This window comes from Meriones unguiculatus, chromosome 3, assembly GCF_030254825.1.
Source record: "Meriones unguiculatus strain TT.TT164.6M chromosome 3, Bangor_MerUng_6.1, whole genome shotgun sequence".
Taxonomy (NCBI): domain Eukaryota; kingdom Metazoa; phylum Chordata; class Mammalia; order Rodentia; family Muridae; genus Meriones; species Meriones unguiculatus.
In genome coordinates this window covers 8,183,206-8,443,567 of record NC_083351.1, presented here as the reverse complement: position 1 = coordinate 8,443,567, position 260,362 = coordinate 8,183,206, and the positions used below count along the sequence as shown (strand labels likewise).

Genomic DNA, 260,362 nt, shown 5'->3' with positions numbered 1-260,362 from the left:
TGCTTGGCTTCCATCTTCACGGTGGAAGACTTCCAGATGCAGCCAGCGCACCTGGGGTGCATGAAAGCCTGAATCTGTGGTCACAGCCGTTGCCTGGGACTGTCTCCTAAAGGATGCTCCTCAGTCCTGGCAGGGCTAAGATCTTTGTAAGAAGGAGGATCCTCTCCATCCCACATCCCTCCCCCCTCCTCCTATCTGGTGTCCCTAGTTCTTTGATGGAAGACTCTGAGATGCTACCTGTGCCTCTGCAGAGCAGAGAGCCATCTGTCCCACCTCTCTAGTCAGGGGTTAGACAATATAAAGAGCAAGGCCACTCGGGCTGTGTTCCTGAGGGGGGCAGGGCAGCACAGGCCAGCCCTCTTATCTCTTTGCTCCTTGGGGGTGGAAATCCTGTAGGCCTGGGGACAGGACCTGTTGGGAGGGACTCTGCTTATCACCTGACATTCACAGGCCATTGCCATGAGCTTGGGCTGCAAGTGGCTTTTGGACAGAGTGTGATGATTTCTGGGCTTTTGGGATTTCACAAACTGCCGTTGCTCCTCTGCTCCCTCACATGAGCTAAAGTCTGCATTTCTGATGATGAGTGTGGTGATCAGCCCCAGGCTTACTGTACACTAGGCAGGTGGGTGGCCTACCTCTGAGCTCCGCCCTAGCTTTAAAATGAATGTTGAAGTGATTTGAGATATGATTGGCCCCCTCACATGAGGCGTCCGAGAGGCTCTTCCCAGCCCACCTCATTCAAGACGCAATGTTCACAGCGTTCTCTGTTCAGTGTCAGGTGAGAGAGAGCAGGGGGGCGGGGAGGGGGGGAGGGAGAAGTAGTCTCACATTAAACTTGTGTGACCCTTTGGAAAGCGCTACTTAAAAACAAACAAACAAACAAAAAAGGGACCATGTGGACTGGGGAGGCAGATCAGTGTGTAAAGAGAGCATTTCCCAGGCAAAAATGAGGACCAAAGTTCAAGTCCTCAGAACCCACCCCAGAGCTGGATGCAGCAGCAGCATCTGTAATGCCAGTGTCCATACCACCAGTGAGATGGGAGACCCTGGTACGCTCAGGAGCCAACCAGCCTGGCACAAACAACAGCAAAGAAACTTTGACATAGGCGATGAAAACTTTGACACAGTGGAAAAGCCAAGATCCAACACCCAAGTTTCTCTTCTGACCTACACACACATACACACACTGTGCTCACATATATGAACACACATATACATACATGTGCACATACAAAGACTTTTTTTTAAGTAGGTCATATGGTCAGTGAGGAAAGGCAGTGAGGAAAGGCATGTTCTCTGGAGCTGGACCTGTCATCCAACAGTGGGATTTCCCCTGTGGACCACGACCTTTCTGCTTCCCCTGTTTCCCACAGTTCCTGGGCCAGGGGCTTCCCAGAGCAGATGATCCATCCACAGGCTCATTGTTTCAAAATACTTTTCAGTATTATTAAAGAGACAGCGTTGTGACAAGAAAAAGGGGAAAATGAAATTAGGTACTCACCAGTTCTGAGAGAGCCAGCACAATTTTCCTGTCCCCTCATGGCCCTGCTGAGAGCCGGCAAATCTGGGCATGGCTACAATCTTCTTCTTTTCATACTTTCTCGGTTTATCATTACTACTGCGATGATGATGATCCTGCTGTTGCTGTGTGATGGGTGGGTAGCAGTGCGCATGTAGAGGTCAGAGGACCACTTTCAGGAGTCGGCTCTCTCCTCCCACCTGTGGGTTCTTCAGATTGAGCTCAGGTCTCAGGCTTGCACAGCTGAGCGTCTCGCAGCCCTATAAATTCTTTTCTTATTTACTTGTTCCTAATATGCACGTGTGTGTGTGTGTGTGTGTGTGTGTGTGTGTGTGTGTGTGCGTATGAGAGAGAGGGGAGAGAGTGTGTGCCTGCATACGGAAGCCAGAGGCAGCCTGTGATGTTTCCCTCCTCAGGGACACTGCCTAGTGTCTTTGGGACAGAATCTCTCATTAGCCTGGAGCGTATCACTTCAACTTAGCTGTCTGGTGAGCCCCAAGATTTCCCAGTTCTGGGACTGTAAATGTGCACCCCCTTGCCTGGCTTTTTACATGGGTCATGAGGCTTTAACTTAGGTCCTCTTGCAAGGCAAGTGATATACAAACTGCTCAGTCTACCAGGAATGGATTTTAGTTTTGTTTTATGTGCAGATAGCAATATAATAGTACCATATTAGACAAGAAATTTTATAAACACAGACACACATTTAACATATATTCACACAATATATTCTTATCACAGTATCTCCTCCCCCAGCTCCTCTCACCTCCCCACCTACCAGACTACATGCTCCTCCTCTCTTTCTTTAGAAAACAAACAGGCAAACAAACAAAAATAATAAAACCCAGCCAAACAAACAAACAAACAAACAAACCCATGAGAAATACACACATATACACATATACAAAAACAAAACCAATAAGAACACAAAATTGGAAACCATAACTATATAAGCAAAACACAATATGACAGAAAGAAAGAAAGAAAGAAAGAAAGAAAGAAAGAAAGAAAGAAAGGAAGGAAGGAAGGAAGGAAGGAAGGAAGGAAGGAAGGAAGAAAGAAAGAAAGAAAGAAAGAAAGAAAGAAAGAAAGAAAGAAAGAAAGAAAAAGAGCAAGCCCAGCGGGATAGTGGTGGCATACACCTTTAACACCAGCACTCAGGAGGCAGAGGCAGGTGGATCACTCAGTTTGAGGCCAGCCTGATCTTCCCAGTGAATTCCAGGACAGCTAGATCTACATAGAGGAAACCCTGTCTTGGAAAACAAACCAAAACAAATCAAAGCAAGCAAACAAACAAAAACGAAAACAAAACAAAAAGAAAAAAGCCCAAACAAAGCAATATGGGATGAATAAAAAATCTACCAAAATATATCATTGATTTGTTGGCTGTTGATTGCTGGGCACAGGGCCTAGTTTTAAGTGTGGTTTGTATGCCCAGTGAGACTTCACTGGAGAAAGCTCGTTTTTTTTTTTTTTCCTTTGCAAGCAGTTGTCAATTGGAGATAACTCCTTGGTTGGAACTGGGAGCTCCTGTCCCCTTCTCTCTTCCGGTGCTGGGATCCTGTCTGGCTTGAACTTGTGCATGCTACTAGTTTCTGTGGCTCCGGGGTGTCTCAGTCCTATTGTCATTCATCCCCTCTGGCTCTTACAATCCTTCCAGCTCCTCTTCCCCATAGGTAAATACATTGTAGCCATTCTCCTCTTGCATGCTGCTCTGTAGCATTTGAATACAATATTGGATAGCTTATCTTCTGATGTGTGTTCCCCATCCAACCCCAGAGATGTCCTGAGTTCTGTTAGAGTTACACCCCCCCACACACCCATCTATCCATTGATCAAATATCCAACAAGGGTCTATCAGGTTTGGGAGTTACAGTGGTGACTAGAACACTGCGGTCCCTGGACAAGGCTGGTGGAGTTTGTGGGTGTGCATACAGCAGGGTGTATAAGGACACGTAAGCACTGGATACACGGCTGCCTGTCTGCTGGGACCTCCCGCAAGCAGAGACCTAACCCAAACCCTTCCTGGCTTGTTGCAGCCTGACATTTAACATGTGACATCTTCTTGGGCAGATGCCGGGGAGCCCAGCAGAGCCTGATCTAGAATGGAACATGGATTATTCTGTCTAGTGCAGCGAGGGAGTCAGTGAGGGAAGGCTTTCACGAAGGTGACAAGGCCACGAGGGTTGGAGGCTGACAGAAGGAGGAAGAGACTCTGGGAAAGAAGTTTCAAGGCCACGCCACAGACGTGGGGCTGGGCACCAGGCCTCTGAGGTCCAAAGTCCGCTTTTGTCAGTTGGCTCAGAGTTTGAGATTCAGCCCATCCTCTGAGGCCCCATCTGCCCTGCCTCATTCAGGTATGTCATCTTTTGTCCAATGAGGAGGGCATCACTCCTGAAGGGCAGATGCTGGAGCTGGAGGTCCTGGGCCAAGAACCAGAAGGACCACATGGAGTCCCACTGTGGCTGTGCTACTCTGTCTGACCTCGGCTGGGACTTGGCCTCCTGCCCTTTGGGAGTTCACAGAGAGGTGATCTCGCCTCCAAGTAGAGACTGGTTCCCTCCCTCTCCAGGGAGGCCTGGGTTTGTAGACCGAAGCTCCAAGGAATCAAATAGCTGGGACTTTTGTGACTGTCCTATCCTTGGTGTGAGGCCATAGGGAACCCTGTGGCAGAGGACATACCACGGCAGTGCCTCCAAGCTGAAGGGGAGGGCGTGCTTCCCTCTGTGGTCCCTGATTTCTGTGACGTCTGGAGAAGAGCTTAGAGTTCAGGTTCGCTCACCAGTAGAGCCATGGGAGTGGCTTCTGGACTATAGCCCCAGGTGGCCCGGAAAATGTCACAAACCATGCTCTGGCCCTGAACCTCTGGAGGTATCTGGGGCTGTCCCCTTTTCCCAGAAGGAAGTTCCAGCCCATCACTCAGGACCTTGGAAATAGTTTTGTGGTCTTCAGAGCTATGTCCAGTTGGAATCACTGTCTCTGCTCTGCACTACACTGGACAGCTAGATATCTCCGAGCCTCAGTTTCTCCATGTGTAAAGTGAGTTTTCTCCCTAGGCTGTAAGATGTGGTACCAGTGGAGAGCATGTGAAAATTCCCGGTTGAGATGGTGATTTGCTCTTTGGAAAGTCAGTCCAAGGGGCCTGCAAGATGGCTCAGTAGGTGACAGGGTCTCCTGCCAAGCCCGAAGACCCAAGTTTGATCCCTCGGATCCCATCTAGTAGAATGAGAATTGCTAGCTGTCTTCTGAGCTCCACATGTGTGCTGTTGCACTAGTGTGTGGGCATGGGCAAACACACACACACACACACACACACACACACACACACTATATATATATATATATATATATATATATATATATATATATAAATCCAATAAAAAAAAATAAAGTCAACCGAGTTGTGGGTGCTGGAGAGATGGTGATTGCCAAACAGGTAAACTGAGACCTGTGTTCCGACAGTGCTTGGTTTGCCAACAGTTCTAATTTTAATCCTCACAAGAACCCAATGAGGGAGATACCGAATATAACCCTTTTGTGGGAGAAGACTCAAAGGTTTAGCAGGGTTGAGAAACTCACACATAGCTGCATGGCAAACGGAAGGCCTGGCTGACTCACCCACAAGTGGGCTCAGAACTGCTCAATGCCTGTAAGAGGAGGAACGGGCTGAGGAAGTGTTCCATTCTGGACCCTGAAGCTTGCAACCTCAGAAGGCCCCAGGATGGTTCCAGAGTAGCTCAGGCTCCAGCCCCCAGACCTGTCTCTAGAAGCTTGGCGCTGGCGCTCAGGAAGCAGGGAGGAAGGCCAGGCCCCTGGAGCTGCCCCGAGGAGGGGAGCAGTTTGGCTAGCCAGCCCGTGGGGCCAGGCTCCTTTGTTGCACACTGACAGGAAGGTGCGGCCACCACACACTTGAGCTGCCAGCTCACTGCGGTCACTCAATCCATCACCCAGGGTGGGGGCGGCAGGCCCCCGGGCTCCTGGCGGCTAGGCCTGCAGTGTTGTTTTAGTCTGACTTGGGCTGTGAGATAAACGGGGCATGAACTGGCCCCTTGGCAGGGGGTCAGCCCCTTCTGCCCTCATTAAAGTGCCAATCAAGAAGAGGAATGGAGAAAGCTGGTGAGCTCAGCCTCTCCCCACGGGGCAGGATGCTGGCTCCCTGAGAGACAGCCGGCAGCCAGCAGGGCATTCCACTGGGCCAGCCTGGCTTGCAGTGTGCATCTGGTTGCAACATTGCAGAGCTGAGGCTGGTCTGTTCTGCATGGGGGTGGGGGTGGGGGCCAGTCCTTCAAAGCAGGGAACACCCTGGCCGGGCCTGGCCTGAAGCTTATGGCTGAGTATCTGCTGCTACCTGATAGCCACACTGTGGACACAGACCATCTGATTACCCCTGGGGAGTCTCAACGCACCTCCTGCTCCTTTTGATAGCTGACGGGAGCCCACGGCCTTGTGGGTAGGGAGCCACCTGGGGCTGGGGAATACTGGGGTCAGGCTATACCTGGCGCTTTTGTCGCGGCACTGGGAAGACTAGGCTCCCTATTATACTGGAGTCGTGGGGCCTAGCTCTGCTACACTGTCTGGTAGCCTCTCACTGGCTTGAGTCCTGTCCCCAGGGTTACCTGACAACAGCCAGTGCTTTCAGCTTCTCAAACACGAAAGCAGAAGGTGCTTAGCCTAAGGAAGGGAACAGTACCTCTGTTCTGTCCTACAGAGAGTCAGGTGCCAGCCCAGATACAGTGTCCCTGAGGGCCATCTTGGGGCCAGAATGCCATACTGTGAATCCTTGAGGGGAGGTTTGGCACAAGCTCAGTGGCTAGAGGTCACACTGGCAGAAGCCTTCTGGGATGGGGGCTGGAGGCGGGGCTGCTGTATTTCTTCCCTATATGTCCCCCACAGTCCATCTGTTCTCCTACTAAACCCCATAATAAGCCACATATTAAAAGAAAAGAAAGGAAAAGAAAAAAAGCAGAAAGGAAGGAGGAAGAAAGGAAGGGAGGAGGAGGGAGATGGTGGGCTCAACAATTAAAGTGCGTGTAGTACAAACAAGAAGTCCAGAGTTCAGATCCTCAGAACTCACTTAAGTGCTAGGCGAGCATGGAGGGCCTCAGAAGAAAGAGGCAGGGCATCCCTGGGGCAAGCTGATTATGGAGACTAGCCATAGCTGCAAGCTCTGGGTTTGACTGAGAGACCCTGCTTCAAAGAATACAGTATAAAACAATCTAGAAAGATTCTCAGAGATAACCTCCAGCCTCCCATGTAGGTGAGCACACACATTCCCTGACACATGTATGTCCACACACATACACACATGAAAAGGAAAAAAAAAGATGGTATGGTTTTGAATTCCTTTCAAATACTAAGCAAAATAGTAATTGCTACCCTTGCTTGGGAATTTGTGATATTTTCAAGTATTGCCTGAAGCAAATTCTGCCTGATTTAAGTCTCCAAACAACCCTGTGGAGATGACCTGCTCTGTGTCACCTGCTCTGTGGATAAGCAGAGCCAGGTTGCTAAGGAAACATCCACACATAGAGCAAACCAATGTGACTGTGGTTTACAATTCTCTCTTAAACCGGACACCAGCTCCTGCTCCACCGGCAGCCCTGCTCCAGTCAGAGTGTCACAGGTTCTGGACATCTTGTGGCTCTGCTTTTTCCTGCCTTCCAATGGAAGCACATGTGATCCTCAGGCTGCTCTGTGGAGAATGGGCTGTGGTGGGAAATAATGAGGTTTGGGACACGGCCCATTTGCCTTCTGATCTAGCTTGCTCTCTGCCGTGAGCATAGATGATTTATCTGCATGATTTATCTCAGCGATAGATGCATCTGACCTCCACACATCATATCAGAGGGTACCCTGCCCTGCCTTCCAGTTCTCTCAGCCAATGGGAGACGGTGGCAGAAGGTCAGAGGGCATCAGAAGTGGTAAGAGCATTTGCTTCTCAAGACAGTTAGGTCTGATCGTCAACTCGACACCTGGGAGGAAGGTCTCAATGAAGAAGTTGGCCAATGAGCATTCTGTGGGGAAATTGCCTTGATCACATTCATCAATATCAGAAGAATCAGCCTACCATGAGTGTAACAATTCCCTAGGTTTAGTTCCCTGAACTGTGTAAAGTGAAGAAAGAAGACAAATACTAAGAACACATAACAAAACAAGCTGTCAGTCAAGTGAGGAAACACCCTATAGAATGGGAAAAAATATTTGCCAACAGTAAATCTGGCCGAGCATCAGTCTCTAAAAGGAACAAAGAACACAAGAAAATAAACAACTAGCAAACAAAACAAAAACAACTTAAAATGGGCCACAGAATTCAACAACAACAGAAGAAATATAGCTGGCTAAAAATCATTTTAAAAGGTGTTCAACATCATTGTTCATCAGAGAAGTCAAATTAAATCTGCTCTAAGATTCCATCTTACCCCAGTTAGAATGTTTATCATCATCAAGAAAACAAATAACAACAAATGCTGGTACAGCCGCAACAGAAACCAGTCTGGAGGTTTCCCAAAAAGCTAAAAATAGAGCTTCCATATGACCCAGCCATGAGACTCCTGGGCATGCATCCAAGAGGACCCAGTCTTCCTAGGGAGACACTTGCTCATCTGTGTTCATTACTGCTCTACTTGCAATAGCTAGGAAGTGGAATCAACCTAGATGTCCATGAGCCAATAAATGGATAACGAAAATGAACACAATGGACTTTTTTTATTCATCTATAAAGAAAAATGAAATCTCAGGAAAATACATCAAACTAGATAAGGGAAGCAACCCGGGCCCAGGCAGACAAATGGTGTGTGTTCTCTCTCACATGTAGATCCTAGCTTGAATTAAAAAAATCAAAAGATTTCTGTGTTAATTTAGAGTAGCGGTTAGCTCAGGAAGCAAGCAAAGGCCCATGAGAGAGTGAGGGAAAGAGACCTAAAGGGGAGAAGGGTTAATAGAACACACATGATATGAAGAAGGCATGAGTGGACGTGGTGGTGAAATACTGGGAATTAACGGTTTACCCAGGGACAGGGTGCGAGGGAGAGGGAAGAGTGAAGACAGGTTAATCAAAACTAAGGATACATGAAAAACCTCTATAGAAATCCATACTCTGTAAATTAATTAAAATATAATTTAAAAACAGCTGGAGCTTCAATACAGAGCTGCTGCCTAGGGGAACCACATTTCCTAAGAAGACATAGTTCTCATTTTCTTAAATGAAAATATCAGGACTGGGTATGGGCTATCTCCCTAGGACTCACTGGTCAGAGAGGCCCAGAGTAGTCCACAACCACACAGGCGATTGTCACTGCTCTTGGCTGCCCTCCACAGCTAGGCAGTAAAACCCTATTGCTGAAAACACCACACACTCTGCAGGTCATAGAGGAATCAAATTGGAATTGACTTTAAGAATTTCTTCCTGTTGGCTAGCTGGCCAGGCTGCTGGGAGAGAAGAGACATAAATGTTGTCCCCAGCAGCCAGCCCTTCGTGGGACAGTCCCGACCTGCCAGGAAAGATGTACCCAGAGGTACAATAATGGCATGAAGGTTATGGACTTTTGAATTCAACTGAGACCTTCTCCACATGAGGGAATTCATGTCTTGCACCATCAACCTGGTCCAGAACCCCTGGCTCCCAGGCTCTGGGGGGAACCCCTTACTGTGGTTTTGCTAAATGGACAATGTTGTCAAACTGCCTACTAAATAGTTATGCTCATACCCATTGATCAGTGCCACCTCCAACTCTGGCTGGAGAAGCCCTTCTCTGCTGTGGTCAGCAGCTGGTCCAGAGACTCCTAACTGACCAAAGTGCTAGGAAAAAGTGTCTGTTCAGTGGTCAGCCCTAAACGTGTCATCTGTATCAGTTCCTACCCCCACGGCTCAGGGGACATTGTGAAAGAGGAGCTGAAAGAATGTCAGACCTGAAGGGTAGCAGGAGTGTCGTGGAATGCTGTCCGGGGGACGTGGCCGTCATCATGTCGTGAGCTCACTGTAGCTGTGGTTACCAACACTAGATCAGGTCAATACTAATCAGGCAACATTCTAAAGGGCGGCGTCAATTGGACTCAGTAGGCCATTAACAAAGGAAACCGGAAGCCGTGAAGGGGAAAGGGGGCGTGTTTTTTGGAACCTAGGGGGAGTGATAAGGAGGGGTTGGGGTGCATAGCATCAAGGTATTGTCTGACTACATATAGTTGTCAAAGAATGAATACAAGTGTTCTATTAAAAAAAAATGTGTGCTGACACTTTAGTCCCAGCACTTGGGGAGCTAGAGGCAGGCAGATCTCTGTGAATTCAAGGCTAGCCAAAGCTACACAATGAAATGCTATCTGGAAAACAACAACAACAAAATAAATAACAACATTTAAAAAGCACCACAGATTAGTAAATAAAATGTTGTTAAATAATTTTTTTTCTACTTTCCAGGGATATACCACACTCGAATAGAGGTCAGGCTTGGTGGCAAATGCCTCTAGCTGTGAGTCCTCTTGCTGCTTTTGAGGGTGCTCTATTTGGAGTTACAGAAAAGGACAGAAAATGGGACAAAGAAAACACTGAAAGAGGTAATGGTCATTTTCCCAAATGGATGGAAGTTATTGGTCCACAGACTCAAGAGCTCAGCATATCCTAACTAGGATAATTAGAAGAACAGCACATCTAGGCCATTATAGACAAACCACTAAAAATCAGAGAAAAGTAAGCATTCTTAAAATTCAGCCAGAGAGGTCTGGAGAGCTGGCTCAGTTATTTAAGTGCTGGGTACACAAACATGAAGATCTGAGTTCTAATCCCCAGCATCCTGTCAAACAGTTGGGCATGGCATCTGCAATTCCAGAGCTGGGCAGGTATAAACAGGAGACCCTTGAGGGCCTGCTGGCCAGCCAGTCCAGGCAATTCATCAAAATCCAGGTTGGCGAGAGACCCTGCTACAAAACCTAAGGTAGCATGTCACTGAGGAAGACGCCTCAGCCATGTATGTACCAGCCCCAATGTTTTTCATTATTACAGAGAAACTGACCAAAGCTGGATACTTACACAGAAACACAGCTCACTGAGCTCTTGTTCTGGCTTTTGGTGAGATGTTAGCAGAGCATAGCACCATGGCAGGAGGAAGAACTATATCAGACAGGAAGAGAGAATGGTTCACGGCTCAGGCTGTGCCTCGTGGAACAACTTGCCTTTGTATTTTATTTTACCTTATTTCGTTTTATCTGATACAGCACCTTACCGAGTAGCCCAGGGTTGGGTGTCTTTTTACAATGGGAGATGTGCTGCAGAGACCCATAATGGGCTGTATTCATTACTTTTCTGTTACTGTGATAAAACATCATGACCAAAAACAACTTATAAAGGAAAGAGTTTATTGTGGCTTGTGGTTTCAGAGGGAGAGTCCATAATGTTCATAACAGCTGGGTCAGTATATGAAAGATGGGGGCTGCAGCAGGAAGCTGAGAGATCACGTCTCATCTACACACAGGAAGCAGAGATACGGAACAGGAAGCAGGGTAAGGATACACATCCTCAAAGTCTAACCCCAATGATGTACTTCCTCCTTTAAGGCTCCACCTGGAACAGCTCTGCCAGCTGGGACCAAGTATTCATGTACATGAGCCTATGGGGGACATTTATCATTCAAATCACACTGGTCAAGAGACTGAGTGACTACTGCTATGGCATAGTGGTCCACTGCTTAGCAAGAGATGGAAGGAAAGAATCAAGCATCCCTTATCACCCTCTGTAAGGCTCAAGGAGCATCGCAGAAAGGAATATTAAAAAATGTGAGAGCCAGAGGAATGGGTGGAATTTTGTATGATTATTTCTACCTAATTGAAACATTCTTTTCTAGAGGTTCCTTAAGGTTCAGGAAGTAGATACAACTCACAAGTCCTAGGAAGATCCTAAAATTTACACAGATTACAAGGCCCCTACCCAAGGTTATATAAGAAGTAACAATCACTCAGAAAAGAAGACTCTTCAACCAGGTGAGCTACCCTCAAGATGTCCAGTGATGGAGCCATTAAGAGTTGTCATTCACGCTGGGGTGGGCTTTTTGGTGATGTAACGGCTTTTGAGTGATTCATGCTTCTGTAAGCAACCCTCATGCATACACCTGTAAACCATCCCAGTAAACTTACTACCACACTAAACTAGACTGGGGTAGAATTGCGTCCTTGGTCTGCTGTTGTGTACTCTATCTGGGGAAAAGAGACATTTGTTCATGTCTCCCCACAAAATGTCATATAAACATCCAGGCTATTTTAAATCTGTGGTTCTCCTGCCTCAGCCCTCCTAGTGCTGGAACTGCAGCTATATCACCACACCTGGCCACAACTACAGCTTGCACTTACAATGCCCACGTCAGTGGTGGCACTATGTTACTCCCTCCTAGGGGCATGCCTCAATCTAAAGACCTCTCACTAGGCCCTGCTCCGTAAGGGTCCCACCTCTTACCACCACCACTTTGAAGACCAAGCCTCCAACACATGAACACTTGGGAAATAAACTACATTAGAGCCATAGTAAACTTCATTTAGATTCTCATTCCTCTCCGATTGGCAAAGATTTAAAAAAAAAAAGATGACCATATGACCGTGGTAAAGGGGTGAGGAAGCACGCTGCCCCTCAGTTCTGGTGGCCATGTAAAAGTTTTAAACTCTATGGGAAGCAGTTTGGCAGCATTTATGAAAACTGCAAATGTGTCGAGAGAGAGAACTTCCCCTTTTAGGACTCTGGGCATGTTGCAAAATGAGGCCTGCACAAGGTGACTGACTGCAGCTTTGTTTGCAATAACCAGGAGACCGGGAAAACTCTGAGTGGCCACCAGAAGGGCACCGGTAAAGCAGACACTCTGTATGCAGTGGAAATCCTCCAGGGATCCAAGAAAAATAGGACTTGGTTTCTGGGTGGACAGAGAGTGATTTCTAAGACATGATTATTAATGAAAATACAAGGGAGAAATAAACCAAATTTTTGTCATAAAAATAAAAAGGTCAGAGAATACAAAGATATGCATGTATTTGCGGAAACACATATACTTATGTGTGTATGTGTGCATGTGCCTGGAAAAAACAGCGAAAGACCAGGGAGGGAACTTGACCACTGGATAACAGGAGTGGGAGGGAGGAAAACAATAAAGCAACCATAAAAAAAAGCAAATGCAGACAGAAGAGATAGCTTGTAACAAAAGAGCTCAATTTGGCCAACTTCCTGTTCTCTTTCTAAATACCACACTTTTTTTTTTTTTTTTTTTTTTCTAGAGAGATAGCTATTTAGGAAGTTTTCCACTGAGAAAATCCAAAGGGAATTTAATGCCCCAAATGAAACCATTTGCTGAGCTAAAAAGGCAGGATGTGAATTAGGGCTAAGACTACCTACCAATCTGCTGTGGCTTGCGATAGAATGAACCACTCCTGAAGGCAGTTTATAAAGAATGAATCACTCTGTTTTCAAGTCTGTTGGTGTTTTTAAAAAAATTTATAAACTAGAGGCTCAGTGGTTAAGAGCACTGTTTGCTCTTCAGAGGATTCATGTTCAGTTCTCAGCACCCACATGGTAGCCCACAACCATCTATAACTCCAGTTCCAGGAGATCCAACACCCTTTTCTGGCCTCTGTGGGAACTGGACATATATGGTTATACACATACATGCAGGCAAAGCAGCCATGCACATCATATTTTTAAAAATTAAAAACAAACAAAAACCCCTAAAAACTATTGTGTTTAGATACTGATAGCCACATGCATTCTCTCCTCCTTCGCGTGAGCTCTACACAAATGTCTGGATTCCCTTAGGTTCAAAAGCTGAGCTTCGAAGAGCAGGTGGAATTGGAAGCCGCCTTTCTCCTACAACCTCAGCATTTCCAACCAGAATGGATGTTATCTTCTGAAGTAAATTGCTCAAGTCTGTACCTGTTAATGATTGTTCTAAGGCGCTGAGCAGCCAGGCAAAGGTGACCATGAAGGCCTCCAGCCAGCCTCTCTTGTGTGTATGTGTGTGTGTCCACGTGCACTGACCCTGCCTCTGTGCCCAGGACTGTAACCACCCTGGGCAGCTGGCCAGGGCCTCGGTTCTGTTTGCACAGTTGCCTAATCTTGCTAATGTTTGCCAAACAAGGCCAGGCTCTTAAAGCCCGAACAACATAGGGTCCTCTTCTAACCCACAAAGGTCTGTCTCCAGCAGACCCAAGAAACACTAAGAAAATGCTCTCAAATGTAGCTTTGTCAAGGTGAACAGGGGCCTTTGAAAGAGGCACGAAGATGTCAGGGCCCCCATTTTAGGATTCAGACTTTGAGAGTCACTGTGGTAGACCTGGCTGGCCCAGGGCTGGTGGGATGAACGGAGATGTTGATGGGCCATCCTGCCGCTTCTCTTCGGATGCTACCGCTCCCCCGCACTGTGGAGACCATGGCCCTCGTGTCCTTCCCATGAGTCTGTCCCTCATGGTTCCTTACCCAGTGTTTAACCTCTGTGCTTCCGTGGAGATCCAGAACTGAGCAGACCTGTCATTTTCCCAGCCTGAGGTTCAATATCTCATAACATCCTGTCCTTGGCCCATCAAGGAGCTTCCCCGGAGCCAAGGCTACACAAAGGTGTGAATCTCCATGGCCTCCAGGCAAAGGTCAGGGATCCTGGCAGGTCTGAGAACATCTCTGCTCCACTCCGCCTCAGCTCTGTCCAGTCCTAGGAAAGATGTCTTGCTCTTTGGTACCACTTCCAGCAGTCCTCAAGATCTAGCCTTGAGAACACAGAGTTCAGCACCAGCCTGGGCTACTCAGTCTCAAACCAAATGGCTTCGATGGTCTAGGAGAGGTAGTATGAACCCATAATCCAAACATGCAGGAGGCTGAGGCAGTAGAATACATAGCCTAGGCTATGTAATGTGTTCAAGGTCAGACGGCTGCAAGAGACTCTGCAGCCCCCCTTCCAAGGGGGGAAAGGTGACAGAAAGTGACAGCACAGTGCCCACGTGACAGCCACCAGTTCTCCGGAGCCCTGGCTGTGCCTGCTGTGATGACCTGACGGCCTTTGAAGTCGGTATAAGATGAGACTGTAAACAAACCCAACAAGGAACTGCATGTTGGCGTCACGTCACACGATCCTGCTTTGTAGATGTCATATTTAACGCATCCTTCAAACGACTTTCCTGCCAGGCCTGGTGGTGCGCACCTGCCGTCTCAGGGGAGTGAGGCAGGAGGATCTGAAGCCAGCCTGGGCTACATAGCAAGACCTGTCTGACAACAATGGCTACGTTTGCAATCACCCTACCAACAGGGGGGCTGGCTAGAGATGAGGGCTAGCTGCGAGGCATTTTAAGCCGAAGGAAGTATGAAAGGACTCAAGCCCATCTCAGAAAATGTGTGTGTGTGGGGGGGGTAAATATGTGTATAAGTGTGTATGTGGTGTGTATAGCGTGTATATGTAAGTGTGTATGTGGTGTGTGTATGTGTGTGTATAAGTGTGTCTGTGGTGTGTGTATGCTGTGTGTGTATAAGGGTGTGTATGTATGTGGTGTATGTTTACACGCCATCTTACTTGTGTGGAAGTCAGAGAACAAGTTTGTGGCGTTTGCTTCCACCATTCTGCAGACTGAACTCGGTCACGGGGCTTGTTGCATGGACTGCTTTACCTGCTGAGGTCTCACAGCCCCTACGTCGCGTATAGATATGTGAAACCAAACCATGTGTGCACCGCTAGCATGGAAGCAGATAAAAACTGTCTCGGGGAAACAGAAGAGACTGACAGGAGGGAGAAGAGCCGGGACAGGCAGGACTGTCCTCAAAGCCCATGATACACCTGCAGGGAGAAATCTTAGCCCCGGCTGTCCTGGAATTCACTCTGTAGATCAGGCTGGCCTTGGACTCAGAGATCCTCCTGCCTCTGCTAAGATTAAAGCATGTGCCACCACTGCCCGGATGTAATCCATTTAATTAAAAAACAAACAAACAAATACCCCCTTAATTTCTTTTTCTGCTTTTAAAATGGGTCTCCTGAAGGATTTTAAGTCACACAGGCGACCTTGACAAAAGGGTTCCATTTCTCAGTCTCCTTTCTTCGAGGCGTTCAGGCTGACCTGCCAAAGAGGTGCAGCAAGGCTTCAGCTCCTGCCTGATCTACAGTCCAGCTTCCTCCAGCTGCTGGTTTCCCTGGCCCCAGGCTCTTTGCTACAGACTTTCAAAGGGCTTAAAGCCAGTAACCTTCCAAAACACCCATCCCAAGCTCTCCCTAGCGCGGAGGCTCCCACACTGGCCTCAGCCAGGGAGGCCCAGGGTCTAGAACTGTTTCTGTCCCATTGGAAGTAGCTCATGGCTCTGCTTTCTCCAGAGCCCTTCAGATTCTCATTCTGCCGGAGAACATGCTGGAGGCACGGCCTGACAGACAAGAGCTTGGAACACAGGAGTGAATGCATCACAGGCGTGACATAGCAGCGCCAGGGACTTAGCTTCTCTGCCCAATCTTTCTCCTCCCTGCCCTGTCATTCTTCCCTTTTCCCTATACCTCTCTCTCTCCTCTCTCCCTTTCCTCTTCTCATTACCTCCCCTCTTCCTTTTTCTACTTTACCACAAGCCCATGCTCTTTTAAAAAAAACGCCTATAGGGAAACAAATACAAAACAAAGCCACTCTTCTCTCACATAGTCAGATTTTAGAGGCCTGGACCTGTCTGTTTCCCCGGCTTAACCTTTGGAACCTATTTCAAAACCAAGGCTGGCTTCCGGCCAGGAATCCCAGAACCTTCAGGGAGCAGGTCACCTACGGCCCAGTTTCCTAATCCTGTTTAATCTTGCACAACCCGACCTCAGGGTGGGTGGAGCAGGCACTCCTGCCCTTTCTGCAGGCAGCTGTGCTCTCCTCCCGAGGACCTTTCCCACTTCCAAGTCTTCTCACTATACCTCAACTTCTCTCCAGAGCTCTGGCCTTGACCCTCTGCTTGCTGGGCGTGCCGTGCCTATCTGTTTAATCAGAATGGATTCCCTGAGAGAGTTAACTCCAAGCCTCTGGTCCTTGGGCATTCTACAGGGCTGCGTGTTCAAGTCCAGAATGTAGCTTCTTGCTCTCCCCATCGCCACTCTTCTCATAAGTGACCTAAACAAAACTTTGAGCAGGCTTAGGAAGTCCAAGGGTTCCTATGACATCCCCAGGATCTGGCCCTCTTGACTGTGAGCTTGTCCTATGTCTGGTTTGTCACTCTGGGGCAAGCCCTTCCTCCACACTGGCTCCTGGCAGCTCCAGGCTTTCAACTGAAGTCCAGTGAAAAATCTCTGTCTCCAAGGATGGGAGCACGTGGATGGGCCAGACCTGGGTCACATAAGGACTCTCTCGACACTGTCCGGTTTTTGTCACACACATGTAGTAGCCAGCTGCCTGGGAGAGCAGGTAGCTGACTGGCCAGCATGTACATGCTGCTCCCTTAGGCTCTCAGACAGTGAGGACACAGGGTAATTGAGAGATGGGTCCCCATGGAGAAAAAGAAGGATAGTTCTAGAAGAGGAGAGGATCGAGTGAGGCCCAGCAAGCACAGCAGACTCACTGTCTCCAAATCCTCCTCCTACCCTTTGCCCTTTCCTCTCCCTGTCACACACTCTTAAAGCCTGCGCTAAATTCTTACCCCAAATATCTTTTCTCTCAGTTCTAGGAGTGTGACCTCACCTCCCTGTCCCTGGTCCCCACTATTTCCATAGTTGTTAATGCTATTCCCACATCTTGCACAGCCCTAATTTGATTGTCTTTGGGAAGTTCAGATTGGAACCATGAAGAGACTGGTCCAGGCAAGTGTAGGTGTCAGTAGTTTGCAATTCTCTGTTGTCTTAGGGCTTGTTGACTCCTTCCCCCGTGATAGATGTGTGATTTGTTTCCAGTCTGAGGCCACTGTGGGTGAATATTTGTATACGCGTCTCCATGTGCACACATTTTCCTTCCTCTTGAGTAGATGCCAAGGCATGTGGGTCACAAGGTGAGTACATGTCTGGTGCCTTGAAAAATTGCCAAGCTGTCTTCCAGGCTAATTTTACATCCCCACCAGCAATGGATGAGAATTCCAGGTACTCCACACCCTTGTCAACACTTGCTATTGTCAGATGTTTTCATGTTAATCATTCCACGCAGCAGCAGTGTTTGTCATTTAAATTTGCATCTCCATGAGTGACACTGGATGCCTTTCAAAAACCATGGGCCTTTTATGTAACTGTTTTGAAAGTTTACTTGTATCATCTGTTCATTTGGGAGACGTGCATGAGCCCCCATGTGTAGGTCAGAGGGTACTTGTGAGAGTCAGGTCTCTCCTTCCGTTATGTGGGCCCAGGGGATGGAAGGCAGGTCCCTGGGTAAGTAAGCAGCAAGTGCCTTTACCTGCTGAGTCAACTCCTTAACCCCGTTTGGTTCTTCTGTGAAGCATCTGTTCAATTGTTTGGTTATTTGTAATTAAGCTGCATTTGGGCTGGAGAAAGGAGGGGCTCGGTGGTTAAGTGCACTTTTTGCTCTTACACAGGAGTTGGGTTCTCAGCATCCACATCAGGCAGGTTACAACCTTCTCTAACTCCAGCCCCAGATGATCTGATGCCCTCTTCTGGCCTCCATAGACACCCAAACAAACACACACATATATAAACGTAAAACTGTAAAAACAAGTAAATAAATTAGGTTGCATGTCTGAAAAGATGGATAATTTTTGATATTTCATACTCCCTGTGTCTTTTTCCCCCTCCTATATTTGTCTTTTTGAGACAGGATTTTTCTGTGTAGCCCTGGCTGTCTTGGAGTGCACCAGGCTGGCCTGGAACTCACGGAGATCTACCTGCCTCTGTCTCCCTAGTGCCGGGATTAAAGGTGTGCACCACTACCTCCACTATCTGTGTTTTTAGTTTCCTTTTCTTATAAAGTCTTTGTCTTGTTCTGGTGTAAGAGTACAATGAGTTGGAGCTGCCTTCTCTCTATTCTCTGAATGTATATAGAACGGCTACTAAACTGTCTTCAAATGTTTGACAGAATTCACAAGTGGAGCCAGCTTGGGCTGTATTTCATGGGGAGGCTTTAAATTAATTACAAATTTAATTTCTTTGATATAGAGCTATTCAGATTTTCTATGTCTTTTTTTATTATTTTTTGTAATTTATGTCTTTGTAAAAGGTTTCTGTTTAAGCCGTCAGGTTTTTCATTCATTCATTTTGTATGTACCTCATGTGTATAGAAGCACACAAGCAGAGAACAGAGGAAAACTTGTGGGAGTCAACTCTCCCCTTCCCCCTTCCACCATGTGGGTCCCAAGGACTGAACTGAGGTCATCAGGTTTGGTGACTGACACCTTTAGCTATTGAGTCAGCTTGTTGGCTCCTGAACTTTTAAAATATATAATCATGTCGGAAAAAAAGGTATTATAATATAAGATAGACATAACTAGTCCTTTCATGAACTTTAAATGCATGTTAGGGTATTTAATGTTTGAATTAGTTCATCTGGTTACGGCACTACATCACACAGGTTTGCTGGAATTCTGCAGTAACTTGTAAGTAGACTTAATATAGCCACACGTCTGCAAAAGGTCCCATTAAGACCCCAGCAATTAAAAGCTGAGGCACACAGTCTGAAAAGAAACCTGGAGCCTGGAAGATGTGTACAGTGAATTTTAAAAAAGTCTGTGATTTAAAAAAAAATAGCTGTATTACAAAAATAAGGGAGAGAAACAGAGTAGAAAGCTAAAAAGCTGAAGAGGTTGGTGGCAGGAAAAAAACTTGGACACAAGTTTAGTGACTTAGGAATGCAGAGTCCTCGAGGTAGGAGGGGCCAGATGCCGGCACTGGGAGCCTGAAGGAGGCTCAAACTGTCCAGTTAGTTCTCAAGAAGCTATAAAGGGAGATATGTTTGTCCACACAGAGCCTGATGACAGCAAATCTGAGGGGAAAGGGATCCGCTGACAGACCTGGAGGCTTTGCCACAGGTCCTGACACTACAGGAGGAGTGTGTGCCACAGAGAGTGGTGGGAAGTGACGCCCTCGTGAAACGGAAGGGTTCAGATGAGGCGTGCTTGGCGCTGGCAAGACAGCCAGATCCGAAACACCCTCAGGTTGTAATTGTTGACTTCACACTCATACAGAATACACACCTTAGTAAGTGTCTGAAACACACACAGTCACAAATACACAGACACACGCACAGATACAAACACAGACACTTGCAAACACACATACAGACACACAGGTACACACACACAATCACACACACAGACACACACAGGCACACAGAAACAGGAATTTCAGCTATTACTAAACTATACCGTGCCCCATTTCACTTTGACTGTCAACTCGATACAGCTTAGGGTCACCTGGGTATCTCAGTTGAGGGACTGCCCAGCTCCTCTTGGCCTGTGGATGCATTTGTGAGGGACTGTTTTGATGGTTGACTGGTATAGAAGGCATGGCCCGCTGTAGGCAGAACCATTCTCTGGGCAGGCGGGTGGTCCTGAACTGTGTAAAAGTAGTTAAGCACGAGCCTGTGGGTGAGCCAGCAAGCAGCACTCTTCATGGTTCCTGTTGTACTTCACTGGCTGCCAGGGGGCTCCCTGGTCAGAGGCAATGCTGCATGGACTAGCAAGCAGGCCTGCCTTCAGCTTCCTGCCCTGACTTCCCTCAACGGCAGATGATGACCTAGAAGTGGAAGATGAAAGAAACCCTTCCTTACCTAAGATGCTCTTGGTCAGTGTTTTATCTTAGAAACAGAATGAAACTAGAGCATACTGCTAATGTAACTACCTCTTCCCTCCCTCCTTTCCCTACTCCTTCCCTCCCTTACTCCCTCCCTCCTTCTTTCTGTTGTGACATGGTTTGCTATGCAGCTTAAGGTGGCTTTAGATTTTCAGTCATCCTGCCTCAGCCTCCCAAGTAACAGGATTATAGGCCTGTCACCCTGCACTTTATCTGTTTTACCATTTCACATATGAACTAAAGTTTGCGCTTATAAAACAAAGAAACGCTGCTTCCTGGCCCACACGGTTTCAGTGTTGAACACTTTCAACCCAAACAAACTGCAAGCGGCCACACAGGAGTGCAACAGACAAGCAAGCCATCTTTAGCCATCATCCGCCATGGTGTAAGAGTCTGTAGGAAGGTGCTAGAAATGAAGGCAAGAGTCTTCCCCACTCCTTTTAATCATCACATACGAATTACACATAATAATGGGTTTCACTGGGACACGTCAGTCATGTAGATAGTGCGTTTTGATCACGTGTATCTTATTACCCTCTGCTGTCCCCCTCTCACTCCTGCTGGTCCCCTCCTCTTTCCATCTAGCCTCCCTTCTACCTTCTTGTCTTCTTCTTTTTCTTCTTCTTCTTTTTTGAGCCACTGTGTTTCATTATAGTTGCTTACAGAAACACAGACATCTTCCTAGTGGATACACCACTGGGGAAACAACAACACAACAACAACAACAACAACAAACGCCTCCTCTTCCCTCAGGAACAGCCAAAGCTCCTCTGGAGAGCCTGGTATCGGGAGCCCCTCCCAAGGGCTGCAGTCTTGGGCTGTGTGCCAAGAGTCTGTCAGCAACCCCTGGCCCTGAGATCTCCTGTGCAGCAGGTGTGTGAGAGCCTGCTGCGGTGGGTACCACCGCGTAACCGCGAGTCCTCAGTGTTAGTCTCCGTGCGGAGCACAAGGTGTCGTAAATGATGTCTAACACGAGTGTGCCAAACCGAAGCTTATGTGTGCACTACTAAAACTCCACCGAAGGAGAGCTCTATCTCCATGGAGCCTGCTGGCTTTGTTTGCAACCGCCAAGTACACGGTGATAACCGTGATAACCGGAAGCAGACGGGCTTGTCCCTGTCTTGCCCTTGTCCTAGGACATCTGCAGGCCACACACCCACCCACCACACCCAGGCTACGACTGCAGACTGCCCTTAGGATGCCACCACCACAGACCAATTGTTCTCTGAGCCTGCTCTCGCGTCATCATCTCCACTTGACCTGCCAACCAACATTACTTTATCTCTTGTAATCAAGTTACTGTTTTTTTAACTTAACATTTTTCTTTGTCATTATGGTGTTTGTGTGGTGGGTACGTACACAGGCACCACAGTGACTCGTGGAGGTCAGAGGACACCTTTGGTCCCTCCCACCCCTTTTATTTATGTATCTAACTTGGGTCACTATGCCTGCACAGCAAGCGCTTTGACCTGCTGAGCTGTCTCAGGGCCAGCTTCACCCTCTGTAATGTGACTTCTACTCCCCAAATCCCAGCGAAACTTTTCTTAGAGGTGACACCCTCCATGTCATCAAACCCAATGCATGTCCTTGAATGTGTGGGGTCATTCAGTCCTGTTGACCATGCCGTCTTCCTTCTCAAAGCCACACTGTGATACTAGAATGCTCCATTGTGATGTCACAGTTCCCAACTGTGACATCATAATGTTCCACTGGAGCATCAGACTTCTCTCGTGTGACATCACAATGGCCCAGGGTGATATCATAAGGCTTCATAATGACATTACAGTGTTACATTATGACAACACAGTGCTGAATTGTGACATCAGAATATGCTCCACTGTCACATCACGTTCCATCACTACATCACAATGCAGTACTGTGCCTTCAAAACACGAGCTGTGGCATCATAACACTCAACTCTGCCTTGCTGTGACACCACAATAAAAAATCCAAAACACCAATTTAAGGGAAATAACATAAAAATGGTTAGAAATCGAACATATTTGTAGGTAACCCTAACTGCCTAAAAACTGGTAGCAATGAAATATTGTTTACTATCAAAATTGACGAGGCAAACAAGCATCATCTAGGAAGAATTTGTAACCTTGAAACACCAATGTTGCTTGAGAGGGTGAAAAAGAGAATGAGACAAAACAGAGACACAGTCCTGCCTACCCATGCACTTTGTATCTGCAGGTTCCATGCCGGTAGGACAGGAAAAGATTCTGGAGAAAAGCTGTGCCTCAAGTCAATGGACTCACTTTCCCTGACATTAGCCTATAAACAGCATGGCCTTGGAACTCACTTAATACATTGTTGCATTCGGTTCCTATGACTTCCTGGGAAGATACAGAGAAATGTCTCTCCCACCCAGAAAGGACACTAGCACCAAAGAAATGAGTCCATCCAAGTTTAGCTTGGGGAGCCAGTAAGTTTTCTGGGGTTCCTCACAGGAACATATGTGAGACATAACATATAAGAATGGAGGTAATTCAGGCAGCCACGTCATTGAAAAAATGCTCCCCAGTATTGTTGACAGCTCAGATCCGTGTCACAGAAGACTCCTGTCCAACTCACTGGTAGTTCCATCACGGAGGAGTCCCCTCCTTCCCAGTTTGTCTACCATCCATCACTTCAGGTCGGGGGCTTCAGGAACCTCCCCTTCCTGCCACAAAGGAGTATTAACACGTCCCATCATGAGGGTGAGCACAGTTACTCTGATTTGCGAGAGCAATGGGTAGGTAGGCTGGTGAGAGGCCCCAGCGGGTAGAGCCTCTTGGCGCCCAGCATGACTGGAGTTTGAGACCCAGGACCCCCAGGGTGAAAAGAGAACACCAACTCCCCTAAGTCACCTCTGACTTCCACACGTGTGCCCTGCTTGAATGAATATATACCCAACAATATATACTCACGCATAGTTCAGAAGAGCAGCAGTCATGGCAGTTTGGAGGAAACAGCAATACAACCCTTAGGTCTTATAAATACGCTTACAAGAGATAACTTAAGGCAGGAAGATGTGTGCAGTCTGTATGTGCCTTAGTTACCCTTTGACAGGAGCAACTTGAGGGAGGAAAGCTTTACCCCACTCTTGGTATCGACTTTCTGTAATCATTATCTATGTGAGATAGAGTCCCTCTCCATCGTGGGAAGAAGGCATGGCAGAAGCGTGTGAGAGCTGGCCACAAGGCGTCCGTGGGGGGCTGAATGTGCTTGGCTGCCCTCCTCCTTTTCTCTCTTTTTCTTTCCTAAGATGGGGTCCAAGGGATGGTGCCTCTCCACGCCCAGCGTGGGTCTCCCTCCTCAGTTTAGACTCTTTGTGGAAACTCCTCACAGGCACAGGCAGAGCTGTGTGTCCTGAGAGATTCCAAAGCCAGACAAGTTGGCATCGAAGATTAGCCATCACAAGTTCACCTCCTGTCAGATCGCTACCCAGACACATCACTGTCAGCTGCGGCATCCCGTTTCTGGTCTCTAAAGTCTCTTGTGGATCTCATGACACAAAATGCATTTAGTCTAGCTCTCAAAGTCTCTAAAGCCTTAAGTTTCAAAACTGATTCAAAGTGTTACTGTACAATTTCTTCTGGAATTTAGGGAACCTCTTAGCTGTCAGCCTAACATAAAGTAACTTACAAGGTTTAACACACTCCTGATACACAATGGTGAACAGTTAGCATTCCTGTTCAAAAATGGGGGATGAGGGCATGGGTAGGAGAGCATGGACCAAAGAAAGACCAGACCTCAGCCAGGAAACACCAGGCCCTAAAGCTTTATGGTCTGTATTTGGGATTCCTGGTGGCATCAGCTAGACTCCAACAGCCTTGAGTAACCCTGTTTCTTCCCTGGGCAGGTACCTTTCATAGGCCTGGCATTTCCATTACACTGGAGGCTTTACCTTCCCAGAGTCACACAGTGGTGTTTCACAGCCTTCTTGCTATAACCAACCCCGCAACACACTTTCCAACGTCCATGGCTTTCTGGGACACTGGTGCCAGTGTTCAGCACGCTGGAATTCACGCATTTTTGCACGCCTGTAAACCCAGCACTGTGTGGGTGAGGCCGTCAAGTTCTGCTGCAAACTCAAGACCCCGGGCGGTTTCCCCATGGCTGCAGATGGGCCTCCACGCATCTCGGTGGCTGAGCTTGGGAAAGACCTGCCCCACTCTGCAGCTGGGAAGTCCCAGAGTGGCGTTCTCCAGTCAGCCTTTCTCCTTTCAAGTGCATCTGTGATTGGACAAGCTGCAGTCCCAGTCAGATACCTTTCCTGGTGTCCCATTAAAAGGTGCAAGGTCCCCCCTCAAGTGAACATTCCTGTCGCAATTACAGCCATTTTCTCTGCACCCTCCTTGTCACAGCTTTGACTGACTTACCGATCTCTGGTGGCTTGAATGCAAATGGCCCCCCTAGGCTCATATACAGGAATGCTTGGTCTCTAGCTTGGGAAAGGACTAAGAGGTGCGGCTTTGTGAGAGGAGGTGTGTCACTAGGGTAGATCTGAGATTTTAAAAGTACACACCAGGCCCAGTCTCCCTCCTCTCTGCCCTGGGCCTGCGAACGAGATGCGAGCTCTCAGCTACTTCTCCAGCACCATGCCTGCCTGATGCCCTGCTTCCTGCCATGACGGTCATGGACTCACCCTCTGACCTATAAGCCTTCAATTAAATGCTTTCCTTTATAAGTTGCCTTCGTCATGTGCCTATTTACAGCAACAAAACAGTAATTAAAGATACTTCCTTACCACAAAACTGAACTTTTTTTCATATATTTCTGCTCCACTGGCTGTTCTCTGGAGCAGTAGCAGTAACCACACCACAGCTTGGATGCTAGCTACCGTAAGATTTCCTCTGAGAAGCAAATTAGTCCATTATGCCTGTATTCAGCCTCACTCAGATTTCCAGGACGTGGGCAGAAGACAGCCAGACCCTTAGCCAGACTGTGACATGAGTGGCCTCTAGTCCAGTTCCCAAGAGAGTACTCGTTCTACTCTGAGACCTTATGAGCTCGGCCTCCACTGTCCACATTCCTATCAGCAGCTTGATCTTTTGGACTCTCACCAGAACGTTCCACTAAGTTCTACTTACAGAATCATAGGGCTTCTCTGGCCCCAAGCTCCAAACCCTTGCACACCCCTCCCACAAACCAGTTCTAAATGCCTAAAAACCACACGGCAGCAGCCACGCTGCTAGGATTTTTCTGGGGTGGTGACTTTTCTCACTGCTACCACAACAAACACCCAACAAAAAGGCAACTTATGAAGGGTTTATTTATACTCACAGTCTAAAGGTTCGATCCATCGGGGTGGGCAAAGCACGGTGGCAGGATCAAGGCAGCAGGCTCCATGGCATACATGGGCTGGGACTACCTGTGTTCTTCCTCGATTACACTACCAACACCCCCACAGACATGCAGAGAGCATCACTCCTGGATGGTTCCAAAGCCACAAAAGCTGACAACGGCTTTGACTATCTCAATATGCAAACACTTGGACCTTCAGGAACTTCAGCATCTGAGGATTTGGCATCCATGGGGATGGGGATATTTATCCTAGATCCAGTCTCCATGGATCCCAAGGCATGACTGAACCTACATTAGAAAGCAAGGAGTAGCATAAATCAAAACAAGGCAAACAGAGAAAAAATGTTAAAGATGAATGAATCAAGAGTAATAAAAACAAAGCAGCAAAGGGAAGGAAGTTTCAGAATAGCTATTAAAAAAGGACAATAGTCTTAAAACTAAGCTGTGGAAATCTGTAGGATTTGGAATGAGGAAACACAGAAAGCATTAAAATAATTTAACAAGAATCCTCAAAACTGTATAACAAAAAGGCTTAAGAGAGCTAAATCATATTTAAAACAAATTAAGCGTCACCAAAACTGACCTAAGAAGTGGAAAATCTGAAATACCCCAACTGGCAGAGAGCGGGTGATTAAAGGAACTAATGTAAAATGTGCACTCTCATCTAACCTTCAAAAACCAGAACAGGAAACCCCACTGTAATTTAAGTAGGACAAACCAGAAGAATGTGGAAAGCTCCCTGATCCATTTAAGAAAACCATAGATTTTTTTTTCTTTTTTTACTGTAAAGATACAAAGACTCAAAATAGTAGCAAAAGGAATAAGACATATAAAAAGATTAATAAGTTAACACATACTGTAGAAATGAGATTCATCCATGGATTAAGGGTGGTCTGCATCAGGAAATCTATTCACATAGTATATTAAGCTTAAAAAATGAAAGGGGACCTGGCAAGATGGCTCAGCGATAAAGGTACTTGGAGCCAAGCCTGAAGACCTGAGTTCAATCCCAGCACCCACATGGCGGAAGGAGAGAACCAACCCTTGAAAGTTGTTGTCTGACCTCTACACACATGCGGTGGCACCAACAAGTGCACAAACACACACACACACACACACACACACACACACACAGAGACTAAATATATGCGATTCTAATGTAAATAAATAAGAAATTTTAAAACTAAAGGAATAAAACCAATATGGCCATAAAAATGATGCTAAAAGTGTTGGCCGTAACTCAGCAGCCACTGTTCCTAATGGCAAACCACAATATCAACAAACTAACGTTTTCCCTGGCCTGCTACTGTCTACTGTCCTGTGGGGTGATGTCATATTTTTCTGTAGCTCCATTACTTCCTGCCCTGTCACAATCAGCTCATGTCCCTACAACGTAAAAGCGGTCAGAAGCCCACCTGTCTTCTATCTTGCATGACCACCCTCACCCTATTCCCTCCCCGCTTGCTATGTTGCTGGCTTAGAAATGCCTGGGCTCCAGGAACCCTCAGGCCCCAGCCTGAGCCACTAGGAATCCAGGTGTGAGCCACTGGCCCAACTGGCCACCTTTACCCATGGCCTAACACTCTGGGGGAGGGGGGTGTTGGTATGTGGTGTGTCCAGTTTCTTTCCTTCCATTTCCCCCTGAGCCTTCTCCCTCTCCCCAGCTTTCAGCCCCAGCCCCTCACCAAAAGTGCTCGGGCAGCCTCTCCGCTGCTCCTGATTCTGAAACACGAATGTGGTCCTCCAGGTTTGTCAGAGGCAGTTGCTAGCACAACTCTGGAACCTACACAGCTCCATACCCTCAGGGATCAATGCCTGCCTCTGAACGCCTGCGCTGCCTCCTCTTCGCCTGCCTGAACTCCACATGAAGACCTCTACTGAGGGCATGTTCAGCCCGACAGGCCTGGGGTGGTGGTGAGCGCACAGCCACCGGAGGGCAGAGTCAAGTCTATCTGCCCACTCTGGGCGCATCGGGTCTACAATGAGTCCCTGGATGGAGGGCAGAGGCTGTACCTGACTGCCAAGGCTGGGCTGTGTTTGATGTCTGTGTTTGATAGATCTAGAGTTCTGGCAACACAGAAGAGGAGGAGGAAGCGAACAAGCGGGTGTGGGGAATCAGTAACGCAGTTTATTTCACAGGAGAACAGTGCTGACTCTGGGGCATGGAGGTTGCACACTCTGTTTACACAGGGAAGAACCGGGTATTTTATTTTCCGTTCACTGAGCAGCTTTGACAGTCTTTATTTCGTCGAGGCACAAATGACACCCGAACACAAAGTAGCCTCCTCTTGAACACTGAGGTGGGATGAGTGTCCCGCCAAACAGTTGCGGGCTGGTGCAAGAGGCGCTCTGCCCGCTCCACGTAGGCCTGGGGTGGGGGAATCTTTCCCGCTGGCTTCCTGATGTGATCTAGGAACTGGGGTGGCTGCTGATGTCTCATTATCCAACCTCCCTTCATCTGCTAACTTCTCCCAGAAGAACTGTATTTGAGGCAGCATGAAATTGTCCCAGCAGAGTCTCTGCCACCATGGGCTGAGTACCAACTTCAGAGGAAGCAGGAGCTGTGGCAGGGACTATTTCTTCGGGGGCTTTGAGCTCTGTTCTGGCAAGCCAGCAACCAATGGTGAAAACCTCTAGAATACTTCCCAGCTCTGGCATGAAGTCTTCGGGGCCAGGAGAGCTGAGAACTCAAAATTGGTCTCCTTCACCCTGCATCCTCGCCTCATCTGGTCTCCAAACTTTGTTTTAGTATCTGCTCCTTTTAGGCTAAATATCAGAGATGGGCTGTGCTGCCACAGGAGACGGGCAGTTATCTAGAGCTGATTCAATAGCATGGTGCCAGGGGAAGGGTGTGATTCTCCCTGGGTTCTCCTGAAGCACCAGCCTCGGATGGAGAAACCCAGTTTAAGGGGCCCAAGACAGGGTGGACTTCCCCAAGTAACACTAGTTTTTTCTAATGGTCAGGAGATTTGAAGAGACTGTCCCATCAGGTGGCAGGGGACACTCATAAGCGATGCTTTTGAAGCCTCCTCTGTAAGAGACCGAGATCTCAGGCAGTGGGTTACTGATAATAAGACCACAGACCAGACTTTGTGGGTATTAGGGGCCCAGGCTGGCCAGGAAGGCTGTGAGGACCTAACTCCTCCCCCTGGAAGCAGCCAACAGCTCAGAGTATCCAACAAGGGAACAGACACCATCCTGCCCTCCCCAGGGAGCAATGACTAGATAACTAAAGACCTAAGCCACAAAAGTCCAGTCCAGGGAAAATGGCGAACGTGGAGTTCAGGAAGACAGGTCCTTGAAAAACACTATGGAGCTAACGCGCTCCTTTAGAACTGCCCTTACCTTATGCTCATGTTGCCATGTGTGAGCACATACACAGATACACACACACACAAAGGAATTGGGGGGAGGGTGTTGGAGAACAGATCAGCTTTTTTTTTATGTGTGTCTTGGAAGGATTAGAATTATAAATACAAAACCTTCCCCTCACTCACTGGGTCACCCTGGATCTCAGCTACGTGTGTGACACGATTGTAGAAAGTGGCTAGCTTTATTAAAAAAAAAAAGAAATCAGAACTATAAGGTTTGATTCTAGTGTGAGGTGAAGCCCACCCTCCACCTCTTATTTGTTTTCTCCTAGGAAAGAGAAGCAGCAAAAGTGAAACCCAGGAAGGCCTTGGGCCCCATACCAGGCTTCCAGTTAGAACCAAGGGTAAGGCAGGCTTTGGCCAAATCCTGGTGCCAGGGTCCCATGCACACCCTTTCAGTATTCACAGTTCACAGTCTTTTCTGTAATTCTCCTTCCTCATCCTGTTCCCAGGGGGCCATGGCACTGTGACATCAGCGTGTGGTTTTATTAAGAAGAACACAGTGGGAAGTATGATTTTTTTTCCCATTTATGTCAAAAGAAGCCAATGATGCTTCACACTTCCCTGATCACAGACAGCACGAGGAAAACCTGGATGGTTGCTATGTGTGGGCACACACTCAGCAGTGACTATTTCACCTCCCACTTGGGTGGAGTGGTTGGAGAAAGCCAAATAGAATTTAGAGGACTGCCTGAGAATCCAAACACTGTAACTCCGGTGAGAACAAAGGGCCCTGTGCTGGCCTCCAGTCTTTTCCATGGCGGCTCAGCTTCTTCCCATCTCGGAGCCTGAAGACTCACCCGTGAACACTGACTGCATCCGCAGCTCACCCAGTGCATCCTTCCACTGCCAACAATATCTTTCTACAGGGACTTCCCTGTGGGGGTTGTGTAGAGCTGGTGTGACAGAAGACCCAGTCCAACTTGACATTACTGTACAGTAACAAACCTTCACACAGCGCAGCCCTGCTCGGAAGCCTCTATATATTTACAAACACACAGTTGTACATATATACATGTTAACAAAATACAGGGCATTCTAAAAATTAGATCCATCTTAATACATTTTTAAACGTTATTCCATCAATACTTTAAAAATGATTTCCCCATAATCTAAAGTAACTCCCTACCCCACAAACTAGTATGGTTCCTGTTTACATTTTTCCCTGTGAGAATTTCTCTCCTCTTGCTCCTTGATACCTTCCCCCCAAACCTCTTGTGGCTTCCCTTCTACTGTGAGTTGAGCGTGGGCATCAGCCTCCTGGCTGGCTTCTGGAGCTTTCCTCTCCCGCAGCTGGGTGTCCTCAGGAGTCCAGCTCCAACTGCTCTTGATTCTCACTGAGTCTTAGCATAAGCTGCTGTTCATAGTAGAGGCTCTTTGCATAGTTTATTTCTTGTGATAACTTGACGGCAAGGACCTCAGATTTCACATGCACCTAGGGAGGAGACAAGGGTGAGTGAGCACATCACCCTGAGGCAGGGCAGCCGAGCACAGCCAGTGGGCATGAGCAGAGTACAGCTACCCAAAAGCAGTTCCCCTCTGGGCATCCAAGATTCCCAGGGGCCTGTGTCTGGTTCTCTATGACCCAAGCTTTAGAATGTCTCAGGTTTCTGCAGGCAGCCCATCTCCACCAGCATTGGGACCATAACTGATGAGATTCTACTCAGAGGGCAGGGACAATGGACAGAACCCCCTATTCAAATCCAAAGCCTGATGGTGGCCGGGCATAGAAAGAATTATTGAGCAAGTGCCTAAAGTTTTTCTTATCCAGAATGCTTCACTGCAAGCCTGCCTTGAAAGGGGGAAACAGGGGAAGGTAGGCACAGTTGGTAGAAAATGGACACTCGGGGCATTAACTTGAAGTTAACAAGCTCTAATTTAAGCCAATGACCCCAGGTGGGGATAAGCTCAAACCCATACCAGTTCATTCCTGAGAGAATGGGGAAGGTTGAATGAGGAGAGACCCAGCAAGATGGCTTTTCTGGTTTATAGAAAGAGCAGAGGTGAACAGAGCTGCTCAGAAGGGCACGGCTTTAGGGATGCAGCAGGACCTTGGTCCTGTGGCGAGAGATGGAGCTTCTTCCGAACACCTGCTTTGCTGTAGGCTTGCTGGTCCAGCTCAGCAGGGCAAAGAGCTCTCCGGGCTAGACGGGCTGGGGTCAGGTGGGCCATTTGAGTCTGTGTCCCAGGTTGTGTCAGAGTCAGCTATGAAGCCCAGGGGAATCATTTGCCCTGACTCCCTTGTCTCTTAACAGCGAGAAGTGCATGCTGGGAGACAACAGGACCATCTTCACCCAGAAGTTCTGACACACCTCCCACCCTGCAGAGAGGAAGTACCATTTTTATTTATAAAATGTGTCTACTGAATATACTTCACGTTACTTCTGTGCGTAGACCAAAAGATTGTGATACCAGTATGTGCTCTGTCACCCTGCGGGAGTCAAGGTGTCAGCACGTAGCACCATGTTTCAGGGGACACAACAGTTCATGAATCGTGTTACCTGCTTGTGTTGATGGGTAACTGAGACAAAATGCAAAAGAACACCCAGGGCTTCCAGCAGAGTGGGAGCAGGACACAGAATACAGTTCAAGCCTCCCACTGAGTCCTCAGAGAAGAGCAGAAGGTGGCAGTAGCTGCACTCACCATTGGCTTCTGGTGGGATGGGCCTGGGATGGCCACGCCGCTGCTGGAGTTGGCAGCCTTCTTGGTCACTTGCACATACACCTTCCCGTGGTCTTTGGAGACAAGGCAGTGATAAAGGTCATCGTACTTGACCTCAAGGAAAATGGCCTCTCGGTCTATGTAGTCCCCGCTCTTCAGGAAGTACACGGCTTTGGAGGAGATGAGCACGCAGTAGCTGTCAATGTTCTCCACGGCTATGAAGCTGCGTGGGAAGAGAGAAGAATGTGTGATGCTGAGCTGCTGTGCTTCTGGACCAGCCTGTCCCTTGATGCTCACAGGGGCAGCAGCCTGCCGAAGCTGGGGTCCGAGGCCTAGGCTTACCCAGGCTTCCCAGTTAGCACCTCTCATTGTACATGTGCGTGGCTTCATTACTCTGGAACTCAGTTTTCTCATCTGTGAGTTTGTTTTACAAGGGACTTGGCCTCAGGAGCTGCTGTGAGGCCTGTGTTCATGGCTCACAGCTCCATGCTGTCGGGTGCTTGTAAACACTAACAAGTAATGTCAGCCAGGAGTTTCACACACAGAAACAAAGCCCTGTTCTGAAATGGGTTTCACGAGTGCTCAGTGAACTTTTGGGTAGTTTATGAGTTAGAGAAAATGGAAACAGTACTTTGCTGACAAGACTGGTAACAGACCAGGTAGACCATGTGAGAGGCAGGTAGAGGGTAGACGATGGTGGAGGGACAGGTCTACCAGGCTGCAAACCACAGCCTTTGCACAGCTGCATTTACTTCTTCCCTCAGACAGCCCTGAGGAGAGGTCACCTGACTCCTGTTCAGTATGGCCAGGGACACTGACTCCTGTTCAGTATGGCCAGGGACACGGAGCTTGTGACACCACTTCACTCTCAGAACTGTAGCCATCACACGGAGCTTGTGACACCACTTCACTCTCAGAACTGTAGCCATCACTTCAAAGAACTCCCCAGGCCGCTAAGAAACAGCTTAGCTTTGGAAAAGAGAAAGGGAAGACTGAGCCCTGGGGCACATCAGAGGCAGAGCTCACAGACTGCTATGGAAACTTACGCAGGTCACACTTCTCTGCTCAGTTGCTGAGCCGGGAGTAGCTGCCCTGAAAGCCAGTGACAGGCTTCCGAGCTTGGTGGCTGTCTATACCCTATGTTGGCCTTCCACAGTGTCCCTGGATGTCAGGGACAGCAAGGACACACTGGGCAACAACAGGCTGGCTGTGAACCTCTGGGTTTTAAATTGTATTTGCTCAGAGCCAAGGCTCCACTCAGGACTGCCATGGATCCAGATCCAGGGTAGTCTTGGTTCTGGGTCTCAAGGCCAAAAAAAAAAAAAAAAAAATCTCCAGAGAGGGTAGAGTAGGGAAGGAGAAGGCCTGCTTTCTGGCACCCAGGGACTTTCCTGGCAGACCTGAGTGTGGCTGGCCTTCACTCTCCTCTACAGGAACTCTCTTCACTCTCCTTCCTACTCCTCTAGCCTGAGTCGCCATCCTCACGCTCAAGGCTTCCCCAAATGCCCCAGACCTTGGCTGCTGACATTTCAACACCTTGGCCTGCCAAAGCACTGCCAGAGGATTTGTTCTGCTTCCTGGCTAAGGATCCCAGCTCTCAGTGGCACTCTAAGCCCCGGTGTGGTCCACTGTATACCCACATGACTTCCTGAGTACCCACCACCGAGTTAACCACCCATGAGGACTTGCTAAATATCGACGTTGTTCCAGTCCTCATTTTAATTATGGTTCCCAAAACAAAAATTGGGATTTGCTGTTCTTGTTTAACTGGTTGGCAATGCTGAGAATGTAGACTTGTAAAGTCTCACTGCCAAAATTAGAAGTGCCCAGCGGCCCTTGGTGATCAGCAGGCTTAGCACAGCCTCCTCACATCCCACACTCTGAGTCAGGGGTAGCATTACTGCATGAGGAGAAGAGAGCAGGGGAGGATATGGACAGAAGGAAAAACAGAAATAGGGAGCATCTCAGGGCCAGAGGGAACTGGATGGAAAATGAGCTGAACATACAGAACTTACTTTGCTCTGGAGCACAGGTGGCCAGGCACTCAGCCATGAAGGCTGTCCTTCATGGCTCTAAGGAGATTCCAAAGGTGGCCGGGAGGCAGGGTGATAGCAGGCACACACATCACAGCATCCAGCTGAAACTGGATCTCTAGCCTCTCATTAGACTTGGTGACACCCAGAAAGATGCCTTTACACCAAAGGGCAGAGGGGCTGGTCCCAAGCACACTCCCAACTCCCTTCCAGGAGGCCACCGGGGAACATGGGGAGCTGTGCTCTGAGCCAGGGGTGCTCCTAAAAGGTAGACAGCAAGGGACATCTGGGGAATCTGGGCTAGATAGGCAAGGAGGGGCTCCGGCTGGGTGGCCTGCATTCTGGTGACACATCCTCATCTCCGAGCGAGATGGTGCTGCCCACCAGCTCCTTCAGCTAACGCAAAATGGACAGGATCCATGTTGGGACAGAACAAATGCAGCACACCAGCCCTCATGCCCCACACCGACACTCTGGGCCCAGGAGCCCTGCTCATGCCCTGAGGTGCTGCTGCTAGTAGCATTCATTGTTCTAAAGCTTTCAAACCAAAAGCAGATCAGAACTACCCAGGGAGGTTGAGAGAAGAAAGAGAGCTGGGCAATGACCCAGGCAGACAATGGCTGTCTCCCTATCTTCCCTGAGACTTCCCCTGCAGCCCATTACTCAAGGTCAAGGTTTTGGGGTCCCAACAACACCACTGCTGTCATTCTGCTTGATACTCACCACCCCCACACACCACCAAAAAAATTCTGGAAACCACGTCGAAGAGCCATTCAAACTGCTCTGCAGCAGACGCTTCGTCTGCTGATCCTAAGCCCGAACTTGTCACTCACTCTGTGAGCAGTCCACTCAGGGCTCTTCGCTCTACTGACCTATCCTTCCCAGCCCCTTCTCTCTGTGGCTGCCCACCTGCAGCCTCTGCACCCACAGCCAATGGTACAACAGAGGCCAAGGATGAACACCATGAACTGATGGGGCTTTCTCTGCCTACAGCCACTCTCCACTGCTGCTGGCCCATAGCTGCCCAGGTGACAGGATGGACACTCATCTGTCTTTGAGGGCAGAGGAAAGATGACAATCACTCACAGGATAAGCTCTGTCTTTCTGGAAGAGGACAGAGAAGCCGTCTCTGCAAAACTAACCACCAGAGGCCCCATGACAAGTGGCTCGGACTTCTGTTAGGACCAGCAACTGCCTGAGCTACAGGCAGTGGGCAACAAGTGAGATAACAGTAAAATTTCCCAGTTTATCCCCTTTGTTATACCCCTCCCCAACCAAACATGCCTGTCTGACTTGTTAGACTGTGGACTTATGGAAGAACACTGCAAGGCTGTATTTGGCCTGACACACAGCGAGACTTAATGTATTGAGCGAGAGTTCAGAAGGTGATGGCAAAAGGACACGAGGAGGCCAGGAAGAATCTGACTGCTCACAGGCGCAGCACTCGGTGTGGGATCCCGGGAGGCCGCGCTGCCCTCATAACTTCCCGCAAGCCTTGACTTTTATCTGAGCAGCTGGGTGAGCTGCCAGACACAAGTCTTCAGGTGTCAAATGTTCCTGACAGGCTAGCTTCTGCCTTAGAAGCGTAAGCTGGAGCCAGGCTGTGGCTGAGAAGTAACCACCTTCAGACATAAGGCCCTGGGGTCTATGCTCAGCAACAAAGGGAGGGAGGAAGTTAGGTAGCAAAGGGGATTTCACTATTATTTCTTGAATTCTATTTTATTTTTGTTAGCCATGTAAGTGAGTTAGTTTCACTAGAAAAGAAAGGGATGGGCTGGGGAGATGGTTAAGAGCACTGACTGCTCTTATAGAGGTTCTGAGTTCAATTCCCAGCAAACACACGGTGGCTCAAGACTATCTGTAATGAGATCTGGGGCCCTCTTCTGGCCTGCAGGCATACATGCAGGCAGAACACTGTACACATAATAAATAAATAAATTTTAAAAAAAAGAAAGAGAAGAGAAAGGGAGCATTTTTGGCATGATTCTTTTTGGTCAGGATCCTCTTCCTCCCTTGCCTCTAGGAGACAAGTGCCTAAGGAGAAAAACCTGTCTTTCTTTTTATATACTTTTCTGAATTGGAAAAAAGCATTAACTCCTAAATACTACTTTTTATCTTAATGATGAAAGAACCCAGGGAACACACTGCTGAACACAGCAGCTTCTGGACCACCAAGGCCACTCCTGGGCCCTGTGTAAAGGTTAAGAGTCACCCTTGTACTTGCAATCTGACCCAGCAAAGTTGAAATACTAGAAGGGGAAGTAGGCACTTGACAACAAACAAACAACTAAAACATGATGCTGGCCACAAACCGGGCATCGCTCAGAAGAGTTAATCATACAGAAGAAGTGTTACTTTAACATCATCTGGGGTAAGACTGAGGAGAATGGGAAGTAACAGGGGCAGGAACCACTGAAAAGCCCGCCCTGAAGCCTGAGCAGAGCTTAAATCGGATGTCAGTGACAATCTGTTCAATACTGTTTAATTAAATGGAGAAAAACCCCACAAAAACCAAATGCAACTTGATGTGGGAGATCAAAGTTGACGCTGCTGTGGTGCTGGGGACTTTGTGGGGTTTTCGCTCCATCAGGAAGTAATTACACAATATTTTCCAGAAGTGAAACAGTGAGTCTAACTGGAAAAAAATGTGGAAACATTTAGTTAGAACAGTAGAGCAAGGTATTAAAGACCCTTTTAACGGGTTAACTCTGAGGGGAATATGCAAATAATTAGGTCCTTAAACATGTTTTTAATTACAAATCTAGGATAAAAGTCAGAGGTAGAAGTAGGCACCCGAGATTTTCCTGAGAAGGCCCTCCCTGCAGAGAGAGGACTGGACCACTCACACTGCCCTGAGTACAGGCTTTTGCAGAGCCCCTGGTGACCTCTCCTGCCTGCACAGGGAGACTGAGGTCACACGCCTCCCTCACCACACTCTGGCCAGGTTCCACCCTCAGCCTGGGTGGAGACATGGGGTTTTCATCTTCAAAGTCAAAATGCACTCAGCCAGTAACTGTGCCCAGATCACATGACCTTCCAGTGTTTCATGAAACTGACTTTGCTGATTTCATCCTGACTCCAGACCTCAGCTCACTGGCCTGTCTCTCGGGTGTGTACCATGTGGGCAGTAACTCCACTGTGACTGGACTACACAAAATTTCCCTAGTGTCTTCTGGTCTTATGTCATTCTATTATAAGTGAATCATGTTGCAAAGAACCAGGGATGGTTTAGATAGAATAGAGGTGGGTTGGTGAAGAATTTAAAATATAACTCACCCTCCTTTTTTGAGACAGGGATGTCTATAACCCAGGCTGACTATGGAAGGTAGCTGAGGCTGACCTTGAACTGTGACCCTCATGACAACCCTGAGTGCAAATGCCACCACTCTTGGTTCATGGGTTGTGGGATGAAACCCAGGGCTCTGTGCATGATAGGCAAGCGTTCTACCAGCTTAGCGACATCTCTCACCCCTTACTTAACCTTTAATAGCATCTTTAAGTCCCCAGTGTTTGGAAAGTGGGGCATATATTAACACAAATATTGAACTGCAGCTTTCCAGCTGAGTTTATGAGTGGTTTGAATCCAGGCACTCTTCTAGGTTCAGAGGGTTTCCAGTGAATGGAACATCTTAGCCATCATTGGCTGCCATTCTAACAGAGGCTACACCATGTCCTGCCTGGCTGAGAAATGACTCTTTAGGCCTTTGAGTCTGAAGCCCAAAGCTCCATCAACACTGTGATATATAGGATGGTCTCAGCCCTCTCAGTCTTCAGAAATTGAGATCTAAGTTTCTGTCACTGAAGCCACTCAGTCCACAGCATGTAATTAGGCAGCAAAACAGGCTCACGGGAGGAAACACACAGCATTATCTAGAGAGGTGACACATCTAAGAAGAGCCACATCCCATCTCCTAAATCCTAGACTTCATTTTGCACGTCCCTGTACAAACAAGATACGAAATGTGAGTTGAGGCCTCTCTGGTACTGTCTCCACCAAGGACACTGAAGACCACCCCAGGAGCTCATCTTTCCCTGAATGCTTCCATCAGCCAACAACACCCACAGTGCCAAATCATTCCTTCACTCATTTCACCTTAGAGGAATGTGTTACACCAGCATAGTTCTATCCCGGAAATTCAGTTCTCTCACATCTGGTCAAGTCGCAGAGCACTTTACACTGTGAGGGTTTCCACAGAATAGTGCCAAGATTGCCATGGCTACCATGTCAGCTAAGAATAATCTCACTAGCTGAAAATGGGACATGATCCTGGGCTACTGAAAGAGCAACAGAACAATCAAGAAAACTGTATTTTTAGAATATTCCATGGGTAATAATTTGCTACTTGTGTTTCAATTTGCTAGCATTCTCTAGCAAACAATGGATACCAAAATTTAAGAAGAACTATGGGACAGGAATCCCTTAAGACTGAGAATATCCCATGTACTGGCCTCTTTGTACTGATGACAGAGAGACTCATGCTGCAGACACAACCTAGCGAGGTCCGCTCTGGAGCAGGCTGAGAGCAACTCCCTCCAGTAACGGCCATTTACAAGTAGTCATAGTGACACCCATCAGACATTTAGGACAAGTGATCCTTCAGCTTCTTCCAAGGGCTGCATCAGCATGAAGCTCCTGGTCACAGGAAAACTTCTCAGACTCAAAGACGGACAGGGCAGCACAGTGGACCAATGGGCTGTTTCTCCAGTCCCCACTTACAACTCGTCCTGGATGTTGTCCGTTAGCTTGAAGAGCTGTTCCTGTCCTTCGGCCTGGCTCTCAGAATAGCGTGGGAGCAGCCCCTGAGGGCCAGTGCAGCACCGTGGTTTCCGGACCCTCTGGGCTTGGGTCCTAGGTGGGCAAACAGACAGGAAGAGGGTAAGTGTCAAGGTTAAAGGGACTTTCCTTCCTCATTTGAGACAGCATTGTTTAACAGACAGGAATGAATTACTGCAGGCCTATGTGGTCTATGGCATGGCCACCGTGAAGTCTGACTGGGCCTCACAATCCTTTGACTATACGGAATATTGGCTCAATCAGCTGACTTCCTTAGCCCTCCATCTCACTTTCGGTGTAATGGGGCGACACAACCTACCTCTTGGCTGGAAAATCGAATAAAGAAGTGCTATCAGGCTTGTGCTAGAGAGCACAGGTTACCTATGGCTACGGCTGTTTACAGTGCTTTACTGGGAACCTGCCAGACTCCTGAGGGGCGAGCTCAGCCTCCGGGTTAAAGGGTAAAGAATACAGTGGCCACGTGAGGGGACCAGTCCCAGGCCACAGCAGCAGCCCTAACTCAGGCCACTTGGCTGTCGGTTGCCCAAAGGAATCTGCTTTGCTATGGCTTTCAGGGTCGGCTGCTGTTGTCTTTTTCCACAAACCACAGACAAGGTAATTGATAAACACTTTTTGGTGTTTTCCTAGAAACAGGAGTCCATATTTGTCTTGGAAAGACAGTGCATACTTCAGATGACTGATAAGAGTGCACCGTGTCTGTCCTTAGCCTTGTACTTGCTGTACTTTTTATTATTTGTTCCTGGAACCCACTGAAGCAAAACATCCCTCTCTAGACATACCTCCGAGAGAGGAGCAGGCACCACACTGAATCAGCACTTCAGACCACGTACTGGTGGTGGTAGTGGGGATGGACTGAGGGGCAGAAGTGCTCTGCGGGGCAGGTCGGGGTTAGGGCCCTGGAAGCGGTGGTCTGGAACTTGCCACAGGCTATCTGCAGAGCTGAGACCAGTGCTAGTGCTTCCTCTGAACCTGGGTCAGGCTAAGTTCAGCAGCCTGTGGATCCAGAAGGTGCCATGGGGGGCGGTGTCTGATAGTTGTTAGGAAGCACCCCTAGTCAATTCTCAAATAGGTATGAGGGCATCTAAGGTCCTTTGGTTGTGTTTCTCAGGAGTGAGGAGTGCAATAGAGGATGCAGTGAATCTCCAGGGACTGGGTCATGGGCTTCATTCATAGCACATATTTGCATATTCCCGCTGTGTTTATTCTCAACCTCTTCTACAAGGTGTAGGTTTACTAATGGTCTCAGCCCAGAGTTCTCCCTGAAAGCAGGGATGGTGGTGTAGGCACACACTGTAAGCGCACTGGGAGAGGGACTTCATAACCCCTCACCTATGCTCGCGGATCACCATAGGCAAGAGGTCCCCAGGAAGGTGCTAGGTGGCATTTTCCAGGCGGCCTGCTCTAGTCTCCTGGCCTGGCAAAACACTCACTGCCATTGGTCTACACAGACTAATAACATGTCTTCCCTAAGGCATTCCCATGGTTCTTCTGCCTAAAAGTCTCCTGAAAGGGCCATTGGTTGGCAGGCAGAAGACCAAGGATCCTGCCAAGAGGAAGAAGGTGAGAGCACTTTCCTACTTCCTTTCAATGTAAGGTTTGATTATCCCCTCACTCCGCTTCCCAGTTTGCAGAGACGCCTGCAGGCTAACCTCTAACACATACTTCACACTAACCAGTCTCACCTCTCTACAGTACCTAACCAATGGCCTTTGGGTTTATTTGCTTTGAGCCAGGGTCTCACTATGTTGTAGCCCATGCTGGATCTGAACTTACTCTATAGCTCTGGCTGGCCTTGAGCTGGCTGCCCTGCCTTAGCCTCCCAAACCCCAACCCCCTACCTCAGTTCGAAGAGCCCTTCTGGAAACCTAACTTAGAGCAAGCCAGTCACCTGTCCAGAGCATATTGCCTCACTCAGATACGTGAGTATTTATTGCCTCCACATGAGCAACACCAAGAAAAAGCATTTTGCCTCAGCAGCACCTGCTGCCTGTTGAGAATCAGCAGGATGGCAGATGCTTTGTAGGTGGGGAGCAGCTTGGGGTCTTCCCTGAGCTACAAAGCAAAACTGAGGTTCTGAAATTTGAAAGTCAATGAGCATCAGGCACAGGCAGAGAATAGCAGAATTTCATCTTTGTAAGAGAAACACAGGGTGCCTCTGGGTCCACGAGGGAAAGGAAAAGACAGATATGAAAGCGGAAACTTTGTGGACATATGTCCCAGCCCTTACAGGAGACTAGTGTTTCCTTAGTGCTTAACAGTGGAGTGTGAGGGTGGGGGGACAGACTGTGAACTCTGCATCCTTCTGAAGGGACCGAAGGAAGTCAGGCAAGCCAGTAAAAGGTGGCAGGCTCCTGCTCCTGAGCTCATGGAAGTCACATCTCATACCAGCTGAAGGTCAACTCAGAATAAAGGAAAATGTGCCCCCTATCACCAAAAAGTTTATTCCTTGACAGTAACTCCCTGAGTCAGTGGCTGCCACTAGATCCCTTTTTTAAGTCTTTATCTCCACTCACAGTATAGTTCTTATCTTCTAGGCTGCAAACTACAGCCACGCAGAGACATCTAGAAGGAGCAGGTGGAACAGCTCTCTTGTGGGTACGTCTTTACCATGTGCTAGGCTTATCTCCTCCCTGTCTTCCCGCAGATGACAAACTACTACCAGTTTTTCTGGTCCTCTCTTGGTAGTCTGTCAAACAGCAAGGGCCAGGCTGGACTCAGTGCTTAGTGTTGGGGCCTGCAGGAGCTCACTGGGATGTTCGAAGCTTACTTCATGTCAATATGATATACAAGGAGGGGGGGGGGGAAGAAAACCCAAAAACCAGCCTCCCATCGTAGCCCTACCTCAAAGAGAGGACACAGCTCAGTAAATGAGGGGTTCCCCACAGAGGGGTGATTTGCAGTTCCCTCTTGGTGGTGATTCTTTAGAGAGGCAAAAGGCAGATTAAAGGTGCAAGATCTTCCTCATTCTTCTACAATGTTGTGTCAGTGACTAAGGCTAGTTAGTTCTCTAAAACAACGAAAATGTCAAGTTCTCATGTCCAAGTTGGTAGGTCGTGAGCACGGTTTGGAGGATGGTGTTGAAAGTCACTATGTGAACAAATCTGAACCTAGACTTAAGAGTTAAAAATAAAACCCGACCGTAAGCAATGTTTCCAAACACAGGAGCTAGCAGGAAGGTGACAAAGTGACCTTCACCAGGGAAAAGGTACCACTGTGTGGCAGAACTGCTCTCACAGTCCATATGTATGGTCACACATACTTGTAATCATAGAATCTGGGAAGCAGACATGAAGACAGCTCCAAGATCAAAGCCAGCCAGTACCACTTAGAGAAACTTCATCTTAAAAAACTCTCAAAAACCAAAACCACCCCAAACACGAGCAACAAATAATATAAAATATATACTGGTAGAGTCAGACTTGTCATCATTGCACAACAAGGTCCTAAAAATACATATCATCACACATATGTATAAATGTACATACATACGCACAGCCTGAATTCAAATCACACTTAAAAACAAATACAAGCCCAGCCCTGCTGCTGTCCACAGCCTGGGTCTTCTACACCCACACTCCCGCTCCTCCTCTTTCGGCACAGCCAGATTCTGAGTCTTGTGTCTATTGCCTGTGCTTTTCTTTCTTAGGCAGTCTTCACATACTTCAAAGCATGCTCTGGTGCACTGGTGCATCTACAGTCTCTAATTACGCGTTAGGGCACTGGAAAGCACATGCCCTCCAACTCTGTACTGAGAGGACTCAGTCATTCCCTTGGGCAGCTGTAGTTCACTTGTGTCTGTTTACTAATACCCCGTGGTATATACATCTGAGTACCGGCTAAGGTCTTACTATTGTAAGTGATGTGGCTATGAACATTCTTGCGCATGTCTCCTGGTAACCTTTGGGTTCGAACACACACGTGCACACATGCATACTTTCTGCTAAATTTCAGGCTATCAAAGTTTGAGGGAGAGGAGAATTGAGCCACAATGCAGTTAGGAGATGCTAACTGATACTATCTAGGATGGCACATGAGATGGGGCCAGGGTAACAAAAGAAGTAAATTTTAAGTTTACTTTTACTTGAGAACCTGTCTACAAGCAAGAAACAAAAAAAGAAAGAAAAGGAAAGTCAGGAGTGTGCTATAATCTCAGCACTCAGGAAGCAGAGGCAGAAAGATAAGCAATTCAAGGCAAGTCTCAGTTAAAAGCAACTTAAGAACCAGTCTGGACTACATGAAATCCTGTCTCAAAAGATCCAAACAAAGCAAAATTAAGTTGATTTATACTTATGTTGTATCTTAGAGAATACTGATTTGCATGCTTGCTTTCTCTCTCTCTGATGTGTGTGTGCACACGCGCCCATGCATGCATGCCATAGCATATGTGAGGTGGTCAGAGGACAACTACTGGGAGTCTCTCACTGTGGGTTCTAGAAATCAGGCTCAGGTCAGGCTTGGGCAGCAAATGCTTCACCTGTTACGCCGTCTCACCAGCTGGGTCTAGAGCCTGTTGCTTGAGTGGGTATGAAACGGCTACAGTGTTTTCTCACTCCACCTGCTCCTTTTCAATGAAAGGACAGTGGTGTTCTGTGATGGCTAGTCTCAGTTGTGGCCTTGACCACATCTGGGAATCAACTAAAACTCAAGTTGCTGGGCAATCCTGGGAGGAATTTTCTTCACCTGATTATTTGAATACAGAAGACCCACCCTCAGTCTGGGCCACACCTTATGGCCCCAGTCCACATGAAAGGCTAAGGATGACAGAAGCTTTGTATTTTGCCTGCTTGTCCCCACTCTCTCTGGCAAGTTCATCTATCCTACTAAGGCCAGCACCTCTCTAGGAATCCTCCAGATTTGAACAGCCAAGACATCCATCATCATGAACTGAACAACTACCAGATTCTCAGCCTCTGTACTGTGGGGACAGCCATTGCTGGACTGCCTGGGCCACAGCCTGGAAGCCAGTCTGCCAGCTCCCCTTGTATCTACACATTCATTCTACCATCTGTGCTTCTTTAGAGAATCCTGATTAATATGGTATGCACAGGCCAGTATGCATTGGTGCTGGGGCATGAGGGTCAATTCTGAAATTGCTCTGCCACCCCACTCCTAACTGATGGGTGGCCACTTGGGCAGTGTCTGGTACCACATTAAACAGGAAGTAGAAAAACCCCCTCACTCACCTCTCCTTGGTTAACTAACTGTGTTTCTTGACCAACTCCAAGAACACGAGTCAGTTCTGTGTGTGCAGCATCTCTGCCTCCACAGCCTTTGTTTAGCCAAAGGTCTGCGGTGCACTTAATTGCTGCCAGCTGGGGGTTGTCGGCCATTTTAAGCCTTCAGCTGCTGCGGTTTATAAATTTCACAGCATATAGGAAGAAGCAGCCCTTCCAGTCAACCAGCTAATCCAAAATGTCAGCACCAAATGAACTTGAGCTTTGAACTCCATGAAAATGTCAGGAAGCGGTGATACACCATGGATGCCTCTTCCCCCAGGGAAGGGGCCACTCACGGAGTGGCTGATACACTGCAGATACCTACCCGGGGAGGGCTGGCCAGGAAGATTCGATTCATCTGGTGGGGGTGACAGATACAGGAGGCCCCCAAACCAAAGATGAGAGAAATGGAAACAACCCGTGCCAGAGCCTTGAAGCAACAGTAAATCCAAACAAGGTGGCGGCCAGACCTAACCAGTCCCACTTCGTTGACCTTGCCTTTCAGCCTGAGGTCAGCGGTTGGCCGAGCCACGGTTTGTTCTTTGCTTCTGTGATGAGTAGCTGTGTCACAGGTCTGTTACTTGGAGACAGATGGTTGTGCATGTCCATATGCTGGCATGGTGCAAGCTGATAGCTGGTTGAGAAGTCTGTCATGGTCAATGTCTAGCAACCAAGTGATAGCCACACACCATCAGTAAATGAGTAGACGGTCTGCGCAGACTGTGACAACCAAGCACAGTAGATGTTTATTCAACTGAGGGCTGCCATCTTACTGAAGGCTGTACATGCTGACCTCTGAGGAGTGATGGACGATGCTTACATTTATTTTATATCCAGGCCCAAGACTTTTGTTTTCACTAAGTGTTTTACTGATAGGCAGTGTACTCAACCAAGCACAAATAATTAGACTGAAGGCAGAAGGTTGACCCAGACCCTCGCACGCGTGCATACGTGCACGCACACACACAAAGCAAATTAATAAATGTAACAAAAATTAAAATGAAGCTGATAATAGGGCTGTTACTGGGAGTAACTAAGTAGCTAGATGTACAGTGCTTAGAATGGGGCCTGGTTACAACACACTCCACAGAAGGGCACCCACGGCACAGAGGAGCCCTAGCCCAGACAGATGGGCCAGGCGAGGCTCACAGCTTGCCACGGAAGTGCTTCCCATTCCCCTTCCTGTTGACATTCCACTCTGTTCCCTGGAGCTCTGAAGTCACGTGTAAGGCAACACATTAAAGCCCCACACCATACTATTGCCACTGAAAATGGAGGGAGATGTTGACTCAAGGAATCATAGAAATCCCATTTATACTGTTAGGTTTTAGCAGTCCAGCAGGGACGATTTCCTGGGCTGGGTTTGCACCCATCAGTGGGATTCACACCTGACTTGTTTATAGGGGTCAAGGCTCTTTGTAATCTTATGCATTTGGGGACCCCATGACACTGTGACCGGGACAGCTGGCAGGACTAATGGCAGCAGATGTGCTGCTGGGACTTCAGCCTGAAGACAAGGATACTCCAGGCTTTCTTCTTGGTCAACTGCCTCCGGGGTGAGACTACCTGTTTACTTCAGCTGGGTTTGGAAGGCCAAGAAGGCTCACTTTATAATGAATTCAGCACAGCTGTGAGGCTTGGGAAAGGTTCCCCTTATGTCATAAATCTGCCTTCATTCTGGGGTTGCTTTACTTTATAAAAAGGCCCACAACTTTAAGGATCATTACAGGAAAGGGGCACTTCACAACCACTACTATGGAGGGATGGGGGTCTGTGACATGACTCCCAGTAAGAGTGACTCCTAAGGAGCATGTTGGATGCTGGACACATGAGCATTTTCCCTTCTCTATTTAGCTATTAATTTCCTGAAATAATGTTTGTAAAGAAGCAGTGCTAATCACCTAGCACTCAATAAATTATAACGAACATCAAATTCTTAGAGTTGGAATAATCTCAGAGTATTGCCTTTAGGAAAATTCCCCATACCCAAGGGTGATATAACACACACACACACACACACACACACCACTGGCAAAACACTTTCTCTAAATGCAGCCTGTGAAATAACCTCTCCTGTACAACCACTGCTGTTCAGAAGCTTCTGCCCCCGGGTCTCCTTCAGGGCCAATGCCAGGCAGACCTGGGGTGCTACAGCTTAGGGGTTTGCTTCCTGCTCAGGCGCAGGGCTGCTCACACAGAAGGAAGAGGGTGGAAGGCAGGGAAGGTAAAAAAGAGAAAGGACAGTAGGGAAAGAAAGGGAACTCCAAAGGAGTGAAAGCTGTGCAGGCGTCAGTGCCCTGGGGTTTGGGCCTTGCAGCCGAGCTGTAGGGGGCAGAGGACAGGTACACCTTCCAGCCCGGACACACCAGACATGAATGTATAGCCCCCAAACTGTAGGAGCTGGTGCAAGGAGAGCTGGGTGAGTTGAGAGGGCTGGTTGGTGGCAGGGCCTCTGGAGCCAGAGGAAGGAGAAGGCTGGGAGTTGGTAATGACCCAGGGACCCCTGGAGCATAGGAATGCTGGACATTCCACTGTGAGGGGACACGAGGAAGCTCCTTGCCCAGGTCACATGCTCCCAAAGGGTAACTGGCAGCTTGGGGGAACTGTGCAGTATCTGTACTTTTCTGAGAAGGAAAAAAAATAAAACAGGCTTGGAAGCCGGGCAACTACTCTGGGTCCAGCTCCTCATGGGGAGTCATCGGCACCTTGACACTCAGCTGGCCCATAGCGCAGAACTGTCTGACCCAGTGATCAAGACTGACTCATTCACACCCAAGGAGAAGCTTCCTCACAGTCCGACCTTACATGGCTCATTCCATATCTGCCCAAGCTTTAGGTTCCTTTGATCTTAGAGACAACCAGTCCCTGCCAGTCCCCAGCGTTCCTTCTCACCAGCTGGGTTTCTTGCTATTGATGTTTAGACTTAACCTATGGCTGCGAGCTCACAGAAGCCAAGGCTACCTCCAGCCAGCCTACCCATCTAAAGTCAGAGATGGCACTGTCATAGAATTTGTGTCTGTCTGGCTCTAGGCCATGAGTCCAATGCCCCCAAGATGATCCTAGTTTTTCATACTAAAAAAAGACCCCTCTCTTTGTTCTGACACTTGCCATAGGGTCAGACACAAGCCCCTGCAGGAAGGGGTGAAGGAGAACAACTTCATGTCTGAATGGGAACTAGGTTCAGCATCGTCCTTTCTGGTCAGGAAAGGAACAGAACAACAATGGCATCTTGGCTATATCCTTTGGCCTCTCTATGACAGACTGATTTCTGTTTGGGACCAGGATGTTCCACCTGTGACAGAGAGTATCCTTTATTTGGTGATAAAACGGTCAAGCTGTCTGTTAATTACGTGCTGACCGGTGTTAACCTAAGCCGGTTGACTGTCATAGTCCATCAACCCTTGGCAAACTGGTTTGTTTGGTCTGGACGGCAAACAACATTCCACACTACTGGATTTTTTTCTTTCCCAAATCCCCTGCGGCCCTGTCACTGCCCCCCACAACCTTTTTAAAAATTACAGTCTGTTCTGCTGTCTCAGGTTACAGTCTGTAAACAATAAGCAATGCTGATGAAATGCAAAAAGCTGAAAATTTGTAAAGCAGAAAGGTCTGCGGGATGTCCCCCATCTGTGTCACATTAAACACGCACTCAATAGATCTGTTGAATCAGGACCCCAGGGGTGATGCAGGCCAGAAGGGCTCTTAATGCTGTGTGGTGTGCTGAAGGCCACTGTACACAAGGAGGGGTGGAAGGTGGCATCAGGAAAAGATGCCCAGCTCACCCTGCAGGTCGGCTCTCCAGCCTGCCTCTGGTTTGTGCATGTTGCAAACTGGTGGGTCATGTGGGGACGATGGCTCAGACCTTTCTTTAGCCCTTGGTGGTTAAAGTAAATAACAGGGTTTCATGACAAGGTGACTCATTTGAAAGGCTGACTTTTCATATATTAAAATGACTACAAATAAAAACAGAATGGAAGGAAAACATTTACAGTATACTTGGCAAGATGTTTAGAGGCTACTGGAGATGCCAGTTGCTACGCTGGGCAAAATGAAACTCATTTTGTTGATCCCAAGCAATTTACACAGAGGCCCATGACACATACTCGCTGTCTCTTAAGAAAATGGTAGAACATGAGAGAACAACTGGTGTGTTTTAAACTGTGGCACTGTGCTGGTCTATGACTCAAACACAATGGACCGGTGTGCGAATGCCCCAAGGCACTGTGAAAAGGCCCCTACATCATGTATGGTTATGGCCCTAGCTCTTGCACATGCATTTTCTGTCAGCCTCGGGTGAGAAGACATCAGGGAGGGACTGGGCAGCTGGCATTTGGGGTAGGGCTGGGGCTGCAGGCATGAACGTTTTGACTGGGTCCCCAGACACCCTAGCCTCATACTGTTCTTCTCAAGGCATGTTCACTAGTATTGCACTTTATAGTGAAGAAAACACATCTTGCTGAAAGTGGCAAACTTGACCAAGGATCGTCTGATACCCTTGGGCTCAGTAAACTTAATGGATATCATGTTTGCTGAGGAGACTCTCAACACAGTCCACCGCTGTTAGGCATCTAGACACCAAGAAGGGATACCAAAAAAAAAAAAAAAAAAAGCCAATTCTGAGAAGCTTACAATCAAGAAAGTATAGTCTACATTCTTGCCCTTCAAGCGTGTGTGCGTGTGTGTGTGTAATTGTTATATTTATATGTGTGCACATACACATAGGGAGTAGATGTTGGATGTTTTCTTCTGTTGTTCTCTACCTAATTTTTGAGGCAGAGTCTCACTGAACCTAAAGTTCAAGAACTTGACTAGCTGGTTGGTCAACAGGCTTTAGAAATTCACCTGTCTGGCTGGAGAAATGGCTCACATGCTAAGAGCACGGCCTGCTCTTCTAGAGGCCCTGAGTTCAATTCCCAGCAACCACATGATGGCTCACAACCATCTAAAGTAAGATATGGTGCCCTTCTCTGGCGTGCAGGTGTTCATGCAGACAGAAAATTATACACATGATAAATAAATAAATCTTAAAAAAAAAAAAAAAGAAAGAAATTCACTTGTTTCTTCAACCTCTACTCCCAGTTCTGGATTACACATGCAAGATGTTACATGTACCTTTTACATGGGTCCCAGGGATCTGAACTCAGGTCCTTAAGCACATTACCAACAGAGCCATCTTCCCAGTACCTATGGTCTACATTCTTTTTTTAAATATTTATTTTATGTTTGTGAATATTTTGCCTGCATGTATGTATACTGCATGGATGCCTGGTACCCACAGAAGTCTGAAGAGGGTGTCAGATTCTAGAACTGGAGTCATGATGGTTGTAAGGAACCATGTAGATGCTAGGAACTAAACCCAGGTTTCCTGCCAGAGCATCAAGGACTCTTAACTTCTAAGCCATCTTTCTAGCCCCATGTTGTGTAGCAGTTTCCTCTGAGATTAAAACAATCCATCTTAAAGGGAAGTTCCTTAAAATAGAAAGTAAACAATTTATAATAGCTTCAGGAAGTCCCTGAAACTAACCAGATTCACTAGGTCCATCTCCCTCCTTAGCAAACAATAAAGACAGCTGAGAGTCAATCTTGGACAATCCAAGCTGCAAAGACCTAAGGCCAGCCTAGTTGTCTAAAAGAGCCGAACCCAGTCAAGCTGCCTGGAAGAGGCTTGAGCCTATTGAAGTACCTGGAAAGGACACCTTCCAACCCACTGAGCTGCTTGCAAGGGGTGCAGCACACTCCAGGTTCCCAGCTTTTGCGCTGGGCTGGATTTTGATGATGCAGTTATATTTGAGCCATTTCTGCTTCTGTATTTAACTACTCACTCATATTGCTGTAAGTAACCCCAATAAAACTCACTGGTCGGCTGTGAGCTTCCTGTCTGGGGTGAGTAGATGTATGTGTTGTATTTCCCCAGGAAAAGTCCATCGCATAGCACCCCACAGTCTACAGTCTTGATGACTACAGAAGCCCACACCTTGTATCACTGGGTGAGTGCGGCAGCTAAGTGGAAGGCCTGGAATAGCATGCTACAGGTTTTTGGGAAGGTCTGGCCTCAAGCAGGGGCCTGATGTAAGGCCAGATGGAACAAGGTGTAAATAGATACTTCAGAACAGGTGGCAACAAATAACAAGACAAAAAAAAAAAAAAAAGTCAACAGGTCACACCCGCACAACCAAAACATCTGCCAGCACTCATTCTTAGAGTTGCAGCAACTGGCATCACTGCAGGCAGAGTGACGTGCTTTCACATGGTCTTGACTTAGGCTCCTAGGCACATGGGCAGGACCCACCAGCAGCAAAGCTACCTCTTATCAACATCTAGACTGAGGGACTGGCCGGCTGTACGGCTACTGCTGGCAGGGTGGAGGAAGACACAGTAAGTACACTAATGACGACTTGACTTCAAGGCATTTTATTTTTTCTTTTCTTAAAAAACCAAACACCTAATGCATTCTAAGAGTTCTTTTAGACGTCTCTCAAATATCTTCCCTCTCCCCGTTTCTTTGAGACAAGGTCTCACAGACCTGTAGCCTAGGTTGGCCTCAAACTTGCTACACTGCAGAAGATGAACTTTGATTTCTGATCCTCCTGCCTCGATCTCTTGGGGTTACAGATGAGCAGCGTGCCTGACTTCTGCAGTAGTGGGGCTCAAACCTGGAGCTTTGTGTGGAGTGTGGAAGCATTCTACCAACTGAACCACTCCAAGGGGTTTTAAAAGGATTGGGACAAAAAACGAGAAGTAATCCACAAGTGGAGACCTGGAAATAGCCAACAGAAATACAGGAGATGATCTGACACTGCTGACTTGCAGACAAGTGTGAGCAGCAGCAGTGCTGACATATTTGCTCTGACTGGCAGCCTTAAAAGATAAAGCCTGCTCCTTACTACAGTGTCTGGCACAGCAGCTACCCCAAAAAAACCAAGACACCTGCTCTGAATGAATGAGCAGGCAGATGCTGGAAAAAAGGCTCCACCCAAGCCCCGTAGGTCAAACACAAACTGCCTCACCTTCCTAGGAAGCAATCTGTACTGTGTTACTAGAGAAAGCACACACCACTTCAATCCAGCAATTAAACGTTCAGAAACTGACCCTGAGAACAGCATTTGACAGCTATGAGAGGATGCTGAAGTCTGAAAGGCTACCAAGCACAGTATATGATGGCATATTTGCAACATATTACATAAATGTTCAATATAACTTGCTTTTGGAATGGAAAGGTGCTTTAAGGTGAGATGTTGGAGTTTGTACTTGGGGCTGCAGGTACTGTTTGGTTGTAGAGGTAGCTTTGCTTAGCACACCAGAGTCTACAACAACAACAACAACAACAACAACACACACACACATATGCATGCATGCACAAACACATTTACACATGTACCTATTTATGTGATACTCATACACACGCACATATTTGTGTATCTATGCAGGGAGGTGTATGGTGGGGTTATACTAGTAACTTTTTGGTGACTATTAATAGTGGGTTACCCGAGATAAGAAGAAAGGGAGAAAAATAACAGCGCCTATCTCAGTGGCTTGCTGCAGAGATTGAAGAGCTAACAACTAACAGTGCCCCAAGCTTCGATGTACATATACCACATGCTATGTCACTCAAACACTAAAACTATGCTTTTTAGAAACCACGATGGTTCGGGAAGCAGCTGAGTCCAAAGAGAAACATGTCTAAAGTACACTCACAGTAAACCCACCAATGAGTCCAGGTTTCCATTGTAATAACTGTACGGCACCTGGGCCATCTAAGGTGGGGAGAAGCTGCCGAATGGCTTTTCTTCTGGACAATCAGAGGGGAGTGACCATCACTACCTACGTCTCCTCCCACAGCCTGGCCAGCCCTGCCTAGCCCTGGACACGGTGAGGAGGGTCATGGATGGGGCTCTGTCATGCTGAAGTTGCCTACAGGACTCCTCCCGGGCCCAAGAACTTACTTTCACTGCACTGTCTACTGTTCTGACCCTGAATGGCAGGAAGGTGTCTGTTCCTTCTTACGGGAGCCAGAAAGCTCAGCATACTGTGCTCTGACTGAGGAGCTGGAGGTGTTGGCAGGCCCCACAGGGACCTGGGTATGCGTGGCACAGTTGTTAAGGGGTCCCCAAGGTAGAGCATGCAGTGCAAATGTACACTCTAAGAATGGGCAAGAGCACACGCGCCTGCCTCCCAGCATGCCCCAGTCCCAGCCCATCAGAGCAAAGGGAGAAGTGACATCTGGAACTGGTTTTGAGGCTCTCCAGCTGCAGATCCATGAGGCTGAAGGGGCTTATGGCTGTCCCTTCTGATTCTCATCAGGGCAAAGCACAAGCCAGAAGACAAGCTGGTTTAGAGACCAAATCAACCTCACTTTGAAATGCTCTTCACTTCCTGACCTCCTTTGAAAGTAGAATTAATGGTCCAGGTGGAAAGAGATCAAAATGAAAGATAAGGGCTTGGATCCTCTCAGGTGTTTTTGGAGGTTTCATAGAGATCATAGGTACCCTGGGTCAGAGTGGACACCAAACCCTCCCAATGCCTGTCCTCTTAGGAGACAAGAGTCAGTAAGACTTAATTCATTTGGATTGTTGGCCTGGGGAAGGGGTGGGGGTTGTCTCTACAGGCCTGGGGAAAAAAAAAAAAAAGCACACATGCAAATTGTGTTAGAAACCTGTTATGAGCCAGAGAGACAGGGGTGAGATGCTAGACTCTGCCAGACAGATGGGCACTAGGCAAAACCTCCCAGATCTGGTGCCAAGCACTGATCACACCCAGCATGTGCCTTTCTAATTGGTTCCCTGTGTATGGGCACACAGGCTTGCGAGCCAGGCAGGGAGGTCAGCAGTGGGCCTTGCTCTCTTGCCCTGGCCTCCCTGTAGCTCAGAGAGAGGCAGGTGCAGCCACACCTCATCTGATACCTAACAACGGACACAAAAGCTCTGCCCCACCTCTCCTTGAAACTTAAGTATTTTCTTTTTTCTTCTGGACCCAGGCACAGACAGCAGACAGTGGGGACAAGCATGTGGCTGTCTAATGACTAAGTTCCTTGGGGAGGGAGGGGTACAAGCAAGCCTAGAGCAGCTCTGATGCTGACCAAAAAGGAGTCATACCAGAGGCTAGAAGTGACTCTTCCGTCGTTGATGCTCAGACCAGGGAGCTGGGACCAGGCTTCCCTCTATGTGTCACATAAACCACTGAGGACTTTCTGGTGTTCTGACTGTAGATTTGTACAGATAAGAGTATCTATAAAGCCTGGTTAACATCTGGCGAACTCACGGCATCTTCAGTGATTAATAAACAGAAACAAAGAAATCCAGAGAGCAGCAGAATTTCTTCATACAATTTGGCCTCATATGCATGGTGAAGAGACACATGCAGCTTGGGTTTAGCAATTGTGTAATGGAGTCCAGATGACAACATCCTCCATGCTGGAGTCACCAACGAGCCTCTTGAGGCCTTCAGAGCACCCTGACAGTGGAAGCATGACTAACAAAGGACCCAAAAGTCTCAGGCTTGCTGGCCACTGTGTCTCTCTTCTCCTACCTCTAATGCCTTTTTACTCAAGCCCACAGCACCAAAACAAACAGAACCCCCTTGGCCTCCCAAAGAGATCACAGCACAGTGAGCATACCTGACTTGGAACCCTATGCAGAGGCTTCCTGTGCCAGCTGTGCAGCAGCTGGAGCTCCCAGGTGATGGGCAGATAAAGATGACCTTCTGGAAGGCAGAGCAGAGACAAGGCTGGAGCCAGGGAGTGTCAGTGCTGCTTTCAGGAATGGGCAGATTCTGGGTGTGGAAGGGAGCAGCACAGCCGCTGGGCACAGAGCATGGTGACCTGACCTCTGGACACGAGCCACAGAAGGTAGGGTCCCTCTGCTCTGGAAATGACAGAGACACAGAGCACGGACAATGTCCTCACTCTGGCCAAGGGATGCGATCAGCTAACAGACAGGATGGAACCATCCCAATCCACTTTCCCTCCTAGGTCCTCTGAATACAGGTAGCCCTTCCTTTCTGGCTACATTAATCAAATCCTTGTCTGTCTGCACATCTGCTCAATTCACTGTTTCTTCTGAGAGCCCAGGCTGTGGGTCTTGCTGGGATATCTACTTCTCCATGCCCTTCATGGTGAGGGCATAGAGTCCCTTTGAGACCACCCAGCACTAGGCCATTCCACCAGGCAGCCTTCCACCTGCCCTGATCAGCATGGGGCTTAGCCTCAAAGCGCCAGAGAGTGAGGCCATCCACTGGCCCCATGCACTGGGGCAGCTGGGAGGGGCGCTAGAACCACCTCGGCCTCGGCAATGCCATGACAAGACACAGCATCCAGGCACCAACCACCCTGCCACCGCACAGCCTCCTAGGAGACGGCTAGGTTTCCTGGTGTGTCAGCCCGGTTTCCTTCAGCAACATTATACTGCAAACAGAGAGTCGCTGCGAAGAAAGCACCACGGTGTCCCATTTCTGGGCTGGGGGCCGGGGGAGGGATGGAGGCAGACTGCCTAGCTGCTCCAGAGGGGAACATTCCAGCCCCGTGACCCCCTCAAAGTGGCTCTCCTTCCTTCTCCTCAGACGTGAAATGCTGTTTGAAGAAAGGAAGCATGCGGGCTTCCCTGTGTGACCTCAGATGGGCAGGTTCTGAATGGCAGCTGGGTCTATTACATGCCGTGTGAGAGGGTTAAGCAGGACAGCCTCAACTCTTTATAAACTTTTGCCCTGTGGATATGTACTCATTGGCGGCAGTACAAGACTCGAGCTGTATTACACGCCTTAACGATATGGTTCAACTGTCGGTCAGGCTTGGGCCTGGCAACGGGCCAGACCGCAATCAATGGGACACAGAGCCTCCCCCTTTCAGATCATCACGAAGGCTCATATTATCTCCTTTTCGTCGTGCTGGTTAAATTTATGGAGCAGAACCCCGAAGCTGCATTCCTCGGCCCGGGCCGGCCCACGCGGCCCTCCCTCCCTTTGTTCGGTACTGTAAGCGAGCCGTGCTTCGGAGGACTGCAGGGTTGTTAGTTCAGGCCCTGACTGTTTGCTCATGACTGAAATGAAGAGAGTTCAGTGGAAGGGCAAAAGGACAGCCTGAGTGTAAACCCCATCCCAGCAGGCCCTGGGCCCCTATATATAGGCCCCGAACTGCTCTTCAATGCACAACTTCACTTTGTTCTCACAAAAGCAGAATCTTCAGTCCGATCCCTGGCAAACTTCCTGTGAAACAGCCACCAAGTCATCATGCCTTTGGACCTCCACTTGAACTCAGCTAGGCCATCAGGAAGAGGCATATTCTAGCTATAGCCATCTTCTAGTCTTCCTGATTCCACAGGAGGCAGGAGTGCAGACACTGACTACTAGCTGATGATACTTTTAAGAAAGCAAACTTAGTTTTCAGGGCTTTGACTATGAAAGTGGGATACGTGAGTACCACACGAGGGCATGTGTTATGTTACGTGTATTTTTGCATGCATGTGCGTTGTATGTGTTGAGCAGTTGGTCTTATGGATTCAGGTAGAAGAATATATCCATTCGTTTGCCCTGAACCCAGGGTCTTCGGTTGGCATACGCAGAGCGGGGTAGCCAGCCTGCCCTAGCAGTGCCTCATTTGGTTTGAGGGTCTACCTGTGAAAAAGGCCCTCTTTGCCTGGCTCTAGTGGCTCATCTGTGCTCAGCAATGATGGGTAATGCGCACAAAATGAAAAGGGAGGCTGATCCCAGAAGTTCACCCAGCTCCTCTCACCAGTCAGTGGGAACCTGTGGCCCCTCATGCTGCCCTCTATGTAATGAGACTGCAGGTTGAATTTTGGAAGTCTGGAATGGTTACTAGATCTCTTCTAACCATAGTTCAAGCATAAGAAAGAGAGGAGCAGGAGGCACATAGAAGTGGGAAAAAAAAATATCCAAAGTCAAGAACAACCAAAGACACCACAAGAAGATCATGCAGGAAGCCTCTGAGATCACTACTGAATGGACAAACCTTTACAGTGCCTAAACCATCTGAGAAGCAAAACAGACCGTACCAGTGACAGCACGCCCACAGGCATGCTTTAACTCTGGGCTGAGGTGAGATTCCTTAGAGAAGGCTACTCAAGTCAGAACTTTGCTTCAAGCTGAAGCTGCTGGCTCCCTCATTCCAAGCAAGCCTCATAGTTCTGAGGGACACTCTCAATTGCCCTCAAAGGCTTCTTTGTCTACATCCCAATGCTGAGAGATTGACAGATTTTGGAATCTGTCATTCCAAAGCCCAAAGCACCTTTTTCAGGGGTCCATGGGCAGTGCCTAGGAACGAGTGGATCTTGCTCTTTAGAATCCCTCGTGTTTGTGGCAACTCTTTTGCATATTCTTTATTCTGATTCATTAAAACCATTACTAAGAATCATGTGAACTAGAAAACAAGAAGCAACAAAAAGATAGGCTCATCAAGGAAATTCTGGAGAGAAATGACAATCCATGGGACTTGCCTCCACTTACTTATATATGTGGTTACAGTTCTGTTAGCCTTAGCCACAAGGACACCTCACATCTCCCAAGGCAGTCAACAGAGCACCTGTGTCACATTGTCACATGGGTCATGTCAATATAGCTAAGTGAATTCAGCCTCTGTTAGATATCATTTGGTAATACAAAGATGCCTGGAGACCTGATTTGGCCCACAGCGAGACTCCATGCATCAAGAGTCTGTGGAGTATTAAAATATGTGAAATCAGGCCTATCCCTGAGAATGAGTCCATCATTAGCCAGCACTGACTTGGAGAACTTATAAACAGTGGACTCAATGTCTCCACTTCCTGTTGGACCATTTCTATCTTAAGATCACTTTTATGACAATATTCCAGGGACATTTAATCAAAAGCAAACAAGGAGACCAGACTCTGAAAATGCAGAAACACAAGTTGCTACGTAGCAGCAGTAGCAGCTGATCTATATGGCGTGAGCTTCTGCCTGTAGACTCAGCGCTACCCACCTGTCTCTTCTGGCCGTCTGCAGGCTACCTATTCCACCAGCTCCTTGACCTTGCTACCTATATTGCCTACATGGTCAGCATAAGAAGCACTGCTATGATATAGGTTTTGGGGACCAGGAGGAAACAGATTTGGGACTTGTTTTCCAAAAACACACACATCCGTTCTTGCTGAAAATGCTTCTCAACATCTTTCTATTGTTTTGGTACTCACCTCTTGACCAACAGCTAAAAAATTAAAAAACAAAACAAAACACTGTGAACATTCAAGTACCTCTTCAAGGAAGGAGCATACAGGAAGTGGTCCATTTATAGCAGGCTCCTGGATGTTACATCTTATGTAGGCTGCTGTGACCCACTCCACCAGTCTGAGCTACCCGGGTTGCCTGCAAGTTTCCCGGTGGTGAACTCTGAGGGAGGGCTGAAGCAGCGATGGGTAGGCTGGGCCAATGACTCAACTCTTCTGGGTGATTATATATAACCAACTTAAGTGGTGGTCAGTCCAGCTGGGGACAGGACTAGAGCCACAGCTGATGAAAAATGTTTTAAGTACCCCACAGCCCAGACTGACTTAATGCCTTTCCTTTTAACAGAACAGTACTGAACTTTTATGTCTTGCATGGGCTTTTTTCCCATTATCTGGAGAGCCAGCTCTTGGAAGGAATCCTCTCTCTGATGTTCCCAGAGGGAACTCAATAGGTGTTTACTATGCCATATACACATGACCAGTATACACATGACCCCTCCCCTTTGCCACTGGAAAGAAGGACCTGGGTAGGGAAGGGAATGGTCAAAAGCTATCTGTACATGCATGCAAACAAAGCCTGCAAAGTGCCAAGTCTGGAACTGGGATTTGAGTCTCACCATCTGCAACCCTGTTCTCACGCCCAGAGCCCGGCCCGCAGTTCACACCCAGTGGGAACATCCACATAGGCTATTTTGATCACAAAGATCTGAGTCAAGGGGAAATCGGTCCTACACAGGCAGATTAAAAGAGCATGAACTGCTGTCACGTCAACACAATAAATCAGGGTGATGCTCCAAGCTATCCTGTCAGCTCTCCCACTGCAATTTGGGAAGAGCAATCCTATGAACCCTTCCCTGAAACTTAACAAAATCTGTGGTATATATGACTTTGATACCCTTTTTTCTTCAATTTGTCATTAGATAGAACACTTTATATTTATTTTATGGTCCAAAAGAGGCTCAGAAAAAATGCCTGGCCTGAATGTCATGTTCCAAGAGCCACCTCTCTTGCCTAATGTCATTCAGAATTTCCAAGGAGGCTCAAGAGGTGACAGGCTCAATTTCTGGGAATAGGCCAAGTGGGAGGATGAGGTTTGAAATGAATTGGGAATGAGCATTTATAGTCTAGAGAAAGTTCATCTTCAAGAGCTCAAAGCATCAGAATAAGCTGCCCACCATCTCCATTCTGCCAAAATTATGAATAGGGGACAAGATAGAAATGTTTTTGAAAAGCCAAACACACTGAGGTAAAAATAAAATGGTTTTTCCTTCTAAACACATAGCCTGAAACTTGAGTATACTGTTTTGTTTTGTTTGCTTTTAAATAGGTGTTGGGGCCCCCAACTGACACGACAGTACAGTTGGGAGAGTGAGTGTTCAGGCAGATTCAGACACACAAGCCCTCAACAGTGACAACGGCCGCGATGGAGGAGAAACCAGTTGTACAATTTAACCCTTATACAAACTGAGCCGTAGGTTGTCACGCGTCTGGAAAATAGAACCATTTTTGAAGGATGCCTTCCAAACCATGTAATGCTTTTAAAGTTGTTTATCCCAAGAGCTGGATGCGTAACAGTGGCCAAAAGCGGCCTGTCAGCTGTCACAGGTCGCATGCCCTGCCCACATTTCTGTAAGCACTCAATCATTCTTGGTCGCCCTACCCCCAGCAGACAACAGATGCCAGTGTTTGGAGAAATTCACTACATAACTTTTACCCGACAAGCCTGGCTCCAGGGCAGATTTCCATGTCATGTGGGGCCTTTGGCTGAACTCTGCTGGAACCCAGAGGCATCTTATTACAGCACACACTAACAACAGTTTGGGGTCACCTGCTCATCACAAGTGGGTTCAGGGCAGGTTCGTGGCCTCTGCACGCCTTCTTTAGTAGATTTATTGAACTTGGGCTGAGGGCCCAGGTGAGACCGGCCAGCCAGCAGTTCCAGCCAGGTTCCCGGGACTGATTTAACTATTGATTTTATGTGATAAGGACAAGAAGGACAAAAACTGAGCATAACACAGAACTCCCAAGCTTCACAGCTGAGTGAGGAGTCAGTCAGGTTTCAGACCGATACAACTGTTTGCTTCACCTCTTTTCCATATTCCACACTCAGGAGAGACCACTGAAGGAAATACCATTGCTGGAGCCTTAACTGTGTGGCACATGCCGGGCTGGGTGGTTTGCATACATTATATAATTCAAACCCCATCACCACCCACTGAGGTAGTTATTATTATCCCTTCTTCTTCTGAGTCAAAGGAATCTCACCTTTGATTGAGTGAGATTAGGAACAGGACACTGACTCAGACCATGGACGCCAGCAGGGCCTTGTGCCACAGAGATGTGGAAGCCACCAGGGCCTGGAACTTCTCCTTTCTCACTGGTTGTTTCATTTCTGTCCAGCACCAGGAAGAACCTGTAGTTTTATGCTCTTCCCACATCTCCTTCTGAGACCAGCCCTTCTCTTTGAAGAAGGACCTCTTGCCCTCCGAGTGTCAAGATAAGAAAACTTTCAGCAACTTCCCTCACAAACTACAAAGCGCCCATCAGCACCCAGGATCTAAGTCACTCACCAGCTGCCAGCCCCTCTGAATAGCTTTTATGGTTCAAGGAGGGGTGGTGACAGCGCCATGTCACTAGCATTGGGTGTACTATTTCTTTCATGTTCCTTGAATTTGACAAGAGCATTCTACAACCTGTTTCTTTACAACACACAAAAAGAGAGATTAAAGAGCAATACCAGACTCAAAGCTGGGGTCAGACTGGCAACAATCATACCGAGAAAAGGGCCAGACTGTCTTCATGGATGTCCCAGAGTTGCTGTGATGGTGAGCTGAGATAATCCATGCAAACCACAGAGAACTGGGCCTGGGTCACAGAAAAAGCTTACAATGCTAGCCATGTTATTACGTATTAACATTACCAAATATGTAATGGTAATGTGAGCAGAGAAAATGCTCTGGGTTTCAGGAAACTACCTCATGGCAGAGCTACTGGAAAAAGGACAACACTAAGGATGGATGAGTTAGCATCAAGTCTGCATTACACAGCTTCTGATATATATGGCAGAGCTAGTCAACAAACCCCCTTGGAAGTGAAAGCCAGAGGATGCATATGGCACACACCCAACTGGATAAAGGGAAGGTGTCAACAAGCTTTAGACACCAAAAAGAAGATGGACACCTGGTGGTGAAATGTAAGCCCGAGGGAGGAGAGGCCACAGAACTGAGAGCTAATTAGTATGGCAGAACCTGCTAGGTTTCAGAAAGATGAAGGCCCGAAGGAGCCCGGAAGGCCTGGGTATAAAGGAGGTATAGGGAGGTGTCTGTGTGAGATGGTGAAAGCAGGAGGATTGAGCCAGAGGCTGTACGAGGAGGAGTTGGACGTACACACCTTGGCCTTATCCTCCTCAGTGGCAGAACTTAGCCGATTGGTTCCACCAGCTCATCACATGATACTCCAGAGCCCTGTTTGGCCTTAGCCAGAGGGTGGGTAATCACCAACATCCAAGGACTGTCTATTCATAACAAAATAACAGACAGAAACAAATACAAACAAAAAGAAAAGGCTCTGCACAGGGTTAGGACAGGAACTCTGGGAATGATGCAGAGAAGGGCCAGTCCATAGAGAGGACCAGTCCTGGGGAGGGCCAGCCATAGGAAGGACCAGTCCTGGGGAGGGCTAGCCATAGGGAAGACCAGCCATAGGGAGGACCAGTCCTGGGGGGGACGAGTCCATAAGGTGGATGAAGAGCTAGGTCTGGCGGAATTCTCATGAAAAAGAATGAAACTGATACTAAGTTGTTTTCAAATGCAGAGATGAGTTTCTGAGTAAATTAGCCAATAGGAAGATGGGAATTAAAATATAGAACACATATATAAGGATGCATCCAGAAGATGCAGACAGAAAACTAAACAAATGGCAATACTAAAGGCAGTTACAGACTTAGGGGGGATGGGGGATGGGCTGTGGACCCAGCAAACCAAACAACCTAAAAAGGGAACTATAATAAGTATGTGGCATCACTGGGAACACCATTTACATGGTCATAATGTAAAAACTAAGTGTTGATTTATCAGAACGGGATGAGAGAATTATACTGAAAATAAGAAGGAACATGTGTATCACAATAGAAAGTTTAGTGGGATGAGGGACTAGCTGTTTACGTGTTCATTCATTCATTCATTTTAGAATTACAGAGACAGATGCCTCCAAATTGAAGAAACAACAGAATGCCAAGAGGGTGTTGGAGAGGGCTATCTCGGAGTACAAGATCCTCCATCCTCTTCAGAGGATCTGCAATTACTTCCAAGAGACCTTGAAGATCAGACCTGCTGAATGTAACATTCCCTCACAGGAAGCATGCAGGGACGGTCAGTGGACCCTCACCTCATCTCACGCCTCTCTGTGCTTCCCATGTACTTCTGCCCCAGTGACAACCAGCCTCAGAGTCTTGTGCTAGAACATATAGACCACGTGGAAGGAACCAAAGGGGCACTCGACCTGTGCAGCTATGGGAATGTCATCAGCCCCATGCCCCTCCTGTAAGGGACTCACCACCCATCCTCTATAAGCCCAGTAAATGTACTAATACCCCAAGCTGGACTTCAGTGGACACACACTGTGGCTTGCTGTGTTTGTGTCCTATACAGAGGAGGCGGACATTTGTTTCCATCTCTCCAGGGAGAGAGTTTGCACAACAGGGAGGCTGCCCCCTGAGCATCAGAAATCATGAACAGGGAAAAGCGGGTAGAAAACTGCAGGGTAAGCTGCTGAGACATTAGAAGGTCTCCCTCGTCCCAAAGAGAAGCTATCTCCTTAAAAAGTGTTATAAGAAAACAGTTCAGGCCAAAAATGATGGGACGCAAATACGTTCTTAAAAACTGCAAAGCAGATAATATTGACTGAGTAAACACCATACAGATAATGGAAACATCAAAGAATCATCTGTTAACTTTAAAGACAGTGACTAAACTGTTTTGAAAGTGCTGCTGTAAACCTGGAAATAAATGGGGGGGGGGGGGAGACACTCATAACTACCCCTAGCTGTAGTTTAACAAAATCTTTTTAAGCCATCAAATCACTAACAAGTATATTTTAAGTAGCTGGCATTTACTTTGGTGAACACGTAAGAGGGATTTAAGAGTATCAACAGGGCGTTAGAGATGGTTCAAGGGTTAAGAGCATCGGCTACTCTTCCAGAGGAATCGGGTTTGATTCCCTGCACCCACATAATTCCAGTTCCAGGGGATCCAATGCCCTCTTCTTTCATCTGTGGGCACCAGGCATGCATGAAGTACACAGGCAAGCAAAACATCTATACATGTAAAATAGACAGACAGACAAATAGCCAGCATTACCATACACACTAAGCAGTTTGGTGATGCTCTACCAGAAGACTTCAAAGCAGTTTAGCCCCAATTATTCAGATAATTTACTTAACATCTTACTTAATATCTGCTGCATGCATAGAAGGAAGAGTTCAATAATCAATACTATCAATTTGCAATATTACTATATCTGGAAAATCAGAAGCCAAGAGTTGGTGAACCTGAGTTATTGGGGTCCTCAACAGTTCAAATAGACACAAATAGACTATTCGAGGTTCCTATTTTCTCTCTAAGGCAGTGGTTCTCAACCTTCCTAATGCTGCATCCCTTTAATACAGTTCTTCATGTTGTGGTGACCTCAATCATAAAATTATTTCTTTGCTACTTCATAACTGGAATTTTGCTACTATTATGAATCATAATGTAGAAATCTGATAAGCAACCCCTGTGAAAGGATTGTCACCCCCAGGTTGAGAGTCACCCCTCTAAGGGACAGAATCGCACATGTGACACGTTTGCTAGTTCCACAGTAGGAGATGGGCAGGTGTCAGTTATTCCCGCCCAAACTATATCTCTGGGGTCAACTGGTGGAATCTGGGAAGCCACGAGCCCTGCTCTGGCCGTTCTGCTTTATTCAGCAAGGCTGACTGGATTCTAGCCAGGATCCCCAGTCCCAGGCTCTTCATGAGAAGAGGTGGGGCTCTTTTCTGCCTCTTTGAAGTTTTTTGTGGTCACTAGGATTTTATGATATGACCCGGGTCGCCCCTGCCATTATCGATGTTTGAAGTCTGTTTGGGGAAAATGTACCAGGAGAAGACTCCAGTGTGAACAGACAGCAACAGCCTCATAAAAACAGCTTTCCTCCAGGAGTTCAAAGGGCTTATCCAAATGCTGTGGGCTGGCCCTGCTCCACCAGCTTCACTAGGGTAGAAAGCTATCGAGTGGACAAGTAAACTCTGAAATGGAAATGGTCCTCCATCATCCTGAGAACAGTTGGGGCTGTGCTAATTCAGTCCAGGGGTCTTCCAACAGGATGGGCTCTCTGCTTTACACTTACGCTACCAAAATTAAAGGTTGTTGGATTGGGCAGGTTAAGGTGAAGGATCAAATTAGGTAAACTATTATAAGACGTCTTTCTGGTATGTGATGAAATCTTCCCAAGCGTTACTTTGAGAAAACTGGTAAAATCCAGGAGCGAGCCAGGAGGGCTGACATTGGTTGGCAAGAGTCCATCGCAGAGCATCATGTTACCATTGCTGCCCTTGCCTCTTCCAGATTAATACATTGAGAAGTGCTGTTTATCAGCAAGAGGGGAACATCACTGCATTTTCCAACAAAACAGCTTGCGGAGGAAATGAACCAGGTACAGGCATACCTGTCACCAGGAGAGTGTAGAGTCACCACCAATGGTGAGGGAAAGGGACTGCTTCACAATTCTGCAAATCTCTGTGAGTCTTGCTTAATTGAAAACAGCTGTAGTCTATGTCTGCTCCTACATGCACTCTGTTTGGGTTCTGGAAAATGCCACTGTACACTCACTAGAGATTACCAGTATAAAACTATGGTGTACCTATAGTTCATATATAAGTATATAAATATAAGAACAGGGTTGTTATGGAGCTGGGATTCCCCAGTGGTCCCAGCTCTAAAAGGCCCCACACATGCTCAAATCTGCACTAATTAAAGCACTTCCCACTCTCCATTTAGTCCACTCAGGATGCTGACCGGTAACACTGTCAACAGATTTGATTATATAGTCCTCTATAGTCGGACAGTTTCATCCAGAGTATACTGCCACTGAAAATATGGCACTGATCTGATTTTATTCTTCTCCCATAAGCCAAATTAGTAAAAAATTTAACAGAATTCTGTCTCTGAAAGGTATTTTGGAAGAGGAAGAAAGGGGAAAGGGACCTGCAATGCCCAAAGCCACCTGCCAGCTCCAATCCTTCACCCCTCTATCAAACCGCTCGTCTGCAGCAGGGCAAGAGTTCTGTGTAGCTCAGAGTTCTTCCCATCTGATGCTCTCTGGGAAAGAGGCTCCCAGCTCCACCTGGAGCCGCTCTTCAAGGAAGATTCCAGTCTCATCCCAGGCAGAGATGTTGCTGCAGTCAGGATTCAAGGTGCACAACAGGCATCAAAACCTAGAAATAAGGCCTCTGAGGCCTTTGCAGGGGACTCCCACGGGCAGCAAGCGGCTCCCCATCCTTCTTTAGGCACAAAGTAGGGACTTCTCTCTGGGACAACTATGGACATTGCTTGGCTGGAAATTCAGACTGAAGACATCGAATGTGAGCCTTGTGAACTCAATGAGCACAGGAGACAGGGACCGCTGTGGCTGGGAAGTCCAGCTTGAGAGTCATCACACTGTTCTCTTTGTACAGGACATATGGGGTGAGACCTAGGGCCTGGGCTTAGAGGTACTCTTTCTCGTTCCCAAGTTCAGTTGACTTTTACTTTGGGAGCAGGATCATGCTGTTTCCATGAAGTCAGTCATCCTGGCATGCCAAAAATGGCAAAAATCAGACGCTCTCCTTTCTAGAAATGATTATAATGTACCATGACCAAAAAAGTGTTTTTTTTTTTCCTCTCTCCTAACAGATAATCTTGCATAAAAATGAGTCATGGGATTTCAGAAATGGAAGGCTTTTCTCAAATATGTGTGAGCACGAACACACACACCTTGCCTTTTCCTCGCAGCAGTAGCGCTGAGCTTTCCATAAGTCATGCTATAATGAGGACGGCATTGTCTGGGGCCTTTTGAGTGAAGGGGAGTGGAGGATTTAGAGTTCAGCAAGAGGGAAGAAGTCTGTCTCAGAAAATAAGACTCCTCTACTTGTGTTCTTGCGAGAGAATTTTAACTTATAAGGCATGAAGGCCTGTTAAGATGTTTCTTAAAAATATCTTCTCCTATAATTCCCTCAGCCTGAGTTCAGACCTGAGCGAGGCAGCCACTCTTATTAACACAGCTTCTGGCATCACTTCTGGGGTAGCAGGGAAATACTAAGGAATGAGAAAATGACCTGAACACTCCACACTTGCTCCAGAGAGACCTGGTCTGGAAAGCTGAGAAAGGGAGGAGCCATGACCAGAAGACAGATGAAGTGGAGGCCATGATGTCCACTGTGGCCCGAGGACAGCAGAGAGGCCGGACGGTCCCCTCCTTTTGTTTGGAGATAGTAACGGTGTTCTGGTTTCATGGAATGGGGTCCCAGTTATATTGTAACCATGCCACACCCCAGCAGAAGGGTAGCAGGCTGACCCACAGAACTACCAGAGACAGGATATGGAGCCTCACGGTAAACACACAGAGAGCTCCAGCCTTCACTCTGTCAGTATCCACATTTGCATCCCTGCTCCAGTTCACAGGACTCATCAGAAGGTGCATGCTTGCACTTAAACAAGTGAGAGTCGGGAGTCTAAATAACCCAGTCCATCTTCAGAAGGGATAATTTAACTGGGTAGCAAGTGAAAATACTTTCTTCTTAAAACAAACAGAAAAATGCATAAAATTCATTCGCAGCCTTAAGACCAAACAGGAACTTCCAGAGAAATGCTGGACCTGTTCAGACAAGGGGTCGGCCTCCCTATCTCAATGGGAACACTGCTAGGGAAACTTAGGACACTTGTCTGTTTTCATGGACACCTTCACTCCATTAGGCTTTGGTGTCTAGAAAATCACTCAAAGCTCAGGTCAAACCAAGCCTGCTGGACGTCTCAATGTGATACCAAGTACAAGGCAGAGGGACCCAAGGCAGGACCACCACAGCCGGGGAACTGCTGGGACCAGTTCTTTCCCACTCCTGAGAGCCAGAGCAAAGTGCAAACGCCGTACCAGAAGGATTCTAACTTAGGAAAAGCCATTTGGTTTCCCACCAACAGGCCATTGACAGTGTCATTAATAAATTTTGGGTGGTGTCTTGGGAGTGTTTTTACTGAAAAAAGCCAAAGATGCCCCACATAAATCCTCTCTGTGAAACCAACCCAGGCTTATCCAAAGCTTCCCAGCAACTGGAATCTATCTCGGAGCTTGGTACAGGGTCCTGAGATTCCTGAGCATCAGTCCTGATGGCTATATTCTTAAACGCTGATCTATCACCATCCTTCAGACTCCCCTTCCTACTTATCTAACTTAAATAACCAGATAAGCCCAACACTCCTGGCTTTGCTAAATGGGTTTAAATATTTCAAGTTCTGCCAACTCCCATTTTTCCTGCCTTTTGGGGTCTTGACTAAAAATGTGAAGAAATATTTTGGAGAAAACCTCAGGGTCTAGCTTCATAAATCTCTGCCTGCTACTTTCCCAGCATGCTGTGTTGCCAAGAGTCCACAACACACAGAGGAGAAGTGTGGGACCAGACAGACAGTGCCGCCTTCACGAGGAAGTAGTCTCTTTCTGGACATCCCCCTTCAGTACCACTGCATTCAGATAAAGAGCTAGGCATGCATATGGCCGGCTGCCCTGCTTGGCCTGGTCTGCTTAGAGAGTAACTGCCAGTGGCATCAATGGCACTGCAAGCATCTCTGCCATTTTTTTTATAAACTTTACTTGAGAACAGAAAAATGTGGCCTCTTCCACGTAGACTAAAGGACGCACCCTGAGCCAGCAGAACACTGCTTTGGAAAAAGCTTCCTGTTTCGGTTCCAAACCACACATACTTGCAGAGTTAACAAATGCAGCAGGGATATTGGTCTGCAGCATGGATGCGGGGGCCAGAGGCGCTGCTGTCCTCCACCCTCTTTCCCCTCCTCCCCCACCTGCTTTCCTAAGGACTGCATGGGAACACTGGAAGAAAGTTAGGTGGCTGTCTTTTTGGAATGCCCAACAAGAGGAACTTGGAAGTATTTAATCTGAAAGGACAGAGGAGGGGGGTTCCCTATAAATAAAACCATGCTCAAATAAACACGAGAAAGAGCCAGTGTTTCCTGTAAGGCTACTATGCAGATGGATTACTGGAAGGAGTACTCTTTCACAGTTTTATGACTTCGCTATCATCTACTCAAAAGTTGGGTCATTTAAAACATAGATGGCTAAGATCTAAGCCTTCAATGGGATGAAATATGGCAAAGGGGGCGGGAGAGTCTTTCCCAAGTGCAGACTCAGAGGCAAAACTCTTGGACTCTTGGGTTCTGTTCCTGGCGAGCTCCCTGGGCTCAGGTCAGTCTTCGGTCAGAATCTCACTTTTAATCCCTTCAAATCATTTGTTAGTCCCTGTTGTCTAAACAGTGGGGGAAACCCTGAGTAACACCCCTGGATCCTGTTCAATCAACAGGGATGGCTGGAGATGGTTCTACCTCACTTCCAAGAAGCCCGGGTGATTTATCCCTTGGGTAGTGTCAGGATGTTCTGGAGAGACCTCGGTATTATCGGAGCAAAGCCCAGAGACGAGGACACATTTCTCCACGTGCAGGGAGCTCTGTGCATGACCTGAAGATAATATTGCCCAGCCTTACTGTAGCTCTTCATTGCTTCTACATTAAAATAACCCTGGTTGGGCGTCAATCCCTTGGGAGGTAGACTTAATAGACAGGTATATCTAATCTCTGATTTATAGATGGAAAATGCTGAGGTGTGGACAGGCGGGAGATCAAACCAACAAGTCAGGGTTAGTAAGTGAGCAGGGTTGGGACTCTGCCCTGCTGTTTTCTGGGTCAAGTGTTCTGCTCTCTCCAACACATGGCTTCTCATTAATAACCCAGACCTGGACAAACATGCAGAGGGAGCCTGGTGAGAAGGCTACTGCTTGCCCTTCAGAAGACCCTGTTCCACCTTTTCAGTACAGTAGATTGATCTGCTGGCCTGTGGACATGGCTGCTGTGACTTTCCCAGTCACTGGCCCTGCAGGAGCTGAGAAGACAGATAAAAGTGAATAACTCCTCTGTTAAGTGGCCCATGCCCACAGGCCTTCACTTAGTTTTGTGGCTTGTTTCTAGACAGAGAGAGTGTGTGTGTGTCCAAGCAGGACACTACACTACAGGGGCTGGACTGGGGTCAGGGGGTAGGCTGCCTGAGTCTGGCTTTACCATCTCCAGCCAACTGTGGCTATGGACAGACCACAAGGCTTTCTCAACTATAAGCAAAGCTCAAAGATAACTGAGATTGGCCAGGTGGAAACCTTTAAACAATGCTTAGAGCTCTGTAAGAAGCCATTCTATGTGGCCTGTTCTGCCAGGTTCCCTTTTGGAACTTCTTCCCTTTGCCTGATCAATCCTTTCTTGCACTTCAAGGCTTTATCGCTAGAAAAAAAGTACATCCTGCCTTCTCAGGCCTCTGGACCAGCCATCCCCCCAGACCCTGCACTTTGTCTGAAGCCCCATCACCACACCACCTCTACAAGGCCTTCTAGCATCCTTCTGCAAATGATGATTTATATGGTTGTTTGTGTCTGCTGTCCTGATTAACCCCTAGTGTTCCAAGGCTAGGAGTAGTCTCATTTCCTGCTGTATTCTCAGTCTAGAGTTCACAGGAAAATTTTAATCAACATTTATTGACTAGAAATGAATAAGTGCATGGGCACTGGATGGCACTAAGTCACACTTTCTGGGGAAATGCTGGATAACTGGTAAAAATGACAGTAATATTTCTATTCCTATAGCAACCATGTGACATGATTTGTGCTCCTAGAAAGAATACAAAGTGTCCCAGAGGCTTGCAAACTGATGCTGTGCAAAGGTCAAACCATTTCTCCTTAGTCAACATCCTTAACCTTTGCAGCACAGATATCGTCTTTTAAAGATTTCATTATTTAATCATGTGTGTATGTGAGGAGAAGGCGTCTGTGCATGTGTGAGCTCAACGGGCACAGCCTGGAGCTAGAGTTACAGGTGGCTGTGAGCACGGGTGCTGGAAACTGAACTCTGGTCCTCTGCAAGAGCAGTGCATGGCTCTTACCCACTGAGCCACTTTTCCAGTACCTTAAAAATATTTTTTTTTAAGCAAACATACCAATCCCTTGATATTTGGTGTTTCAATAAATAAAGAGTACTTCTTTGAGAATGTTTGGGGGTCTTCAGCTGTACTTACACTTTATGCTGAAGGAGATGTTTTGGGCTTTGAGAAGGAATAACTAACTGGAAATACTTTGGAGGTCCCTCTACTGCCTGCCCATCCTCACTACTATACACATGCCTCAAGGCTGACTTTGGGGCTGTTTTAGCTTTGGATCTGAGAATAGAATGTCACTTAACTTTTAAAGTAAACTCTGTAGGCCTCACCCACTTCACCCCTTATCACTCCCAACCCCCAAGCAGCTGCTTCCAGATGGAAGACACTTTGGCACAGCAAGGGGCTGGTCTATAATCACAAGCACTTCCCCTAGAGAGCAGCACATCACTGACATAGCTCCCTGGGGACAGACACAGACAATGGCACTCATTTTAATTGGGGTTGACTTCACTTTGAATCTTACTGAAGAAGCAACAGGTGAGGGCACGGCCCAGCCCAGCTTCTGAACAGGTACAGTGCTTTACCTGAAGATCATCAACTATGAAGGCTGCATCGATTCCTCTCGGGCACAGTGGAGTCCCACTGAAAACAGCAACCCTCCTTGTCAGTTTGGTCTAAAACAGACCACTAACCAAACACCTCAGTTAAAGTGGCTGGGTTCCATGGGATTTGGCACCACATGTACCATCTCTGATTCCCAGGCCTAGCTAGTGTCAAGACAAGACAGTATCTCACAGCGGAACCACCAATTTGTTTATGGGAGTGGGGATGGCTCCTTTTCCCAAGGCTGGAGAACTGGCAGGCATTTTGACTGGAAGGAAATCTAAGAAGGAACAACTCATGTGGTGAACTGCAACTGCATGTATTCTAGAACTACATCAGGTGTATGAGCAAAGACTACCAGCCTTCAGTAAGCCAATGGACACAAGGGGAAACTTACAATGACAGAATCAAACATTGTATTCTCTTATCTATATCCAAAATAGCATTATCTTATCTGTTTATGGAAAAACCCATTCCACTTTTTGTGTAAGTGGGTAAAGGGAGAGCAGAATTCATGCAGCCCATGCTGGCCTTGAACTTGCTATGACCTTGAACTCTTGGTTCTTTTGCCTTCACTTCCCCAGTACTGGAATTACAGACATATGCTATCCCTCCTTCATGCCATGGCATGCCTCCTTTTCATATATATATTTGCTACATATATATTTAAGTTAAACAAAATATAACTAAGCCAGAGCATATCATTAAACAAGTCACTATGGACTACAGAAGCCTCAAACCTGAGCTCAAAAGTAGAGATCCACTCTTACCATGACACTGACCTGGGACCACTGAGTGTGGCTGTGTCTCTCACTGCCTGGGCTGTTTCAGATGCAAAATCTAGGGCACCTGCTACTGGCTTGGTCACAGTGCCCACGAGTCCCTTGCCAAGGCCAGATATGAAGCCGCTGACACCACCTTCTGTTTTCACACCTTCCACTGTCGATGTTATAACGCTGGTCAATCCACCAATGATACCTAGTAAAAAAACAAACACACAAAACCAAACATGGTTTCTGTCACTTGGGCAAAGACAAAACCCAAAGTATTTCAAACTGAACTCCCAGTTTGTGCATCTGAAATGATAAAGGCAGTCTGTTGATCTCTATACAGGCCAGTCAAGGGATAGGTGGCTTGTCTAGGAAGTCCAGCATCAGAGGATGTTGTACCAGATTGTGAGTTAGAAGGAACATGTATCCTGGATAATTATAAAAAAACAAACAAAGACCAGGAATCAAGGGCTTGGTGAGTAGAGTGCCTGCCTCATGCACAAAGCCTGGGTTCAATCCCCAATGCTACATAAAGCCAGGTATAGTAGCACACATTCGTAATCCTAGCACTAGGGAGGTGGAGACAAGAGGACCAGAAAAGCAAGATCATCTTTAATTCAGCTACATACTAAGTTCAAGGACAGCCTCGAAGGAAGGAAGGGATGGATGGATGGATGGATGGATGGATGGATGGATGGACAGATGGATAGACAGACAGGCAGGCAGACAAAAGAGAAAGAATCAGTCCATTAGTCAATCATTAAAGGAAAGAAAAGGTGGGAAGTCAATGGTGGCTTTCCCCCCCTACTCCAAGTCTTAGGCAGCATATGGGCAATAAAGAGAGGATGAAAGAACGGGATAAAGCAACAGAAGACTAGGACTCCTTGGGAAAGGTTTGAGATTTTATGCAACATAAGGATGCTTCAATTTTCCATGAATACTGTGAGACCAGCCAATACCACCAGAAGTTTGACATGGTTTGTGTAATGCTGCGTGCTTTGCTGAAACCGTTAGGGTGAATGATGAAGAATTCATTAAGGCACCCCAAATAGCTGCCAAAGCTAACCAGGACCCTGTGGGTTGTATCAAGCTTAAAAGACCGATCTAAGTGAAAAAGGCATTCAAACATTTTCAAAGCTGACAGCAATGGTTGAAGCAGGCCCAGAAGTGGCCACAAGTCGGCAAAGGCTAGCGAGGTCTCAGGCATTGCAGGGAAGAGGCGGGCCCTGTTCAGTGAGCATTCCCAGGACTTGGGCCAGGGACACTCACAGTGTGTTTACCCTCTGACAGTTGGGGTGTGAGGAAGTGCTCTGCACTCTTCAGCTCTAGTGAGACAAATTGGTAAAGGAAACTGGCTGGGTGAGAGTGTACTAAATTCATAGCATTTCCTTCAGATTCAGGGTCCTTTTGCTCCAGTAAGTCAATATCCCTATTATAACTTTCAAACAGCATTCCTAGCCAAACAACTAGGACTTAAGAGATGGACTTCAATGGACACAGGTCCAGTAGGACTCCAGGTTTTTATTAATTTATTTTGTGTGTGTGTGTGTGCATCTGTGTGTGACACACTAACAAGCCAAAGTGCACAATGGAAGTCAGAAGACAATTCCCAGGAGTCAGTTCTCTCCTTCCACCATGTGGTCCTGGCTGTTAACTTAGTTCATCAGGTTTGGCTGCAAACATCTTTATCCACTGAGCCATCTGATCTCCCCCAGGACTTCAGCTTTAAGCTAAGGAGACTGGATGGGTTCTGGTCTTATTATCACGGAAGTCCCAAATCTCAAAGTGTCCTCTTGGATAAGGTGGGCACTGGTACTAGGCTCAGATTGGCCCAAGTGGCTCCTGGAGGGGCTGTGTATAGCATCAGGACAATCCTCGATTAGAGGTGACTTTACAGCTGTGAACACATCATCTTATAGATGCAGAAATACAAAGGCCAAATGCCCAGCAGCCACTTTTACATTTCAGTGTCTTTGGAAGGAACAAGTGGCAAGCATTTGTCAGCCATGTGTATGGGTGTCTGTGCATGTATGCAGAGGTCAGAGGTCAACCTCAGGTGTCATTCCTCAAAAATCATCCACTTGTTGATGGAGAGTGTGATTTTTACTTGGCTGGCTGGCCAGCAAGAGTCAGGGATCTATCACATCTGGCTTTTGATGTGGGTGGTGGGGATTAAATTCAGGCCGGGTGCTTGCCGTGCCAGCACTTTACCAACGAGGCCATTTCCTCGGCCCTCTGAATGCATGCTTAAAGTGGAAGGTCCAGACTCCAAGAGGACATTGGTGCACTGTACCTGATGTCCTTGGAAACGGAAGTTGGAAAACTGGGAGTGCAATGTGCACAGCATCCTGAAGAGGGACAAGGATTTTAGGGAAAGGGCAGAAGTCTAGTGGGCTCACCAAGACACCATGCTAGGACTCCAATGCTGCTGGTTTTTCTCCCCCTTGCACTGAGATGGGTATATATACACTCTTCTGAGGGGCCATGGCAGGAGGGGCATTCTTCCTTAGCCCAACTCAAGTAACTTACCATGAGCCAGGCCATGGATGCCAGCCACGAGGTGCTCCCCACTGGTGGCTGCATGGTATCTGATGTACTCTCGCTCTGACTGGTGTCGATTGTCCATCGTCTTCCCCAGGCCATCTGATAATGTCCCTGCAAACTGGAACCAATTAAAAAAAAAAGAGGAGTTTTAAAGCCTCAGCATTATTTTTCCTATTGAATAAATACCTTCCCTCACCCTTAGCTAGGAGTCAGTAAATTGTGATTACACAGAATGATTAACTGCTGAGTTATATTATACACTGTTTGCTTCAGCAGAGTGGCTCTCAAACCCTGGGTGGCAGACACAGTTCCGGAATAAGAGGAAGAGCCATTACAAGAATTCTCTCAAAGCACGTTCACATCTGTTCCACAATATAGGCCGACCAACCAAAATCCCCTTTACATGCAAAATATTCTAAATCTGAATTTTTCGAGTACTGATAGAGCACTGCAATGGGAAAATTCCACTCCTTGACCCATGTGAATCAAGCCAGAATGCTGCTGCACCAAAACCACTGCAGTCACTTCAGATTCTGTATGCGTGAAGTGTGAGCTGTATGTGAAACCTGGGTGAATCTCACATCTAAACTTGGGTCTCCTCCCCAGGGAATCTCACATGTAAATAGTCCTAAACTTAGAAATCTTTTTTTTTTTTTTTTTTTTGAGAGAAGAGTTTCTCTGTGTAGCCTTGGCTGTTCTGGACTCACTTTGTAGACCAGGCTGGCCTCAAACTCACAGTGATCCACCTGCCTCTGTCTTCTTGAGTGCTGGGATTATAGGTGTGTGGCCACCATGCCCAGAGCTTATGCGTTCTCTCTCGCTCTCTCGGATCTAAACCTAGAAATCTTAAAGACTTTGAGGCCCAAGTACTTTGAGTAAGAGCTACTTTACCTGTACCCCTGAAAACTTATTAAAACTTATTAAAAGTTAAAGGTGTGGGACTGGAAAGATAGCTTAGCAGATTAAAGCACTTGCCAAGCAAACACAAGGACCAGAGTCCAAACCCCCACCTCCCATGTAAAGTCAGTCAATGCTGCACAGGTGCCTGGAACACCAGTGATGTGGCAGTGGTTAACTGTAGGACCAGGAAGTGGCGGTATACACCGTTAGTCCCAGCACTCAGGAAGCAGAGGTAGGCAGATCTCTGTGAGTTCAAGGCCTGCCTGGTCTACAAAGGGGGGGAAAAAGAGTTGAAGTAGACTTGAACCCATGACTTCAAGTGAAAATCCATCCTCTCCACACATCAGAGGATATTATCTACCCAGGCATACTCTGGCCAGAGACAGCAGGGTTGCTGGGGCTTGATGACCACTAGTCTATCTTTAGGCTTACTGAGGGACCCCATCTCAATCAGTAGAGACTGACCTCTGTGTGCATGTGCAGGCACACACATGTACGTACACTCACATACATAGACACACAATTAAAAAAGAAACTAAGTGAAAGATTTATATAAAATGGCTGTGGCGAGCGGGGCAGAGGAGAAGGTGAGAGCCCTTTAATGTTAAGAACACAGCCCTCTGTTCTAAGAACTAGTGTGCTTCAAGACAGGAGACTCAGATTATCCATCTATGGAGAGGTGGGCAAGGCGCATCTTGGTGGAGTGCAATGAGCATGGGGTCCAACAGGGCAAAGAAAAGGTAGGATGAAGACCCCTAAAGCTGTGTCTTCTTTCACTCTGCTCAGCAATCAGCAAGTGCCTATCAGGTACCCATTCATCAGAGGAAGAAAACAAAGTGGATGAAAAGATTAACAGCAGACTTGAACCCATGACTTCAAGTGCAAACCCATCATCCCCCACAAATCAGGGGATTTTATTTACCCTGGCATACTTTACCCAGAGAAGCTGTCTCATCCATCAAAGCTGGATAAAAAGGACGTAAAACTCTGTTTTGTCACCAGACAATTTGAAAAGGTTTAACGTGACAGTTAATAAACCACAGGGTACTTATCCTCATCATTCAGGCATAAGAAGAGAAGGGTATCAAATATATAATTAGCCTTCTCAGGAAGGATCTACCAAAACAACTGGTTTAAGTGCCAGTGACCCAGGACTAACCTCTCAGAAACTCACAGGAATGTTATATAGCTCAATGAGAAGACTACAGGCCAAAAGCCTGCCTGAAGGACCCAGGACACTGGGCAGCCATTTGGGGGCCAACATCATTCTGATTTGGTGGGGATGGGGTGAGGAAGGGGGCTTCTGGATCAGATCAAACCTGCTCTGGAAACCATCAGTCCTGAGGCTTCTTGACATGAGTGGCAGGTGAATTCTGGACACAGGGAGAAGTGCTTTCTGGCGCCAGCTATGGGAAAGCTCCTCCCCCAGACCCCACCCCACCCCAATGCTGATGTGGTCTAGGGCATCAATGGCACACCTTCCTGGAAACTTGATCCCCACCACAGTTTGCTTTTCAGCCTCACCTTCTCCATCACTCTACAGTTAGTTACAGGAATAAATTTAATGGAAGTTAAATCTTACAGCTTCCTTTGGGGCAATGGGAGGCACCAAGCCATCACTTCAGATCACGGAGCACAGACTTTGTCCTTGGAGAGCCATCAGAGTACAGAGTACAGGAGCCTGCACATGGGCCAGATGGCAGGCCCCTCTGTGCTGAGTCTCCGTTTGCACTGGGGCACAGCAATGGTACTTACTTCAGGCTGGCAAGATCAGCAACAGTAACTTGGGGCTTGATGTCCAGCTAGCATTCTTACTGTCATTAGTCAGCTGCTAGTCCAAGGACAATCACTCTTTCAAAGGGTTGGAACTGTGGCCAGCCACCCTAGGGTTTAACTTTAACAACCCATACTTCACAGCAGATAAACACAAGCCCCCAAACCAAGTTTCCAGAGTGGGACCACCTATAAAGTTAGAGTGCTCAGTGGATAGGTTCCAAAACCTTTCTAGCTCTGACTTCAAGCAATCTACACAGCACATGTCTTTAGAAAGCACACAGCCTGGACCAGCATGGGCTCCCAGTGGGAAAACAAGCACCAGCCTTGGAGCCTGTCCTGTAGCCACAGGTCTCATTACAATGACAGTGATGGTCTAGATGTATCAGCCAGCACTGCAGATCTGCCACACTAGCATTAACATAGTCTGGACAAAAACCCTTCTGTGCCAAAGCCCCAGCGGTGGTGAGGTGACGGCCATGTGGAACCTGTCAGTGACTGACTGAAGGATGCCCTATAGCTCTCAGGCTACCTCCAGGCTCTTACTCAGCTGGAGAAGAGGTAAGCACTGGGAAGAAGGTGTAAGCGAAGGCCACTGTACCTTCTGTAACAGCTGATAAGGAGGAAGATAAGAACCATCTTGTCTTTCTCTGAGAAAGTATGGGAAATCATCTAGGAAAGATACCCAACATGACCCTGGCTCCTTCCAGATCCCCTCCATGAAACCAGTTAGATACCTGAGGCTCAGGAGGGAGCCTATGACAAAGGCATCATTGCCACCTGATTCTGCCCCAGCTGCCCTGCACCCAGCACCAACAGGCCCCTGAGAGAGAATAGTCTCTGTTCCAAATGTCACCTTTTCTTTTGTTTTTAAGACAGGCTCTTTCTATGTGTGCCCAAGCTGGTGACTCTCCTGCCTCAGACTATAGGTATGCAACATTCTGCCTACTAGGAGCCTCACTTTTGTTATGAAAGATGTCCACACCTACGTCAATTTACTATTATTACTTTTCTGTTATAAAACTATTTGTGCAAGCCATCTAGATTTGCCATTTGTCACTTGTCAGTTGAAAGCATGAAAAGATATTCATAGGCTACTATTATAAAGGTCTGCCCTCCTAGAAAGCAGCCCTTCAGTTTGGTTTGAGATGGTCCTGGATAAGCCTGCACTGCTGTAGAACTCCTAACTCCCTGCCTCCACTCTCAAATGCTGGGATTATGGGTATGTCCTGCCCACCAGAAAGTGGCTCTGAGAATAGAAAAAGGGAAGATGTTTAAGTCTGCTACCTCTTCAGACCTGTACTGATGGGAGATTTATTAGTTCTTACCAACAGGGAAAAAAGCAAAGCCAGACAGATGATGGACACAGTGACCAAGACAGTAGCATTCAATAACCTTGGGGACGCTTGCATGGTCATCTTTAAATCACTTCTCATTCCCATGCAAGTCGGTAGGTGAAACACACCACTGTCTCTCCCTCACAAACAGCACGCTGATACCCAGACTGTGGAGAAATAGGGTTCTAGGATGGCTCCACAGCCTTGTCTCTGCCGTGGCTGGGACACTCCCTCACCATGCCCTCAACTTTGAAGGTGACGATCAACACGGTGCAGATTCTCACAAGAACTACAGTGTCAGCACCAGAGTGATCTGACTGACCCAGCACAACCATCTCACTCCCTTGTCTCACTGTCTTGAGATAATGAATGCTGGAGCCTGGCACCCAGAGTATTCAAGGGAGATTTTTTTAGGGGAAAGAATTGGTTTTTAGGACAAGAGCAGCTTTAGGTTGGCCATGTGGCTAGTCCAGCAGGCAGCAGTCCAATATGGCTTGGGCCACCGGGGCCACCTAGAGGCTGGACTCACAGTCAGAAGTGTATCTGTCTCCTGCTCAGGTGTGTGTGTGTGTGTGTGCATCTGCGTTAACAGAAAGTCACACCTGAGTTCAAATTCTGACTGTGATACTTAATAGCAGAGGGACTGTGAACAGTCCCCCAAATGGGCATAAAAATATCACTGGATGTGCTAAGGTTGGACGATGTGGTACCCAGCACTTAACACAGGAAAGATATATAAAGGACACTCATTAAGACAGTGCTGAGCAGCTTCAACCTCAGTAAAATCACACACACACTCTACAGAGCCTCCATGGCACGACAGAGGTTCCTCTAGTGTGGTGCACGCTGTCTGCAGAAGGCCCGAACAGCTCTGGAGCAGAGTGTGCCCAGGGCTATCAATGGGAAAGCTACTGGCACCCCAAGGTCATCTGTGGGTAAGGCTCCACTCTGGTGGTTAGAATCAACACCTCCATGGCAGAGCGGATCTGCAGAGTTAAGTCAATCTAGCTCCTTTTTTTTTTTAAAAAAAAAAAAACAAGTTCAAGCCTACAAAAACACTTAAAGCTTCAAGTGAATGTCAGCCTAAGGTAAAAGGTGCCAAGGAACAGAACGTCCTTCAGAAACCTGCTCACGCACTTACAGCGGGGTTCCCTTCTGCGGCTGAAGGAAGCATCAGCACTCGACACACTTGTGCACTTTGGCCACAGTCCAAAGTCATTAGGCCCTATAAAGCAGTGTTTTCAGCACCGAGGTGAGAACCTCAGAAGTGCTTCAAGATGCCTGGTCTCCTGAATGCTAACACGCACTGTGCACCAACACTCCCCCTTCCAAAATAATCCTGTTGTCTGTACACATGTAGTCTGGGCCTGGGACTTGGCTCTAAACCACTGACTTCAGGAACTTAAGTAGATAGCAGTATGGCATGAGAAAGAAAATTCACACTGTGTCCCTCAGTTCTGTCCTGTCTGTTTCCCTGACCCTTGCATGATACTCAGCAAGCATGGATGCCAGTGGTGTTTGGCCAGTGTAACAGGAGCCCCAGCTTCAGTTTCTCCCTGTTCTCTAGGGCTCCTCTTTCACAGTTATTTACCTAATGGAAAGTTCCTCCTAAAGATCCTTGCAAACTGCGGGCGACAGTATCTTCCTTGTCACCAGGGCAGGTGGTGACTACATTTCACGGGAAAAGAAAGAGAAGTAACAGGACTCTGTGGCATGGGGGAAGGTTTTCTTTTCACCCAAGGGCAAGGCTGCACAGCTGCAGTCTAAGTAGCACAGCGCCAAGTCCACTCAGCAGTGCCCAGGACACGCAACCAGAATGGCCATCGACATGCAGTGCCACAGGCTGGCGGGGGTTCTGTGCAGTGCTGCCAGGAGGCCAGCGTGCTGAAACAGAGCGGTGGCATTTGCCTATCGCTAACAGCCCATCACAGTGAGAGTCACCTAGCTCATCTGGGTCTCCGTTTATCCACCTTTCAGTTTCTGTTCCCAAGCTCTGATTTGAGAAGTAGTAGAGGTAATGGAAGCAGAGTGCTGGGCCCAGTATCTGCCCATCAGTTTTACCAAGTTTCTCAGACACAGTTTGGGACTTTAAACTCCAAAGTAGTTTTCAACTCTGTTGGTAGCTAGCAAGAAAACCTCCAAATTAGTTGAGACCGTAAATGACTTCAAAACTAGGGTCCAGGCCAAGCTCTTCTGCTCAGTATCATTAAAGCAGCTGAAAAACAAACCTGCTCTGGGCCTGGGACTGTCGCTCAGTGGCAGAACACTTGCCTGTGTTCAAACCCCAGTACCACACACAAACAGAAAGGGGCTGAGGGAGGAGAAAGCTTCCAAATATTATTTTGTGAATTTTGTCTTGACACTGAACCTTCCTGTAATACTTATGAACAGAGAAATTAAAAGCAATAATGACCCACCACCACCACCACCAGTAACTGTCTGTTATTGACAAAAGGCAAACCACTAACTGCCATCTGGCCAAGGGTAAGGGGTGGAACAAATGGGGACACACACGTGGCTGGGGGTGGGGGGAGGCAAGGAACAAGTTGGGTTTGATGAAAAGGGGGTATTTAGGAACCCCAGATTTCTATCTACAGGAGACAGAGCAGCCTGTTTCCACTGTATTTGGTTTGATTCTATGTAGTCCTGGGGACACAGACCTGTCAGGGGAGCCCTGAGAATAGTAAGGCATTTGGAGGCTGGGCTGGACACTCACTCTGTGTCAGCAGCACCTCCAAGCCCTGACCTTGCTTTTCCCTCCTCCACTTTCTGGAATCCTGAGGCCCTCCAGCCCTGGGACATACCCTGTGTAGCCATTTCATGGACAAATACTTATCAGGACAGGCTGCTCCTCCTCATTAAGAAACAAAGTTATCCACAGGCACCAGATTATCTCAGCGCACAAGGTCTGAAGGTATCCAGTAAGGTCCAGGCTGGAGATGCTGGGGTCGTAATTGGCCCGAGGCACACGCCAGCTGAACTGGCAAGTCTCTGCTGTTCTGCAACTATGACCCAGTTATGAACTCAGATGTTGTTTCAGATTAATCCGGAAGCTCAGAGTGGTTTGAAGCACTTCCATAATAGGATTTGGCTTTTTCTCTCAAAAGGACTGGTGGAGTTTGCTACAAGACTGAAAGCTCAGAAACAGCTGAAGGGAAGCAGACTTAGGAGAGTGATCTCAACAGAACACTAGACAGGCTCAGTCAAGTCCCAAGGTTTTTCCACACTGATTACAACAATTGTGCAGGCAAGGTGTCTCTTTGTTTTATCATATTTAAAAATTGCATTGATTGCCAGGGGTGGTAATTAATGCTTTAATCCCCAGCACTTGGGAGGCAGAGACAGGTGGATCTCTGTGAGTTTGAAGGCAACCTGATCTATACAGTGAGCTCCAGGACTGATAGAGGGACCCCATCTCAACAAACAAACAAACAACAAAAAGCTACATTCATTGGTTTATTTATTAGGGGGTTAAATATGTTCTAGTGTGTGTGTACAGCTCAGAGAACAATTTGTTAGAGTCGAGTCTCTGTTTCCACTGTGTAGGTACCAGGGCTCAAACTCGGGTCACCAGACTTTGGCAGTTGCCTTTACCCTCTAAGCCATCTCACCAGCCCAAGGCTCCTTTAAAGTTGTGTAAGGAGCTTGGCTTTCCCAGCAGATGACTGGTAGCTGTGTTGAGGGCGCCCCACAAACCCACTGCTGTGACTCCTACGACACACACAGAGGAAAGTTTAAGGTGGCTCTGAGCAGCTGTGCCATCTTAACACGATTTGCAACATATACCAAAGGCTCTTGCCCAAATACTGAGCCATATTATGAGAAGAAATATTCTTTGGAGTGTCACATCATGGTCATTGCTAGATGGCTAAATTAACTCCACTCTAGGGAGGCCCATGGACAGCAATTAAAAAAAGAATTTTTTTAAAATTTTATGTATATGGGTATTTTTGCCTGTATGCCTCTACACCACATGCATGCAGTTCTCAAAGAGATCAGAAGAGGGTGTTGGATCCCCTGGAACTGCAGTTACAGTTGGTTGGGAGGTGCCATGTGGGTGCTGGGTTATTGAACCTGGGTCCTCTGCAAGAGCACCCAATGTTCTTATCTGCTGAGCCTTCTCTCTACCCCTGGCACACTGACTTTGAAAAGGAGTCCCAGCCACTTCTGCCACCAGCATTGACTAGATGAACTGAAAACCTCTCTTTAGGAACTTCTCCTTTAAGAACGAAAGACAAACATGTCACTTATAAGTTGGCCAAAATCTCAAAGTATAGGACTTTAGAAACCGAATGGGGCATTCTTCAACAGGAGAGAAACAAGCTGTCTTCACTCGCTCCCCTGCTGCCACCAACAATGAACAAGGACTCCTCGAGAGGTACAGTCTGTCTTGGATGCCAATACCAAAGCCTGGCAAGAAATGAGGGGGTGAGGATGTGATTAAGAACCATCTGGCACCAGGCAGAGATCCTGCTGTGAGCCCAGATGGGCCTAAGGGCTGTAGGAAGAGAACAGTTCCAGCTTCTTCAAAAACCTTGCATGAATATAAACAAGGGAAAACTCCCAGCTGCTGAACACCATACATATACTTTGGAACGGTACTCATTGGCCTCCAACACCAGCTAGCAGTGGGTGCTACCCTGTGACAGCACCAGTGAGATCACTTAGCTAGTTCAGTCCTCCTAACAGGAAGACAGCCACAGTCCCCACTACCCAGAAGAAAGCAGGAGTGCAAGCATCGCCAACCAAGGTGTGCCAGGTGCTGCCTCCCTGAACTGGAGAGGGAACTTGGCTGGAGGCTTACCATTACCTCTGGGGGAAAATGCCTTCCAGAATGCCATAAAGCTCACACAGAGACTCAAAACATTCAATCTTCCTCTTGGAAAAGTGAAGCTAGTAAACTCCAATGGAACTCCTGGGGTTAAAATTTATCCAGGCTCTGAGTGAGGTAACCCAGAAACAGAAAGACACACATGGTGTATTGCTGGTGTAATGTTCTTGTGGAATGTATACAATTTACCCTTGTTCATTCAAATGCTGATTTCTCTACTCCACTATCTGGTTTCAATAAGAACACTGCATTGTGATGTTTATTCTAAGCATCACCTGTCTCAAGTTTGTGTAAGCATGTCACCATTTGTTCCCCTTACTGTCAATAAAACAACCAGCCAGTGCTGAGCAATGGAGAGAATAGGGTGGGACATCCTGGTCCGGAGGGGGGAGGAGGAGAAAGAGGAGGAGGAGGAGAGAGATGGCGGAGGAGATGACTTGGAACCACCAAGAGAGATGAACCAGACCTAAGATATGACTAAAAGAAAGGATAATGTGGAAAATCTGAATGAGAGGAAGCTTTGTGGGCTTGGAGGTTTAGGATGGAGTAATTACTGCCCAGCATTGTGCTTCTAGATTAATTAAATAAACCTTAGTCTCTGTGTGGTAATTTGGGTATACAACTGGTTTAGGAATAACCACTGTTTAACTAAAGAATAAATTAATAATAACTATTACTAATCAACAACAGTATATACTCACTCATAAGTGGTTATTAGATATACAATATAGGATAAACATACTAAAATCTATTGTCCTAAAGAAGCTAAATAACAAGGAAGACCCTAGGGAAGATGCCCAATCCTCATTTAGAAGGATAAACATGATAGACGTCAGAAGCAGAAGACAGGGAACAGGACAGGAGCCTACCACAGAGGGCCTCTGAAAGACTCTACTGATCGTGGTATAGACACAGAGGTTGAGACTCATAGCCAAAATTTGGGCAGAATGCATGGGATTTTATGAAAGAAGTGGGAGATAGAAAGACCTGGAGGGTACAGAAGCTCCACAAGCAGACCAACAGAGCCCAAAAAAAAATCTGGGCCCAGGGGTCCTGCAGAGATAGTACTCCAACCAAGGACCACGCATGGACATTGCCTAGAACCCCTGCTCAGATGTAGCCCAGAGGCAGCTCAGTCTCCAAATGGGTTCCTTAGTAAGGGGAGCAGGGGCTATCTCTGGCATGAACTCAGTGGCTGGCTCTTTGATCGCCTACCCCTGGGTGGGGGAGGGTGCAGCCTTGCCAGGCCACAGAGGAAGACTATGCAACCAGTCCTGATGAGACCTGATAGGCTAGAGTCAGAGGAAAGGGGAGGAGGACCTCCCCTATCAGCGAACTAGGGGAGGGGCATAGGGGAAGAAGAGGGAGAGAAGATGGGGTTGGGAGGAGACAAGGAAGGGGGCTACAGCTGGGATACAAATTGAATAAATTATAATAAATGATAATAAAAAATCAACCAAAAATTAAATAAATATGCATTAAAAAATTTATCTAGGCTCACTTCTACCTTCTTCCCACCCTTGCAAGTCCTCTTGTCTTCCTAGAACTCTTGACTCAGTAAGAACAACAGATATGAGCCTACATTTTGGAAATGCCATGCACACACCCACCGTTCACTGTAGGCATATATATATATACACACACACACACACACACACACACACACACATATACACACAAACATACATATATGTATCTATTAGCTATTTTATTTGGGTTCTTATATATACCACCGTTCTCCATCCCAATCCCTTCTAACCCCCAACACAAGTAAGCTAGAAAGAAGGTTATAGCGGAAAAGGGTCATAGATCTCTTTAGACTACTTCCTACTGATCATGGTCATTGGGTTGCTAGGGGCAAGACCAATTTACTTTGTCAGAATATCCAGCAATCCAGCAATCCAGCAATCTAGTAATCCAGCTCATGTGCCAGGCATGGAGATGCAAGACTGTGATCCTTTCATTAAAATGACTGAGGCAGGAGGATCGTGAGCCTGAGGCCAGTCTGGATTAAACAGCAAGACTACCTAAAAACAACAAAAACACTAATAATAATGATTTCAAAAATAAAAGGGTGCTGATCCAGCCAGATGTGGTGGCACGTGCTTGTAATCACAGCTACTTGGGAGACTGAGGCAGAAGGATCACTTTAAGCACATGAGTTATAGACCAGCCTATCAGTCCAAGACCTCATGTCAAAATAAGGTTCTAATGCCAATCAGGAGGGCTCTGCCTTCACGACCTCATAACCCTCAAATGCTCCTATGTTAATAATATCACCTGGCCTTAGTCTATATAGCTGCAGAAAAGTAGGGGTCACATGTGCCTCAAGATAAATGCCCTCTTTTAATCCATATGTGAAAAGAAAAATCCCAGCCAAGCTCTGGGCACTATTAGCTGCACTGCATAGAAACATGAGAGGAAGGATTTCCAGAGAAGAATATGCAGATCAAAACACACGAGAGCAGGGGTTGGGGGAAGAGGTCATGAAACATTCTTCCATAGGAAACATGCTCTTCTCTCTCAATTGCAGGCCACTTCTAGTTTACCTGTATGCTAAAATGGCTAGTTAAGTAAGGTCAAAATATTTCCCAAATGTAGTCTGGGGATCAATGGAACACACTACACCTGCTGAGCTCCACAGCATGCAGAGCAGCACACCTGAAGACAGACCCACTGCCTCTCTTCCTCCTGTGGTCCAGCCACTTCACTTCTAGGCCAAAGGTCCCTTTAACAATGCTCTTAGTCTGCTGGCTCTAGCTTTAGGAGGGTGGCTTTCTGCCCTCCTGATATTAACCAAGTGGAGCACTCAGTTAAGAAGTGCTGAGGTGACCAGGTAGCACCTCCCTGGCCTTAGAGCGCAGTCTGGGGCATCTGCAAACCACGACAGCAAGCAAGCAGACACAGTTCCTTTTGTCATGAGCTTCAGGTATGTAAGAAGTGAGGCACCAGGAAGGCTTACTTGGTGCTTGCTGCCTGATGACCCGAGTTCAATCCCTGGAGCCCACAAGGAGAGGCCTGACTCCTTCAAGTTGTCCTCTCACCTCCACATGAAAACACGCACACTGAGTGAATAAGTAAGTAAATATTTTTTTAAAAGTGAGTCAGGTCTCCCATCCCCCGGGTTTGGGAGGCTGTCAGTTTGGTTTGTCCTGACTGTGAAATAAATGTGTGACTCTTTCTTCTCAATACACACAATGCAATCACAGAACAATAACTCCTCTATGTGTAGATCACGGGTATCATGACAACAGGCTCCAAATGTTGAACACTTAAGTCTCTTTCATTTTCATTTCTCATGAGGTCAGGGGCTAACAGTGGGTCAGTCTCTAGGTAACCCTTAGTCGAGTGGTCCACGCCCAGGCTCTGGCACAGTACCCCCCACACTCCCGGCCCTGTGCTCCACACACATACTCCCTTCTTTGATCTCTTCCTGTCTGCAATTGATTGTCTTTGTGGCACCCATCTCCATGGATTTCCCCCTTCTGTGCAGCAATCCTTGCCCTAGCACCTGGATGCTCCCCTAAATGTTCTCACTCTCTTCTTTCCTGTATTGTGGTACCCTTGAGGGGCAAAGACCTTTCACCACAAATGTTTCCTTGTTATCTAGTACAGACCCTGGTGTTTCTAGCTGTCTGCATACATCTGCGAGCTAAAGGAAAGGCATAAAAACACCAAACCTGTTGGTATGTTTAATAACTTTTTGTATAATTCTAAACAGTTAGGTCTCTGTGTAGGGCTTTATTGAGTGTCTTGGGTTCTGGGATGCATGCTTCATCCTGGATAGGGCTGCAGCATCTACCAAAGCACTCCTGTGCAAAAAGAGACCACAGGAAATGACATTCAGCTGTACCAGGTACTCTTTGCACCTCCTGGAGCGAAGCTCCTACTATGGTTAACTCTCACAAATAAGGTTCTTAAGGGGGCCCAGCAGGGAAGCCTGCTGACAGTGCATCTTCCATGCACTGTCACAATATGACAGGCCTTACTTCCTGGCCTCACACTCTTGCTCTAATTTTGAGCAATTTAACTAATATCTCAGTGAGTCTTCTGTAAAGGGACCAGTAGGGACTATGATGTTGAAGATGAGGCAGATTAGACTGGGGCTGCTGAGGTGGCTTAGTGGGTAAGAAGCAAACCTCAGAACTCAGGGTGTTAGGAAAGAACCCTCTGCTCTCCACACATGTGCTGTGGCATTCATGCTCATGAGCACCCACAATAATAAATGATATATTTTAAAAAACCAAATCTGTTCTTGTGAAAGCCATCACTGAGCCCAGCACACACTAGACAATAAATGTTAGCTACTACCTTAAAACAGAATGACACTGCTTAGGATTAAGCCCAGGGCTTCACACATGCCAGGCAACACTGACCACTGAGCTACAGCCCCAGCTCAGCCTATACTTTTTGACAGATGCTCATTCAGCCACTCAGTTAAAAATGAAGCTACCTACAACGGCACAAGTGCTGGTAGCTACCCCCACATTTTCTGTAGAGCAACACTGAGGAATAAAGGGAAATGCAGTTCACAGATGACAGAATTCCGTGGTCTGCCTCTTTTCTGCACTGTGACCACAAACAGTGTGCAGGTGGACAAGCTGCCTGCTCATTTTGGCAACAAATTATGAGAGACAAAAGCCAAGGAAATACAAAATTAACATTGTTTTCTCCTTATCATAGCATATAGAGCCAGATGTGGCCACAGTCCCTAATGAAGAATAGGAGCTTCTGGCTTTTGCCCGGAATTTCCTGGGACTGTTATCAGCAGTGCAGAACTAAGTTAAATGTTTCTTTGCACAAAGTTATGAGAAATGAATCATATGCAGCAAGAACGGCTTCTGTGAGAACAAAACTGCTTTTAAAAAGTGTATCATCAGAGGGCAGATTAGGATAACCCAGCCTATAAATACAGTTAACTGTTCACTGGAAATGATGGGAAGATGCAGGCTAAGTAAATACACAAGGAAATGAAACATGTGCAGGTGTTTTGAAGCAGGGTGGGTTGAGCGTATGTGTTGTGCTGGAAGTGCCCGGGACTCTCCAGCCTGTACACTCTGACAGGCCAGGTTGCTGCTAACATGTGAGAGCTTGGATGCAGTTAGGTGCTCCGAGCTCCTAGCAATGTCTTCTCCAGCTGGCAGGTAGATTTTTTTTTTTTTTTTTTAACAACAAAGGGGAGAAATCTAGATCATACCCATGTACACATTTGTTGCTGTATGTAATGTATGAGACTCAAGCTATTGGCAAGTTTTTAAGGCCAGGGTCAAATGCAGTGAGATGTGCTCTTAGTGGTACATGAAGTCCATGGAAAGAGCAGGTAGAACCAACAAATACAGTTCCAGATAGAATGAACAATTTTAGATTAGAAATGTTCAGACCCATGGACTGACTGTTTTCTTGTTTTGAGGAATTAAGAATGAGCTGGCAATTTGGGGAATGTACTCTGAATATTTCTTCCTCCTCCTGCACCACCCCCCCTTCTCCTTCCTGTCCTCCCTCTACCATTTTCCTCCTCCTCCCCCTTTCAAAGCCTTTTTAAGCTCCTATGCTACCCAAGTGGCATGGCCTGGCCGGCTAACACTCCCTGACACTGGCCTAGTGGCTGCAGTGGTCCTGGGCAGGCCTGATTAGAGCTCCCTTGAGCCTCTGTGGCTCTTATCTCCACAGATGCCTGAGGAGTTTGGTATCTTCTCTCCCCGCCCTCCTGGGAAGCTGGCCCAGCAGGTGCCCATTGGCAATAGTTTTGTGTTACAGGCCTGAATGAATGATCCCCGCAGGAGCTGCCGACTGTTTTCACAGACACAGAGGCAGTCAAAAGTCCACCGCGTGAACTTGGAATGACCCCAGCTGCAGAGTCACTGGCGGGTTCATCTGGAGGGCAGGCACGCTTTATTAAACAACTAATACTCTTCACAGATAACTTTGCGAAAAAGCAAAAGTGTTAACTCTTTGCAATCTTGCTCTGACAAAACACCTCAGCTGTGAAGAGGCTCCAGATGGAGGGGGCATGCAGGTCTAAATCAAAACAAGAACACTGAGACAGAAATGGCACAAGCAGACACAGTGCTCATCTATCCTAGATGAGGGGGTCAGGATTCAATCACCATTTGGTCTGCTGGTTTGGCAGAGTGTTCTGGAGTAAGGTAAAAGGACAAAATGTTAAGGTTTCACACACTGACTTCAGTGAGGATCTGGCTGGGAGTGGCCTGACAGTGACAGCCCTTGGCCAAGGCCGAAACTATGAAATCCGGGACACAGATGTATCTAGACCACCCTGGTTTGCTTTGCCCCAACTCCTGGCACCCACAAAGACATAGGAGAGCCATCCAGAGCCAGCTGCGCCAAAAGGGGAGACACAGTCAATGGAGGAAACACAGCATGGGCACTTTGCTTCCAGCTGCTCCTTCCAGAGGGGAGGGAGACTCAGCAAAGGCTTGTGGATCAGACAGCCATAGTCTCACTGAGCACACAGTCTTTACATTCTCAATGGCAAGCTACTCCTAGATTCTCTTTTTATGTAGACTTTAGAATGAACTGGTGACAACTGTTAAGACACAGATAAACCATGAACATTTAGAGAACCCTTGGGATTATTTTAGGCACCAAAGACCATATGCCTTTTAAAGTTTTCTGTGCCTCATCTCAACAGCTGCCCTCTAAGCCTGGTTACGAAAGGGCTTCCTACTTGGCTTTGTTTGTGGGGAGGTGCAGTTTTGCCTGGGTTTACTGGCTGGATGAGATCCTGTTGAAAGACTAGCTAGGTGAGGTGCTTCAAAGCAGCCCCACCTCCCTCCCCACGCAGGTGAGAGGATGGGTTAGAGCAACAACCTGAGGATATTCTCCACATGGTACACAGCATAGCCCTAAAAGGACACAAGGAAACAACCTGGATCCTGTCCTCCTTAGTCTGTTGTGGAAGACAGTCATGGAAATACACAAACTCCATGAAGAGAATGCTAAACAAGGTGCCTGCTGTGCAAACATGAGGACCTGGGCTCGGAGCTGGGGCCCAGCACACCTGTAATCCTAGGGCTGGGGGTGGGAAGATGGACGGATCCTGGGGTTCAGTGGCCTGCCAGTCCGGCCTAAGCAGGTGAGTTCTAAGTTCAGTGAGAGACTCTGTCTTAAAAAGAAATAAATAAACAAATAAACAATAAGGTGAAGAGCAGTAGCAACACTTGATGTCAACTTTTGGCCTCTGCACATGCATGAACAGGCACCACACGTGTGTACACAAAGGTGTATGCCACACACACACGCAATGTTTAAAAGTTTTAAAGAGGGATGCCAAATAAATATCTATAACCCCAAGGCCCTAACCCCGCTACTTTTCTCTCCTTCCCTTCCAAAGGAGAAGATGCAGGCAGCCAGAAGCTGCCCATCCAGCCACAAGGTCAAGGCCTGCATCTGAAAGCTGGCCCTGGGACTGACCAGCTGCGAACCCTCACAGGCACAGTGCCAATTCTGATGTTCTCTCCCACGTCCACCATCCTCAGAGGCTGTGTTTCGGTCAACACTGAAGAAAGGCTGACTCCTCACATCCACTCAATTGAGACTTCCTGGGAACATCACACATACTTAGGGAAGACACAGGCTCTAGCCTGCTACCATGTATGGTGTCCTCAGGGCTTGTCATGGACCTCAGGTCTGTGCTTGTGACACTAAGCTGGCAGGACCTTCACACACACACACACACACACACACACACACACACACACACACACACATTTTCCACAGAAAAACAGGTGGCAAAATATTCCTGTATTTTGTCCCAAGAACTTTTATCATTTATTCAGAGACCTACCAACTCACCTTGTAAGTTGATTAATTTGACTCGACTGGTCTCTCTTGACAATTATTTCTGTAGCAGTCTAAATTTTCACTTTCGCAGGCCGTGGGGCATAGAATCAAAGTCACTAATGTCACTAGCAATAGGCTATTGGACTCTACCTGCCTTTGTTTCTCTCTGGCTGTGTGACCACAGCCTTGTGTACCCACCCAGGGCTTTAGAGCCACTGTTCACAACCCAACATGGCTATGAAGAGAGAGGAGCCTGTGAGGCTGAGTGCTCCTGGAGGATACTCTCTGAGTTCCCCGGGGTAGCTCAGGCCAGAGGGCAGAGAGGGATTGGCAGCCTGGCCCAACACTAACTGGCCCATTTAAGGCTGGTGACTTACTTTCCCACCACTCAGAGGAAAGTGATGACAGCCTGGCCTGCTGGCCCCATAGGGATGTCGCAAGCCTCGTTAGCCAACAGACATGAAAGTGGTCCTGGTCCTGAGCAGGAAGCAGCAGTGACTGCTATGGGAAACAGCCTAAGGCTGCAGAGGAGCTCAGGGTCCTGTCCTTTTCTACAAGCTCCATTTGACCCTCCAGAAGCTAATTATCTACACTGTGACTCAACATTTTCATCTGTCAAATGGGGATAATCCTTGACCTTTAATGTCTAAGTGTGTGAAGATCAGATGGTGACAGGAGCATGCTACAAAGGTTAAATGCCTATAAAAACCTCATGGAGCCGCTGCACCTCCTTTTGTGACTTTTGTGTGTGTGTGTGTGTGTGTGTGTGTGTGTGTGTGTGTATGTGTCATAATCCTTGCCAGTTACCAATAAAGAGGAAATCACTCCACTGGCTACAAAACCCAGCTTTGAACATCACAAAGGAAACAGAACTGAAACAATGGTTTGGTTTTGACAGCACATTCTGCTTAACATTCACTTCCACAAAAACACTAGAGGTTTAATGCCTCCAAACTAAGGTCTTAGTACACAAATTTAATTTACCGAAGTATTTCCCCCTAAGAAAGCAAATAGCTCTTTTCTATCCACACTTTTATTTACCAGATCAAGAGGAACTAGGTTTGTTTTCCCTTCTTCTGACAGTGTGCCAAGGCTTCCTGCGATGTTGGGCAGAACCAGGGCCTGCTCGAATCCTATGTGATGAGAAAGTGCTGTGGACTATGCTGTAGAAGAACTGAGGCACAATGGGGCTGGCAAGAGGGCACATCCTCCAAGTCAGTGTCTCTGAGATAGGGTCTCACATTGTCTCCCAGGATGGCCTTAAACTTCTGGTCCTGCAGCCACAAGTTCAGTTTCTATTTTGGTTAGCTGCAGGCTTCAGATATGTTTGGGGCACACTTGTAAATCAACCGTTCTACAGTTTCTGTTTATTTCACATTAAAAACTAAACAACAGATAATAAAAAGCAGGCCAATGTTTTATTTCATAACTTTGCTGAACATACACAATGCAAAAACACTGAGCCAAATAAGAGACACCCATACTCTCCAACCTGGCTCACTTCCATTTTTCCTACAGCAAATATTTATGGCTAGTCTCAAGGAATATTGGCCAAAAATGTTGTCAGATAAGATCTCTGCCCTTGGGCAGTTTGAGATCTGCTCAAGGATGCAAGCAATAAGCAGACTTCTATAATCCACATTTCCTTAGACTCTAGACCTCATCCTTGAAGAAAATCAGGGTATTCTTACCCTATGGCCCCCACAGCACTTTCCCATGTGACTGCCCCTAGTCTGCATAGATCCCACTGCAACCCTCAACCTTCTGCAAGGATCTCTACTCCATATATGTGTATTCTCTCTCTCATACACACATACACACACCACATCATCATCACCATCACCATCCATCATCACTATCATCTTTTGTTAGTATCTTCCACAGCATCAGGCACTAACTGAATGCCAAGTGTCTGCTGATAGGTGCTGGAAGAACATATACATGCTTATAATCCATTGCTGCTATAACAGGAGCACAATGTACCCTGAAAACTTAAGAGTGAAGAAAGAATACTTTCTTGGTAGCATTTGGGCTGGACCTTATAAATACAGAACCTTGCCCCATGGCAATGAGCAAAGAGACACCTTGTTGGTGGTGTTTTTCTTATATCACCCAGGGACAGAGCAGATGTCAGGCCTTGTCCCTCCTAGCTTGATGCATGGCTTGGTGGCCAAAGCTGTTTTATGCCTAGGGCTCATCAAGATCAAATCAAATCAAATCAAATCCAGGCATCACAGTGTGGCAGGAGACAGACAGAGACTTATGGACTGCCATACCACCCAGAGACCTGCCCTCCAGTGCATGGCACAAGTGGACCACAGACACCTGCTCGCCGACAAGCCACACAGTGTAGATGGAAGATGTTACCCAGGGGCCTGCGAACCACGTGGCCAGCTTGCAGCTGGAACAACCACTATGTGTGAATGGTCAGACGGGAGAGAAAAAGAAGTGGAGCAGCTTGACCACCATGAAGAAAGGTGGAATTGGAGACTCAAGGTGAATGACAAACCCTGCCTGCTGGGGCCGTGGTGAGGTCCCAGCCCAAGCTGCCACTTAGGACCATGTCTGAGTCCATGACTATGCAGTGGCAGGGGTTGGTGTTGATGGCTGTGGATCATGTTACCACTAAAAAACATGGGGGTGTCTCTGGTTGGGGCAGCCACTAGAGACCACCTGGACCACGTCCATGAGTCCAGGGGCTATGAAGAACTGGTCCTACCCCACTCTGGATGCGGGCCCCGGAGAGCTGGCTCCATCTATCACTGCTGGCAGCACTTGGGAGAGTGGGCCCTCACCTCACCTAGGCAGCACAGTGGAGCTGGCCCTGATTGCAGTGGTGTGGGTGAGCGGGCCCTGAGGGCATGAAAGTAGGAGAGCTGACTCATCTGCTGTGGGGTAGCACAGGCACAGAGGTGATGGCCCACCCCACCCCTCACTACCTCTGATAGTCAGGAAAGCTGCCCACAGGGTCACGAGCAAGGAAGAGCTAGCCTTGTCCCTCACTAGCTGTAGCACTCAGGAGAGTGGGCCTTGAACCTTGCTTGGACAGCATAGCAGAGCTGACCCTGGTGGGTGAGCCAGCCTTGAGGGTGAGAGCACAGGAGAGCTGGGCCCACCATTGAGGTGCTATGAGGGTGGTATGGATGCAGGGTGATGTCTTCCTGCCGCCACCTGTGGCAGTAGGGAGAGTTGGTTCAAGGGTGTGAGAGCAGCAGAGCTGGCCCAGGTTGCGGCGCTTGGGAGAGTGGGCTACAAACCTGGGCAGCACAGTGGAGCTGGCTCTGGAGGCATGGGTGTAGGTGAGCTGGCCCTAAAGGCATGAGAGCAGAGAAGTTGACCCTGCCCGCTGGGTGGCCTACTCAGAGCAGTGCTGGAGAGCTTATCCTGATGCAGATAAGGGAGAACCAGTGGGCGGACCAGCTCTGCTACCACCTAGGCCCAGATCCAGGGCTCTGAATTGGCCCACCCCAAAATATATATCATCTGCAAACACTGGAACACATGAAAGGGCTAGTCTTGCTATTCCAAAGCTGCAGGATCTCCATGATACAAGGTAACAACAGGATGACTGGGAGGAGTCCCAGTGAGGATCCAATATTGATGGTATCATAGATGCCAGAGATCTTGAACCAGACCAATGACTCATTGAAATGAACATTTGCAAGTGAAGAGATATGGACAGAGGAAATATGTTGTGTGACACACTACAGCTTTCACAATGAAATGTTTTCTGTGATTTTTTGTTGTTGTTTGCTTGTGTATGTGTGTGGGATTTTTGTTTTTGTTTTGTTTTGTTTTTTTTTGAGGAGAAGTTATTAGGGTGAAGGGTGGATATGAGGGGATGAAGAGATGAGCTGGACTTGGGAGCATGATGTGACACTCACAAAGAAGATAAAGAAGGAAGGAAGGAAGGAAGGAAGGAAGGAAGGAAGGAAGGAAGGAAGGAAGGAAGGAAGGAAGAAAGAAGACAGAGAGCTGCAAGTTTGAGGTGTGGGATGGGTGCCACAGACAAAGGCAAAATGCTTAAAATAAAGAGCAGGGAGAACAGTACACAGGAGCATGATCAGGCCAGCCACCTTTGTCTTCCTGCCTTTACCTGACTCTCCAGGAGCTTCCTAACGTTTGGCTTATGGCCACTTTGCTCATGTTTAATTAGACATTTCCTTCTTAGAAATGCACAGGAGGGCTTCTGCATAGGCGCTGAACAGAAGAGGAAAGGGCACATCACATTTCCCACATGCCTGTTGCAGAGCGTGGTATCCTGCTTTTCTGCACTGAACAACAGTGCTCTCCTGCGGCCAAGTTGAGATGGCCTTAGTTCCCTACAAGCTAGGCCTGAGCTTGTTAGCTAAGAGTCAAGGCAAAGAAAAGGCCCATCTTCTACAAGTGCCTTTTTCTTTCATTGTCCGTCTTCCCCAGCACTGGAGTGATTACTTAATGTAATGCCTTGATAGACGTTCCAGTTCTCCGTCCCTCATCTACAAAGATTCTGCTCTGATTTGTTTTTACCTCCACTTTAATGAGTTGTCAAATATCTCACACAAATAATATCATGGGTAATGTGTGATTCCTAAGCCTCTAAGAGAAAAAGTCATTTTCTTTTTCCTCCTTTTCCTTGTCTATGAAAACCACTCTGCAACAGGACTTGCTATCAAGGCTCACAGAGAACACTGATGGGAGAAACCCCAATACAAGGATCATGCCTGTTTCTGTAGTACAAGGGAAGACTCAAAGAACAATGTCCAGTAAAGTTTGAGGAGCTAGAGGACCTAGGGAGAAATCCAAAGACTACCAGCTTCTGTTATGACATCTTGATCAATTTATTTCTGGGTCCCCGCTTCTTCAGTTGTAAGGTAGTAGTGGTAACATCTCCCTACCTTCAGACGTCTTCAATGACGAGTGACTAAGACAAACAGAGACTAGAGAGAAATGGTGAATGGCCAATGAATGAATATGATTTTAACTTTCCTCCAAAAAGCAAACAACAGAACAGGTCGACAGAACTTAGCATAAACTCAGAATGATACACTGTCCCCAGTTTTCCCCTCCTGGCTTTTTAACGTAATTTGCTAAGTATCTGAAAGTCATGTGCTTACAGAACTCAGAAACAAGATGCTTCTACAGAGTTTAAAAAACTATGGAAGAGACCAAGGGGAGGAACGAGTGAAGGGAAAAGGTCTACTAAGAAAACTAAATTAATGTTCTGCCATTGATTGATAGTAGGGAAACAGAATGTTTCCTAGTTTCAGGCATTATTCTGAGCTGAATTTAAATATTATCTCTTATATTATTTTTTTAATATTTATCAAGTAGTTTATTCACTTTGTATCCCCCTGTAGCTCCTTCCCTCCTGCCCTCCCAACCCCACCCTCCCTCTCTCTTCTCCACCCATGCCCCTCCCCAAGTCCACTGATAGGAGAGGTCTTCCTCTCCTTCCTTCTGATCCTAGTCTATCAGGTCTCATCAGGAGTGGCTGTACACAGAGGTCTCATCTTCTGTGGCCTGGTAAGGCTGCTCCCCCGCTCAGGGGGAGGTGATCAAAGAGCAGGCCAATCAGTTCATGTCAGACAGTCCCTGTTCCCATTACTATGGAACCTACTTGGACACTGAACTGCCATGGGCTACGTCTGTGCAGGGGTTCTAGGTTATCTCCATGAATGGTCCTTGGTTGGGGTATCAGTCTCAGAAAAGACCAATGTGCCCAGATTTTTTGGTTCTGTTGCTCTCCTTGTGGAGCTCCTCTCCAGGTCTTTCTATCTCCCCCTTCTTTCATAAGATTCCCTGCACTCTGCCCAAAGTTTGGCTACTGAGTAAGTGCATGCACTCGCGTGTGTGTGCATGGGTGTATACACACACACACACACACACACACACACACACACACACGTCCCTAGAGACCACAGAGGGTGTCAGATCCCCTGAAGCTGGTTTAAGGTACCATGTGGGTGCTGAGAATTGAATCTTGTCAACTGCAAGAGAAGTAAGAGTTCTTAACTGCCGAGTCATTTCCCCAGCCCTTATATATTAGTATTTTAAAATGATATCCTAGTTGCCTAGAAAGTAGTGAAGTAGCACAAAGGAATTTTCCACTTCAAAGAAGAGGGCATCAGGAAAGGGGTCTGAAGACCAGAGTCAGGTTACACATTGTGGTTTTGACTATGATACTGGTCAAAAAAGTACTTCTTATAAGCAGGTTGAAACTGTTAGAGATGACAATTATGAAAGTGAAAAACAAACAAACAAACAAACAAAAACAAACTCCAGGAAAACAAAATCTTCTAGACACAGTGGTCCTGATCTTCAACTGTCAAAATTTAGTTGATGTCTCTTCAGAAATTTGTAAAAACCAACTACAGTTTATTCCAACCAGTGCACTGGCTACAGTACTTAGGGAAGATCAGACACTGAAATGAGGACATGAAAGTGCATTACTAAGCTTGATTACATTCAATTTCTTTTAGTCATCGTCTTGGTACTTAGACATGGAAGCACTGCACTGGGGGAGACACTGGTCTTTTTCTTTTGGTCTCTCTAGCTTTCCATCCTTCTACACAGCTGTACTCTGGGTGATGAGGTGAAGCCATTTGAAATGTTCACTGCTCACTGTTCAGGTGACAACAGCAGGCTTCCACACGTGACTGACTGACACTAGGAAATAAAGGGTTGTCACTACTTTCCACCAGCCTCCTTTCCACTGTCTGCCCAGTAGAAGGAGATGAATGTCGAAGCTGTTCTCGGGAACCTTGGTGCCTTGGAATTCCCATGCCACCTAACTGCTCCCCTGCGCCAAGCATGCTTCTGACCACCCAGATGTTTGAGATTCGCCTGACCTAGGATGGATCAGTCAGCACCAGAAAACTGCCTCTAACTCCACAGAATTCAAAGCAAGGGAATCCTTTTAGCCTTCATGGCTATTAGAGAAAAATTAAACAAAAACTCTGATGCCAAACATGTGAGTCATTTCTCCACATGTGAAAACCTGAACATACCTCATCTGGGGCAGAAAAGGAAACCTTCAGGTGACTTGGGATCAAAGCGATTTTGAAAACAAAAAAAAGCTACATTCTCTATGGAGTAGATCACTGTCTGAAGCTAATTTCACTCAACTTAAAACCATGCCAACTCAAACACAGTAAAACCCAATGCTTACGAGAAGCCATCCACCTATTTCTCACTTATAGGTACATGGAAAAGCTATTATGGGGATAATCAGCTCGACAATAAAATGGAACAGTCACACGTAATGACAAAAACAGACACAAGTCATAAATTGCCATTCCCTTTCAGAATCCACACAGAACATTCTTTTGTACGAAGATTTAACTTTCTCCTTGAATAAACAGTGCCTTCGTCTCGTCTGAGCCCTATAAATATACTGCCTGCAAAACAAACACAAACAAATGCTAGTTCCTAAACAAAAGGCAGCTGGGCTGCCCTGCCTGCTGCAAGGCCACCACAGATGAGGCAGGCAGCAGGGCAGGGCTAGTCAGAGTCTCTGGAATAAGAAAGTCTGTGTCCACTGGTCAGTGAGATGTCCCAGATCTGGTTTCCTGGGACAAAGGGCCAGGGAAGGGGAAATAGTTCAGCTGCACACTGCTGCCCAAAGTAGGGAGGAAAGAAGCAGGAGACCATCACTTCAAGTCCTAGCTGGACTGTGCAGGAGTCACTCTAGGCCAGCCTCGTTCTCTACCTGCCCACATTATCTTCAGTGTTGTTAAAACCCTTGACAGTTCAGACTGAGAGCAGGTAGAGCCTTTGGTTTGTTTGCTGAGACAGCGTCTCACTTAGTAGCCTCTGCTGGCCTCAAACTCATGAACCTCCTGCCTCAGCCTCCTGGGTGCTAGACTCTGAGGGTATGTGTCACCACTCCTGGCTATGGCATTTCCTCTTGTTTACTCTTTACCTTATTGTTTTATTTTTCAATATGCATGGGCATGTCTGACATACTCTTATGTCGAAGTGTGAGTCAATGAGGGAGGGCTTGGGGAAGGGGCTCCTGGCAGTTGGTGGCTGAAGGAGGAAGAGCCACTTTCTTTCGGGAATGTGGCTGTGGTAAGTTACCCACGCCACAGAGAACGATCTCACAACCATGCAAATAGGAGCAATACCAATAGGATTCAGGGGGTTATTCATAATAAAATGGGGCAGAAGTTGGGAAGGAGACAGAGTGGGGCCACTAGGGGGAGTTGGGAGGAGGAAGTGGTAGATGGACATGATCAAAATGCACTATAGCAATATATGAAATTTTCAAAAAGAAAGAAAGAATGATGGAAGAAAGGTAAAGCTTTCTACAGCTGTCTGTAGACTGGGGTTGGTCCTTACTTCTGAAATTCAGTTTCTTAACTGACATACTGGGAATAACAGTGTCTAACCCAACTGGGTTACCTACATGGCCACATGTCACCAGACCAGAGCCACATTTGTAAGCACCAAGCTCTGACTGCCTGTGTGTGTGTGGGGGGGGGGGGGGTGGAGCTCAGGCACGACCCTCCCTCCTCCAGGCCTGCTGGTAAAAAGACAAAGGGATAGGACCACAGTAGACTGACCAGCTAGGAGAGTAATGTTCCTGTCCAGTAACAAGCTTCCAGTGGGAAGAGAGCAATTACTAATATTTTAGGTTCTCTAAAGTGCCTGAGAAAGGACCTTAGACACACAAGTGGAGTGGGGGTGGGGAGCTGGACTTAGATCAAGTCCACTGCTGTCATTTTTAGTTACTTGACCTTGAAAATGTTTCCAAGCCTTTTAAGCCTCACTTCCTGATTTGCAGGCTAGAGATTAACTCCAACTAGACAAGGGCCCCTCCGTCACAGGCCCAGCAGGTAGAAGACCTTCAGTAGTTGCTTGCAAGGTATAGAGCGCGCGACGTGGCCATGCTATGCTCTGTCCTGGCCCAGCGTCTTTCCCTGTTAATACTGCTGGCACCAGGAATGCCACAGAGCTACCACAGAATGCCCAGATACAACAACAACAACAACAAAACCTGACTCCAACACCACAGCAAATCGGGGTGGCTGACAGTAGCTCCATGAGGGACAGGGGCACCTTCTGCCCTCTTCCTCACTGGAACTCTGCATCTCTAAATCCTCCACACACAGGCTTGCCTCTTGTGTCATCTGCACTCCCTCATGAATGTGGAGAAGTAAACACAACAGCTCAGTGAGGCAACACTAAAGGTCTGGTTTCAACCTCCAGCACTACAGGAGAAGGGAGAGAGCATTTACCTACCACACACATAGCATCAAAGATGGCCTGGTCTGGTGTCGGTGGACAGACCCACCCGTGTGAAGTACCAGCTTTCATCTTGCAGCTAGATGGACTTAATTTTGTAATAATAAATCCAGAGTTCATCAAAATAAATTAGACAGCAATTTCCCTCAGTAGCAGCCTGTAACTCCAATACTGCTCAGCTTACTGAAGACAAGATGAACTCATGAAATACGCCAACTAAACACACAGTGAACAAGGTTGGCAGTCAAGCCCTAGAAAGCTCCTTATGCAAAAGCAATAACAATATAAAGTACGATATCCAGTAAAATTTAATAAAAGCGTTAAGTGGAGTGTTTACAACAGAGTGTTGCAGGGTACTGGCTGACCTGGAGTCCGGGCACTGAGCGAGGCGCCTGGGAGCTGAGCTGCGCTGCACTGTAATGTACAGGGTGGAGGACAGGGTGAGAACGACGCCAGCAGATGTAGGCACTGTCTTTCAGACCTTGCCCTGGCTTTACCAGCGTCTAAGCTGTACTCTGAAAAAGTCTTTCCTCTTCCCCTTTCTCTTATTCTGAAAGCAAGATCTCTCTGTGCTGAACTACAGGGGAGTACTTTTGCTGACCAAGTAACACCACAGCCCTAGGGACACTGATCTAAGGGAGGATGTCCTCCCTGGTGACATTATGGAAAAAGATTCCTCATTCCCTGCCCCACACGCCTTAAGAACGAGAACACACACAACACAGAAGAGGTATCAGCTGTACCTTCCTGCCAGCTCTACAGCATGGGGTGAGTAGAGGGGTGGGGGTAGCAGTGCCCTGACAGAGCCTCTGTTCCTCTCAGCAGCCCTTGGTGGAGTATGACCTGGGCCTCAGAGGCATCAGGCTCACAGGAAGGAGGAACAAGTTCCCAGAAGTACTTCCTCAAGTCTCCTTCACGAATGACAGGCAGGTTCCCCATGAACAGATGGTGGAGCAACAGGAAAGGAAGGAGACAGGCTCTCCAGGAACAAGATGGGCTCAGACAACTTGCACATGCCATGGAACAGCAGCTGCACTCCGCCACCTCTAATGCCCCCGCCTTCACACAGCCGCTGGATACCAACAGCGGACCATCGAAACATCCACCAAACAGGATGCCAGGAAACCGAGAGGTCACGGGCTGCAAGACTCTGGAGAACAGCCACATTGTCCTCCTACAGCTGGGTTCACACGGCTTGCAAGGCCACAATACTGCTGGAGCCCATTTAGTTCAGTTGCGGGGATTGGCTGGTAGGTCTCAGGCAGAAGGTGCAGTCCAATTTCATACTGTTTGGTTTGGAGGTTTTACCTTGCATTAAGGATGGTACCCAAGGCCTTGGGCAAGCCAGGTATGCCCAAGTTGGAGCCATCCTCCAACCCCTCAATTTCATGTTCAGAAAAAGCTAGCTCATTCTGTTGGTGTTGGGAAGGATACAGAAAGCCCAGGGTCAAGAGACTTCCACAGTGAGCAGCAGGCAAGCTCCAGAGCTGAGTTAAGGAAGGAAAACCTATGCAGTAAAGAGGCAGAGGCTGTGACTGCAGCTTCTCTGCAGCAAACCACCAATGAAACTCCAGTGGCATGGAGGCTCTTGAGGCTATTCACAGGATTTCTCAACACTCCCTTACCTTTGCAGCAGAATTGGACACTCCATGCGTAACATTTCTTATGAGGCCCCCGACATTGCCATACTTTATCAGTCCAGTGACCCCTTCAGAAACATCATTCAAAAGACCCATGGGATTGCCGAGGAAGTCTACTGATCCTAGGATCCGAGCTGCCTGGCTGAGGAGTTCCTGTGGAATGAGGTGGGGGAGAAGAGCCACATCAGTGCCAGTGTCCCCAAGAAGAGGTTAAGCATCTATCTCATCCTCCAGCACTGTCAACAATGACTTTTTCAGTCTTTGTCACCCACCAGTGACCTCCTGTGCTCCCATGAATGCCCCTAAACTTCACCCAACATACACATATGCTGGGGACTGTTTTGTAATACACTTAAAAACATGCTTCATGGCTAGTTAGGAGAATAAAAGCAGCTGTGAGACTGGAAAGATTCTCTGGGGATTTTTATGAACAAGCATTAGCTTCTCCTTCCCATAAGCCTGCTAGGACAGTCAGGCAGGAGCGAGGAGGCGTGAGTCTCTGCTCACCTGGAGCACTTGAGGAGAGAGGCTGTGGGCCTTTGCCTGCCTATGCACCTCCTTAGAGGCAGCTGGGGAAATATCTCCAGTAAGGGAAGGAAACAAGGGAGGTGGGATGAGATAAGCTTTGACTGGGGAAGCTAACAAGTTCTGTATGGTCTGATGATTTACTGAAGGCATTCTATTCAGGGCTGGGCAGTCTAGATTAAACATACAAAATGGAAAACATCCAATTTGCTTTAAGAAACAAGTCAAGTTCAACTCAAGGTCAATGTCTCAGAGGTGCTAAGAACAGTGGTGTAGTTGTTGAAAGCAGCCCATGCCTGGCACACAAAGAGTTCACAGTTCTCTGTGTTGTCACTGAAGCATCAACTAAACCACTAAGAACTGTGACTAACCTAGGGAATCCCCTGAGACTGGCTCTGAGGGGCAAGACAAACAGCTCTTAAGTCAATCTTGGGATTCTCAGGATATCTAGTGTGTGTGTGTGTCTGTGTGTGTGACCTGACCTTCAAGACATGTGACATGTTTTGGTAGTGACATCTTAGTAATGGATTCCCAACACCCAAAACAAAGTTGCTTGGCCCTGGCTGCCCACACCCCTACTGCACCCCACCCCTCCCTGTCTGCATGCACACCTCTTGGAAGTGCTTGAGGATGTCATTGATGATGAACTCCTTGGTCTCATAGGGATGCACCCGAGTGAATGGGTCCAGATTAATCACAGCATCTTCAAACCGAATCAGTGGGAATCCCAGGGTACTTTTCAGGGCCTAGTTAGGGAAGAAAGGAAACTACAGACTTCAGCTTCAGGATGGTTTTCTTGGTTGCTACAATTCTAGAATCCACGAAAAACTATGTTTTAGACAAAATTACAAAAGCAAAATATCATAGAAAGATAGACATATCTATTAGCCAAAGTTATACACATTGAACATGACAGTATTAGCCAAAGCCACACACATCTAAGCATGACAGAAGCAAACACCACCAGTCTCATGGCAGAATTCCTTCTAGTCTGTTTGGAACCTGTGTTTGCCACACTCTCCTTTTTGACTAACGCACACTGCACAGGAACAGCACAGCCGTCACATATAACACTCAATTTATTTTCTTTTCTTTGATTGTTTCTGCCTTTTATCTTCACTTGCATGTTCCTGTATGTGTGGTGTGCATACATGTGTGTTTGCATGGTTATGAGCACAATAGTGTGTGTGTATAAGTATGTAGGTGTTGAAATGCAAAGCTGAGAGCTGAGCCTTCCTTGACTCTTTTCTGCCTATTCTTCTGAGGCAGGGTATCTAACTCCATCACACCCAGAGTTCCCAGGCCGCCAGTCTTCCTAGCCAATTTGCTCCAGGGACCTCCACTCTGCTTTCTAAGACTGGAACTGCAGACAGGACAGGATGTCCACTCAGCATTTTCTGTGGGGCTCTGCGGATCGTAACTCCTGTCCTCTTGCTTATAATGGCAAGAGTTTTAACTACTAAGCCATCTCTCTAGTCCCCAGGTCAGAAAGTAGATTATCAGTTCTGCCTTGAAAGTAGCCCTGCCCCCTGCACAGAGTGTTTCATTCCTCCACAGATTGTGTTTTCCTGATTTGCATTTTTACATAAATGGATGTTAATATGTGCTTTATTGTATTTCACTAGGCTGTTGCTATATCTTACCAGTTTTCATTTCTATATAATGTTACATCATGCAAGTACAATCCCACTTACCCATTAGTGTTGGTGGAAAGTTGGGTGTTGTTTTGTTTGCTTTGTTTTGAGACAGACAGGGTTCTCTGAGCAGCCATGTCTGGCCTGGAACTTTTATGTTAACCAAGTTGGCCTCAGACTCACAGAGATCCTCCTGTTTCTGCCTCCAGAGTGTTAAGCTCAAAGGTGTGCACCGCTACACCCAGCCATGGAAAATCTTTTGCTGTTATGAATGAAGCAGCTGTGGCATTCAAGGACGTCTTTTGGGTGAACCTGCCTGGGTTTTTCTGTTTGCGTATTTGTTTTGTTAAGTGCGTGGTCTAGGAGGAGCAGGCTGCTGGCTCATAGAGAGTGAGCACTCTGAACCTATGTATATACTGCCCAACAGTTTCACAGAGGAGCCGGGAAACCTCACACTTACTCCAAGATCTAGAAAAGCCTGTTGTTCTGTGTTCTCGTCAATAACTGGAAAAAATCGCTTTCCTGAGTTTTCGTTGGTTCGTTTTTGTCTGGCGGAGCCGAACTCAGGGCCTCATGCATGCTAGGCAAGCACTCTGCCTCTGAGCCACACTCCACAATCTCAGCTTCTTATGAAACTGACACTCACATCATACAAGCTGTCACCCCAGCAAGTGCTCAAGGGTGACAGTGAGGCCGTGCACATTTCACAGCCATGCTGGTTCCTGGACACTGTTTCTATGATGTGCTTATGCGGGCCTTTAAGTGTCTGAGTTACGGTGCATCTTCTGCTTTGGAGAACTTGTATATGTGGATAAGCATATTGCAGACACCTTCCCTCACCCCATATCTGGTCTTCCTATTCTTTAAATGCTGCCTTTCAATCACAAGACAAGCACCCTCTTCTCAATCTTTTCTCTTACAGTCAGGAGCTCTCTGTGTCCTCATTACTATGGTCACAAAGCCTGATGTCTGTTTTAGTCCTCACACTCACACAGTGACGCCTCATGCTTGGTTCTTATGTTACCTGAAATCCATGCACATCTCTTGAGACAGTATCTGCCTAAGCACTACTGAGCATAGAGCCTCTTTCTATTGCAAGCAGTGATGGTCCCATGACAGTTCCTGCTTGCCACAGTGCTGCCATTTTAACTGCTGTGGTCCTGTAATGAATTGTGTGTGCTCTAGCTTCATTCTTTACCTTAAGGACTACCTTGAGTACTCTGCACTATACATTTTGGAAAACAGCTCTCCCACAAAATCCTGGAATTGTCCTCATGATTATGAGCCATAGGTTAACTGAGGAAAAGGGCAGCTTCACATTACCCAGCGTTCCACTGTGGTAACAAGGCTTGTCCCTAATCTAGCAAGGCCTTTAACATCACCAACAATGTTCCTTTTTTCTGTGTGAACTCCTTGTACACATTCTTGTACACCTCAGTACCCATGGTAGACTAAAATGGCCACAGTTCTTTGTATCTTCTATGGATATACTTTAGTGTATTTGCCAAAAGTCTATTTTCCCTTCACCCGAACCTTTAATAATGATTGTTGCTTGTTTCAGCATTAAGGCCATGCAATCAGTGAACCTCAGCTGAGAGAGACCTTCAGGCCTCTACACTGCTGTTTCTGATGCCTCCACCATGTAAGAAAGCTGGCATTCCCTTCCTTAAAGTTATAGACTCAGTAGAAAGGTTCTGCTGACAACCAGCCCCACCCATCTGACCTATGGGAAAGGACAGGATGTTTGTTGTGATATTTCATCTCCTAGAGAGATAAGAGATGCTCATCAACAAAGAAATAGAGGCCATGAACTTGAGAAATGGTGGGTGAGTGCATGCCAAGAGTTGGAGTGGGGAAAGGGGGAAATGATGTAATTATAATTTTATTACAAAATCCTTTCCATCCTATTAAGGCTCCTATCATGTTTGGTCCCCCCCCCACACACACACACCAGACACAGTGGTTTGTGCTTGTAAATTCCAGCACTTGAGAGGCAAAGCCAGGCCTGGGGCCTGGGGACTGCTCTACCCTAACTGGCACAGTGCAGGTCAGTGAGACCTTATCTCAAACACAAGGTGAACAGCTCTTGAGGAACAACACCCATGGTTGTCCCAAAAACATACACACACACAGAGAGCCAAATAGATAGACAAATTAAACCCTGAAAACACTAACTACTTCCATCAAAGACAAGACTTTTATAAAGAGTTTGTAAAATGAGAAGAGATAAAAGTCTAATAACCTGATAGAAATCTGGCTGAGTGCTAGGACCAGAGAGTTCATGGTAGCGAAACCTAGCATTTAACAGGAAGAAGAACAAAACATCAAAAAGACCAAGAAGCAACAGTGGAGGAAGGTGGGCTAGAAGAGGCATGACATGAACACAGAGTCAAATACCAAAAAGTAGAGGACAGGACAGAGATGAGGACGGGGAAAGAACATGGTCCAGTACCTTGGGATGTCACTGATGATATCATAAGGAAGAATTTTAGGGGCTGAGACCGTCCTTAAGTTACCAGTGTGGTGGCACACCCCTCTAATTCTAGTGCTTGGGAGGCTGAGACAGGAAGATTGCTAGGTATGAAGAAAACCAGTTTGAAAGATAAAGTTCAAGGCCAGCCTACCCCACCCTCCCAGCCAGACAGAAGATAATGCTAAGTGTATAACTAAAGTCAGACAATTAGCCAGGAGCAGATCCCATACTTGAATGTGCGATTTGAATAACAGCAACTACCCATTTGGTAGAAAGCACACAAGCCAGAGGGGGCCACTATTTCTTCTAAAAACCCTTCTGCCACTCTTTCAGCTATGCCTCCCACCAAAGAGTAAGTGGGCATGAAATAAAAAGAACATGCCAAAATCTCCCCCATTTCACTGACGGCGAAACTGCTAGTCAGCCAGCTTAACTCCTTATTCACAGCCAAAGGCCAAGCATGCTGTGAAAGGGACTGAAGCGTGTGCTCATGCAGCTTACCCATGCAACACCAATAAGTTCAGAAAAGAGAAAACATGATTAAAGAAAAGCTTAAGCCAAAAAGCTTAAAACAAAACAATACAAAAATACCACCAAAACACAACTTCCTCGTTGCGACCAAACATTAAAAACTGGTACACTGCTGCAGGGACCACTGACCTCTACCAAGCTGCCAAGCCCTCACAACAGACACCATCCAGCCTGGAACCAAGAAGTACCCAGCCTGGAGTGAAACTGTCGTCACCTAGTCATTTACTGCCCTTTATTTGCAAAGGTGCAGGGCCAGCCTGCTGGGCTGTAAATTACTCTGCCACATTCAGGCTGACCTAGTCAGTGGAAGGAGAGGCACAAGAGGGAAAGACAGACGGAACTGCTCCCTCCTGAGGAACTAACTCAGGGACTAGTTTTATACAGTAGGACACAGTGCTGACACTTATTTACTCAAGTAGCAGCTTCCTGTTGTAAAATGGATTCTGGAGAAAACAAGCCTGTGCTCATAAGTTCTTAATAAAATAGGAAACTATCTACCCCCACCTCCCAGACGAAATAGCTGAAACCTTCCAGAGACATCAAGTTGAAAGAAGAAATACCTGTCCATGAGGCCTCAGATCACAGCTAGTCCCTGGGCCGTGTCCTTTCCTTTCTTAGTTTATCCCGCACTAAACAAAACTGTCTGGAATTCATTTTCTAAAGGTTTATTTATGGCACATAGAGGCTGTTTATGTGAAGCAGGGCATTTGCCTGTTTCCCTTTGGGGACAGTGTTTAAAGCTACGGGGCTACTTCCCTCTCTGGCACTTTCTGAAACACAATTAACAATACTGGATCTTTTTTCCTTTTAACAAATCTGGTTTTTATTTAGGGAGGGGAGGGAAAAAGTAAAGGGTCTGAAGTTTCCCAACAAATTATTTCAAGCCTTTGAGAAGACAGTTTTAGGCTTTTTAAATAGTGTCTTTGTTTGAAATCCCCCCTCACCCCCACCCGCCTACCCTCTGACCATTAAAGTGTGGGTTTTCTTCCAAACTAGATTGCTCAATTAAGGTCCTTCTTTTGTTATACCCCAATGCTCTAAATGAGAAAAGGCCTGCTGTAGGCCACCTTTTGAAACCTTTTAAAGACCCCCTGGTATCTTTTGATCTTTAAAGGAGTTGGAGAAAGCCCCATATAAAAAACTACCTGACTTTTCAATATGACCATGGCATCTCTAACATGCAAACTCCATGCAGAGCATGAAGAGAAGAGAAGGGCAGCCATGCTCTTGTGCCTGTGGAATGGAATATTAACTTCCCTCCTTCTGTCAATCATGAAGCCAATGGAGATAGCAGATGTAGATGGCTTTAGTCACCAGACAGACACTGTATCTGGCTATAATGTTCCTCAGTGTAAATCTGGATAACTACCACCCCCCACCCCACCCCCAAGATTTCTGACAGCCTCACTCCTGCCGGGTAATCCAGAGAATGGAGGCAATTGTTCCTTCAATACTAAGACAGGGTTACCTTTCAGTCAGACTCCTGTGGTTGCTGTTCAGGGAGAGGGTTCCATTTCCTAAGCACAAGTTTTTAGTGATTCCATATTCATCAGAAAGAACATATTGCCCTTCCTAAGAGCTCCTACTAAAGAGCTGTTACTCTGTTAGGAAACTCTGAATAAGTGACATTAGCTTAGGAATCCCAGACTCCAGGAGGAACACTCAAGGTATGGTAACATGATGACTTCCACAAGCCCAGAGCTCAACTCTTTAAGTTCCAATCCCAGCATTTTGCCTGAAATACAGGTATGCCATGGCATCTGCTAGCAGTGCTTGAAAAATGTTCCCTCAATAGAGTGCCAAGCGGACAGTCAACATGAAGGAATGCGTTCACTTCAGCGCGCGAAGCATCAGTAGAGCTGCAGAGCACACATGGCATCAGTACCACAGGACAGCAGAGCACACATGGCATCGATACCATGGGGCTGGGACCAGGCACTTCTGCTGGGAGCACTGAGAGGAACGCTGGGGTCTGTGTTCTTTAACAAGATGATTTTAAATCAAGAAGTCTCCACTTGCAGGAAATGCTTAGCATTGGCTTGCTGGGTGAGAGCCAAGTGTTCTGGGGGAACAGACTTTATCAAACAAACCCATTCCAAAGGTCACAGAAGTCAAGTGGATACTTGTGGATATTAGCAAGACAGTAGTTTTCCCATGGTTTTCCCCCTCACTCCCAGGCTAATTATAAGCATCTCTAGCCTCCTGGGAAATACAACAGTAGGGCAGATTAAGCAGCAGGGCAGTGAGAGGAAAGTACTGTGCCACTAGTCTCAGGACGATAGCCCTGACCCCAGCTGGCCCTCCTGTGTCTGCATTCACTGAAGCTATCACTCCATCCCAGCCTTCCGTAGAACCTAAGGCTGAGCAGACAGCTGTCTCATCACCTGTAGGTCTACTTTAGAGGCTGGGAGTTGACAGGCTGTGGCACATGAGGCCCACACATGTTCTGTCAAGCCCAGAAAGCTGAGGTTTTTTGTTTTTTGGGTTTTTTTTTTGGGGGGGGGGGGTTGTTTTGTTTTGTTTAATATGAATTGGTTGCCAACTTTTAAAAACTAGGAGATTCCATATAAAAATACAGACTTCAAGCTTTTCTTTGAAAACCTGAAGATTTGGCAGTGCTGGGCTCACAGTCTCCCCCCAACCACAACAGTGGGCTGCAGTGGGGCCGTGCTGCCCCCTCAGACAGCGGTGCTCTGGTTAAAGGTCCCGAGCGCCAGGCCAACCCTGCAGCCTAACCTGCATGGGTATCTGGAGACAGCAGGCTCATGGCTCATTTTAGCCATCTAGATGTCCCTCTGTGGAGAGAGTGAATCTTCTGAGAGAAAGCAGAATGGGCCAGTGGGGAAAGGAAGTGGGCAGTGGGAAGAGGGAGAGTTGGACAACTGTCTTCAAGTGCAACACAAGGAAGAATCAGAAGCAATGGCTTCCAGTCTGAGGAGGCAGATTTTGAGTCGAAATATAAAGCAAGATGTTTCCGTAATGACCTGCAACTACTCCTGCTCCTGGCATCACCTTGCTACTAAACAGGCTGAAGAAACAAACAATGAACTTCAGTCCCACCTACCAAGCAAGGGCACCATGGAGGGGGCACAGTCTAACAACACCCTCTCCTATGTGCCAGGGGGCAGCACAGCACAGTGGGGAACCCAGACATGACAGACTTGGATTGGAATGTCAGCTCTCTCCCTTCCTTAAAACATGCCTTGTTACTAAAAACAAGGGTGGCACCAAGGCTGTACTGGTCACCTATGAGCAAAGATGGTTATGGCCTACAGCTGTACAAGGACAGCCTCCCTCGAAGGGGCAGACTTTTCTAGTGACAGTCCTCACAGTATAAACAGATGCTTAGAAGAGACCAAGAGTTATCACCTGGGTGGTGGGTCAAAAGAGAGACTGTCTTGGTCTCAGACCAGGACCAAGCCAGGAAGAGGTTTCTGCTGCTCTGAGGTAAACCTAAAGCCACCTAAACAGCAGATGCATGTTACATCATCTTGCTTTGTCCTTTTTAGCAATGTCTTGATCTTCAGCCCAAAGTTATGCCCAAAACATTAGGCAAAAGAGTGTTATGCACGTTGATGAACAGCTATAAAAGGAAAGGTGCAAAATGAAAGCTGAGTAATTCCAGACAGGGAGAGTGGATGTTCAAGGTGTACTCCCATGGACAGGGTGCAACTGCCAGCTCACCTTAAGGTCCAGGGGCAGCTTGTTGGAGGTGAGCACACTCAGCTTGATCTGGGGGATGCTGATCTTGAGGTTCTCGAAGTAGTATCGAGTTGGTGTTCCCCCCTGCTCCGCTGTCTTCTCATGGAGATTTTCATCGTATTTTTCCACCTCTGACCCAAAGGAAGAAAGAAAAACACAAAACCAAAAGTTGGCATCATCATTCAAACATGTGTGACCTCACATAGAAACCTACACAAACAAAATGTCATCTTTCTTGGTTTTTTATGGCTCAGCCAAGCATACCGTCAGTATGCAGAGGCCATTTCTATATTCTATAGAAAAGCAGACTTTTGTGTTGGTTATCCGAAGGTAGCTTAGAGTCATCTGCTTACCCATGACTCTGTGCCACCCAGCCTACATCTCAGAGCCAACGGTCACAGGTTCATTTGCTGGCCAGACTTGCCAGAACTACTGTTGTCATTACTAGCATCTATCATCCAGGTCATAGGACTCTAGAGTATAATACATCTTAACCAAAAGGACCCTCTCAACATAAACAGGGCTCTGATTAATACAGTTCCTGAGAAAGAGCTGGCACAGCTGACTCACGGCAGCATCCTCCCTGAGCAGGGCAAATCTCAGAAGCAGGAAAATCAAGGTAGAGTTTTTTTTCTGCTAGCCCATGAGTGCAAAGGAGGGGCACAGGCTAGAACACAACGCACTCTCTGCATGGGAGGACACACACACATTCAGGCAGCAGATTTCCCCTTGGCTTCCTGTGTCTGGGAAGGAAAACCAGATAGCATGCCCACAGCTACATCAGCACATTCCCAGTGGAGGCTGCTCTCAGGTCTGCTCAAAGCTGGAGGATGCTCTACAGGAGACCTGCCTTCCATACTCAGGAAACAAAACCGGCTACTCAAGTGGAGGAAGGATTGACAAGCCTAAGGTTGTCAAGAAGCATACAGCTGACAAGACCTAACCCTAACCCTTACCCCTTCCCAAAAGCCTAAGTCCCTTGTGCAAGCTGTAAGAGATGTCCAAGAGGGACTTATAGGAACAGTGTGACCCATGAAACCTAAGTGAATCCCGTTGGGAAGGAGCCAAGCAGAATGCCTGCCTGGCTGTTGGACACGCAGGTATGCTCCGAGTAAACTGGAGCCCAAGCCAAAGTGGAAAGCATAGTACTAAACAGACAGGGCCTTGCTCTTCCTTCCAAATACTTGTCTCCTTCTCTTTTCTACTTTCTTTCTTTTTGAGGCAGCAAGGAAGGAGTCCAGCACTCCACGCATGCTACCTACATGTTGTACCACTGAGCAAACTCCCCACACAATCCTAAATACTCTTAAAGCTCAATCTTGTTCTATTTGTGAAGCTGAATATAAATCTAGAGTATAAACACAAATGAATTTTTCTTGCACTGTGGGCATAAATACTTTCCCTCCAGCCAGCATGGTGGACAAATGCAGACAAGAACAAAAGCCTCTTTCCCACCATTTCTTGAGTTTAGGTTTTAAAAGGCTAACACATGGAAGATCATGAACTTGAACATGAACTACAAAGACAGACTGTCTCAAAACAAAAACCAAACAAAAGAGCAAAAAATGAGCCAAGTGACTAGAAAGATGACTTGGCAGTTGAGAGAGCTTGCTGCTCTTCTGGCAGACCTGAGTTCAGTTCCCAGCAGCCACATCAGGCAGCTCACAACTGCCGGTAACTCCAGCTTCAGGGTATCTGACCCCCACCTTCTGGCCTCCATGGGCACCTGTACACAGAGGACAGACACACAAACACACACAGAGGCAAAGACACACGCACACATGCACATACGCACAAGCATGCATATGTGCACAACACAGGCACACACGCACACAATAAATCTTCCTCAAAGGTTGTGCATTGACTTCTTTCTTAGCTGCAGCCATGAGTAGTCACCAGACAGCAGGAGAAAGGGCTGTGATGAGGAAGCTAAAGTGACAATGGCTGAACTCTCTCTCCAGCAATTCAAGAAATTTTCGTTTTCTGAGAATGACCGGACTCCCTCTCCAAAGGCCAGAGGACAGCAACAAGAAACCTTTGTAACGGCATTAAGGCACCGGTGCATAGATGTCAAAAGTCAGTAATTGAGGTTAGCCAGTTTTTGTTTTTCAAAGTAAATGAAAGCAACTGCCAAAAAGGCATTTCTGACTCTTGGCCCTGAGCTGGTTTCATAAACAAAGTGGTCTGCTGAATGACGGTCCTCATTCTGTTACGTGACAGCACAGAGACAGAACTTGCAAAGTGCAAGGAGGCTGTCCTGCTTCCTAATGACCTGCTGTCCCACACTCCAGGATGCCAAAGCCCTCTCAGGGTTGCCCAGTGGCTAGGCATGACTCAGACAACAAGCCAGTTTTGGAAAGGGAGCTGCTATACTGCCAACCTGAGCCAGCTAGCCTAGGAGGCGGGGAGCTAGCTTGGTTGTTGTCTAGGGACGACCTGTGTTTTACAAACCGACTAACACACTATTGTGGGCCAATGCCAGGCAGAAGTGTAGAGTGATCAGCTTTACCTGATTCTGCCTGATCGTAGCCAAAGAAACTTAGTAGCTTGAGCAGCAGTTTCTCCTCAATTTGTACTGTGAACCTCTGAGCCGTGACCATCAGATGCTAGAGAAAAAGAAATTCTGGTTTACAGGCACATGCTATAGCAGCTTTCATTTGCACAGTTAGGCAGGTCCCAGTGAGGTAGGCAGGCATGGTGACCCTATAGTTCCAGCTAGGGGGTCTGAGCCCAGGAGTTACAGATCAGCCTGGGGAGCACAGCAGAGCCTGGCTGCTGGTTTCTTTATCTGTGTGATTTAATGATAAACAACTTGTGGCTCGCCTCTCTGCCTTGCTTCAGTGACCAGAACTTGAGGTGTTCAGTGGACACTTTGCTACCCTTCTGCCCGATGCCCAGGGCCCCACCGGTGAGAAGAAGCTGACTGGGGTCTGTGGTGGAGGGCCGCAGGTAGGCTTGGTCCCCATCAGCTCCCACTTTCGCAGCTTGCTGCTATCACAGCTGGCTTCTAGCTGGGGACCCTCAGGCATGACAGCTTTCTCACTTTTAACTGTCTGCTGTTAGTACACGCATGGCAGTTTACACACCACACTGTTCCAAAGGCAGACTCCCCACAGCTCTCCAGAATTATCTCTGGACCACTCAACCTTTAGCAATAGACCACAGCACCTACAAGATACTGCTTCACTCAGGAACGAAGACTCGGGCATCACTCCATGGTTCAGAACTACCACGGTCACTGAAATCATAGGTGAGGAGACAAGGTGCCAAGAAAAGGCACCTCCCTCACCAGTCAAACAAAAGCCATGTATGCCTCAGCCCTGAGAGCCACCTTTGTGCATACACTGTGCTGCAGCTGGCTGTGACTGGCTCTGAGCGACCAAGCGTGCCTCCATACATGCCCCTGGCCCGGCCTCCCCACCAGCCCACCTTGTAGATGTTGGTCAGCGCACTCTTACTGGGGAACTTCACTGCATTGACTTGCACAGCAGGGCCTGTCTCAATGACCTCGTTCTCATTGCTCAGGGGGGTCACGTAGAGCATGAACGGCTGAGTGGTGCCAATGAGCTGGTTGTCCACCTGGAGCAGGAAAAGCCAACGAGACAGAAATACCACGCTGATTAGCTATTGTTTTTATATTTGGTGCCTCATACTAGCAGGCTACTCAGAGACCCCTGGCCATTCTGCCACCTCACAGCTACAGCGTGCATGTGTGCGCGCATGCACACACACACACATTGTCTCTCTCTGTGTCTCATCCAGGACCAGGAGAGGTGACGATAATGGGCAACTTGGTACATGGCAGTAATCCCAGCACTTGGAAAGTGGAGCAGGAGAACTGAACACTTAAGGCCAGAGTGCACCACACAGCCAGTCTCTGTCTAAAAATAACAACAGGGTCAGCAAAATGGCTTGGCAGGTAAAGGCGTTTGCTGCCACGCCTGCAGACTTTAGTTAATTTCCAGGATCCACATGTGGAAGGTGAGAACTTATTCTCTCAAGTTGTCCCATGCCCTGAACATGCACATTCTGCCATTTGCACACATATAAATGCACAAATAAAAATTGTATGGACAATAACAACATAGTAGCAGAATTTTTTAGGTGAGTACTTACTTCTTCACTAAGGTTTCCCTCAGTGATGACTAAGAAGTTAGCCTAATTTAGCCACTCCACAGAACATATACATTTAAAACCTCATTTTGATATAATAAATATAATTATTTCACAATTAAAATAATTTCAAAATTGAAAAAAGTCTTAAAGCATCACACGAGTAGACCTGTTGTGCCAAAAACTGGTTGCCACACCCATCACAACCTGCAGTGCCTAGCACCATGCTGGTCACCGTACATGTGACACTTGGGTGTAAGCATCAGCCCACTGTCCCAGCTGATAGGTGGACACGTGTGGAGCAGCCCTTGTTCAGGCTGACCAATGACAGAGCCGGTTGTACCTAGGCTGTCCTGCCCAAGGCCAGTGTTCTTACTGCTGAGCTGTTGATGCCTCCCCCTCGTTCCAAACTCCTTGAAGATGAGAGAACAAAGACCTTGGTCATCTGCAAGCTCTGAAGGCTGAGTTGTCTCTCCAGCCCCCAAAGACAGCTTTTGATCTCACTGGTTTTTTAGTTCTGCAATTATAGATTCTAGTTCATGGATTTCAGACGTTTAGTTTTTCTTTTTTCTTTCTGTTTGTGGTCATATGTGTAAAGATCAGAGGACAACCTAGGTGTCCATTCTTGCTTTGTTTGAGACAGGTCGGTGCTGACATGTGTGTGCACGTGGAGGTCAGAGGACATCTTGTGGGAGTCAGTTCTCAGAACTGAAACAAGCTCCTTTATTGACTGAGCCACCTCCCAGCTCTCTTCTACATATTTTAAAGTTCTAATCAGGTGTGTCTAACCCTCAGGCTCTGAGCCACGAGCAGCCTGGGACAGCTACAAATGCAGCACAACACGAAATCATAAACTTATTAAAACATTCTGAAATTTTTCTTTTCTTTTTGCGGTTTCTTTCTTTGTAATTCAATTGCACAGCTCTCAAGTGAGGCTTCTGGAGATGACACAGTGTCACAATGTCAGAAGGCTAGAGTCTGTGATTAGGCGTATCAGTGTTCACACGTGTCATGTCCTCTTGATTAATTAATTCTCCTATCATTAGGAAATTCCCTTCCTTCTCTCTGCTAATACTCTTTGTTCTGACATTAATCAACGTGACTCCTGCTTCCTTCCTCTTGACTAGTTGAAGCACAGGGCCCCCACCCCCGGGCCCTTTTAACCTATTTGTTTCTTTACAGCTAATAAGTGGTGGGTGGGGGAGGCAGGGTCTCACTGCACCTCATGCTGAATCTGAACACATGATCCTCCTGCCTCAGCCTCCATGCTGATTATAGGCCTTCCTGATGTGTGCTTCTTGTGGGTGGCAACTGGGTCTTGCATTTTATGCAATCTGACCATCTTTATGTTGATCACACTGACAATTAATTGGCACCATTGCGTTTTTGTCTGCCACCTTGCTATGGCTTGCTATTGTGTCCCATATGTTGTCTACCCCATTTTCTGCCTTCTTTTGGATTCATCAAGCACTTTATTCCACTTTATTAATTACCTACAACCATTATCACTGAGGCGGGTTACAGTATTTAACTCGATGTGCTGGCCTACCATTAAACGACATACCACTTCATGTACAAAATTACAATGCTGTACTTCCATTTCTCCGCTGCAGACTTCACAGCACTGTTGTTAATCATTTTACTTTTACATGTGGCTCAGGGACCACAATGCAGTTGCTGTCACGTTTGTCTAAGCAACCATTACCTCCTTAGAAGACTTACTTAAGAAGCCTAGTGCATGCTTTTCATGTCTTCATTTCAGGTTTTCGTCTCTACTCTGTGTTGATTGCAATTCTATCAGCACTGTTTTCTGTCTGTGGGGTAATGTTCTCTAATGCTTTTGGAAGCTGTGGTCTTTAATAACAAATCCCCGACCTCCACGTGTACACTGTGTACCAGCTGCCACCCCCAGTAGCTGAGTTACTTATACATCACCTGGAGCATCCGGAATTCAAAAAATTCTTTGTATTGGCAGGCACAATGACCATGCCTTTGATGATAGAACTCAGGAGGCAGAAACAGCCAGATCTTGGTAGGTTCCAGGCCAGCCTGGTCCTATATAGTAAGTTATACTAAGCCAACCAGGGCTGCATAGCAAGACCCTGTCTCAAAAGCAAAGAGAATTTGTGGGAGATGTTGGGGTGGAAGCTCTTCTCAGGGATGCCTCTTTTAAAGATCAGGTATTTCCTCCAGGGGCTAAAGGGATGGCTCAGAAGTTAAGAGCACTTATGGCTCTCGCAAAGGATCTGGCTATGGTCTCCAGCACCCATGTTGAGTGGTTCACAACTACCCCTAACTCCAGATCCAGGAGGACAGCTGTCTTCCCTTGGCACTAGCACTCACGGGCATGCACACACACTCACGCACACGTGCGTGCGTACACACAGATACACGTGTAATTAAAAGCACTTTTTAAAGACATTTCCCCAAACATTAAGGTGTGTTTATACAGCAGACACTTGGTGTGGGTGGACGTAAAACAGGACGACCACACTCTCGTCCTGGTACCTGCACATCCTGTATGCTGAGCTCCAGCATGTGACTGGCTGTCAGCTGGGTGTAGTGGATGTTGATTCCTGTGAGGCTTGCAAAGACCAATTCTTCTGGAACTTTATTAATTAAAGAGATACCAATCCCGCCTTCTAACCGCACCAGCACCTGAAAGGAAATCAAAGCCCTGTCCATTAACTGCTTACAACAGAGCTCACAGTGGCCAGAAGGGTACACAGACGTGAATGGCTTCCAGTCCCTCTGCTTTTTTGCTTTGAAAAGCTGAAAACCACTGCAGAGTCTCACTGGTCAGCTTTCTGGTTCAAACGTCCTCCTGCCCCTGGGAGCCAAGCCTTCCACTTTGAATGGACCCCTCAGTCAGGTCAGAATGCCAGGGAATGTGAGGACAGCACATAACACACACGGATGCTGCACAGCATAGGGGAGGGATTACTCAAGAATCTTGCTCCCTGTTTGGGATGAGCCCCTAGCAGATTATTCTGTGCACATCTACGTGGCCATTTACTTAAGCACCATGCAACAAGATCAAAAAAGCATGCTTCCCCACGCTCATCTCAATCTCAGACTTGTCATTCTTTCCCAAAGCACAAACACAGGGAAAGGAAGAAGGATTTAAGTCAGATGGAGGGGGGAAAAATCACATTTTCTTATTCTCTAATTACTATTAAAATTTGGATCATTTGTCATCTCACTAGGGCAACATCTGTTATTGTGTGATTCCCACCTAAGATCCAGACGTCACCCGAATGACATAAACACACATGTGGTAACAATAAACACAGTGAAACAGCACCCCACACTCAGAGTTCACACAATCACAGAGCAAACTCTCCACCAGCTGACAACCAAGACAATTAATCTAAAGCATTTAGAAAATTTACTGCCTGGGCTGGCAAGATGGCTCAGTAGGTAAAGGTGGAAGGAGAGAACTAACTCTTGCAATTTGCCCTCTGATCTCACACATGCTATGGTACCACACCCACACACATGTACACATGTAGAAATAAACTGATAGACTTACTTCCAGCTCTTGCTGTGTATCTGGATTCCTCAGTTTCCGAAGCTCCTGCTCTGTAACGGGAAGTTCCTCCATTTCGTATGATGAACGTTCACTTTTCCTCTGGCTGACATCTGTAATCTGAAATAAAAACAGAACAAAATAAGGGCTCACACTTCCACGCCAAATATTGGTCAGGAGCCACTATATGCCCAGGAAACTTTTGGAGGCTAATTGCTTCAAGGCTGCCAGGGCAAGATCTGGGTTATAATGAAGCAGGTGAGCTTCTGAGTCTAGACAGCATTCTATCCAGCTAAACACCTTGGGTGCCTCATAGAGCAAGGACAGGCCCCACAGAGCATGGGCAGGCCTCTGCAGTGCATTTGTATTTGGCATGAGTAGATGGCTCTGTAAAGCAGCACTACAGACTACGGTTTGGTACATGATGTATCAGAATGCTCACAGATAAGTCCTCCACTGGCTTCTCCCTACTACTCTATGACTGATGACTCTGCATCTCTAGCACACATCTCACCTTAAGCCCCAGACCAAAAGTCACAATGGCTTTTGGACATCATCACAGAGAAACATGAGGCCACCTTAGCTCAGCAAGTGTCAACATAACTTCTGGTTCCTTTAAGCCTGCTCTGCATTTTGCCTAGTGATGTGTGGACCCTTATCCCCCTTGATGCCGACAACAGATTCCTGGAGGCCACTTAGCCTTATGCCTCATCCCACACCTATTCACTGACTACTCAATCAGCTTCCTCTGGATTAGCTTCTCTCCACCCTCCCACTCTTGCCCTGCACTTTGCTCTAAGCCACCATCTCCGACTGTTGTGCCAGAGCCTCTTAGCTGGGCTTTCTGCTGCCTCCAGTCTTTTCAACACTGCAGCCAATGAGTTATCTCAGATGAATACTTATCGTGCCAACCCTTGACTCCTGCCTGCCTTGGACAAAACCTTCTGCCTTTAGTATGAATCTCAGACCCCAATCCTGTCTCTAATCTAATTTTTTACCATACGCATGTGCTAGTTTCTCCACTAATCAGCTTCCGAAATACTAGATGAACCGTGATAACAAATGTTGGTTGTCAATGTGACCATATCTGGTATTAACTAACACTCAAGCAGCTGGGCACACCTGTGGAGATTTTCTTGATCAATCATTTGAGGTAGAAAGACCCATCCTAAGTCTGGAACACAGCTAGTAGCAGCTTATATAAAAGGACACAGTGCAAGCAAGGTTTTGCTTTTTGCCTGCTTGCCTTCTCTCTTGCTGGCAAGTTCATCCATCTACTGCTGAGGCACTCCTTCACTGGTGTTAGAACTTGTCTCTTGAGAAGTCCAATGTATACTGAACACCAGCTGAGGTATCCAGCCTTGTGGCTTAACAGCTTAAAAGGTCTTGGCCTTTTTCCATCAGTGGACTAGTGGGACCACTGACACTTCAATAAATCCCCTTTTAATATTCATACCTATATTCGTTTAGAATTTCTGTTCCTCTAGTGAACACTAATTCAGTAACTTACTCTGTTTATCTCTCAGCTGCCTATGTCCTTCAGACTGTCATTTCACGGTCACATGCTTAGGAACTGAAACGCTGCCTGCCTCTAAGAGCTGCTCAGTAAATCACCTCTGTGTGAACATGACCAACATGGCAGTGCCCCTGTGCCTCATCTTCTCTGCCAGGTTCACTTTTCTTGTTAACTTGGTGCTAGCTTGAGTAGTACGTCTTGTAGGAAGCTCCCTCAGCCTCAAGCATAGTCCCCCTGAACTCCCTCACTTCCTCCCTTTATGACGTAGCATTGTACTTGTCTGGTAGAAAAGCTCCTCTCTTCTCCTGAGTGGTCATACATCAACTATTTTAAAAACGAGTACACATTTTTAAAAGAATTTTAAAATTCTTTTACGTTGAAGAAAAGGGTCTTTTGATGTAGCTCAGGCTGGCCTTGAACTCAAGTGACCCCCCTGCCTCAGCCTCTTGAGTGCTGAGCATGAGCATGTACCTCCATGCCTGGTTCATTCCTAATCATTTTTAGACTTTCCTTATCTTTATAGTCACTTCCACTCTAGCTCCCACACAACTTTATAATGGAGACCCAGCCCTTTCTTACAGATGAGGACAGCACAGCCCACATCCAGCACGTGAGTACACTAAAACAAGTATCTGTTACTCGCCTGACCATGTGGGTGGGAAAGGAAGGCCCATGTCGGCCCTTCTAATTCTTTTTTTTGTTTTTTTGTTTTTTTGTTTTGTTTTGTTTTGTTGGCCCTTCGAATTCTTTTTTTTGTTTTTTTTTTTGTTTTGTTTTGTTTTGGCCCTTCTAATTCTTACCTGGAGTGCTCGTGTTGGTCCATCTGGGATGACTCTGATGGACAACATTCCAGAACCAGGCCTCATTTTTTGGTTAACAAACTGCTGTTCTGGTGGAACTGGCCCCAACAGCTCCACCGATGAGTCGGGACCAAGAACAACTTCGGCTCCATCAAACAATCCAGAAAGCCCTCCTTTGGCCTAAAAGATGTCAAAATAAAGATATAAAAGGAAAGGCCATAGCACAGACTTAGACACTTCAACTTATCACCTGTGAGATAAGTGAGATGAAATTCTCCTTTGGGAGTCACAATTTGTTAGTCTTGCAAATTAAAAAAAAAAAAAAAAGGTAGCACTGTATATAATGGCAAGGTGCATGCATTGCACTAATGTGGAAGGTGACACACATGTAAGCGGGAACCCACAAACAAAGCAGATTGGTTGTACTCCGCCTTATCACAAACCTCACTCACTAAACATAAGTTCATAAAGTAGCCAGAGCCGGCTCTGTTTCTTTGAGTATTACCACTGAGGTTTGTCTAAAAACCTTAAATATTACAGAACTGATCATTAATTATTCAGCTTTCCAATTAAAAAGCCAGTTCCAGAACAAAAGCTTCCTTTACGCTGGCGGCAAAACAACCAAATAGCCCCAAGTTGTGCCACTTCTGACCTGTAACACAGCAATGGGACACAGTTTGGCTTTTGAAAAAGTCATAGTCCCACTGTGCTCCTCACACGAAATGCAGGTCTATGGGGCAAGGCCCATGGGGACACACCACAGACTAGAGAGAACAAATATTCCAGTCCTCTTTCTTTGTTTTGGTTTCCAGGACAGGGCCTGCTCTGTTGCCTGGGCAGCTTCAAAGTCATCATCTCCTGCTGGAATTGGAGGTATGTACTACCATCCACAGTCTTCCTTGTTCACTTTAAATACTGAATGATGAAAAGGCACATAGGACAGGTTTCAAATACAAGGAACGCCTTTCATAAAGGTAAGTTTAGAAAGTATATACATAACCTAGAAAGGGCAGATCAGAAATGTGTGTGAGCCTTCTATTGCTGTATTTAGCATAGAAATGAAAAGAAAAAAAAAAGTTTCCTAAACAAAACATATTCACAGCAAAGAAATGGTGGGCAGATGCAGGAAACAGCAAACATTGAAAAGGGATTTGGTGGGAGGAAAATGCTCCACGAAAATTGGAATTACATGGACTTAAAAAAAAAAAAAGCTAGAAGTAAAGTCAGGGTCAGACCCGGAACCCACCAATTATAACAAGCCTTCTTTTGCCTCTAGAAGTCTGAATTGTACTGCTAATTGAAAATCCCAAATCCACTCCAGATGTGAGCTTCACATAAGTAAGCAGCTGGCCTTTGAAGAGAAAAGCTCAGGGCCACAGAGGTAAAGAAAATAAATCTCACCAAACAGAAGAGGCTTCTTATGGCTGTACACACCACCACGAGAAGAGATCCTGACGCCACCAGGAAGAGGAACACTAACTGCCAAGGGCCTGATGCTGGACTGTTGAGCTCTGTGTGAGTCCCACAGTGGGTGGACCTGCACACGCAGCCACTGTGTTGCTCTGCTATGTGCTCAACCCCCCAAGCTGCCCTCCCACCTGCTCACCTCAGATGCAGAGGCCCACACCTAGCCCAAAAAAGGATGGGTGGGAATCTAAATACCTGACAATATCCCAAGTGCATATTTGTTTATGAAGTCCCTGGAAATTTGTTATGCCACAGACTGGCTGAGAACAAAGAAAACTCTAGCAGCCTTGACTGTCACATTTGCTACAACAAAATACTCATTTTGATACCACCAAGAATGTAGCCAAGTCAAAGACACGTCCACACACCAATGGGTCATATAGTACCAAACAGTCAGACTCGAGAACATTTCCACAGAAGGAACACATGCACACTAGCACACATGTATTTAACAACAATTAAAGAAAAAGAAGGCATGAATTTGAAAGAGAGCAAGTGGGGAGGGCTCGGGAGAGTTTGAAGAGATGAAAGGGGAAAGAGATATAATTACAATATAATCTCAAAATTAAAGAGAAAGAAGGATATTGGCAAGCCAACTACTGAAGGGGGGGGAGAGGAAGAGGAAGAAGATGACAATGGTGACAAGGACCACAGTGCAAACTTAGGACCAGCTCCGACACTTTACAAAAGATATTGTAGCTTCCAGGATCTAAAACTAACCGACCCACCTCAGTGTCAGGCTTTTAATGGATACTCTTTTTTCCTCCTTCTTTTAAAAAGTATGTAGGTACACAGGGTGTGGTGGTACACACCTTCAATCCTAGCACTCAGGGAAACAAAGGTAAGCAGACTGCTGTGAGTTCAAGGCCAGCCTGGTCTACAAAGCAAGTCTAAGACAGCCAAGGCTACAAAGAGAAACCCTGTCTCGAAAAACAAGACAAAAAGTAGGTAGGTAATTTATGTCATTAACGGAAAAATTTTTCAGAGAAACCAAGAACCGAAGAAAAGACGCCACTACCCAGGACAGCTACTTCTAACACACTTGGTCTGTCACCTTCAAGAATGCATGCTATGGAGCTGATATCCTATGGAGCTGGAGAGATGGTCTGGTGGTTAAGAGTACTTGTTGCGCTTGCAGAGAACCCAAGTTCCATTGCCAGCATCCACGTCAAATAGCATACAACCACCTATAGCTCCAGCTCCAAAGACTCTGACGCCCTCTTCTGGACTCTGTAGGTAGCTGCATTCCCTTGTACATATAACACACACAGATGCACACACATACACATAAGTAAAATAAAATAAATCCTGAGTCATAGAAGCAGGAGCTGTGGGAGTAGAAAGATTATAAATGCCAAAATGCCATAAATCCTGCTGAGAAACAGTCTTTCCTAGCAATGGCTCATAAACAGGACAGGAACAATGGCAGTATCAAGGAACATGTCAACATGGAAGGGGGAAGTTTTGTGGGGTCCAACCCCTAGACAAAGAACTACAGATAACTAATGACTGCAGGGAGAAGAAGAATTGGTCTCTCACAGGGATGAGTCACCTATATCAGTTATTCGATGCGGAGTGGCCAGCCCTAAAAGTACAAACACAAAAACCAAAAATATTAAGCAGGGTGCATTTATACATACGTGTGTACACACATATATATATGCATGTAACAATAACAATCAAAGAAAAAGAGACTATCACCTTGAAAGTTGGGGAGTATAGGAAGGGCTGGAGGTGGGAAAGGGAGAAAGTGGTATAATTCTATTTCAATTATTTTAAAATAAATCTTTTAAAAAAGAAAATAACATTTCCCATGTTGAAACACACAGACACACAGGTTTCTTGACTGCCTTTAACAAAAACGGAGTAACTAGAGAGTACATTCACCATGTATAACCTAGGCAAGGCTTTGTTTTGACCCTGGAAGCTGCAACCAAGGGTGTCAAAAGCAACTGACCTGAACCACCAGCCCATGCAAGCCACAGGTCAATCTTCCCTCGCGGAAGCTCCAGGTCTGTGTGGTGCTGCGCCTGCGGTCTGGCTTTCTCAGCATCAGAGGCTCATATCTGCAGAGACACACAGTGAGGCCCACTCCTCTGCCTTCCAGCACCCACCCTGCAATGTGATGGGCGGCACACAGAGCTGAGTCTCAACATGAGGAAATCAAAAGAACAGAATGGAGATCCAAAACCCAGGAGCGTGCAGACTCACAGGTGAGCCCATCTTGCTTTCTGGGAGGGGCTACCTGCTTTTCAAGTCTTTACTGTTCCATTTCTAAACAGTTGACTCTGTGGCTTAACTTACAAATTTTTCAAGATAAATAAGGTACCAATTGAAAACAAAAACACTGGTTTTATGAAGAAACTAATACATTTGTAAACAGAGCAATTTATTTAAGATAATGTAGCTCATGTAAACTGTCCAGAGAGTTAATCATAAAAAAGTCTGAATAGTGCTATTAAATGTGTTGTCTTTAAGGAAGACAAATACTAGGAAAAACTTCAGAACACAAACTGTTCACTTTTAGAGAGTAAAGGGAGACTGAAATTTTCAGTAACATAAATGTTCATTTTCTATAAATTATTATTTGATCTTTCTTAACACCTTCATGGGTACTCTCACAATAATTTTTTTTCTCACAATAATTTTTAAAATTAAATGATACCTGAGAATTTGATAGGCATCAGCCATTAAGGAAAAAAAAAACAAAAAAAAAAAAAACAAAATAGAATACAAATTCTCATGACAGTTTACAGAACTCTTATTTTGAGAGGCAAATTTCTTGACTTTGAAATTGAGAGTCAACAGGCAATGAGCCTGACTCAGAAGATACCCAGTGGAATACCTGTTGTCTGTCACAGCAGCCAGGCCAGCGATATCCAGGATGGCTGACCCCTCAATGGAGCGTGTGGCTGAGGGCTTGTTGGGGTTGTGGGGAACTGCAGAGCCCTCGTGGGCCAGCATTCCTGTCCCTGTCATCCTCCAGAGCTGAGAGCGTTTTCCTGGTTCCTGATGAACAGATACACAAAGATGTGGCCACAGCTAGCCCTGTCTGCACACGCTTCCTAGGGGCCAAGAAGGTTCTCACGTTGCAACTGGACTTAGATGTTTCCCGCGTCATAGAAATACTTAGGGTTTCGTTATTGTGACTTTCTAGTATGTATGGTGCATGCTGAGCACTAGCACGTGTGTCCAATGGTGCACATGTGTGGAAGTCTAAGGACAAGCCTCAGGAGTGAGTTCTTTCCTTCTACCATGAGATCTGGAGCTTAAACTCAGGCCATCAGGTTTACATGGCAAAACCTAAGCCATCTCACCAGCACATACACTAAACTCCTAAACCAAGCAACCAAGATTTGTAAGTAGTATAAATATTTTAAGAACTATCCTTTGGGGCTGCAGAGAGGGCTTCATGATTAAGAGCACATGCGCTCTTGTAGAGGACCCAGGTTTACTTCTCAGCACCCACATCAGGTAGTGGCTTACAACTGCTTGTAATTCAAGCTCAGGTAGCCTTCTGATGACCTTTTCTAGATTCCACGGGCAAGGCACTGGTAAGTGCATATATATGACATTCATATACAGACATGTACAGAGGCTCATATCTGCAGAGGGCATTGCAGGAACCACAGCTGTCTAAGAGGCGGCATGTGGACCCCATGAACAGCCAGGGGGATTCTGTACAGGTACAAACAATTAAAAGAAATTTTTATAAGTTATACACCTAATATTTTTTTTTTAATCAGAAGCCAGGATTGAGCGGTCTCCTACCTAGCTATATCACCATGATTACCACTATTCCATGAAGACTTCAGATGTCTTAGTCCAGAGAAGAGTCTAATTATATCAATATATGTAAGGTAGCTCCTGACTCTGGCACTCCTGTAACTTGCTAGAGCAGGGACAACAGCATCCTCACTCCTTCCAATGCTTATGGTCTCAACAGTTACTAACTAATTATAACCAAGTATTTAAAGGTTATGATTCATTGATTGCTTCTAATTTTCAATGCACTTTCTTTGCTAGAATACGAAAACAGTACAATTAGACTTCCAGGTCAAAGGAGTTTATTTAATCCATTATATGCTATAGATGATAATACTTATTGGGAACCTGTTGCAGGTCAGGCCTTGGTCTGAGGGATTTAGGTACAGTAACTCATTTAACCCTGAAAACAACCCAACAAGGTACATACTGTCACTGTCCTTACAGATAAGGAAGCTACAGCTTGCAGACTTCCCTATGCTATCAGAACCAGTGAGCAGTGGGACTAATTGGACCTGCCCAATTCCATAACCCACTTAACTGTCCTGTGATGCTGCTTCCCTAACACAGTCCACAGAACCCCACTGCAAAGACACCTCTACCCACACTGCAACTCTGGGGTCACACTCTCTTAGCATGAAGGAGTTGCACCATGGCAGTGTTCGCTCCTGGCTCCTCGCTCCCTGGCTCCTAATAACTCATTCACATGATTCACATGTGCCAGAAAGATAGTTCTCTGCAGTCTACAATTTCTTTTTTATCTAGTGCTAGGAATTAAATGTAGGACTGGGCAGTGTTCAACTGAGCTACATCCTACAGAGTAAAAACCAAAGGTTATAATGTGAATATGAGAGTCAAGATGCCAGGATCTGAGACGTGGCTGCACAGTCACAAGGTGAGCTAGCTCACAGCCTGAGTAATGTAGATGAAGCACAGAAGCGCTCAGAGCCTGTTTCCTGGCCTGTCAAAGAGCCAAACTAAACTACCTCTTCATTTCTAGTGGAAAATGTAACAGACACAGGGGCTCAGTGTGAGCCTGGCACAGCTGTGTCTTCAGAACTGTGTGCTATGCTATCACCCCCACACCCTGACACAGCACTTCATGTACACTGTCTTAGATGGTTTCTTTAACACTCCCAGGAGGTCGGTAAGAAAATGCAGCTCAGGACGAGTGGGAAAACCAGCTTCAAACTGAGACCAGCACCCACTCCTGCTGCTGGAACTGCTGGCATGCCCATGAGATCAAAATCAGCCTCCATCTCCACAGGCAGCTCCCACAGCCTTGCCCGTGCTCACATCTACCCACAGCACCAGCCCCAACACAGGAAGCACCTCAGATGCCACAGGCTGAGGCAGGGCCTCTCTGCCCAGCGAGGAAACCTGGCCTGCAGGGACTTGCCTATTCCAAGCTGGAAACCACCAGATGCCCCTCTTTAAAAATGGAGGTGAAGCACCTTTTCTGGGGTGCCCTTTCCCTAACAACTTAGTCCCTAAGCCGTTAGGGGCTCACCTTTAAGTGAGTCTGAGGAAGAAAGACATCGCAGGGCTGAATGTGTTTAGAGTGGCCTGGGACTATTAGAAATCTATCTGGATCTGCATAATTTCAAAGTGAAACTGATTACAAACAAGCTACTTTACACCGGTGTGGAGACTTGTTAGTGCAGGCCCAGCCCTCCATCGGGGCCGCTTGAATTGTAGTACTTGAACTCGGCAGACTCTTCAGGTCTCTGCGTTCCAAATGACAATTCGGTAGTCTTGTCCCGAGAATGGTTGCTGCATCTCTGCCATCCCTAACGTCTGCTCTCTTCCACTTTCAATTATTTACCACTCTTCCAGTCATTTGTAAGATCTTTCACCAAATTTTGCTAATTTTTCCTCCAAATCAAGGCTGGCTAACAGAAACATTTCCCCGTACTCACAGGCATGGCTTGCTCTTCTCATGCTAATTCAGAAAACATGAAAAGGGGGACCTGTCAGTGGGACCTTTTCATTTAGTTCAATTTAAGGAGAGAAAAGAAAAGAAAAAAGAGAAAAACAAAGTAACAAAACCCACAAATCATGGATTCAGGACTATTTTCTCTCCAGAAGGACTCAGGAGGAGTAAGAAGGGTAGGGATCCAGCAGCCAGCACGAACACAGTGAGAGCATGAACCCTGAGGCTCCGGGGCTCCCAGCCCACTTCCTCACCTGTCACACTCTGGCCCGGCTGAGTCTGAGCCCCCAACTCCAGATACCAGCTTCTAGACACTTACCTTCTTCTTTAGGATAACTCTCTGCGTCTTTGGGGACACATCCAAGACAAGTTCTGCACAGGTAACAGCCTTGTGGGAAGCCACAGGCCTTCCCTTGCCCTCCTGCAAACTAAGATGAAATAAATGAGTGCATATGCATGTACACATGTACACACACACACACACACACACACACACACACACAGAGCAAAGCATAAATCTCTATTAAAGAACAAAAACATTGGGCTCATGCCTCTAATCTTGGCACTCAGGAAACTGAAGTATGACGAGAACCCAGACTACACAGAGAGACTGTCTTAAAACAGATAAAAACTATGAAATACTGAAGCAAAAGCCAGACAGGACACAGGCTGAGAGCTGCCCTTCCTCCTGCACAATTCAAGATTTGTTTGTAAGAACACATAACTCTGGCATTTCCCTCTTCTCATAATTTCAGAGGCACAAAACCAAACCATAAAATGATGGCCATGTATCTTTAAGGGGGTGTGGCAAAACTAAGGCAGCTGTCCCAAGAAAGCAGCTATGCTCTAAACATAAGCATCACCACATGCCCAAGCCTCAGCAAGAGATAGAATCCAATGAGCCACTAGCCACTTTGCCCCAATTCAAGTCTGCGGTACTTTCCTTGGCTTAAAAATCCCAACCTTTATGGAATGGTGCAGCCTGGTTCATCTTGGGGAGTTTTTTATATTATCGGTATTTGTGCAAGGTGTTGAGGGGTGTGTGTAAATGGATTTGTACAAACTCACCTATATGGGTGCAATGGGAGCCAAAGGTCCACACTGGAGGTGTGCCTCTATCACTCTCTCCCTTATTATTTGAGACAGGGTCTCTTGTTGGACTTGGGGCTCACAGTCTCAGTTAGGTTTGCTGGCCAGCAAGGCCCAGGATCTGCCCATCTCTGCCTCAGAGCTGGGGTTACAAGCACTTGTCATTACTCTTAGCTTTCCATATGAGAACTGGGATCCAAACCCAGGAACTTACGGTTGAGAATAAAGCACTGAGCCATTCATTCTCCAGCCTCTCACCTTGGAGAGCATGCATAGGGCTTGACTGGTGCTTAATTTAGATCACTTGCCTGTCCCCATCAATCCTTACTATTACAAAACATACTGATGAGTTCTGTTAAAAATTACTCATCTGGACATCAAAAGCACAACAGAATTCAACAAATTAGATTTCACCAAAATGGAAAAAAATTTATTCTTTAAATGATACCATCAAAAAATAAAAAAGACAATCTACAGCACTGGAGAACAAAATTGGCAAAAAGCTGTACAAACAGCTGACATGACTGCCAACAGACGGACTGACAGGCAAGGACACGGTGCAGACTTTCCGCAGGCTCACACACTGAATACATTTCAAGAAAGCAGGGTCACAAGCCACCATGGGGCTAGCCCAAAATATTATGTTAAGTGAAGACGACAGACACAGAAGGTCCATGAGGAGATCCTAACTGCCAGGACTACCCAGTTAGCCACACCCACAGGTACAGGAGGCAGATTAGTGGTTGCTGAGGTCTGGGATGAAGGGCGAATAAGGAGTAAGTACCAGTGCCAGCGGAGGTTCTTTTAGGACAACAAAAACGTTTGGTGAAATTGGCAAAGTGACAGTCAAAAGCATCAAAAATGCAATAAATGCTACCAACTGTTCAGTTCAAAATGGTTAGTTTTCTGTTAGGTGAATCTGACCCTCAATAAAATTAAAATTAAGCCCTACTTTTTCTTCTCTGCTACTAATTCTTCCAAAAATGCACACCATCAGCACCAGGTATGTGCCAAAAACTGGTTCAAACTTCTAGCACTCCAACAGAGTGCAGTTCTGTCCCACTCTGCGCTAGGGTTTCCAGGAGCTTCTCTCCCTCCCTGCTCCACGCCCTCACCCTCTTGAGCCCGTTAGGACTCTCCTTTTAAAGTGCTCAGTGGCTGCTGGCACTTACAGAAAACAAGGACAGAACTGGTCTCTCAGGTCACATTGGTCAGTGTCATAGGAACAACCCACAAACACACACTACCAGCCCAACATCAAGACAGACACTGCAGGAATTCAAGACCCAGGAAGACTTGTCAGTGTTGTTTAATGCTAGGCTCTGTCCCTAGGGAAGGTCTAACAGAAAGAAAAGTCTAGGATCTGGAGAGATCAAGCTACTACAGATAAGGATGTAGAATAGTCTCTCAAGGTAGACCCTGAGCCTCGAATTTGGTAAAGGAAAAAGGGATCAGCTGCCATTTGTCTCCTCAGAAACTGCTTAAAATTTAAAACCAATGAACAGTTAGAAGATTGTACTTTACATGAACAGTAATTAACCCCAGAATTACCCAGAGAATGTGTGCGTGGCAGCAATATAAATGAAGTTTTCGTAGTACAGCTGCTGGTTATTCTGGAAGTCGTTCATGTTGCAGCTGATCTCTGACGAGCCTGCCCCCTTCACAGTCAGTGTGATGAAGGGTGGGAGGGTGGGCTCATCCCAGGCGTAATCAAGGGATGTCATGGGCTTCACTTCAGTCCGCAGCCTGGGTTCAGCTACGCCATGCTGAGTGAAGACAACTGGAACCTAGAGGGCAGAGGACGTCATTCAGGGCGGTGCTCCTGGAAAGCAAGTCAGCCAGCCTGAAGTGGAAGCTCCCACTCCCCAAACGAACACTCTCCAGGGAATAACCACCAGTGAGAAGATAATGCTTTTGTAAGCATCTTGGGATTCCCAAAGGCCCACTACTGAAAGGCAACCACCACAACCAGCTGGAAACAGCACTTTAAGATGCTTCTCCAAGAGGCTAGAGTGTCACTCAGCTATAGAGAGTACCTATTGCTATTGCTGAGGGCCAGAGTTTGTCTCCCAGGACCCATGCCCAGTGGCTCAGATGGCTTTTTACTGCAGCTCCAGGAGACACAAGATGTGTACCTTTGTAGGTACCCATACATGATACACACAGAAATAAACATGTAAAATAACGAACATTAAAAATGAAATTTTAAAGTGGATTTGCAAAAACATCCACAGGAAGCAGTTCCATCTTTCTTAGAGTGTCTTTACTACTTTCAGCCTCCATGAACGTCTGCCTGAGGAAGGAATAGAGGGTCTGAACGCACGCTACATTAAGTCTCATACTCTAAGCCACATTAATTTAAAGGGATAATATAAAATGTAATCTCCTGGGCCAGGATAAGGGCACATGTTGCCAAGCCGGATAACCTGAGTTCAGTCCTCCAAGAACCACACGGTGGAAGGAAAACAACTCCTGAAAGTTGTCCTTTGGCCTTAACGTGTCCACTGTGGCACTCGCACAACCAAAGAGAGTGAAATTACAAACAGAATGTCGTGATTTCCACTTAATATTTAGGATTATAAAATGTCCACTGTAATTGAGCAGTGGCAGTTACCCACTCGACTGTTACAAGGCCATATGATTCCTTTCTCTGCCTATCAGCATGTCTATAAAGAGTACCTTATCAACCAAATTCTTAGTCAAAATAAGTTTTGGGGGCAGAAAGTTTACTTTAATTTGAATTATGGCAGAGGTGGCTGGAGAGATGGCTCAGTGGTTAAAAGCACCTGTTCTTGCAGAGGACCCAGGCTTAACTCCCAGCACCCACATGATGACTCACAACCATACATAATTCTAGTTCCAGGTCATATAATGGCCTCTTCTGATCTCTGAGGTACCAGGCACACATGGTGCATACACATATATACATGCAGACAAAATACCCAGACACATGACATAAATAAGTAAATTAAAAAATAACAATACCAGCTAAAAAGTGTAGAGGAAATTTCATTCAGAACATGGCTGTTCTGACAAGAGATCACATCCAAAGACCTAGGTCTGTGTGATCTGCCTGGAATACAAATAGCTCTTTAACCAGGAGACGGGCAAGCAGATCTGAGTTCAAGGCCAGCCTGGTATAGAGTAAGTTTCAGGTAAAGAAAAGCTTAGATCCAAGCGTGGTGGTACACACCTTTAATTCCAAACAATGAAGATAAAGTTAGTTTGTGGAAGGAAGCACTCATATTTGAAAGTGATGTCTAATTGAGTGGCAGAAAAAGTGATGAATCAGAGAAGATTTGACAGAATAGGATACTCAACACTCATGAGAAAGGAAAGGAAAGGCAATAAAGAAAGGAGAAGCAGTTTTACCAGGACAGTAATAGAGAGACAGGTTGCAGAGAGAGAACTCAAGTGAAAACTGAATGAGGCAGAGAATGAGAAGGAGCCAGGAGATTAGAGCAGATTGCTGGAGTTAGTTTGAAGCCAAGCAAAGCAATGAAGGGGAAGAGAGAAGAGCCAGATTGAATAAATCAGCTGGGAGAGGAGTTTAAGCCAGAACAGCTGAGTTGAACAGCCAACCAGAGCTCAGTAAGAAAAGGTGAGCTTATTAAGCAGTAAGGTTGGATTGTCTGGAAGCTAGAAGCTTCCAGGACTAGGCCTGGGTTAACAGACAGAGACAATAATCCTACAAGACAACAACTGAAACAGGAGAATAAAAGTTATTCTTAGAGAAGCCATCTCTTAGGAGTGGGGCTTTCAGGGCCACAGAGCTTTAGTGAGTGTCACATGCATGGCACCATGACCCTCCACCCTGCCCCATGGGAGCAGCCGGCACTCAGCAGCACTTGGTACCTTGGAAAAGTTGTCAATTCTGAAAGGCGGCGGTAACTGGTCTGTGTCACTAAAGGAGATCCTGTATGTAGCTCCTCGGAGAGTAATTTCCACGCGTAGGAAGAAGCATTTCCCTAGGGTGTCCCTGCAGAACAAGGAGTAAAGGTCGAGTTAAAAGGAGACAGGCTGGAGAGATGGCTCAGTGGACAGAGCAGCCACTCTCGATTCCAGGGGATCTAATGTCTTCTGAGCTGAGGGGACCAGGAACACACTCATGCACATAAAATACAAATAAATCTTTAAAAAAAAGAAAGAGGAGACAGGCTGCAGCCCCTCACTCCTCAGTCATAACACTGAGGCCTCCCTGGATGTCGGCAACTGTGACCCATGTGTGGTTTCTGATCAAGCTTAGAAAGTAAAAAGTCTGGAGGGTGACTCAGCAGGTAGGACCAGAGCTCAACCTGGTCAGCCACACCGAGAAGCTCACAACCTCCTGTAACTCCAGGTCCCGGTGAGCTCATTGGGCCTCCTCAGATACCTGCACTCTCACCACACACAGACACTTGTGCATAGATAATTAAAAATAAAGTTGTAAAAACTTAGCAAGTAGAAACTGAGAACACAGCACAAAATGGTGACTTCCTAATCATCTCTTCAGCTGATAGTCTTCTTTGAGGACCGGTGGAGGGCTGGGGCTATAGTTCAGGCAGTCAGTACACAGTAAGGGAGGAAGCACACAGGCTGCATTGTGTGTGTGTGTGTGTGTGCGCGCTCCATTTAGATCTATTACTAGAGAGAAAAACCTTGTTTTCAGAGAAGAATACCAATTAACAAATAAGGAGAGCCGCCATTTCCAATCCTTGACATAATAACTGATTCCAGTTGTGTAAAAGATTTGAGATATAGCACTGGGCTGTCAATGATCCCTCAATGACCGTCTTCTTTACGAAGATGGAAAGGTGGCACTGCAGCAGAGGAAGCAGGTGGGCACCATGATAGCAAAATGATAATCAAGTCACAGCAGTAACAAGATCAGTGTGTCACAGGCCTGATGTGACTCAAGGGGAACACATGTCACATAAGCTGGCATTACTCACACAAGGGACTGGCCTAGTCTACACAGAGGACACGAGCATCCAAACACAGAAAGGAGCACGTCCTACAAAACAGTGCCACAGGAGCAATCGGCAGACACCACTGACTCACAGACAAAAAGGGTGGGGGGGCAGCTCCCCACACCAGGAAGGTAAGAGCATCTGCAGCTGCATCAGACAAGTGACCGCTGGCTGGATGCCAGACCAGAGCGAGCGGCCTGCAGGGAAGAAAACCAGCCCAGTCATTCAGTCTGCGGAGGTTATCTGTCAGAAAGCATGCACCGGTACTAAATTTCTTGCATGTGTATTAATGGTATCATAGTCACAGTATTATTATTTGTCTTAAAAACACAGATATTTCCCTAGATACACATCATACCACCATTTGTGGTAGGTGCTAGATTTAATACAGCTCAAGTACCTTGGTGACCTCGACCACTTTTCAATGATTCAGCACAGTGTGTTCATATATGCTCAACCCACAGAGCAGGTGTGGGAAGAGAGAGGGAGGGAGGGGCGAAGTGGGACGAAGCAAAATGCTGATGTCAGTGGAGGTGTGAGATGGAAGAGGTTCCCTGCCCTGCTCCTGTAGCTTCTCATTCAAACTGATTCCAGATGAAACATTGGGGAAGAAATCGAAGGCATCAGTCACTTGGTAGCTTAGAATACACACTGATGCCATTTTTGAAGGATTAATACTAGGCACAAAGCCATCACACTCCCTTCACCCCACCCTCACCTTTTTAAATTAATCATGTTTAATCCCAGCCCAATGAATAGTTCCTAACAGCATGTTTTTAGCAGAAATTGAAAAGAAAAATCATAAAATTCCTATAAATCTCGGGAATTCTAAACAAAGAGCCACCAAAGCCAAGCTGAAGGTCTCCTGCTGCCTTACTTGAAAGGGTCCCACGAAGATACAGAAGTCAACACAGCGCTGGCACACAGACAGCCAGGGAATGATGGGAGCACAGAAACAAAGCCGAACATCCACACTCTGAGCAACAAGTAGCCCTTACAGTTACATCACACCCGACAGTAACTCAAAGCAGACCAGACCAAACCCTTGAGCAAACAAAGGAGAACAACCTCATGGCACTGGATTTGACAACTGCCCTGAGATGTGCGGTCAGAAGCAGCCAAATACTTATAAATGGATTCAACATCACAGAAGACAAGCAGCAGCATGAACAGGCAGACGAGGAAACTGCAACTAGTGCCTGCCTGGTCAGCTAACACCCAAAAGAACAGGAACCAGTTCAGAAGGAGATGAAGGATCCATCAAAGATGTGCACATGGCCACCGAGCACAGCAAATAAATGTGAGAAAAATATGACTCAGAGCCAGAGTGAAGGCTGGGGGCTCAGCAGCACAGTATTTGTTGGCATTTCTGAGAGCTTAGGGCTTAGTATACAATATTCCAGAGTCAACAACTCACAGCAAGATCCCCACTCACTGCTGTTAGGATAGATACTATGGAGATCCCCAATAGGAAACAGTAAGTATTAGTAAAGCTCTGGAGAAATGGGAGGCTCTGGACACAAGTCACAGTAAAATAAAATGTTACAATCCTAACAAAACGCAGCACTGCCCATCCTTGAAAGATTAGAAATGATAGAGCCAGTGGCCTACGCCTGTAATCCTATCCACTCAGGAGGCTGAAGACTGTTGGAGCTCCCATTTCAAGACTATCTTAGGCAACAAGAAGACCTGTATGAAAGGAAAAAAATGAAAGAATAGAGAAGCTGGCACGGTAGCACACATTCTTGATCCCAGACCTCAGAAGGCAGAGGGTCAAGCAGATCTCTATGCATTCAAGGTCAGCCTGGTCTATATAGCAAATCCCAGGCCAGGAAAAGCTACAGAGTATAGGAGTATTTTCATTCACAACATGGCTGCTCTGGTAACAGATAACATCCAAAGACCTTCTAGGTCTGAGTAATCCGGCTAGAATAAAGGTATGCCTTTAATCACAAGAGACAGAGGCAAGCAGATCTCTGAGTTCAAGGCCAGCCTGGTAGAGAACAAGTTTCAGGTAAAGTAAAGCTTAGGTCCAGGGGTGGAAGTATACACCTTCAACCCCAGCACTCATGAGACAGAGACATGCAGATCTCTGAGTTCTAGTCATTTCTTTTCAGGCAGTTTGGTTGAGTCAGTGAGTTGAAAGGCAGTGGAGTGGACTAGAGTTTATCTTGGTTCAGTTCATGGAATTCAGAGGCAGTTTTACCCGGAGAGTTTTACAGAGAGAGTTTGAAGAGAGAACAAGCTAGACACAGGTGAAGAATGAACTAGCCAGAGAATGAGAAGGAACCAGAATATTAGAACATATTGCCAAAGTTAGTGATAAACATGCTTGCGTTGCCAAAATAAACTAATTCAGGACAAGTTAAAATATACAAATGCATGTTTACTGGGAGCAGCTCACCGATCTTGGTATGAACAGAGAGAGAGAGAAAGAAAAAGAAGAGGAAATGCAGAAAAAGATAGAGAAGAAACACAGAAAGAAGGAAGGGGGGACCAAAACATCTGGATTATATAATGAAAAGCCTCTGGGGAAAGGGAAGTCCCACCCCTGGCTGGGAGTTCAGGGTAGAGGGTGGGGTATGCCAGCCACATCCTGCAGCAGGTAGGGAGTGAGGGATGCTGGGAGAACCTGGAGGCCAGGTCCACATTGGTTGGAAGGCACAACAGTATGGGGCCAAGCAGAGCAACTCAGTCAGAGGCTAAGAGAGAAGCCAGTTGAATCAGTTAGCTTGGAGAGGAGTTTGAGCCAGGACAGCTGAGTTGAACCAGCCAGCAAGAGTTCAGAAAGAGCTAGAAAGGGTGAGCTTATTCAACAGTAAGTCTCAGAGGCTGAAAACATTCTATGCCTAGATAAGATTGTATGGAGGATAGAAGCTTCCAGGACTAGGCCTAGGTTAGCAGACATAGTTAGTTAAGCCTCTAAGACCACAATTAAATCAGACAAATTAAAGTTACTTTAACAACAGAGTAAAAACAAACAAATAAATAAAATAATCATATGATCCAGTGATTAAATTCCTGGATGTAGACACAAAAGAACTGAAACAGGGTCTGGAGTATACATGTGCATACCTGTATTCATAGTAGGAACCAAAAGGTAGAAGCATCAATAGATAGATAAACAAAATGTGGAACAGACATATGATGGAAACTTTTCAGCCTTAAAAAGGAAGGAAATGCTGAGCCATGCCACATAGATGAACCTTAAAGGATACTATCCTAGGTAAAATAAGACAGTAACAAAAAGATAAATGCTGCACATTTCCACGTCAGTAGTCAAATTTCTAGATATGCCATGTAGAACGAGGGCTGGCAAGGGCTTGGGCAAAGGAAATGGGGAGTTGTTTAACTGGTGTAGAATCTGAGTTTTACAGGAGATGAAGCTGTAGAGCAGTGGTTCTCAACATGTGGGCTGCTGCCCCCTTAGGGGTCAACCAATCCTTTCACAGGGGTCACCTAAGACCATTGGGAAGCACAGGCATTTACACTACAATTCATGACAGTAGCAAAATTACATAGAAGTAGCAATAAAGTAATTTTATGGTTGGGGTCACAGCGTTAAAAAGGGTGAGAAACTCTGCTCTCGAAGCTGTGTGTGCATCAATGTGAGTGTGTACTGGCCAGTGAAAGGTGTGCAACAATGTGAGTGTGTACTGGATGGCCAAAGGGGTGCAGCAATGCGAGTGCGCAATGGCTGGTCAAGGGTGTGAGAGAGACACAGAGGTCCCTGTGTTCATAGATCACTTGGGGAACCAGGAATGGTAAACACACAAGGTTGTCTCTTCAAAGGGAGGGGTGCATATAGCCTGCCATCTGCCCAGAAGGCCTGCTTGAGAGTCTGGCGACCTTTGCACTGTCTGTGTGGCTGAGACCACATCAGCTCCTCCCCAGACCCTTACCATGGGCTTGTCAATTTACAGAACCTATCTTTATGGAAAATGTCACATGTACTCTACAAAGAGTTGCAATATAGTCACATCTTAAACTTTATTGTGCACAAAGACTGAGTTAATTATTACCAGGAAGCTTTCTTCACTAAATTGTGCTATGTTTAAATATGCCTAAAATAAACTACTTGGGAGTAGTTAGCATCAACACCAGCTATTAAGCCATGTTGAACCGAACAACCTTCTTGCTTCCCACAGATCCTTACTCTGCTGGCCTTGGCAGGTGCAGAGATCCCCACAGATATGCAGCACTGTGAATGTGCCCTAGCTGGCCAAGGGTTTGCTCAATAAAGGTGATCACTGCAACAGAGAAGTTCAAGATCAAGCTGGACAACCCAGCAAGGAGAAAAAACAAACACAACAATTGTTGTTTTCTGGGGCTAGGAACATGCTCAGTGGCAGAGTGTCAGCCTACCATGTTCAAAGCTGTATGTTCCATTGCCAAAATAAACTACAACAACAACAATAAAGCATTTAATGAAACAGGAAGGAAATTCAGTCATCCTGAGTTAGCTGAGGCTGAATTTGATTGATTTTTCTAACAAGGACCTGAGGCTCACTGTTGCAGGATGGTCTCCCACTGGGCTGGCCTGTGGCTATGTCTTTGTACTGGAGACGGTCTCAGTTTAGCTCATCAAAATGAGAAGACGTACCCATGCTGGCAGCCCCACTCCCTAGGCAGAGGGCCCTCAACTATGACAATGGGAAGTGAGTGGAGCATGTGCCATAAGCAAGTAAGCACGCACACACTCTTTCCACTCTCTGCTCTTAGCTGTGACTCACTGCTTGGAGACCCAGCTTTAACTTCTCCACTATGTGGGACTGTAACCTGGAAGTATAAACTGAAATAAACCCCCTCAAGTTGATTTTTTATCAGGGTATCTTATCACAGTAACAGAAATGAAACAAGAATAGGCCAGATAATTTACCAGAGCATCAGATGAGAGAAAAATGTTCAAGTGGATAAGAATAAGCAAAGACAGTTAGCGTCAGTGGTACCATCTACACACTGACAGCAACTTCAAGTTCTGGGCAAGAACTCTGGACTTTGTACACCCTAGAGATCACAGAACTGTGTTTATCACTTAAAGCTGCTAACATCTATAACTCACCCCATCAAATGCTCAAACTTTGCTGGAATTTTACTGGATCGAAGAATGTTATCTGAACCATAAATTCATAAGTCCACTTCACAAACACTGAGATTGGTTTGATATATCTATATACACACACATACATACACATATGTATGTTACATACTATATTATTAATATGCCTCAACCAAAGCTACATTTGTCTCTTTTAAGCCTCAGACTCACCTCATGTTGATATGGAAGGAATTATTCTTGTTTACTTCAAAGCCCCCAGACCAAATGCAGTTGGGAACGTCCATCAGCCTGACACACAACAGCTGGTCATAGTCATTGCGTGGCCAGTGGAACACCACACTGGATCCAGGCAAGGTGGAGATGTAGCCGTTGGGATTGGCTGTTCCCTAAAACACAGGGGTTATGGGCTTTAGTGAGTCTACGCGATACCTGGACAAGTCACATGCAGTTCTAGACGAGTCCCTGCTCTGAGCCTTATCCTACACAGGAGCTGTTGGGTCACTCACAACATCAGACACAGAGTCTTGATGAGAAGCAGGCCTCGACAGTAAACTCCATGTTACTGAACAAGCTCTAGCTATTCTTCACAGCAATCTGCTTACCTGTCCCCGGGCAAATTCCCTTTGTGCAAATGCAAGCTTGTGAGACGATTTATTATCTAACAGGTAACGGGGTGCAAAGATGACCATACAAGTATCAATATAGCGACCACGGCCTTTCTTGACATCAATACCTACAAATGACAAGAACCATTTAATTGATATATCATGACCGAAAATTCTTGATTTTACAGAAATAACATATAGCCCATAGAATTCTTTAGTTACTCTGGCTGAGCAAACAGCTACGTCACCTGGAGAGGGTATGAAGCCTTTCAAGACTGGAATGGAAATATCAGTTGCTTACAGTGTATTATTCCTTATTCCCATGTAGGCTTTAGAAAGTCTGGGGAGGAGGGGCAGGCCTGCTGGAGAAATGGTTCAATGGCCAAAAGTGCTTGCCACCAAGTCTGACAACATGAGTTTGATCCCCAGAACCCACACTGTAGAAGAGGAGAACAGACAAGTTGTCCTCTGTGCATGCACCATGATAAATACACATGTATACACAGAACAAATAAATAAATGTTTAAAACGTCTCGGGGGCAGTGCCAATATCCCTTTACTTCTTAGTCTCTTTGCCCTGTATACACTACTATAACAGCAGCTAAGACATACAAGTGTGTGGTCACACGTAGCTTAGCTTTCTGTTTATGAATCTGAGCACTCAGACAGCTCCGTGTGCTACAATGATGCTTACACTTGAGACACAAACTTCCCTCTCCAGAGAACCTGACTTTGTCAGACTACTTAGTTAGATTCTGTGCTGACCTACTCAACTGAGCACTCTCTAGTTACAATTTTCCCTAGTAATCTTTGTCCACTGTCCAAAAATCCAACTCATACACAATGCTAAGATTTACTTACTCATTAAATAGGACTTCCCTACTTACTACAAACTGATAGAAATATGCATGTAAAAGACACTAAGTGAGAAAGAAATCTCAAAACAAGTTTCACATAAAGAAAAATGAAGTCACAGTGAGTTATCTTGTAAAATCCGATGACAGTTTTTAAAAAATACAACACTCAGTGGGATGACTCACTCATTCACTATAACAGGAAATACAGGAAATAAATCCAAAGCTTTGTGCTGAGCTCTGGCTATACAATAATTTAAAATATTTATCTCCAAAGTAATAAAAGTAACAATCCTGATACTTACTGACTCCTTCATACATGCCAGGCCCTCTCTGTGGCTGTACACTTAATTCTTTTAACAACCCTCTGGAATAAGGGTGTTAGCCAATCACTTCATGTACAGCTGAGGAACCTGAGGAATGGGAAGTGGAGTCACCTGTTCTCAGTCATTGCAGCTGTAGACTGGGGGTGCCTGCAAGGCTGCTGATTCAGTGCAGGCACGGACATGAGAGCCAGCACCCATCCCCGTTACAGGCACCACAACCTACTGGCTCCTTCATGTGCTTGCTCTGGCTTGAGAAGTAAGCTAGTTTCAAGAGACTGGGAAGTCTCTAAAGAGTGTCTCTGGAAGGCTTACCTAAGAAATTCCACACATCTCTAGGGTGCCAGGCACACACCCCACTTTTCCTCTGGGACAAGAAGAAAAGCTTTAGTTGCCAGAAATCAACAGCCTTAGAACCAGCGGATCTTAGCTAATAGGAAGGCTACTTCAAAAGCTGAGCTTAATTTGCAAGTACAAAGAGTGGCCCAGAGTAGCAGACACCCTATTTTTGGGAAGAGGTGGACTTTGTGTTTCCCCGTCCATCCTAGTTTACCCTGGCAGACCCCCAATAAATCGAGCTGAGATCAAAATCTACACAAATCCTTCTTTTTCAAGGTGCATGTCCCAGCCTGTCTGCTTGGGCTGGAGCTATAAACATTCTGGAGAGGAAGCTGTATGCGCTAGGAGAGCACACAGACTGCCTTGACAATGCGTGCACAACTCTCACAAGCCTGAGCACTTTAAGATCCTGTCTTGGTCCATCCTTCAAGGCCCCTTCACTCGGAAGGACAGAACTCGGATGACAGGCCTGTGAGGAACACTCTCCTCATGCTAACAGACACTGCAGGGTTACATGAGCATTCACAGTTACACAGGCACGCACATTCACACAAGCTCCAATTTCTTATCTGCCACAACGCTGGGGCTCTCAGCGAGAGAGCTGTGTTACAAGGAGTAACTTTCACTCCCCTCCCTTCGCAAATCTGTCTTGAGTATAGCTTCCAGCCAACCTGGGGAGCTTGCTTTGAAAAACAAATTAAGGGCAAGACAGCCAGCAGAAAGCCAGCCCAGCATGAGACAGCCTTTGCCAACATAAGGGGTGGAACAGACAAATGTGGGAAGAATGCTCTCTTCAGCTCAGATAAAGCTGGTTTCTTTTAAAACTCTTTATGTCCACTGGAAGGAGGCAGCTTGAATGGGAGCATAGTACAAATCCAGGTTAAATAATCTGAAAAGAAAACTACCCCTGGACACTTCTTTTAAGAAATCATAAAGTAGGACAGCTGAGATGACTCGGCAGCTGAAGGTGCTTGCCTCCAAGACTGACAACCTGAGTTCAATCCCCAGGACCCACAGGATAGGAGGAAAGAACCAATTCTTGAAAACTGTCTTCTACATGCATGTGCCTGTGTACAACACACACACACACACACACACACACACACACACACACACACACATCAAACAAATGATTTTAAAATTAAAAACAAAAACAACAACAAAAGAAAACCCTTAAGCTTAAACCACCCTATTCTGTAGGATCCAGGGTAAACTGGACCATGGTTCTTCCTCCTACATGACTGTTCTGGCCTCAGTGGGCACTACACACACATGTGAAAGGCATGTGAAACACCCATACAAATAAGATAATCTTTAAAAAGTTGAATGCAATGAAAAGCTGCTACCTCCCTTGGTCACCGCTCAGGAACAAGTGCTCAGGTATGCAATGGCTGCATGAGGCTGTACTGTGCTGGGCTGTGTAGGCATGAACACTAAGGGAACTACAGAAAGCTCTACGGGATCAGGCCGGTCTAGGCTTCAAATGGCTGTAAAGGGTCTAGAAATGACAGACAAGGACACACTGCTAAAAAAATTAAGCCTGGGGAATACTTAAATCCAGCTGACCACGAGCCTTCAGGAAACCTTCCATGTGTCCTCAGGTGGCTCTGAGGGACATGGGTACAGAGTACTCTTTGCCACACCCATGAAGACAAGTGAGTTGGGGACCTTCTGATGATGACACCCCTGGGTACATTTTACCATATTCTCCACCTCAACTTCACACACCACCGTCCCTCCGCTTCTGGACTTTTCTGCTTCTCTACCTCCTTTCCACATCTGGACTGTCACTCAAGCTCTGCACTTCAGTCTCAGGAAAACACTTCATACCTGCTCAGGGTTTCTAAGTTTGAATTAATGTGTGGGAACACTAGGAAAATGAAAGTGTTTCTATCATTCCTCTGAAGGAAAAAAAAAAGTTATTTCAGAGACCTAGTATTCAGAGAAAAGATATACGACCACAATCAGATAAGAAAACCTGCACTTGTTGCCCTGACAACACGCACAGCTGGTTTACTCAAGCAGGCCTGGGGTCTTTGGACAATGGTCCCAATCCCCCTCGGCCCCAAACATAACCCACCAATGTTGTAGATGAGCCCTGGGCGGTTTCCTTGCTGGATGACTTTCAAAGCGCGGACGCCACTGCCACCATCCAGGGAGAAGCCCTGACACCAGCCCGGCATGCCTTCTGGATGAATGCCTCTTCCAATCCTCATGGTGCAGCTGTGGCAGGCAGAAAAACAGGCATGTTCACACCCATCCACAACTGATGCTGAGTAAGGACACACTGCGGCTGCCACCACTTAGATCTCTCACACTGACTCTCAACTTCCTCCTGGGAGCCCCAAGCACAGCGAGACAGTTAACTGCAGAGGTAGCCACCGCACAGCAGTGTTTGAGGACTGAGAACTGCAGCTGAGCACTTTGGGAGAAAACACTAGTACTCTCCCATAAGCCCACCACATGCTACAATCTCTTTCTCCAAAATTCAAATAATTTTGGAAAACCCTGTGAAGCAAGGCGGCTGGTGGGGGGGGGTGTCTTTCTAAGAACCAGTATGATCACTCTGGTAGAGCACTGATGAGGTGGCTGGGGTCTCATCAGGAACCTGGAAACAAGTCCAGAATGTATGTTCTAACTCTGCCACAAACAACGTGGCCTTGGGCAGGTAATTCCTTCTCTGTGCCTCAGTTTCTTCAACTTCAGATTTAGTAGTAACTCCTGCCCCTCCCTAAACCCTGGAGGCTGAGCAGAATGCAATGAGATATGCGCTTTAGGAAGTCACATGTCCAGTTGTGTCTCCTCCAACAGCCAGAACTCTGACTAACAGTAAGCCTTCTCTAGACTCAGATTGGCTGTGCCATCACATCTGTGTCCACTGGAGTGCACTAGGGACCCTCCTATGAGGCTTCAGCAGCGCCCTACAGATAATGGTGAGATATAGGCCACACCCATTTATCTTTAGATTGGGGCTGTAAGCTCCTGAGGAAAATAGGTACCTTAAAAAGACACTTCACTTAACCTCACAAGCACTGTTCCCCATCCCCAGACTCCCATGAATTTTAAGATGGTGCAACAGCACATCTGGGATTTCAAAACCTCCTACAAACAGTCTCAGCTAGATTCATGGGCTGAAGACTTCAACAAGGACAGCCTGTCTCTGTCCTAATGGCACTCCTCTCCAGGGCTCAAAGCTGAAAGCAGGAGATGACAGGAAGAAAGGGGGATGCCCTGTTTCTCTTCCCTGGCACAGTTACAAATAAGAGCCCTACTTCAATAAACTTGCCTTTCACTGCAAACTCACAAATGGTTTATTCTCAATATCAAATAACATTTAACTTAGGTAAAAAACAAGATCTCATTAAGTCAGGGCTCCACTGCTGCCAAGTCAGGCCTATGGCCTACAGGACAGTATTACTTACACAGGTAGCTTCTGGCCTTGCTGATTTCCCAACCCCACCTTACCCTACCCTACCCCACCCCCACTTGCTCACTGCCAATCCTATACGATCTCATATGTAGCCACTCACAGGTTTGGCTGCTCTTTGTCAGCATAGCAGAACAGGAGAGGGCTTAGGCTCCGGGCCAACTCATGCTCTTCAAACTGGCCTGCAGCATCTGTCTTTGCATTGTCCTGTCTGAAGATCAGTGGTAACCCTTTAGGAAGGAGGGAAAAGTTTATATCGTTCCCACCCAGTCTACCCATGAAAAACGCAAACAGCAAGATGGGGGAAACCACTTCGGGGAAGCAGTGGGAGGGAGTCTATCAGTGGGCTTATCCCACTGTCTAAAGAACACCTAATGGGCAGCCTGACGATGGTCAGACACAGCAGGGCAGACTGAGCAGCTCAAACAACTGCAGCACTCTGTCTACAATGGTTCCAGTTAGTCAGCGCAGCAGCAGCATCCAAATTTCCACGTCAAAAGTCTACTTGAGTGGTATCCGTGAGTACCTGTCTTGTTGATTAGCCAATATGGTGCAGAGATGAAGATCGTTAAGGATCCTTCTGCTCGACATGCGATGCGGATGGTAAGGTTAAGCTGCCGCCGGTTGACGTCATAGAGGCGCATTCTGACCATGTAGTTCTGGGTCCCAGGTGGAATGAGCAATTCTTTACAGAGTGGAAAGTTTTCCAGTGACACCCCTAAAGGTACAAGACATTAATTTTTCTGGACTTAAATTTGTCAAAAGTACCCTATAACAACAACAACAACAATTTGCAGTCCTTTTACAGAAATCAGTATGGATCTTTGTGGTGGAAACCTCAAGGCCACTTTCACGTTTGACAGGAACAAATATGAAGAACCCAGGAGTCACAGCAGGAAGTGTACAGCAAGATGAATATGTTTGGTTTTCTTTGTTTTGTTTTGTTTTGTTTTCTGAGACAGGGTTTCTCTGTGTGTGGTTGTCCTGGATCTTACTCTGTAGACCAGACTGGCCTCAAACTCCAAGATCTTCCTGCCTCTTGCCTCTAAGTGCTGAGGTTAAAAGGTATGTGCCATTATGTGCAATGATGAAGACATGCTTCATCACTAAAGTTTACTGTTCTAATCCTACAGTTCCCTGGAGGCCCCAATAAAGTTCTGGTTGGCTATTCTTTACCCTGACCTTTACAAGGGAAAGTTACCTGATGCAATAAATATTTCAGCCTCCATCTCTGAATCAATAAAAGGGATCAAATATGTGCTGCTGTAAGGATTTGATGAGGGCAAAAGTAAAGAGCCTGCCTTCCGCCTGAAGGACTGAGTGCATGCAAACACTGGCCTTTTCCCATTGTACAGCTAAGACTTTGCATGGTGTGAAAAGCTGGACCACTTCCTATGCGCACACACAAGAAAAAGGGTTCTGCTGGCTGCTGCCTGGCCACTTCCTTGGCTCTGATTTCACTCGCTAAGATATTGCATGCAACTTGATTTCTCCAAGGGGCTCCGAAAGCTTACTCCCTGGTATTTTTCCTAGGATTACTACAAATGATGCTAAGGAAGCCTTACCCAGTTCAATGTTTTGGGACGTATCAGCTGTGGGAAGGGCTGACTCTTTGCCAGGTTTCAGGGTCCCATTAATCGGCATTCCTTTCACATAGAAGTCAAGTTCACACGGCAGCAAGTTGCAGATGACCACTGTTGGTAGGAGATATATGGTATGCCCAGGCTGTCTGAAAATCTGTTTTGCACTGTCAGAAAATATGTTTGAGGGCATGTAATCAGGATAGTTCTCTTTCTTTATGGCCACACAAAACCTGTAAAGACAAACCATATAAAAACCATCAGCCTGAAGAACTGGAATTTGTTTCTCCTGAGCTGACTAACAAAAAAAAAAAAAAGGTTCACGTCAGTCAGGTAGCTGCAACCTTTGATGAACACATACCTACTGAGATGTAGCACACGGTAATATGTATAGGTTTTAAAGACTGGGGTTTAATGGGTGTCGGCCATTACATGCTCCTGTGTAACCATTACTCAAAACAAGTTAAAGACTACTTCACCCCCAAAGAGCCTTCCCTAACTTTTCAACTGGTATGTTCTCCCAGTCATTCAGGCAACCTCTTTCATCAGACGTGTCTGCTCATGAGCAACATACAAATGGGCTCACTTGGTATATACTACTCTGTGTTGGGCTTTTTCTTGTTCAACAAAATTCATGTACGCTGTTGTATACATGCTGCTCTAGTTTCACTCTCTTGCTGTATAAGACACCATGACCAAAGCACTTTAGAGAAGAAAAGAGCTTTACCTGGCTTACCCTTCCGGGTCACAATACAACATTAAGAGAGGTCAGGACAGGAAGGCAAAGGCAGAAACCATGGAGGAGTACTTCTGGATTGCTCACTGTGGCTCATGATTACCTAGCTTTCTTACGCAGCCCAGTACTGCCTAACTGCCTAGGGGTGCTGCCACTCATCGTGGGCTGGGCCCTCATCAGTTAATAATTAAGACAATCCCCCACAGACATGCCCACGAACCAATATGAGCTAGGTAATTTCTCAATTCAAACTTTCCACTAAGATGACTCCAAGCTATACTGAGTTAATAATTAAGGTGAGAGAAATAACAGTAAAGATGTTTGAACAAGTCATTGGGAATACTTAGTTGGTTTACTTAAAACTACACATATTGTGTGCATATGTGTGTGTGTGTGTGTGTGTGTGCACATAATTTAAATGAAGTTATGCTACTAGGGGTAACAATGCTTCCTCCAAGAATCATAGTCTATTTAACAACAACAACAAAAACCCAGTGCTAGGCTTGGAAAACCTCCTTCGAGTTATTTCATGGGAGTCCAAGAAATGACCTAGAAACTACCTCCATGAGGACTGGCTCTCCTAGTACCTGAAGAAACTATGCAAGCTGCCAAGGGAGAAAAGTAATCAGTAGTTCTATCCAGCTGTAAAGCTACAAACCATAACATGACCAAAATGTCAAGATAGTCCAAAAGGTGTAGTAGTGGCACTTATATCCTAAGGGTAACCAATAACAACCTTTCAATATTAAGGCCTTCTCAAAAAGAAAGAACTCATGCTTCAAGAAAACCTGAGTCATGATGACACCAAGTGACATGACAGTGTGGATGGGGAACTGGAAAGAGGCCTCACCTAGATGAAGAGCCATACATAAGCAATGGCTATTGATAAAGGGAGAATCAGTCTTCCTCAGGGTCAAGTCTCCTAATAGGTTATCTAATCCCAAGGAGATCTGTCAATCATAAACACAAATGCATAAAAGCAACATTTCTTCCATTTTCATCCTTTTCACATCTATAAGATGGGTAATAATGTCTCATTTCTTTGGAGTGAGGGAATAGTAGGAAAGTGGTTGGTTAGTTTGTCTCCATTTTTCAAAACTAACTATGTAGCCTATGCAGGCTCTAAACTCAAAATTCTGCTGCATCAACCTCCTGAGTACTAGGATTACAAATCTGAGCTGTCACAGCCAGTTTAACATCACTTTTCTTTCTTTTTTTTTTTTTTCCCCCTGGTCAGTCTTGCTAAAATATTATCTAATTTAGGAATCACTTTGAAATACAATTTTGACATTAATTTGTCCCTTTTTCTATTTGTCTTTATTAGGGTGTGTGTGTGTGTGTGTGTTTGGTTCTGGTTTTGGTTTTGGTTCTGGGTGAAACAGGGTCTCAGGAAGCCCAAGCAAGCCTCAAGCTTCCAATATAGCTGAAAATAGCCTTGAACTCTTTATCCTCCTGCCTCCATGTCCTGACTGCTAAGATTATTGATGTGTGTGGAAGGAATCTCTTGTGTATTATATGGAAGCAACACCTGTCAATTAAAAAACCTAAGTCCTATAGATTAGGTAGGAAATAGGTGAGACTTTCAGCAAGCAAATGGGATTCTGAGGTAGAGCCAGGCATGCAAGATTCAGCGGCAAGCTCTGAGAAGGATAGATTCATGGTACCTGAGCTCAGATAACTGGCCATGTGGTAGAATATAAATTAGAATAATAGGTTATTTTAAGTTATGAGCTAGTCAGAAAAGAGCCTAGCTACAGTGCCTAGGTATCTGTATAACACTTAATGGGTCTCCTGAATTGTTATTTTGGGAAATTAGGGACAAGAAGAAAACTGCCTCCTACAACAGATATGAGTGTCTCTACCTGGCTTTTACTAGTTTTCTTTCATTCTTTTATTGGCTTCTCAAGACTAACTGGGTAATTTTACATATTTTTAGTTCCTCGCAGAACATTAAAAACTGTAGCTTTCCCATAGGAAGTGCTTTTGCATTATTCCCCATTTTTTGATATGTCTGTATTATTGTTTTGTTGTTGTTGTTGTTCAGTTCAAAATATTTTCTAATTTCCTTTGTAATTTTAGAAGGACATTGTTTGATTCCCAAATATTCAAGAGTTGTCCAGGCATCTTATTGCTGTTGATCTTACCCTATTATGATCAGGGTATATATTCTATGCTACTTCAGTTTTTAAATATTTATTGATCTTAATTTTATGGCCCAAGAGATGGCCTCTCTTGAAGAATGTTTTATACGTACTTGGAAATAATATTCAATCTGGAATTACTGGGCAAAGCATTTCTTGTGCATATGCTAACTAAAACAAGCTGGTTAATGTAATGCCCAAAATTAACCTTTAAGCCCCACCTACCCAAGGACCAGGTAACTTTCTGGAATGCTGGGAGTTGTCCTTCTTGGAAAATAACAAAGCCTCATGGGAAAGTAGAGTGGCTTGCAGCTTTGCCCTTATAAACCCCTGTAGCATGTGGCTCAGGGCCATTTCAGCTGGGAAATTCTAGGGAATGGTTCTGACCAAAGCCCATCTCTTGGCCAGTATTTAGTATTTAATAAAGTTTGCTTTAAAGTTGGCCCATAATACTGAAGTTATTTTTTTCCTCCAATGACTCTCAGGTTAACAGTTGACAGCGTGGCCGAAATCTTTGAGATCTTTATTATTTTCCCAACTGTGACTCCATGCACACTCCTCTATTCCTCTCTTTAGTCTCCCGTTCACAGCTGTAAGGGTGTGCTAGAACACACCATACTATGCTTGTACTTATTTTTTATGTTTAAACTAAACAAATGCCTATTTTCACTATATGAAAAGTAAAAAGGTCTGAATAGGGCTTACAGTCTTGAGTCTCTGAGAGCCTGAAGGCAGCAATCCATATCTCTTCCAACACTGTTCCCAGAAAAATGCTCTCACAGAGGGAAAGACAGGATTAAGAAGTGAGACAATTTTGCCAACATACTCAAGAAAGTCAGCATCAGGTGTGTGAATCTGACTCTAAGATACTTTAAAATTATTACTTAGAAGAAATCCCAGCCCCAGGATTTGGCTACCCAGTTTAGACACAGGACTTGGGTGGATTTGGTTTTCTTGTTTTCTTCCCTCTCTTTGAGCAGATGCAAACTGACCTTATCTCGTGAAGCTACAGCCTCTGTAGTTGTTCCTCCCACAAACTTTAACTCAAAAACTTAAAGAAGAAAAACTCAGAGTTTTAAATAAACACAAAGACTTGCTAAGAGTCTGCAGTGCCCCTGAAGGGAGAAAGCCAATGCCCAAGCACCCATCCCAGCAGCACACACACACCTGAAGAACCGGCTCTTCTCTGTGTCCATAGAATGGCACTCCCGTTTGCTACTGCTGACCTCTGCAGTCTTCACTACATTGGTCCAGTGAATGGGAACCTTACAGAAGAACACACCAAGTCCTTTGGGTCGGGCCTGCAGACGCCAAGAAGTGAGGTGTAGAGGCACAGCAAATGAGTCCCCTGGCATGATGGCGGGAAGCACCACAGGCTCTGCCACAGAAATAAAGAATTAGCACTTGCAGGAGACCATCTCTACCCTCATTATCTCAGGACAGAGGCCAGACACACTATGCACATGGACTGCATGGAGACAGAGTCACAGTGACAGTAGACAACACTTTGTTCTACACCATTTGAACATACTGTCAGGAGCCGAAGGGCTGTCCAAACGTAGTTCCATTGGTGTCTCCAGTCGATTCTTCACAATGAGGGCTGACCTGACAGTGATTACTTTCCGAGCACTGCCTTCCATTGTGACTGCAAATACCACTCGCACAGGTGGAAGTGAAGAGAACTGTGAAAGAAAGAAAGAAACTAACTATACATCTGGAAAAACAATGTCAAGAACACTGTTGTCACCATAGCTCTTCAGTAAATTATTATCCCCCCCCAATAGCAATTTTCAGCTCTAGAGTAAGCAAGCAGGCCATATACTGCTAAACATGAATATAAAGAAAAGGAAGGAAGGAAGGAAGGAAGGAAGGAAGGAAGGAAGGAAGGAAGGAAGGAAGGAAGGAAGGAAGGAAGGATAGAAAGAAAAAGCCAGGATTGCTGGGCATGGTGGTGTATGCCTTTAATCCCAGCACACAGGAAGCAGAGGCAGGCAAATCTCTGTGAGTTCAAGGCCAGCCTGGGTCTACATAATGAGTTCCAGAACAACCAGAGCCCTATCACAAGATCCTGTCTCAAAACAACATCAAGGAGCCAGGACTAAAGAGATACCTCAGTAGTTAAGAACACTGGCCATCTTCCAGAGGACCTGGGTTCAATTCCCAGCACCCACATGGCAGCTCACAACTATCCTTAACTCCAGTTCCAGGGGATCTTCCCTCTTTTGGCCTCTCAGGAACATCATATGGCACACTTACAAATATGTTGGCTAACACATAAAATAAAAAATAAAAACAATTTTTTTTTAATGATCCAATTCTAAAAACATCTATAAAATAATCTATTTGGACATAACACCACAAAGTATATCTTCAAAGAACCCATCAGGGCTGGCGATTAAGCTCAGTGGGAGAGTATTTGTGTAGCTTCTGGGATGCCCCAAGTTCAATCCCTAGTTCTACACAGAGAAGATGGGAGGAAGGTTTAGGCCCAGGCCTCAGACAAAGAACTTCGGCTAAAATGGTGGTAATGATCTTTTCAATTTTCTAAATGTCCTGTGATTTGGAAAACAAACAAACAAACAAAAAAAAAAAAAAAAAAACACCTCCTCACCACCAGCCCTAATAAAGAAACTGTAGATAAGACTTGTTTTCAAGTCTCCTGAGGAAATAAAAAACCAGTTATCTGAAGCAACTAAAATTAGAACCACTAAGGTAGGACCTTGCAAGGCACTAACTGATTTCTCTCACATGGCACCTTCCTTCCAAATTAAGAAAGCATTCCTTAAGCACTAACAGTGGTCTGGGCCCTGCCCAGACACAGGAAGACAGAATGATGTCTGCAGAGGTTCAGACCTGTCTGTGGAAAGCACAGAGTGCAGGAGATCCTTGTCTCTTTCAGGGAGGATCCTTAAATGACTTCTTTTTTTTTCTCAGTGTGACTCAATTTACCCTTGAAAACCCATTTACATCAATTTACATGCCAACCAAAAGCTAATATGTGTTTTCAAGAGCTTTAAAATAAACTACTTTTTTCCTCATAATCCTCCAGATTCTGCCCCATAATCATAGTTTGGTTTCATCTGTTTTGTTTTTCATGTAGTCCGGGTTGACTTTTAAATCAATATGTTAAAAGTCACTGAGGATGACCTGAGCTCCTGACTCTGCCTCCCAAGTACTAAGGTTACCAGCATGAACAATCTTTATAAAGAGGATGCCAGGTTCAGACACTAAATATAACAGAAGAAAATGATTGCTATTGGGTTAGAGTTGCTACGTGAGGTTCCTGAATGTTCAATCACATTTAACACACTGTGCAAATACCGTACAGGAACACTGAAGAATGAATTCCGTCTGAGACACGCCACGAAGGTTCTGAAAGCACTATTCTTAGACTCTTCTTTGCCACAGAAACAGATGATAGCACAGCCAAGTGCTCTGTTCTGCCAACTTTATTGTTATTAGAGTGAACTGTGTGAGAATTGGCCTGCTAAGCAATACAACAAAGTGCTTTGCCTCCAAACCAGAGAGTTGGGAAGTCCAACTCAAAACTCAACCATCTTTTCTGGAGTATTTTTTGTTTCTGTTGTTGTTGTTGCTATTATTTTTATTTCTGTATGGGTGTATGTCTGTGTGAGGGATGCCACACATGAAAGGGTATCCACAGCAGCCAGAAGAGGGAGTAGGATCTCTCAGGGCTAGAGTCACAGGCAGCTCTGAGCTGCCTGACACAGTGCTGGGAACTGAACCTAGATTCTCTGAGCCACCTCTCCAGCCCCCTTTCTGTAGTGTTTTTTAGGAAGCACATTCTAGTCACAAATAGCCATCAAAGGTCAAGCCTCCATTGACCCAGCCCCAAAGGACCACACACTGCAGCTTCCAGACCCACCTGAAACTTCAGTGCCTATGATCCTTAGGCACAGAAATTGGAAAGGAATGCCAAGACCATGCTGTTCATGTCACCTAGACCATGCTGATCATGTCACCTGGAGATGGTGATATTTCTAGGAGTAATCTAACTCTCCTTGTATTCTCCTTGCACAGCCTTTGGACCAAGAGTATGAAATACACAACTGAACCAGGAAAAACTGATAGTCCAGCTGAGAAAAAAAGTGGAGCCCTGGAAGCACCATAACCCTCAGCATGTGCACTAATTTAGACGGACCATTACTACAAAAGGGTAGGAGAAGTATTAGTCACACACTAAAAGCCACAGAGTCCTTTGCCCATAAGGAAACACACACCTCTGTCTGGCCACAGTGCAGCACACACGCGCAGCGAGCATGGTGAGTACAAGAAAACCATACTCACGTAAACCTGCGGATGTATGATGTTTGTTCTGCTGCTTGGGCTACCAATCTGTGAGAGTCACAAAGTCAGAGCATTAGCACAAATACAATAACAGGCTCAACTAAATTCAGTGACAACGTAACTGCCTTCAAAGAGTGATGTTTGAAACTACTTTCAGCTAAGTCTAAGGACAGTATACTATGTTTTGAGCAGTAGGGCGAAAATAACATTCAGTCTACAATTATCTCATGCGTGTGACATTTTTCAGAACCCATCAATTCAATGGGAAAGTATGGGTGGGAAGAGTTGATCTTTTCACTCCCTAACATGAATTTAGGTAGAAAAATAATCTGGTGAGAGAAAGGGGGAATTGTTTTCTCCCACTGAAGGTAGGTGCGGTACCAGAGAGACAGTGAAAATAAACATCTGTGAAAGGGTGTTCTCCAAAAGTATCTCTCATGAGAAAAGCAACAGTGTCTCTGCAACTCCCACTTCATCACAGGTCACCTGCCTGACAAAACATGAATATGGCTCAGGAGCATCCCCAGGACACTGCCTCTGCCTATACCAGCAGCTGGGGACGCTGCCTGCATCTTTCCACACTACCCCACACCCCCAGGGTGACGGGCCAGGGCAGTACTAGGGAGGGGACACGTGAGTTTTTATTTGTGATCAGATAATAAACGTCAATGGCCAGCTCTGTTACTCTGTGCTACACAGGACTTGATAGAGCTAAAAGGACCATGGAAGAGCAGTATAACACAAAGATGTATGTACATTATAAAGCTTAATAACACATCAAAGACAGTCAAGATGCTTGATCCTCTATACAGCCAGGTCTCACACCTTCAGACTCCACCAAGCCCAGATCATGTGCTGTGTGGTCAGACCTGTGACAGTCGCACATACAAACTCTTTCCTTGTCTCTATCCCCTAAACAATACAGCATCAACAATGACTATCACAACACTTGTGGTGTCAGGTACTATAAGTAGTTAGAGATGATTTCAAGTTTCCTGGAGGATATGCACGAACTGTGCACAAACTCTATGCCATAGGGACTTGAGCACCTAAGACATGGGTGTGGGGCAGGGCAGGTAAAACCTTGAAACCCAGCCCCCATAGACACTGGGGGATAACTGTACTCAAGTTTCCCAGACTGTGAGCAGCCAAGAAAGATATCTGCCTAATAAGACAACATGTTACTGCCAAATTTCCACTCTGTTTTCTACTGACGTCAAACCATTACCTGGCTGAGCTGCAGGTGGATTCCTAACATCTACATCTGAACCAATAATCTGAGCTTCACTATGTGACAGCTTGGCCTGGCAGGGTATGGCATGACACCACACACCAGCCACTCACCGTAGAGGAAGAGGAATTTTTGTCTGGTGCTGCATATCGGAAGAAGGTCCCAACCTTGTCCACAGACACTGGACTCACTTGCTCCCAGCCATTCACTCGGACTTGTAGCTGATGAATGCGCAGGTCATGGGTATGTCTGTCAAGCAGAACAGAAAGGGCCCAGTCTCAAAAGGGGAGGAAATTAGGAGCAGAGGCTCCAATCTGATTTATTGTATAATGGCATAAGAGCCAGCTGGCTCATCCTTCTCAGCATTACCTACTGAGAGAAGTCGGGAGGACAGTTTAACTGGCTTTTATGCTGGCAGCAAGTGCTGAGATGTGAAAGGCTTGGGCCAGGGGCATCTGCCCACTTCTCACACAAACCATTAAGTCCTGTATGCTTGCCAGGTCTTTCCCTCAGCTCCTATCTAACCTTCATAAAATAACGATGTCAGTGGAAATCAGTTGAGTGGGATGGTCAAAGTGTACTAGCCACTAAATCATGTGACCATGCTCTGGGGGATACATAAGCTTTCTCTTTGTGGTTCTTTTGTTGAAATTCTGCTCCTCTCAGGAACACATCCAGTTGCTTGGCTCAGGCCCTACATGACCACAGACAGGCCTAGGAGACACAGCCCTTGGAGTTAGAGTGCAAGTACTCAGCTGAAATTGGAGCAGAAGGCAGTGGGCAGAACAGAAGGAATGGGAGGAAATTGCACGTTTAATTCTATTTTAGATTTTGCCTAATTCAAGCCAGAAGGCTGAAATGGGGAACTAAACTTGAGGCTGACAGGAAGGGAGGAGGGCAGCATAGGGTACAGTGTGCTGAGGTGAAGATGCCAAAAAAAGGCATTTATTTTGATGAGTTCAAGCAGCACAGTGGGTTACAGATCATGGAAACTAAGACAGAGATGACACTAGGGTAAAGCCCTCTCTGATGCAAGAGGCAGGGTGTATCCAAAGTCACCATTAACAAGAGCCTCATGAAGGACAGGACACCCTGGAAATCTGTCCAGCATCGACTCAATCCCCACCCCCATAAAACTCCCAGAGACCCAGACCCAGATATTCAAAACCCTCAGCAGTTAGGACTAACCCATGTGTGTGGAAATCAGAATGGGAGGAAGAAGAGCTTTGCTGTGAGCAAGGTTATACATGGGCTCAGGCACGTGAAAACTATGGGACTGAAGCCAATCTCTTCCACATCAGCTTGCCCTGAAATCAATCCGAGGCTCAAACACTAAGTCTTCATCTATTTACACCTATGACAGCCTTTCCATTTAAAAGCACTTGCAAATAGTGGGATAGTGCCTTATTGGACATTCTATTATCTTTCAGGAAACAGACTTAAAGCCTTTTTCCATGTTTGTGCCAAGTCCTCTGGCTGGCTGCTTCAGGAGTGACTGGGCCAGCAGTACCCCTTGAAGAATTAACCTTACACTGCTTCAAATGTCTGCCTTACTTTTACTGGCTCTGGTCCTGGGGATATCTGCTTACAGAAAGGTTACAGTGTAAGTGTATTTTAAGACTGAGATCACCAGGTTTTGAGAACCTTTCTAGAATAGTACGTCACCTCGAACATGAAACCCTGGCCAGGATGCAACGGAGCTGAGTGTTAGGATGTATCTAGACTTTGCCCAGATTCTCAAACAAATAGTTACACACAATGAGGTAACTGGGACTCACACAATGAGTAACTGGGACTAGAAAGAAACACTTTTCCAAGATGACATGACATCTATCTATCTATCTATCTATCTATCTATCTATCTATCTATCTACCTACCTACCTATCTGACCATCTTTTTTAAAAATTTAATTTTTTTATTAATTACAGTTTATTCACTTTGTATCCTAGCTGTAGCTCCCTCTCTCATCCCTCCCAATACCATCCTCTTATTCTCCTATGCCCCTCCCCCAGTCCACTGATAGGGGAGGTCCTCCTCCCTTCCTTCTGACCCTAGTCTATCAGGTCTCATCAAGACTGGCTGCACTGTCTTCCTCTGTGGCCTGGTAAGGCTGCTCCCCACTCAGGGAGAGATGATCAAAGAGCCAGCCACTGAGGTCATGTCAGAGACAGTCCCTGTTCCCCTTACTAGAGAACCCTCTTGGACACTGAGCTGCCATGGGCTACATCTGTGCAGGGGTTCTAGGTTATCTCCATGCACGGTCCTTGGTTGGAGTATCAGTTTCAGAAGACTGCTATGCCCATATTTTTTGGTTCTGTTGCTCTCTTTGTGGCGCTCCTGTCCCCTCCAGGTCTTTCTATCTCCCCCTTCTTTCATAAGATTCCCTGCACTCTGCCCAAAGTCTGGCTATGAGTCTCAGCATATGTTTTAATACCCTGCTGGGTAGAGTCTTTCAGAGGCCCTCTGTGGAAGGCTCCTGTCCTGTTCCCTGTGTTCTCCCTCTTCTGATGTCCATCCTGTTTGCCTTTCCAAATGAAGATTGAGCATCTTACCCAGGGTTCTCCTTCTTGACTAGCTAGGTATACAGATTTTAGTATGATTATCCTATATTATATGTCTAATATTAACTTATTAGTGAGTATATACCATGTGTCTTTCTGCTTCTGGGATACCTCACTCAGGATGATATTTTCTAGTTTCCACCATTTGACTACAAATTTCATTATTTCCTTGTTTTTTTTTTTTTTTGCTGAGTAATATTCCATTGTGTAAATGTACCGCAATTTCTGTGTCCATGTTCCTCAACTGAGGAACATCTGGGTTGTTTCCAGCTTCTGACTATTACAAATAAAGCTGTTATGAACATGGTTGAGCAAAGGTCCTTGTTGTATTACTTGAGCATCTTTTGGATATATGCCCAGGAGTGGTATAGCTGGATCTTGAGGTAGCACCATTCCTAATTGTCTTAGAAAGCGCCAGATTAATTTCCACAGTGGTTGTACAAGTTTACATTCCACCAGCAATGGAGGAGGGTTCCCCTTTCTCTACATCCTCTCTAGCATGTGTTGTTACTTGAGTTTTTGATCTTTGCCATTTTGATAGGTGTAAGGTGAAATCTCAGGATGGTTTTGATTTGATTTCCCTGATAGGTAAGGATACTGACATCTATATCATAAGGAGAAAGAGTGACTTTCAAAATATCTTTGAAATTCAAACCATAGCTGGGCATAGTGGTACATGCCTCTAATTCCAGCACTCAGGGAGACAAAGGCAGGTGGATCTGTGTGAGTTTGAGGTTAGCCTGGTCTACAAAGCAATTCCAGGACAGCCAGGACTACACAGAGAAACCCTGTCTTGAAAAAAAAACAAAAATCAAAACAAAAAACATCCAAACATTCAAACCATGAATAAGTGACAGACATTTACACCCACGTCATGTCTTTCACAGAAAAATAAACCGCCATATTTTACCTGTGCCTTAACTTTCCTCTGGCTTCAAATTCGAAGGGAATCTCTTCACCTGTGAGGACTTCTCGCCACTCACTGACGTTGTGGGCATCATCCAGAAATGCTCCATTCCCTTCCGGAACCACCCCGGGACTCCCACTGTGAGACAGTGCAGCCCTGGAACCAAACCAGATGACAGGTTTTCTGTTCTGCCTTGCTCTCCCTGCTGTCTCTACAGGAGTTTCAAACCTTTCAAACCACCAAGGAGATCAGCCCTCCTGTAACTGACTGCCCCAACATGAAATAACCTGGTTGTTCTTTGTAACCCCAAGAAGGACCTTGAAGGCCAGTGACATCAGCTACTTTCAGACTCAGTCACAACTTCCTTGGATGTTTAGAAATAGACTAAAGTAATGGTGAGCATTGTAGCACATACTTACAGTCTCAGCGGAGGAATGAGGATGAGTATAAAGTCAGTCTGTGCTATACGGCAAATTTTAGGCCAGCCTGGGCTACATAGTGAGGCCTGTTTCAAATAATGTTTTTTAATGTAAAGAAAGTTCATTTTTGTATGTGTGTGTGGCAAGTGTGTATATGCGTGTATTACATCATGCACATATATGTGCATGTGGAGAACAGAGGTCAACATCAGGTGTCTTCCTTAGTCACTCTCCCTTAGCATTTGAGACAGGGTCTCTTACTGAATGTGGAGCTCATCAGTTGGCTAACCCGGATATCCAGTGAGCTCCAGGACCCTCCTGCCTTCACCTCTTAGTTCTGGGACAGCAGGCACACACTATCATCATCACCTCTTTACAAGGGTGCTGGGGACCCAAGCTCACGTCTGCATGCTTACACATAAGCACTTTACTGACTGGGCTGTCTTCCTGGCCGCCATACCAGGCATTAGAGCACCTGTCTCACAAGCACAGGAGTTCGATCACCAGAAGTCGTGTAAGAATGCTGGGTGTGAGCAGGGTGCGGTGGCACAGGCCTGCAATCCCAGCATAGAGAAACCCTGTTTTGAAAAACCAAAAAAAAAAAAAAAAAAAAAAAAAAAAAAAAGAAAGAAAGAAAGAAAAAGAAAGCTGAGTGTGGTGGTGCATGCATCCCAGCACTGAGGAGGAGGAGACAGGATCCCTGGAGCTGAGTGGCCGGCGCACCAGGCCTAATCCAAGCCAATGAGAGACCCTTTGTCAAAGGAGGTGGACAACATTCCTAAAATGATAGCCAAGGTCCTAAAACGATAGCCAAGGCTGCATACACACCCACACATATGCATGAGCACACACATCCATTGAGTCACAGCCACATTCACACACTCTTACACATATGAATGAGCACACACATCCATTCACCCACAGCCACATTCATGCACACGCTCACACACATGCATCAAAAAGAAAAAAGGAGGGAGAGAACCCTGAAAGCTGTCAGTACCCAGCTACCTACTCCAGCACTGAATCTGGATAATGTAAACCAAGGCAGGACTTTCTAAGGGAGCATGCTGGTGACCATCAAGACTTTAACAGACATGAACTGGTGAACAGCTAAGTCTTGGCTATGGTATCCTCATGGCTAGTGGAAACAGAAGAATGTAGTTTCAAATCAGCTGACGGTTACCCAGCTCCGCCCTTCATGAAGCTAGAAAGGCCCCTCATGTATTTAGAACATTAAGCCAACATCTAAGCAGGCAAAGTCATCAGTCAAGGTCTGCATTTAACTCAGGCAAGTTCCCACAGCCCTCCCAACTCCACCCAATGTTATCTGGGCCCAAGTGTGTTTTAGAGACAAAAATAAGTGTTTAGGAGTAGGAGTGAAGGGCACTTCCAAAGCAGGCTCAGAAGGAAAATGCAAAAACACTTAGTTTCATGAGCAGCTTCTTTAAAGAATGTGGAGCCTGAGGGGACCTGGAATGACTTTTCTGACCACGAACATAACATATATCAGGTCAACCTGAGGACAGCTCCACTACTGCACCCTCAGGACCCACTTCTTCATGGTCTTCTGCATAATCAGAACTTCCACCGTCACCCTTAGGATATGAGTTACTGGCTCAGTTATAAGCTCAGGGCCCTGCACAGGGGCCAACCTTGGTGTGCATGGAAGCTGCCAGGGGTCTAAGTGGCTCCAGAGACAGAACGACAGTTCCTTACCTGGTAGGTGTAGTGGTCAGGGTGGCAAACCACAGCGTGCATCCCGTGTGGTTCCGCAGAGCAAAGGGAACAAATGGCTGCCGGCGCTTGGGTGTTTTCACCTCTGCTGTGGCAAACAAACCAAAAAAGGCTTACTGTCACTGTCTGCACGCAGGCCCTCCTACACCAGGAGACAGCACCCACAGCTGTCTCCTGTGGGGAGACAGAGGCAAGAGAAAAGCAACTGCAGGCTTGTTGACATGACCAACAGATGCTTCATGGACCTGCTGGCTTCCGTTCTGTGTGATTCTGTGATCTATCTTTCTCTCTGTCTCTCTGTCTCTCTCTCTCTCTCTCTCTCACACACACACACACACACAGAAAGAGAGAGAGGTACACACAGTCCACACAACTCTCATGGGTCTTACTGCTCAGAACAGGGCATCAGGACCTAACATGATTAAAAAAAAAAAAAAAAAAGACAGACATAGGCTACTCCTCTCAAGCGATGGAGTCTCAATACTAACCTTGGGGAAGCCTGCCTTGGGCTACATGATGTACAATAATAACAAAATGAAAACCCTGTTTTCTCTTCTAGTACTTCCCCCCCCTCTCTCACTGGGGAACAGGGTTATGCTACCTGAAAGCTTTTAAATGAAATTTTCATTCTCTCTTATTTTTAGTGGGTACTGTATTTATTGTGTGCATGTCTGTAGCACATATGCAGAAATTAGAGTTGCTATTGTCTTCCTCTATCTTTCTTCACTTTACCTATTTATTTACTTACTTATTTTTGAGATAGGGTGTCACATGAATCTGAAGGTCACCAACTGGCCAGCAAACTCAGAGATCTGCCTGTTTTCTTCCCACCCTTGTACTAGGATTGCAGACATATTCTACTAGGCCCAGCTTTCCATGTGAGTCCCAGGGATCAAACTCAGGTCTTTGTGCTTGCACAGAAGGCACTTTATCAACACAGCCATCTCCCCCACTGGTTTTACTTTCACACAGGCACTACCCCCCTTACTATGAGGTGGGGGCACCAAGGAGTCTGCCAAGGCCACATTCCATACAGCTATTTCACAAAGCAACCTGACTAGGAACCTGCAGAGAAACAACAGCTACCAGAAAATGATGTAACCACATTCTAGGAAGGGGAAGTGGACTAGCAACACTGAGACCTGTCAGAAGGCACGCCAATGTCCTCAGGACCCTTCTGCAGCCCACTCTGACCAAGGACCTTTCCTATCCAGTAACCATACAAAGTAAGTGGGAGGTGGTGGCAGGAACCACCAAGCACTGACAATTCAGGATAAGAGGCACCTGGCTGAGACACTCATAGCACATGGACACTGGTGACCACAGCAGGCCCCAGGGTCCAGCCATCACTTTGTGTTTATCCTAAAAGCACAAAGACAACCTGAAACAAGCCACAACAGCAGTGGGGGGGGGGGTCACCACACATCTCGAGGGACAACAAATGCTAGCAGTGGAGAACACCAGTGTGGCTGAATTCATTTACCAGAGCCACATGTCTCCACAGACTAGACAAAAAGATAAACCATGGCCTGTCCAGCCATCATGATCATCGGCTTTTTAAGAAGCCGACACTTTCCCTGGTGTTTGTATTTTGACAACTTTCCAAATAGGAGGAAGAAGATGACTGCCAAACAGGCAATTTCAGGTTAAGACAAGTTCTCTCTGGATATCAGTAATTCAGCAGAGCTTATGTAACAGCCATCTGCTGAGGACAGGAACAGTCTAGAGTAGTTCTTAACCTGTGGGTTGTGACCCCCTTGGGGTCAAATATCTGATATCTTGCATATCAGATATTCACATTACAATTCATAACAGTAGCAAAATTACAGTTATGAAATAGCAATGAAGTAATTTTATGGCTAGGAGTCACCACAACATGAGGAGGAACTGTACTAAAGGTTTACAGTATTAGGAAGGTTGAGAACCCTTCAGCTAGGTGGTGGTCCGGTCCCAAAATGTGTGGAGATACTACTAAGGATAATGTCTACCTGTGACTGGGCCCACTTTCATCCCAGTAGTCTCATTTAGTTCACTTGGTGCTCCTAAGCAAAACATGGAGCTGTGAGGCTGCAGCAAGAGCCTCCCAAAAGGTAAACAGTGCTCATGTGCTCTGGGAGGAGCCTCTCTCCATAGGAGCAAGGAGAGTACCTTCATTACAGTAGACAAGGGCCAAGAAGAAACGGACCAGATGTACCTTCCCATCCCACTGTGAACCAGACTGACAGTTCCCATATGCAAATCATGCTTCAAAAAAAAACAGGTGCCAGATGGCTCTGACTGCTTTGAAACACAGACTCAAGTATTAGAAATCCATACAAAGAGATCCACATGTCTACTGCTGGGGGACTAGATAACATGGAAGGCACAGTACAAAGGACCCCAAGTTTCCTGTGCTGTTCAAACCTAGTAACAGAGGCTAAGACACCACAGAGAACACACAAATCTCAACTCCACTGTGTCCTTGCCTTTGGCACAAGACCAGAGAGAAAACTACCAAATCCATCAAAGAGAACATTATTTCCTGATGACCTCAAAAATCTGCCTCCAGTGAGCAAATCCAATTTCTTCAGGGGTTGAAAATGCCTCACACTCCTCACATCCAAGTTCAGCATCAAATGAGGCCAGCTGAGGAAATTCCTATCACTCTGCGTGTCTTTCCCAGAGAAACTGGCCATTCTAAGCAGCGGGAGTTTCATGCTACATAGCAGCTTGGGCTATCAGAAAGGACATGGTTTGTGGGTCATAATAAAGACATTGAAGCTCCAAGTCTCATGCTGGCTAGTCACAGAAGTGAAGGCAAATTTCCATGCTGCCCACCAGAGTCTGTCACACTGGCTAATGGAATAGTGCCCAGCTTTGCCTGAACGAGGAAACCATACTGGAAAGCTCAGCAGTGTGAATTCATAATAAGATGGGAGCCCTCTCTCAAAGACCTATCCCAGTTGAGCCTCCTAAAAACAAAATCTACAGACCTGCCTGTGTTAACACCCAGTTCAGCATTCCCAGTAAAGGAGGCTCATACGCCTTTTGGTTTATCTTTCATTAGCCATGGCTAGCCTGGAACTTGTGATCCTCCTGCCTTAGCCTCCCAAGTGCTGGGATAACAGATGTGAACCCCCAAACCCAGTTCAAATGCCTTTTAAGGTAAGCAAGACCCATGATGTGGCATTAGTTATCAACATAAATCAACTGAATTAACCGTGCCCACTAACACAGAGAGAAAATGAAGCTTAGCGGTTCAGCACCGGGGGTTTCCTCCTCCTCTCACGCCCCAGTCACTTCTCCAGGAGCATTTTCTCTTCTATCTCCTAAGTACATAAATGCTTTTTTGTCTGGTTGGTTTTGGTTTTTGTTTGTGTTTTTTTGAGACAGGGTTTTCTCTGTGTAGCCGTGGCCGTCCTGGACTTGCTTTGTAGACCACAGTGGCCTCGAACTCACAGAGCTCCACCTGCCTCTGCCTCTGCCTCTGCCTCTGCTGGCATTAAAGGCGTGTGCCTCTGCGCCTGGCAGTACATAAATTCTTATGTAAAGAAACTAAAGTTTGTATCAAGCAGTTTGTTGGAAGTACTTTCCTCGCTCTGTGACTAATGATTACAGCTCCTATTTCATGGAGTCCCTTGCATGCCGGGAGAATAGGCAAAGCCATGTGGCACTGCCTGCCAAAGGTCAGAGCTCCTCCATCTCCTTCCTTTTCCTTGTAAGAGCCCTCCATACCTTTGGCTTTTCTGTATTGTGTACTGGCAGCTGATCCCACTGTCACTGGGAGGTTAAGGTTAAGGTGAGGCAGCAGTCATGTTTGCTACCACTGCCATGATAAGGTGCTGTTCTGCTCATCCACCGGAGACATTCTTTCAGGTTACTGAAGCAAAAGTTGAAGGTTACTTACAACTGAATACAGCCCCATTCAGCACGATTACCAACACGCACGCACGCACGCACGCACGCACGCACGCACGCACGCACGCACGCGCACACACACACACACACACAGTCAGTGTACAGGTTGACGTATAAGACAGCTCTTGAATCAGGAAAACCATGCAAGCCCTCTGGGGCTGTACTGTACCTCGAGCATAGATCTGGTGCTCTAGGTTAGTCAGACTGGCTGTACTCCTAGTTCTAAGGTAGACAAGAGGGAGGCCTGGCAGACAGGAGAGACAAAGTTAGAAGGTAAGAATAGCTGTGGAAAACAAGACTCACCTCCGAAAAGCACAAGTAGGGAAAATGATAAACAGCATGCATCATGCAATTGTGAGAGCACCCTTCCTGACTGCCAAGAACCAGGAATGTGTTTGGCACAGCCAGCATTTCTCTGCACAGCTTTGAAGGTGCAGACGGCTGCATCCTCTCTTTCTAATCAGGCAACAATGAACGTGTTGAAGATCCCTTTGAAGAGAACAACATGCCTTTGGGGGAGTTTTAATTTAAACTGTTCTGGATGGGCCCGGAAAAGTCACAGACACTAATCAGTACGGATTTTAGGAGAGAGATGCCATTCCAGCTGGGTAAGAGTCAGCCTGGCCTCCAGCTTCCAACAGTCCTTTTGCAGGGTTCATAGTGCTAAATTCTAAACCCAATATAAGCATCATAAAAACACTTGAATTTTTTCATAGACTAATCAATGGAGTAATACCACAGAGGTTTACTGTAGACTCAGCCCTGACTGCAAGGCCCACCACCAAGGCAATACAAGCTAATATGCTCTCTTCCCTGCTAACAATACAGTGAAATAGCAGAGGGTCCACAGTTTCTTAAGCTGGGCTGTAAGGGCTAAACCTATACAGCTAGCCTCAATAAAAAGCCTAACTTTTGGGATAAACATGGCTAAAAATCTCAAATAAGATCTGAAAAATGGTAGCTCAACACGGTTGAAAGCTACTAACTTGAAAGCCAATGCTACATATACTGTGGGAGGCGTCTTAGAAGGCTACCAGGAATTCTCAATAAAAAGACGTTTCCTGTTTAGGTATATCAGCTTCAGGTGGCTAAAATAGTATATCACATCAGCCTCACTAACTATAAAATTAAAGCTTTAATATAAACAGCGAATAATTAACAATAGAGAGAGGAGAAAGTGTAAGGAAAAAAAAAGGGCCGATCCTTCCAGTGCATTGGGCCTCCCTAGAGCTGGTCCCCAGCACGAAGCTATCTTCAGAACCACATGCTCTTGGACATCCTACAAAGATTACTTAAGAGTGTTCTGGGCAGGTGAGGTTACTTTTGTGCCACACAAATTGAGGAGGGTTAGGGAGCTGGAGATGTGAGTCAGCTCTGGCTCCTTGGACTCAGAAGTCAAGAGCCTGAGAAGAGAGCACAAGCACAAGCACAGCCAAGCGGCTTTGTCTTTCCTTCTAGAAGCAGGAGGCAGTATGCTCACACAGCCAAGGAGGGGCAACAGCACAAATGCTTCCTAGCTAAGAAAGCCCATCTTCCTGGGACTGTTTGCAGACCAGATGGAATATTTAAGTATTCATGAGCTATGAGAAGTCCCCCTAGGACTCCCCAAAGAAACTGTACTGAAAGAGTTGAGGCTGAGCTGAATTTGGATGACAATGGCTTGTGGAACAACAGGACCCATGGTGTCTGTCACCATCTCCCCAGCTCTGAGGCAAACAGAGCTCCATGCTGAGGCATTCATCAGGACAGAAAACATCATCCACAGAGAAACACTGACTCCTTCCACAAGAGGCCCTATTCAATTCCTTTATGCTCTCTGAACAATTCAGGTCCCCCCTTTTAAAAACGTTTTTCCACTTGGGATCTTGCCCTCCCTCTTTCCAAGAATACATACAAACCCTCTAGCACTAGCTCTAGATGTTTTTATAACCCAGTTTTTTAAAATCCTGTCAACTGAAAAACCAATTGTTTTCGCCCAAGTAAGAATAAAGCAATCAACAGCGAGTCATGACACGCTCTCCAGCACACCAGCTCATCTTCAGTGTCGGCGGAAATCAAGAGTAACGTTTTGCAGATGCCTTCTCCCCCATGTCGATGGAATCAGAGCCTGCATTAACGGTTCAGTAGTTTGAGCCAGAAAACTGTCTTTTACAAAGACTAAACCAAACAACAGAGGCCTGTGAGAACTTCCTATGGCGTTCTCCACACAGAACGCGTGTTCTGTCTGAAGCTCTCAGCGAAGCTCTGCTCTGCAGACTAACACCTGTCCCCAAAGACATGTGCAGCTAAGACTCTTACTTTGTCCAAAGCATGGCGGATCCACAGAGGAGCCCATCCAGTCTTCTGACTTGGTTGACTCTGGTTCCTTGTCTTCTTTACAGTAATCCGCCAACCAGGACTCCTTGGTACTTACATACTGATCTAGAAAGAATTCCGTAAAGACATTAAGAAGGGAGATAGGAAAAGGTAAAAGATTCATATCAAATAATTTCAATTCAACAAAAGGAGCTTTTACTGTATGCCTCCTACATGCTGGACCTATGCAAAATGCTGAAAAGACTAGACCCTAGAGATTGCAATTCCACGTGGAAGAGATTAAAGCAATCAGAAGAACTACCTCCATGAAGCCTCCCATAAGGTGAAAGGCTAAAGCAAAGACAGAAATAACATGTTAGGGGGCAGAGAAGGGCACATTTACTCTGCTTTGGCAAAAGTAGGTGGTGATAGGATGTATACCAAATTCCAAGGAAGTCTTCTGAGAGGTAGAGACCTTTGTTCTGCTTCTTAAAAAAGTGAACAGAGATTCAATGAGACTGAGGACAGAGTGACATCCTAGGCAAAGGGACAAGCAGGTGCAAAGACTCAAAGACATTAAAGTACACGGCACACGAGCAGACGCTGACTGTAATGTTGTCGCTCCAGTGCACATTCTGCAGAAGGGACACAGTGGAGAAATCCAGACTCTAGGAACGTACATGTCAGGGCCACCAAAGAAACTTTAAGAATGCCTGTCATTGGCTTGGCAATTCTTTAAGCAAGCCATTTTCAGAGTGAGGTCGGTGTGACAATCGACAGGGACTAGCACAGGGAACTAACTCATTCTGCTCAAGTCATACCTTAGAGAACCACTCTGAAATTGGGCATTGTGGTATATACCTGTAATTCCAACCACTTTTGCAGAAGTGTGAATTTGAGACTAGCCTGGGCTCTGTATCAAAACCTTGTTTCAGAAACAAACAAAAACCCCTCTGCGACTAACATAAATCAATCTACCCTCACCTTTAGGATATTTAGTGAACCTCATTGGAAAGCATCATGAGGAGAAAGTTCACCCAGGCCCTTTGTGGTCCCTAAAAAGCCTCAGCTCTCGCTTGGCCACTGGAAGCATTAACTTAGGGTCCCTACACTAGGCCTCACTAGGAAAGCAGCCATGGTGACTAAGTGATACCAGGCACAGGGCCAAGCATTTGCCCACCTGGCATCCTTGTCTGCAGGATAGGGACACATGTTACAGAAAAGATGCTAGCCTAAAACAGGCAGCTTTCCACTCACCAATCAGTACAGAAGTGATGTTGATATCCAGGCGGGGTTTTGCCTTGGCCTCCAGCTTCAGTCGAGGAGGATGGAGACGACTAGCTGCCTGTTGTTGCCAGGATACAGAGCACGGCCATGGCTCAATAAATGGCTCCCAGCCTAAAAGAATGCAGGAAATAAAACATCTGTTCGGCAGATACCAACGGTTTATAGGGAACCTATAAACCGTTCCTGAATGCTTAGCAAGGACAGACTACAGTTTGATGGCTCCAACTCAGTCTCACAATGAAAGCACCACCTTTTGCTACGAGACATCCTACAGATGCCTGCTGCCCGGGGAACATGCCTGGAAGAGCATGAACACTCCCGACCATGCTCTTCTTGAGGTGGCAGGGAAGCAGGGTGGGGAGAACACGTGCTAGGTTTCATTAAAGTTAGGACCCCTCTCCCTCAACTGAGACAGGAAAAAGAGCTGCAGACTTAGGTTAGAAGAGAAAACCAGTGGCTTTAGCTAAGAGCTCCTATTCACCCTGCTCGTGGAGGATCCATCGGCTGGCTCAAGGACACATTTGCAGGCTCATTAGCCTGACTTTCTCAGGTTCTAAACACATTACATGTACAAGGCAAATTGAAACAAGATGTTTATACAGTAAATTCCAGGACAGCAGGGGCTACACAGAGGGACCCTGTGTCCTCTCCCGAGGAGGAAAAGAAGAAGAGGAGAAGAAGAATGAAGAGAATGAGGAGGAGGAAAAGGAGAAGAAAGGAAGAAGAAGAAGAAGAAGAAGAAGAAGAAGAAGAAGAAGAAGAAGAAGAAGAAGAAGAAGAAGAAGAAGAAGAAATAGAAGATGACAAGTCCCTTTGAAGTCAGAATGCTAACTAACCCACCTCCTTCCTGACAACCTCCTCCCTACCCCCTGCAACCATGTGCATGGACTGTTCTCTACTCCCTTGTCTGTCTTATGCTTTTAGACTTTACACTTCTTAATAGGTTGGCTTGTCCTGTCTATGAATAGATGGACAGAGGACACATAAATGGAACCACATATTGTTTCTTTTTCTTTTTCTTTTCTTTCTTTCTTTTTTTTTTTTTTTTTTTTTTTTTTTGGCCAACATGTCAAAAAAGAGCCTTTATTCCTTGTATAGCCTCATGCTCTCCTGCCAGCTGCTTTTGGAGAAGGTGCTTTCTGGGTTGGGGTCTTCTCCCCTTCTGACCTTTGGCAGGAAGTGGTGCCTTCTGGCCTGCAGCCTTCTGGGCAGGGGCATTTGGGGAAACAGCCTTCTTGCCTGGGCCCATCTATATTCTTTTCAAGATTTTTCTGCCCTCAGAACACATTTGACCACATTGTTGAGCACACTGTTGCAATGTGCTGAGGAAACCGACTGGGTGTCTTTTACTAATGAGTAGCGATCCATCAGTCCACCAGTGAAGACCCAGTTTGCCCATCTTGCTGCTCAAAGATGTTCGCTGAACTCTAGTTTCATTGCTACTGGGAAGAATATTCTCATGAACAGCTTTGCCCATGCGTGTTAGTTTTAGTGCACAGACCTGGAAGGGGCATGCGGATCAGCTGTTAATATGCTTGTGTTCAACTTCACTAGGTCCAAACGACAGGAATTACAATTTTACTAACAGAAACTGTGTCTCACTTGCACCCCAGTATGTAGTAGTGCCACACTTCACTTCTGCCTCACTGATGAGTATAAAAATCCCAAATGTTGTGGTGCAGGCACTCAGGGGGGCAGAAGCAGGAGGATTTCCTTGAGTTCTAGGCCAACCTTAACTCAGTAAATCACAGACTAGCCTGAGCTACAGAGTAAGAGCTTGTTTCAAAACAAATATACAAACAAAACCAAAGATGCTCAAGTCTTCAAGACCAGTGTACTAACTTTAGAAAGATTTGTAAGTATAGTCAAAACATATCAAAACTACTCTTTTAAGAAATAGGAAATCTGTGCTTGTGTGCCTCTTGCTGTTTCTCAGTCTCATCCCACCCACCCTTTTCTCACGTCGAATGTGTGCAGCAATGGGTCCTGTACACATTTAAGTTTATTCTTTAAACCCTACAATAGTACACGCTTTGTACTGACCTGACAGAGCACGGTTATAATAATCTCCAGAAAGGGTAAAGTGGGCATAGCCCTCAGGGCTAGTTCTTATGTGCTGAAGAAAATTCAGACCTGCAACAGAAGCAAATCTCAGAAAAAGAAGAAGCAAATCTTGCAGAAGCAAGGCTGACCTCCCCAGACAAACTGCATTTCAGATACTAGTAAACCTGGAACCAACCGTCTCACAGGACAGCACATATAACTATAGCATTCTGTCCACCACGAAAGTCTGTGTACTAATTTTCATGTTTTACTACCATTTACAACCAGTACAGTCAAATATTATTATCTTGTACTGGAGAGACGGCTCAGTGGTTAAGAGCATTGGCAGCTCTTCCAGAGGACCTGGGTTCAATTCCTAGCACCCACATGCGGCTCATGACTGTCTGTAACTCCAGTTTCAGGGACATGGAGAGCTTTTCTGGCCTCCATGGGTACCAGGCATATAGTGGTGCATACACATACTTGCAGGCAAAACACCCATACACACAAATACACATATACACATATGTATGTATGTATGTTATATGTATGTATTATCTTATTTCATGAGGTTTTGGCACTCCCCTAAGCACTGTATCTAAAACATGCTCTCACTCCCTCTGTCTCCTCCCCCAGCACACAGGTATAGCCAAAGCCTTAGTAACCTAAAAAGGTATTTCTCCCTGAACGCAGGGAGAGAGGGCAATTAACAAGAAAAGGCATGTCCTGCTAACGTTAGCTTAAATTGCTCTTAGTGCCTTAATTCTTTGAGAATTTCTAACATTTTGATCATATTTATCCCCAATTCCTTCCCCTAACTCCTCCCAGATCCACCCTGACCTCATCCCTACCCCCAGGCAACACTGAACCCTCTTTTTTTTTTTTAAACCCATCAACTTCAATTTGAGCTGCCCACATACTCCTGGGCGTGGGGCCATCAGATTTGGATGGTGGACCTACCAGGAACCACACCCTTAAAGAAAACTGTCCCATTCTATTCCTGAGCTATAGGCTGAAGCCACATATGGAAAATAAAATTTTAAATAAATTGGGCATTCCTTCCTTGTACACACTTGAGGACGTCTTACTTTCCTTGGCTCTCCCTTGAGAGCCCATACCCATGCCCTCAGGTGTCACTTTCTTCTTGGGTGCCTCTCTCTGTCCTAACCCTTCTGCTTAAGCCCATACTCAAATATCTTTACTAGGCCTCAACTCTACTTAGTTAAAAAAAAAGTCTGGCTCATGCCTTTAATCCCAACACTTAAGAGACAGAGGAAGATGGATCTCTGAGTTCAAGGCCAGCCTGGTCTACAGAACAAGATGGCCAGGGCTACACAGAGAAACTGTCTTGAAAAATAAAACAAACAAACAAACAAACAAAAACCTGCAAACCATGTTAAACTATTAAGTTTACCTGAACCATAAAGTAAAGGAAAACAAAAATACATGGAAAAGGTAAAAGGAAGGCCCTAAAACCTGCCCAGCACTGGGCTGCTGGAGGAGCCCACAGCCAGGCACACTCACGGGAGAAGGTAAGCTCGGCCAGAGGCACATCGCAGTCCATGCAGTCATCAATGAAGCAGATGCACACGCTCTCAGCCTTGACCTCCACTCCTGAGATTCGTGGGGCCGGCATGACCCCCGGGTTGTCTCTGCTGCTGGAGGCCAGGGACAGGGACTTCAGGGGCTCCGCATTCTTGAACAGCCAACTGGCAGCCTTCTTCAGCTGGCCTTCAAGAAAATCAGAAGGTGAGCAGTTCCACCACTTCCCAAAGCTTTACGGGAACCTGCGAGCAGCCCAAGAGGGCTGTAATACAAAAGGACCCCTAGGCTGGGGTAAGGTGGTGGGGGCGGGTGTAACAGAAATTCTGTTCTCGAGCACAGAGTAAGCTCCTGGTGGTTGTACAACTTCAACTCAAGTTGATGACACCTTTCCTGCTCTGACTCCCAACGTACCCTCCTGTGCCTTCTGTGAAAAGAAAGAGGAGGGGACAGGGTTGGGGAAGGAGTGGAGGTGTCCAGAGTCTCAAGGACACTTGGTATGCAAGTTTCATCTCCACTTTAGTTCTGCACATACTGATGTTTACTATCCTCAAATGTCTTACTTTGTACAGTTTGCTTCTCAGTCACAAATTTCCCAAGAGCAAAGAACAAAATGAGACACACTGTGCATGTGCACACATATATTTGTGTGTGAGAGAGAACTGTTAATACCACCTGCCTAAATAACAACCAGAATGCTAACACCCTCTTGACCCCAAGAAAAGAAAAAAGAAGGAAAGCACAGAGATAAAAGAGGAATAAGAGAGAGCTAGAGAGATGGCTCAGAGGTTAAGAGCACTGTCTGCTCTTGCAGAGGTCCTGAGCTCAATTCCCAGCAACCACATGGTGGCTCACAACCATCTGTAATGAGATCTGGTGCCCTCTTCTGGAGTTCAGGCACACATGCAGGCAGATCATTGTATACAGAATAAATAAATCTTAAAAAAAAAAAAAAAGAATTGTTCAAAAAAGAGAGAGAGAAGAGAGAGGAGTAGGAAGTAGGAGAAGGGAGGGAAGTGGGGGAAAGCAATGTCAGCCTACACTCAGAACTCAGAATGTGGGCCAATTCACCTGCTTGAGGGCCTGGGCTCTGGAGCAAGGTGACCTGGCTCTAGACTGGCTCTGCCCTTCCCTGCTACTGAACAGTGGACAAGCTGTTCAATCTCTCTATGCCCTGCAGCACTAAGAGGAACAACATAAAGAGGAAATGAGTTCTCAGAGCAGAGCCTGGTAAGTGAGCCTGGCTTTAGAGCTGTTATTTTCATCTGGTGGAGTAATGGAACTAAGTGGCTTTAGTTCACTAACACAGAAATCTAAAAGGTTCTTAGAACATGGGAGAAAATATGTTTGAATAGTTAAAGAAAGAATAAAAAAAAAATCACAGGATAATTAGACATGATGAGGTATAAAGTCAAATCAAAAAGCAATGATGAATGAGTGAAAATAAAACTGAGGGTACAGCTTAGGCCAACAGCAATGGATAAACCAGGCCAGGTTCCTTAACCTGTCTGAGCTAGTTTCCTCATCTGAGGTACAAACAGCAATGGCTATTTCTAAGAGTGAGGAGACATCCCAAGCTCAGAGCCAGGTTGGGGACAGTAATAGAGCTCAAAGTGCTTGCCTACTGGGTTCCTGCACCAGCACTGCATAAAACCAGGCAAAGGGGCTCAGACCTGTAATCCTAGTGCTAGGGAGGTAGAGATGAGAGGATCAGGAGTTCAAGATAATCCTATGCTACATAAGGGGTTCAAGGCTGGCTTGGACTACACGACGCTCTGATGATAAATAAAACAAAGATGAGCCCAGTGAGATGGCTCAGGGGATAAAGGCACTTGCTGCTAAGTCTGACAACTTGAGTTCAATACCCAGGACCCATATTAAGCAAGGAGACATCTATCTCCAAGTTGTCCTCTGACCTCCATACACACACACAGTGGCACATGTGTACCACAAATATACACCCACACAAATAAAGAAATCTAACAGGTGTTTGTTTGTTTGTTTGTTTGCTTGCTTAAAAGACTAGAGACAGAGCTCTAAGCTCAGCACATAATCATGGCTGTGACTATCAGAGCCACCACCATTACCAGTACCACCAGCAACCACGACTAACGGTAACTGCCCATAGCCAGGGCCTCCTACTGGAGCTTCACAGATAAGGAAGTACTAGCACTAAGAGGCTCAGTGACTTGCCCAGAGTTCTTTAAGAGCAGCTGATGTGGGGCAGAGGAAGAATCTGGTCCACACAAGCCAGGTCGACAGACAACCTCCTGATCACAGAAAACCCTTTGGTGGGATCACAACCACTGCCAAACAAGAATAATGTTCAGCCCCACCACCCAACACCACCACTACCACCACCACCACCCACCCACCCCCAGCACCAGGATACACAGGGCTACTTGAATATTCATATTCTCTCTCTCCCTCTCTCTCTCCCTCTGATGGAACTGAGGAGGAAATGAGAAGCAAGCATATGGTCAAGACAAACAACAGATAATGGAAGCCACATCCAAATTACCTTGACACACCAGAAGAGCCTTGCGACAGTCATCCATGCTGAAGCCCAGCTCCTGCAGTCTAGCCAGCTGTAACTCTAGGAGACAATTTCATACAGATTACACCATAGTCTGATGGAAAGGGTGGCTAATACCATTTCCCTTCTTGTAGCAAAATGAGCTCCTAGTGAGTGTAGACCTCTGTTATGTGTAGCTTGAACTTTCCCATCATTCCCTCACATTAGATCTTTAAAAGCAGAAAACTACCATTTAGTGTGTGCAACACCACTTCAGAGTTTTCAGAGGAAAAGTCTCAATTTTTAAAACTAAACTTGAAGATGAGCCATAGAGCTCCACTTGAGTTGTGAGTTGTGAGGGGAAACCCAGCTGCAAGCTGGAGCAGTTACTGTGGGATCTTTGTTTTTAAATTTAAAAAAGGGAGAGATCATATTTACGATTTACAATCATACTTAATGACAATTAGAATATGAACAATTCAACTGTGCATAAGAAACCTGGAAAAGTTAAGGGGGGTGGTGTTACCAGTATGGTGGGTAATTCCAGTAATAAGGAGGCTGAGGCAGGAGGAGTGGCATAAGTTTGAGAGCAGCATGGATGGTGTATGACATAGCAGAGTTGTAGAGTAAAAACATAAGGAAGCAGAATAGGTATTATTAAGAAGACTGACTGAGTTTCCGATTAGACACCTACCCAAGACAGGATCTAAGGTGTGTCTTGACCCTTCTCTGACATCCTCTCCAATTCGGGGTGCCCCTGGGAGGCAACTGCTGACAGAATCTGCCTCCGTGGCTGCCGTGTCTGACACTGCAGCACTAGCTTGCTCCGGGATGGATTTTGCAATGGCAAGAAACAGCTGAACATCATTATAGGAGAGTCTGATATCCAGGGCTTGTAACTGAATCTAATGGAATGTAAAAGGTAGCAAAAGTTTTAAAGTTACTTTTGGCTTTGTGCTCACACATCACTCAAACATAATTCCTACGTTATGTCCCAGAAGTCCAGATATCACTACAACATTCTCACTTAAAAGATTGCAAAGATCTTGAAATTAAGCAAATGATGATGAGGTGATACATCTCAGTCATCAGATAAGTCACAAAACTGAATGATATTTTTTTAAAAAAATCACTAAACTTGAATAATTCTCAGAGCAATTAATACCCACATAAGCTAGGAATAAGCTGTAGGTAAGGACCATCTATTAGTAACATTTTGTTAATCGATTTTACATAGACCTAATACATTTTTTTCTAAGTCTCTGAAATGAACTGTTCAACTGTGATTGATAGCTTTGTCAACTTGACACAACCTATAGTTACCTGGAGGAGAGTCTTAGTTGGGGACTGACTGTATTGAGACCTGTATTGGACAGGTCTCAGAGGGTGTGTCTTAAGTTAAATGGTGTGGAAAAACCCAGACCAGTGTGGGTGGTACCATTACCTAGGCAGGAAGTGCCAAAGCATGTGAGAGTGAAGAAATCAAGCTGAGTACAAGCAAGAAAGCAATCATGTATGCACTCCCTTCGTGACTGTGGATACGATGTGACTACCTGTCTGAAGTTTCTGCCTAGAACTCATTACAACGTTGACCCATAACCTAAAATGAAACAAACCCTTTTCTCCCCTAAGTTGCTTTTCGTCAGGATATTTTCTCACAGCAACAGAACTGAAACTAAGACACCAACAAAATGGATCTCTGGATCTCTTTGCCTCCTATATTGCCCACACTCAGAGATAAGGTAGGAGAATCAGGAGTTCCAGATCAGCCTACCGGCACAAGACCCTATCAATAACAACAGAAACAGTAATAATACTGTTATTAATAAAATAACAGTGAAAATATTTTCTTTTTCAAACATAAGCTTATGTTGGCCAAGTGTGGAACTGGCATTTCTGAAATGCACTCCTCCTCAGAGTTGAGCTATACATTCTACTGGGTGAGGGCGGCACAGACGCTATGAGCAGCTAACACTACACAGCGTGCAAAGCTCTGTGAAGGGGTCTTACTCAGTTTTTCCTGGTGAGGTACTGCTGAAATTGAAAAGCAACACGGCTTTTCTCTTTGGGGTCCTCATGATTTAAGTGAACTGATTAACTATCGCCTTCTTATCAAAAACACATGGCTTAGAGAGATGGCTCAGCAGTTCAGAGCACTTATTGCTCTTCCAGAGAACCTCAGTTCAGTTCCCAATACCCAAACTAGGTAGCTCACAACTGACTTTAACTCCAGCTTTTTTCTGGCCTCTAAGTATTCACAGACATACAGATAAACAGTCACAGATACATAGACACAGATACACACAGACAGACAGACAGACAGACAGACAGACAGATAGATAGACACATGTAAATACAATAAAATAAAATCTTTAAAAGAAACTGATATCAAGAATACCAGAATTTTAACCCTCCCTTGCCTGGGTTCAGCTTCAGTCCTCACCTACCTCAACACCCCTCAGTCCTTGTGAGACCTTCAGCTTCTGCCCTAATTCAGCTTCTGGACCTGGAATGTCCTCCTTCCTCTGCTGGCTTATATCCTACCCAGCCCCCTGACCTCCCAATCCAACAGTACTCTCCCCACAAGGAATATTCTTAACTATGTTGAGTTCTGCTTTCTGGCAGCTTTTACAGAAGTTCAAACGGATACCAGTCTATTAAAGGGTCTATTATCCTTGTCCACACTGAAAGATCTTAGGTGACATCACCTTTATTTTGTATCTCTGAGGTCACTATAATGGCACTAGACTCAAGAGTATCTGCACAGGGAAGCAAGGGCAACCATGGGCTGACCACTCAGCATCACCTCTAGAACGGGTGGAAAATCATCACTGTCGAAAGCATCCATCAGCCCGGAACTATCCTGGTACGAAGAGTTCCCCACCAGTTCCACTTGAATTTGCACTGGATCCACAATTGAAAGAGCTGTGTCCTGCTCATTCCCTAGTCGGCAGGAAAACACCTGAAAATAAAATGCAGTACAGCAAACATTACAGTCCGCCTTGGGAGGCTTTACCACTTAGCAGCATCAGCTGACTGTCTCTGGAGCCAGCAGCTCTGCGTTTTCACAGGACCCGAATCAGCAGCAAAGATCTGGGCTGCCACTCTAGCCTGTGGCCAAGAGTAGGTGCAGTGGTTCACCTGCAGGAAAGTGTTCCTAATTCATCTACAATGGCTTAGAGATCTCCTACTCTTTGACTCAATGATCTCACTTCTCGCTAGGAACTAGCCTAAGGAAATAATGCAAAATATAGAAAACTTCACTAACCATTTTAATAGTTGAGAGAGACAGGCAGACAGAGAACCTGAAATTACAGCATATCTACATCTGCAGTCACTTAAAGATGGGACCTTAGTCCTTGACAGACTGAGGCAGGAGAACTACAAGTTTCAGGCCAGCCTGGGCTATACAACAAAACTCTGAATGCAGAAACACCAAACAGCAGGAAAAGAGGGAAGTAGAGAAAACACAGTTGAAAAGACTGTGCAGAGGCGGGCAGTGGTGGAGCATGCCTTTAATCTGTAGGAAGACCAGCACATCATAGGTCATGTAAAAATACAGCCCCATCAAAACAGTATAGAACTAGGCATGGAGACTCATGTCTATAATCCCAACACTGGGAAAGCTGAGTCAGGAGGACTTAAACTCAAGGCCAGCCTGTACTATGTACTGGGACCCTGTTTCAAATGAACAAAAGAACAGTAATAATATAATATTGACTTTCTTTTAAGGACAGGAGAGAACACACCAAAATAACAATAGAAATTATATATGAGACAGGTAATTTCCCTTCCTTTCAGGGTTTCTAATTTAAAGTGCATCATTATCGAAGCTGAGGGACAGATACATAGGAGTTCATTATATTAGGCCTCATGCTCTGCATGAGATATGCTAAAATGCTAACAAACAAATATGCTTCAAGGAAGTAAGGGGGGCTTCCATTCTGGAACCAAATTATTGTATGTGTTCAAAAGGAGGATGGAGGGGAAAAGGGAGCATTCATTACTCATCTCCGCACAAGCCTCTATCCTTGTGGGGCATTTCTTAGCACTATGGAAACCGGAGAACCTCAAAGCCCTTCACCATATTCAGATTAGTGTATTATACTTCATCAAGTCTCTCCAATGATCTATCAAAGAAATCCCAAAACTGAAACCTGGTTGTACCAACTAGAAAACTGGGTATCTCAAATATTTTGCCAAATATTTCATTTTTCTGAGACACTGAAGCAAGAAAGTTTCTTCTTCTCTTTGGGGAGCTTCAGCTACACAAAGCCCAACAGTACTGATAGTTCCTTAATCAATAACCACAATGCCCCACTCAAAGCTGGCCTTGTCATAGCCTGGAAAGCTGACAATCTGCAATTCTAGGATCAACTCTAATATCTGAGCATGCAGTTCCTTGTTCCAAATTGAGCTTTAACCTTACAGAAGCAAGAGGTCAAAGAGAATGCCCTCCCACCCACCCCCACTGCCACCCAGTTTTATTCAGCTACATCTGAACCCAAAAGGCTTACAGTGAAAATGAGTAACAGCAATGGGAGTAACACAAAGTTCCATCAGAAGGGGCAAGAGGCTGAGCAAACATTCCACACATGGTGAGGGGAACAGTCACCGAGATCCCTGAGTTAAGAGCATCCCACAGAGATGGCTTCTGCCTTCTCTCTTCTGCTGTCTCGAGATTTAAAGAGATAAGAGTAGATGCTCTTTAATATTACATGTGACACATCCAGGTGACAAAATACCTGACAAATTTCTACTCAGGTACAAATTACCTTCTTCATAACAATCACACCAATGTCAGAGACCTGGTTCCTTAGGTCACACATGACTCTAGAGCAAGCCTGAAGATCAGATACTCCTGAAGGGATGGACACCATAAGAAACCCTCATCACTGTACTGAAATATTTTTGGTTCATCCTCAGTTTAAAACAAACACATGGAAGAGCACATGATCTTGGTCAGCTGAAAACAGGTAAGAGGGTGAGTGATATTTTGCTGGAATCAAAAATCTCATGCAAGGGGCATGATTTTTAAACAGCCTGCGTGGACTCTAAGAGGGGATAAATAGAAGCCCATGGAAGGGAGAACACTTTTACATCTTTGTAAGGTACACATCGCCTCACTGGCTGTTTCTCTACACTTCTCGGAGAAGAGTGCTCCACAGCAGAGAACTTAGACACTTTCCTGCTGAGTCTTAAGGTTTTCGCTGACTGGTTCCAATTCAGCAGTCTTGCTGTTTCTTGCTGTTTCTGCCAAATCATGTGCCACTGCTGTTGATTCATGTTGCTATTTGGTGTTGGCTACTTGACTGGACTGCTGGTATCCGGAAAACAAAGAATGGACTTGTCCCAAAGAACTACATCTAAAAAGGTCCACAACTCCCTTTCCCTAATACCTTTCTCTCTTCCCTACCTCTGGTCAGTGGGTTGGAAAGGAGGTAGAAGCATTTAAGGACCCTAAATAACGTAGGTTTTGGAAAATCTAAGCCTACACATTGCCTTTTCTAAGTAGGTCTCCCCAGGGCCCTGGATCTTCACAGGACAGTACTCAGTGGGAGGCAAGAGGATTCAAGGCAAGCAGGACCACTGCCTCAACTGTGCAAACTGGCCATGGAGTTTTTCTAAGGCTTTAGAGAAAAAAAATATTAATTTTCCCTTTTCCTTCAGAGAACACACAAAATCCAATTGTACCTGGTGATCCACTCATTAATCAATCCCCATCTGGATCTTAATTCAAAACCCTCCTTGAGTGATCATGGGGGAGATTTTATAGTGTAATTATGTTAACTTAGCATATGAGAAGAGGCTCTGTGGTGCATACATTTCAGCACTGGTAAGAAACACTTCATAAACCCTGACGTGGGGGAGATGAGGCAGGCAGAACCAGGCCATCCAACAAAGTGCTGATGGAAATAGAAACTAACAGGGTATCCCTGACTTGTCTTTGTGTGTGCACAGCCTCACAATGGAGGATGAACACGAGAGAGTAAGCAAGCTACTGGACTGGAGGAAAAAGCAAGAGTCCCTTTACTGAACGATGTTTCCCTAAGAAAGGCTCAGGAGGCCATGATGGATATGATGGCATAGGTTTGCAATCCCAGCCTCTGGTGAGGCTAAAGCAGAAGAATCAAAAGTTCAAGGCTAAAACATAGGTAACTGAGATGATCAAAATAGAAAAGGACTAAGCTGAGCAGAGAATGACCCAACTTCAGTTGGCAGAATGCCTGCCTAGCATGCACAAGACCTTAGGTTCAATCCAAAGTAACACACACACTATAACCATATTACATATAAATTATATATATATATTATATATATATATATACACCATGTATATATGGTATATACATGTACATATACCATGGTATATGTATATAATATATATAATTTATGTATATAATATATATAAATTATATACATACTACATGTGTGTATAGCACATATACTATATACATCCACACATATATAAATCACTTACTATATATCTGTCTATATACAAATTACATATATACACTATATATAACATATATACTATGTCATACTATATACATAGTATATATTGATTTAAATCATATAGATATACTACATATCTGCATATATGATAATCCATTTTCTATATATGTATATACATGTATACATTAGATATCATATATAAACTACAAACACACTATATATTTTTATAACTGTATATATGTATATACTATATATGTTTTTATAACCATATATATAAATTACATATGCACATAAAGACAGAGTTTGGGGTCTTTTCCCAGTCCTACTGACTATGAAGCTCTGGAGGTCGGGCCTAGCAAACAGTCTGACATAAAAAGAGATAGGCTAGAGATGTAGTTTAATGGTAAAGTGCTTGCCTAAGCATTCACAGGGCACTCAGTTCCATTCTTAGCACTGAAAAAAATATGCATTCAGGAGACAAATACTTTTCCAGATGTTGCTCTCTGGAGCCCAACATGCAGTACTATGGTCAACACATAAACTTACCTCAATGCCAAACAAACTTCCTGAAAAGGGGCGATCAACAAAGCGGGGCTTATAGGTGAGCACTGTGGTGCCTTTCAGAATAATGGCATTGGTATCAAAGCAGGATACGTCTTCAACAACCACAAACTCCGTGCCTGCAAAGGACAGCATCATCAGTCAAGCAAAGAAGCTGGCATCACCTGGTTGTGCCAACACAACTGGCACAGTTGCACCATGTGAGAAAAACTATTGTTCGTTCTCTAGGACAGCTCTCAACAACCTGCTTCGCTGTCATCCCAGACTCAGAATCTGGAAAGCACAGTTAAGCTGACAGAAAGGACCAGAATGTTTCTCCTCTCTTAGACCTGATGTTCAAGACAGACAGAGGAATGACATCCCAGTCATCGTGAAAGGCCCACAATACTCTGGGGTTAAGAAAGGTATCCCCGGCTATAGAGGTGGCTCAGTGGCTAAGAGCACATCTGCTCATCCAGAGATCCTGAGTTCAATTCCCAGCAATCACATGATGGTGCAGAACCCTCTGTAATGGAATCTGATTCCCTCTTTGGCTGTGCATGAAAAGAGCACTCATATACATGAAATATGTGAATAAATACTTTTTTTAAAAAAGAGCACCTCTTCTCCAAAGGACTAAGAATCCAAGGAAGAACAGTCAGATGGAAAAAAAAGAGCATCTCTTCTCTAAAGGACTGAGAATCCAAGGAAGAACAGTCAGATGGGTTGGTCAGGAAGCACAGGTATCATGACAGCTTGGACAACTGCTCACGCTGCCCACAAGGAGTGTAGACCATTGATGTCCAGCTGCCACTGTTAGGAGTGCTGACAGCTTTCTACTCATTGTGTCTGAAAGACTACTCACACTGAGTTTTCATCACACAAAAAAAGTATTAAGCTAGGTGTACTGGTTTACACCAAAAATCCCAGCACTTGGGAGGCAAATTCCAAGCCAGCCTATGATAAGGTGAGACCCACCAGGAAGGAAGAGAGGAACGGAGGGAGGAAAGAAGGAAGGAAGGAAAGATGGAAAGACAGACAGACTGACTAACTGACTTTAATTGCAGATCTTGTTGTTTGCGGCCAGCCTGATCTGTGTGAGATCCTGTCTCAAAAAATAGAAGCTGTCCTGGAAGACAGGTCTGAGCTAACACTGAAACTAATAATCAGTGAAGCACACTATGAACAATCACCTGTTACATTGACCTTGACCTCCAGGTGTCTCTCATTGGACACAGGGAGGGAAGACCTCTTGGTGACTACTCCACTCTTAACCGTTTTGGGGACAACAGCAGATTCACTGCTGGCATTGCGGTGGCGTGCAGGAGTGACATTTTGTTTCTTAATATCACTGGGAGTGTGCAGGAAGTCATGGACCAACAGCAGCCAGTCAAATATGAGAAACACGCGGAGATTGTTGAGAACAACAGTGAAACAGGAGGAATCCTTCGTAGATCTATAAGAAAGAAAATACAATAAAAAAAGAGAAATACAGTATTTCAATCACCACCAAGGCCCAGTACGTAGCAATTCAGTATTGTTCTTCTGTTTTTATGTTATCCCTATGTTATGCAAGGTGGCCTCAAATGCCAGGACTGCTTCAGGATGCTGTGTGACTGAGAATTCAGGTACACAGCCTCATGCCAGGCCCCATTCCAGCATTTCTTAAACTGCCAGCTTTGAGCATGGAAACACTCTGAGCACTGCTTTATGAGCACACAAAGTATAAGAGCTCTTTGGAGGTTAGTCACATGTTTTAAAGAATTTGTTTTATGTTTATGAGTGTTTGGCCTGCATGTATATCTGTGTTCCTTGTGCATGCCCAGTGCCCAGGGAAGTCAGAAGACCTGAATGGATCCTCTGGAACTGGAGTTACAGACCGTTGTAACCCACCACATGGGTGCTAGGAACTAAACCCAGGTCTTCTCCAAAGGTGACAAGAGTTCTTAATCGATGAACCATCTCTCCAGTCCCTCATTAAAAAACAAAAAAACAAAAAACAAAACAAAAAAAAGGACTTTATTTAAGAAGGCAAGAAAGCAGTGCCCTCAACTGACCTGATTCCACAACAGGCATCTGGCAGGATCTAGAGACACTGTTGTCTTTAATAATAATTATTACTATTAATTGAGAGGGCACAGTTGGCACGTGGTAGGCAGAGCTGGGATGCCCCTAGCTGTGCCACAATGCACAGGACAGCATGACCTGAAATACAAGTGCAGGCTAAGCACCCCAATCCAAGTACACAAGTGCTCAAATCTGACTAGAGAGCCTTTGGATGTTCTCGTTTTTGCCGTTATGTGTATGTATGTGGGTGTTTTGCCTGTATGTCTTTGCACCACATGCGTACAGTGCCCAAGGAGGCCAGAAAAGGGCCTTGGTCCTCTGAGACAGGAGTTACCGTGGGTTATGAGTCATCATTTGAGTTCTAGGAATGAAACTTGGGCCCTCTGCAAAAGCAGCCTTAACTGCTGAGCCATCTTTCCAGGCCCTGGATATCTGAACATTTACAAGAGGTATTTGACTGGCAATGCCTATGCAAATTCTCCAAAATACCAAACTCTGGGATGTTCCTGGCCCTAGGCACTTCTTTCAAGGACTGGAGAACCTGCAGTGAGTGCTATGCTGGTCTGGTGGGTAAAGCAGAGGCTTTGAAGTCAAGAGACCCACACTAAAATCGTGTCACTCTCAAGCTGTGTTATCCTGGGTGTGTCAAAATATAAAACGAGCAACACTAACACTGAAAGAGAAAGCACCCGGCACACAGCAGGTGTTCTCCAAATGTCTGCTTCTTTCCTGACTGGAAGGTCTAGGGTTGATGAGGCTTTTAGAAGCTCAGGACTGCTTCACAAATGCCACATTCACATACCAGTGCTGTCTGGCTTCTTTTGCTACAACTAACCTCAGACCCCAGTCTTTTAGCCTGAGAAGAGAACATTGGCCATAGGTAGATAGCAAATGCCCTAGAGTGGAAATGGGATAGAGGGAAAGGCAGGGGACAGGGACTTGTTTTATAGTCTTCAATATTCCCAAGAAAGACTCTGAGGCCTGGCCTGAAACTACAGTGTCCTCAGGGCAATGGCCAGCCCTACTACCACACTAGCAGGCAGAAGAGGGAGACCAGAGACAGGCTGGGGACAGTTCACAGGGTCCAGGGGTTGACCCTGACTTTGTGAAATGACCCTGGCTCTGGGTGCACATTTATTGACTCCCGGCCTGTTTGGGAAAGGCTGCTTTCTCCAGTCTCATTTCTGCTAACTCTGGCTTAGTGCCTCTAGCTAAAGGGCATGGCAAAGCACAGCTCCTTCTCACACACAGCATTTGTCACAGAAACACTCTACCCTTTTGTAATGGACAAAAAATGTTGCTCTCAGTAAAAATTTTTCCAGCCCATTTGAGCAGAGACTGTCAGAACTCTAACTGGAAAAGTCAGCGTGTCAGACCCTGTTTCTGGAAAATATTTCAAGCCTTTAAACACTGTGAAGTGATTTATATTTGACATACAAAATCCCAACAGAAGAACAATTCTTCCTGAAGCAGTTAGGCTTCTCTTACTAACAAGAGCACTTCTGTTAGCAGGAGCCAAGGTAAGAATTGATTGTTTGGCTCCATAAAATTATATGCCTTTACTATATGAGCAGAATAACACTTCAGGTCTTTTGTATATTAAAGACATGATGGGGAGGGTCAAAGAGCTGACTACTTAGGCAGCCAAGATCAGTAACAATAAAGCAAATACCAAAGCCCTCCTCTGCAGGAGGACCAAACACATGGACACCTCCTGCTCTGAGAAACCTCTTCAAAGGGGCTGCCAAACACACCCATCATATCCCAAAGCTGCACTCAGCCAGTTACAGAGGCCAGAGGGACTCAGCTTTGATACTGGAGGCCTAGATCTATCTGTTACTACTAGACGTTTAAGCTATAACCTTCCAAATCACTTGGACCTTCTCCAGGCATCTATCTCTGCATGTGTAAAGAAGAGTGAAGTTGCCCATGTTTGCAGATCTGGAAGGGTTCAACTGGCAGTAGGTAAGGTGTCTGCTCAAGGCAGGAACCAGCAGGAAGTCACTAGCATTGCCACTGTTAGGTTCCTGATGTCCGCACAGGGGCTAAAATGTCTCCTTTGCTAGGCCCCCTAAAGGCCTATGGAGAGACTAAGAACTCCTCCCTTCAAAAACTAAACTCTGAGGAACGCTGAGAACACACTGAAACTCCAGCCACACAAGTTCAAGAAGAACTAAGCCATAAGAATCTTGCACAAGCTGTGACAGCAGTAACAGCAGCAGCTGCCTCAGGTGCCAACTAACTCACCAGGGTGACTCAGCTCTTACCCCTGCCCAAGGATGGAAGGACGGGTTTTTTGAATTTTGAGTTATTCCATAAGAAAGCTACAAGGGCCTCAGAGCTCAGCAAGGATACATAGCTATGAATGAGGAAGACTAAGCCTCAGGGTTAAGGTCTATCAGATTCTAGACCAACTTTCCTCCCCTCCCAGGTCCTCCACCTCCCATAATACCAGAGCCGGAGAGGCTTGAATAACTAACTGTTCAGGTCAAAACCACCTTTCCTTTCATGTCGACCAGAAGGTTTTGGCTTGGGTTTTTTCCTTAAACTCACACAATTTCTTACTTCCCCAAGTCACTTTACAAATTAAAGTTTACAAGGAGGTTGATTTGGAGGATTGGGCTCAATGCCAAAGTACCTTTTTTTTTTTTTTTTTTTAGCAACAGAGACACCTTTTGATGAATCCATGATACTGCAAAAGAGCAGGAGCTGTTAACACAGCATAGTGCCGGTGAGAGCTAGCGAGTGAGTGCTGGTGAGTGAGTGCTGGTGAGCCTCCAACTGCCTATCTTTAGATTCCCTTTGATGATCTAAAGCCACATGGACTTCACCCATGGCCAGGAAAGGAAATATTTCCATAAAGAAAAGCACAGATCGGGGGTCAAGTGTGCCGGTACATGCCTGTAATCCAGCACTGGGAAAGTGGAGGCAGATACTGACTTCAAGGAAAGCCTGGGCTACACAGTAAATTTCAAGCCAGCCTGGGCTACACAGTGAGACCTATTTGGAGGGTAAGGGATGCAGGGTAGGGGACGACACAAATAGAAAAAGGAAGACAGAGCTGGCCATCAGCCTCCACTACCTGAGATGCAGTTCAATCTGAATGGAGCCCTGGGTGGCGCTGCTGCTCTTGGAGGGCTGAAAGATACAGTTGAAGACATTGGTCATGCCAGGGCTGGGCTTCTGCCCAGCATAGCGCGTGTCAAATGCCATCATGGAGTGGGAAACCAAGTTAATGGACTTGGTCTGGTTGGAAAAACTCTCATAGAGCAGCTTACATTTCTTAAAGTCAAATCTGAAAGGGAAGAAAGCAAACGAGCAGTCAAGTACAACCCTACCTTACAGAACTAAGTCCATGTGTGGAACAGGGGCAAGGTCATCAGCATGTCAGGATGCTTTGATCTGAGGTCCTGCACTGGTTCTGTCCACAGGTCACTCAAATGCAACAGTGGTACTGTGCCTCAACCTTCCCCAATTGTGGAGAAAGTATATCCCCAGCAATGCGTGAGGAGCAACAATACAGCCAGTCTGCCATGTCCCCGATTATTTACCACCCCATGCCCCACCCTGGACTAAGAAAGCCATGCTAAGTCACAATCCACAGTGGACATCCAGGGTCTCTTTTAACCTTCATCTGTGAAATTATAGCTTACCTGAGGCTTCTCTCTCTCCAGAGTCAGCCTGCACATCTGTGCAAGACTATAGCTCACTAGAAGCAAGCTGAACATATCCTACTCTGTACTCAGGGAAAGTAAGTCAACTAGCCCACCAATAGGAAGTGCATCCAAACCCACTTCCTTTTTTTGGAAAAAGAGAAGTTGAAAAGAAAAGTAGTTGCCCAGGACCATTACGATACACACAGAATCATTCAGCATTAAAAAACTAAAGGTACAGCCAGGCATCAGAAGAGTAGCTGGTTCACCATGGCATGGCTTCCCTCAGCTAAGTGGGAGCAGGCCACACAGGCGTTCAACAGAAAGACAAGCTTGAAGTCAGGGTGCTCAGACAAACATGACGAGTCTTGACACCCCATTTTCACATGTAAACCAACTCTCCAGCCATAAAACCTTGGCCTAGTAAAATAAAAAGATAAAAAATAAAAATAAAAAACAAAATAAATCAACACCAGCAATCTATCTGGAAAACTGGAGTATCTACCGTCCCGCTTAGAGGGAGGACAGGGAGGGCTTTCAGGATAAGAGCACAATGTGCTCTTCAAAATCCCACTCCAGGCTCCTTCCCCACAGATTTCCACAGCTGCCCTAGTAAACATGCACCGGAAGCTAATTACCAAGCCAGTACATGCCCATCAAGGGAGCAGGCGTTATGTTGCTTCTAGAGGTTTCCAAGTAGCCCAGTGCTGCCATTTTTCAAAGAGACTCGTTCATAGTCTCTGTCTGTTTGTCTGTCTACCTGTCTATCTCTGTCTGGAATTCTCTCAATTTTAAAACATTGACCCACGAGGCAGTCACCAGGGACATTCTGCCCAGAACTGTGCCAAAACTGAACAGACACAAGACAAGATGCTTCACCCCACTTCACACTAGTGGGGCCATGCTCCAGCTCCAAGTGCAGAAGAACACTAAAATGCCACCTGAGGCTATTCCAGAGCTCTTTACTTTTCAGTCTGCCCTGTACATGGGGTTCAGTGACACACCTATGTCCCCAGTTTCTCAACGAAGCTGTTGCCAGGATCCTGGAGTTCAAAGTGAACCTGAGCAACACAGAAAGACTGCACCTCAAAACCAAAATAATACCCAAAGCAAATGTTCTGTCACTCAAGAGACAAAACTGCAGAGCAGCCCATCGCCCCTGGTTCCTAGCTAGAGGGAAAACACCCCTTCACAGCTCTAAGTCTCTAGTATTTGGGGCTGGCCATGAAAAGAGCATAAGCTAACCTGACAGGGCTGAGAGGACAAATTTAAACTTTTAATACAGCACTCAGGGGCTGGGGGGACCTGGGGTACAGCTCGGTGGCTCCTGATCACCAGCAACACACACACAAGCATCCACGTGCATGTTCAAACATGTTCACATACACACACTTGTACACACATAGCACTTCGATACTTCATTAGCCACAAACCACCATGGCACTCTCTGCCCTCTGCTAATGAAACGGGCTCATTCACACACTTCCTACTAGTAAAATCACAAGAGTTAATCACAGACTGACCTGGCGAGGGAGCCAGAACCTTCTTTTCCTTTCGGGTCCTTGAGCTCCAGACTCACGTTTACCATGTCGATGAGGAAGCACATACAAGTGTACACTTCTCCACTCAGCACAGTCTGTGAAGGAAAACACTAGTGGGCTCGTGGGGAAATGAACTCGCAGGTGAAGAAACCTGATCTGCTTGCTGTCCCACTCTCCCCGCTCTGCTCCTGAAGTCCTAGGGCACAGCCAAAGCGGGCAGCATGCACGCAGTCTCACTCACGTGGATCCTCGGGTCCTGCAGGTCATAGGGCCGCATGAAGTCCTCGATGGGCTCCCCCAGGTTGTTCTCCAGCAAGCCTCGGATCAGCTTGTACTTATACAGATCCAGCGAGCAGTGCACAGAGGACAGACTGCCATGGACACAGACGTCTGCAACAGTGTGGCTTATTTCTCTAGAGAAAAAAAAGATACCCTCAAAAGCAAGCTTGCAAGGCACAGCCAAATGTAAGGCAACAAGGTAGCTACCTGCATTATCAGCCAGGTAATCTCTAGTCTCCAATGGGGAAAAAAAAATCATGCATCTCCCCATGGCAAGTTAAATTACTGTGACTGCCATGCTTTAACTACAGAGAGACTTTTAGCTCCCAAATGTACACAGAGAAAATCCTCAGACCTAATGAGCTGGGGATGTAGCTCAGGAGAAGAACTTGTCTGGCACACATGGTCCAGGGCTCGGTCCCGAGCATGCCAAGTGTGCACACACAAATATGAACATATATATATACAGATACAAGTACATATGACTAATTAGATTTTTATCTTACATATTTGGATGTTTTACCTGCACGTGTATCTGTACACTACATGTGTGCAATGCCTGCAGCAGCCAGAAGAAGGGACTGTATCTCCTGGATCTGGAGTTACGGTTTTCAGCTGCCATGTAGGTCCTGGGAATTGAACCCAGGTCCTCTACAAAAGCAACCAGTGCTATAACAGCTGAGTCATCACAACTCTAGCCCCAAGTTTTGTTTTGGTTCTTGGTTTCTGGTTTGTTTACGATGATTTCATTTTTGTTTTATAAGACACTCTCATACTATGGCCCACACTGACATGGAGCTCACAGCAATCCTCCTGCCTCAGCCTCCTAAATATTGGGATTACAGGAGTAACTATACCAGGCCTAACTAGCCTAAAAATAAGAAAAATCTCACAATATTCAAATAGCTTAAACATTCCAGTTAGGAAAGCAGTAATGACCAGATGCCCAGCTCTTAGCTCCAGATCCCATGGTAGATGGAAGCAGAAATAAGCCTTTCCTCCTGATCCCTCCTTGGGGATGGGGATTGACAATCATTAGGAGCACCTGACAGATTACAGAAAAGAGCTGGAATGAGACTGGAAGACGCCCAGGACTGCCAGGACACACATGCTCAAGTTGGGACTAAAGAGCTCTCTCTGCCTCTCATGGCTGCAGCAGGCATCGTGGGTCCTCCAGACACTAGGCCTGAACACATGAGCTTGAGGGCTGGGATTTAAAAGGAAGATGGTGTACAAAGCTACATTTAAAAAACAAAACAGCCGGGCAAGGTGGCACATGCCTATAATCCCAGCACTCAGGAAGGCAGGGGCAGGTGGATCTCTGTGAATTTGAGGCCAGGCTGGTCTACAAAGCAAGTCAAGAACAGCCAAGACTACACAGAGACATCCTGTCTTGGAAAAAACAAAAACCACAATCAAAAGCAAACAAAAAAGCCCACCTGCTCTAGGACTTGGGATAGAGCCTGATGGTAGGATGCTTGCCTAGCGTGCACGAGGACCTTATATTTGACTCTCAGAACTGCTAAAAATAAATGAACACATAAACAAATTCGACTTGTATGCAAGGAAAAAAAATCTATATGCAATCAAGGTGTTTTGTTTTAATTAATGAAAATGTAGTGTACAACGTGCGTGTCTACTGAGTGCAGACATCCGAAAAAGGCCAGAGGCATGGGATCCCCTGAAGGTAGAGCTACAGATCGTGGCAAGTCACCTGATCCAGAAGCTGGGAACTGAACTTAGGGCCTTTCAAGAGCAGTGCGTACTTGTAACCCCTGAGCCATCTCGCTAGTCCCACATACAGTTTTAAGAGAGTGATAATGCACTCTTCAAAGAACAACAGGGAAGTGCTACCAAGTGGTTCACTCATGTGTGGGCGCAGACAGCACATCCACGGGTACACTCTCACTGGGATACAGAGCCTTACCACCAGACACAGCACCGAGGGAGGTGGAAGAGTTTACAGATGTAGAGAAGAAAAGCACTTTTTAAAAAACATTGCTTGCAAAGAAAACCAAGAGTTCAGTTTCTAAGTAAGAAGTTCTTAGGATGGCCAAGCCAGGCTAGCCAAACAGAGCCCATGCCAACCATAACTGGACACCAGCCAGGAAGCTCTGGAACAAGAGGGTCCAATGAGAGAAACACCCAGTGAGCTAGACTGTAGTAGTCATCCGAAGAGAAACGGAAAATGGCATGAAGTGTGCCGCCCAAACCTGGGGGCTAGATGGAGGCCAGCAAGCTCCAGCCAGCTAATGAGGTTACTTTCCAAAGGGGCACCACTGCAAATCTTTGTTTCAGACATGTTTATATACTTTCATTTGTGCGTGCTCATGTGTGCATGTGTTTGTGTGCAGCTGCTGGAGGAATCCAGAAGAGGGCAACAGATTCTACAGAGTTGGAGTTACAGACAGCTGTGAGCTGCCTAGCACAAACCTTGGGTCCTCAGGAGGAGCAGCAAGCTCCCTTAACCACTAAGCTCTCTCCAGCCTCAATAAATCTCTTTCATTGTCATCTAGCCACTTTCTATCTTTCCCTGAAGTTAAAATGCAAAAATGCTGCCTTCTCCCAAACCAAAGCACCAGAGTGAAAGATGTCACCTGCTGTAATCGGTGCTTCCAGCCCACACATCTGGACTGGGCAAGCAGGAGCACTCCCTTTGGTCCTGAGCATGATTCTGCTGGTCTGGGATCATTAAGTTTCCCAGGAGGCTATGGCACCAATGAGAACTGAATCAATGATTGCTCTGACTATAGACACAGCTTCCTGCACAGGAGGCTAACTACAAGGTAAATCAGAGCAGGCCCCTTAGTCTTCCATGGAGCACTTTCAGTGAGCTTCCTGGTGTGGTAGGACAAAACTGCACCTGGTCAGTTATGCAAAATAAATGGACTCTGCAGGGTCAGCAGTAGCAGGCCCAGAGTATATTACCCCTGGCACACTTACTCCAAATGTCCATCTTTTCCAGATACCTTGCCAGCCCTCTACCTCCCTATCACCACTTAAGTCCATGCTAAATTCCAACACCTTCCTCTTGCAACACAGTCCCCAAATCAAACACTAAGTTAGAGCCATCTACCCACCTTCCTAGGCCCCTCAATAGAAGTTTAGCCCTGTGACAGCAGTAGTTTCTTTTCCATCGCAACAGCCCTTGTGACTGACTACAACATAGTAAGGACTCAGTTTACGCTCATTCAGTTAAGGTGTGTGCTTCTCCTGACTTACCTTACAGCACTGATTTCCGAGCTGCTAAGATTCTACTTACAAAGAACTCAAATAAAACACTCACTTGTCCAAATTCCTCTCCACTTGCAATTTCAGCCTGCAAGGTTCAGTTAAGAGACTTCCTCCTGTCTGTCGCACAAAATAGGAAGGGAAGATCAGGTCCCCACTAATGTTTTCTGAGGCTTTAGAGCCCTCTCTGGGGTGTCTCTCTGCAGCAAAGATGTTCATGTCCTGCAGATCCACGACAATGCAATCCAGCAGGCAGACATGGTCTTCTACAAGGATCCAAGGGGAAAAAGAGGTAAGGATAAAAGTAGCATGCAGAAAGGGGTGGGCCTGAGCAAACTAAAGGATCAAAGTCAGTCATTCTGTCCTTAAAAATCAGAAGTGGCTGCTGCCCCTGTTCTGCACTACTCAAAACATAGCTGTTAGGGCCTGACCATGGCCTCAGGAGCCCACGATGGAGGGTGTCATAGCTGTGTCAACACATCCTGCTGCCTGACTTCCACACCAGGCCATGCTGCTCACTTCCCAGCAGCAGAGCTGTCTGTTCAAGTGCAAACTGTGTGTTTCTGCTACCACTGATCACCTCCTACCCAACACCTCACCCTTGCCTACACCTCCACAAACACCTCCAGTGTGCCGACACAATTCCACTGTGGCCCTCATAGAACCGTTCTTTCCACGAAATACCTGAATGGAAAAGAAGCAGACTGAAACAGTCTCTTCCTTTGGAAACTTCAGTGGCGACATGTAATCCAAAACCTTGCAAAACTCCCTGCAAATGCCTGGAGGTACTACATAAGCCCACAGCCCACTTTTCTGACCTCATCTGAAGCCAATTCTCCCATTTGCTACCCAAACCTCAGGCCTCCAGGCCTTTGCATATCCCAAAATGCTACACTCTTTGCTCCTTGGACAGCCTCATCATTACCATTACCATCCCATCTCAATCTACATCGGATCCTCAATTTTCTTGCGTCTTCCCTATATCGTGTATTAATCTATCAGTACTCTGCTCATCTACCATCTTTCTCCTGTAAGTACCAGACTGGGAAGAATCTAAGAGGATGCTAATGTGCTGGGGACAATAATTTAATGCCTGGCATTAAGCAGGAGCTTAGTAAGCAGTTCATGAACAGACAGTTAAACTAACAAATACATGGCCTGTCAGAGCAGGGCTGATCTGTGAGAAAGGTGTAGAATGCTAATGCCATGGTCTCAGAGAGACCCTAGGAGCAGCTGTGGAAGTGGAGACACTGTAAAAACCACAGCCTTCATCCAGGGCCAGGTACCACTGAGGAGCAAATTTTAGTAAAAAGCAACAACTGGGTAGAAAAAATGATGCTGGAAGAGACATCTTCCTGTAAGACATAGCAAATCTTTGTGTAAGTTTGTCCATGTTCACACATGTATATATCTGTGTGCAATACCCATGCACATTCATCTGTGTATGGAGGTCAGAGGTCAGTGTCTTCTGTCATCTTCCTCAATTGTTCTACACCTTATTTTTTTTTTTTTTTTTTATCGAAGTCTCTCATTCAACCTAGAGCTTGCCAATTCAGCTAGACTGGCTGCCAGCAAGCCCCAGGGATCCTCTTGCCTCCACCTTCACAGTGCTGGTATTATAGACATATGCCACTCTGCCCAGTTTTGTTTTGTTGTTGTTTAGCACAGGCACTGGGGATTAAACAATAGTCCCCATGCTTCTGTGCAAGTGCTTTACTGACTGAGCCATCTTCCTAACCTGCCCCCAAGGCTCTTCTTACAGGCATCTGCCTCGACGTCAGGCTGGCTATATGCTAGATCGTCTCTGTCTTAACCACTCAGGCTGGCTCACAGCACCAATCCAGCTACCACATCAGAGCACCCATCAGAGCTCAGGGATAAGAGTCACACCATGGGTCTTCTTCCAAAAGTAAATCTCCAGCTATACCACTTTCTTGACATGTGACAAGCCAAGTTATGTTATCTCCCTAGGACTGGAAGGTCCTGCAGGGAGTCCAGCAGTGCTCGGATCTACCTAACAAAAACGGCTGTCGCCCTCCACTGCCCACAGTGCACCTGCACTGAACTGCCCTTTACACATACCTCTCCCAACCCAGGTCCTCAGAGCATCACCCCACTTTCCAACACGGCATCCATCCATAACATGCTGAAAACTCCAGAGCCCCGATAAGGCCAAAGCTCAGAATGACTGATTGCTACATTCACAAGAAGGGCACAGTCACAATACCAACAGAGGTAATATGAGGAAATCAAGCTAGTCCGGACTACATACAGAGCCCTGTCCCAAGAAGCCCAAAGAGAAAAAAGAAATCCAAAACAAGAGCACCCATACCAGGATGACTCAGACCTCCAAGAGTCATTTTACAGTACTCTGTCCTCACGTCTTATATCACACTGACACTAAGTTTAAAATTTTGTTTTGGGGAATTAAATGGTGGCCTGCATGGGCAGGGCCTGGGTAACAGTTTATGAGGACACAGGACTAGCTTGGCTGGTCACCATGTCCTGGGAGCCATCTGGACCTGTATGAGTCCCACAGACAACAGAAAGCCTCTTTATTTCCACCACATCTTCTAACTGAATCTACTTTATAAGCTGCATGAGACTAAACCCGCCTAACACTCAAAAGCAGCATGGAGCCTGATCATCACACAGATGCTGTCTCCTGTCAGCTTTCACAGTCTCACTATGAGTCCTAGAGCTCCCTGGAAGGGCTTCAGAACAGTCCCTACCTTCACTGTTCAGCTCTTTCCTCTTCTCTTACCTGGACTGCTGGAACTTTGGCTAACAGGTGGCATGGCCTGCTGTCCACGCTGCTTGATGGAGGAACTGGGCACAAACTCACTCTTCAGGCTGCCAAGGCCCATTCCTGCAGGAGGCATCATGAACAGCCCCTGTATCTGGGGGCCCCTGGGGTCCTCTGTGCTTGCCATCTTCTTCACACTGTGTTTGGGTGTAGCTGTTGGAGAAGCTGAAGGCACAGATTCCTAGGAGGAACAAAAGAAAACTAGAATGCAGAGATGAGGGGGTAACAATGCATTCACTAGCTTAGAAATCATACCCTAGTCCCTAGGTTCTCGAATACTCTATAGTAGATACATGGCCCTCAGACCCTAGAGAAAGGAAGGTGAGGGTCATTACACTCACCACCACACAGGATTATCTGCAAAAATGTCACCCAAGATTCCATACCTGATAATAACTACAACAGAAACAATTGCAAGAAAACAATCTGTGGCTCAAGAACAAATGCCAATTTCAGCCAAATTCAATCAAAGCAAATCTCTCAACCATACAATAAATATATTCACTGTTTGGGGGAGAGGAGAGCTTATTGTAATTAAAAAAAAAATGTATCTAGGGGACTGAAGATGTACCTGAGGTATTAGAATGATTCCCTAGCTTGCCAGAAGCCCTGGGTCCAAAGCCCATACCAAATAAACTGGTATGTAATCCCAGGTGAAGGTAGAACAATCAGAGAGTTCAAGGTTATCCTCAGCTACACATCAAATTTGAAGCCAGCCTGGGATATAAACAAAAAGTATCTAAAGGCAATATGACTGCAATAGAAATAAGCCCCAGGAAGGTGTTTGTACATTCTAGTCTCTCCATATGCATTTATATTTCCCATCTAAGTAACCACAGAAATGAAACAAAAGGCAAACAAAGGAGGTTAGCCATGCATGTCAGGTTTCTGCTCATACAGAGTAAAGCCAACCCCAGGGTTCTCTGGAAAGGACTAGACTCTTTTCTTGCTGACGGTGGTCAGCTGACTGCAAGTAGAAAAGTTGATTCCACAGAGTGGGCCAGTCACTGGCATTTTTAACTTCCCTGGATCCTCAGCAGCCCTCAGGGGCCTGTCTGTATGTGGCTTCGGCCTCTTGGGGCGGCTCCTTCTCAGCCTGTCACGGGCAACCTCCCTGGGAGCTTGAGAAGCATGGTTGTCTGGTGCTTCTGCAAGGCTGACTCGTCAGTTTGGGAAAAAGGATGAAAACCCTACAATCTCCACTTCCTGAGCAATAATGGCAACACAAGCTTCCTGTATTTTTCCCAAGGAAGATTACTAGGTAAATGCTATCATTTAAATGTTTCCACATTACAACTGCCCTCGTGCCATTTACTTGAACTGCAGCGAATGTTTGTTGCTCTTTCATTTGACTTACCTCTACATCCTCTCTGCAGTTAGTTTAAATAAATCAATGGCTTGAGGAGATCAACCCAACGTTTTTGAGCAACTCTGACTTAGAAATTATGGTTTTAAGCACAAGCTATGGTTGAGAAAATACAACAACAAAAAGAAAGGCAAGCATACACCAAAAATCCAAACATGTCCTCAATAAGATGGAGTTTTATAAGAAACTGTCCTGCATGCAGGAGTCTTAAAAGCTGGGGCACAGGGCATGAAAGTTCAAGCCATCTGTAGGATCCATGTCAGGAGAATTGGCTGTTCTTGGGCCACTGGATATAGCATGAGACACACCTCACATGAGCAAGAACAATAGGCAAGTGTAAATGCAAGGTGGGTAAGAGGGAAGTGTCGACACAGAGGCCATCAGGCAGCACTGAGCCCGTATGAGGAGAGGTGAACCGCACGGCTAAGTGCACCAGATTACAAGGATCTGGAGAGATGACACACTCCACACAGCCTTATGGAATTCCACTGAACAAGCACGGGTGTGTAACACAGCAGCTTTCCTGGGATTTCTGGATATAAAATGAGGTCATTCAGGAAGTACTAGCCAGGGCTAAAAAGACTCTTAATACAGGCCTTAAGAAAGGCTTTCCTACACAGACAAGAAGTAACTCCCCCAAGCAACCACACAAAGAGTAAAAAAGCAGGCTTCTCCTGCAGCGAAGTATTTCACAGGGTCAGCATTTGGGGGCTTTGATTTGTTTTAAGTACATGAATGTAAACTAGTCCACTGCTGAATCCCATAAGGTTGTTTTTTCTTTTATCAAACTAACCAAAAAGCAAAAGAAAGGAAAGAGAGGGAGGGAGAGAGAGAGAGAGAGAGAGAGAGAGAGAGAGAGAGAGAGAGAAAGAAGCCAACCAACCACATTATACCTTGAAGAAAAGGCAATCTTTGTAAGTACTGCCACCTAAAATCAAATCCTCAAAAACAAAGACAGACAAGTTTTGTCATTAAAATCCTATAATTTGTGCTGTTATTTGGCTTAACAAAAATAGGAACCTTTTTGTAAAAACATCTTGGAATAGTTTGGCAGTTCTTCATCCACAGCTAACTTTAGAGCACACTTGTCAGCCCATATACAGACATCTCTGACACAGAAAATGAGCCCATTCCCTTTTCTGGAAGGGGAAAGAAGCGAAACACTGCTGGGGAACTAGATTACTATTTTTGACTACAGATGACCCTCTGCTTCATAGTTAGTGTGATCTCAAAATACAGATGTAGCAAAACATACTACAAAGAACTCACTATGTGACTTTCTGTCGCACTCTCTAGACCTCCAGAGAGGGAGAGGGACTAGAGATAAAATGCGATCACCAAGAGCTAAGGAGCTCGTTAATAAAGCATGCACACTGGACTCACCATTACCGAGTTGGTAGACACATCTACACAAGAGCCAAAGGCATGCTCCAATGCATGCAAGAGATGTCCCAATGCATGCAAGAGATGTCCCTGTGCCCCTGACCCTGTGACCTCCTTGTCCTACACACATATGCATCTGACCCTTCAGCTGCACCTCGACTTCCACTCTCGGTAACCTGCTGGTGAATGTGCTTCCCCTGAGCTCTATGGCTGTTATTGGGCAACTTACTGGGCCTGAGGAGAAACTGTGGGAAGCCCTACTCTGTCGTGGGTTAGTCAGAAGCAAGAGACACACCTGGGCCCTGTGGCTGATGTTCAAAGTGGGCCCAAGTATCAGGCAGCTGCACAGCCTGAGGAATTCCCAGGAGGTTCTACAGAGTTAGAAAATGGATGGTGTAGGGAAGGCCTCACACAGCTGTGTCAGAAGTGCTATGAAGAAACAGGACTTCTTTATATATGCAGAGAACTTAGCACCAAATAACATATGATGGGCATTCAGCAAGTGTCAGCTGCTTACTGCTTTCTTCGTTGTTCTGACGAGCTTACAATCAACTTTTATACTCCTCTCCATGAGGCCTATCACTTCTCCTAGATTAGTAGCTGCTGGGCAACAAACAGGCACAGCCCCTGGGGATTCCAGCAAGTCCTTTTCCCACACACAAAAGGTGAGCAAACACTGAGTAAGCAGAGGGAATAAAGACCTGGAGCAAGGAGTGGTGAGAGAGCACACCCTGAGAATGGCATCTCTGCCCTTTAGAAATGTCGCTCTGCCTCCTGCCAGGCAGAAACCAGTGAGGGGATCTTCAGAGTGTCTCCAACATCTACACAGCTTTGGAACGCTCTGGCTGTTCATGCTCAAAGAGTTCTCGCTTCCCCAAATATAGTGAAAATGCTGGCAAACCTCACACTGACACTGAATACCTCCAAGCTCGATAGGAAACAAATGTCCAGGTCATTTAGACTGCCAAGTAGGACACGATTTAACAGTTTACCACGAAGATATGAAGTGTCCTCAGATAAAAACAGGACAAAATCATGACAACAGCTCATCTAAAAAGGAATGTCCTTTTTTTTTTTTTTTTAATTTAATTTACTATTACTGTGTAGGTACCTGGTGTGTGGCTGTGAGTATGGGTACACGTGGGCATCTGAAAATAGCTTTTGGGGGTCTGTTCTCTCCACTGTGGTTCCAGGGGTTGAACTCAAGTGGTCAGGCTTGGTGGCAAGTGCTTTTGCCTACTGGGCAATCTCAGCAGCCCAGGAGCACTTTACACATGTAGAGCACTGTGACAGATGGAACCTGGTACCACGCGGTTGTTGACTGAAACAAGTTAATTATACTTAATGAGGGTTACAACTTAACATTATTTCAGTTGAAAAGGTTAGTTGAAATGTCAATAAAATGCTTACGAAATCTCTCAGCCACATGGCCTCAGAAGGAAGAGCAGACCCTGAGCTGTGGACCGGGGAATTTTCAGTTCATATTCAAATGAGAATTAAACTGAACAGCCACAGACACTCCTGGCTCACCTTATCTTGTAAGGAGAAGGTTCCAGGAAAACCAGCAAAGAGAAACTTGTTCTTCACTTTCAACTTGCCCAAATTTGCAACTATCAGGTTATTTGATCTGGAACTTTCTGGGATGAGAAGTACCGGGGCACCAGCCTCGATATCCAGAAGAACCCTTGAGCAGCGCTGTGCCTGGTCCCTCACCTGGTAAGGAAGGAAAGTAGGCAGAGGCTCAGTTAATTCTCCAGATGTATGATCAGACCTTCACAGAATCCAAACACTTTTAGAAACATATACAGCAATTAAAGAACACAAGAGTTTATTTGTGGCCACCACAGTAAATTAGAATCAGAAACAAACCGATAATGGAAAGTCCCCAAATATTTGGAAATTAAATTTCAAACTCCTAAATAACCTACAGATATTCTTCACAAAGATGAAAATATATTACACTAAAGGACACATGTAAGCCAATGTAACAAGTACTGGTTTTGGTTTTTGGTTTTTTGTTTTCAAGACAGGTCTCTGTGTAGCCCTGGCTGTCCTAGAACTCCTCTGTAGATCAGGCTGGCCTTGAACTAAGAGATCCAGCTGCCTCTGCCTCTCAAGTATTGGGATTAAAAGCGTGTGCCACCATATCTAGCAAACAATGTTTTATGTACATATGTGTTTTCCTGAATGTACATATATATATACTACATGAGTGCCTGGTGTATAGGAAGGTAGAAGAGCGCATCAGAGTCCCTAGAGGTGGAGTTACAGACAGTTGAGGATTCTGGGAAGAGAAAATGGCTCCTCTGCAAGAGCAGCCAATGCTCTTAACCACTGAGCCATTTGTGCTACTTTTTTTAAGAGAAAAATACAACACTGTAGTACAAAGGGTTTTTTCGGGGGGTGGGGGGTGGAGTACATTCTGAAGATAGAACCTCTGCACTCTGTCACTAAGCTACACCCACAGAAAGAGTCTATACACTTTTTAATTTATTTAATGTGTGTGGGTGCATTCTGCGGCACACGTGCAGAGGTCAAAGGAGAACTCTTCAGTGTTGGCTCTCTCCTGCCACCTTTACTCAGGACCCCAGGCTTTTGTGCAAGAGCCTTTAAATACTGAGAGAACACTTTACACGCCTGCCCACACTATCTTGCCAGGTATCACCATAACTCATTAGCTTGTCATCTCTCTAAAATATACTGGGAGAGTAATTTTCCTTTGAGAGTGTAGCCACTGGTGGGTTACCCATGCTTTGGTGAAGACCCCACATCCACATGTACATGAGCAGCTAACTAGACTCAATGGATTATTCAAAATAAAAGAGGAAGAAGACATAAACTGGAAGGTGACTTTGTAGAAGCCTGAGGGAGAAGCAGGGCTATGATAAAAACACATTGTATACCTCATAAAGCGTCAAAGGAAAAACATAAAACATATTTTTCAAAATAACTTTTAAAACATTAAATAATATCTAGGCAAGGTAACACATGCCTATAATTCCAACAGCTGAGCTCCAGCATGTGGATCATAAGTCTAAGGCCTGCCTAATCCACACAGGCTGGGTTAAAAACCAGCCTGACTTACACAGTAAGACACTGCCTCACAGAGCAGACTCTGGGGTTGTAGCTCAATGGTAGAACAGTTGGTGCCCAGTGCAAGGCCCTGGAGTCCACTACCAGCACCAAAGTGGGGCAAAGGATCAAGGCACTGTAGGTGCCAGGAACATGTCCAGGAAGGTTTCACCCATTTGGAAAATCATGCAACAGTTTCCAGAAGTGACTTCACTAAAGCTCTGTAAGGATCCAGAAGTCCAAAGTGTCAATCAGAAATCTCTTCTATTATTTTTACAGAGACCTGAAGCTAAACTTCAGAGGAACTTAAAGTGTGACTTAAAGGTGAGGGATCAACCTGACACACGGACCACACACTGCTAGAGAGAAAACACCTCTCCTTTTCTCAGTGAGATGTTATAGATTTATCTCTGGAGGCTTAAAAGTTCTATTGATCATGGACCAGAGAGATGGCTCATAGATGAAAAGTATGGCCTGAGTTCCTTTCCCAGCATACACATTGGGAAGCTCACAACCACCTGTAACTCAAGCTCAAAAGGAACAGATGCCACCATCTTCTGTAAGCACAACATTCATGTGCACATGACCACATACAGACACACCCATTTGCATAACTAAAAATCAGAAGTAACTGTTAAAGTTCAACAGCACCTTGTTGTCTGTGTAAACATGAGGGCATGAATTTGGATCTCCAGAAGCTACATGTGCTGATCAGATTTAATTGTAAACTTGATAAAGCCTAGAAGTACAGAGCCTCAATGAGGGAATGTTTACACTGGGTAGGGCTGTGGGAATGTCAGCAGTGACAGGGGACATCTAAACTGATGTGGGAGGACCTAGGCCAGTATCACCTAGGCACAGAGTCCTGAGCTGTTTAAGAATGGACAAATCAAGCTGAGCAAGCAAGTGAGTATGCATGTATTTGTGTCTCTCTGCCCTGGACTACAGACGGGATGTGCCAAAAGCTCCAGCCACTATGACTTTTATAATGGACTGTGACCTGAAATTATATGCTAAATAAACCGTTTTCTTCCCCAAGTTGCTTTTTGTCAGGGTATTTTATCAGAGCAACAGAATAAAACTACAACATCATGTAAAAGTCAGGCTCAGCAGCACATGACTGTAACCTCAGTGCTAGAGAGAGGAGATAGGAAGATCTTAGTGGCTTGCTGGCCAGCCATGTGAACTGAAAGGTAAGCTTCAGGTTAAGCGAGAGGCCCTGTTGCAGATGTAAACATGTTTTTGTTTTGATCCCAGGGGTAGGATATGGGACTGATTCAGATTGTCCACAGCAGCAAAGTATTTGCCTCCTGTGGGCTCTGAGAGGGGCACTTTGCCAGCTGCTGTTTGTTTAATTCTGAGGCTTCTGAGAAGGCATAAAGGCCAGAGTCCAGACAGTACTGGGAGGGTGGGGAAAAGGCTCTAAGAAAGAAGGCTCCTGGTACTTTCCCCCTACTGTTCCTGGTTGCTGTTGATACAGTTTGATGACAGGAAGTTGGAGATACCCTGAACCAAAGACTGGACCTTCCATAAAGAACCTGCCCTAACCAGTAGGAAGTAGCTAAGGAAAACCCCATCTCCCAAACTCCTGTCTCTCCTACCTGGTATTGTGATGTTGGAAGGAATTGGGGTGGAGAAGGGAGGAAGAGATGGAAGAAATGTAAATAAAATCGTTAAAAACTAATGCCTACAAGTCCCTGTCTCAAAAACTTAAAGTGAGGTTACTGAGTAAGATACCCGATGTCAACCTCAGATCCCCAGATATGGCACATAAGCAAACATTCTCCCTCTCTTCCCCCCTCCCTTCCTCCCTCCCTCCCTCCCTCCCTCTCTCTCTCTTTCTCTGTCTGTCTCTCTCTCTCCATTATTTTATTGTTATTCCTTAAATGTCTGTTTTCTAACTAGTGTGGAGCTCAATGGGAGGGGAAACTGAGAGGAGCTGGAAGAGGGAGAAACCATAATCAGAATGTACTGTATGAAAAAAAAAATAAATCTTTTTCAATCAAAGAAAACAGTATTTTGAAAAGTTCTACAGATCAGTCAAATTGAAAGGGCAACTTGGAGACATGATGCTACCCACCGTCTGACCCTCAATAGCAGCTCGCTGGCGCCCTAACACGTCTTGCAGCTGTGTGAAGTGCTGAATGAAGGCCACTACCTCAGCCTGAAAGCGCTGTGTGTGCACATACTGCACAGAGGCCATCTGGAGGCTCACTCGGATGTCATGCTCTCTCTGGAGCAGAGGGTCTGGCTGCCCATATCTGGAAATTGGGACAAAAACAGAAGTCAGACAGCAAGATTTGAGTATTAAAAGAAAACTAACATTGATTCAAGGGCTTCCCCTCCGAAAAGCTTTAGCTATTAAATGGAAAACCCCAAAAACAAGCTCAATAACTTTCACATTGTGCTAAGCACAATACACAAAAGCATGGTATGACACCCAAGGCTACCAGCAGTGGACACCACGGAGCACAACACTGACCACAACTCCAGAACACACCTTGCGGGCACCTCCGCATCCTTGCCTTAAGGGCCACAGCTTTCCTGCACAGACTGTGACAATACGGGTTTGGGAAGTAATTTAAAAAGCCATGGAGAAATGGAGGCAGAAGAATTACTGCTTCTGGGGAAAGGGAGGCTTCTAAAAACAGAGGAGCTGCCTTTCGTCAGTGAAATGTAGACTGTAATGTCGAGTGTGGATTCAAAGATGAACAGAGGACTTTTGCAGTCACTCAGAATCTAATGGGCTGTGATACCACAGTAAGAAATGATTACACAGGACACAGTCAGTGGGGGAAGGGATTCATATTTACTAAGGAATGCACTTTGGTGCCAAGCAGAGTTCACATTAATCATGTTATCTCTTGTAGAACCTTGTCATTGTGGTATCTAAAAGAAGCAAATCAATCTGAACTCTAATGTCCAAATTCTCAGTCCACAGTTGTTTTGGGGGAACCACTTTTCTTAAGACTGACAGAACATTAGCACACTAAAAGTGGGAGGTGCCTGCACAGGAGCCTGGACCTTATATAAGAATACTGTGAGCAGGACTAGACAGCCACGCTTTCTAATAACTCTCAAGAAAGCTGGAAAACTCATGTAGGAAAACCATTCTCTAAAATAAGTAGACAGGCCTAAAGTCCAGCTAGGAAGGCAATATTTATTAGCAACAAGAGCGCTCAATGCTCTCAGACTGAATTCATGCCAGAATACTCAGTGCTCCATGGAAACTTAAAGACTGCTAAACTCAGGCCCCAATTATAGTCAGAGACTAAGTGATTTACTATAGGTCACACAGCAAGTTGACATTAGCTGACAGAGCCCAGGTCTTCTGCTAATTGGGATCGTTTCAATCCTATCCCATACTCTTACGGCACTAAGTAATCTCCAATGCAAGCAATCTCCAACACAAATCTTTAATATAATTCAATGTAAGTCAGGACTCCTCACAAGCTAGATCTTTTCAGTTTTACTTTAAAAAGTAAATTTTTTTTCATTGTTTAATCAATAAGAATTTTAAACAGTGAGCTGGCAAGAAAGCTCAGTGGATAAAAGCACTTGCTGCCAAGTTTTCAGACCTGGGTTTGATCCCCAAAACCCGCATGGTAAGCAGAGAACCAATTCTCCAAGTTGTCCTCTGACCTCCACACACACACTGTGGGAGACACATAGAAAATAAACACATGTAAAACAATGTTTAAAAAGAACTCTAAACAGCAGTGATCACAACACACAGCCAGGGAGGAAGCGCACACTTTACTGCAGTGATCACGACACACAGCCTGGGAAGAAGTGCATGCTTTACTTGAAAGTCTGGAAGATGAGAGCCTCTTCTCCACTCGTGGTGAAGCGTTCTCTGTAGAAGTCTCCATGCGGCGTGAGGTCACTCAGAGATAAGCTCCCGATGCTTCCCTGCAAGGCCAGGTCTCCCTCTACATGTATGTGTTAAAATTAGAACATGTTATTATGGACCTTTTCTGAAATCGTTTAATGTATCTGAATTAAAACTGACATGCACATGACTCCAACTTCCACTCTGTAATCACACTAAATGTCAGAGATAATTTTTCAGATGCCAAGACACCAGAGAAACATTTGATGTGCTGTTTCTAAGGGTCTCAATTCCGAAGCCTAAAGGAGCTAGACAAGTCTAAATAACAATAAAGTCTATGCAAAGCTAGCAGCACTGCATGCTAGGGAGTACCCCTGCAAGGGAAAGGTATCAAACGAAAAGCATTTGCCAACTTCAGGGATAAACACTGGCAGCTGCAGGCAGAAGCATGATTCTCTGAGACGAGGGCACTGCCTAGAAGTGAGTGAACCATCCAGGTCTATCCATTGAAGTAGGCATAAAATAATAAGGGAGGAAATGTCTGTGTCAGCTGCTCAAGCAACACTGAGTGGGCCTGAGGTGACTAAGGGAAGAAAATCAAATGATGCGTGGGCATAGACAGTGCTGACACTGACTGGAAATGTGGCTGACGGCAGGAGCACAGCCCTAGGGGTAAGAGAATGCAGATAGCTGCTGGGGCACATGCTCCTGGAACGTGAGCATGAAATGATCCTCCCAGGGAGGTCCAGTGGCTCCCTAGAGGTGGGGACCAGCCTGGTCTGCATGGAGGCTCTAGGTCAGCTACTCAACTACAATTTCTACTGGACAAAACCGATCATAACTTTACACAGCTGTCACCATGTTCACCAAGGGATACCTAGACCTCTGGCAGGCCAGGTTAGTTCCCCAGCAACTAAATGGAATATATTTTATAATCTCTAACAAAAATATCACGCTTCTCCAGATTAAAGAGCACTCTTCTGGGATGCTTTTCTAAAATAATACCAGACATGAGACCTCTCTATCTTCTGCAAACAATATTCTTGGCTACATGACGGCAACAGCACCTTAACCCTCACTACTGCGTACAACTTCCTTAAGGAAGAAGCGGCGCTTGAGCGCATGCTTTATACACGATGGCAGTGATTGTGCTCTTGTAAGAACTCCAGTTTGCGAGGGCCAGGCAGTAGTGGCACACGCCTTTAATCCCAGCACTTGAGAGATGGAGGCAGGTGGATTTCTAAGTTTAAGACCATCCTGGCCTACAAAATGAGTTCCAGGACAGAGAAAAAAAAAAATAATTTCAACCTGCAAAAGCTCATCAGAAGGGGCCAGCTACAATGGCCTGCTGCAGAATGCTACACCCTCTCTCGGCAGGGCCCTGACTTAAGAGTTCAAACAGAATAAGTTTGACCCATTTTCCCACAGACAGCCCTCTGACCTGCCTGTCTTCCAGATCTAATTATTAATAGCTCCTCATTTCACTCTCAAAACTATCCCATTTTGAACAACAACAAAAAAAATTATCTGGTTACTCTACAGAGAAAGATACCAGGGGCCTACCCAAGCTTCAGAATGAGACTCTTGGGGTGAGGTGGGAGAAGAGCAGGGAGGAAGCTATGCCTTTGTAATAAGCTGTCCAAACAATGCTGATCCCAAAGCCAGGATCTGGGAGCCACCACCCAGAATGAAGGCCATAGCAATTCCCATAGCCAAGACAGCTGTATACCTTACTTGGCATGTGACCACAACTAGTTTTGTGCTGGGTGGTGGAATACTCACAGAACTGTATGCACTTGACTTTGTCCCACTTACCAATCATCTCCATGTGTGCTACTAATTTGGACACATTTGCTTTAGCAAGCTCGCTGGTGGCCTTACTCAACACAAGAGAAAGCGAATGAACCTAGGACACGAGATACAAAGCAAAAACCAAGTTACTGAGGGGAACAAGAAATGGCAGGACAGAATGAGTGAGCACAAGGACAGGCTTAGAAAGGTGAGGGTAAACATTTATTTGTTTATCCAGAGCATGTGTGTGTGTGTGTGTGTGTGTGTGTCCCCACACATGTGGGAGTGCATCTGGGTTTGCACATATATATGGAGGTCAGAGGGCAATCTGTGGAAATGAGTGTACTTCTTCCACTGTGCGGGGTCTGGAAATCCAACTCAGACCGTCGGGCTTGGTAGCAGGCACTTAGACCTGCTGAGCCACCTCACCAGCCCAGACCTTACATGATGCAAATTTCATTTGTGCCCAGAGCAGATCTGCTGATGGAGCCCACGAGGAAGGAGTTCCAATTTCAGATGCTGTGACCTCTCCTCTATATTTGTCTGTAGGTGGTGAAATGTTACGCAGTATAGAACAGTTCCCCATCTTAGCATTCGTTGTTAGCACTGCACAGTTCTGTAATGACTCACAGATCTGGAGATCAGGGCTCATCTGTAAACTCTATGTAGGCAAATGATGAAAATGGAATCCTGCTTAATGCCTTTGAACCTATATTTAACAGAATCCTCTGTTCAGCAATGGAACTTCAGGGCAACAGGGACAGGGACTTCTGTCGCAGGAACAGAATTCTCTAACACAGGCTTCATTACACTAAAGTAATTCCAATGACTGAAAATACTTCTGTATCTAAGAATTTGCTGGGCCGGCCCCCAGCTCTTCTCTTTAGGGACCAGGCACTTATGGAAAAGAAGAAAGGAGCAGGAGATGGAAAGACATATGTGCCACACACTCCTTGTCCTCACGACTGTCACAGAGTAGGAGCTCAGGATTCGCTAGGTGGGTAAGCAACTCCAAGAGAAAAAAAGAAGAGGATGGCAGAAAGAAGGGAAAGTCTCAATGAAAGGCAAGAAAGTGAACCGATGCTCTCACTCCTCTGACGGGGACCACAGAAGGATCTCAAGACATCAAGATCCCATAAAAAGGTAAAATAAAACCACCAAGGATCACACACCCTGGGTCTAAAAACTGCTTTGTTGGAGGGGACCCAGCTGTCACCCACTTCATGGCATAGCACCTTCACATCACTGAGAAAAGACCCACTATCCTCTGCCTTCTGCCACAGTGACAAGAAGCATTTGCCACTTTGATGCTGTCCTCTCCAAGAAGCACACCTGAGTCAGATCCCCCATTAACTTCTGATCCCCAAAGCAGGATGAAGTCACGTGGGAAAGTCGGAGCACTGCTGGCGTGTGGAGACACAATAGCGGCAGCTCGCTTTACATGCAAGAGACTACACCGACAGCAAATGCAGCACGGGATCCTAGCTGGACACTGACTCAGACTTTCATGTGTTGTTTCACTGACATCTTCTCATTCTGTACCTAACTTACCTCTCAGAAAAGCCTAGCACTTGCAGAGACCAAAGGGAAGGCCTGAAGTCTCTCAAACCATTCATGCCTCAGTGAACTATCTGAGCAGCCCTAGAATTCGCTTTAAAAGACTTCATGAGGAAAAGAAATAAAGGTGATGTGCTGGGTTATAGTGTTGGTAATATTGAATGTTCATGACTCATTAGAAATCTACCATAATAATAATGTTCAAAAATTCTTATTTCAAAAGCTGCATTGCCAGGAAGCATTTATCTAGTCCTTTTCTGCTACAGCATCTATGCAAAGGCCCCAGGAGCACAGCCCATCTTATAGCAGGGAAGGATTCCTGAGGCAGATCTCCAAAGGCACAAGGAGAACAAAGTCACCTTTATAACATATCAAATCCAAGAATGCCTAAACACTGCCACTTCCGGTCAGTGTGCGAAGCCTAGTGCCCCAGAGCCTCAGAGCACAGCCAAGTGGTGTGTTCAGTGCCCACTAAGTAAATGGCAGAACTGGTTTCCCCTCCCCTCATCTCTCCTTCCAGGCTTCCCACTTGTAGAGGAGTGAAGCCTGTTGTGGGAGAGAAAATCAAGACAACATCAGCATAGGGTAACAGAGTCCCCTTCCTGGCTCTGCTCCCAGCAGTGTGTGCAGGCAGCATGCACCAAGACACACAGATAAAGACCGTCCTCCCCTGGCACACAGAAGTGACAAGCTGCTGCTGCGGAGGTGCCAGCACTCTTGACAGGTGCTAGTTACAACAGGCCTGTATAGCCCCAGTCAACTCCATGGACCTGCCTGCTGTTCCATCATAAACAGCAGGCTGCCTTAAATCCAACTTTAAATACTACCTTACGGGTTTTCTTAATATTTACAATACAAATATCAAGGTGAAGGTACAAGCATGACAATCCACATCATAATAAAGACTATGATAGCAAAACAACCACTCACCAGATGCTTGCTACAGCCACGAACCATGTGGAGGGCCTCATTAATCTCATCTCATGCTGGGGACCTCTATATAGGCACTGCAGCACACTACCCAGTCTACTGATGAAAAACCTAAAGGGGGGAGGTTCCCTGATTCACCCAAGGCCACAGCTGCAGGTTACAGTCCAAGGACCAGGACTCCATCAGGCAGTCTAACTTTGCACAGTGCATTCTGTGACCACCACTACAGTGAGCCCAGAGAAAGCGGACAATGCTGTGAGAGGGTGGGGAGCGAACAAGAAACTCTCGCACAGATGCTGCTACTGCGCATCAGACACTTGGCTGGGTGTTTTACCCATGCTGTGTCACATCCTCATAGAGGAGAGATGATCAGGAACCAGGCTAGAGAAGCAAAAACGATTCCCTGGGCTCACATGGCTCAAGGGAAAGCTGCTTAAACTACATCTTCCCTCTCCTCCAGATGGGTTTTTACAACAAAACCCTTTCTAAAGCATTGATGTCACTAGCCTTATTTCTCAACAGCCAGGCAGAGACTACACAGCCCTCTGCCAATGAGAGCTCTTTTCTAGGATAAATATAAAAGGCACACATTTAGATATGATTCAAACACATCCTCAGAGAGTAACACTACCTTGACATCCAGCTTGGAGTTCACTGGCTCCTGGAGCTCAGACTGCATGGAAGTGCTGGACTCTGCCTTCACGTTCTGGTGAAAGCCCTCGGGTGGCGCCTTCATAGCGTGGTTGTCTGCAGTGGAGCCAATCCCAAAGAAGTCTAGTATCACCACCCAGGTTTGCAGGGTGATGAGCACATCCAAGCAGTTAAAGTCAACGTCGATGCTCCGGTTAATGCGACTATAGCTGGAAGAGAACTCTGGATGCTTTTTATCCACCAAGAACACATTAATATGGACCAAGGAATCATCAAATTTGCTCTTTCCAGCAAGCACCTTGGGCTCATCCACTGAGGGAGAAGGAGGTGGGGTCTGGGGGCAGCTCTTGTCCTGGACCTCCTTTTGCTTTTTCCGAGATATGGAAATGGGTCTTTGATACAACTGAAAGACATTAGGTGCTTCCTCCATGTGGGAAGGGAGAGACCGGGGCATGTCGGGATACTCCACACTGGATACCGACGGACAGGACTGGGAGAGATACTCCTTCTGTGCTAAGCTAGACGGCTTGGGAGCCCCTCGAGATACCATCAGGCTCTTATACTTGGAGTCTGGATTCTTCTCCAGTAAGTCTTCCATGAGGAGCGAGCGCAGTGCAGTCTGGATAGATAAGGTCTGAGGATGGTCTTTATTGAACTCCACCTCAAAATCCTGAAACTTTAAGCTCACAAGCCCTTGGGCCCCCAAGGTCAGATCACCACTCAGCTGAACCTGCAGCTCCGATATACAGAAGTTGGCTTGAATCTGAGTGAAGGCTTTGGCTTCCTTCATAGACAAGGACTTCTGAGAGGTGCTGGAGAAGCTGGAGTGGCTGAACAGTCCATTCTCCTTCCTCTCCACAGAAGGTTCTCCACAGGAGCTGAGGGGAGCCTGGGGGGAGTTAGGGAATGGGGAGGACGGGGCACTGGCTGCAAACTTATTCAGATCTTCACTGTACACGAGGTTGTCCAGTGTCTGTAAAACCTGCTCGTACACATGCTTGGCCAACACCACCTACATTCAAAGGGAACAGCCAGGTTACTCCAGAGCCACTGAAAATGTATTTGTGATTTTATGTAAGGGGCGGGGAGGGGGCACCCATGGGTGCAGGTGTCCACAAAGGTGGGAAGAGCCAGACACCCACCAACCCCCAGGAGCTGAAGTTACAGGCCACTGGGAGCTGCCCAACATGGATGCTGGGAACCTAACTCAGGTCCTCTGGAAGAGCAGTAAATGGCCCTAGTCCCTGAGCCATCTCACCAGGACCCTCCAACACTATCATTATCACATAGACCCCAATTTCCAGCTCGTATTTCTGTTTACCAAGAGGTTTTAAGTTAGGTGGCATCAAGGACCATCTTTTCTTTTCTGCCCACTTCTATTCACAAGGCTCACCCTGGCCACTTGTAGGATAATCTACGCACATCAGTGTAGCAGCTCTATGTGTGCTCTATGTGTGCTCAGTCAGCAAAGCCACTCTTTCTAACCGTGCAAAATAACTGCCAAAAGCAAGGAGGAGACTTCCAAAGTCTAATGTGGGCACAGCAGAGGTCTGAAAAACAAGACTCTAAAACTACTGTAGATCAGCAGTCAGCAGGACAAATAATGGTCAGCACTTATCAAACAATGATGCCAATCTGCAATTCTATGGGTTTTTGTCTCTTTCCATTTCCATTTTGGGGCTGGTGTGGGACCCAGAGCCCTGTGCACAATAGGCAAACACTGTCATTGAGCTGCACCCCCGGCTTCTTACTTTCTTTCAGTTAGAATTTATTATTTAAAAATATTTTCAAGTACATCTTTTTCACTAATTAAGGGCAATTAACAGAGGGATCCCAACTCACAGATAGAAAAATTTTGACAGACTTGGAAAGTGACCGTTCCATAACCCCTAATTTAATCTTCATCCCCACAGAGTTCATTAGTGGGATGAAGCAACAGAAATGACTGACAGGGAATTTTACAAGTGAGAGATCAGGTTCTTACCACCTACACACCCTCATCAAATGCAGACATTGTGTGACAGATATAATGTAACCGGAGATGCATGACAGCACCTGTGACATTCTAGCCAAAAGAGAAGCAGAGCTAAGAAAGACCCAGACTCCAGGGAAGCCTGTGTGGTTCACGGCAATACAGGCTTCAATTCAGAAAGACGCGAACAACAGCCGATGTAACCGCATGGGCCACTCTGTAGGCACCTGACCAGTTACCACACAGAATCGTGGCAAGGCACGTGGGGCAGGGCAGACCCAGAGAGACCTGAAAGATACCATGCTAACCACAATCTGCAGACCCTGCTTGGACCGGCATGCAAACAAATCAGAGCGAAGACGTTCTTGAGAATCAAACGCCATCACAATACCTAAGGAGGCACATAGTTCAGACACAATGTTCCAAACACACAAGATGAAGTGAAATAAAGCCTTCGATTTGCCTTAAAATGTGTTTTAATTGTTTATTATCCTTATGTGTGCTTATGTGTGCGTACATGTGTGTGCCACGGCATATGTAGAAGTCACAGCATGTAGAGTTGACTTTCTCCTTCCACCTTAGGAAGTTATGATGGAATCTGGGTTATTGAGCTTTCACAGCAAACACTTTACCTTCTCAATCACTTCACCTGCCCCCTGCCCAAAAACATTAAAAAAAAAAAAAAAGCCTAGTACTGAATAGTAGAAACAGGAGAATCAGACATGGTAGCTCAGTGTCCAAATGGGTTCTCTAATAAGGGGAACAGGAACTATTTCTGACATGAACTCAATGGTGAGCTCTTCCACGGGAGGAACAGCCTTGCTAGGCCACATTTGCAGCCAGTCCTGAAGAGACTTGATAAGCTAGGGTCAGACGGAAGGGAAGGAGGTCCTCCCCTGTTAGTGGACTTGGAAAGGGGCAGGGAGAAGATGAGAGAGGGTGGGATTGGGAGGGAATGAGAGAGGGGGCTATGGCTGGGATACAAAGTAAATAACCTGTGATTAATATAAAAAAATAAATTAAAAAAAAAAAAGGTCATCCTCAGCAACACAGCAAGTTAGAGGCCAGCCTGAGATACATGAGTAAGGAGGGCTAAAGAGATGGCTCAGAGGTTAAGAGTACTGGATGCACTTACAGAGGACCTACGTTCAATTCCCAGCACCCACACTCTCAACCTTCCGTAACTCCAATCCCAAGAGATTTGATGCCCTCTTCTGGCCTCTGTGGGCACTAGGCACACATGTGGTACACAGATATTCATGAAAATAAAACATCCATACATACAGAATAAAAAATAATAATTTAAAAAGAGAAAAGAAAGAGAGCTGGGGAGGGCTTCTCGCCCAAAGACTCACACCTAGGAGCCACTGATACCAACAGATGTGTTCCAGGGCTACTTCAGAGCAACTGCTAGACAAAGTCATGACCAACCACAGCCTGACAGAGTGTCTACTGTGCTAAGATCGTGCATAACTCTGTTGAAAGATCTGTCAATGAGTTGAAGACTGACATTGTTTTACAGTCTGGTCCAAGTGTGTCCAAAGTGGGATGAGAATTACATCCTCCTGGGAAAGAGCGACTGGCTTTTTAAGCAGTAATTCCCCACCCACTGGGGGCTAGAGTCTACTGTCTTCCTTTGTGTCACATGGAAAAGGCCATTGCCCACGGACAAAAAGCCACAACCAAAGGATCCCATGTTGCTGAGGGCAGCGGAGGCTGAGTCAGGAAGACCATGCGTTCAAAGTCAGCCTGGACTATAGAGATTGTCTATGTTTATTAGACAAGTAATCAACAACATGAACATGGATTGATAATATCTCCTTAAACATGTTTCCCTTCCAACACTTAATATATATAAATATATACCATTATAATCTGAGTACTACAATACAATATAAGTATAAAATGAATACAGATGGGGCCAAGGAGACAGCTCAGTGATTAAGACCACTTGCTGCTGTTGCAGAGGACTTGTATTCAATTCCCTGCACCCACATAGTAGTTCACAATCATCCTCACTCCAGTTCCACGGAATCGGGCACCTTCATCTGGCCTACTTGGGCACTAGGCACATACACAAGGCACTCCATACACGCACACAAACACTCATACACATAAAACTAAATAAAACTTAATTAAATAAATAAACGAACGAACATAGGATAAGTGTCCCTAATCTAAATCCAAAATACCCCTTAAATCTGAAATTTTCTGATAGCTAATACAACATTCAAAACGTTTCCAACTCAAGGACATTTCAGACTTCAAATTAGAGATCAGAGAGGCTCAACCAGAAAGGTTTTGCCAATGTCTCAAATACACAAAGTTCTAAAACCCAAAATGCATCTAGTCTCCCACATCTCAGTCAAGGAACAATACCTGATTGGCTCTCAACTGCCCTGACCTGAAAATCAGTCCCCTGTTTATTTACCTGAACTGGATTGACAAATTTTCCTTCAATCTTCATGATGCTGGATGCCCCCAGGTCATCTGGACTGAGAGAAAAAGTCAGCTCTGACTCTCTCTCGATAGGGATCTTCTCCAGCTTAAACTGGATGGTGGTGTTGTTCAGGATATGAAAGGCTGGCAGAAGACAGAAGAAATGACAGACCATGAACACTAATATATGGCTTGTTACTGACCATCAAGTGTCTTGTCTATAAAATAAAGTCCAGTGGTTATCTGATGGCAACTGAGTCTCTGACAGAGACCAAAATGCACAGTAAGCAGAAACACAAGACAAGTTCACAAAGGGGAAAGAAGGTATTTTCACGACATGTTCTGCTTGGCAGCTTCAAAACATAAAATGGTAAAAAGATGACTCAAAGGGTAAATAAAGGCACTTGCTGCTAAGCCTGCTAAGCCTGACAACCTGAATTCCATCCCCAGAACCCCCATGCCTGAAGGACAGAACCAACTCCCATAAGTTGTCCTCTGACCTCCACATACAGCACTGTGACACTCATGTGGGCACGCACACACAACAGATAAACATAATTGAAAATGTATATGACATGGTAAACACCAAGTCAGTCCATGGACTACGGTACATTCTCTTAGCCATGACAGCTAGTTTTCTAATCCAGACTGCCCCTTTCCCAGCTTTCAGAAATAGACTCGGCCTTATCCGGCTCCAGACAGCACTCCAGCTGAACGCCTATTCCGCCCAGAGAAAAGACCTGTTCACTAAGCATGGAAATGAAGGACAGGCTCGATGCAGCCCGCTGGTCGAGTGTGCGCCTAGCATGAGGCCAGAGGCTGACTCTCCAAACTTCCAATGAATCAATGAAGGACTTTCTGAGACCCACAGATGTTTTCAAAGGCATTGGTCCCTTCACTGATGAACAGTCTCTAGAACATCCCTGATTCCGTAGCTGGACTGCTTGGGTCTGACTGTCTGCATCCAGAATACAAACACAAAACGTCATTCCTTGTACCCTGCATGGTACTAAGACTAAGAGCACTAAAAGAACACAACATCCAGAGGCCAGGTTTCCTCTTCTATTTACATAAATCTCCTACACTATCTTAGGCTCCAACATTTAACCAGAAAAAGCGTACAGCTTAGAACAAGAGAACAGAAATACTGTACAAAATGAGGTCACACTATTTCCGTCCACTGAAGCACCTCTGTAAAGGAGCATTCAACTAACCTCAGAAAGTAACACTTCAAAGCACAGTCTTTTCCTTTTTTTTTTTTTTTTTAATCGGTTGATTGGTTGTTATTTTTTGAGACAGGGTTTCTCTGTGTAGCCCTGGCTGTCCTGGAACTCACTCTGTAAACCAGGCTGGCCTCGAACTCACCCATCTATGCCTGAATACTAGGATTAAATGTGTGCACCACAGCTCCTGGCTCAAAGTACATTCTTATTTTGTCCAAAGAGAGAAAGTAAAACCATGCCGGTCCTCTACAAAGCTGTTAAAAATGACTTTTCACACATCATCCAGTGATAACCGTCAAATGAAGGGGCTCTGCTGTTTTCAGGGACACATACATAGGAGCTGGTTTAGAACCCTTACCCACACGCAGGACATATTTCTACTTCTTACCTTGGCCTCTATGCAAAGATTCAAAGAAATCATGTCGTGTGAAGTGAGCCTCCTCCTGACTGTTGACACTGGCGGACCCAGAGGGTGGACAAAATATCCGACTGACGTCAGGCCCGGCACCATCTCGGCCTGCCAGCTGAGTGCAGTTCAGAGAGTAGAGTTTAATGTCTTTGATTTCCACCTGCAGGCGATCACTTCTGGATTCATCATCTCCCGCCACAAAGTTCTGGATGAATATCTGCCCCAAGTGCCCCACCAGCAGCTCAGGGCTCCCAGGCCTCCGAGGGACGGAAACCACGGGAGACTCAATGTTTACGTTCAAGATGAGCTTCACCGTGTCCGACCGCGGGGAAGGAAGGCCAAACCCATAGATTTCATTCTCCTCCAGGACAAAGGGCTCCCGGGCCTTCTTGGGAGTTTCGAAGAGTGACACCATCTCACTGTACTCGGCAGTCTTGGTGGCTAACACTGTGGTAACTTTGGTGGCTGCGCTCTTCAACATACTGCGAAAGTTTTCTTCCAGCTCATCCATGGATAAGGCCAGCTCCTTCAGGAACTTAGCAGAGTGGCTGTAATGCAAAGATGCCATCTTCAGGTTGAGAAAGCACTCCTGTTTTGATCTCTCAACGAATGTGAAACTCAAAGCCTCGCTCAGGGCTGCATCTTCCATTCTGACAAACACACTTTCAAAATAGCCGATGTCGCTGACTATGTTCTCGTAGCCCACAGAACTGCCGATGCTGACGACGTACTGGTTCTTTACATTCTCTTGTGTCAGATCCATGAGCTGCAAACAGCCAAGGGAACCATTCATGTCAAACGAGCTACCCATCGACACATTCACTTTGGTGCCACCAATACTGGCTGTTGCAATTTTCCTGCCATGTCTCTCCCCATCGGCCAGCCCCACTGTCCGAAGCAGCAGGAGGTTGAGTCTGTGGATCTCTACGGCAACCTCCGTATTCTGCTCGTAAGTAGACTGAATCGTGCCCTGTTCTCTAATGCTTCTCTCAAGGTCAGTCATCAGAGGCTGAGGGCTCACATCGTCCTTTTCCTTAGGGAAGGATTTCTGAAGAAAACCAATGAGCTCCACAATGGTCTCTGGGTTTAGGATGATGTCCAAGTTATTCACCTGAAGGGAAATCACCTGCAGTGTGCTGTCTAAGTTCATGGACGGGCACTCTGAACTCACAAACTGATATTCCAGTTTAATGAGGGACTCTTGTTCTTTGGTGAGAATTTTCTCCAGGGAGACACCAGGAGCTGATTGGTCGTTGAGGGTGGACATATCAGTTAGGAGGCCTACAGTAGGTCCAGAGACAGGGGATTGTGCCCTGCTATCCCGGAGGCTTCCTGTGGGAATATCAAAACTCAGATTCTTATGGGAAGCCATCAAAAGGTCAAAATCAGCACCATAAGTTTGCATAGTGTCCACCAGGAGCAACCCGTGAACAGTCAGGGAGACTTCAGCATCATATGGCCTCTTCACAAAGTGAGCATTGGTGCCGAAGACCTTGAGCACTGAGATGTAGCGGCCACTGCTCTCAACACCCAGCTGCATGCAGTTCACCTTGAATTCCGCCAGGAGGAGCTGTGACTCCACCAGCACCTCCCGCGTGTGCTGCTCCAGCATCACGATGCTCTGGGTCAAGTTCATTACTGAATCCTGCAAACTTCCTCGAGGTCCCTCCTGGGGAAAAATCTTCTCTCTGATCTGGGTGTCAGGGGGCTTCATTTCCGGAGTGGTAAGGAGAGCAAAGCAGTTCTTCAGAGCAGATATCTTATCTTCATTGATGTGGATTTTTAAGTCTGGTAAGTTGCCTGAGAGCACCGCCCCAGGGTACTTGGGGTCTGATGTATAAATCAGCCGACGTTCTAACTGCAGGTGAACGTTGAACTTCTCAACTACGTGTGTTGGCCCCACATCAATGTCCTGCACACGTTTCCAGTTGTCTCTCACACGCCCTACCATGACCTGGAGGTCCATGAACGCCAAGGAGTACCTCTCGTACATCTGTGTGCTCATGAGATGAGCCTGAAGCTGCTCCTCACTGAACTCCACTCCAGAAAAGGGTGGAGTTTTCTCCCCATTGCTGCTGCTGGTCTCTGGAGGTGGGCTACTGGGGGGTGTGGCAAGAGGGGTCTTATATTCATCATCGCTGAACTGACTCTCTTCAGAGGCTGACCCACAGCCGCTTTTCCTCCTACAGTCCTCTACAGGGAAAAGGGAAAGATGTTAACTGAAAAGCCTAATTCCTCCTCCCTTCCTTCCTATCTTATAAGGAGGGCTGGAGAGAGCGCAGTGATTATGAGCACTTTCTGCTCTTGCAGAGAATCCAGGCTGGGTTCCCAGAGCCCACATGGCAGCTCAATGCCTGCCTGCACTCCAGTTCCAGGGAATCAGATGCCCTCTTCTGGCCTCTTCAGGCTTCTACACACATGTGGTACCCATAAACTCACACAAATTCACACTGAAAAATAAATTTTTAAAAAGAATCTCAAGTCCCACCAAGTCACAGACATATATATGAAACCTTGAGAATTCTAAGAAATATTTCATCACATCAGAGGCAGAGGCAGGCATATAACTCTAAATCCCGAGGCCAACCTGGTATACATAGTAAGTTCCAAGCCTACCAGGCCTACACTGTGAGACCCTGCCTCAATTTATGATGATGATAATCATGATGAAGAAGATGACTACGATGACGAAAAGGAAAAGGGAAGTTTCCACCAAGCTGATATTTTTTAAGTGGATGAAAACGGCAGACATAACACTGTGTATTTACTATCATTCAGTGTGAACTTATCTATTACACTGAAAACCAAAACACCAGGAGTGAGAAAGTAGGGCTGTGAGAATTCCCCTGGCTCATGCAAGCATGCTGAGCCCACTAGCAACTGCCAACATCTCTGCACCTTGTCACTGGCAGAGCTGCTGACACAACTCTCTTACGGCACTCTCCAAACTTACACACTTCTCCCTTTGTTGTAGTGTTCATTTGTTTCCCTTCCACAATATTCTTGCTTTATACAATATCTACCTGGCACATAAAGGCAGAAAAAGAAAACTAACAACGTTAACTGCAACTGCTAAGCACATGCAATGACACCCATGCCACCGCACATGCACCATCATCATAATAAATAGATACAATTTTAAAAATAAAAAATTAACTTTCCATTTCTAGCACTAAATATTAGGAAAGGTTTGTTAAAATGCACAATGTCACACAGAAAAATGAAGAAAGCCACAGTGAGATACTCCTCCACAATCCTAAGATGGTGTCACGTGGGGAAGCTAGAATCATCACCAACCAGTGGGCATAGAAGCCATTTGGGAACGTAATCTGGTACTACTAAAGATGGTAACTATAAGGCTACCACACAACACAGCAACTCCACTCCCGGGTGAGTATGTAAAAGACCTGAAGATATATATCTCCACAGAAACATGGCCTGACTGTTGCCAGAGGTATCAATGGAGTGAGGGGGCTGGAGGTGTGGTTGCAAATGTTTACTAACCAAAGAGCAGATAAATAAAATCTGGTATATCCATAAAGGGACTAGTAAAAGCCATAAAAGGGAATGTGATACTACACACACACACACACCACCACCACCAACAACAACAACAACAACATTCATGAACCTTGAAAGTAATATTAAATTAAAAAGGCAGACATGAACAGCAACCTGTTAAAATAGTCCATAAGCATGAAATGTTTAGAACAAATAAAACAGAGACACACACACACACACACACAAAAAAAAAAAAAAGATTTAGGTTGGTTGCCAAAGAAGAGGGAAAAGGGGTTAGAGACTGGCAACAGCTTTAGATTCAGCCTGGCTGAACTAGACAATTTTAAATGTGAATTATATCTCAAGTTAGTACTAAAAAGCAGTAGGTGAATTTTGTAGGGTTTTTGGTTTTTGTCTTTTTTTTTCCAATGTGTTTGCCTGCGTACATGTATGAGTACCACATATTTGCCTGGTCCCTGCAGAGGTCAGAAGAGAGTGTCAGATCTCCTAAAAATGGAATTAAGGATGACTGTGAGCCACCATGTGCTGGGAACTGAACCCAGGACTTCTGCAAAGGCAGCAAGTACTCTTAACAACTGAGCCATCTCTCCAGACCCCAAGCTTCAGAGCTTTAAAATGTTATGAGAATCTTCTGTCCAGCTTTACTTAGTGAAGCAGACAGACCAATGCACTAAGACAGGCTTGTGTTTCCGTACACTGACACACTACCTTGGGTAGAGTTGGTCAAAAGCATTCTTCCAAGATCCACAACAACCAGCACAGGATTCTTGAAGGTAAAATCATCTGGAAATATCACTTGAGGGGCAGAAATGTCCAGTCGAACAGTCCACCGTTTACTTTCCTCCTGTAAGGGACAAATAAAACTCAGGTGCAAGACTGCTGAAATTCCAGAACTCAAGAAGCAGGAGGCTACAGGTTCAAGGCTAGCCCGGACTACTCCATTATAGCATGGCTAACTGTGACCGCCAAGGAGCTTTATGGAGGTATCCAAGCATTCCTGAAACCCCAGCCAGAATACCAGTCCTTGAGACTGCAACACAAGACACTTAACACTTGTTGGCTGGAGATATTACCACAGGTAAAGACACTGGAAGTAGAGAGGAAAACTTAGCAAATTACTAATTTGAAGAGTTGTTTGTACTAATGATCCATGGATTAAGAGGGCTTTTGTTCATAATTTTTGTTCATAAAGTTTTAAGACTTTGAAATAAGTATCAGTGGGTATGGTAGCACACGCCTTTAACCCAGCATTCAAAAGGCAGAGGCAGGCTGATCTCTGTAACAGTGTGTGTGTGTGTGTGTGTGTGTGTGTGTGTGTGTGTGTTTTGTCTTGTCTTATTGGCTCGTTTATTTTGATTTTCATTTGGTTTTGTTTCTGTTTTGAGATAATAAAAGTAGCATGAAGTTGGGTGGCAGGGATGTGGGGAAGAGTCTGGGAGGAGTTGTGTGAGGAAGAAAAAAAAAATTAATAAAAATTAGGAAAAAAGAACCCTCCGTTTTGAAGACATCGGGAAGGCACTAATAGCTGTAATTTATGCTGAACCACGCATATTCAGGAAAACAAGACTAATTCCCCACCCCCACCACAAGTCCTTAGGCATTTGACTTGGAATACCTCTGCCAACCTTCCATCCACAGCTGGCTGTGCTGGTTTCAAAAGCAGCTCCTCTTGTCTAACAGCTCCACCTACTGCCATGCTTGGGCAGCACACTACCAGAAACTTGCCTTTCTCTGAACCATTAAGCTGTTTCTGAGCTCTCCCTATCTATGGTGTCCTTGAATCAGTTGGGCACACAACCACAGGTCGCATGTTGTTCTAGCTAAGTACCTTCAGATTACAGTAAGAGGAAGGCTCTTCTGTGACCTACTTGCAAATAAGGTCCAGAGAGGGACTCAGGCAAGTCTCGAAAGTCTGAGGGGTCAGTGCTGAGGGTGGTGACACATGTCTTTAATCCCAGCACTCCTGAGGCAGAGGCAGGTGAGTTCGAGGACAGCGTGGTCTACAAAGAGAGTTCCAGGACAACCAGCACTACACAGAGAAACCCTGTCTCAAGAAACAAAACAACAGGAAAGAAAGGAAGGAAAAAAGAAAGGAAGGAAGGAAGGAACCCTCAGAGCAAGAAAAACATGATCTGGTCAGATCATTCATTTTCTTAATTAAACCATTAATGGGAAAGACATGAGCGGTAAATTGATGTTGGCATAAGGATTTCTTTTGGGGGCGGCTCACCTAGTTGACACAGGAGATGTAAGTGAGCCTATCTACAAGTCATGAGCTTGTCAGGAAACATGGGTGCCTCTCCCATGCCCAAAGAGACTCACACGATATCACTTACAATAAAATCTCCCACAAGCAAACGGTCAAGAGTCTGTCGGATCTCAGCCTTGGTCTGCATCTTCAGCTTGTTATATTGTCTTCGGGCTGCTTCAGCAACCCTCAACTCAAGCTCAGACTGATAACCAAAACCTGCAAGATTAGAAAGACACAAAACGTCAGAGATTGCAAGTGACTGGGCCAAAAAGAACACTGTCGCTTCTGCTCTCACCCAGAAGATCCACCAAAGTGGAAAAAAAAAAAAATCAATAACAATCTAAAAAAAAAATCTTTATTCTGAGATGGCCCACCATGAAAAGGCGGGGGAAAGCAAGCGGGTGTGGCGGACAGCCTTGAGGGCAACAAGGCACGGAGGAAAAGGTGCCTAACATACTATAATTCTTAAAACTATTTCTGAAAACTCCAAACTGCTGTATTTCAAAATCACTACAAAGTAGAACATAATATTGAAGGTAAAATGTCAGCCAGGTCACTCTGTTCCTATGAAAAGCCTCACAACTGTCAGAAGATGACAAAAGCTTCAGTGAGCAAGGAGGAAGGATGTGCACAAAGTAAATATTACTTTACTGCTTCACAAGACTCCCTGCCTGTGAAAGCACTTCTCTAACTGTCTCAGCCTCCTTTGGGAATAAAGGAAATCATAGGTGCATCAACAACACTCCTTAGAATTCTGCAGTCTAAATTGTTAAAAACAGAGATGTTGCCACCTAGAAGGAAATTCTTGGACATTCCACCTTAGTCCAACAAGCTAAAACACCCTAGCTGGCCAAAGAAACTTTCATCCCCCGAGGAAGGATGGAAAAGTGCATCCTAATAGGATATGGGAAGGAAAACTGGCTAAGGACACTGATTCGGTGTCCACACAAAATCCTGCCAGTTGCCCTGCAGGCTCCTGCTGCACTATCAGGTCAACACCCTTGTCCAGAGGATGACCAGCAATGACCCAAAGGATTTTTTTCCCCCAAAGGTAACATAGGATCAAACAAACAAAAAAAGTTAACCTGAGGTATGAACCTTTCCCTTGTAGAAAAAGTCTGCCACTTTTTTAATAGCCTGAGGGTTGTAGATGATGTTCAAAGGCCTCGTGCTGACATGCAACCGCCTCTCAAAGTGGCTGTGCACCGGGTTCCTCTCATAGAGCATCTCAAAGACAGGATTGTCTGGGTCAGCAGCTAAAGGAAACAGAAGAGGTGAAATACAACCAAAACAACCACTGTACCCCACAGGCCTGTAAAGCATGCTGGGAAAGAAGACATTTTCTAAAGTCTTTTCTGATCAGTTCACAAGTATGCAGATTTTTCAAATAAGGCCTAATAAGGCATGGCTCTAATCTTTAACAGGAATCATAACAGCTAGTCTACTGTATTTGTTCTCATAATGCAAAGCAAGCACCAGAGGCCTTGCAAAGCTACCCTAGTGACCCCAGGGGAACACAGGCCTACCCAGAGACTGCCAGGATGCCTGGGGAACAACATGGATCCACCTGGCAAGCCACTATGCACCAAACAAAAATCAAAGTCTACCAATCAGTAATAATGATTTCCTTAAGGATTTGCTTTAAGACTATATGAAAAGTTACCAGGGTATTGATCACTCCTGTCTGCTGATGCGGTTTGGAGACCAAAGGACTGTGAGACTCTGCCGACTTCTTTCTGCTATTAAACACACATAGAGAATACTTAGCGGTAAGAAGCACAGTGCACCACCCCCTTTACCTTGCACACTTGCTTCTCTCTGCACACACGACCGAAACCCCCTTCACACTGTTACCACATCCGTGCACTACTATGCCATCTCCTGGAGCAGACAATACGCTATGTGGTACCCAACATGGCTAATAAATTGCCAAATGGATATTAAATATTTTAAACTTTTCAAATTTTAAGTCCACTCCCACACTCTCTAAGAACATTCAAAAAGAAGTACAAACAGAATAAACGGGTAAATATTCAGCTATTTAAACTGTCTTTGCCAATAATACCGAAGATCTACAGCTGGTAAAGGGTATCACATGTAAAAGTGAACACACACAAAGGACTGAAGGTAGCTCTGTTTTGGACTTCCAGAAAGACGAGACTGACATTAACAACAGTGGGCCATAAGCAAAGATGTCAGACAGGAGATATTCAAGTGTCAGCCTTCAAGTGCAGAAAGCAGTACAGCCTCTGGCATTATTGCCAGGTAGACAGACATGCCCACAGTGTCTACAGCATGGGGAGGGGAGGGCTCCCACGCTCACCAATACTTCCTCCCTAACAAAGCCAGCAAAGGTCCTAGTACCAGCCTGTCTCCAATGATCAATTGTCAAAATCAGTCCAGTTAACAGGACTTCTAATTTCCTAAAAGAGACGCAATTTATTGACACCCACGTGTGCTAGCCATGCCACTGAAGTACATACCGGATTGGGGAAGACCAGGAGAGGAAACATGGTTCCTTCCGTAGCCAGGTCTCGGAGAAACAGTCCACCCAACCGGACTAAAAGCAAGGAAGAGTTTCTTCGAGGAAGAGACTCTGCTAGAAGTTTTACATCTATAAAAGATAAACATAAGACATGGTACTATGTTCTAAGGACTAACATGCTTTATACCTAAAAATAATGCATTTATTTTACAGAGAACTACTTGACACTAGGAAGTATTTTTCCAGGAAATTTAAACACACATGCATTCTCTCTCTCTCTCTCTCTCTCTCTCTCTCTCTCTCTCTCACGCCTGTCTATCTATGTAAGCATACGAAGACTGCTGGGAGGTTTCTCAATAGAGTGAAGTGTTTTGTGTTTTGTTCTGAGACAGGTTCTCTCGATGGAGTCCTGGCTGGCCTAGAACTTTATACAGAACCTCAAACTCACAGAGACACATCCACCTGCCTCTGCCTCTCAGGTGCTGGGATCAAAGCTGCACGCCACCATGCCTGGCCTCACAGTGAATTCGAGCAGAGCCGTCAGCTGTATGTTCAAGCAATCTGTTAGTTCATTTAAGTTTATAACAGCTCAGCTCTGAGGACTATAAAGTCAAAGAAACAACCCTCTGTCTGTCTGTAACCCTTCCCAACTACCAAGGCATTTCAGATAAGCTGCTATAAAACATACTTACGAGATGCCCAAGCCAACATCTGAGCATTTACTTACACAACTTTAATTCAGTGACAAAAACAAATACAATTGTTCCATGCCGTTTGGGAGGTGCATGTTCCCCTGCTCACTGAAATACACGTGGAACCCCAATCGGCCCTCATGGCACCTCCACGGACACTCAGACACAGGGTAGCTAAAGGGATAAGTCTCCCAATGTGTATGTCCCAGGTAATTTCAAGCAGACAGTGCTCTGCCTCCTAGTGTGAGTTCTCACTCTGTTAATGTGTCTTATTGCTGGTTTACTTAGGACCTTCTTTTTCTCATTTTTATGTGATATGCTTATGATTTTCCTGTTTAAAATAACCCAGTAGGGCTGGGGTTAGTTCAATGGCCATGCACTTACCTGGTATGCACAAGTCCCTAAATTCAATCCCTAGCACCATAAAGTGTCATGCTCAAGTGCTGTCTAGTGTCCACACTGGGAAAGGAAAAGGCTGGCTTATGCTATACACAGGCAACAAATGCTTTAGCTAAGCTGCTGTACTACAGACCATGCGCTCAAGTCAATGAAGCACTACACATACACACTGAATAAGAGGTGCAGAGCCACACATAGGTTTCTATAATAGTCACCTGGTGAATATTTTGATCATAGCCTCATAAAAACTTAGCTCTGCGCTTGCCCTATGATCCCCAGTGATCTAGAAACTCTTCTGGGTTTTGTTTTTTGCTTTTTTGTTTTTAGTTTTTGTTTTGTTTTGTTTTGGCGGGGGGTGGGGGGTGGGGGGGAGCTGGTTAACCAAACAAGGTTTCTATGTGTAACAGCCCTGGATGCCCTGAAACTCATTTTGTAGGCTGGCCAGGCTGGACTCAAACTCAGAGATCCACTTGCCTCTGCCTCCTGATTGGCTGGGATTAAAGGCGCATGACACCACACTTGGCTTTTGAGAGTGAAGTGTGTGGGCAGGGGCCATGTTATATACCTAGGTGACCTTAGAAACCAGAGGCACTGACTGGGTCCTGTCCTGGTTGTTTTATTTTGGTTTTTGGTTTCTTGTTTTATCAATTTGACACAAGCTAGAGTTTTCTGTAGAGGGGGACCACAACAAAGAAAGCCTGGCCTGTAGGCAAGCTTGTGGGCTTTTTCTTACCATGACTGATATAGGAGGGCCCAGTCCGCTTGGATGGTGCCACCTCTAGGCAGGAGGCCCTGGGGTGTATAAAACCTATTGAAGCAGGGTGTGGTGGTAGATGCCTTTAAACCCAGCACTGAGAAGGTGGATCTCTATAAGATCAAGGTAAGTCTGGTCTACAGAGCAAGTTTTAGGACAGCCAGAGCTACACAGTGAAACTCTGTCTCAAAAAAACAGAAGGGGGGGCAGGAAGGAAGGGAGAGAGAGAGGACTGAGCAAGCCAGAAGAAACAAGCCATCAGCAACATTCTTCCATGGCCTCTGCTTCAGTCCCTGCCCCTGGGACTTGAGCTCCTCTGGTGATGTACCATGATGAAGGTGTAGAAACAAAATAAACTCTTTCCTCCCCTTGCTGCTTTTGGTCATGGTGTTTCATCTCAGCAACAGAAACCTAACTAGACAAATCCCTTGGTGCTGAAGTTACCCTCCTGTCATGGGTGCTGGGAACCAAACGGAGGTCCTCTGCAAGAGCAGTCTGCACTCTTGACCTCTGAGGCACCTCTGCAGACCCAGCCACAGATGATGAAAGCAGACAGTGCGTTGGCACGAGAGACAGCAGAGCTGGCCCTGAGCGGTACCTGAGAACTCGAGCTGCATGAACGCGCTCTCGCTGGCATGAGCAGCACCCTGCTCCTTGTGCAGCAGAGTCACCGTGCCCCGCTGTAGCTGTGCGTTCAGCTTGGCAAAGACGTGATCTCGCTGTGTGTATGTGTTCACACATGAGGCATCGGCAGTGGGGTCGAAAAACTCCTCAGTGCCTACATGGTAAAGGAGAACAGGCTTAAGAGAATAGAAAGACAGCAAGACCCAGTATACTGACTGTGACAATGCTGTTGATCCAGATTTCCCTTCTTTAGGCAAGAACCCAAAGACACAGGTGATAAGGGACCGTGGCTCCTAACTACATGTGGCTGATGTGGCTGGTGTAATTTAACTTAACTAGTCACTTGTTCTATGGGCTCACACTGACAGCACAGGTCTATAGAGGCCCGGCCTCTAGAATGCCATCAAGCCTCAAGAGTCTGTGAACAAGTTCAGATTTAGTTGTGTGACAATGGCTGCCACTCAATCTGTTTAATAATGTACAAATGACCACAGCCACGTAATCTCTTCCAGCATGCCTCCCCTCTACCTCTCTGAGACAGACGGCTTTCCAAATGTCTCCCTTGGTTAAATCTGGAAATGACCTCTCGAGTTGTTGCCCAAAAAGCAAGATGATGTTTAGGACCTAACCCTCAATCTGGCTAAGGTGCAGGTGCAGACAGGCCCCAGCATACCCAGAATCTCTTCGGGGGTCCAGTGCTCATGTGACTCAGCTGACAGTCCTTCCACCACTTTCCCTTCAGGGCTCTGCTGTCCATACCAGCCACCCCACCCTGGAAACCAGGACTGCAGGTACTGCAGCATCCCGCTGCCTCCACTGGCGTCTGGCTCACTGGGGGAGGAGCCTGGAGAATCCAACTGAGGCTCTCGAAGACTCTGTGATCACAAGGAAGCAGACATGAAGGCCTGCAGACTAATGTGAGCAGTGATATGCCATTGGTCGCTGTGGGTCTTCACAGAAGCACAGGCATAGTGACTCTGAAGGGCTCAGAGTGTACAGGGACCAAATGACCCTTATGAAACAGATTTCTCACCTCTGCTAGCTCCTCTTGCTTATAAAATCGGTCATGAACCAGTTCCCGCAGAATCTTTAATTCCTCAAAGCTCTGTTCATCCTCAATACGACACATCTCCTCCTGTTTGGGACAAAATGAAACCCAGACACTACAGCACTAGAGAAAGCAAGCACTCTCAAATGGGGTTGCCTACAATCCAGCAATTGCTCCTTGATCTCAAAAACTGCACTAAAACTAGGGAGAGCAGACCGAGTACCAAGAACACAGTTTGCTTTGGTGGGTGGCTGCCGAGGCACCCTGCTCTGTACAGCACTGACTCTGTTCACAAGCCGCTTTACACATTAGCTCAAGAGATCAAAGAAAGCAGAGGCTGTCCTAGACTCCTTTCATAGAGTTATGATTCTTCCCACCTTCCAAGAGGAAAAACCGAGGGCCAAGCTCACACAGCATGAGCACTGGCCCCAGCTCCTGAATATTCACAATTAGCAAGGGTGCGGTCATTTCAGTGTGTTTCATACTAGTTGCTAAAGAGCAGTAGCAAAAACTATTGCATCACTTTTTATAAACAAAGCAAAATTACCCATCCTAAACAATGTCTTCTTTCCTAACATTAGAAGGATACACTGACAGCACAGTGCACAGTTCAGCTCACAGAGCTGCTGTTACTTGGCCACCTCAGCACTGATTCCGATTCTTCCTCTCAATGCCCTGCCTTTGCCTTCAAGAAAGCCATCCAGAGCAAAATGTCTAATGTAGTCTGGCAAGTAAGGGCCATGGTCTCAGCATGCAGGCAGGATGAGTGAGAATGCAGGACGTCAGCACAGCACAGGGACCACCCTGTGAAGAACTGTTCCTTTTTACATATAAAGGTCAATGAGAGCAACAGTCCGTTAGAAATATCCTGAGCCAAAATATATAGAGAATGGTCTGAACCATTCACAAAAGCAAAACAATTCAGGAGCAAAAAAACAGCCTGAGTACACTTTAGACTTCTCTTTCCCTGGGAGAAGGGAGACAGACCCAGGAAGGGGTGAGGCCAAGACAGGAATCTGGCAGGGCTGGTTCTAGGGTATCTAGCCCACAGATAATTCAGATACGGCTGGCCTTCTCACCCCTGTCACCACTCTACCACCAAAAAGTCCAAGGCCAATCAAGTCAACTAGGCTTACAGAAAATGTAGGCCAAAGTCCACAGAAATGAGTTAGAGACTAGCCCTAGTCAGACGAGGTTCAGGACCTGAAGAGACACCGGTGAGTTTTAAAGTCTCCCTGAAGTGCATGCATAGAACTGCATACTGTGGGAGGGGCCTGGCGGGTCATCTCTGCTTCCTTCTACCTGACAGCCCTTCTCAGTGCGCAGGGGTGGACTACACTGCTGGCCAAGACGAGGCTCAGTACCTTCCAAGAAACCCCCACTCTACTAAGCCCAACTATAAAACAGTACCTCTGGCACTTCACAGACTCAGCCTTTTTTTCAACCTGTGAGAGAATATTCTCAGCTAAGTGTGGTGGCTCATGCCTGTAATCCTAGGACTATGGAAATAGAAGCAAGAGGATCAGGAGTTCAAAACCAGCCTCAGCTTCATAGATTCTGAGGACAGCCTGGGCTACAAGTAATGCTGTCTTAAAACCAACCAAGCAAACTGAGAAAACTAATAAGCAGGCAGTCCACTCACCTTGTCGTCTGCAGACAGCATGCCTCCTTTTAACTTGGTGAAGTATCTGTCAGTGTAAAACACAGCATCTCGGGCACGATGCAACAAGAAATTCCACGTCCAACACTTCCTCTGCTCTCTGATCTCATACAAGTTAGCATTCAAGGCAAAATACCACCACTCTCGACAGCTGCAACAATCAGTGACAATGTGTTACTTTCCCAATAAAAACCACTGCAATGCTTTTGCTCCAGGACAAGCTTGCTCCTCTCTGAGACATTTCTCACATCAGTGCTTAGTTTCTCTCTTGGGTCCATTTTCACATTAAGCTAAACTCAATATGCACAAGAGTGAATCTGCCGTCAGAGAACATTGATGTACACTGTCAATAACATACAACTTGTAACCAGTGCGCCTCACCCAGAGCAGTGCCCCCTCCCCAGAGGAAACCATGCTGGCAGTAAGGTAAGCGTCATCCTGAGACAGTCACCAGGACTTGACCACTACGTATTTTCAAGGACACACATGCAAACACATGAGATCTTTAGGCTTTACTCGTCAGACTGCTCCCATTTATCCCTATAATATGAAGAAAGGATTTACGGGGCAGGAAAGATGGCAGCAGTTAAGGCACTGAGGCTGGGTGCCACGGCACACACCTTTGATCCCAGCATTCTGGAGGCAAAGGCAGGAAGATCTAAGAGTTTGAAGACAGCCTGATCTACAGAGGGAGTTCTGGTACATACAGGGCTACATAAAAAGACCCTGTCACAAACAAACAAACAAGAACATACTGTTCTTCCAGGGGACCAGAGTTCAGTTCCCAGCAACCACATCATGTCACTAACTACCTTTAATTCCAGTTCCAACCTGATGCCCTCTTCTGGCCTCCTGCATTCATGTGTACATGCACACACACACACACACACAAACATAGTATCAATTAAAAAATATTTCTAAGAAAGAGAATTGATTTTTGCTTTGGAAGCCAGAGAGCACAACCCTATAATGTGGCCAAAGAGAGTGAAGGGCAGAAAAAAGGAGGTGTGAGGAGTGCTGCAGAGGATGACCACACACCAACCATCAGCAAGCAACATCAGTCTGCTTGCTGACACCAAGGATCTTTGGAGTTCCACTATTCCCAATGTAAGAGTGGAGCCTACCTCAACAGAGATATGATAGGAAAATCAATGATGACAACAGACACTTCATGCCCCCTTTGCCCCAAATACTATTTCTTTTTTCTCATGGGTAATAGAATCACACATGTTAAAACCTAGCTAACCGTACCAAAACTAAACCAACTGCCCTTTATTCCGCAAGCACGTGTAAAGGACGGGACAGGAGAGCATGCTATAAGATACAGTGTATGGGTGACACAAAGAGGTACCCTTACTTCTTGGACACAGGCACTTTTGGTTTCCACTTCCGGAATTTCACCTGCCTCTCCTTTCGCTCCAGCTCCTTGAGGAATCCCATGATCTGCCGGTACTGCAGCTTTGTTAGAGTAAGAGAAACCAGATTAGGATAGAAATAGTTCTTCCGCTCAGTCAAGACCTACATCTAACAAGAACAACTTATTATTTAATCTGCTGAAATCCAGTGATCCAAGTATCCAAATGAGGCATTCTCTGGCACCACTTTGTTCTTCGCTCAGCAATCAAAAGCAAATCAAAACTAAGTGAAGATGATCCAATTACACCCTGTGATGCCGCCTGGGTTCACACCTAGCAGACTACAGCCTGGAGGGCAGCAGTGGCAAGGACACTGCTCAAGGGCGGTTCCCATTTACTCCAGCTCCGGGCATTGAGCCGAGCTTCTGGGCAGAACACTGTACCTGAGACAGCTTCAAGGGAATGGTCTCCAACTGAATATCACACTCGATCCTCGGGCTGTGCCGGGACCTCAGAGGCTCCTTGGAGCAGTTTCTTTTCAAGAGGGCAGATGCACACACAGGCTCCAGAATGTAGTGGTGACTGCGACTCTCCATGCTTCTGGCCATGGCCTCCTGTGTCACAAGAACATTGGCTCGATATAGACCAACCTTACTTCCGGCTGTTACCTTCCACAGTATTGGGAATTTAGGCCATGGGCTGTGTCATAGCGTCAACGTTAGCTAATCCACCTTATGCCACCTGGGGTTGGGGGAAATCAACTCTTTTTCTCCATTTCATTAAAGTACCTACAATTTCTTCACAAGAAGACTAAGCTAAGCTTTTCCTTAGTCCTTCCCAAACAGTGGCACTGTATCCACGTGTCTTAAAAGGACTGTCACACCATGATGATGTTTGAGACGAAACCCGAGGAAGCTGGTTCCTCTCTAAGAAGCTGACCTGCTGCTCTGCTCACCCCAAATCTGCATGTCCAATTCCCACTGGCCAACAAAATGCTGTCAACAGTGTGTCACAGGCACACAGCAGTAGAAGCAAGGAATTAGACACATAGACATATCTTCAAAACAGAACTTTAGCTGCGTGTGGTGGCACACACCTTTAATCAAAGCACTTGGGAGACAGAGGGAGGGAGACCTCCATGAGCTCTAGGAAAGCCTAGTCTACACAGTGAGTTCTGGGACAGCCAAGGCTATACAGAGAGACCCTAACTTAAAATTAACTAATTAATTAAAAACAGAACTTTACATAAAAAAGACAAACACACAATAAAAACAAATTCACCAAGTAGCCTGATCCAGGTTAGACTACACAAGCCACTGTGCAGACACAGGACGCACCTCAGGCAGACTCTAATACAAGCTGCTTGTAGATGGGGAGCACGGGGAAGGACAGCCTACAAATCAGGGTGCCTGCACACGTGCCTCAGTACACCTTACACTAAAGCCCCGTGCTGGAACATACCTGTAACTCTGCCTGAGGCAAGTCCCCCAGTAAAGTGCAATCCACATCCCAGTAGACACTAAACTCAGCTACATCTAATCGTTTTTTTCGCATTAGCTTCTGTACCTGAGGGAAGAAAAAGGATGACTGCCTTTAATTTCAGATAAAACTGTTGTTTACTCAATAAGCCACCTGTGAAACATCACACATCAGGCATTTTGCAAGGTCCAAGGAATGCAAGACGAAAACAGTTTACTCTCATACAGCTTAAACTCCATCCATACAAGGCCTGGTGGCACACACCTTTGATCCTAACACTCAGGCAGCAAAGAGAGGTGAAATCTGTGAGTTCAAGGCCAGCCTGGTCTACATAGTTAGTTCCAGGACAGTGGTACATAAGACCCTAAAAATAAGTAAGTAAACAAACAAACACAAACAAAATCAGACCAGCTGGCAACTCCAACATGCAGAAATATTTCTAATCACACAGAAGCAGCAGAAGGTTATCTAGATGCTATAAGCAAAGTATCACTGGACAGATGAGTGTCAAGGTATCTGTAAATCAGCCCAAAAGGACTGATGTCTTCAGGGGACAGTTATTATATTTCTGTTGTTATTGTTGTTGTTGTGTTGTTGAGAAAGGGTTTCTCTGTGTAACAGTACTGGCTATCCTGGAACTCACTCTGTAAACCAGGCTGGCCTCGAACTCAGAGATCCACCTGCTTCTGCCTCTCGAGTTCTGGGATTAGAGGTGTGTGCCACCGCCCGGCTAGTGATTATAATTCATAACTAAAACTCTGAATGGCAGAGAAACACTATGGGTACATGAACACATATTTGAAGTGGGAAGTCATTTAAATATTGAAAAAGTATCTTGGAATATTATAAGGGTATCAATTTGGACAATATCCTCTTCCAAGACGCCACATTCACCCACAAGTGTGATATGTCCTTATTTGTAAATACCAACTGTGCAGAAAGAACCAGGTCAAAATGAAGTCATGCAGGATGAATGCAGGTATGAAGCTAATGAGTGGGATCCTTGTAAGAAGAAAAAAAGACAGGAGACCAGGCTGGTGCATCCACAACCCAAGGAACCAGAATTTCCAGCGTCCATCTGATGGAGGGAGGTATGGATGAACTGACCCACAGGGTTGCACCAGCCTCTCCGACTCCTCGGTTTCACATTTCTGGTTTCCAGAGCTAGAGAATAAATTGCTATAGCTCTTTTATTTTACCTTCATTTTTGTTTTGTTTTGTTCTGAGGCAGGGTCTCACTATGTAGCCTTTGGCTGGCCTAGAATTCCCTATTTAGACCAGACTAGGCTTGAACTCAGGGATTTGCCTGCCTCCGCCTCCTGGGTGCTGGGATTAAAGGTGTGCACCACCATGTCCTGCTGCTTTTATTTTATGTGTATGGAGATTCTGCCTGCATGGATGTCGGTACATCATGTGTATCCAGTGCCTGCAGAGGCCAGGAGAGAATGCCAGACCCACAAGCACACAAATCTATGAACAGCTGTCCTAGTAAATAAAAATTCTAGGATTCTGAGCCAGGCATGGTGGTGCACACATGTAATTCCCAGCACTTGGAAAGTGAGTAAAGGGAGCCAGAAGTCTAAAGAGATAGTCAACTATGTAGTAAATTGCTAATCTAGTTCATTTGGCCTGAGCTCCATGAGGCTGCCTAAAATCTTGAAATGATCTGTCAATTTTTATTCTGTTTGCTGATATCACCCTCCTCTGCCCTGCCCACAGGCACAGTTACTCTAGCCTGACAGTGATGGTGCATGCCTTTAATTAGCAGAATTTGAGAGGCAGAAACAGGTGAATCTCTGAGTTCGAGTCCAGCCCGGTCTATAGAGCGAGTTCCAGGACAGCCAAAACTACAAAGAGAAAACCTGTCTTGAAAAAAAGAAAAAAAAAATTTCTCTACTTTATGGAGTGGGATGTTATCTGACAAAAGAAATACAATTAATTAAGACGTTTGTCAGGTGGGGTAGGCCTGCCATCATGCCGGAAGATAATGAAATCCTGTCTCAAAAGCAAAAGCCAAGGGTATAGAGAATCAGTGTTTTATTAGGCAAGTCTAAAACACCATAGAAATGTCATGCAATAGTTTTATAAAAAAAAAAAAGAGAGAGAGAGAGAGAGAGAGAGAGAGACTGTGTGGAAACCACCACAGACATTCCCAAGCAGTACATGAAACTGTAAGTTTCCTTGGTGATTAACAAAGAGGTAGAAAAAAGGAGGATGAAATGCTTGCTGACAGGAATCCTTTGCAGCTCAGCTTCTTTGTGTATAAAACCAAAGAGATATGACAGGTCAGTGAAAAGTAACTGTTTTCCCATCCCAGCAAATTAACTTTAGCTGCCTACATACTAGACAGGCACACAGCAAGTGAAGTAGCAGGGCTCTGTTTACCTAACACTGGAGGAGGGAGGGCGGAGCCCCAGGCTCCTAACATGGAGTTTTATTCTTGGTCTGTGGTCAGATCTCATACTCACAGGCTCATTTGCAGCATTCTGCATGGACACATTCTTAATGCAGATGCCAAACGCAAAAGGATGAAAGGGATTGGTGAGACCATCTTCAAAACGCAGATGGACGTCTTGAATTTTTAACTGCAAAGGGGAGAGAAAGGAAAACACATTTAGATAAGTGTTACAAGCAGAATCCTGTTAGTGGAGGCTAACTACAGAGAGCATCTTCAAACAGGTATCCAGTGTGCATGTGCTGAAAGTTCCAAGGGGACATGTCAGAAACCACCCAAAAATGAGAGTTCATTGTGATGAGTGTTATCTCAGGAAGGCTGCAATGCTCCCATCAAATCATTCCAGAAACAGTGAAAACATTTAAACACAGCAATACCAGGAGCCAGAGAGGTGGCTCAGGAGCCATGCAGTCCTAGCAGCATTAGTTCAATGCCCAGAACTCTTGTAAAGATGAAAGGAAAGAACAGACACCCAGAAAGGTGTCCTCTGACCTCTGCATACATACCTACACACATACATAATAATAAATAAATAAATAAATAAATAAATAAATAAATGATTTTTCAAGAGGAGAGAGAAAGAGAACAACAACATTGAAACAGATAATTGGTTGTCTACTCTGGTCTCTCTGGGAACCTGAGCCCAGGATAACCTGCAAAGCACATAGGTCTGTGTGAATCTCTACATGCACTTGTTTGTGCTCCTTGAGAGAAGGTGATTACTCAGCTTCAGTGAACTAAAAAAACAATAATGGGGCCTGTGAGTAGCTCAAAAGTAAAGTGTGTGTTTATCATGTGTAAGGGCCTGGATTCAGTCCTCAGAACTATAAAAAAGAAAAAAAAAAAACATACACATGTGACCAAGAAAAGTATCATGAGCTATTATGAAAATACAAACTAGGGAGGGGAGATGACTCACTGAGTAAGAACGCTTGTTTTACAAGCTTGAGGATCTGAGTTCAAATCCCCAGCACTCAGAGAAAGTTAGGCATAGCTATACTTGCCTGTAAGGAGAGCAGTAAGGGAGAGAGACAGACAGATCCCTGGACCTTGGTGATCTGATCAAGCCTAGTCAAAACAGTAAGTTTGGACCTCAGGGAAAGACTCTGTCTCAAGGCAGTAAGGCAAGCAACAGCAGGAGGCAGCTGATATCCTGCTCTGTTCACAACCATGAACACAAGGGCACCACTGCCTACAAATCTGTGTGCATGCCTAACAACCACACACACCACAGAGAAGGAAAAAAAGAAAGCCAAACAACAGTTAAGTCATCACTGCACTCTAGTGACATGATGGCCGGCACAGCACCGCGGCCACTGTGGAGAAACCAGTGTTGAATATTGATGGGAAAATCATAATATGGGTCAGTGGGGTAGCCCCGTGGGTAAAGGCACTGGCCACCAAAGCTGCTGATCTGAGGTCCACCTCCAGGACTGTGTGGTTGAAGAAGAAAACCAAACTCCGCAAGCTGCCTTCTGATTCCAAATGTGCACACATACATTCAGACACATTTTCTCTCCCTCTCTCTCTCTCTCTCTCTCTCTCTCTCACTCAGACATATTCTCTCTCTCTCACACACACACACACATTCAGATAGATTCACACACACACACACACTCAGACACATTCTCCCTCTCTCTCACACACACACATTCAGACACATTCTCTCTCTCTCTCTCTCACTCAGACATATTCTCTCTCTCTCACACACACACACACATTCAGATAGATTCACACACACACACACACTCAGACACATTCTCCCTCTCTCTCACACACACACATTCAGACACATTCACACACACACACACACACATACAAATAAAACTTTGTAGAAAGTGACGGTGGGGTGCTCAGCCCTAAATGCACAGGTCCATCACCACCTCCAAGCTCAGGGAGCATATGGAAGAAGAGTCAGAAGGGATGTAACCTAGAAGGTGAGGAGTGGAGGGGTACAGCGAAAGGACACGCCACTGCCCTCTCACCTCCATATGTGCCTCCCACCCCCAGTAAATACATGCAAAAAAATGTCTTTATGAGAAAAAAACTCCTTTGTTGTGAAAAATACGTACACGCTTACCCGCACATAAAGCATGGACACACATGCACAAAATAGTATTATTGTTGCTATTACTATACCCTATTTTTAAAAATCAGTGCACCAATCTTCTCATCCAAGTTATGAAACCAACAACCTCAGGTCACACTTGGGGAGCATGACACTGCCTGCGTTTTCCTGGGTTGCCGTGACACTGCAACAGTAACTGTGCAGACAGTAACTAGAGACAGTAACTGTGGGCTGCTTTGTGACAGTTAGTGAATATTCATCCCCTGATCCCATTCCTGATGGTCAAACAAGCAGCCCCTGCACTACGACCCATCAAAACTCAGTAAGCTTCATCAATGCGTGCCAGTCACAGTTCATGACACACTAGGCCACGCGGACCCTACCTCTCTCATTTTGCAGATGAAAAAATTGAGACCAAAGAGGTTGGATGCCTTGCCCTGAAAGCAGCCATGGAGACCTAAGCAACCTGACGTCTGAGGTGAGAAGTCCTTCAGCAAGTGGGATTCCAACATTCAAAAAGAAAGTGTGGTAAAAGGAGGGGAAGTGAAATGGCAACGCCTACTCAAACCAGCCAAAGCAAGAAAGACCTGTGTCTGCCTCACAGCGCAGGACTTGCCCTTCAGGTTTTCCCTTTGGCACAGCTCACCCCACCCCCACCACACTGTACCAGCTAAACCCACAAGAGATGAGTAACTCAGAAGCAAAAACACATCTAAGCCTCAGAAAGCCTTCATGTGTCCTCATGAAGGTGACAGGCCTCACCTCGATGTTCTCCACGATCCTCGTGACAACTGAGGCAGTGACTGAGTACCAGTAGGGCTCTCCCTTCTGCTGCCGCTCACTCTGCAAGGGAGAGAGAGAGCCAGTGTCAGCAGAGCCAGCACTTTACTGTGGGGACTGTTACAGGCGCCCCTAAGCGCACAGCCGCCTAAGCCTTGCCTTCCATCTCTCCTCCAGGGCCTGAAGCAGTGCTTTCTTACGCTCCCTCTCCAATAGCTTCTCCTTCTCATCATTGAAGTCCTGGATTTTTTCTGGGGCACCAATTAAGTGGAGGCCGGAGATGGAGATCACCCAAGGGTCCACATGCGGGCGGTAGAAGGGGATTTGGAGGGTCACTCTCCCAATCAAGCCTGTGAGGAGAAGGATCGTCTCATTACACACCTGCGCATTCTTCTGGTTTCTCAAAATATTTCCAGCTCCCTTTAAGGCACATGGATTACTATTATCATTATTTATTTTATTTCAAAATAAAAAATAAAAAACCTGACAACTGTGGTGGTCCATTTAGGAAATGCTGAAGAGACAGGAGCAGAAGTCCAAGGCCAGCGGGAGCAATGCCTTGGGGTGGGGAATTTAGCTCTGGTAGAACATGGATCTAAGAAATGAAGGCCCTGAATTCTGTCACCAGCACCAGAAGGAAAAAAAAAAGACAAAAATCACAAAAACAGACAGCAAGCCAGGTGTGGTGGCCCATGCCTGTAATCCCAGCACTCAGGTGGCGAAGGTAGGGAGATGGCAAGTTCAAAGCCAGCCTGGTCACAAAGCAAATTGGAGGCTAGCCTAGCCAATCAAGTTCCTACATATGTGAAACAAGTGTTAGAGTAGGATCTGTAAGAGTCAGCTTAAGATGAACTAATCAATTAAAAAAGAACCAGGTACAATGAATTAAGCTGGAAAATGCTCAGTGACTCTTTTTCATATCAAATATAGACTATTTACTATGGAAATTCTCTTCCAACTAGACAAAGCCTTGAATTCCCATGAGGTGTCCTTCTTCCCATGGTATCCACCTGCACAGGCCCTGGTCACAGAACTCATCTCTTGTTAATAATTGGCTGTTTGATGAGTATTTATTGGGAGTCATGATGATTACATATCTAACCTTCAACATACCCATTGTAGCCTAAAACAGACAACACAGCATAAGGACAAAGAAACCTAATGCTCACAAAAACTTGGGCTCAGAGCTACCTGACCTATAGATTTATACTTTTTCCCAACTTCTTCCATTTTATCCAAACCTTTAAATTCAGTGTAATAAAAAAACAGGTGACTGGATATGGTGGCACATGCCTTTAATCCCAGCACTTGGAAAGAGGATCTCCGTGAATTTGAAGCCAGCTGGTAACATAGTGAGTTTCAGGCCAGCCTAATCTACATACTAAGCTCCAGGCAAGCCAGAGCTACATAGAGAGCTCCAGCCTGATCTACATACTGAGCTCCAGGCCAACCAGAGCTACATAGAAAGCTCCAGCCTGATCTACATACTGAGCTCAAGGTCAGCCAGGGCTACATAGTGAGACTCCATCTACAAACAATAAGGCAACTGTGGAGCATTGAGAACGGTATTTTCCTTTGTGTGGCTCTGAGGAAGGAAGCAAGGCCCTTATGCTTGCTTAGCAAGGTCTCCACACTGTGCTACAGGCCCAGTCCTCACAATGGTATTTCTAATGATAATATCAAATAACTGACCATCTACTACAATAGCAAATTAATACAGGAGCTGGAAATGCTGCTCAGTGACACAATACTGGCTTTGCATGTACAAGGCTCTAGTTTCAATATTCAGCACCATGTGGGGTAGGGGATGGAGATATTTTACAAAAAAATAATAAAAAAATGAGTTTTCTTAGAAAAATAAGATTTATACTGAAATTATATGCCAATTTGAATTACTGCACAATGGCAGTTGTTTATTTGGTTTGAGACAGGGTTGTACACAGCATAGGTTGGTCTTGGATACCTGATCTTCCTTCTCCCTCCCAAATACCAGAGTACAGGCATGCTCTGAAATGCCAGGCCACAGCAGCAGGACTGAGTGAGTTTCTAAAAAGATATAAAGCATTCTGGCTGCAAAACAGAACTTTGTACATCGTATTACTTTTGTAAGAAACAATGTGAAGTCTGCTAATAGAAAAGGCAGAAAGAATTGGTTTTCCTCAAATATTAGAAAACGATAATTTTCCCCAAAGAGTTTCTCTTAATCCTTCAATATTTGAAGAATTTTCATGGAAGTAACCGGTGTTAGCATTCTTGAAGCTTTCAGGTTCCAATTTGTCACTGTCTTTGCTGGTGCTTTGTGTGCATGCATATACACACAGATAAATAAACTTTAAAAAAAGTTTTAAAAAATACAAGATCTATAATTACTATTACGATCTAGTGGTTTTCTGTGTATGCAAGGGTGTTTAAGGGTGTGGGAGGTGCTAGGGATGGAACCCCAGACCCTGTACATGCCAGGCAAGACTTTAGCACTCATCTACATCCCTAGCCCTAGTCCCTGACTTTTCGAAGGCAGGTTTTGTTTGTTTGTTTGTTCAGGGTAGGGTCTCACTACATAGTCCTGGCTAGCCTGAACCCACTATACAGAACAAGTTGGCCTTAGTCTCACAGATCCACCTGCACTCAGGTTACACTTATATAAACTGATATAAACTCTCATACTTTCTATCTACTTCCTGGTCAAGCAGATACCAACTCCAGAGCCTTTGACACTCCTATCCCAAACAACTTGATCCCCAAACCTTCCTCCCTCCTTTGGTTCCGCATACCAGCTTTGACTTCAAAGGGCAATTCCAGTTCTTTCAGGGCATCCTTCTTTAATGGGAGGTTTTCTAATTCAACAGCACCTAAAAACAAAACACCATGAAATAAATGTTCATCCAACAAAGACTGAGCTGCTGGCTGTGCACAGAGCACTGGAGAGTAATGCCCATGGCAAAGCCACCAAAAGCCCTAGGTTTCTGTCTGTGGTACTGATTTGACCACCCACACTGTCACATACATGACAGCTGAAGTGTAGCCGGCTGCTGCAAGAACTTGGGCAAGATTCTACCTATTTCTGTAATGGGCCAGAGAGTAAATATTTTAAGGTTTATATCATGTCAATTGCATTTTTTATTTCTTTCTCTTTCAAAGTTTTAAATCACATTTATGTGTGTGTGTGTGTGTGTGTGTTCCTGCATGTTTTGAGTGTGTATGCACATGTGTGTGCACGCAAGCATGAACAATGCTCGTGTGTATGAGACCTAGGACAGCCAGGGCTATGTAGACCCTGTTTCAAAACATAAAGCAAAAAGAAACAAATAGGAACAGTCATACAAAGAACTTCTCCTCTTTCTTCTGGCTCTCTGCACCTCCCTTGAGCCATAATGACTAGTCAGAAGGCACAGGAGGAACAGGGCCAGCCTGTATGATGACTCCAACCCAGGTGTGCAGCCAGATCCACCTCTGCTCTCATTTGGATGCGAATGTCCCCCAAAGACCCATGAATTAAAGGATTACCTCCAGCCTATGACAATATTGGGAGGTAGGGGAACCTTTATATGGGTAGCCTACATGGCAGAAGTTAGCTTATTGAGGACTTGCTCTCTAAAGGGATAATGAGACTGGGTCCCCTTCCTGACTGTTTCCCATCTGTCATGAGGTAAGCAGGCTGCTCTGCCAGGTGCTACACTATTACTGTAGGCCCAGAGGCAATGGGGCCAAGCAAACTATGTGAACCAAAACTGTGAACCAAAACAACCTTTCCTTTTAAGTGGATTGTCTCGGGTATTTTATCACAATAAGGGGAGACTGAGAAACATGCTCAGCTAACTATGCAAGCCATATACATATAAGGCCTACATACAACCAAGCTCTACTTTGTGCTGGCCACAGAACCTAAGAGAAGACACCCTGCAGCCACAGGCTGACGTGGAGAGAGCCTTCGTGTTATAAAACTGTTTGCATAACATAAACTATTTCTGAGCCTTGAATCTGTCTGTGATAGGTTTTGTTTGTTTGTTTGGTTGGTTGCCTGCTTACTTGCTTGGTTTTAGTTTTTTCAAGACAGGGTTTCTCTGGGTAGTGTTGGCTGTCCCGGACTAGCATTGTAGTCCAGGCCTGCCTCTGCCTACCCTTAATACTGGGATTACAGCTTGGGATAGGTGTTTTTGAGAACAGCGTGTATAGATAACAGCCACTAACTGGTAGGAAAGCCCAGGAATAGGGCAGACAAGGCTCACTGTAAAGGCATAATTATGTAAGATGTTACTGCCCCGATAAATAACTATGCAGACTGTAGAGAAGAGGTCAAACCCAGCAATTTGGCAGATTCTAAGCATGGTCCCTTTATTTTTTTTTGGGGGGGGTCCACAAGAGGCATACATTGCATAAAACTAACCTAAAGCAAAATAAACCTATTTCCATAGTTGGAGAGAAAACTATCATAAAGGAGAAGAAATAAGAAAACCTCCTTAGGTGAAAATGACTTTCAGAGGGACAATTGCAGTTTCTTTTTTGTTTTTGCAGCACTGGGGATTAAAGGCAGGTTCTTGAACTTTCAAAGTAAGTGGTCCAGTGGAGCCATGCCCTGTCCCCTTTTCTCATTTACACTAAGATTGGCCTTAATTTTTCATATGCTAATCATTCACAAAGGCAGGTGACCCCTGGGTTTCCCTGGCTGCTGCACTGCTCAGTACAGTAAGTGATTTAAAATGGAAAGAGAAGAAACAGAAGCCTGCAGCAAGCCAACAGCTAAGGTACAGCAAAAAACACTGCAATGGTTCAAGATCAAGATGGAAAACACACTGATATACACACACACACACACACACACACACACACAGATGTGTGCCCATAGCCTGCTCTGCTGGGAAGGATTGCTCCTGAAAGTCATATAGCAAAGCACCCAAAGGAGGTAGACACTTTCAAAGCCAGAACGCTACTCACTGATTTCCAGGCAGACAATTTCCAGGGATTCATGGATGGCTCACCCCAAAATTCTACATCTCACTGGCCAGAGTTCTATTCACTAACACTGTGGTGAGCTCAGGCATTTCCCAGCCAACTCTGTTGACTACCAGATTCTCTTCATTCTGCTCCAGGTTATTTATAGGACTAGGCTGAATGGGGGCTCAGAAGACAAGGAGGGATGAAGTATTCAGTCCTTGCATAGCAAAGCCTCTACTTTCTGGCTCCAAAATATCCCCCTGTGCCCAAAGCTCCCAGTCTTGCTCCTGGATCCACTCCACCTGGGGTGTGGTGACCCCTGAGTGACCCACTGAAACCCATTTCAGCTCACTCCAAAGCCACACCAGCTTTCCTACCAGACAAAACCAAAGGCTCCTCCCTATGCACTCAAAGGCATAATGTTTGAGTAATTGAAGGCAAGGTCTCAAGGTGTAACCCAGACTAGCTGAAACTCTCTATGTACCCCAGACTGGCCTCCAACCCACAGCAATCCTTCTTGCCTCATCCTCTCAAGTGCTGGGATTACAAGAGCAAGCCAGAACATCCAGCTGTTGCCTCTAACTCAAGTGCAAACCATTGAGTTTGCACAGGACTGCCCTGTGCGTAGGACTTTACAGGCCAAGGTGGAAGAATGACAATAACAATACCCATCACTTACATAGGTCTTATGTGTGCCAAGTACTTCATCATCATCCCTCTTCCCTGCAAACAGTGGACCCCAAACTCGGTCTCTCCTAATCTCCTACCTACTCATGTTCTACCACCAAGCTATAATCGAGGCCCCAAATTATCTCATTAAAAATATATATTTACAGACAGATATGTTACCATGAATTTGAAAGTGAGCAAAGGGAGAAGAGGGGTATATAGGAGGGTTTAGAAGAAGGAAAGGGGTATAATTATATTATAATCTCAAAAAGATAAAAGAAATAATTTTTAAACATTTCATACATGTGCTGATTAAATAAAAATGGGCCCCAAAGGCTCATATATTTGAATGTTTGGTTTTCCAAATAGTTGGTTGACTATTTAGGAAAGACTGGGAGGCATGGCCTTGCTGGAGGAGGTATGTCACTGGGGTTGGGCTTTGAGATTTTAAAAGCCCATGCCAGGCCCAGTGGCCCTGCCTGCAACTTGCAGATCACATGTGAGCTTTCAGCATCAGCTCAGCACCATGCCTTGCCTACGTGCCTCCCTTCCCACCTGCTCCGATGTTCCCCATCATGATGATATGGGCTTATCCTCTGAAAATGTAAGCAAGCCCTCAATAAATGCTTTATGTTTTAAGCTGCTTGGTTGTGGTGTCTCCTCAGAACAATAGAACAGTAACTAAGACTTTAATTTGATGTCTATGGATGTTCTGCCTGTATGTATGTCTGTGTGCCACTTCTGTGCCCTTGTGCACTCAGAGACCTGAAGAGGGCATCAGATTCCCTGGAACTGGATTTACATACAGTTGTGAGCTGCCAAGTGGGTGCTGAGAACTGAACCCAGGTCCTGTGGGAGAGCAATCAATCAGTGCTTTTATCTGCTGAGCCATCTCTTCAGCCCATGCATTATCTCACTCAATCTTCATTAGAAGGCAAAGAAATACTACAAGTGGAGTATCCCCTGTCTGAAATACTTGGGATTTTAAGCATTTCAGGTTTGGGGGATTTTCTGGTTTTAATACATTTTACTGATTGAGCATTCCCAAATAAAAATCAAAAGTTCAGTGCCAGGGTTATAGTTCAGTAGGTAGAGTACTTTCCCTCTCATGCTTGGAAGCATGGACTCCACTCCACTACCGCACACTGGCAGTGTGCACACCTGTAAACCCTGTACTTGGGATGTGGAGGTAGGAAGATCAGGAATTCAAAGTCATCCTCAGCTCAGCTTGAGGTCAGCCTGGGCTACATGAAGTATTCATGAGATGGCTAGAGACAGTAAAGTCAACTGCCACCAGATGTAACAACCTGACTCTGATGCCTGGGACCACACTGCAGAAGGACAGAACTAACTCTGAAGTTATTTCTGACCTCCACCTATTGGATATGGCACACACACCCCAATCAACCAAATAATCAATATAATTGATTAAAGGAAAGGGGGCAGTAAGGGAGGAAAGAGTGAAGAAAAGAAACATTTTTTATTTATTTGTTTTCTAAAACGAGATTTTTCTGTGTAGCCCTAGCTGTCCTGAACTCATTCTGTAGACCAGGCTAACCTAAAATTCATAAAGATTTGCCTGCCCCTGCCTCCCAAGTATTAGGATAAAATGTGTCTACCACCATTGCCTTTGGAAAACTAATTTTTAAAAATATTCAAAGTGTGCCGGGCATGGGGCACACACCTTTGATCCCAGCAGAGGCAGAGACAGGTGGATCTACAAAGTGAGTCCAGGATAGCCAGAGCTACAGAGAGAAACCCTATCTAAAAAAAAAAAAAAAAAAAAAAAAAAAATTCAAAATGCAGCCACAGTGTTCTGATAACACAAGCTTTTTGAGCTCAGTCAGTACTAAAGTGCTTTCAGAACATTCCAGAGTACGGATACTCAACCTGCGTTATCAGTTTCTCAACTTTAAGATGAGAAAACAAGGCTTAGCAAACAAGAAGTTTGCTTAGAACCCTCGGAGCTGGTTAAGTGGTAGCACCAGCGGTCACAGGAGGTCTGTCTGCCCTGGGGTGGAAAGAGGGTGAGAGGGTAAAGAGGGCCGTTAGTGCCCGCTGCTGTCAGAACAGCTTGCAGGTGGTGAAAGCGCCTGAGCTCTAAGGTGCTTTTCTTGCCTCATCTATTGTATCGGCCCCAAGCCCAGAGCCTTGCCCACAGCAGGTGCTCATGTGGTGTTGACCAAGTCCAGCCTCTGTCCTCCAGCTACTCATGCGGTGCTTGAGTACATGTGCACAGCCCACCCCTCAAGTCCAACCCACCAGCCAATCCTCTGCTGACCATCCTGACAAGGATGACATGGACTACCCTGCCTGAAAGCCTATCCTGCCTGAGAGCCTACCTCATGCCAAGAACGGCTCTAAGCTCTTTGACACACATTAACCTACTTGGTCCTCAGAACCCTGTGAAATGGTTAATAATTTCCAATATATGCAGAAATTGAATAATATATTCAAGTAGCTGGTAAATGTTACAAGTAGAGACAAATTCAGTCTGGGATAAAGACAGTCTTTTTTTCCCTCCTTTTTGCCCCTTCCAGGCAGCCCAGCCACAGGAACCCACCATCAGTCCAGCCAAGTGACCACTGTCTCCTTTGGATCCCCCCACACCATTTACAACAGTAAATCTACTAGATCAGAATAGTGGTCTCTTACCTGTCTAACACCCTGTGGCCTCAATCACTACTCCACTATGTCGAGAACAGGAAACATTGTCAGCTCCTTTCCAGAGCCAGTCTCTCAGTTAACAGAGATCGCTGTGGTGTGCTTTGTAAAGGGATCGAAACTAACACCAGTTATGAAAGAAAAACACTCCTCAAGGTTTCATGCCATAGTTTTGTTTGTTTGGTTGGTTTTTTTTTTGGGGGGGGGGGGGTTGTTTTGTTTTGTTGAGACAGGGTCTGTCTGGTAGAGCAGGCTGGGACTAAAAGCACACCTCATTACACCCAGCTTCATTTCATAGATCTAAAATCCAGAGACAATAAATAATAGTCCTTAAAGAGGATGTGAGAGAAGTTACCCTAAAGCACCAAAATGATGCATGCTGTTGTCACAAGACATATTCTGTCTAAACTGTCTGTGGTGGCACATGCCTGCAATCCCAGCCCTCAGCAGGCAGAGACAGGAGGACCACCACCAGTTTGAAGCTGACAGAGACTTCTCAGTAACTATCAGGACCAGCCATGGCTACAGTATGAATAAAAAACATCAGAAAGGGACAGAGAGATGACTCAGAGGGTAAACATGCTTCCTGCCCAACCTGAGTTGGTCTTTAGAACAAACATGGTAGAAAGCTGTCCTCTAACCACACTGTTGGGGGTTGGTCTGGTCGCTGTGCATTCAGAGACTGAACCCTGGGCCCTGAGGTCTGGTTGCAGTCCCGATGTGAGCACTGCCATGTGCGCTGATCAACCGTTGTGTAAACTTTGCTCCCAAATTATCTCTAACTGGTTAAGAAAGAAGCTGGACAGCCAATTACTGGATACAGGAAACAATAGGTGGGACTTCCATTCCAGTCTTGGGGTCTCAGGTAGGAACCACTAGGTAAGAGAGAGAAGGAAGAGATAGAGAAAGGACATGGCTGACTTGATGGGGCAGCCCAGGCAAAACCAACATGGAAAGTAACTTGGGCACATGGCTGCAAAATAGCAAGACTAGTAAAGAGGATCAGTTTAAATGAATATCTGCCCAGTTATAGAACCTAAAGTTTATTAATAAATCTAATAGGTTTCTGTGTCAATTATTTGGGAGCTAGAGTAAGTAAACAGAAAAGGCCCACCAAATTATAACATCTTTACACCACCCCACACATACTATGTCATGTGTGCCCATGAATGTACAAAATAAATAAATGCAACTTTAATCTTTTATATTTTTCCAAGACAGGGTTTCTCTGTGCAGCCATGGCTGTCCTGGACTCACTTTGTAGACCAGGTTAGCCTTGAACTCACATATTCACCTGTCTCTACCTCCCCAAGGGCTGGAATTACAGGCATGTGCCATCGTTTTTTGTTTTTTGTTTTAAGTCAGGGTTCCACTACATTGATCATCACTCTGGCCTTGAACTCAGAGATCCACCTGCCTCTGCCTAAAAAGTGCTGAGATTAAAGAATGCACTACTGGCACTGTAATTTAATTATATATATATAATTATATATATATTAGTTATATACATATTAATTATATATATTATATACATATAATATACATATAATATGTGTGTGTGTATATATATATGTGTATATATATATATGCCCCACCCCCAGGCCTAGAAATAGTGAAATTTCTAAATATAATATATAGAAATTATATATTTATATATAGAAATATATAAATATAGAAATTATATATACATATTATATATATATTATATATATGCCCCACCCCCCAGCCTAGAAATAGTGAGATTAGAAATCTGTAATGCCATAAAGCTCCATCTGTTCATCTCAGGGTCAGTGAACAAGAAGCCACTGGCTCACTGTGGAGACACCAAGCTCTTACTTGGGGAAGTTGAGCCTCAGTGCTCTGCAGGGTACCTGCAGCCTCGAGGTACCCAGGCACATCAACAAGGCTCAGAGCGAGAACTGGACACTATGGAAAAAACTCTTCACTTTTGCTTCCCACCAGCTTCTTTGAAGAACAGGAGGGAAAGTGGGACAGGGAAGAAGCCATTTCTGTCTCTAAAGAAATGAAGGAGAAGAGTAGGGAACAACCAAACCTACAGTAGCTCCCACAGCCAGCTATAGGGAAATTTGCATTCAGAACATGGCTGCTCTGGCAACAGATCACATCCAAAGACCTTCTAGGTCTATGTGATCCAGCTGGAATATAGACACAACTTTAATCCCAGGAGACAGGGGAAGCAGATCTCTGAGTTCAAGGCCAGCCTGGTATGGAGCAAGTTTCAGATAAAGAAAAGCTCAGGTCCAGGCATGGTGGTACACATCTTTAATACCAGCACTCAGGAGACAGAGGCATGCAGATCTCTGAGTTCTAGTCAGTGCGGTTCTGTCAGTTCAGCTGAGTCAGTGAGTTAAAAGGCAGTACAGTGGAGCTGAGTTCATGGCAGTTCAGTTTGTTGAATTCAGAGACAGTTTTTACTGGGAGAGTTTTACAGAGAGGTTGAAGAGAGAACAAGCTAGATACAGGTGAAGACAGAACGAGCTACAGAATGAGAAAGAAACAGAATAAAGGTTGCTCTTAATACTCCTCACTCAATTCTGATGAGCCTTGGGGTAGGAAGCTCCTGGAACACAATTGGTCTGAGACAAGGGAAGTTCTGGTCCAACTCTCAGAGTGTGTAAACCAAGGAGTCATTGTTACCCCCTTCAGCCTGGCCCTGGGCAAACCCTGTTCCCAGGACACTGTGCTTCTTTCCTCTCCACTAGCTTTGACTTTGCAAGCTGGCAGCCAAACCTTTACATTTTTAGTGAGGTGGGGTCTTACTTTGCATCCCTGGCTGGCTTAGAACTTGATATGCAGAACAGGCTGGCCTGGAAATTACTATGCAGACCAGGCTGGCCTCAAATTCATGGAAATCCACTTGCCTGTCTCTCTCAAGTACTGGGATTAAAAGTGTATACCACACCTAGCTCTAGCTTCTTTCTCTGCATACATTAGACCACAGGCTCTCAACCTTCCTAATGCTGCCATCCTTTAATATAGTTGTGGTGACTCCCAACCCTAAAATTATTTCATTGATACTTCATAACTGTAATGTTGCTACTGTTATGAATTATAATGTAGATAACTGATATGTGACCCCTGTGAAAGAGTCATTTGACTCCCCCCAAAGGCGTCACAACTCATGGGTTGAGAACTGCTGCATTAAACAGTTCTACTTTGTACTGAGCAAACAGAATTTAAATTTTTAAAAAGAAAAAGGGGAAAGATGCTGCTTTCCAATTCCCATATCAAATCACAGAACTAAGTGCAAGCCAGCAAGGGGTACTGTGCCCCAAACCTTGAGTACTTCATTCCTAAGAAAGACAACAGGCTGGGGACATAGCTCAGAATTCTGTCAAAGTCCTCATGGAAGATGCTTCTAGTGGATGTCTGTGTCATGTTGCTATGAAAACAAGCCAGGAGCTTTTCTGTGTGACCCTTCCAGCCACTATAGGAGAAAGATTGCCCTCTTTTTCTAAAGTGGCTATGGCTCAGAATTTCAATATTATCTAGCTAATAAGTAACTGTATTTGATGCCAAACTCAATTCCACTGTCATAACATAGCAGCTGCCTCCATAAAGCTTTAAAAAAACTAAAACATAACTGGAGTAAGGCTGTCCACCGAAAATATGGCTTTTTGTTTTGCCTAAAAAATATTTTTTTAAAGCTGAGAATTGTGGTGCACACCTTTAATCCCAGCACTCAGGAAGCAGAGGCAGGCAGGCCTCTGTGCAGGAAACCAGCCTGTCTTCATGATCAGTTCCAGCTCGCCAGGCAGAATTTACATAGGAGACCCTGTCTCAAAAAATGAGATGGGGAAATGACAAAGAAAGACACCCAAGGTTGACTTCTAGCCTTTGAACTTACCCATGGGCTATCACCTACGCACAAACCCACAGGTAAATTAGGGCGGGTGAAGTTACTCAGGGGGTGAGGCTGGGTGCAGAAAGACTGCTAACATGAGCCTGACACACACACCAGCCCACATGGTAGACGGAAAGAACCAACTTGCACACGTTGTGCTCTGACTGCCACACGGCACCATGGCGCTTGATCACCATTCCACACACACAAAATCATGTGAATTTTTAATTTAATTAATAAGCTTAAAAAAGAAAGAAACCCCATATGACTGAAGATACATGAGCGTGCTTACCTTTGAGAAGCGCCACAGAAAGCTGGTCAGTGTTCAGGTTATTGACATACTTCCCCAAATAGGTATTGAGAACCCAGGCCACGAGCCCTTCCAACATGACTATGTCCTCAGAAAAAGATGCTTAGAAATCATAGATCAGTCTTTATTTCTCTCTCTCATGGTCACAGAATCTATAAAAGAAAAGGGGGGGGTTACAACAGGATGAATGGATGTGGTGGCACAAGCCTTTAATCACACCATTGGGGAGTGGAAGCAGGCAGACCTCTGTGAGTTCCAGACCTGCCTTGTCTAGAGTTCCAGGCCAACCAGGGATAAATAATGAGTCCCTGTCTCAAAACAACAAAACAGAACCTGGATATACTTCTATGTTGACTTTCTGCTCTGCCTATCTGGAGGTGGAAGAATGCAAGGGGCAGGCTTCCAGAGATTCGGGAAGAATGTAAGACTGGCACCCACACTGGTCTGCAGCTTTAGGGGAAGTCACTCTGAAACTTACTGAAAATCCCCTACAGTTTGAAGCTGTGTCTTTTAAATTAACTCTTCTCTGAGATCCTTCCTTTGGGGACTAAACTTAGGATCAGGACTGCCCTCACCAGGACTTCCACAGGAGCAACCTGGCAACATCGGAAGACTCTTTCTATTTTATGTGTATGTGTGTACACCATATGCATGCAGAAGCCTATGGGCGCCAGAAAAGGGTGTAAGTTAACCTGGAACTCAAGTTACTGAAGGTGACTGAGTCTCCGTGTGGGTGCTGGGAACCAAACCCAAATCCTCTGCAAGAACCAGTGTTCCTAACTCCTAAGACATCCATCTCTCCAGCTCTGTGAAAACATTTTCATTATTGTTGTTTCAGATGCTGCTGTGGCTATCTTGTGAGGAGGGGCTGTGCAAGCCTCAAACATCTTACAATACCCATGGCAACCCCACACAGCAGACTCATCCAGCCCAAAGGCTAAGCATGCACCAAGATCAAAGTAAAAACATTCAAGAGGCTATGTGAACAAAACTCACTCCACACTAGTTAAGATGTCCTAATTAAAATTTGCAAATTTAGACTCATTCATTAATCATCTACATGGAAGAGAAACACAGCGTTTTATCACTAATCTTTTTTTTTTTTTTTCCACATCAGGAAAACAGGCTGGGGACAGCAAGCTGTTGGATATATATCCAATGCTGGCCTTGAATTCACCATATAGCTGAGGCTATAGCCTTGAACTTCTGCCTGTCTTGTCTTCACCTCTCCAGGAAGTGAGGGGAAGATGTGCTGGGATTACAGGTGTGCACTATCACATCTGGTTACCCTGTCAACTGGCTGTACCTCCAGCTCTATCTTCAATATCCCAGATGCTGCTGACCCAAAGAACTACTTTAGCCAACAAAGGCAAACACCACAAATCCTTTGGTTAAGGGTTCAGTATTTAGATTCAGTATTAAATCACAATTGCTTGTTACAATAAATGGTATAATACTGTGCTTACCAGTATTATGAAAAAAATAGATTGTTCTTTTAAAGACATACTTAATAAACACTCTAAACTTTATCAAAATGTTGCTTGGCAACCAAAGTCAGTTTTTGTAGCTTCTGGTATATCTTTGATAGTTTAACTAATATTTGTAAAATGATTTCCCTGGGGGACTGGAGTCATGGCTCATAAGTTAAGAGCACTGGCTGTTCTTTCAGAGACCTAGGTTCAGTCATTTCCCAGCACCCACCTGGTGGTTAACAACCATCTATAGCTCCAGTTCCAGGGGATCTAATGCCCTCTTTGGTCCTTTATGGGCACCAGGCACCACTGTGGTACACATACATTCATTCAGGCAAAAACACTCATAATATAAAAATAAGCTTTTTAAAACAGTTATGCCAGACATTACATAGAATTTTTAGTATTACAAAAGGTTAACTTGAGGGCCATCCAAATAGCTCAGGGAGTAAAGACATCTGCTGCCAACCCCAGAGCCAAGAGAGTTTCATCCCCAGGACCCACACGAAGGAGAGAACTGGCTCCAGAAAGTTGTCCTCTGAACTCCATGTGCATGCTGTGGCATGGGCGCACCCACACACAGACTCAAACGCATATACACACAAAAATAAACTTAATGTTTTAAAAAACTAACATGAAAGAGACTGAGACAAAAAAAAAAAAAATTAGGTGGGAGCCAAGAATGGTGGCACAGGCCTTTAATTTCAGCACTGGGAGACAAAGCCAGGTAATCTCTCTATGAGTTTGAGGCCAGCCTGGTCTATACAGCAGTTCCAGAACAGCCAAGGGCAACACACCTTCTCTCAAAACAAACAAAACAGAAACAAAGTTTAGATGGGTTCTCAGATGCCTGGGCTAGTGGATTCAAATGAGAACTCCGAGCTTTAAATCTTGCTTGAGGCTATTCATGTTGGTCACCAGCCACCACCCCAGACATTCCAGATTTCCTATGGCATGTGACCCACTTGGAACCAGACTATTTGCAGGATCCTTTCCAAGGACTTTGCCCCATGATTAACAATTCATCTTAGTGCCAGGAGATACACTCACCCCAAGGAAAAGGCTCACAACACAAAGCAGACCCAACGGAAAACCCCCCTAAGATTTGACCCAGCCTCCAGGGAAGACTGCTATTTTCTTGTCAGTAGTATCTAGCACGTCCATGCAAAATTTGCTGCTATCAAGGGCAGTTAAAAATCAATTAACTGGCCTGGTGGTGCACGCCTTTAATCCCAGCAGAAGCAGAAGCAGAGGCAGGCGATCTCTAAGAGTTCGAAGACAGCCTGGTCTACAAAGTGAGTTCCAGGACAGCCAAGGCTACACAGAGAAACCCTGTCTTGGAAAACCAAAAGAAACATAAAAAGCAATTTTTCAGGCTGGTGCCACACCTTTAATCCCAGCACAAAGGAAGCAGAGGGAGCCATCTCTGAGTTTAAGGCCAATCTGGTCTACATGGGGAGTTCCAGGCCAGCAAGGGCTACACATTGAGACCCTGATTGTCTTAATAACAACAATATTAAAGCAATTTGCAGAATACTTGCTTTATTTATTTCAAAAGGGTTTTTTTTTTTGGTTTTTGTTTTGTTTTTTTTTTGGGGAAGGGGGCATTTTTGTTTGTTTTGCTTTGTTGGTAATGCTCCAGACACAAAACCAAGAATCTAGGGGAGACTCTTCAGGATTTGTTTGAAAGATCACAAAAACACTTTTTTTTTCTTTTTAATCAAAAGTGTTTCACTGTGCAAGTAAAAAACATTTCTTTACTGTCATTTCAACAACGTAAATCTATTAAAACAGTGTGAAACTGACTAGCCTGTTTTACTATGTGATCCTCAAACAGTCCTGGGCAGTCAAGGCTGGAGTATTCTTTATTTTTGTTATTGCCATTAATTTCAGCCCTAAAAGCCAACTCTCCCTACAGTGCCAACTCCAGATGTTTTCCCGGCAAAGATCTGTCCTCTGACCACACACATACACATACACACACACAATAACTATAAAGTAAATTTACTTTTTCAGGAAACTACTGTCATTTGTACCCATGTTCAGACCCTACCGTACTTATTCTCAATGTGGAAGAACACAAAGTACACATTAAAAGACATGGATGGCTGGGGCCCTAAGATGCTCCTCTGCTCAGTAAATTGAGACCCAAGCCAGAAAGCATCCATTAGCTCTGCTAAGCATCTAGAGCAGGCTTGAGGCCACTTCAAGGATTCCCTTAAGGAATCCAGTTTCAGGAAGGGCCGCCAGACTGGCCAGAATCCCAGGAGTGTTTATATGCTCCGGCCCGTCAGGACTTCTAGGCAACTGCCCGGCAATAACCCCTTCCTGTCTTCCCCTAGCTGGTGTGGCAGGTGACACTGAGGATCTGGGCTCAGCCCATAGCCTGGGCAGACAGCCGGGCATGACCTTGAGCCAGGCCCCTCCCGAGAGGAGGCTAGACCCGGGAATGGGAAGCACTGGCAATTGGAGGCGGGGATCCCTCTGCCGGGCAGCGAGGGCTGAGCGCTGAGGGATTCCAAGAGCTCTGCTACAAGGGGACAACTCCCTGCAAGTGTCAGGCCCGGGACTCCACAGGAACTCGAAGCTCCCCTTGCCTTCCCTTATCTCCCGTCTGCTGTCAGAACCCCACGCCAGGCTGCAACGGGGGACAGAGCCACCAAGCCTAGAGAAGATGACTCTTCGGGGGTTAGAGAGGCGAAGGGTCTCCTACCTGGAGGAAGAGAGGGGAAGAGAAGGACCCCGGGGACTAGGCCTGAAGCCCCCACCAGAGGTGACCCCAGAGGGGATGGAGACACTGCGGGAAGGGACACCGCCCCACCAGGGGCGTGCTGAGGGGACACTCGCACGTTGGCATCAAGCCTCAGGAGAGGTGACACGCAAAATCCAGAGGTGTCACCAGCTTGCAGGGACCGGTGCCCCGAGCCCGGGCCTCAGGTGCCGGCGACACTCGGGCTCCGGGGTCCCCGCGAGGGCGCCCGGGTTCCCGGAAAGGCCGGCTGCCGCGGACCCCGGGCCGGGCCGTCTGAGCACAGCCGGAGCGGAAGCGTGGGCGCTGCCCGTGAGGTCCTCAGCCCTGCCCGCCGCCCCACTACCTGTCGCTGTAGCTGTAGCTAACGCTGTCGCTGCCTCCCCAGCCCGGCTCTGCGAAGCGCTTCCTCTCCGCCACTCCTCAATGGCGGTAGCTGGAGTGCTAGACCCGACCAATCGAGCGGCGATGGCCTGCGCCTGGCCAGCCGAGTACCGAGCCATCGATGGGACGCCCCCTAGCGTCGACAGCCGCTCGGGCAGGGCTGCGGGCGTCTCCCAGGATGCTAGGAGCTTAATGAGCAGCATCCCAACCAGCCCCATTTTACAGGTGGGTAAACTGAGACCCGCCGGTACAGGAGTGTGTATATAAATAAACCTAGTTCAAACAGTTTTATGCCTCCAAAAACCCTCTGCTTGCCATCCATCTTTTCATCTCACCCCACCCCCAGCGACCCTTTTTGACTGCCTCTGAAACCTGTAATTCAAACCGGGCCTTCCCCACTATGCTTTCATTAAAATTCACCTGCTGAGACAGCAAGATGGCTCAGCCTGTACAGGAGCTTGCAGTCAAGCTACATGACCTGAGTCCAATTCCCAGCACCCACTTGGTGGAAGGAGAGAAGTTATTCTGACCTCGGTGTGTCTGCCCACACATACACACAAAATAAATAAATGTGAATTTCTCAATTTAAAAATAGTTTCCTCCTTCTGATCACTCAGGAGGATTAAATAGTTCAAAGCCAAATTGGGCTACATGGTGGGTTCATCTATATTCTGTCTCAAGCCCCATTCTCACTCTTCCACCCCCAACACACACACACACACACACACACACACACACACACTACTTCCTGAAGCTGAGGCTGTCGTTCAGATGGGACAGTTCTTGCCTAGCATCCACAATGCCCTGGATTTGATCTCCAGCACCACATAAAACCAGGCATGGTGGCACACACTTATAATCCTAGAGCTCAGAAAGTAGAAAAAGGAAGATCAGGTGTTTGAGCACATTCTTGGCAACAGAGTGAAGTTGGAGCCAACCTAGGCTACATGAGACTGTCTCAAAAGAAAACAAAACAAAACAAAACAAAACCTCCCTACTGTGCCACACTAAGTCTTAACTGGATTTATTCCCTTCCTGCAGCTCTTTCTCTGGCCCACTTGACCCCAGCATGCTTGGAGTTCCTGCCTCGCGTCCTCTGCATCTGTCATTCTCTCCTAGGCCAGTGCTGTCCAGCAGAAGTACAAGGCAAGCACAGAGTCATTTGTTACTTGCTATATTAAAAGAGATGAACCTGGGGGTGTGGCTCAGTGGGAGAGTCCTTTACTAGCATGGTGCTGGATTCAGTCCCTAGGACCAAAGACAGTAAGAGAGAGGAGAGAAAGAGAGGGAAAAGAGAGATAAAGAGAAGTTTCTTTAGTAATTCTTTCAATCTAATGCTTCCCAAATATTCTTATAACAACATATAGCCAACAGCAAAACAGATTTGTTTGGGTTGATTTCTGAGACAGAGTCACTGCAGGTAGCTCAGGCTGGCTCAAACTCAAGATCCTCCTCCAGCCTCAGCCTCCTGAGTGTTGATATTATAGGTTTGTGCCATCGCATCTGGCAGAAAAAACAAAAAATGGTTAATAAGCTATATTAGCACTGTGTTAGTGTAGGTTTTGGAAATCTGGGAAGAGTTTATCCTGTGTTGTTTCTCAGGACAAACCAGCGACTTTGAGTACTCAGTGAGCAATCGGAAGTGACCAGCTGTGGGGTGTGGCTCTGCACAGCCAGCTGCATGGAGCTGACCACTCCTTTCTCCGCACATCCCACTGTACAGAGACTTCTACCCCCTCCCCCCATGAGGTCCTCTCATCCATTACCCTCTTGTATTTTTCTTTTTGCAAACTTGTATTTTTATTTTTAATCATATATGTGTATGATTAAATATATAAAATATATATACACACACATATGTCTGTGTGTGGATATGTGCTCCTGAGTACAGGTGCCATCGAAGGCCGGGGGCACTGGATCCCTCTGGGGCTGGAATTACAGGTGGTTGCATGGGTGCCAGGAACCAAACTCCTTTGCAAGAGCAGCCATAAGCTCCTAAGCACGGGAAACTGTGTCTCCAGCTGCCGAATTTCTTCAAAGACTTTGTCCATCCAGGCTGGCCTGACACTCCCTACGTAGCTAAAACTCATCTTGAAGTCCTGGCCCTCTGCCTCCACCCCTGGGGTGCTGGATTGGCGTGTGGACCACCAGGCCCAGCTCTTCACTCTCCTTGAGAGGATGTACACACTTGTGTATTCCTGCGTTAGCTTTCCTAACCCTGACAGTTACCCTCCGGCAGATGCTTCAAATGTTTCCTCAGCAAACACTGTCTGAGCTCCAGCTTGCAATCCCAGCACTTGAGAGGTGGAGGCGGGGGAGGTAGGAGTTCAAGGCCATGCTCGGCTACATAGCCAGTTTGAGACCAGCCTGTGCTACAAGAGACCCTACCAGGAGGGAGGGGAGGAGAGGGGAGGGGAAGGGAGGAGAGGGGAAGGGAAGAAAGGAATTCTCAAGTGTGTTCTTTACTGAGCTAGTGAACACATACAGCACTAATGAGACGTGCCTTTGAGCGTGTTTGTGAGGGCTTTTCCCGGAAGCATTACCTGAGAAGGAAGATGGAGGTGGAAGATGAGCTGCTGTCTCAGACAGAATAAAAAGGAGAAAACAGCAGGCAGATCAGAGGTAGACCATAGACTCTACCATGAAGGACTGTACCCACAAAATGGGAGCCCAAAATTACCCTCCCTCACTTAAGATGCTGTTTGTCAGGTATTTGGCCACAGTGTTAAGAAAAGGTAACCAATACTGAATGAATGAATGAATGAATGAATGAATGACCACTTCACTCTTCCATTATCCCAAATAATGGGATAAGCATGAGCAAGAGCAAGAGCAGCATGTAAGGCTTACATACCGTCAGAGGACTCAGGAGGCGGAACTGCAAGGCTGTAGCAACGTGTTCACCTTAGTAATTATCCAGCCTCGTAATGCTGCGCTGATGTGGGTGACGGAGGCTGTGAGCTGAGCCACTCCTGAGTGAGGCCTGGGTTCCCAGGAGGCAAGATCCACCTCTTAGCATCTCAAAGTCTGGTCTCCCCTCAGCAGCCAAGAAGTGGAAACAAAACCTGGGACTCTCCAGATGGATGGAAGCAGGGGGGCAGCCCTTCAGCCCCAAAGGATTGCCAGCACAGGCGTGGCTCTAGCTGAGGAATTTTTTTTTTTTTTAATGCAGCTGTGGGGACCGGGAGAGGGGCTCCTTGGAAGAGCTCTTGATTAGCATGTGCCAATAAAAAGAAAATAAATAGGGCTGGAGAGCGAGTAACTCTGGTTCCAAGGGGCCCTCTGAGGGCTCCAGGCATGCACGCGATGCATATACATCCATGCAGGCAAGACTCATGCACATGAAACATGAATTAAAAAAAATGTCTTTGGCCAGGTACAGTGGCTCACACTTGTAATCCCAGCACTTAAGGAGGCAGAGGCAGGTGGATCTCTGAGTTCGAGGCCAGCCTGGTCTACAAAACAAGTCCAGGACAGCCAAGACTACACAGAGAAACCCTGTCTTAAAAAAAGTCTTTGTGCCCTTAGTCCCATAAATCTGTGTGTGCATTAGAAAGAAAGAGAGAGGGAGAAGGAGAGGGACAAGGAGAGGGAGAGAGACTCTATTATGTAGCCTTGGCTTTCCTAGAACTATATAGACCAGGCTGGCCTTGAACTCACATTTGCCTCTGCCTCCAAAGTGCTGGAATTAAAGGCATGTGTGCACACTCAGTATCTTGAATGCTTTTAACCTTCTGGAACAGTACTGTCAAATAGACAGGAGCTCCAACCGCAGAGATGGTTTTAAACTGTCAAGAAGCCAAGTCAGCATGAGAGGGAAAAATAAACTGCATGAAATTCATGTTAAACTTTGTATTGACTCCAAACTGTCCAAAACATAATTTTAACATGTCAGCCGCGTAAAACTGACCCAGAGCACGTATGTGATTGTGTGACACGTATATGTCCTTAGAGACCTGTGTCCTCCACACACAGCATCTTGTTCTGCTGCTTATTTTGCGTCTCGCGTTGGACCTGGTTCTCAGGTGCAGCCTGTGCCTGGCAGCTAGGGTAGTTAGAAGCCCAGGGCCAGAGTCTGTAGCGAAAATGCGAATGGCCCAGGGAGGGCTGTCACCGTCACCCCAGGGACATAGAAAGAGACAAATGGCCAAGAGTAGCCCTTGGGTCGGGGGGAGGTTCTGAGCTCTGGAGAGCAGGAGCCATTCCACATTCTCGGGGACAATTCACAGTGGCGCTGGGCACAGCCACCTTTAGTTCAGACCCTCTGCAGGCCTGGCCTGGCCTCCCAGCTTTCTGAATGCTGCTCTGGAAGTGTCCCCTTGGTTGCCCAGGTGTCCCTGGTTTTCATATGCAATCTAAGGACCTGGCTATCAGGAGCCTCCCACAGTCCACAGCTCACTAGAAGCACCTAGGTAAGCACCACGGCTGACCAGCCCCACCAGCCCAGCCTCCTGGTCCTCCTCTGCAAAGCAGACAATGGAAGGCTTCCTTTTTTCTGGAACAGTCTCCCAGATGAAGTTACGCAAGCCTGGTTTCCCAACACTGAGATCAGGCCATACTAGCATGGCTCCCACGCTCCCCCTGTCATCTGAAAGTTAAAGTGGACTTCCTGTACTGAGCTTCCAGCCTCAGAGCTGTCTAACCCCTCACCTCGCTGATCCACTAAAGCACCAACCCATCAGCTGGCTCACCCACCCCCACCCAGTGCCCTTGCCGCTATGCCTCACTTTGTATTTCTTCCTCTTAACCTCCTCCCCACGTGTTTCTGACCATAGCTCTGGGAAGAGACAAGGCTGTCCTCAGTTGCTTTTCCAGCACCTTCTCAGAAGACTGAGTAAGACTGAGTAAGTACTTACTGTGGGCCAGGAACTGCTCTAAGCATTCTACAGATAGGAACTGAAGCCGTCCTTCCCTCTCTTTTCTTAATCCCATTGTCCAGATAGGGAGACGGGGTATCGACGGCCTGAGATCAGTCACACAGACAGGAAGTGACTGCAACAGCCAAGATTCACACCATGGAAGGTCAGTTTCCAGGACACAGTTTCTGGCCACTGCCTTGGCTAGTCCCCCGTAGCAATGGATGAGCTTCAAAAACTGAAGGGCAAGCTGACACTCCCTCCCCACCTTAGCCAGGCTGCTTGCTCAGCTGTAAAGGAAGCAATCAGCAGGGGACATGCCTGGTCTGTTACTGGTGACTTCAGCCAGGTGGCTGCCTCAGTTGCTCCAAATTTGCACCTTCTTATTACTTAGTTACTTAATTATCTGATGCTTCAATGGTGTGAGTCACAGCTAGGTCCTTGAGGCTCCATCCTTAGTCCATGTTCAGTGCTTGGTGGTGAATGGAGCCACTCAGTTCTCTCTCCCTCCCCTGCCCCCTCTTTTGTTACACAAGGTTTCTCTGTGTAACGCTCCTGTCTATCCTGGAGTCACTTTGTAGACCAGGCTGGCCTCAAACTCACAGAGATCCACCTGCCTCTGCCACCCTAGTGCTGGCATTAAAGGCGTGCCACCGCCACTGGCTGGTTCTCTGTCTCTGTCTCTTTCTTCCCCACCCCCACCCCAACTCTCTCAGTCTCTATGTCTGTCTGCAGTAACCCAGGATGGCCTTAAAACTCACTACATAGCCAAGAATGACCTTGAACGTCTAATCCCTGTGCTAGGATTACAGGGGTGTACCAACCATGCCCGGTTACGTGGTGCCAGGGATCAGATCCAGGGCTTGAAGCATTCTACCACATCCTCAACTCTCAGCTCATTTCTTCATACATCAATGTATCTAGGGGGCCAGGGATGGTATTAAGCCTGTTATAAAGATGTTCAAAGATTAGAACAGTGTTGTTGTCTAGTAATATGCTCTGGACCTAGCTAAAGCTAGAAGGTAAACAACTCAAAAGCCTCAGAAAGTCCCTGAAACTGAGTAGATACACTAGGCCCCTCCCTCCTTTCCTGTATTGGTTACTTTCTGGTACTGTATGACCAAAAGCAACTTAGAGAAGGAAGAGTTTATTTGGGCTTAAGGTTCCAGAAGGAGACTGTGGGGAGGCATGGCCACAGACAACCTGAGAGGAAGAGAGGAAGGTAAGTAATCACATCCTCCGCTGCACACGTGAAGCAGAGAGAGCAAACTGGAAGTGGGGCAGGGCTATGAGCTCCCAAAACCCGCCCCTAATGATGCAATTTCCCCAGTAAGGCTCCACCTCCTACAGGTTCTACACCCTCCCCTAACAGCACCACACAACCAGAAATCAAGTGTTCAAAGCTTACGGGAGACATTTCTCCCTGATGTTACAAGCGGTAAGGACTGAGGACAGACACACTCAGACCACCTGAGCTGCCTGGTAGACACAGGTAGAATTGGTGAGCCGCCTGGGTTGTGTGGTGAGCCCCAGGGTTCCAGCGTTCCTGAGCTGTCACTCTTGCTGGGGTGGGCTCTCAGTAAAGCAACCGCCTTTGGGTCATCTCTGCTCCTCTAAGTAACTGGTCACCACCCTCCTGTAACCCCAATAAATATATCGGCTTCCCCATGCTGGAAAGATAGTGTCCTTACATTCATTCCCGTCTCCCCAGGACTAGTGTCATACAACACGGCCCCAGAATCTCAGGCAGATGTTCGGTATGTGTGCAGTGAGTGCTTTGCCACGCTGTCAAGGCCACAGGGGCCTCTCTGCAAGAGGCAAAGAGCACGGGCATCCAGGGGTCATGGGTGGTCTTTGCTGAGGATAGTCCATCCGGGAGAGACCACAGAGCTAAGCGTCTACACCCAGACAAGCCTAACCAGAGGGAAGCTGTTAAAGCCATGGGAAAGGGAAGGCAGAGGTCGAGCAGGGATAGCTGTAGGTAAAGGCAGCGGTTCTCGACCTGTGGGTGGAGGCCCCTTTGGGGTTTGCCTGTCAGAGACCCTGCATATATTTACACTACTGTTTATTTGTTTGTTTATTTGTTTACTTTGGTTTTTCAAAACAGAGTTTATCTTTGCAGCCTTGCCTGGCCTGGGCTCATTTTGTAGACATCTGCCTGCCTCTGCCTCCCTAAGTGCTCCGATCACAGGCGAGCACAGGCATGCGCCAGCTCAACATTAGGATTTATCCCAGCAGCAAAGCTACAGCTATGAAGTAGCAATGAAATAATTGCATCGTTGGGGATCACCACAACACGAGGAACTGTTTCCAAGGGCCACAGCGTTAGGAAGGCTGAGAACCACTGCTGTGAGGAAGGCAGGAGGATGGAAAACTGAAAACGCATGGAAATGGGAAAGAGGTCCCTCACCTGAAGATCTGATTGGCATCCTTCACTGGCTGAGGATCAAGGATTTCAATGCAGCAGCCAATACCCCTGTGAGGGACTAAAGAGATGGGTCAGTGGGTAAAAGACTTCCTGCGAGAGCGTGAAGTCCCAAGTTCAAACCCACAGAGCCCACGTGAAAAGCCAGATGTGGCCACATGAACACCTGCTGTCGGGCAGGGGAGCAGAGACGGGAGAACTTCTGGGCTCGCTGGCTGCCAGCCTGCCTCCAGGTCACAGACCCTGTCTCAAAGTGCGGAGTAAGGTGGAAAGTGACAGAGCAGGGAACCCAGCATCCTCCTCGGCCTCTGTGATGCATGGACACATGCCACACACACACACACACACACACACACACCTTATGAGGACCACCTGCGCAGAGACAAGCCTCCCTTTGTGAGTGCTATCTCCACAAGGGTGTGCAAACCCTTTATGGCCCATACTAAATGCCAAATGCACACGATCTTTGAGTTTAGCCTTATCAGAACTTTTCCCTCACCCTGAAACCGCAGCAACAAGCCCCATAAACCATCCTGTAACTTCATTTATGGAAAGAAACTCTCTACAATAAGACACAAACAAGCTAGCGCGTAGGTTTTAACTTCATTTTTAAAACACTACTTAATCTTTGAATTTGGTTCTAAATTATATCCTTTGACCAATGTGGCTTCAGAAATGACAAAATCACACATACACACACATGCACACACATATAATGTTATGGCACCTAGGGGCAACTCCTTCGGATCTGCCCCTTTTATGCTTCATAGATCCCAACTCTGGGCCTGGTCAGCAAGCAAAGGTGCCTACCACCTAGCCGGACCACCTGAGTTCAGTCTCCTTCACATGATGGAAGGAGGCACCCAGTTCCCTACAGTTGTTCCCAGCAGCGCCCATTAGCGCTGTGGCGTGTGTGCAGCACCCCCAAAAAGAGGTGAAATGTAATTTAAAAACAACAGCTCCATGTGTGGCAGTCCCGCTTGTACTCACTGGGCTGGGGGCGGGGTGCTGAGGCGGCAGGTGGTGTGATAGAGGCC

At 46.0% G+C, this 260,362-nt stretch overlaps 2 protein-coding genes and 1 non-coding gene across 7 annotated transcripts; 2 read left to right on the top strand and 1 right to left on the bottom strand.

Annotated features, from left to right (window-relative positions):
• Positions 1-27,596: 27,596 nt before the first annotated feature.
• Vps13d (vacuolar protein sorting 13 homolog D) lies at positions 27,597-252,109 on the bottom strand. Of its 5 annotated transcripts, none has more exons than XM_021649137.2 (70): positions 252,007-252,109; positions 247,422-247,591; positions 237,771-237,848; positions 235,159-235,349; positions 234,982-235,062; positions 232,165-232,281; positions 229,679-229,783; positions 228,661-228,831; positions 228,220-228,320; positions 226,845-227,013; positions 225,188-225,289; positions 224,828-225,029; positions 224,129-224,308; positions 221,684-221,814; positions 220,864-220,939; positions 220,286-220,456; positions 219,286-219,416; positions 217,658-217,793; positions 213,407-215,620; positions 211,788-211,939; positions 207,365-208,396; positions 204,271-204,361; positions 202,429-202,555; positions 200,704-200,884; positions 197,082-197,264; positions 192,761-192,983; positions 190,052-190,262; positions 186,728-186,899; positions 186,469-186,581; positions 184,375-184,587; positions 180,419-180,681; positions 179,232-179,365; positions 175,036-175,191; positions 172,924-173,134; positions 172,236-172,310; positions 169,697-169,903; positions 168,173-168,262; positions 166,100-166,240; positions 164,846-164,968; positions 162,717-162,791; positions 158,633-158,738; positions 156,501-156,653; positions 153,142-153,277; positions 151,798-151,845; positions 149,021-149,171; positions 148,657-148,867; positions 144,598-144,845; positions 143,559-143,750; positions 143,136-143,262; positions 141,686-141,828; positions 138,087-138,217; positions 137,695-137,870; positions 131,332-131,455; positions 129,028-129,263; positions 126,707-126,815; positions 123,535-123,698; positions 122,647-122,755; positions 119,223-119,402; positions 116,910-117,026; positions 115,886-116,035; positions 112,694-112,843; positions 111,774-111,870; positions 109,247-109,395; positions 101,536-101,670; positions 100,385-100,552; positions 72,873-73,005; positions 70,356-70,551; positions 38,274-38,405; positions 31,506-31,746; positions 27,597-30,296 (listed from the first exon to the last, which is right to left on the bottom strand). In XM_021649137.2, the coding sequence occupies exons 2-70, from the start codon at positions 247,516-247,518 to the stop codon at positions 30,165-30,167; spliced, it is 13,170 nt and encodes a 4,389-aa protein (XP_021504812.2). In that variant the 5' UTR covers positions 247,519-247,591; positions 252,007-252,109; the 3' UTR covers positions 27,597-30,164. The 5 variants fall into 5 exon arrangements, with proteins under 5 accessions (XP_021504812.2, XP_021504813.2, XP_060235103.1 ...); XM_021649138.2 differs by having other exon boundaries at positions 158,633-158,735; XM_060379120.1 differs by having other exon boundaries at positions 220,864-220,936.
• LOC132653330 (small nucleolar RNA SNORA48) lies at positions 91,588-91,731 on the top strand. Its single transcript, XR_009591098.1, has one exon. It is a non-coding gene; the product is annotated as a small nucleolar RNA SNORA48 (small nucleolar RNA).
• LOC132652941 (uncharacterized) lies at positions 251,389-253,323 on the top strand. The gene is made up of 2 exons (XM_060379122.1): positions 251,389-252,269; positions 253,086-253,323. Exons 1-2 carry the CDS (start codon positions 251,586-251,588, stop codon positions 253,104-253,106), a joined length of 705 nt encoding a protein of 234 aa, XP_060235105.1. The 5' UTR covers positions 251,389-251,585; the 3' UTR covers positions 253,107-253,323.
• The last annotated feature ends 7,039 nt before the right edge of the window (positions 253,324-260,362 follow it).

Excerpts from the sequence above, each read along its gene's own strand:
- Vps13d (XM_021649137.2), bottom strand. The coding sequence starts at position 247,518 with ATGTTGGAAGGGCTCGTGGCCTGGGTTCTCAATACCTATTTGGGGAAG. Across the intron at positions 235,063-235,158 it reads CCCTGGAGGAGAGATGGAAG|AGTGAGCGGCAGCAGAAGGG; the intron begins GCAAGGCTTAGG and ends TCTCCCTTGCAG. Across the intron at positions 137,871-138,086 it reads GGGAATTTGCCCGGGGACAG|GGAACAGCCAATCCCAACGG; the intron begins GTAAGCAGATTG and ends CCTGTGTTTTAG.
- LOC132652941 (XM_060379122.1), top strand. The coding sequence starts at position 251,586 with ATGACTCTTCGGGGGTTAGAGAGGCGAAGGGTCTCCTACCTGGAGGAA. Across the intron at positions 252,270-253,085 it reads CAACCAGCCCCATTTTACAG|CTCTTTCTCTGGCCCACTTG; the intron begins GTGGGTAAACTG and ends CCCTTCCTGCAG.